This window comes from Lithobates pipiens, unplaced genomic scaffold (genome assembly GCF_037356315.1).
Source record: "Lithobates pipiens isolate NorthernLeopardFrog02 unplaced genomic scaffold, aLitPip1_a1.2 Scaffold_22, whole genome shotgun sequence".
Lineage (NCBI taxonomy): Eukaryota > Metazoa > Chordata > Amphibia > Anura > Ranidae > Lithobates > Lithobates pipiens.
Window position 1 is genome coordinate 50,105,167 of NW_027507784.1, and position 288,358 is coordinate 50,393,524.

Genomic DNA, 288,358 nt, shown 5'->3' on the forward strand with positions numbered 1-288,358 from the left:
ATCACAGTCTACAATACATCAGCTCTGCAGTGAAGTGAACACTGAAATTATTTTAAAACAATAGCAGTTATTCATTATAGGTTTACATTGATTACAGTTCTTACAGAGATTATACAATTAAGGGTTACAGTGCCGAGCAGCAGTTTGCCTGCGTGCAAAGGAATGAGAGGTAGCTGACAGGCGCTAGCAGTGTGCTGGCTGGGACTTGTAGTGGCCCAACATCTGGAAAGAGTGGAAAAACAATACTTCACCTAATATTTAATAATGTTTAATAAATGTTAGAAAGTATTTTCCTACAAGGTCTCATAACAGGTGAACAATAGCAAATGTTACTTTTGAGTATTACTAAGACAAGTTAGATGTGTAGAAAGTAACTCAAAATTGAGCACTCACAATCACTCATTACTACACATAGATCATTTCCTAGACATTTGAAATTTCTACATTGATTAATTAGCAAAGTTTTCTACAGAAAAAGGAAAAGACCCTTTACCTAATTTTTAACCACATCTGCAGTCTACTAAAAGTAGATTTAAATGGTAAATTAATTGCACAGTGTTTGATTCAGCAGTGTGTATTATGAATAACTATTAAAAATTACACTTAATAAAATACTATTTGTGCTTTATTTTCATCCTTTGTTGTAACCCAATACTTCTGATTTCCTAATGCCTCTTTGGGGTTGTTGTAGTAAAGGCAAAAAAACTGTGTACTTTGCAAGAGCAATTGATCCAGAGCTTAGTAAATGAGCAGAGACTATGCTGACTGCCATCATCCAATCATGGGAAAGCAAAATGCAGTTATTTTTATTTTCCTTTCACGTTATTGGGTATTCTTTGCAAATGAAGCTTTACTTGCAAAAGAAAGGGTTTTTATTGAACAAAAGTAAACATACACTGAAAAAAAGAAAGGGCATACATGACAAGTCATTGACATAATGAGCATTAAAAAATGTAAACTGTTCATATTAACGTTTCTACGATATGTACACCCAATCACACAACATTGTGGCTGCCAACTGATACAAATAATTATCTAGGTGAGTGCCGTACTATTATCATTTAAACCATTATGTTACATAAATCTCTAATCATATTATAGTCTCAGATGCCTGAAGCCATCTGTCCCATATTTTCTCATACTTGTGGGGACAACCTCTATGGGAGTATGCCAGTTTCTTATACAGTACAGTAATGTATTGTTCAACTCCACTATCCAGTGCAAGAGTTCTGGTGGGTTGGATCTCATCCATACTCTGGCTATGACCTTCCTTGCAGAAAATAAGGTTCCCTGTAAAAATATCTTAGTAAACATATTTAGTTCTGGTTCTGGAAATATTCCCAGTAAACAGGATTTAGGTTGTACTGTTATAGGGGATCACATGGTGTTGTGTAAGAACCGAACCACTTGTGTCCAGAATGCCTGTATTTTAGGGCACTGCCAGAGGAGATGGTAGAATGTCCCTGTGGCTTGACTACACATCAGGTAATCAGTGGACTGGCTGGGCCTATACTTGGCCATTTTGAGTGGTGTAAGATCTATGCAATATGAAAATCTGAGTAAGGCGGTCAGAAAGCTTGGGGGAGACCAATTTACAGGTGTCCAGAGCTTCCTCTTCCCCCATAGGTCCTACCTCTCCCTCCCACCTAGTCTTTAATGTGTATGCTGCCACTGTTGCCTGTGGGAGCGTTAGCATGCTATAAAACTGGGAAATCTGTTGTCTGGGCATTTTATTGCCTCCATTAAGGGATTGTTAGCTTCGGGATGTGATTCGCTGGGAACTACGCACGGAAGGCATGCCGTAATTGGGGGGGTGGGGCTCTGGCCGACCAACCGGGGGTGGGGATCTGATGGTGACGTGACCTTACCTGAACGATGGGGGGTTTGCTAGTGACCCAACCGGGGGGGTGTCTGTGGGTGCATTGTTTACCCCCAGACGTATACCACCAGCCGCCGCTGGAACCATAACTGTGTAATGTATGTTGAAACAGCCACTATGTCAGAAGTCTATAGGGTATAGGGATTGGGTGACAATATGTGAAGTATTCCTTTTGGACACCATACTAGAATCAATCACTTGATTAATCTCCCTGGCGGTAATCCCGAGTCTGGCTCGGGCTGGAATTTCAGTACCCCTAGCGGTAACCCCGAGCCAGACTCGGGATCGTATCACTGGATACAGGGAGAGTTACTCACCTTGTCCCCTGGATCCAGCGATGTCCCCCCGCTGTGTGTGCGAGCTGTCCTCCGCTCGATTCACACAGTGCCCGAGTGCCGCCGAGCTCCGTTCCCTGCGACGTTACGACGCACGGGAACGGAGATCGGCGCCAAATTCAAAAAAGTAAAAATACACAATACACATACAGTACTGTAATCTTACAGATTAAAGTACTGTATAAAAAATACACATCCCCTTTGTCCCTAGTGGTCTGTCCAGTGCCCTACATGCACTTTTATATTATAAATACAGTTTTTTTTCTGCCAGGAATTTGGAGATTGTCCATAGCAACCAAAAAGTGTCCCTTTAGGTCAAAAGTGATTTTAGACCAGCTAGAAAACAGCGATAATAAATTAGAATCACTTGCAGAATTGAGCGATAGCGATTTGTGGGGACATCCATCATCAAACCCTAAATCTAATGACAGCGACAATTCTGCAAATGAGCAAATTTCAGTGTTTTTGGATTTGATTACATTATTGAATCATTTTTATTATTATTTGTTATCATTATTTAGTTATGTATTATATTATAAACTTTATCATACCTGGGATGTCTACTAGACTCTTGTTTGAACCGATTTAAGAGAGTTATTCTTAAGAATTGCAGGCCTACAATATAAAACGCCAAATTTACATGCAAAATAACTGTACTGCTTTCAGCACCTAAAATCAGAAATAATCATACCGCCAGGGAGGTTAAAGGGTGCTGCAATGACTCCTGCCTGGTGATTGTGTACAACATAGATGAAATATCATGATCATATGCATGAGAAAACGTGCCTGCATAGTCCCAAAACTTTGCTTTTCTCTGTGATCATACAAGAATAAGGAGTTTCGCACTTTTAAATAAGCTTGTCAGCAGGGATGAGCCGAACATCCCCCGGTTCGGTTCGCACCAGAACTTTCGAACGGACCCCAAATTCGTACGAACTTTAGAACCCCGTTGAAGTCTATGGGACTCGAACGTTCTAAATTAAAAGTGCTAATTTTAACGGCTAATATGCAAGATACTGTCCTAAAAAGGGTTTGGGGACCTGGCTCCTGCCCCAGGGGACATGGGTCAATGCCTAAAATGTTTTTAAAAATGGCCGTTTTGGCGGGAGCACTGATTTTAACCCCTTCCCGCCGAGCGTACGCAGATCTGCGTACTCGGCTTCCGGGGGGTATACCGGGATGATGCCCGCACCTGCAGGCATCATCCCGGTACCGTTTTTTACAGGGCGATTGGCTTTCCAGCTCGGCTGTTATGCCGGAGGAGCGGGAGGGGACGTCCCCCCCTCCCGCCGCCTCTCGCCGCTGTTACCGGTGCTCCCGCTCGATCGGGAGCACTGATTAGCGATCCCTCGGCTCTGGCTGCTGGGGAGGAACTGGAACGAAGCCGTAATCGGCTTTGTTCCAGTCTCCTCATCGTAAACACGGAAGCGACGTCATGACCGTCACCACCTATTACTGTCACAAGGGATGTTTACATTCCTTGTGACAGCAATAAAAGTGATCAAATTTTTTATTTTTTTTTAAAAACAATTTAGTCATTTTAAAAAAAATAAAAAAAATAAAAAAATAAAAAAATAAATTTCAAAGCGCCCGCCGTCCCCGCGAGCTCGCGAAGCAAAGAAAACGCATACGGAAGTCGCGCCCGCGTATGTAAACGGTGTTCAAATCACACATGTGAGGTATCGCCGCGATCGTCAGAGCGAGAGCAATAATTCTAGCAGTAGACCTCCTCTGTAATGCTAACCTGGTAACCGTAAAAAATTTTTAAAGCGTCGCTTATTGAGATTTTTAGGTACCGTACTTTGTCGTCAATCTACAAGTGCGCACAATTATAAAGTGTGACATGTTTGGTATCTATTTACTCGGCGTAACATTATCTTTCACATTACGCAAAAAAATTGGGCTAATTTTACTGTTTTTTTTTTTTTTTATTCATGAAAGTGTCCCTTTTCCCAAAAAGTTGCGTTTAAAACACCACTGCGCAAATACCGTGTGACATAAAATATTGCAACAATCGCCGTTTTATTCTCTAGAGCCTCTGCTAAAAAAATATATATAATGTTTGGGGGTTCCAAGTAATTTTCTAGCAAAAAATATGGATTTTAACTTGTAAACACCAAATTCCAAAAATAGGCTTAGTCATGAAAGGGTTAATGACGATTAAAGTGAAAAAAAAAGTGAAATATTCCTTTAAATATGGTGCCTGGGGGGTGTCTGTAGTATGCCTGTGAAGTGCCACGTGTTTCCCGTGTTTAGAACAGTCCCTGCACAAAATGACATTAAACGGAAATAACACCATTTAAAACTGCTTGCGGTTTTAATGTTATATCTGGTTCCTGCAATATGGTTGAAAATCATTAAGAAAAATGGCATGGGTAGCCCTCCCTTCCCATTAAAAGCCCCTTTGGGTCTTGTACTCATATTAAGGGGAACCCTGTACCCATATTAAAAAAAGGAAATGCGTGTGGCCCCCAGGCCCTATATACTCAGAACAGCAGTATACAGGTGGTGCAAACAAGACAGGGACTGTGTAGGCTGTTGTGTTAAGTTGAATCTGTTTGTAATTTTCAACTGGTACATTTTTAAAGTGTAGCTCCAGTCAAAAAAACTATTTTTAAGCTTTTTGGAAAACATAGGGAAGGGTTATCACCCCTGTATAATTTGTTTTGTCGTCCATCTTTTTTCATCTCACTTGCTGTTGTCTCCTTCCGTTTGCAAGTAGGAGATGTTTGTAAGTTGGATGTTTGAAAGTAGGGGTCTGCCCTATATGCTCTGCAGAAATGGCGGAACAAGGTGTTGGTTTTGCCACAACATTGTAAGCCCTCAAAGTGACTCTTGGTGGGTGCTGGAGCGCCCTGCTGTGAACGATTATATCAAGAATTGTAATTGCATGCCATTGTTGAACAGTGGTAGAAAAATTGACCTTTGGTGGTTTTGGTGCTGGTGCCACAACACTATAAGTCCTCACAGTTACTCTGGGTGGGCACAGGAACGGGCCCTCCTGTGAAATATTATATCAAGAATTGTAATTACATGTCCCTGTTAAACAGGGGCAGAAAAATTGGGCCTTAGGCACTAGTGCTGGTGCCACGACACTGCAACCTCTCCCATATACTCTTGTTTTATTGCAGGAATTAGCCCTGCTGCAAAGCATTGCATCAAAAATTGTAATTAAACGCCCCTGTTGAACAGGGGCAGAAAAATTGGGCCTTAGGCACTGGTGCTGGTGCCACCACACTGCAACCTCTCCCATATACTCTAGTTTTATTGCAGGAATTAGCCCTGCTGCAAAGCATTGCATCAAAAATTGTAATTAAACACCCCTGTTAAACAGGGGCAGAAAAATTGGGCCTTAGGCATTGGTGCTGGTGCCACCACACTGCAACCTCTCCCATATACTCTAGTTTTATTGCAGGAATTAGCCCTGCTGCAAAGCATTGCATCAAAAATTGTAATTAAACGCCCCTGTTAAACAGGGGCAGAAAAATTGGGCCTTAGGCACTGGTGCTGGTGCCACGACACTGCAACCTCTCCCATATACTCTAGTTTTATTGCAGGAATTAGCCCTGCTGCAAAGCATTGCATCAAAAATTGTAATTAAACTCCCCTGTTAAACAGGGGCAGAAAAATTGGGCTGATGGCATCACCCAGAGAGAGAAATGTTCTTCCAACATATCAGCGGAGGAGGAAGAGGATAGACAATCAACATAACAGGACAGTCACTCAGCATCAGCATAGGCAGTCTTGAAGGCATGTGATATTTCAAAAAAAAATATTCGGTTACATCAGCTTCAGGTGCTTGGTAGCTGTGGGTGATCCAAGACTGATTCATCTTGATGAAGGTCAGTCGATCAACTGATTCGGTGGACAGGCGCACCCTGTGATCGGTAACAAAGCCACCAGCAGCACTGAAGGTGTGTTCCGAAAGAACGCTGGATGCAGGACAGGCCAGTAGCTCAATTGTATACTGTGCAAGCTCTGGCCAGTGATCCATCCTCAAGACCCAGTAAGCCAGAGGATTTTCGGTGGGAAAGGTGTCCAAGTCTGACCTTGCCCCTAGGTATTCCTGCACCATGTAAATCAGACGCTGGTGATGGTTGCTGGAACCGATCATACCTTGGGGCTGCGGACTAAAAAATTGTCTGAAAGCATCAGTCAGACGGCCACCTTCTCCACCGCTCCTTCTGACCGATGCCTCAGCAACACGTTGTCCAGGACCAGGAGTTTGTAACCTCCCAGTCTCTGGGAACGCGTTGCACAGACCTTTCTGCAAGGCCTCCCGGAGATGTCTCATCCTCTGCTCCCTCTGCGATGGCAAGATAAGGTTGGCGACCTTACCCTTGTACCGTGGATCAAGGAGAGTGGCCAGCCAGTAATGGTCCCTCTCCTTGATCCGAAGAATACGAGGATCCTTCCGCAGGCTTTGCAGGATCAGGGAGGCCATGCAGCGTAGGTTAGCTGAGGCATTCGGTCCGGAGTCCTCTGGGTCACTAAGGACAACATGATCCGCAGCTACCTCCTCCCAGCCACGTACAAGTCCACGGGTTTCTTGGGACTGTAAATCATCCCTACAAGACTGCTGCTGCTGCTGCTGCTGCTGCTGCTGCTGCTGCTGATGCTGAGTGCCAGCCTCCACCTCCATGCTGACACAATCATTCTCCTCCTCCTCTTCCTCCTCCTCATCCTCTTCCTGTGTGATGGGTGGCACAGCAGGAACACTGTCTGGATAAAGGGGGCCTTGAGAGGCAAGGAAATCCTCCTCTTCCTGCCTCTTTTCTGCCTCAAGTGCCCTGTCCATTATTCCATGCAGCGTATGCTCCAAGAGGTGGACAAGAGGTACAGTGTCACTGATGCATGCACTGTCACTGCTCACCATCCTTGCGGCCTCCTCAAACGGTGACAGGACAGTGCATGCATCCCTGATCATGCCCCACTGGCGTGGTGAGAAAAAACCAAGCTCCCCTGACCCTGTCCTGGTGCCGTAGTTGCACAGGTACTCATTGATGGCCCTCTGTTGCGTGTGCAGCCGCTGCAGCATGGCCAACGTTGAGTTCCACCTGGTGGGCATGTCACACATAAGGCGGTTCTTGGGCAGGTTCAACTCCTTTTGGAGCTCAGCCAGCCGAGCACAGGCATTAAATGATCGGCGGAAATGCACACAGACTTTCCTGGCCTGCTTCAGGACATCCTGTAAGCCGGGGTACCTGCCCAAGAACCGCTGCACCACCAGGTTAAGGACGTGAGCTACACAGGGCACATGGGTCAGTTGTCCCTGTCGGAGGGCGGAGAGGAGGTTGGTGCCATTGTCGCAAACCACCATTCCTGGCTTAAGCTGGCGTGGTGTCAACCACCTCTCGGCCTGCCCCTGCAGAGCTGACAAAACATCCGCCCCAGTGTGGCTCCTGTCCCCCAAACAAAACAGCGCAAGCACGGCATGGCATCGCTTTGCCTGCGTACTTGCGTAGCCCCTGGAACGCCTATGGAGCACCGCTGGTTCTGAGGACAGAGCACTGGAAGAGGCCATGGAGGAAGAAGAAGAGGAGTGGGTGGAGGAGAGAGGTGTGTCACAACCAATAGTAGCATTTTGGAGGCGTGGTGGCGGAACAACCTCCAACACTACTGCACCTTGTCCTACATCCTTCCTAGCTGCCAGAAGAGTGACCCAATGGGCTGTGAAAGACAGGTAACGTCCCTGTCCATGCCTGCTGGACCATGAGTCAGCGGTAATATGCACCTTACCGCTGACCGCCCTGTCCAGCGAGGCAAGGACATTGCCTTCCACATGCCGGTAGAGAGCCGGAATCGCCTTCCATGAGAAAAAGTGGCGTTTGGGGACCTGCCACTGAGGAACCGCACATTGTACAAACTCACGGAAGGGGGCCGAGTCTACCAACTGAAAAGGCAGCAGTTGAAGTGCTAGCAATTTAGCCAAGCTAGCATTCAACCGTTGGGCATGTGGATGGCTGGGAGTGAACTTCTTTCGCCGGTCCAGCAGCTGGGGCAGGGACATTTGCCTGCTATAATCAGACGTGGGTGTACCGCTAGTAGAGTGCCCGGAAGCAGTTGGCTGTGACACACCTAATTCTACACCTTCATTCCTCTCAGAGCAGGTTTCAGAGAGGACTGAAGGTCTAGTGGGGTTGGAGTTGCCAGCTGATGAGGAACAAGGAGAGGTCCGCTTTGTTCTTTGGTGTGGATCTTTGAGGTACGCTTGCCAACGAGCTGCATGGCAGGTCAACATATGTCTGGTCAAGCATGTGGTGCCCAAGCGGCTGATATTTTGGCCACGCGAGATACGCTTGAGACATATGTTGCAAATAGCAGTGGTGCGATCTGATGCACTAGTTTCAAAAAAGGCCCACACCAAAGAACTTTTAGAATAACGCGCAGAGGCAGCGCCCTGCACAGGCGGAGCTCTGCGGTGGGATTCAGTCGGTGTGCTGCCCCTAAGCTGGCCCCCGGAAGGCATCCTGCCTCGTTGGACATATGCCTCCTCCTCCTCTCTCCTACCAGGCACCCACGTGGAGTCAGTGTCCTCATCATCCCCTCCTTCTTCATCGCTGTAGCAAACCTGGAAATATGCTGCAGCTTGTGGAACATGACTGCCAGATTGCTGTCCTTCTTGAGCATCCCCTCTCTCTGCATTCACGCTACTGCCTTCCTCTAGCTGAGTGTCATCATCAGAGGCTACAAAACACTGGGCATCCTCCTGGAGCATGTACCCAACACTGTGCTCAAAGAGTTCAGGAGACTCCTCAGGAGGACGTGGTGGGTCTAGGGAAGGAGTCACTGATGATGACATTGAGACGAGGGAAGACGATGCGTTGGCAGCTGCTTTGCTAGTACCCTGAGACTGGGTGAGAGAGGATGAGGAGGATGAAGAGGGCTTGATCATCTACTCTACCAAGTCATTGGCATGTTGCGGTTCAACATGTCCAGCTGCCGAAAAGAAGGACAAGCGTGTCCCATGGCCACGTGCTGATGACAATGCACCGCTTCCACGACCAGCACTGTTGTCTCTAGACACAGAGCCTGCTTGCCCTCTTTTATCGGCTCGCGCCTCTCTGCCTCTCCTTGCTGGCCTTCCAGACATGGTAATGGCCTGAAGGGAGTTGGGTAGTGTATATTGTGCTGGAGGCACACAACACCCACTAACTCCAGCAGATGCCTTTATTATAGAACACCAGAGATAAAGGGGTATACTGTAATGGAGTCACACAACACCCACTAAGCCCTGCAGATGCCTTTATTATAGAACACCAGAGATAAAGGGGTATACTGTAATGGAGTCACACAACACCCACTAAGCCCTGCAGATGGCTCTATTAGAGAACAGCAATAAAGGGTAGATACAGGTGTATATTGTGCTGGAGGCACAAAACACCCACTAACTCCTGCAGATGCCTTTTTTATAGAACACCAGAGATAAAGGGGTATACTGTAATGGAGTCACACAACACCCACTAAGCCCTGCAGATGGCTCTATTAGAGAACAGCAATAAAGGGTAGATACAGGTGTATATTGTGCTGGAGGCACAAAACACCCACTAACTCCTGCAGATGCCTTTTTTATAGAACACCAGAGATAAAGGGGTATATACAGATGTATACTGTGCTGTGCTGGAGGCACACACAACTTCCAATAACTCCTGCAGATGGCAAGTGGGCTCAAATAGAGAAGAGCTATGTAGGTGGATATAGCGGTGTGTACAGGATACAGAGCATGCAGACAGCACGCACAAGCTCCTAACACTACTGACTGCAAACTCTATTATAAAAGATAGATCACTAGCTATATAGGTGAGGTGAATATATCGGTGTATACTGCGGTCAGAGCACACAGACAACAACCACTACAGAAGAGCAACATCGAAAATCGGCCGATAACGATCGGTGTATACTGTGTTGAAGGTACACAGAACACCCACTAACTGCTTCAGACGCCAACACACTACACAAGGCTGCCACGCTGGCGGCCTTATATAGTGTGGGGCGTGTACTACACAGCCTGAGCTATGATTGGCCACAGGCATCCTGCCTGTGGCCAATCATGGCTCTCCTCGCTGCTGGCGCTGTGATTGTCCAAGCATGCGGGGTCACAGTGCATGCTTGGCCAATCATGAGCCAGCAATGCACTGCAATGACGTAGAGCATTGTGGGCCGTGAGCGCCACACGAATTTGGCGCAAACGGCCCATAACATTCGGAATTCGCCGAACGGGCGAACAGCCGATGTTCGAGTCGAAGCTCATCCCTACTTGTCAGTGTGCTGGCAACATACTTCATCTAGGGTGACAACACAGAAACACTACAGGTGCCTGAGCCTGGTTCAGGCAGAAGTACTTGAACCAGGGCCTTCATGGCAGGAGCACCAGTAGGAAAAAAAAACAGTTCACTGCTAACATAGGTTTGTGGCATATCACGGTAACTAAAATTTTTGAGTGAAAAAAAATTAAAATAAGGAAAACCTATAAATCAATGCACAGCCTTTTCTCTGTTAAGTGAAGCTACAAAAAATTACAGTAATTTCTATGCATTAAGATAAAAAAAACTTTGGTGTGCAGCAGCCCCCCTTAGCCCCATCTCCATCCAGCGATATTGCACTAGAGATTCTGCTGTCCAGAACTCTTCCTCCTGATTGGCCAAGCCTGTTTCTGTCAATCAAAGTCAATGAGCCAATGAGGAAAGAGAGGGAGCCAGGCCAAGCCACAGCTCTGTGTCTAAATGGACAAACAGAGCAGCGGCTCAGCTTGGGTGGCCCCCTAGCAAGCTACTTTATTTGGGGGCACTCGGTAGGAGGGAGGGGCCAGGAGCGCCAACAAGGGACCCGAGAAGAGGAGGATCTGGGCTGATGACATGACTTTAGTATCACTTTAATTAATTAATTAATTACCCAGACATCTTTAAAAGGATAGGCTTACGGCATATTATCAGTGTGTGTTGAACCTGTTTGGGAAAATTATGTGCAAGAGTCACTGGTTCCTTTTGGCATTGGTAAATGGTCTACATGGCATTGCCCAGCTTCCTATGCCTTTTGTTTGATAGCAGATTGCTTATTAGCCCTACAAATGGACAGAATTGAATAATAAATATCACCTCCCATAGACATCAATAGAGAGAGCCACAAAATTTGTCAACTTCTAGAAAGATTTGCAAAACAATTTGCAAACCAAACCCAGGCAGATTCGCTTATCCCTATCAACAGGTATTATTTTAAGAAAATCCGCAGAACTCATAAGATCAAAAAAGACTTTTGAAATTACCTTAAAATGTTAAAGTTTCTAAGGCCGCGTACACACGCGGGGACTGTTCGCCCAACTTTGTCCGCTGTACAGTGTTTCGGCAAACAGTCCGCTCGTGTGTGGGCTTTCAGCGGACAGTTTCAGCGAACAGTCCGCTGAACAAGGTTTTTCGGAAATTCCGAAAAACTGTCCGCTGAAACTTTGTTTCAGCGAACAGTCCCCTCGTGTGTAGGCTTGTTCGTCAAACTAAGTTCCGCGCATGCTCAGAAAGGATTTACACGCCGAAAGTTATAATGCAGTGTATAGGACGTCGTATTTTTTGTCCCGTCGTACGTGCCGTTCACGTCATCGCGCACGGTTTCAGCAAACTGTTCGTCCGTCGTGTGTGGCCATGTCCGTCCATGCTAATTTTGAGCGGACTGTTTGCCGAAACTGTTTGACGGACAAAGTTGGGCGAACAGTCCCCGCGTGTGTACGCGGCCTAAGAGATTTTAGTGATTGGGCTTGCACACACCTTAAAGTGGTTCTAAAGCCTCAATTTTTTTTTTTACATTATTGCATTCTATGCATTAAAGTGGTTGTAAACCCTTACAAACCACTTTGACCTACAGGTAAGCCTAGGTTAAGGCTTACCTGTAGGTCCAAGAAATATCTCCTAAACCTATACGGTTTAGGAGATATTTCCAAAAAGATAGCCACCGCTGTCTACGCAGGCACACTGGGCAGGCCGCAGATCACGGCGATATGCCGCCAGTGTCAGCTCCCGTGCGCAAGCGCGGGAGTGACGTCATCGCTGCTCCGGCGAATCACAGCGCCGGAGCAGTGAGACCCAGAAGTCACTCCGGGATCCATGGCAGTGGCAGACATGAAGACGGAGGACTGCTTCAGGGGCTTCGTTCTCAGGTAAGTTATTCATAATGAGCTAGTATGCTATGCCACTTTAAGTTAAAAAACCTTCTGTTCTGCAGGACCCTTCCCCCATTCTTTCCTGAGCCTGATTCAGTGCAACACATGTGCACAAGAGTAGCGACTCTCACCGCTGTTTCCCCTCTCATTGGGCAGTTTGATAGCAGTGTGGCAGCCATTGGCTCCTGCTGCTGGCAATCAAATGCTGTGGTGGGGGAGTGGGGGGACAGTCAATAGACGTAGGCTGGGTTGCTTAGGATCGAGCATGTGGCTTTCCATGGGGGCACTTGCCGAAGAGGAGGAGCCTGGAGTGCTGGCAATGGACTGCAGAAAAGGAGGATCGGGGCTGCTCTGTGCAAAATCATTGCACAGAGAGAGTAAGCATAACATGTTTGTTATTTTAATTAAAAAAACAAAGGTTTAATGTTGCTATAAGGCAAATGTTAGCCATATCGCTGCCTAGCTAAAAGTTTATAGAGACATGGAATTGGCACTGAATCCTGCTATTTAGGAGTGCGCTCAGAATCTGGTGCAGCTGTGCATGGTAGCCAATCAGCTTCTAATGCCAGCTTGTTTAACCTCCCTGGCAGTATGATTCAGTCTGGAATTAGGTGCTGAAAGCGGTAAAATTATTTCGCATGGAAATTTGGCGTTTTATTTTGTAGTCCTGTAATTCTTAGGAATAACGCTCTTAAATCTCTTCAAACCAGAGTCTAGCAGACATCCCGGGTATGATAAAGTTTATAAAATAATAAAGAATAATAAAAATTATTCAATAATGTAATCAAATCCTAAAACACTGAAAAAGGGACACTTTTTGGTTGCTATGGACAATCTCCAAATTTCAGGCAGAAAAAACAGTATTTATAATATAAAAGTGCATGCAGGGCATTGCACAGACCACTAGGGACAAAGGGGGTGTGTAATTTTTTAATACAGTACTGTAATCTGTAAGATTACAGTGCTGTGTGTGTTTTGTTTCTTTTTACTTTTTTGAATTTGCCGCCATTCTCCGCTCCCGTGCGCCGTAACGTCGCAGGGAACGGAGCCCGGCGGCATTCGGCACTGTGAATCGAGCGGAGGACAGCTCAATCACACAGTGCGGGGGACATCACTGGATCCAGGGGACAAGGTAAGTAACTCTCCCTGTGTCCTCCCCTGCATCCAGTGAAGCGATCCCAAGTCTGGCTCGGGGTTACCGCTCCTGCTAGAAAATTCCCAACCCGAGCCAGGGATTACCGCTAGGGAGGTTAATTAACTTTGGCATGGAAGCTGATTGGTTTCTATGCAGAGCTGCACCACATTTTGCACTCGCCAGGTTTAGTAAATAACCTCCACACTGTCAGCATGGAGCACATTCATATGAGGTTTATTTGCTAAAGACAAACCCACTGTGCACTGCAAGTGTATGTGGAAGTGCAGTCGCTGTAATCTGAGGGGGATATGAAAGGAAAATAAAAAACAGCATTTTAGCTTGCACATGATTAGATGATAGAAATCAGCAGAGCTTCCCCTCATTTCAGATCTTCTCCTCAGATCTACAATGACTGCAATTTCAAGTGCACTTGCAGTGCACAGTGGATTTTCCTTAGTAAATCAACCCCATTTGTCTCTATCTCTTTCCTGATGCAACCTGAAGATGCCTTTTTAATGGAATATTTGATTGGCTGGAATGGATTTTCTGGATTGATCACCAATGTATTTCCCAGCAACAAGCTGGCGCATGCAGTGATCACCCCAAACTCCTTCATAGGAAAAAAATGTGTCCCCAATGTCAACATTGTATGTTTCTCGGGCCACTGTTTGTTAGAGTACTCTCTCAATAGTCAGTTAAGTGGAAAATCTTTAGCCTCTTTAGACTACATTCACACCTGAGCTACATGATGCACCGTGTTTTGCGTTGCCACCTGCATTTGGGTTTTCACTGAGAAATAATGCGAACACTAATGTGACACATATATTGGTGCATTTTTCACATGTTTGTGGAAACACAGATAGAATTGCGTGTTTCAGCTTGCATTTTGAAGTCACTGAATGCATCCTTAATGTGTATCTGGACACTTTGCACACCCTGGACAAAGTAGTTGTAGTAGACAACTCAGGAGCGTAACATTTTTTATCCCCCCCAGAACTCTGTCTATGGCCGGCCTTAGACATACTTTATGTTGTGATCAATAACGTTATTGTACCAACTGAGAGGGGCAGCTAGGGATCCCATTAATTTTTTTTGGTATGGCACCTCATGTATTGTAGTTATGGGGCTTTTAACAGCCATTGTCACTTTGCCCTGAATGGGCATAATCAGTCTCTTTAACTTTATATGAGTAATGGTTAGTGATAGAGTTACAGGGAGATTTAGTGTTGGATGAAGAGTTAATTTTAAGGCTACAATATCAACAATCATAAATAAAATGTATCCTCCAGATCATAGTCTCCTATTTATTAATTAATATGCGTACAAAAAAATGGCTTAAAGGGAAAAGAGGAGTTCAGGAGCAGTGGAGGAGTGAGTTATCAAGAGAACCTGTTGACATGCCATGAATGATCAAAGTACATATTTGCCTACAAATAAAGACTTAAAGCAAATCTTAACCCAAGAACAAAAATGTTTAGCATATCTGCTAACCAGTCCTTAGGTGTGGTGCCTGTATTCATGTTTTGTTTTTCACTTTATTTTAACCTAGTATCTCACTTCCCGTCCTAGGGAGACAACCATACTAAGCAACGTTGTCTCCTTAGGACAGTAAATGTGTTAGGACTGCACAACACTGTGTGAGAACTACATAACATATAGGGGGTTATTTACGAAAGGAAAAGTGCACTTGAAATTGCACTAAAAGTGCACTAGGAAGTGCAGTCGCTGTAAATTTGAGGGGTAAATCTAAAATGAGGGGAAGCTCTGCTTATTTTATTATCCAATCATGTGCAAGCTAAAATTATGTTTTTTTATTTTCCTTGCATGTCCAGCTCGGATCTACAGCGACTACACTTCCAAGTGCACTTTCAGTGCAATTTCAATTGCACTTTGCACTTGTAGTTTGCACTTGTAGTTTGCACTTGTAGCGCAAAGTGGATTTGCCTTTAGTAAATAACCTCCTATGTCTTAGATTGCAAGCTCCACTGAGCAGAGCCTTCTGATTCCTCCTGTATTGAATTGTATTGCAACTGTACTGTCTGCCCTAACGTTGTAAAGTGCTGCACAAACTCTTGGCGCTTTATCAATCCTGTATAATACTAATAATAGTAGGGAACAAGGTAAATTGATAACTCTCAAGAGGCTGAGAGTACAGGAAGTTAAGAGATTTCTGGTTGGATAAACAGATTTTTCTGTTGCACTTGTCGAACAGATATCATAACACGCTTCCAATGGGCGACCAAAAGGGAGCAAATAAGAGAAATGTATTGTTTGAACTTACATGAACTTTAATACTTATCTGTCCTATCACCGGTGCTGCAGATCATTTCACTGGTGAAAAACAATTACGGGTGTTGGGGTTCTTCAGTACAGGCACACCCCACTTTTAAGTACACAATGGGGTTTATTTACTAAAGATGGAAAGTGCAAAATCAGGCTCACTTCTACATAGAAACCAATGAGCTTCTAACCTCGGCTTGTTCAATTAAGCTTGAGTAAAAACTTTGAAGCTCATTGGTTTCTATGCAGAAGTGAGACTGATTTTGCACTTTCTAACTTTAGTAAATAAACCCCATTGTGTACTTAAAAGTGGGGTATGCTTGCATCAGATAATTTCTGGTGTGGTTTGCTCTCCCTCTATACTTATTGGTGCCAACCGCTGGCCCCTAAATCCTTACAGGACATGGAGCAGTGGAAGGACCCACAGCATGCAGAGGGTGACCAGCCAACCAACACACTTATGGGTGCAGAATATTTAACTGCGCAAAGATTGACAGAATGGGCAGTGGGGCAGGTATATATATATTTTTTTGCAGGCCCTTTTTTATTATTTTAATATACCAACAGAATCTATTTAAGTCATACAGTTTGAACAAAAGGCACATTTTTGCTACATTTGCAATTTCAAACACTCTTGAGTAACTCACAACCCTGCCACAGTCACCAGTAAAGACCAGAGTGGTCTGAAATCTTCCGGGACAGTTGTATAATCTGCTGGCCAACTCTACAGTCGCACAAACCACTCTTGCAAACGACTCCAGTTTTTCCAGCCCCTGTGCTATATAAACAGTGCTATGCGAGGTCTAAGCAATATCTGCCAGCAGCATCAACAGCTCATCCTTTCACTCTCTCCAGCCCCCCTCCCCAGACAAAAGAGCAGCAAAAACCTGCTCCAGCCTCGCACATGTACTGCATTAAATCACTGGCAAGTACCCTGCAAAGCTTGTTCATGGATCTAGTAGAGGGGAAAAAAAAAAGAAGATCCCACTGTGTTAGAGTGAATCCATCAATCAGCCATTCTGTAAACACCCCCTGCTGCATGTTGTCTGCCTCCTGTGCTGCTATCATCTCTTCTTTCTCTGCCAGTCAATGGTGATCACAAGCAAAAATCTGGATAGCCCCTGTCCTTGCACAATGCAATGACTGCAAGAAATAGATGGTGCCTGGCTTGCTAGGCATTCTGTCAGTGAGCTGAACACAGAGAAGGTAGAGCAGCTAACAGAGCATGCATACCCTAGGCTGGAGAGAGAGAGAGGGAGAGGGAGAGAGAAAGAGAGAGAGAGAGAGAGAGAGGGGCAGGGACTAGGGGAGTGACCACTGCACATCCATCAGAAGCAGCCTGATGCTTCCACCAGTCCAACCCCCACCTACAAGGAAAACAACATTGCGACCCTGGTGAGGGGGTTTCATGCCAGAAACACAATTTAAAAAAAAACTTCAAGCTTTTTTTTTTCATTTTTTCTCCTCTTCCCTTTAAATCTTGCATACATAGGCTGCAACAAAAAAAAAAAAAAAAGAAAAGAAAAAATGAACATTGCAGTGTGAGTGTCCTCTGTAGGATTGCAGCATGTGCAGAAGTAGCTGTTTCTAAATCATGAAGTGTGCTTCTTTCACTTCCAGCGATCCCCCCATTCATCAGCTCTCACAGAAGCAGATCGATGGTCCTGTAACCTATCGCTTTCCAGTGTCCTACATGCAGGTAAGTGCTGATTTGCAATCTCTCCTTTTTGCTACAGCGAAAAGCTTTGCCTGCTTGAGTGCTTGCATGGACCTTGGGGATCAGTGTGTGTGTGTGCGGGGGGGGGGGGGGGCATCCAGATCATTCATTGACACTGTAAATATTGAGTTTGTAAATATTTACAGGAAATATACAAGGTATATCAGGCAGGCAGCATTGGACATCAGCTTGGCTCTTGTCTGTGTCTTGCTTGGCTTCAGCTTTGCAGCATGAGTTAGCAATAGTCCAGCTCAGTCCTGGTAGGGGGGCTTGTTAGGTTGCAATGGCTGTTTAATTGTATGGATTATTTAGGAAACAAAAAAAAAATAATAAGAAGAAGCCGGGTGTGGCGAGACTTTCACATAAGTTCAGCAGAGTGGATCACTGCTAAAGAAAGTTTATTGGTGGGATCTATAAGTATCTTGGGATCTATAGTTTGGAAATATGCCCATCAGCATTTCGAAAGGAGGGGGGGCTCTTATCCTGGTGGGGCATATTGTAGAGATTGGGATGGATACCTAATTTAATAAAGTCTTGTTATCAGTGACATGCATGCTGTTTTTTGTAGGAAGCACAGAACCTCTGTGATGTATTTTTTTTTTTTTTTTATATTTTGTAACTAGTCCATTTTGTGATCTTAGCTGCCTTGTGTTGATGCTGCTTTCCCCCACCTTAATTATATGCATGTAGGTTAAATGAATACCTGACGAAAGGGCCCACGTTTCAAGACAGTGACATCTGATAGCCAAGAGGAAAAGTGGCTTTAATGAAAATCAACCTTTGGAATTCCTGCTTGTGAAATATCCCATTCCAGAGTTTGTGTTAGAAGCAAAGACATGATCAGCAGCACCAGTGTATATGGTATGTCAGTTTTGGAATTTACTTCACATGTGTGTAATATAATAATGACAGCTTAATAGCATGAGTAGAAGAAAGTGAAACTGGGAGCTTTGTACATTATCCAATGCAAATACTCCAGGCTTATCAACACAATCCTATTTATTTTTTCAAAAGCATTTTTTTAATTAATTTTATCTAATTATTTTTTATTTTATTTATTTTATTACAATTTTTTTTTTTTTTTTTTTTGCACTTTTTTAATACTGTTGGCACAAGTTTCTACTATTTTGTTTAAACTCCGGTTGAACCAGCAAGAGTTAATACAAACAATCTGGACAGTGTATTTAGTTATTAATATTTTTTTCTTTGCCTCTTATTTCATTATAACAGTTTCAGTGTAATTGGTAAAATCCTGTTTACAACTCAGAAATAGCTGGTGATCGATTGCGTAATGATTTGGTTGCTAAAGGTTATTTTGTGAATGTTGTTTCTTTTTGATGTGGGTTTTTTTTTTTGTACTTTTTAATTGTTGTTTGAGGCAAATAGCCAAATAGCCCCTGACACTTTTTAACCTGTTTTCTTTCTTTTTCATTCCTTATCCCCACCTCTCCATACTAAAGGTCAGTTGAGATAGAGTATGAAGGATTTAAAGAGGTTTTTAATGTTTTTTTTTTATTCAGTTTTTTGTTTTTGATTTGAGTTGTATAGCTTCCAGAGATTAAAGATAGGATTGTGATAGTTAGGATGCCTAGTTTAGACATGACTTTCCTAGATTGCTAAAGAGATTGTACAACTGTCTAAAATTTTATAGCTTCTGTTTTATTTTTTAATATTAAATAATAGTTATACTGTGCTGGCAAGCATTGACTTTTTAAAGCTTAACTCACAAAACAAGGCAAACACCCAGACATTTAATGAAACCGATTTGATTGCCTTTTTGCATTTTGTGGTACTTGTTGATTTCAAGAGATCAATAAGTAGTCTGTTTATTTTGCATGCACATAATCTGTACTGGGAAATGTTTTGTGGAGAGCAAAACCTTTTTTTCCCGGAGCTGTTGAAGCGAATTTGATTGCCAGATGGGAAATTTCCCTCTGTGATCTTAAAGCTGTAATATATATTCTGAGCAGATTGGGCTTCTGTTGGTGATGAGGAGGATATTACATTTAGAAATTTGAAATCAGCAATAGAGGACTGTATGAGGGGGGTTGAATTGAGAGGATTGAGGTTTGAAGGCTTTCTATTATTTTGCCTGGGAAATGAATGTATTTTATTTATAGGTGGTGAATGGGATTGCATGGGGCATAAATCCACACTTTCTAGACAATGTGCTCCTTTAATTAATTAATTTTTTTGTTTTAAAAAAAATGCACACTTGGTTGCATTTTAAAGCAATAGCTAAACTAATATCCAGCACCGTCACACAACACTATCTGCAATATGTGCAGGATTAGTGGGGGGGGGGAAAAATGACTCTTAAAGTTTCCCAGGGGTAAATAAAGACTGTTCATTGCTGTGCAGCTCTGGTATTTTGTTTAGGACTGAATAGTTGGGAATTGGGGACTGCCTCACACTCCTGCCTGCTCTGCTGTTGCAAATTAAAAGTGTGTTTTGGTCAGGAAATGAAAACTACAGTGTGTCTTTTGAACAAGTCGTTTATCAAGAACAACATCTATCATGCTGCGACTTGTCAAACTGATCCTCTAAAACTTGGCTTCTATGTGGACACTGCTTTGATGTTTTTTAATCCCAAATTTATAAAACAGGTTGGGAAAACAACATAAGGAGTCACTCTGAGCAGCTTAAAACAAACCAAACAAAACAAAGGCATAAAAAGTGATTGCATAACAAAACAACTAAACTTTTTTTTTTTTTTTTTTAATAAACCCCCCAAAGAAATAACTAGCACTTTTTTTTTTTTTTTTTTTGCCTATAACATTATAATGTCTGTGATATGTAAGAGACACATTGTCAGTGTTTTCATTAAGGTAAATTTATTATTTTTGTGTCTGTATTTAGTTTAAGAACTTTTTTTTTTTATCTAAATGAACTAGTAAACTGTCTTGAAAAGATAATTATATTTTATGATCTCCCCATGAGACCAACATATTTAAGCATGTGCTACTAAATTTTGTTATTATGAAAATAAAACATACAGAAGTGTCTTAAGTAGCATAAACATATTTTATGAGTTTGTGTTTTACATTGAGATATCAGTGCTGGCTCTGAATTAGGTGATTTAAAAGCCATTTGTCAAAGGGGAAGCAGTGACACAAATTAAAACCACATTTTGCACTGTTTGTGTTGTATTAATGACCCTGGAAGCTTATCATGAGACTCTGGATATGCTGGTCCATAAGGCTAAGAGAGACTGGATATGTTTAAGTAAATTTAAAAGGAAATGTACAAGTTTCATATGTGTGTGTGTGTCTGTGTGTGTCTTTGTGTATATGTGTGTATATATATATATATATATATATATATATATATATATATATATATATATATATAATATATATATATATAAATAAACACACACACATAAAACACATCTATATATATATAGATAGATATATAGATAGATAGATAGATAGATAGATAGATAGATAGATAGATAGATAGATAGATAGATAGATAAATATATAGATAGTTATATGTATAGATAGATATATGTATGTGTGTGTATATATCTATTTCCCTCCAAGATATTTGAAATAATGGCAAACAGTTTTGCAGAGTATAGAAAACTACAGGGATTTCAAATGTCATTATGTGTACCAGGTTTGCACTTTTGGCCTAGAAAAATTTACCCTTTAACATGCAAACTATAATCCGTCAGTGTTTGCAGACTGCAAATACACCATTTGCAACACTTATAAAATCACTGCAAAGAGACTTTTAGTGACAAAAGTATCTGTTTTGCAATAGTGTTTCTATGTCCTATGGATTAGGATATCAAATCTAGCACTTACTGTGTTTTAATATCTCATTTTCCGCCCGTAGCTTGCTCTATGATCTCTGTCAAAGGAAGTTTAATATAATTTGATGTATGATGTCATAAGGAATTCCACACACATTAACATGTCACAATATTTTAAAGGCTTGACTTTGTTGAAATACTTGACATATGTAAGTGCAATATAGAGTGGATGGGGAAGATCTTACAAAAAGTAGTGTATGGCTATTGGCACAGTCTTAAAAAGCTGTGATCGTGTTTGCAAATGCAAAAATCTAGTTTTGTGTTTTTTTGTCACTGCTTTTTTTCTTTTTTTTTTTTTATCTTTCTTGCTTTTTGTTTTACTGTGATCCTCACTTGTCCAGTTAAACCACCCTTTGCAACTCTCATTTATCCCCTTCTAGTTGGAAGCTAGGAATTTCTCCTTGCCCATTTTGGATTTGCTGTGACTGTTGAACTAATTTTGACCACAGACCTTGCGAGAGACCTGCATGTGTTTGTATTTTAAATTTAGTGGAAGGAAAAATCTGGACTGTCAGATTCAATTAGCGGCAAGTATTCATGCCGAGCTGGAGAAAATGATTGATCTTGCCGCATTCCTAATCAACAATTAATCAGCTAATCAACATAGCTGTAGAAAAGTAAAGTCTTGATTCTTTGAGCCGCCCATGGCGTAACGTGATGATTATTGTTTGCATTCAGGCTACAATACGTTGAAACAAAGAAAAAAAAAAGTAGGGAATGTAGGATTTTCCTGGCAGTGCAGGGGTTAAGGGAGAAAACTTTGCAGGACCTTCCCAAAGGGAAAAGATTTAAATTTAGAGTGTGGTTCTTAACACGTTGCTGCCATTGGTGTAGCCAACAAAGTCCAGCGCAACATGCATGTTAATATGCATTTTTTTTAAGGCATTATTGGTGATCATGGATTATATCATGATATATTGATTTTTTTTTTTTTTTTTTTTGTTAGGGGAGATAAGCAGCATTTTGCACAGACACTCTGGAGAGGCATTAAAGTCCAGTATGCTTCTGATTATCTGCACTTGAATAATTGATAGACCAGTACATTCTTTTTCCTGACTCACTCATTGTAAAACTCCAGAAAATGGATCTGCACAATGAGAATTCAGTACATGGGATAATGAAGCATTACGTAAAGTAAAAAAAAAAAAAAAAAGATGTTTTTCCTGAGCAGTACAGGAGTACAGACTCCTTTTACTGTGATTCCCTGCAGCAGAAATATCATTGGGTTTGTCTGAACAATTACGGAAGATGTTCTTTTATACTTCAGTTTATTAAACACGGATAAAAGCTGGAACGGGAGATGTCAAAACATCAGCCCAATTACATAGCCCTGTGTATGGACTAACGTGTACAGCGGTTGGTGTTTCCTCTCCGATCGTTAAGAAAGAATTACTTATTATAGGCCATGGAAAGTAAGGGATTCTGGGACAGTCTGCGTTAGCCTGTCCTGACCCCAGCGTAAAGTCTAAGTGCTTGCAATTCACCATAAATATACTATATATTACAGAAGAGATATGCATTTTATTTTTACTTTTTTTTTTAAAGAAATCTAAATGTTTGCTACATTTATCCAATCCAATGTGTTCGGTGCAAGTACCTAGTGGCGTTTTTTTTTAAAACTCCTTGAAGTTTGACGCCAGTTGAGTGAATCTAGCGTGTGCTTTGAAAACTAGAGCCTATGTAAAATAATCTGATTAGCTTGGAAAAATAAAGATACTACATGAAGTACATCTTATGTACGGGACTTTCAATAATAAGCTGTCTAGGGATAGTTTAAAGGTTAGAGTACGTCAGTGTCTACAGGTTTTTTTTTCCGCAGGTTACTGCAGTGGAAGTGTATCTCTCATTGGCAAATAAGTAGGAGCTTTTAAAAAAAAAAAAAGTGTGCACTCGTTTGAATGACCAAAGAAAATAAGTGGTGAACGCATATGTCCGCCGGCTAATTTCTTTAATCTGTTTCACAGAATGGGTCAGCAAAGTGCATTTCCACTATAAACAATGCTGTAAAGCGCTTGTAGGTATGTATATTGTGATGTTAAACTCCAAAGTGGTCTTAGCTATAGCGTTCATGTTTTACCTCATTTTAAAATATATATTAAACATTATATATATATATATATATATATATATATATATATATATATATATATATATATTGTCAGATTGCTTCTATGGAAACAATTCTGCAGAACTCCAGTCATTTTTAATGCCTTTTATTGTGTCTGCTGTAGAACCTTTCCCGATGGTTCTTAAACTTCCATACTTACGCCTGATTATTTTATATGGTGTTAAAGGGCATTCACATCTCGTCTCTATTTATTTTTTTCTCTTTCTTTATATATGAGATGCTTGTCCTAATAAAGCATGAGTCTAATTTCCTGCAATTAGGAAATGCTAATACGAAAATGTGTTATAATTACTTCAGCATGAACATGTTGGCTGCTGCTGCAGAGCCCCTGTATTCAGATCCTCAGTGGCTGTGTATATTAACTTAGTTCACAGCTAGACACAAACTGCTGCTAATTCTTTGTTTTTGTTTTGCCTGAACAAAAGAGGATTTTTTTTTTTACACTGCTCTGTATGAAAGAATCATTCTAAAGCATGGGATTTGTCACATAATGGACCTTGGATGGGCAAAATCTTTCATGGCAGCATGCTTGCTGCAATCCAGTGTTTTTAACACATTTTTACTGCCGTTGCTGAGTGTGTCATTATGTCTTCAAGGTTTAAGCGTTTTCACATAGCTGCAGGTTTTTGAATTGTGGTAGAAACCCAGACGAAAAAAGCACAAATGCCGGGAGAACGGATAAACTCTAAGCAGATAGAGACCTTGGTGAGTTGTATACCTTGAACCCCAGTTCTGCAGGGCAGTATTGCTCACCTCCCCCTCACTACCTTTATGAATTTGGATATGCAAGCTAGTGGCCATAAAAGAAATTCTACAATCGACAGTCATATGTTTGTTAACTGAAGTGGTGTTTTAGCTGTAGCTGCTGAACAATTGAGTGGCAATTCTTTCAATAACCAAGACGCTTTTGTTCTAAAAGACCACAAATGTCAGATTTTTTTTTTACGGCATCACAAGTGTGGAATGAATGATCTGAATAGTGAACTGAAAAGGATATCTGATGATGTATGATGAAGCATTTAACCCCCGGGTACAATTTTTTACCTGTGGTCATATATAGATCTCGGCAATTTCTGCAAAAAGCTCTAAGAGCGACTATTTCTAAGCATCTCTACCAGTAGTTCTTCCATTGCAAACAGATTTGTCTTCTTTAGAGATATGAATCATAGTGATTTTTACAACAGGGATTTACTAGTACATTGGAATACTTCTGTACATAATGCAGTTTCCGCACTACATTCGGTTTACCTGTATCTTAACCTCCAACCTACTTGAGTATTCCATTAACTTTTATCCAACCTGGTAATCTCATTCACCCCCATACTACCTGGTTATTACTCCCACCCTACTTTGTTATCGCAACACCCCACCTTACCTGGTTATTGCATGACATACCCCATTATCACATTCACAGCTCTACCTGGTTACCATGTTTTCTTCCACCACCACGTCGTTATTACATAACATTATCCATTAACTTTTACCCAACCTGGTAATCCCATGTACCCCTATACTACCTGGTTATTAAATTTACTCCCGCTCTACTTTGTTATTGCAACACCCCACTTTACCTGGCTATTGCATGACATTCCCCATTATCACATTCACCACTCTACCTGGTTATCATATTAACTTCCACCACCACCTCGTCATTGCATAACATTATCTATTAACTTTTATCCAATTCATCCCCATCTACCTGGTTATTACATTTACTCCCACCATACTTTATTGCAAACTCCCATCTTACCTGGTTATTGCATGACATACCCCATTATCACATTCACCGCTCTACGTGGTAATCATATATCCTTCCACCACCACCTCTACTTGCATATAGCATTGCATTCCACTCTACCTGTTTATGGCATGGCACTCCAACCTACCAGCTCATCACATGGCATTCCAATTTACATGGTAATCTGATTAGCATGCTGTCTAATTATTGTCATAATAAAACCTACACCATTATTTGCAAAAGTTTAGCAATGTGTACTCAGCAAGCTTTAGAAGTCGTTGCACAGGCCAATCAATTTTATCTTCTAATCTGGTACCAGCGGGGTTAAAATGTTGCTTAAATATAGAAAAGCCCCTTTGGCCACCATTTCTGTATGGCACTTATGATGGAATCAGATTGTTAAATATTTCATAAGGAAAATAGTTTTGCATGATACCTGTTTGCAGGGAGAAGGTTAAATTATGTCACATGAAAAAAAAGACCTAGAATGACTTCACTTAACCCCGTCCGTACAAGTTAGAGATGCTTTCCCTAATAAATGATTTACAGGCAGCCTATGATGCTATATTTTTCAAAAAATCATCCAGGTTTCAATTATTTCTGTGCACATGTTGCTGGAGAACAATCTCGCCGTGTTATTGTTAATGCTTTAGCATTGTATAACTCAGTACTAAACTTATCCATAGCTGATGGCATTCACCCCCAATCACATGGGCAAATTTATTAAAACAACAAGAATGCGTAAATTGTATTACTGTAGAGTAACCCATCAGAATACCCTTATCAGTGATCAGAGTACATACTGATTACAGCATACTATCATTATTCAACCATCTCACATCTGCACATTATTTAAAATACATTGTACTTATTCTTGTACTGTCTCCCTTATGATTCAGTCTACCTGTTTATAGCATATTCTGACCTGTATTCATTATATTATTATTTACCATTTATACATCCATGCATATTCTTGGTTAAATATCTTTTCTAATGTTTTCATGGTATTTTCGTGTGATGCTTGGCACTTTCTGTGCTCTGATATTCATCAGGTGCTTCTTTTATTCATATAATAGCAAAGTGGTCATAAAAAGCACTCTTCACCCATGCTGTCGATGAGTAAACAAAGCTTACACCAAAAATAATTATTGCATTTGACCGTAGCATCTCGTCGTCTTATATAGGTGTATTTTCTCGCTTGATCCGCCTGTGGAGGGCTAGATTATTTGTTTGGCTTTGCAGTTTGTTTGTTTTTGTTTTTTTTACTGAGTCTTATGGTGGCATACCATCGTTCATCTCATCTAGGTTAAAATACTAGACATTAAAATAAGTTTTGAGTGCAAAGAACTGATAAGAAACAAAATAAAATATATAGTATTATTGTTTATTTTTGGATTGTTTTCTACTTTCAACTTACATTCAAATCAATCTCTGCCATTAGGGGTTTACAATCTAGGATCCCTATCTCACAAATTCACACATATACCAATTTGGAAAAGTAACATTTAGCCTCCCAGCGTGTTGTTGCCATGTGGGAGGAAACCGGAGTACAGTAAAAAAAAAAAACACACACACACAAGGAGAGCCGACATCATGCAGATAGTGTTTAGAATGATACTGAACAGTGGAATCCATATATCTAAACCCAAAAACAAAAGTCTTTGATATTACCTTAATTTTGTCCACTCATTTTCCTTTATTTTCACCTGCTAAACCTATCACTAATAGATTATCTGCCCTAGGGTTACAATACTCTAATGTTTCTATGGAAGAGCAGCATTGTCACCCTAGGCTCTTCTCCTGGTTTGGACTACATACACCTCCTACTCTACTTATCTCCATCACATGGGAAGGAGGTGTTCTGTAGATTTCAGAAGACAGATGAGAAGGCCGATTACGCTGAGATTTTAGTTGATTACACAGAAAGTTACAAGGACACTGAATTTCTGATCAACAGGTATCTTTCTGAACAAATGCACCCTTCATATCTAAGGACTAGTAGGCTGCAATAAATTGATTCATTTTAGGTTTAGATATACTGTACCAGATTAGAAAATAATTCTTGCAGTGGTCTCCTAAACCAAATAATTTGTTTGTTTTTGTGTAGCCATTCAGATTAATTTGAATGGTAAATTCTCACAAGTGGACACCATCTTGAATCATTAAATAGAATAAAACCAAATAAGAGGTGCTAAAACCGTTTATTTTTCACTTGGTTGATGCATAATGGCAGAAGAGTTTTAAATTCCAAATTGTATAAAATGTGTCATTTTAATCTGTGATCCGGATTCTAGTGTAAAATATTCTCTTTAATGTTCTAATTTTTTTTTACAAGTGATATATAGTATTTGCTAACGAACTTAAAAAATAAAAATAAAAAAAAGCCTAAAGCCAGTTTTTATCAGCTCTTTCATATAAGGTCTCATGTGAGTGGCAGAAGTTTATTGCTTTGACTTGCAGTGACTTGCTATTTACAAATGGTAATGTTTTGCTAATTGTGTACATATGTTTTGTGGTGAAGGTTGATGAATATGTTAATTTCCTCGGGCAGTTTAAACTATTTGAAACACTTTTGTCTGTGACTGCAAAATTGAGTCTGAAATTGCAGTGTAACTTTCAATGTCTGTGTTATTTTATTTATTTTTTATATAAGTTGTAAAGTTTATTCTTTAAAAAAGAACACACAAGTCAATAAAACAAGTGCTGGCATCTCATCACTAAGTTGATTTTACTGTTGTTCATAGCTATTCGTAGCTAAAAATGTCACCCCGCTAGTAGTAGTAAGTCATATTCAACTGGAATGTTCTGTAATATTAAAGACATTTTTGAAGTTGATTTACAAAAGGTAAAGTGCAGTTGCTCCAGAGCTAGGTAACTTCCATCATCCAATCATGTGTAAGCAAAAATGCATTTTTTTAAATATTTCTTGCACATGATTGGGTAATTTTTGCAAAGTGAAGCCTTAACTCATTTACTAAGCAACTGCACTTGCAGAGGGCAACTGCAAAGACATAATTGCAAAGTGCACAGCCTATTTGCCTTTAGTAAATCAACCCCTTTGTATTCTTTCCAAACCGCTTCTTTAATTCTAATGAGTTTTGGGAAAATACCCTAGCATTTGTATTCACACATGAAACACAGACACCTTAATCCAAACACCATGGAATGTGTCGATTTTGATTGTCCAGGAACAGGATGGGAGGTATAAAAGTTGTGGAACCCTCTGTTCCAGATACATAATCCCATTCTTGGTTAGGCTTGTGCAATTCGATTCGTAACGAATCAAAATTTGGCCGAATTTTGCATCTTTCGGACATTCGGATGCATCCGAATGTCCGAATAAAAAAATAATGAATAACAACGAATACGAAAGAAATATAACGAATGAATTCGAATTAATTCGACATGATTCGGTAATTCTTTAAAGATCTAATGAAACAAAAGGTCAGCTCAAAGTAAATCTTATAGTCCAATCAGCTAATTAATTTTGTGCCGGAGGATGGATTACTGGCAAAGTGCATTCCTGAGAACTGAGTTAGAAGGGTGTTGTATTGTATTTGAGCCGAGGAGAAGAGACGTTGTCATTGTGTGTGTTAAAAGATTCAATAAACAAACGACTTTCCAAACTACGAATCATTATCACGAATGTCTATACATACATAAATAGCAAATTTCAACCAATACGAACGAATGAATTCGACACTCTACGAATAATAACGAATTATCCGAAAACGTATTAACGTAACATAACGAATATAACAGAACGAAATGATGTATTTTACGAATGACAACGAACGGAAACTAAACTAAATTTTCCGTTGTGCACAAGTCTATTCTTGGTTTAAATCTGCATAGGTGTTAATTCCTCAATTTACATAGCTAAAGGTGCTAATGGTAACATGGCATAAGATGCAAAAGACAAATTGGGGGAATTTACTAAAATTGGAGCATACATAATTTGGTGCAGCTCTGCATAAATTAGAGACCAACCAGCTTCCTAGTTTTATTGTTAAATTCTAATTAAACAAGATGAAGTAAGAGGTTGATTGTTTTCCATGCACAGCTGCACCAGATTCTAAATGCTCTTGTTATAGTAAATCTCCCCCATGGCATCTATGGCCCTCACCCCTGTTCAGGGATGGTTGTTTCAGTTTCACGTAAATGGTTATCTACATGAATCTGGTTGGAATAGGAGGCTTCAAGAGACTGACAATTTAACATGTTTTCAGGCACTATTGCACTGAAAAAAGTATTGTGCAGGTAGCTTACAGGAGTAAGAGTTTAGGAAAGACCTTAGTAGTATGAGGACATTTTTTCTAAGTCCAGTGATTATGTAGCTGATACAGGAAGCATTAACCGCTTGCCGACTTCCGCATATACATTTACGCCGGCAGTATGGCATGGCTGGGCAAATGGGTGTACAGGTACATCCCTTTGAATTTGCCGCTATGTGGTCACGTGTGACCCTGCAGGAGCTCCGTGAGTAGGATCACGGGTCCCGCAGACTCGAGACTCGATACCCACAATCGCCTCATGGAGCTGAAGAACAGGGAGATGCTGATGTAAATCAGCATCTCCCTGTTCTGCCTAGTGACACTGTCACTGATCATAGCTCCCTGTGATCGGGAGCTATGATCAGTGATGTGTCACACACCCCTCCCCCTAACAGTTAGCATCACACCCCAGGACACACTTAACCCCTTCCTAACCAGCGAATGGTTAACCCCTTTACTGTCAGTGTAATTTTTACAGTAATCAGTGCAATTTTATAGCTCTGATTGCTGTAAAAATGACAATGGTCCCAAAAATTTGTCAAAATTGTCCGACGTGTCCACCATAATGTTGCAGTCCTGATAAAAATCGCAGATCACCACCATTACTAGTAAAAAAAAAAAAATAATAATAAAAATGCCATAAAACGAATCCCTAAGGTTTCCACTTAATGTTTAGGGTACAATCTTATCCTTGAATAATAGTGGGTCTTGAACAGTTTAAGGCCCCACAGCGGAAGACTATGGGGTTAGTCTTTGAGACACTTGGCTACCTTGCGCTAATGCACACCTGCTGGTACCTAGTACAGTTTCTAAAATGCTACACAGTTACAGGAATCAGTTTAGGGTCTTACTCACAAGTCCCCAGGACAACTGCCATCTTACAGCTTTCTCCAGACATGGTCCAGTGAGAGGGCACCTCTCTAGACTAGAATCCCTGTGGTGAAGTTCTGCAATTGGCTCCAAGCAATGTCCATCCAGGCCCTCAGCCCTGACACCCTAAGGCCTCTATAGCAGCTGCACAGTCCTTGGACTGCCTGAGGGCAGCAGAACCTCTGAATCCAGGACCCTCCAGATAAGAAGGAACTCTGCTAGTATATCAGACTATTTATCACCATTCCAGCCCCCTTCTGGAACCTTAAAAATATTAGGATGGATTAAGGTGAAAAAACATGAGGGTTTACAACACCTTTAAACTCCCAGCCTGTGAAACTGAGCAGATCAGGCTAAACAATTATTGCTCCCTTATTTTCAGAAGGTGCCAACAACTAAATTTACCCAGCATCCTATGCTAGGAGGATGCTACATATCTATGACCAAGCAACTTTGTGACCCTAGGAAAGAAAGTCTGTTAAGACTTTAAAATACCTTCCTTTCTCCTTTTCTTTGTAACTTTATAGAGGGTGGTGCTCTGCACTTCACCAAAGGTGAACTGGGCAGGACTAATATACACTACTTGAGATAACTCTGCAGAATGAACAGTTTTTTTTTTTTTTATATTATCACTTATCAAATCAATATGATAAAATATTTTCAATAGTATATTTATGAGTCCAAGTTGCGCTGATTAATAGTTGATAATCCAGAATGATACCTTAGATTAATGGCAAATAAAAAAATTATCGCTTACCAGCTATAAATGATCTTCTATTAAGGGAGATCAGATGCGCTTGTGGCTTATTACCCCACATTGGGTCTCTGTGCTATGCACCACTACTCCCAGCGTCTTCACCAATCGTAAAAGAATACATATCGGCCTGAACTGATGAAGACATTTTTTATTAACATTTTTTGTATATTTATAGCAAAAATTCAAAAATATTGTTTTTTTTTAGATTGTATTGTTTTGTGTATAGCGCAAAAAAAAAAAAAATGCAGAGGAGATCAAATACCACCAAAAGAAAGCTCTATTAAGCTCTTCAGTATGTCACAGTACATGTTGGCATTCATGGTTCCCTCAATGAACTGTAGCTCCCCAGTGTCGGCAGCACTCATGCAGCCCCAGACCATGACACTCCCACCACCATGCTTGACTGTAGACGAGACACACTTGTCTTTGTACTCCTCACCTGGTTGCTGCCACACACGCTTGACACCATCTGAACCAAATAAGTTTATCTTGGTCTCATCAGACTACAGGACATGATTCCAGTAATCCACGTCCTTAGTCTGCTTGTCTTCAGCAAACTGTTTGCAGGCTTTCTTGTGCATCATCTTTAGAAGTGGCTTCTTTCTAGGATGACAGCCATGCAGACCAATTTGAGGCAGTGTGTGGCGTATGGTCTGAGCACTGAGAGGCTGATCTCCCACCCCTTCAACCTTTGCAGCAATGCTGGCAGCACTCATACGTCAGACAACCTCTGGATGTGATGCTGAGCACGTGCACCTAACCTCTTTGGATGACCATGGCGAGGCCTGTTCTGAGTGGAACCTCTCCTTTTAAACCACTGTATGGTCTTGGACACCATGCTGCAGCTGAGTTTCAGGGTCTTGGCAATCTTCTTATAGCCTAGATCATCTTTACGTGGAGCAACAATTCTTTTTTTACGATCCTCAGAGAGTTCTTTGCCATGAGGGGGCATGTTGAACTTCCAGTGACCAGTATGCGAAAGTGAGAAAAATAGCACCAAATTTAACACACCTGCTCCCCATTCACACCTGAGGCCCTGTAACACTAATGAGTCACATGACACAGGGGAGCAAAAGTGGCTAATTGGGCCCAATATGGACATTTTCACTTAAGGGTGTACTCACTTTTGTTGTCAACAGTTTTCACATTAATGGCTGTGTGTTGAGTTATTTTGAGGGGACAGCACATTTACACTGTTATACAAGCTGTACACTGACTACTTTGGTATACATTTGTGAGATACTGTATATCATTTTTTTATAAAATAACAAACATGTTATACTTACCTACTCTGTGCTATGGTTTTGCACATAACTGCCCTTATCTTCCTCTTCTGGGGTTCCCCCGCTGGTGCTCCTTTTTTCTCCTTTTCGGTAAGTGCCCCAATAGAAAGCATCTTTCTATGGGGAACCCAAGTGGGCTTTCTCCAAAGCCAACCTGTCTATGTCTATTGATACAGACAAGGTGCCTCTGACACGCCCCTCCCCCCACTCCCTCATTACAAGATTTGATTCACAAACTGCCCAGTGAGAAGGGAGAGAGTGGAGAGAGCCACTGCTCTCATGCACATCACTGGATTCGGAAAGGGCTCAGGTAAGTATATGGGGGGCTGGGGGTGATTCTGTGACATAGAAGTTTTTTTTTACTTTAATGTATAGAATGCATGTAAAAAAAACAAAAACCTTTAGGTTTAAGAACCACTTTAAGGGCTCAAAACAGATGCAGAAACACAGAGATGCCCTAGCTTGTTGTCTTTATATGCTTTTATCTATTTTTTTTTTTTTGTCAATAGATTCCTCAGGTTCAGCTAATTTCAGTAAGTAAATGAATAAGTTAATTTATTTTCTTTCTGTAAATACTTGTGTTATGCAGGAATAAATCTAACCCAGAAGAAATATCTAATGTTTGTAAAGACTAGTGATTTGCGGTTAATGAATGTCTGTGTATTCTATTTCTACTTCTAAACTGGGATCAGTTGAATGCATATTGCATGGAGTTTAAATTTACGTTGTTCAGCCTTCTTGCATAGAGCAATCACACACACGTGTTGTTGATTCAGTAGAGAAATTTTTGTTCTTGAAATGATCTGTAAAATGCAGAGCATGTACATTAACATTGCAAAGTAGAGTACAATACATGTAGAATACAAGATTCAGTAACCCATTGAAACTTACCCAGACCAGTAGAAGATACATCCTAATTGCTAGTGACTACAGCACTTTGTAGATCATCATTGCGCTTAGGCCCCGTTTACACTGGGGCAGAAGCGGCTTCGGCGGTAAAATGGCGCTATTTTTAGCGCCGCTTTACCGTCACTTTAGCGGCAGTATTCAGCTACTGGCGGGGTGGTTTTAACCCTCTCTAGTGGCCGAAAAAGGATTAAAACCACCCGCACTTTGCTGGTGCTTTGCTGGAGGTATAGTTGCGCTGTCCCATTGATTTCAATGGGCAGGAGCAGTTTAGGAGCAGTGTATACATCGCTCCTTCGCTGCTCCAAAGAAGCTGCTTTCAGGTGCTTTTTTTTAACGTCCCGCAAGCGCACTGCTCCGCTTTCACACTGGAGACACAGCAGCGGCTGCTTCAGGGCACTTTGCAGGCGCTATTTTTAGCGATGTAGTGCCTGCAAAGCGACCCAGTCTGAAAGGGGCCTTAGAACCTATTAAGGGAACCTAGCTGGCCAACAACGTTTTTCAACCACGAGGCAAGGTCTTAATCTTATGTCCTATAAATATATATATGATAGCGTAAAGCCTAGTACGTACCAGCTGAATGTCGGCTAGCGTCGGCCGGTTCAGTAGAAACCAGCCAACATTCAGTCCTGTGTATGGCAGGCGGTCCAGCAGAAGCTGACTCATAACCGAAAGACCAACTGCCGATCAGCGATCTCAGCCAATGCCCCCCCCCCCAGTCAAAACACAACAGCTTAGCAGGGGAGATTGCTGTACTAATATCGGACTGTCAGGTTTTTTTTGTTCAACATGTGCACTAGGCTTAAAACTTTCTTGTGATTGGCCCTACTGCTCTGTACACTGGGGCAAATAAAATAAAAGGTCGGTAGCACTGCTCAGGGGCCTAATGATGAGAGTTGTTGGCTCTGGAGATGGAAGACTCATTGAGCATTGTTTATGAACATAAGGTGGTCATGATAAAAAGAAATTGGTGATTAATTGGGTCACTTTTGCAATGGGAACCACTTCAGCTTACTTGTTTGTATGTAGGAAAGGCATTCTCAAACGATCCACTGTAAGTTCCTCGCTGTCCTCTCCCATACAGAAATGCAACAGTGTTGTCAGTAATATGAAATTCCTCACTTCCAATAATCTGCATATGTCTGTTTCGGCAAAAAAAAAAACAACAGATACAACTTTACGATGAAGTGTGCTAGAAATCCCCATAATGGAGTTGATTTACTGAAGGAGTTGATCATGTTCACTTTCAAACGTGAATTTTCACTTAGCTTAGTGAATGAAGCAAAGTTAAGTGCAAATCACTTTGTAAAGGATACCCAGTCATGTGAAAAGAAAAATGATTGGATGATTGAAATCAGTACACCTTCTCATTCACTAAATCCCTTTAGACCCGATCAGAAAATCATACAAAAAATACAGCTTTTGAAGCGATCCTATGATAATCTGATCGTTACTACAGAGTTTTAGAGGGCTAATCATGTTCGTTCATCTCATATTATCCGATCGGACATGCATACATTTTTTTTTGTACAATACCAGATCGTACAATTTTCATTTAATCAGTACAGTTGTCATTTGAAAATGCAATAGAAATACACTACAACACATTACATCACTTCCGATTTCTTTTTTTCTGTCATACGAGAATTTTCGTAACTTAATTTTTTATATGCAATTAGCATGCAAAAAAAAAAAAAAAAATGGACAATCATTCGTCCGATAATCTTATTGTGTGTACCAGGCAAAAGGTAGTAAACAGCATATTCTCCTTTAGCAAATCGGTCCTATAATGTATGTAGCTGAACTGGATAAGAGTTTTTTTTTCACAACATATGGAGATGCACTTTAAAGTTAATTGCATGTCCTGTCTAACTTTCATTTGTTGCAGGGAATTAATCTACCTTCATTGCCACAGAATGCGTTTGAGTGATATTTATGGCCATTTAAGTCATTACTATTAATATTTATTATAGTAGTTGAATCTTTTTAGTGCTGTTTAATCTGGTTTTGTATAAGCAGAATTACTTTTGACTTGAATTTTGAATTTTTTGACTGGCAACTTTAACTGTTGGTCTAATTAAAATTGATTTATTTTTTTACGCATTTATGTATTTTGTTGTGGGTAGAGTTGTTCCTTCCGGCAATGATTGTGTTAAATTTGCAAGGTCTAGTCAACGATTTCATCATCTGTTACATCATAGGTTCTCATCTACACCAACACAGGTATGGATCAATGTTTGCTTTGTACGCCGCACTATAGAACCCTCTGTTGCTACATGGCTCTTTTTATTTCATAGTCTCATTCTTATGTTTTATGTCTTTGGTAATGACATTACAACTATTTTAAAACAACTAAATACTAACTTGGATTTATGAAACTGTGTGTAAACTACAGTGCAGAAAATTGACAATAAAATACAATCTTTCCAACTGCTGAATAAATATAATATAACTGGATAATAACATTTATAGGTAAAGTTGATGCAGGGAATTGCCGATTGCCTCTCGGGGGATCAGGAAGGATTTTTTTTCCCCTACTGGAGCAAATTGGATCATAGCATAGTTTGCTGGGGTTTTTCACCTTCCTTTGGATCAACTGTGGGTATAGAATTGTGTATGTGGGATTGTGTGTGTGTATGTATATATATATATATATATATATATATATATATATATATTATTATTTTTTTAACCACTTCCCACCCAGCCATTGCAAATAAACGGCCAGGTGGGTCGCTCTCTCCTTCTGAGTGGATATCCAGGAATGTCCCTCAGAAGCAGGTGGATCACGCGCTTGCACACTCGTGTGCCCGCGCAGCGGCACAATCCCGATGCACTCGTGTCACCCGGCGCATCTCTGATAGGCAGGAGAGCATGACGGCCATGTCCAATCACAGCCATCATGTGATGTAAACAGAAAGTATGTTGCCATTCAATCGGCTCTCTTCTCCTCACACAAAAGTTGACGGTGAGGAGAGGAGAACGGATCGCTTCAGCTGGCTGGTGATCAGTGAGTATGAGCTGTTTATTACAGCTTTTTACACACTGATCACCAGTGTAAAACACACATGTAAAACATGTACACAATGTAAAACACACATGTCCCCACACACATGTTCATCTGCGTATATATGTCCGTGATTACACGAACCAATTATTATACACTTAAGCTGGCCATACACCTATAGATTATCTGCAGTTTTTCTATGGTTAGATGGAAAAAGTGCAACAGATTTCTCCATGTATGTTAAACTGTGTGAATGGAGGAATCTCCCACTGGGCCAAGCTTCATTATCTTGCTAGTCGGCCCCGCTGGCTCTCAACCTAAACAATGCCGGCACCCAATCAGAATATTCAGGTATTGTGAGAGGCAGTGGGGCCGACTAGCAAGCTTGGGCCAGTGGGAGATTCCTCCATCCATGCAATTCAGCGTAGATGGAGGAATCTGTTCCACTTTTTCCATTTGACCATAGAAAATCTGCAGATAATCTATAGGTGTATGGCCGGATTTAGACTGGCCATACACCTTTATAGATTATCTGCAGATTTTCTATGGTGAGATGGAAAAAGTGGGAGATTCCTCCATCCACACAGTTTAGCGAACATGGAGAAATCTGTTGCATGTTTTCCATCTAACCATAGAAAATCTGCAGATAATCTATAGGTGTATGGCCCAGCTTAAAAACTGGATTTTTTTACTAAAGACATGTAGCAGAATACATTTTGGTTTAAATTTATGACAAAATTCGATTTTATTGGATTTCTTTTAAAATAGAAAGAAAATATTGTTGTTTTTCCAAATTTACGCTCTTTTTTCACGTATATCGCAAAAAATAAAAAACAGAGTAGTGAATTAAATACCACCAAAAGAAAGCTCTATTTGTGTGAACGAAATGATAAAAATTTAATTTGGGTACAGCGTAGCAAGACTGCGCAATTGTCATCGAAAGTGTGACAGTGCTGAAAGCTGAAAATTGGTCTGGGAAGGAAGGGGGTGAAAGTCCCCAGTATTGATGTAGTTAATGGTTGAACTATGAATCATCTGGCCTTCAGTGAATAGTGCAAGACAGAGCTTGTATAAGGTCAAAGTGCAGTGCATGTAGTAACCAACAAGTATTCCCTCCACTTATTAAAGTTGGAATCCAGGCAAACTGCTAAACACACAGGTAAAATACATAAATGGGGGCTGTTTTACCTTCCAATGAATTTATGTTTTTATACAGTTCTGAGATTTGCACAGCTCTGCCACACCACTCCGCCTTTTATGGCAGGGGAGAGGCTTGATTTTCTTTTTTGTAGATCAATAACACTCTCCTCCCTGTGATAGAATAGTGAAGTGAGAAGAAGCAGTAGATTGATGAGCTCATCTCTCGGACACTTTGCTCTCTCCTTCTTTCAACATGCTCCTTGCACTGCAACACAATTGAATGACTCTTTATGCTGCTTCTCCCTCCTACAGTTTAAGATTTTCAATACAGGGACTGCAAGCGGTTGATGATGGAGCAAAATAAGGTACTTACACTGTCAACATTTAAAAATAGATTTAAGGTTGTATTAATGAATACAGAACAGCTTTGTAAATAACTTTTGCTCACCTGACCCTCCACTCCTGCAGGCTACTTTGCAATACTAGACCAGTCCTTGCAGCCTCTTAATCTCTATGCTTCACCGGTCTAAGGTCCTCTACATCATCAAGACTGATGCATACAGTAGCTCTGCATTGGATGTGAGGATGCTGAGGAACAGTCCACTGCAAGAGCAGATGGGAGCACCAGCTGCTTGAGGAGTGGAGTATCGGGTTAGACAATTTCTCCCATAGATATACACAAGCAGTTGACCCTTGCAGTATGGACAAGCAGTTGACCCTTGCAGACCTACCTCAAGGAGGAGTTTATACATAATTAGTCTGGTTGAAAAAAAACAAAAACATAAGTCCATCCAGTTCAACCAATAGAAGGGGAAAAAATATATACAATCCTATACTCAGTTGATCCAGAGCCCCCCCCCCCCCCCATAAGGCATAACCATATTAGCACCAGCGGCAGAAAAAAAATATTTCCTGACCCCTCAATAGGCAATCAGATATTCCCTGGATCAACTTTACCTATAAAAATTTGTATCCAGTTATATTATGTGCATCTAGGGAATAATCCAGGCCTTTTTAAACTCAATCTACAGAGCCTGAACCAGCTCTTGAAGGAGTCTATTCCACATTTTCACAGCTCTTACTCTGAAGAAGCCTTTCCGTATTTGGAGATTAAATCTCCTATCTTTCTTTCTCTTTTATCGGTTTATTGAATCTGGGCTTTAAAGCTCCTTCAATAGTCAACTCTTAAGCATATCTTAACCGAAAAATGCAAAAGCAAAAATTCTATATATTGCAGCCCACCAGTTCATAATTGTGGTGGCTGCATTTGATTTTTTAAGACTTTTTTTTCACTTTACTTGAACCTGGTTGTCCTGCCAATAGTATAATTTTAGTATTAAAGAGGAAGTAAACCCTGATGGGTTTACTTCCTCTTTTTTTCCCTGCAAAGGTAAAGCATAATGGACTACTATGCATCGCATAGTAGCTCATTATGTGTCACTTACCTGACACAGGAGCCAGCGAAGTCGCCGCTGTCACCTGTAGTCCGCCGCATCCATCTTGGTTGTGGCGTCTCTCGCAGCTCCGACGAATGACAGCGGAGAAGCCGCGATGACGTCACTCCCGCGCATGCGCACGGGAGTCGCGTCTCGGAGCTCCGACGCTGCCATTCGCCGGAGCCGCGATGACGTCACTCCCGCGCATGCGCACGGGAGTAGACAAATTTGGCAAATCCATTCTTGGACTTGCCGCATTTAGTGCGCCTGCGCGCCGCTGTCTACGGCGCATGCGCCGTAGACAGCGGTGCCCATTTTCGGGCAAATATCTCCTAAACCATATAGGTTTAGGAGATATTACTTGGACCTACAGGTAAGCCTTAATCTAGGCTTACCTGTAGGTCAAAGTTGTTTGGAAGGGTTTACTTCCATTTTAAGGAGACAATGCTTGCTCACTACACTGTGCCTATAAAGAAGCAGCATTTTCACTCTAAAACAGTACTACAGAATCACCCACCTTGTCCCACCCCCAGAGGCGAGATTTTTTGCAGTCTTCAGAGATAGTTGGAAACAGTTCAACTGATAATAGTGTAGCACAGAGAAAGTATATATGAAGCTAGCACAATTATCAAACAGATATAAAAAATATTTCAATAGTATATTCAACAGACCACAACATTGCAAAAAAAAAAAAAAATCATGGTTAGGGTTTACATGACCTTTATGTGTGACCTGTGTATACTCTTGCTTTTCCTGTGCAAGATAGTAATTCCAATTCAATCTTGAATGACCAAGAAAATTAAACTGGAAAAATGCTGAGAAGCATGCAGCCTGGTCTCAGATTTACCCTTTCTAAACAAAGCCTTAAAGTAAATCACATCACAAACCTAAGCATTTTAAACTGAGCAAGTGATAAAAGTTAGGCCAAACATTGGCTTTTCGGGCACATAGACCATATATGAAAATTGTACTTGGCCTCAACCCCCGTCTTCTTCTCCAAAAACTCTTTTTTGGTCTTTAGGCATCCATGAAAAGACCAACAAGAGGTTAGGTTAGCGTATAAATTCGCCATCATATAATTATTAATTCACAGTCATTTTGACATGTGTCTTTCATTGAAAATAATCCCTTCTGATATCTTTTTTTCCATCTTATGGTCAGTTTGATTTGCCTAAGTTTACTTTTTACAAAGTTGCAAATTGAACTCACTGGTTGGATAAATATGCAAGCATTTTTATTATTTAGCAGTTTAAGCATTTACCAGGATTGGATCCTTAGAGCCAGTACCAAAAAAGAAATTGTTGACCATGCAATGAACAAATGAAGAGGATGAATAATCATGTGCCGTACAATATGAGGTCATCCTGCTTCCTAATGACCGTTGATTGGCCAGTAACATGTTTTGCCCCTATACTGGACCATTTAAAAGTAGATTAAGTTGAAAACATTCTAATTTGCTGATAACTGGATCATGCACGTGTGCATCAGAAAGTTCACAGTGATTTTTTCAGTACACTGAAATGATTGGAATTCCCCCAGGACTATTCTTTTTAAAGATCTTTAAAGTCCAATGATTCTCTACAACCCTTGAAGAAAATCTGTCAGTTAAATTAACTACTTATCACCTGTTATTGCAGTGGGTAGATATTTCCTACTGCCCACTTGATTATCCAGAGTACAGTTAAAAACAGCTGGAAAGTCCAATTATTACCCAAACCCAGGGAAAGAACTTGACTCCATTATAGTTTGGCAGGGGATGAAGGGTGCTTCCCTCTTGATGCTTTGAGTTTGTCTTTTTATTAAATTCCAACACCCAGTGATTGTGACCTCATGCGACATGTTGCTATGATACTATCTGCATTGGTTTGATTTGCGAACAGTTTCACAAATCTTTCTTGAAGTTCACAAAGTTTGCATTTGAACTCTATTAAAGTCTATTGGGAGGGGGGTTTTGCTATTCAATTTTGGCCATACATAGAGTTGATAAGCAAACTATAGTCAAACAAAGACACAGGAAGCAGGGTACTGTGATGGCGTGAGGGCATGTATCAATGGCAATATATATATATATATATATATATATATATATATATATATATATATATATATATATATATATATATATCTCTTCCTACACTTAATTGTCAGATCTTCTTAACAGCTTCTGCACATACTGACAGTATGGTTGTTGGTTGAGTAAAGTGGAAAAATAGCAATAGACCCATAAAGTTATCTTATTGGTATTACTGTCTTAAAGGAGAGGTACAGCCAAAGCTTGTTTGGTTGTACTTCTCCTTTGAATCATAGGAGTGAAGTTCTTTCTGTGACCCATTTTCAGCAGACAGCGGGCTGAAGTTCGCTGTCTGCTGACATCACAGAGCAGGTCCATGCTCGGGCAAGATCGTGACACTGGTATTGGGATCTGTCCACATGCCTGGACTGGCACTTGGCTCAGTCTCTCAGCAAGCCACTGAGAGGCTGAGCTGGCCACTTTCCGCTCCCTCCATGGCCCTGCACTCCAGGGAGTGTTGGGGGAAGAGCAGAGAGTGGTGACTGACAGTCAGCAGCTCTCTGCTCGGGGAGTTATGAGAACCAAGCGATCTGCGGTGTTAGATCACTCAGTTCTCAGTGTTAGAGCCGGCAGGGGACAGATGCAGCATCGGAACAATGCTGTATTCACCTAGGTAAGTATAAATCTGCAAAAACCCCAAACTCCATACTTCTGTTTTAAAGTAATGATGTTGATGAACAACCTTGTTCTGAAGCAGGTGAATTCTATACCCCAGATAATCTCCATTGTGACTTTGGCTGGTAGTATAAAGTAACAAAAATGTCAATTCAAACATCACACCACTGCTAAAAGGACAGCTACCACATGATCAAGATATGGACCTTTTAGCAGTGGTGTGGTGAGAGAGGGGTATAAGTAATCAGGTCCTTCCAATTATTGACTCATGTGACTTGGCCAACCAAAGACTATACACTAGATTAAATTATCCGACAAACGTTTTTTGCCAAAAATTCATGATTTGTGAACTTCATAAATCATGAGGAACCCAAAGCTTATCCCTAATATTGATGCAAGTCCTTAATGGAGTCTCAGCTACAGCAGAAGACAAAGGAGCTTTTAAGTAGTTGTGAACATAAAAAAATTATAGACACTTTCTAATACAGTCATTACTATGCAGGTACATAACTATTTAAGTTTGTTACAGAAATTATCTTTCTTACATTTGTTATAAGATTCAAAAGATCTTTCATGTGACTGATAGTGGGGGGGGGGGGGGGTGAGGTTACAGGACAGTCTGTATTCCATAGTTTGTTCAGCCTGACACAGAATGCAGGCTATGCTTGAGCAAGACAGGTTGCAATTGGGTGGGAGTGTGTGCCAAAGGCAGGCTGTGATTGGTATGGTGGCTATACAAACCACTGAATACAGGCATGCTATGTGTCTGCACAGTGCCCTGTACTGACCACGTAAGAACAGATTAGCAGATTCTGTGCTTTGTGTGATCAGCTTAGAACAAGAAGAAAGATGACTGGCAGAATTAACCAGATACTTCAGTCGGAAGAAGTACATGCTGAGAATGATAGAGACTTTGAATAATAAGATACACTTATGTGAACACACACAGAAAAAAACAAATATTTTGAGTAACATACACTTTAAGAACAAATTTACACTGCTGCATTATAATGCACACATTGCAACAGATTTAAACACGTGTCCAACTTCCCCATAATAAAGAACAGGGTCTGCATTTTTGAAAATTTGACATGTCCTTTTTTCTGCATTTTAGTGCACCGGGCAGCCCCTAAAAGTCCATCGCAATAGCCTCAAAAAGCATTTAACGCATCATTTCTTATGTTACCTAGAGGTGTTAACAAGTCTGGGTCAATGGCTGTTAACTCTATCCACTCCAAATTCTTCATTTAAAAAAACGCAAAACAGAATTTCACATCAACAATCCATGTAAAATCACAAGAGAAATGAACAAGAAATGCACACCTCCTGCCCAATACTACAAAAAAGACACCTTTATACACATGCATAGATCTAAACGGGCCCTTAATGTTTGTCTACATTATATATTTATAGTAGATTAATCTCCATTATATCTAGAAACAACGAGGGCCTCCTTGAATCAGCACCATCCTGGCTTCCCATGAGTTAAACACCCTGCTGTTGGTTGATGAAGGCTTTATTTGTAGACTTCGCCTGAGAGAGTTTCCTTTTCCACCGACTTAACAGGCTGCTGGTATCACAATGTGATGCCTGAGATACATTTAAATCAAGCAGCCGTTTCAAGTTGTTGCTGAAATCTGCAGTGGAAAGTCCAACACGAATATATCTGAATTCACTTGTAGGCTCGCCATTTATTTTCAAAAGCTATTTTTGACATCACTCAAGGATGGCTCTGCTATGAACAGCCAAATCAAAAGGGGTAGGAAAAAAATGTAACTAGATTCTTTTATGTCTTTGGAAACCCAGATGGTTACAAGATTGTTTCAGTGAGCAGAAAGAATTGAGCCTATATTTAATCTTCTGCTGCTGTGTGTAAGAATGTGGGAAAAAAGCCTTCATAACAGAATATTTATATGCAACATCTCATGATGGTTTCATTGAGATGTTTATAGTTTCAAATGTATTTTTTTTCTGAATAAATTAAGATGTTTCATGAGAAATGGGCAGTATGTTAAAGTGCGCTCCAGTCAAATATGAACAGTTTTCCATTTAACTCCAGGGCATGGCTTGCATGCTGAATGTGTCTGTTCATCTTTTGTACATGGATGATGAATACATGGCTTTCTCCCTGCTTGCTAACTAAGGCTTAACAAATATGTGCAGCGGCATAGGAGTGGGCTTTATCACTCACAAGCTGAACATATGTGTTACTGTGTGGCCAATGTTTATGTGTTGAGAGTGCTCTCACTGCACACCCCCATCCCAGAGACCGAGCTCTCAACATCAGCTCTTGGGCACAACTAAAGGTCAAAAGCCGGTTGGACTGACTCCCAATCATGTGACCACTGTGACTGCCAATTACAATGATCGCCAATCCCTTCTGCCCACCGAGAGTTTAGAGCCTTTTTAAAGGGATGTTGAGGCAGGCAGGAAGGGGTTAAGCATGTGAAAATTGCAGCAAGTGTTCCAAATAGTTATTCTTGCAGTCTTCCCTACAAACATTGGAGCGCAGTACAGAATCTTATAATAAATGTTTTTAATCCCTCTATCTGCTCTGTGGATTTAATAAAATTTAGATTTGGACAGAATGAATGGATGTTAAAAGTTTTGATGTATGAAGTTCATATTTAGGTTTGCTAAAGCACTGTGTATCATAAACCACTGCTCCTTTTTTTTTCTTTTAGAAAATACTGTTTTTCAACCTTTTTATCATGCTTTGTTGCATCTTAACACTGCCAATCTCCTTGAGACTCTTTGCAGCGACTTTGGGGTTGATTTACTAAAACTGGAGGGTGCAAAATCTGGTGCAGCTCTGCATGGTAGCCAATCAGCTTCTACCTTCAGTTTGCTCAATTAAGCTTTGACAATAAAACCTGGAAGCTTGTTGGTTTCTATGCAGACTGCACCAGATTTTGCACTTTTTCATCCAGTTTTAGTAAATTAACCCCTTTGTGTCTTCATGCACTCTACTTGCATTCTCAGGTCAGCCTTCCTGATGGTTACAAGGCCTGTTCAATGAGCATGGCCAATAATTGCCTCCACTGGAAGTGTGTATGATAGGGCGACAACACAGAACAGCAGTTGGTAGACAGGGACAAAGCACTGTCATCCTATAACAGGAAGTGCCTGATAAAGGACCTTAATGACATGATTACCATGGATTATTTTAAAGAAAGCTGTAGATTTAGAAGTATTGACAATGAAACTGGAATTTACAATAATAAGTTAATGATTACATATGATTTTATTTATTTGGTTTACATCTACTTTAAAGTGGAGGTAAAGCCTCAAGGTTCTTCACTTTAATGCATTCTATGCATTAAGGTGAAAACATGTCTGTGCTGTCACTCCCCCATACCCCCCCCCCTCTTCTTACCTGAGCCTCAGCTGATCCAACGATGTGCACAAGCACAGCAGGAGCTGCAGTCTCTCTCCTCATTGGACAGATTGATAGAAGCAGGAGCCATTTGCTCCCGCTGCTGTCAATCAAATCCAGTGACATGGAGTGGGGGCGGGGCCAAGTCCTGCTGTCTGTGTCAATTGAAACAGCAGCTGGACTCGGGAAAGCAGCTTTCTGTGTGGGCATCTGATGAAGAGGAGGGGCCTGGATTGCAGGCAGGGCACCTCTGAAGGAGGATAGGGGCTGCTCTGTGCAAAACAATTGCACAAAAGCAGGTAAGTATAGGCATGCTTGTTATTTTTATTTAAAAAAAAAAGCTTCATTGAATCCTTCATCTGAATCCTTTATTCTTGGCTGAATCAACATTTATTGGGAATTAGCATTATAAATTTGGAAATAGGAACTGTAGTCCCGCCCACACAGTTATAAACTTTGTTATATATGGGCAACAAATACACTTCAGATTGCTTTATTGTAATATTAAATGTGTACCTTGCTGATATATGCTTTATTTTTTAAAGCTCTGGAAGTGTTGGTGTCCATATTGGTGTCCTGGTTCTTTTGCATGTTGCATTGAGTGCCCTAAGGGATGTTGTTTATTGATGTTATAACTGCACGTTGGGTAGTTGATATGGCAGTTGGTGTAACTAATTGTCAAATGTTGTTGTGACAGTTGGATCATGTAGCGGTTTACTCCTTAGTGATCAAAAAGCACATTTCAACATCAAAAATTGGTACGCTAAGTCTGACATTTTACAAAAGCTTAGAAATGTTTCTCCTTTTTTCCTATAGAAAATGTACAAGATATAATCATGTGTGTCTGAAACAAATTTGCATGAGGTCCTGTAAATATGACAAAGAGAGGTATTATGGGCAAGTCTATCACCGTTTTTGGTAACAGATCTAATTGTGCACTAACTTTCTTTTTGTGTAATGTTTTTGCTGTATCAATAATATTGTTTGCATCCAGCACTTGTTATATGATTTGATCCTAGAAGGCAGTTTTCTGTAAACATATTGTGTGTGTGTGACATTTGATTAATAGTTAATTTTGATAGAACGGGGCTCCCTAAGCTCTTTTAAAAGTCTAGTTAATGCTGTGCATGCTGAAAATTGAACAGGATGTAAAAAAACTGAACTATATAAATGTAAATATCATTATGGCTGATTACAGGCAGATATTTTGTAATGCGCCATACACACAATCAGAAATTCCGCCAGCAAAAGTCTGATGAGAGCTTTTAGTCAGAAAATGCGATCTTGTGTATGCTCCATCGGACTTTTGCTGGCGGAATTTCGGTCGGAAATTCTGATCGTCTGTACAAATTCCGATGCGCAAAATACCTACACATGCTCGGAAACAATTCAACGCCTGCTCAGAAGCATTGTACTTCATTTTATCGGCTCGTCGTAGTGTTGTACGTCACTGCGTTCTTGACAGTCAAAAGTTCAGAGAACTTTTGTGTGACTGTGTATATGCAATCCAAGCTTGAGTGGTATTCCGACGGAAAATCCACTCATGTGTACGGGGCATAACAATAAAAATCGGAGCCACTGTCTACAAAAAGTATTGGTACTGCCCAGCGTCAGTCATTTGTCAAAGAAAAATATTTTTTTGGGAGAAAATAATACTCTAAACAGACCATCATTGCCAGAAATATACCATGTGTTGAATTTTTTTTGGCGATTTTCCATTGAATCAATTTGCGTGGCTGTTTTGCCTCCTTATTAATTGAATGTTCACAGGCACAATGCATGAGCATTTCAGTACTTTTATAAATACATACGTTGATACATATTTCAACTATTATCATGTTTCAGCACTCTTATTTTGCAAACTAAAAATTTTTTTCTCAGGAGAAGAAGTCTTTGGGGTTGATTTACTAAAGGTAAATCCTGCACTGAGGTGCACTTGGAAGTGCAGTCACTAGAGGGGAAGATTTTTAATGTCTGTAGAGAGCTTCAAGCACATGTAGAACAATCTTTTGTCTAATTTAACAACATTTGAATGTTTGCCATTCCCTAAACTACTGCAGGCATTATATAAATGCCTGCTTTTTTAATCCATTTGTGAACAAAATTCATATTTTTTGTTTGACAATCAAATATTTATTTTATCTATATTTATTTTATATTAAACATTATTTTAGTTGGGACTCTTAATTTATAGAACATGTGATATTTGTTGTATCTTTTCACAAAGATACTACTATGAATAAACTGTTCAAATTTTATCTTAAAAAAAAAAAAAAAAATTCACTTTAGCTAGTAAAATAACTCCCCTTTTTGGAACCTTTCTAGTTGACAGAAATATGTGGCTTCTTAGGGGTTTTTCTTTTTAAAATACCCACTTAAATGAGGCAAAAAATATCAACAGGTGGTTTAAGTGCTATGAGGCAAATAGAGAGGCATCCTTTTGGAATCATCTTTCGTTACAATGAGGCAATTAGGAGTGAAAAAATCTCAGTAGGGAAAAATCTAGCTCAAGGCTATTTTGACTATGGAAACATTTTGGCTTTTTCAAATTTTTGAAGGATAATTTTATCTTTTCACTTTTAATCATGTTATCATGACAATAGAGAGATCTATGAAAATAAGTTATTTTTAAAAATTGGCTTGCTATTTTTATAGAGAATGCATGTATGCTTTTTTTTAGAGTAGCTCAATTAATTACAGTTAGTATTGGATGTGGCAGTTTATAGTTTTACATCTTAATTTGTACTATGGTATAGCTTAATCTTTTATCTCAATTGTGGCGAAATTCATACCTCAAGCCAAACATTGCAATAATAAACAAATATTTAAAAGGGTTAGTAGATCAATCAACTCTAAACGTATTTTTGATTATTGGGGTTGATGGTAGTTGGCTGAATAGCACATCAGATTCAAATGTTTCTTGGGAGCTTTGATGGTAACATCTTTGCGCTAATTTTTACCAAGTTCATATCTATTACAAGGAGTCTCGCTTTTAACATTGTTTTTTTACTTTTTTTTGGGGGGGTCTATTCTGTGTTAAATGCAGCAAGAGGAATGTGATTTGGGAAGGGAAGAGTCAGAAGGCAAAGAGAACTGCTAGAGTCACTTAGCGATATTAGAAGCTAGTGTAGATATCAGTTTTGCATGCACTGATTCTTTAAATAGTATTTATTACCTGTGTAGCTCAGGTCCATCTAAAAGGAAAACAGAAATATAGAAGATTAAATTGCTGGCATTTTTAAAGCTAAACACCAGGCAGATATAAAAGACACAAATTAATGTAGCTCTGTATTTAATAATACATAATAATATATAAATTAATATAAGCCATGCAAGTACCTGATTTTGACTGGTATCTACCTCTTGCAATCCCATATGCAGCAGCTCTTAGATTGGGGGAAGAAGTAGTAGCACAAGAATCCAGATAGCTGTGTTGCTTGATCATATGCTAACAAGGGGCACACTGAAAGGAGGAGAGAGCAAAGTGACAGAGAAATTAGATAATCAGTCTGCTGCTGTCTACTGAGTCACTGGTCAGAGAAGCGTCAAGACGTGTAAGTGTTACTGAACTCTAGCAAAGAAAAATTAGGTCTGTTGCCCTGCCAGACTGGGCTATGCTGTGTAACAGAACTTGATACATTCCAAAACTTGATCGACAGAAATGTAATACATTGGCAGATGAAACACAGTACATGTATTTCATATGTATACTGTATTTAGCTGTTTGCCTGAAGTTCGGCTTAAAGGTGATGTCAATATTGCCTTGACTTGACTGCATAAAAAGTCCCTTACCCAGAACTAGTAATTCAGATCAGGAATTTAGATGTTTGCACTTTATTAACTGTAGTAGTATCAGAAAGTCCGTTCAGGAGCCTGCACCTTTAAAAACAACTCTGCATTGAGAAATATATTTTAATATGCATGAGTTTGCCTTAAACAAAAATTAATATTTTGAATGGGCAGTCAAATTGGGTAAAGTGAATACCGTATATACTCAAGTATAAGCCGAGTTTTTCAGCCCGTTTTTTAGGTTGAAAACGCTCCCCTCGGCTTATACTCGAGTGAGCCGTTCAGCAGCCGTACCTTTGATTACTAAAACAGCGGGTGTCTCCCACTGTGTTATGCAGTTTGTGTGGCCATTTGTTGTTAGAAAGACCTGCCTCTTCCTCGTGCGTGATAGAGGAGCACTGATACAATGCTGGGAAACTGTATCAGTGTTCCGTCTATCACGGACAAGGTGGAGGCAGGGCTTTGTTAAAATGGATGGTCAAACAGACTGCATAACACAGCAGGAGACACCCGCTGTTTTGGTAATCAAAAGTACGTTTGCAGATGGGCACAATGAGGCTGTAATTGGGCACAATGAGGCTGCAAATCGGCACAATGAGGCTGCAGATGGGCACAGTAAGGCTGAAAATGGGCACAGTGAGGCTGCAGATGGGCATTGTTTACCCACTAGCTGCTGCATTTTCCCACCCTAGGCTTATACTGAAGTCAACACATTTTCCCAGTTTTTTTGTGGTAAAATTTGTGGTAAAATTTGCCTCGGCTTATATTCAGGTCAGCCTATACTCGAGTATATACGGTAATTTAAAGTTCATCCTACTCAGTGACAGTCAGGTATTAAAATCCTTACCTTTAATCCACATCCCTGGCATCTTTACTGTACAGCCCTGTACCTCACAGCCCACCTAACACCGTTCACACTCAGCTCCTGTTGTGCTTGGCCAAAGTTTGGCCCACACTCCTCTGGATGGCTGGGAATTGGGATGAGCATAGACAAAACCATAGGAATGAATAGGCTGAGCAGTGCCAATACACAAAAGGAGCATAGCATGGGTGGGAGTTTTTGCTACAAAAACTGTGCAGTGCCAGGCAAGGCCACACAGTAAGTATCCCAGGAGCTGGAGTGAAGGCACCTTTTTTCACTACATGGTCTTTACTGAGTGGAGTGGGAGCACATGGAAAGGGAAAACTCAACCAAAAGTAAACGTGTCCTTTCATTTTAAAATATTTGTGTAATATTTTACTGTCTCATCTTGAAACATTAAATTAGCCACTAAGATGTGGAAAAGGGAATCGTTCTTTAAATAAATAAAGCCATTCCTCTGCCACTTTAGTGTAGGTATTATTTTATACATTTTACATTGTTTAATATCCCCATGTCAACCGATATGCTTTGAAGTGTTTGTACAATCTCCATGTTATCTCTTGTGATAACACAGTTTGTAATCTGGTGTATGCGCAGAGATAGGGCATCAAAGTAAAATTCTGAAAGTTGTTTGACTAATGTCAGCAGCGTGATTTGTTTTAAAGACGTTAAGTGGAGAGAACACTAATTACCAGTTAACATTTAAATGAAGTGAATGTGCCAATAATTTGAAGATTGTGAGACTAAGAAATGTGTGCATAATTGATATTTTGCAATAACTGAAGGTGTTGGGGGTTTCACTTTGAACTGATGCTGGCGTGGGCATTGTTTTCAAATATCTTCCTAAATGTTGCATAAGGCAATGCCACAAGCTTATAGTTTTAATAAAACAATGCTCAATGGGTAGCTCTTGGGTAAATAAGATGAGAAAATAGAATAAAGATGGGCATACAGCAAAATATGAAAGTGAAACTGGTATAGAGGACATTGCACTAAAATGCAAGGTCTGCTTATTATATCAGGACAACCAACTTATTTTAAAACTGCCACACTAAAGTGAGAACAACTGTATGTGGGGGGGGGGAGGGAGTTAGAAAATATACTTATGTTACCACCTAGTGTGGTTTCACAATTCTTCAGGTGAAATCTTGGGGACACAGAGGATCCCATATCTCATGAGAAGAGACTCCTGTACTGTGATGAAGCATCTTCTTGTTAGATTGTGCGAAAAGGATGATGAGGTAACCCACTGTTGTTTGGAAAATGGATTAAGGTAAGTATATTTTCTAACTGTTTTCCCCCATATGTTATTTTCATACATGTAAATAGGGGGTTACACTCTTTTTGCCAAAGGGTAAGCTACACATTGGTCTCAGAGCTTGGTAAATCTTCTTTCCCCAGGCTGGTTTAGGCTGTCCCAATCTGGCCAAAAATAGCTAAATTTGGAAATTGCAATCAATGGGCCTTAGATCTCTAACTATTGACTTGAGATGGGGGATAGTTTTTTTTTCATAGAATGGCTTGTTCTGCCAAAAGAAAATCACTGAACGTTGGCCTTAATTGTTGTGATAAAAGAATGCCTAAAGAAAAGTATAAATCTGCTTATAGGTTGCAGAGATTCTCCAGCATGTTGAGACATAGTAGAAAGAGATGAAGAACATCAACTGTTTCTTTATTACCTATTTATCCCCCGTTTTGGCACTTCTAAGTAATAAGAAGGAAACATTTCAATGTGTTGCCTTAATGACACAGTGGGGGTTATTTACGAAAGGCAAATCCCCTTTGCACTGCCAGTGCACTTGAAAGTGTACTGGAAGTGCGCTTGGAAGTGGAGTCGCTCTAAATCTAAGGGGCAGATCTGAAATTAGTGGAAGCTCTGCTGATTTTATCACCCAGTCATGTGTAAGCTAAAATGCCGTTCATTTTCCTTGCATGTCCCCCTCGGATCTACGACGGCTTTACTTTCAAGTGCACTTGCAGTGCAAAGTGGATTTTCCTTTAGTAAATAACCCCCAGTGCCTCTTGTTTCCAAATCACTGCTGTCTATTGGATGCATCTGGACATATTGGAAGAAGAAATTATAGAAATGTACAAACTAAGAATTAAGAGTCCTCAGGGTTGATTTAATAAAATGGGAGTGTTAAATGTGGTGCAGCTCTGCATAGAAACCAGCTTCCATTATTTTATTTTTATTTTTTTTTTGTGAAAGCTTAATTGAACAAGCTGAAGTTAGAAGCTGATTGGCTAGCATGCACAGCTGCACCAGATTTTGCACGCTCCAGTTTTAGTAAATCAATCCTAAAATCAGCAACAGTTCAGATGCTAAAATGGTCCCTAGCAGCTGCACAGTATAGCATGAATTTTCAGCATCACTTTTCTTTATATAATTAGCTAGGTTCATTAATGATTAAATGGCTTGCAAGTGATTTCAGGAAGTTACCAGCGGGAGATCACTTCTTTTAATATATATAATGTAGTGTCTTGATATTTTTTTTTTCCATACGCTTGCAGTGAAATTCCACATTAGTCATGCTTATAAATAATATTTAGTGAATTTAGGTGTCCACTGAGTTCTTGTAAAAGCGCTTTATAGAATATGTAAGATTTTTTGCAAATGCAGCTAAAACTATGAGCTGAATAAATATTGTAGCTGAGTTATTTCCTGCTACTCTATGCCAGTGCTTACAGGCTTTGTGTATCCTTTTATACGGTGCGCACAAATACAAAATTAGGATAATAGCATTATTCACATCATTTTCTTGTGGGGTTATCATTTCAAAACACTATGTCTTTTTCCCTCCAACATAAAGAATGCTTAAGAGTTACTGGCGACTGAGCTGTATATTTTTTTTGAAACAAACATAATTTCTCATTCATTAATCCTGCAGCTTTTGTTGCAGATATGTCATTTGTCTGTAAAATAGTGTTTGTTAAATAAAATTGACTGAGAAAAGATAGAGCTGTTCAGGGGAAACCAAAGCATTTGAGGTTGGCTATAGATATCAAATTTTGAATTCACTTATGTATCTTTAAAGAGACACTGGGTTTGATTTACTAAAGGCAAATCCACTTTGCACTAAAAGTGAAAGTGCACCTGGAAGTGCAGTTGCTATAGATCTGAGGGGAAGCTCTGAAATGAGGTGAAGCTCTGCTGATTTTATCATGCAATCACGTGCAAGCAAAAATGCTGTTTTTTTATTGTCTTTGCATGTCCCTCTCAGATCTACAAGACTGCACTTCCAAGTGCACTTGTAGTGCAAAATGGAGCTACCTTTAGTAAATCAACCCCTATGTCACTTTATTTGTGATAACAAAGCAGCCTGCATTAGGAGTAGCTGGCTAATGGTTATTCCACTGGCAGCTACACCACTAAAGGACACAATAGTGATGTAACCTCTAGCAGGTAAAACCATAGAACTCTATCCAACACTGTTGAAGAGTTGGATAGTAGCACCACAATTCTACTTGCTGTCTGCCAGATTTACAGTATCTCACAAAATTGAGTTCACCCCTCACATTTTTGTAAATATTTTATTATATGTTTTTTTATGTGACAACACTGAAGAAATGACACTTTGCTACAATGTAAAGTAGTGAGTGTACAGCTTGTATAACAGTGTAAATTTGCTGTCCCCTCAAAATAACTCAACACACAGCCATTAATGTCTAAACTGCTGGCAACAAAAATGAGTACACCCCTAAGTGGAAATGTCCAAATTGGGCCCAAAGTGTCAATATTTTGTGTGCCCACCATTATTTTCCAACACTGCCTTAACCCTCTTGGGCATGGAGTTCACCAGAGCTTCACAGGCTGCTACTGAAGTCCTTTTCCACTCCTCCATGATGACATCACAGAGTTGTTGGATGTTAGAGACCTTGCGCTCCTCCACCTTTTGTTTAAGGACTTGACTGTAGGCAAGACACACTTGTTTTTGTACTCCTCACCTGCTTGCTGCCATACACGCTTGACATCATCTAAACAAAATACGTTTATCTTTGGTCTCATCAGACCACAGGACATGGGTCCAGTAATCCATGTCCTTAGTCTGCTTGTCTTTAGCTAACTGTTTGTAGGCTTTCTTTTGCATCATCTTTAGAAGAGGCTTCTTTCTGGAACAACAGCCATGCAGACCAATTTGATGCAGTGTGCGGAGTATGGTCTGAGCACTGACAGGCTGACCCCCCACAACTTTAACCTCTGCAGCAACAGTGGCAGCGCTCATATGTCTATTTCCCAAAGACAACCTCTGGATATGATGCTGAGCAAGTGCACTCAACTTCTTTCGTCGACCATGACAAGGCCTGTTCTGAGTTGAACCTGTCCTGTTAAACCACTGTATGGTTTTGGCCACCATGCTGCAGCTCAGTTTCAGTGTGTTGGCAATCTTCTTATAGCCTAGGCCATCTTTATGTAGAGCAACAATTCTTTTTTTCAGATCCTCAGAGAGTTCTTTGGATTAAGGTGCCATGCTGAAATTCCAGTGACCAGTATGAGAGAGTGATAACGCCAAATTTAACAGACCTGCTCCCCATTCCCACCTGAGACCTTGTAACACTAACTAGTCACATGACACCAGGGAGGGGAAATGGCTAATTGGCCCGAATGTGGACATTTGCACTTAGGGGTGTACACACTTTTGTTGACAGGAGTTTAGACATTAATAGCTGTCTGTTGAACTATTTTGAAGGGACAACAAATGTACACTGTTATACAAGCTGTACACTTACTACTTTACATTGTAGCAAAGCGTGAGATACTGTAGCTTCTTCTTTTACAGGGTGTTTTAGGCCCACATTTTTAACATGGTAATATTTGGTCATGGTTAATGATGACAATATGGTCATGGTCAACTTAGGATAACTTAGGATAACAAAGGAAAAACATATACAAGAGGAATGTGACTGAAATCTTAAAATTGTGTTTTTATGGTGTTTCATACAATTATGGGCTGTACACACGATAGGATTTTCCGACAACAAATGTTGGATGTGAGCTTGTTCTCGGAAAGTCCGACCATGTGTATGCTCCATAGAACATTTGTTGTTGGAATTTCCGCCAACAAATGTTTGAGAGCAGGTTCTCAAATTTTACGACAACAAGCGTGTGTACACAACTCCAACACACAAAAGTCCACGCATGCTAGGAATCAAGCAGAAGAGCCACACTAGCTATTGAACTTAATTTTTCTTGGCTAGGCGTATGCGTTGTATGCCACCGCGTTCTTGGCTTTTGGAACTTCTGACAACATTTGTGTGACTGTGTGTATGCAAGACAAGTTTGAGCCAACATCCCTCAGAAAAAATCTATCATGTTTACAAAGGGGGTTATTTAATAAAGCAGTCACTCTAAATTTAAGCCCTTGTACACATGGTCGGACATTCCGACGGAAAATGCATTCGGATAATCTGACCGTGTGTGGACTACATCAGACTTTTTCCGTCGGAATGTCTGACCAACAAAGTTTGAGAGCTGGATATAAAATTTTCCGACAACATAATCCGATCGGACTTTGTCCGATGGTTTGTAGAGAATTCCGATCGGACAAAGTGCCACGCATGCTCAGATCAAATTACGAGACCAAAGCTATTGGCTACTAGCCGCAACGTAGTCCCGTCGCAATGAACGAATGTCATCACGTTATGAACGACCAGATTTTCCGACAACTTTGTGTATGCAACACCAGTTTCGGACAAAATCCATCGGAAGAAATCGGATGGATTTTGTTGTCGGAATGTCTGAACTGTGTGTACAAGGGCTAAGGGGTAGATCTGAAATGAGTGGAAGCTCTGCTGATTTTATCATCCCATCATCTGCAAGCTAAAATGCTATTTTTTATTTTCCTTGCATGTCCCCCTCAGATCTACAGTGACTTTACTTCCAATTGCACTTGCAATGCAAAGTGAATTTTCCTTTCGTAAATAACCCCCATAGCCTAATGGTGTTTGGCCTGGAGTTTTTTAAGGTACAGATTATCATTTATCAACTAAACAAGATCTACTCATGTTTGTTCCAAAACCTGGCTTCAGCATAACTTTACCGCGGTTTTAATGCCTTTGCCAAGGAATTATTATTATTTTTTTCAAAGTGGAACTATAGATGTTTTAGATACACACATAGTAGTGATCATATTTTATCTTGTAAATGTATTTTGTGCACATTGAGACCTATATAGATTTTTAGTCTAGAACTAAGAAAATGCATTCTGTATTAAATGTTTATTTAACAAGGAATATAAACAATTAAAAGCAATATGTGTGTGTGTGCATGTGTGTATGTACTGAATGTGTGTGTGTCTATGTATGTGTATAGACACACATACATAGACACACACACACATATATATATATATATATGAAGAGAGGATTGCTGCACTCTCTATTTTTAGCTCTTTATTGCTCATACAGAGAATGTATATATATATATATATATATATATATATATATATATATATACTTTTTTAGATTGTTCTTATACATATTAAAGATTTAGATTGGATAGTTTATCTTGGGACCTGGTCAAATAAAACATTTATAAAGAGGTACATACACTTGTCAGACAAACTTTTACTATAGATAAAGGTAGCACTCAGTGTTGCCTTTTGTGACAAATAAAATATAAATACCGTATATACTCGAGTATAAGCCGAGATTTTCAGCCTCTTTTTTGAGGCTGAAAGTGCCCCCTCGGCTTATACTCGAGTCACCGCTGTCTGACTGCTCGATCAGCGTATCGAGCAGACAGACGGCGGACATTAAAATTCAAAAGCCGCGCCTCCTTCTCCGCCTCCGCCTGTGATAGGCGGAACACTGAATTTCCCAGCAGTCAGTGTTCCGCCTATCACGGACATCCGTTCATTCTCATACTACGGACGAGTATGAGAGGATGTCCATGATAGGCGGAACACAGGCTGCTGGGAAATTGAGTGTTCCGCCTATCACAGGCGGAGGACGGAGGCGCAGCTTTTGAATCGTAGAATGGCCGCCGAGAAGAGCGGCGATCCATCGGCACGACACGGGACGGAGGAGGCACGGGACAGAGGAGGCACGGGACACCGGAAGGCACGGGACAGAGGAGGCACGGGACAGAGGAGGCTCGGGACGACGGCGGCTCGGGACGGAGGCTTGGGACACAGGTAGGCTGGACACACACACAAGGCTGCACGGACACACACACACACACACACACACACACACACACACACACACACACACACACACACACACACAGGGATGGATGGATGGATGGATGGATACACACACACACACACACACACACACAGGGATGGATGGATGGATGAATACACACACACACACACAGGGATGGATGGATACACACACAGGGATGGATGGACGGACACACAGGGATGGATGGATGGATGGATGGATGGATGGACACACACACAGGGATGGATGGACGGACACACACACAGGGATGGACGGACACACAGGGATGGACAGCCATGTCTCACCCTCGGCTTATACACGAGTCAATAAGTTTTCCAGTTTTTTGGGGGTAAATTGGGGGCCTCGGCTTATATTCGGGTCGGCCTATACTCGAGTATATACGGTACTACCTAAACTTCTAGCCTCCTTGTTAGTAGCAAAAATCACAGTAGCAATGGCTACTCAGAAACAGTAAGGCTCCATGCACACTGGCTTAAAAATCGCTGCTTCTACATTTTTGTGTTCTGCCTGTAGAAGCAGCTCAATGCTATCCTATATGTCCATGCACATTTTAGAGGCATATTTGGAGCTCAACATTTAGAGGAAAGAAAAAAAAAACCCTCCTTGTTTGTATTTCTGATTGGGGCTTTCTGGCAGAAAAAAAATGCAAAACTCTCCTAAACATGACTAAACTTTGTACAAAAGCCCCTCCTCTACACTCTTTTTTTGCCAAGGGAACTGACATTTTCTTAAATCCCAGTGTGCATGGAGCCTTACAAGGATAGACTATTCTCATATCTTGCATCAAACCTGTCAAAATATCTACAAGCGAACATCCAGTTTATACGTTGTATATATGTTAGTTGAACTCTTCTCATACAAAGCAGATTTTTGTATTTATTACACTTTTGGTTTATGGTTCTTGGAAAATAAAATAAATGCATTTAAAAATAACGCCACTGTTTTTTTTTTTTTTGTTGTTGTATAAAGCATGGTAAATTGCACACCCAAAAGAAGTTTATGACATTAAATAATAGCTACAGATCTTGCTTTTAGCCAAAGTAGTGTGTACCAATTTTCGACATGTAAGTGAAACCAATCACACTGTGAGAGGCTTTGGCATTCCTGACCTTCCAGAATGGTTTCTAAATTATCGCCCTAAGCATCTCACATTAAGGGCAAAGCCTCCAGCAACAAAACCTTATGAAAGTTTGGCTCACTGCATAGCTGGCAACTGTGTTTGGCAACAATTATCTATGTGACGTGTACATATATATTAAAAAGTCATGTATCTATGAATACTATTAAATTTGAATTTCAGGAACATAATAACTATTTTGGAAAGTACTGCGTAGTATCTGATAACCATTTTGATCTAGTTAACATCTTTTATTGAGATACATTTAACTTGAAAAAAACAGTAACCGTTACTTATTACCCTCAATAATCAGGATTTATATAGGTAATATTTAAAAACTGCATTACAACATTTGTTGCTCAATTGAAAATTTATATAGCCACATGATAACTTTCTGGTATAACTCCAGTGACTACGTGACCTGTGCAGAAGAGAGGCAAACAAACAAAACATATATTCCTTTTCTTTACTGTTTATTTCCCTTTTCTTTTGTTCCTTTTTCTTTTATTTTTCAGCCTTGAAGTAAGATTGTGTTTCTGGAATGCATACAGATATGCCTAAATGTGGAAGATGAGCAGGGATTGTTTGTCATCTTGCTTATAGACCTCTGTGTAAAATTAATAGTATATGTTGTTGTTTTTTTTTTTTTTTTTTAACTGGAGATGATGGTGTGGAAAAGTGAGCATTGTAATACATAGTGAGGGAGATTTACTAAAACTGGTGCACTCAGAATTAATTGGGTGCAGCTGTGTGTGATAGCCAAACAGCTTCTAACTTCAGTTTATTCAATTAAGCTTTGACAATAAAACCTGGAAGCTAAATGGCTACCATGCAGAGCTGCACCAGATTTTTGCATTCTCCAGTTTTAGTAAATCGACCCTAGAGTTTTCAGTGTTAGATCCAAAAATTGTTGCCAGCATTTGATTGAAATGTAATCCCAATGTTTAAAGCAGAGTTCCAGCCTAGGGGAAAAATGAAATAAAAATCAGCAGCTACAAATACTGTAATATAAGGACACTTATCTGTCCAAGAAGCATGCAATTTCGGCACCCCAAGCCGATCCATCCATTGGCTGTGGATGCAGGTCCCTGCATTGCAAGTAAGGTAAACCAGTAGTGAAGCATTTCCTACTGCGCGTGTGAGAATCGAGCAGCGCTTTCTGAATGGTCCTGTCGTCTTTTGGGACACACATGTCCCAGAGGGCAGCAGTGGGAAGGAGGAGGGCAACCGCGGAAGTGACATACCTTGCCCTGGCGACATAGGACAAAAGTGCTGAAGAAAAAAATGCAAAAAAGGTACCAAAAAGAAAAAAATATATATATATCCAAAAACTGGGGGGGGGGGGGGGGGTGGTCAATTGTTTAAAACTGTGTTGTCCTTCTGCATGGAATGCTGCTTTAAGTGTACTTAAAATATCTACAAAAAAAAAAACTATTTTAGTTCAAATAGTTAGCAGGTGTACCTCAACCAAAGTATTTGTAACTATGTTTGAGCAGTTGTGAGATTTACACGGCCCTGCCATGTTATATAGGCAGATACAAAATTATTAAGCAGGTAATATTTTTTCATGTGCTTGTTTAAACTCTGTCTTTAGATGTTTGCCTGGTCAACCTTTCAGCTAGTTTTGTAATTTCCCAAGTAATATACAAAATGTTTGACTTTTCTGGTTTTAAGACTAAGCTCTGACTTCCTGTCCTCCTACCTATAAGAGCACATTAATTGGACAGGGAGATAGAAGGTAGGAGGGGCTTAGCTCTGAAGTCAGGAAAGTCAAGCCTTTAGTAACAAGCAAACCTGAGATATCTGGCTAATAAATGTAACCACACACATCTTCACATCTTATGTTGCCTGGTCGGGGATTTTACTTAACATAAAAAATGTCTGACAGCATCTCTTTTTAACACAAAATACTGGCTTATAGTTTCAGCAGCAGGATTTTGTTTATTAAATATGTCCTATGTTAGTATGCAATGTTAGTAATAACATGTTAGTAATACTTGGCATTTAGATGTGTACCACCATTTGAATTATGTACGTGAATTCATACACAAATTCACTTCTTGGTTCAGTGACTAGTGGGGGCATAGACAGCAGTAAAAACCAGAACAACATACTCAGAGGTGCTAGGAAGTTGTATGCCACCTACACACAATCGGAAATTCCGCCAGCAAAACTCAGATGAGAGCTGTGACTGCGACTGTGTGTATGCTCCATCTGTCTTTTGCTGCCGGAATTCCAGCCAGCAAAATATTCAGAGCATGTTCTCTATTTTTCGGTCGGAAAAAAGTTCCAATCAGAAATTCCGATCTTCTGTACAATTTGCAATGCGCAAAACTTCCTATGCTTGCTCGGAAACAATTTTGACGCATGCTCAGAAGCATTGAACTTAATTTTCTCGGCTCGTCATAGTGTTGTACATCACCGCGTTCTTGGCGGTTGAAAGTTCAGAGAACTTTTATGTGACCGTGTGTATGCAAGCCAAGCTTGAGTGGAATTCCGTCAGAAAAACCATCCACGTTTTTTCCAAAGGAAAATCCACCCATGTGTATGGGGAATAAGACTTGCATGTGTGGTCAGACAAAGGAAAATGTCAAACAAGCTCAATAGCTCTGACGAGGCAGCTCTCACACATAAAGGCTTTCTTCAATGGGCACCCAACAGTAGTTCAAACCATAGAAATACAGAAATGAGCGCCAGTCCAAAATCATAAAAAAGAGCCCTAGTTAGATTTTTAGTAAAAAAAAGTCATACAAAAATTGCCAATGTGTTTTGGTGCAACATCGCTCCCCCAGCAACTTTATTGCTGCTTAGCAACTCATGTCAAGCTGTTACTCCATGAGAAGAGTTCAATACTGGTTCTAATATACTGTAGGTCTGTGAAGTCCATCCAAGTTGTATGCTGTGTTGAGCTCTGATGAAAGTGGAGTGCTGTTGCCCATCAAACACATTGGCTGTTTTTATATGACTTTTTCATCTGGTTTTGGTCTGGCTCTCCTTTCTGTATTTCTATGGTTTGAGCAGTAAAAACCAAACAGATGTACTAACCCTTTACCATTGTATAAAAATGCTTTAACTGAACCTGTAGTTAAACAGTTGTCTATTTTTCATGAATAGCGAAAACGACTTTACAAGAATTCATATTACAAAAAATTATATTTTGTAGAGAATTTATTTTTAACAGCGAAATTACAGCTATGATCTTTAGATGTGTTTCTTGATTGTGTAAAGATAGAACGCTGTCTACTGTAATTACTTTAGGATGAGGATTCCAGCTCCTAAATCTGTTTCCAATAACAAGAGTTACATGAATAAGTTAAATCTGTCTATTGGAGTTATGTAGACTGTAAGCCAAATGTAGACATTTATGTTTATAGAGTGTCGATTATAACAATGTGTCTGATGATTTAGTAGCTATCGGCTTATGTTTTTAACATGTTGTCAACACAGTAGAGGTCATCTATTACATTATTTTCACAGTACAAAGTGGTTTTGTATTCCATTGCACTAGCTTCTCTTTTGGAAAAGGCTCTATAACATGATTTTTTAGATTTTAAGCTCTCGCAAGCAGGGTTCTCCTAATCCTCTTGTATTGAAGTTCATTATAACTATATTGTCTCTATTTGCTTTGTAAAGTTCTGAATAAAGTATCGGTGCCATATGTTGTAAAGTGCTGCACAAATTGTTGCGCTATATAAATCCTGTATAATAATAACAATATATATCATGGATAATAATTATAGGTGTGGGAACTACTTCAGTAATAATTTATATGGTCACTGGGGTGTGTTGGGAGAAAAAATGGGGTAAAGTGGGATTCTCCAACGTCTCACATTATAAGAGCCTTTCATGACCCAATAGACCAAATAGAATGTGCTGGCCATACAGTATGATTTTAAACACATTTGTTGTAGATGGTACCAATGGTACAAACAGAAATACGCATGCTGCCTACATGGACTGTTATGGAAACAATCATATATACATGCAAACCCATATCTACTGCCCTGAAGTGACTGTTGTAATTTAAAGCAGAACAACTGAAAAAAAAAAACACTCACTCCCACAAGGTCCTTCAAAAATGGCATCTTCTCACTGGTTTCCTTAAGGTGCCAGTCTTTAGTGCCCGTGAGATGACATAACTCCTGCACATGGGCAGGAGTCAAGTCATCCCAGAACACAGACAGTGTAGATTCTCATGGGATTGTGTACAATTATGTAAGTGTATTTTATTGAATAGACATGTCCCTGCAAGAGCCTGCATGTTTGAAAACTTTAGTTTCACTTTAAATGGGAACAAGGCTAAGACCACCTTTTCCTTCAAACAATGCAAGACCAGTCAGTTGTGAGTGCATACCTAAAGTGCTTTAAAATAGGAGCAACCTGAGAGTCTACAGAATCTGAAAAAAACTCCTAATTGTAAAGGATAAGACGTTTCACACTAGTTTTTCACAATGCAATGCAATGCTCCATGCCTGATCATCCAATCAGGAGATTGGAGCATTTTCATTTGGAGAATTTGTTTTATATAAAGGTTGGTATTTGCATGACAGATTTGGGGGCTCCAAAGGAGCTAAAGATGGAAATTTTTAGCTGTTTTGGTGTGTACTGGCACCTTCCTTTTTAACTTATGTAAAGATTAAATCTCAACAACTTTACATGTTTTGAAACTTAAAAACAAGCAATCTAACCACGTTTTTTAGCAGCCAAAATCCCCAAAATCTGACATTTCAGCAATGGTTGAATAATAATAATACGTTTCACAAATCATGAACTCCAATAGACTCCCCATTAGTGTTCCTCATTCTAAAACCATCCATTAGATGATCTAGCTCAGGAGTTGTTTCAAACAATATGCTGCCTTCTCCTCAGTATTTAAAATAAAAATCAAGAATAGAGATACTCCCTTGTCATGGCCAGGGCTGGTGGGAAGATTTTGGATCTCCCTGTGCTAAGGTTTTCTTACTGGAAGAAAGTCCTAAGAACTCCAGCATACACACAACACTAAAGTGTCATAAAAGTATTTGAAAAATAAGGTTTAGATTCCATTTTTCAACAAGCATATAAAAAGCGTATTTAATAAGATGGTGCAAAGTGCAATAATATTGTCCAACATGCAGTAACCCACAGCAACACAAGTTTAGATTTCTGACTATATAAAAGATTTTATAGTTATCCGCATTGAAATTGAAATCACATTCCACCCCATCTTTAAGCTAAAAGACAGCCCTGAAAAGAGTAATAATTGAAATTGGATAGGATAAGTGAAGCCTACAAATTATATGCAAAGCACCACGTGTCTATGTATGTGAGATAGGGCCCCTAATGGGTTTCACTTTCTCACAAGCCTAGATCAGTGTTTCTCAACCTTTCTTCAATAAAGGTGCCCTTTAAAGTTCTGCACAAACTCAAAGTACCCCATTCTAAAATGTAATAAACTTAAAGAGGAAGTAAACCCCGATGAGTTTACTTCCTCTTTCATTCCCTGCAAAGGCAAAGCATAATGGACTACTATGCATTGCATAGTAGCCCATTATGTGTCACTTACCTGACACAGGAGCCAGCGAAGTCACCACTGTCCCCTGTAGTCCGCCGCATCCATCTTCTCGGTGGGTCTCGCAGCTGTCATTCGGCGAAGCCGCGATGACGTCACTCCCGCGCATGCGCACGGGAGCCGAGACGCGCGGCATCTTCGCTATCGAGGATGCCACGCTCAGTGCGCCTGCGTGCCGCTATCTACATCGCATGCGCCGTAGACAGCGATGCCCGTCTTCGGGCAAATATCTCCTAAACCATATAGGTTTGGGAGATATTTCTTGGACCTACAGGTAAGCCTTAATATAGGCTTACCTGTAGGTCAAAGTGGTTTGTAAGGGTTTACAACTACTTTAAATGAATCGTTTTACATAACACAGTAACATCCTCGCATGTAAAACACCCAACTTTAGAGGGGATTTTTCTTCCATAGCAAATACACCTTTGCACAGTGGTACTGACTAGCATTCCAGCATTTCTCATCTCACTCAGTTTCTCTAACTCAGCTAATGTAAATCCAGTGTTGACGGAGAAAGGTAGGGAGGGACATATTAGGATGCCCTGCAGGCACCTAATGTTTTACTTATCAACAGATGATGTAATTGGTTACTAGGATGCCAGTGGCTGGAAGGTTGTAATTGTGCACAATGGAAACCTGTATCTTTATGTAATTAAAAGGCAAGCCTGATCTACCTGCTGACTTGCATGCAATTTTTGGGCAATTTGAATTCATTTTGCGACAGCACCACTGAATAAACCTAAAGGCACCGCAGGGTGTCCTGGCACCCTGGTTGGAAAAGACTGATTAGCAGCAGTGGAATGACATCTTGCTGATGCAGCAAGCAGTAGTTGTAAAAGATTGGAGGTTTTTTAGTGATCCTGTCTCTGTTGAGTTTTGGTCAGTGGCAGGATCACTCTCCTAACTAGGTTCTAACTTTGAGTATAAGTACCTCAAATAAAAGCAAGAGGCATCTACAGAGAGATCACATACTACAATACTTTACCTGCTTCTTTGCCAACTGCTGTAGACTGCTTTTGGTAGGGAGGGTACATAAAGATATCTGAGAACTTTTATTTGACACAACCCCACAGTAAATATAACCTTTTTTTTATGGTTCAGCATGTTTATCCTACCAAAGAACAACCATAGTTGTAACTGAAAAAATGTATTTACACAGTAAGGTTGATTAAAAACAACAGTCCTTCCAGTTCAACATGATTGTGTGTGTGTGTGTGTGCATGTGCTTATGTCACTACCATTTTCCATATCTGTGTATATTGCATCATCTAAGATGGCTATCTACATTCAACACTCCCTACTATCAACACTCCCCACTTATACCAACTGTAGAAGGAAGTTCCACATCCTTATGTTTCTAACAGTAAGAACCCTTTTGCAGTTTAAGGTTAGACCGCTTCTTGTCCAACTTTATTGAGTGGCCACATGTCTTCTTAAATGACCTGAGACTGAATAGTTTTCTTCCTATGCTAGAATCAACAGATATTTGTATATTATGATCATTGAGGGAATAAGTCTGTAGCAATAGGTATAATATACTTTGGCCGTATGAAACTGTGGCATAAATTAAGTTGTTTTCTCAGGTTCTTGTACAGTGTCCAAAAAACGCTATTTTGAGGATATCTGAAGGAGGCTGATATTGACTTTCATTGTTGGTCTTGAATGTGCCTTATGAAAAAGTTTCCATTTTCAGCAGCCTTTTCCACACATTCAGATCCCAACCAACATTTTCCTGCTGTAGGTTAGAATGTGAAAGTAAGGCCGCGTACACACGGGCGGATTGTCTGCCCAACTAAGTTCGTCAGACAATCCGACAGACAGTCCATTCAAAATTTGCATGAACGGACTTGACCACACACGATGAGCAGACAGTCCGCTGAAAGCGTGCATGATGACGTGTACAGCACGTACGACGGGACTAGAAAAACGACGTCCTATACACTGCAATGCAACCTTCGGCCGTGTAAATCCTTTCTGAGCATGCGCCATACTTAGTCCGTCCAACTTGCCTACGCACGAGCGGACTGTCCGCTGAAACCAAGTTTGGACGGACAAAACCAAGTTTGAACGGACTGTCTTACGGAAATTCCGTAAGACTTTGTTCGTCAGATTGTCCGCTGAAAAAGTCCGCTGAAGCCCACACACGAGCGGATTGTCCGCTGAAACACGGTTCAGCGGACTAAGTTGGACAGACAATCCGCCCGTGTGTACGCGGCCTAAGACTTTACCTGGTCCCAGGACAACAAGAGATGGAATTGTGTTGCTATGACTACAGTATCCTTGCCTACCATTGCACCATTTTTACAATCATCCCCCAAAATGTTTTATTGGATGCACTGTTTTCTTTTTAGTTTTTTTTTTTGTTGGTTTTATATACAGTATTTTTACCACAATTTAATGGAAGCCCATATTTAAGTGGCCCTAGGACTGAAAAGGAAAAGCTTATGTTCTACAGCTATTCAGCGCTGCCTCTGCTGGTAAAATAAATACCTTTTATCACAGACTACTTATCAGATGGATGTAAAATAATCTGAGGATGTGAATTGTGATTGTAGGTTTAACATAATTTTTGTATTGTTTGCTTACAGTGCAGAGTCTGGATACAAGCCGTGTAAGTGCTGACTTAGAAAGGATTGATGCCTCCATAAACCTCTGGCTTATAAAAGCAATTTTTTCTGCTAAACAGAAAACAACGATAAGCACTGCTAGTGTAGGTGAACTGGTTTCTGGGAAAAAAAAAAGGATTGGGCTGCAGCACCAGCCTTAGGCTGAGAGAGTTAGAATGCATTAAAGAAATAGAAGTCTCTTTTCCCAAAAGGACAGAATAAAGAATTGTACTGTTCTATTTTACTGGGATTTTCACCAATTTTGAGAGAACCTTTTGCCCATAATAATGCTTCACAGAAAAAGGAAGAAATAAATATAAGAGGGCAAAATAAAGTCAAATTTCTAGATGAATAGGAAGAAATGTTGCCATTTTTTTTAACAACTGGATACCGATTTTTTTTTACTTTCACTTCCAAACATACGGTTCTAATTAGCAGCCGTCAGAGGTGGAAGAAAAAAAGTTTGTTGTGGCTGAAATATTTATTTTCATTTCAAGACTACTATAAGTGTTTGTATATTTTGTCAGCATTTCGGAAGAGAAAATTATTAATGCTCAACATGAAGAGAGAAATGTTTTTGAAAATGTTACATAATTAATCTTTTAAATTAATTTGCAGGTTGAAAATGGGGACATTTTGCTCCCCCTCTTAAAAGCATTAAAAACTAAGCATGTCCCTAAAGAAATGAATTACATCACTTAAAAGAAAAATAAATAAATATACATATAATGGAAACTGTATGACTGGGTTACTAATATGTCAAATATCAAACTCTTCTGATAAATGGTGATTTTTGGCTGCCATGGGGCAGTGTTGGTTTAGGTACTTAGTCAGTCAACTATATGAGGTCAGTTAAACCTTTTATGATGTGATCACCACCGAATTCTTGTTTGATTAATTCTTTACTTAACTGTGGTTGAGCTGATGAATCTTGCTGTGTTTTATGTAACCTCAATGGTCCTGTACATTAATTTTGTAATTGCTCTACGTGTTATAGGAACCAGACATCAAAGAGCAGGAAAAAATATATAAAAATACAGTAATCGAAGAATTAGCAAATACAAATTCCCAAATCACAACACTATATATATATATATATATATATATATATATATATATATATATATATATATATATATATATATATATATGTATATATATATATATATATATATATATATATATATATATATATATATATATATATATATATATATATGTATATATATATATATATATATATATATATATATATATATATATATATATATATATATATATATATATATATATGTGTATATATATGTATATATATATATATATGTATATATATATATATATATATATATATATATACATACATACACACACACAGATATACAGTATCTCACAAAAGTGTGTACACCCTTCTTTTTGTAAATATTTTACTATATATTTTATTTTCATGTGACAACACTGAAAAAATTCCACTTTGCTACAATGTAAAGCAGTAAGTTTACAGCTTGTATACCAGTGTAAATTTACTGTCCCCTCAAAATTACTCAACACACAGAAACAAAAGTGAGTACACCCCTAATTGCAAATATCCAAATTGGGACGAAAGTGTCAATATTTTGTGTGGCCACCATTATTTTCCAGCACTGCCTTAACCCCCTTGGGCATGGAGTTCACCAGAGCTTCACAGGCTGCTACTGTAGTCCTCTTCCACTCCTCCATGATGACATCACGAAGCTGATGGATGTTAGAGACCTTGCACTCCTCCATGTTCCCTTTGAGGACGCCCCACAGATACTCAATAGGGTTTAGGTCAGGAGACATGCTTGGCCAGTCCATCACCTTTACCCTCAGCTTCTTTAACAAGGCAGTGGTTGTCTTGGAGGTGTGTATGGTGTTGTTATCATGTTGGAATACTGCCCTGTGGTCCAGTCTCTGAAGGAAGGGGATCATGCTCAGCTTCAGTATGTCACAGTACACGTTGGCATTCATGGTTCACTCAATGAACTGTAGCTCCCCGGTGCCAGCAGCACTCATGCAGCCCCAGACATGACACTCCCACCACCATGTTTGACTGTAGGCAAGACACACTTGTCTTTTAACTCCTCACCTGATTGCCACCACACACGCTTGACACCATGTGAACCAAATAAGTTTATCTTGGTCTCATCAAACCGCAGGACATGGTTCCAGTAATCCATGTCCTTAGTCTGCTTGTCTTTAGCAAACTGTTTGCAGGCTTTCTTGTGCATCATCTTTAGAAGAGGCTTCCTTCTGGGACAACAGCCATGCAGACCAATTTAATAAAGTGTGTGGCTTAAGGTCTGAGCACTGACAAGCTGACCTCCCCAACACCTTCAACCTCTGCAGCAATGCTGGCAGCACTTATACGTCTATTTCCGAAAGACAACCTCTGGATGTGACACTGAGCACGTGCGCTCAACCTCTTTGGTTGGCCATGGCGAGGCCTTTTCTAAGTGCAATCTGTCCTGTTAAATCGCTGTATGGTCTTGGCCACCGTGCTGCAGCTCAGTTTCAGGTTCTTAGCAACCTTCTTATAGCCTAGGCCATTTTTATGTAGAGCAACATTTTTATTTTTTAAGATCCTCAGAGAGTTCTTTGCCATGAGGTACCTTGTTGAACTTCCAGTGACCAGTATGAGAGAGTGAGAGTGATAACACCAAATTTAACACACCTGAGACCTTGTAACACAATCAAGTCACATAACACTGGGGAGGGACCTAATGTAGACATTTTCACTTAGGGGTGTACTCACTTTTGTTGTCAGTGGTTTAGACATTAATGGCTGTGTGTTGAGTTATTTTGAGGAGACAGTACATTTATACTGTTGCACAAGCTGTACACTCACTACTTTACATTGTAGCAAAGTGTAATTTCTTCAGTGTCACATGAAAAGATAGAATAAAAATGCGAGGGGTGCACTGGTGTACTCACTTTTGTAAGATACTGTATGTGCATATACACTCTATTACCAAAAGTATTGGGACACCTGACTTTACACACACATTAAATTTAATGGTATCCCAGTCTTAGTCCGTAGATTTCAATATTGAGTTGGCCCTCCCTTTGCAGCTACAACAGCTTCAACTCTGGGAGAATGGTCAAACATTCCCATAGACACACTCCTAAACCTTGTGGACAGCCTTCCCAGGAGAATCAAAGCTGTTATAGCTGCAAAGGGTGGGCCAACTCAATATTGAATCTTACGAACTAATACTGGCATGTCATTAAAGTGCATGTATGTAAATCCCAATACTTTTGGTAATAAAGTGTTTGTTTATATATATATATATATATATATATATATATATATATATATATATATATATATATATATATATATCACAGTGGTAACAAGAGGATTTCACAAGAATGTAGTTCCAGAGGTGTAAGTTGTAACTGTTTTGACCTGAGTTTGAGGTTGGAATCATCTACATTTCATTGCTTTGTACGCTGATGCTTCCACTGACCACAGAAGCACAAGAAACGTTGCCATCATCAGAACCATTTAGTGGTTTGCTGTAGATTTTCTAGACTGGGATATTGTGTTCATTTCCGAACAGTACCCAAATCATTTGTTCTTCTGCTGTTTGCATGGGTTACCTTTGAGACCTCCAGTTTCTACCTATGGTTCAAAACCTAATGGTATATAATTAGATTTTCCTAAAATCTTTCGCCCTTTTACTAAAATCTCTCGACCCTAGCCAATACAATTTGTCACTTGTTAAAGTCATTCAAATCCTTGAGCTTGCCCATTTTTTTCTGCTTTCAATACATCAACTTCAGGAAGTTAAAAAACAGCCAGTCAGATTCTAGGTGTTATTTTTTGGTCCGAGGTTAAAATATGAAAACATGCCTCTTTGTGGTTTCTTTGGGAATTTCCCCTTTTTGTTTACTTGGGATCCTTATAGACTAAAAGACTAAAATATCTGCGAAACTCGAGAAAAATAATCCGATTTTTTTAATGCAATGCATTTGCGTGAACAAGTCATGTTGAGTACAATGTTTTTTTCTCTTGTCAATGCATTTCACCTATATTAGAAAATGCATGACCATCGGTCCACTATGAGTATGAGCAAATTCTTAGCCCACGTACACACGGTCGAAGATTTTGCCAACCAAATCCGTCGGATTTTGTCCGTCGGATTTAGTCTGACGGATTGTGTCCGAAACTGTTGCATACACACGGTCGGGCCAAGTTGTCTGATTTAGCGTTTGCCAAGAACGCGGTGACGTAATTTCATTACGATGGGACTACATTCAGGCTAGTAGCCAATAGCTTTGATGTAGGAATTTGATCTGAGCATGCGTGGCACTTGGTCCGATCAAAATTCACTACACATGATCGGAGTATGTCCGACCGGCCCAGTTGGTCGGGAAATATTTCCAACATGTTGGAAAATTGGGTCCGACGGAGATTCTGTCTGATGCATACCACACACAGTCGGATTATCTGACGACCCGGTCCGATAAGACGCACTCCGACGGATTCTTCGACCGTGTGTACGCAGCATTACAGTCATTTTTAGAGCTCACATTTTGACAACACAGTAACTAATTTATTATTACCAGTTGGTACTAAGTTCAGCTAGAAAAATATTGTGTTTTAATAATGTAAGTATTATTTAGATAAATGCATATGGTCACCTGTCTTTGCAAAGTGCCGACCCTCCACTACTTACCTATTTAGTACTCTCCCACTGCTTATTTCTCAGCCACAACCAGCAACAATTCCCAAAACTTCTGGATATGAGGGAGTGTGTGGCCTCCTCTCATGTGACTGTGCTGAGATCTATCAGAGGGCCCAAGCACTATCACGTTATAGAAGGAGTGATGTTAATGCTACCCCTAGTATCCGACACCAACTGACAATGGGGTTTTTAATGCTGGCTATGACTGACAATGTAGCAGTGGGGGAGCACCAGCAAGGAAGTATAAGGAGGTCAAGGGTAATTTTCCAGACTTGGCCTTTTTTGAAAAATATATACAATGTGTATCTTTAGGTTTCTTACAACCAGGGCCAGGAGAAGGGGTGAGCAGAAAGGTGGGCACTGTTATGTGAAGTTCGGGGGGCACCACAAGAAGATTGGGGGAGGGGATTTGTGTTGGGAGGGGGAATTTTGGGGGAGGCAGGGGGTAAGAATTATTATAGGAGGGCAAATTTGGGGAGGTGTGCTAGGAGTGGTCATGGGGGGGGGGGGGATTTGTGTTGAGAGGAGGAATGGAGAAAGAAGATTTGGGCTAGAAGGGGTTTTTTTTGCTAGAAAAGGTAAAATGGTAGGGGAGAGTGGATTTGTGCTAGGAGGGGATATTGTTTTGTAAGGGGGATTTGTATCAGTAGGGGTGTTTGGGGGGCATTTGTACTAGGAGGAAAAATTTGGGGGGGGGGTTTGTGCTAGGAGGGATGTTTGTAGGGGAAATCTTTTGTAGAAGGGACAATTTGGAGGGGGGGGGACTTTGTGCTATTAACCACTTCCCGACCAGCACACGACGATGTACGTCGACAGAATGGCACGGGCAGGCATATTGGCGTACAGGTACGTCCAATATTCAATGCCGCCCTGCCATCGGCGGCGCACTCCCGCGCTGGTTGGGACCCCCGTGAGTCCGGTCGCGGCATCCCCGCGATCGTCTCACGGAGTGGCCGAATGGAGGAAATGCTGTGTAAGCAACATTTCTCCATTCTGCCTAGCAACTAGTGACGCTGATCTCTGCTCCATGTGATTGGAGCAGAGATCAGTGTTCACTAAATGAAAGCCCAACCCCCCCACAGTTAGTAACACACCCCTAGGAACACTTAACCCCTACACTGCCACCCACTGGTTAACCCTTTCACTGCCAGTGTCATTTACACAGGAATCACTGCATTTATATAGCAGTGATTACTGTATAAATGACAATGGTCCCAAAAATGTGTCAAAAATGTCCGATGGGTCCCCCACAATGTCGCAGTCACAATAAAAATCGCTGATCGCCGCCATTACTAGTAAAAAAATAAAATAATAAAAAATTATTAATAAAAATGCTATAAAACTATCCCTATTTTGTAAACGCTATAACTTTTGCGCAAACCAATCAATAATCGCTTATTGTGATTTTTTTTACCAAAAATATGTAGAAGAATACGTATCGGCCTAAACTGAGGGAAAAGAATGTTTTTTTATATATTTTTGGGAGATATTTATTATAACAAAAAGTAAAAAATAATGCGTTTTTTTCAAAATTGTCGCTCTATTTTTGGTTATAGCGCAAAAAATAAAAACCGCAGGGGTCATCAAATACCACCAAAAGAAAGCTCTATTTGTGGGAAAAAAAGGACGTCAATTTTGTTTGGGAGCCACGTCGCACGACCGCGCAATTGTCAGTTAAAGCGACGCAGTGCCGAATCTCAAAAAGGGGTCTGGTCTTTGACCAGCAAATTGGTCCGGTCTGCAAGTGGTTAAGGATGTTTGTGGGGCACTTGTGCTAGGAGGGGAAATTTGGGGAGGGATTTGTGCTAGGAGGGCAATTGTTTGGGAGGGGAAATTGTGCTAGTAGGGATGTTTGGCAGGCATTTGTGCTAGGAGGGGACATTTTGGGAGGGGGGTTTGTGCTAGAAGGGATGTTTGGGGGGCATTTGTGCTGGGAGGGGAAATTTTGGAGGAGGGGTTTGTGCTAGGATGGGATTTTTTTTTAGGAGGGGGATTTGTGCTAGTATGGATGTTTGGGGGGCATTTTTGCTAGAAGGAGAAATTTGGGGGAGAGGGGATTTGCACTAGGGTGGGGGATTTGGGGAGAGGAATTTGTGCTAGGAGGGTGGAATTGGAGTGTGGGGGGGGGTTGTGCTCTGAAGATACATTTGAGGGGTAAAGAATTTGTGCTAGGAAGGGGAAATTTGTGCAGACTGAGAAGATTTGAGCTGGGGGGGGGTTCTGGGAGGGGAGATTTCAGCAGCGGGGTGGATTTGTACGGTGAGGAAAGGAAATTTATGCTTAGAGGGTAAGCATTTAGATTAGTGCTTGTTTTGTTGGGGGGGGGGGTTTGCTGACACATAATGCACATACATCTGGGGGGCGCAATTTGGCATGTTCGCCCTGGGCTCTTGATCAATGGTTCTCAACCCTGTCCTCAAGTATACCCAACAGGCCATGTTTTGGGAAATTCTCTTAGATAAAATAGCTGTTCAAAATACCAAGCGGTTGACTGATTTAAAGCACCTGTGCAAGATAATGGAAGACCTGCAAACATGGCCTGTTGGGGGTACTTGAGGACATGGTTGAGAACCACTGCTCTAGATGACCTTGTCCCAGCACTGCTTCCCACCATCCAAAAGTTTGTTTTGGGTGTGCATGTGTGAATTACTGTGATAGCAACATGAAACTGTAAGAGACGTAGCTAGATTCCCTCTCTAGAGGTCTTGCAGAATATGCCAGTAACATATAAATGAGTAAACGAAATAAAAAATGCTGACAATCGAGCACATTTTTGACTTTCATTTACTGTCTATGGATATCTTCGGGCCCATCATGTTTAGGAGAGCTTATTTCTTGACTAAATGTATTCTAGTGTGTGAGATGCCTTGTTCAGCAAATATGGACCTGCAATGCCTCAGACATTTTTCTGCAATATTTCATTATAACCTGACACTGTTGTAATCAGGTTTATTTCTATCATATTCATGCTTAGGCCTCTTTTTGTTGCCATTTCTTTTAAAGTTTAAAGAAAAAAGGGTACAAATAAGTGGTATTTAATCCCTTTCAGCTAATGGAATTTCTTTCCTGTACTCATTCATGCCTTTAACACAAGTTCCTAATCAAACACACAGAAAACAAACATTTTTTTCTGTCAGATTGTAGTAAACAAAAGGAAGTTTTAATTATCTCAGCTCCATTTCCTCTGGAAGACCAGCATTCCTCAGACACAAGAATCTCTCTTTGTGAGAAAGTGCTTGTGGAAAAAATGCTACTGAATATGTAGTCATGTGTCTGCTGTGCAAATGCTTACCTTTTGTACATCACTGAATTAATTTTGTATTCCTATTTTTTTCCTGGAATACACTATACAAGGGCCACTCCTGCTAAGCATTTACTTGTTGCTGCTAAGGAGGATGGGTGGTCAAAATATATACATAAAAAGTAAACCTGGAGATTATAGACTGTTCTCATTATAGCCTTGCCTAGGGCAGTGATACAATGTAACACAGTAAAGGGGGAAAGAAAGAACTGGTTCACACCACAATTTTTTGCTCCACAAATTTTTGCGTACACGTTTATATGCATTTTCGATGCATTTTCAATGCATTCCAGTGCATTTGTTTCTTCTTTTTTTTTAACCACATGCCACCCAAGCCAATTCTGGCATTTCTCTCCTACATGTAAAAATCATAATTTTGTTGCTAGAAAATTACTCAGAACCCTTTTTCTTCCCTGCAACCTCCCATCTTGTTTGTATATGTATCAAAGTCCCAGGGGCCCTGAAGCCCAATGGTGACCTCCAGAGATAAGGACAGATGACATCCTTCAGTGTAGAGTGGGTTACATGGTATGGTGGGTGTAATGCAAGATGGACACGTGGGTGCCAGACACTTTTTGAATCCAAAGAGATTTATTGTCTCTTAAACAGAACTGTGGGAGAGAGGATTAAGGCCAGGACGCCTTTAGGTAGATGCAATGTTTATTGGCAGACTCCAATACTTTTATAAGTAGACAGCTATACAGGTGAAAGCCTCCAGCTGGACACCACTTCTGTATAGATAGGACCACTGTCTACTATGGCAACAATCTTGTAGCTGTTTATAACGCAATATGAACAGTTCTCTTTACCCCATACTCACTCACTGTGGGTCTTCACTCAACAAGCTCCCAGTCTCTCTCACTAGACTTCATATCCACTGGATCCTCTAAGCTCTTTCACTGTAGCACTCAGTATCTTCATCAAGTGTCACCCCTGCTTCACTGCTTGGTCCCTGGCGTGGCACTCTCAGATACTACTTAAGCTTCACCCTTGCTGATATGTTAGGTCCCTGACTTGGCACTTCACAAGCGTCACCTCTGCTGTCCCACTGGGTCCCTAAATTGGCACTTGCTGAAGCTTTCCCACTTCTTCACTGTCCTCGGTTGGTGAGAAGTCTGCTCTGGTACTTGCCTCAGCTCACTCACTGTGGTCTCCGGTAGCAAGGTGGAGGGTCTCTTTGTGTCAACAGCATCCCCTCTACCTTTGACCACGACATATTCCCCAGCCTGCAGAACTGTTACTTCTGGTTGGACTTCAAGCCCGCAATCCCAACCCCGCACTACTTCTGGATAGGCTCTCATATAGCCTAGAAGCCAGATGTCCCTGGGATAGGCCTTAGAAGGCCAGGGCAATACAACACATGTCCACCCAGACAGCCGTCCAGGTGGCACAGAACTCTGATTATTCAGAAGAAAATCTACATTTTGTTTTTCAAAATGCACTGGACGTTCTATCTGTCTGACAAAGCTCTGGGGTTTTCCTTGTAGCTGGTTTCCATCTCTGTTCCCCATATTTGTGTTTGTTGAATATATCCCCATGTTCATGTTGCTATATATTATCAATGTGTAATACATTTTGAATTTTTTTTTTACCATCAAACTGTTTGTGGACCGGTTTAAAGTCCCAATCTAAGGAATTCATGTTTTGACTCTATGTATCAGGGATGTGGTCCACAATAATTTTAAGCAATTAGTTGTGGTAGAGGGTCTCTTCAAACTTATACCCTATGTATGCCTTCTTTATATCTTGTTGATAAAATATTTGAACCAGAAAAAATATATTTTAGCAAAGACCTTAAGGAAAAAAATGGCAGTCATGTAATATTTTATTTACACTGCATTTGCGCAGAAATTTTTCAAACATAATTTCTTTGGAAAAAAAAAAAACTTTAATGAATTAAAAAAAAAAAACACAATATTTACCCCAATTTATTTGTATAATGTGAAAGATGATGTTCTGCTGAGTAAATAGATACCAAACATATTACACTTTAAAATTACTCATGGAATGGCGCCAAAATACAGTACTTAAAAATCTTCATAGGTGAGGCTTTAAAAAAAGTTTAAAGGTCAGAGGAGGAGGTCTAGCAGTAGAAATATTGCTCTCACTCTAACGATCACAGCGATACCTCACATGTGTGGTTTGAACACCATTTACATATGCAGGCATGACCTACACATGCGTGCATTGTGAGCAAGAGGAGATGGTGGCACTTTAATTGTATTTATTTTGATTGTTAATTTTTTTAATTTTTTTTTACAATTTCCCTTTAATTTTTTATTTATTTTTTATCACTTCATTCCTATTACAAGGAATGTCAACATACCTTTTAATAGGAATAGGGCATGACAGGTCATCTTTATGGAGAGATCTGGGGTCTAAAGGCTCCCACATCTTATCTCTATTCTGGAAAGCCTGAGATAAAAAAAATCGATCTCGGCCTTTCCCGCAAAAAAAATGGCAGTGTTTATAGCTGCCAAAACTGGAAGTGACATCATGATGTCCCTTTCGACCTCCGAGGGTCATGGCTAGGGATCATCTGGTCCTCGGCCAGCTCTATGTTAAATGGGCTGTGGTGGCGGATTCATTCTCCGGCTCCCGACTGTACAGGAGAGACTGGAGAAGCACCAGAAAAGCACCTAAGGGCAGCGGGAGGGGCTGATGTCCCCTCCCGCCACCTGTAAAGGCAAACCAAATATTTTTGGGCAACAACAATTGTTTAGGCCGCGTACACACGGGCGGACTGTTCGCCCAACTTAGTTTGTCAAACAATCCGACAAACAGTCCGCTCAAAATTTGCATGAGCGGACTTGACCACACACGATGAACGAACAGTCCGCTGAAAGCGTGCCGATGACGTGAACGGCACGTACGACGGGACTCGAAAAACGACGTCCTATACACTGCAATGCAACCTTCGGCGTGTAAATCCTTTCTGAGCATGCGCGGAACTTAGTTTGACGAACAAGCCTACACACGAGCGGACTGTCCGCTCAAACCAAGTTTCAGCGGACTGTCTTACGGGAATTCCGAAAAACTTTGTTCGTCAGACTGTCCGCTGAAACTGTCCGCTGAAGCCCACACACGAGCGGACTGTCCGCTGAAACACTGTTCAGCGGACAAAGTTGGGCGAACAGTCCGCCCGTGTGTACGCGGCCTTAAAGTTATAATCAGTGAGTGAACCTTATGCGACTATGTAAAATACATTAGGATCAGAGTTTTGCAATCTGTTTATTTTGAATTTATTTATACAATACACTTCATAAAGAGCAGTATAATGTTTGATTTCCCATTGCATAAAGGTATCTAAATAATAATTATAGCTAGATATAATGCACTGTAGCATGTTGTCTTTTATCCTGCAATGATAAACAGTGGTGCCATGTTCACTACCTATGCAGATCCATAGAATGAGAGTCAGGTCAGAATCAGGTTGTCGGGGAAAGAAATATCTGTTAACAGTCAGATCATAGGTCAACCCACCAAAATTGCACAATTCTTTTATCTCTTGGGGATTCTAACAATGAGATATTCCCACTGGAGTTACTAGATCTGCCATAGCTTTAGGATGCCCATCAAGAGTTTCTTTTTGGTCTATTGAAGGACATAGAATGTCTTAAACCTTAGTGTTATACTGCCATCTACTGGAGCTTTGGCACTGGCAAACACAAAAAACTGTAGGCCAGCCCCCCTTTAACCCCACTCACTATCAGCACGCCTTAGTTTTTTGCTAGTGACATTGGAGAGTGGACAATTTTTCTACAGCTCAGCTGTGTTAATGCTAATTTTGTTTGTTAGCACCTTGTTTCTACTTCAATCTTTTTCCGTAATACACTTCTCTATACCACTGCTGACTTTTCAATTGCAGTTTTCCAGGACAGTAACTTTCGGCCTAGCTTTTGGAGTACCACGTTTGGACCCCGCTGGACTGGATGTGAGGAGAAGCACTGGGTTCCAGGTAGGGAGCTTTCCAGACTTTGTTCTGATAAAAGTAATCTGTGGAACTCTTTTCAAATCCAGAGCCAGTGACATGGCTTTAGCATTTGCCGTCTTTGAAGACTCACTTAGTGAGAAGGCATTTCTGGCCAAATACTGGGAGCTACCTCAATTGCTTAAGTAGTTAGGTGCCTTTATTCACAGAAGCAGTTTATGCTAATGTCATATGAAGGCCGGAGTGTTGCATGATTCATGCCCTTTTTCCTGTCATACGGTGCCAGGGAAGCATCTCTCCAGTGCTGCTTCTGCTTGAAGAGCCATGTGGAACTTCAATCTATGATCTATTTCTCCTGCCTGCCTAAAGTAAAACCAACCCTGACTGCTATCAGCTGTCTGGGTTTCATGAGTGTCTGAGAACTTGCCTCTTACCCTGAGCATTTATGTTTCCATACCACCACATGTGTAATTTTAGATGCCAGGGTGGTGGTTTGGAGCAGTTCCACTGCATTGGGTACCCTGGGCTTGTGCAGTATTCTACTGATAGTTCTGGGCCTGATTAGAATAAGGTCCTCTGCACTTGAAGTCTGGTGAAGCTGGGCCCTCACAGCTGAGGTTTTTAGCATGGTCATGCATGATTTTTGGCCCAAATCACCCAGTAATTTGCTGGTTCTGATCTCAATTGCCACAAGTGCATTGCCGCGAAGATTTAATATCTGATTTTCTTGCAGCCTTAGCAGATTCTGAGCCATTGGTTGCAAAAATTCAATCTCAGTTGCTCTACTGCTTGTCTGTAGCTTGCCCCTGAAAAGTCACTGTCTTCTGCTATTACTCTCAAATTAAAGGAGACTGTTTCTGCTTTTATTGACCAAGTGTACACCAATCTAAAATATAAGTTCAGCCTGTTTTTCCAGCCTGGGTCAAAACTTTTAAGGCCACCAAGACTTTCCCTTTGCACCTGCTATTTCAATGTTTTCTCTATGGGGATTGGAAAACATACTGTTTGTATCCTCAAAGCTTGTTATTTGTTTAATGACGACATTGTGCAAACATGGTCTATTCCCACTGTGAATTCAGTAGTGTCTTGCCTTAACAGGGCACTTGTCTTTAATGGGCCAATCAATAACCAGTCAGAAGCCCTTTCTAGAGCTCTGTTCTTATTGGCAGTCCCTGCTTCTCATCTGATCCTAATGTAACTTTACATTGCCAGACCGTGGGGGTGATTTACTAAAACTGGTGCACTAAGAGGCTGGTGCCATGCATGGTAGCCAACCAGTTTCTAACATGTTTAATTAAGCTTTGGCAATAAATCCGGAAAGCTGATTGATTACACCCCCCCCCCGTGCATGTCTGACTGCTTAAAATCTCTTAAAACCACTGCCTCACTTGGAGCAGTTGGCTGTAAAATTGCATTTAATTTGCAATGGATATTTGCCTCATTCTGGCTATGAAAGTTCTGAATGTCTTCAATCAAGTCCAAATGTTCCACATGGAGCTTTATCCACTTATTCTTTGCTGGGGGGCTTGCACTACCAGTTTGAGGCATTGCCCTTTGGTTTCTTGTCTCCACCCTAGGTATTTACAAGATGTTAGCTCCTGTACTATCCCTTCTAAATTGTCATGTCATTCATGTTGTGGGATACTTAGGTGAACTCTTGTTGAGACAACAGTCAGCATGGGTTCTTTTGGACAACGTGAAGTTGACCTTCAAATGTTATAGCAATTCAGATGGATTTCAAACCAACAAAAATCATTTTTGTAACTGGTTCATAATTTTGTAGCATCCAGAGTCTAGTCCTGAACATGGGCTGAAGACAGACTACTGCTCTCACACAGAGGGTAGTAGTCCTAATCTTCGCTGTGTGGTTGGAATTTTCACGTTTAAGTCAGCACTGGAGCAGAATTGAATCCAATAAATATTGTAAGCCATTTATAAACAATATTTTTATGCACCCTGATTCAACATATTTCATTTTGATGAAAGCTACATAAAGTCAGCCTTTCTTTTTTTTTCTTTTTACACCTAGGACCATTAGTCTGTTATGTCAATTTTGTTTTCCCAGTGAAGACGCCTATTCTTTTAATTAGTATACATGTAGAGGACCTATGTATTTTGATATTTTCTTATCCTTTTCAAATAGTATTAATCCTGTAATACAAAGGAGGGTTCCTTCATTTTATATGACATTATGTCACCAGCAAAAACTGCCAGTAGGATAGGAATGAGGAAACCTAATGTTCTCTGCCATCTCTGATGCTACACACTTCTGATAAATGTCACTTTGTTGAATATTACCACTACTAAAATACCAGCTGGACCCGCTGACACTTTTGTACTTCTAATTTGTAGTGTTGTGAATAAATTAAGGCATTTGCGGGTGACTGACAAGAGAGATTCAGATGGAAGCTCTGAGGTTTAAATAATAGTTTGTTCAAATAACCTCGTCGACAACATCAGCCTATTTGTGTCGATACTGACGAGAAAAACATTTGCAAATTAGATTCATGCAACTGCTAATAATGTTTAACTGCACAGCAGTCCTAGAAACATGTGTAATCTGCATTTAATTTGATAGATGCTGAAGGGATTGCTGCCTGCCTTTGATGTCAGACCCTAGCATACACACAGTTTAGGGTTGACAGGTTAAAATCATCACAACTTAAAGCAAACTATCTTGAAGCTCTTGCTGATTTCTCAGACTCTTATAGAGCACAAGTGTTATTCAAGCATTCTATTGCTCTCCGAGTATGTTTGTTCATTTTGAATGTCATGCATCACACAGTATAAACTCATCAATTTGTAAGAAGAATACTTTATGTGGTTTAGTAAATTGTCCTACCTTCTTTTTAGCTGTAGCAGATTGTAAGTAGGGAGTTTTAAGAATGAGATATGTTTTCTGAGATAAATTCTGGTTAAAGCTGAACTACAGACAAATTAATACACAAAATATATATATGTGTATATATATATATATATATATATATATATATATATATATATATACGGTATATATTGCTGTCCACTCAAAATAACGCAACACACGGCCATTAATGTCTAAACCACTGGCAACAAGTGACTATATATATATATATATATATATATATATATATATATATATATATATATATGTATATATACATTCACATCAGTCCCTGCCCTCCAGGGGCTTACAATCTAAGGTACCTAACTCAAATGTGTACATATAACATATACATACTAGGGCCAATCAACCTACCAGCAAGTCTTTGGAGTGTGGGAAGAAACCCACTCAGACACAGGGAGAACATGCAAACTCCAGGCAGGTTGTGCCATGGTTGGGATTCAAACTGACAACTCTATCGCTTCTAGGTGGAAATGCTAACCACTTAGCCACTAAACTATTGCTTCCCGGATGAGTTTAGGTTTAGATATTTGCCAGCACACCTCAGATCTTCAGATTGATTCCAAAACTGTTTTTAATTGAGTATGATCACATCATAAACAAGAGAGTGCAATGTTTATTAGTCAAACAGGACCCCTTCATCAGGCTGCCGAAATATTGCATTCTCTTGTTTATGACGTGATCATACTTTATTAAAAACTGTTTTGGACTCAATCCAAAGATCTATGGTGTGCTGGCAAATATATACACTTTGACATACATGAGCCAGTCTCAAGCTGGTGGTTTCTGTAGCACAAAGTAACTGAGAGCTTTTTCCAGGACTGTGTGCAATGGAAATAAGGATGGATATCTGGAAGAGTTTAGGGCACACAATAGCATGTGTTCTGCTGCGTGTCGTGTGTCCATTTACTAGGTGATATGTCACTACTACAGAAGGGTCTTATGGGGCTGCCATTGCTGGCTTCCTTTGAGAATTCTAGTTACCTGGATGTATCTGGCTTCAATATTTCCGGGTCTCTGACCCACAAAAATCATCCTTTAAAATGAGTGGGAGCAGTCTTCACCTCTACTTGCTCCAGGTCAGCTACTCAGTAGATTTTGATGTCACAGCATCAGCCTGATAGCCTGGAAACTAACATTCTTAAAGGAGAGGTCAGCAATAGCAGTCTACATAATTATTTCATGATAGGTTTACTTAAAGACCAAAAGCTTTCTGCGATAAACCTAACTGGGGGAGCCCTAAATCTTAAGCCCCATACACACTATCAGATTATCTGCTGAGTTTTTCCTTCAGATTTACCAAAACCATATAATATGAGGACAAACCTTAGGAGTTTCAATGTGTATGCAATCAGGCAGGCCCTTCTACAACATGGTTTTGGTAAATCTGAAGGAAAAACTCAGCAGATAATCGGATAGTGTGTATGGGGCTTTACCCTGCCTCTGTGAAGTCTTTTGGACAATAAAAAAGCCAATCACATGAACTGAGTTTCTTGGGGGTGTTGTATAAAAAATTGAAAACAGAACACCCTCAGAAATTTGTTGCCCCAGTATTTTTTGCCATTACTTTGACAGTTTTAGAAACTCACAGGTACATGCAGGTTGAAAGGGAAAAGTAATTTTAGCAACAATACATTTTATGTGGACTTGTGAAACATGTATTTGTTTCATATTACAGTATATTCTTTAGAAAGTTGTTTTCCAATTACTGACACCTCTAAAGAGGTTCTAAACCCTAGCTGGATGATATTTAGTTGGCTGAAGGACTGTGTATCATAAACAACTTCTTTTTTTTATAAGATATTTGTTTCCGCTCTTTTTTAATCCTTTGTTTCCTCTCAGTATTGTTGAACTGCAGCAGGGGCTTCTTGTCTACATAAATGCACTCCCAATGATTTCTGTATCAGATTTTTTAGGGTGAGTTTCCTGATGCTAATAACAGTAAACAAACCTGCTGGTGCAATGTGTTATAGCACAACTGTTTGTAGTTTCCATTGGAAGAGTGTGTGACAGGGTGACAATGCATTGCTATGGGGACACAGTGACAAAGCATTGTCACCCTACAGCAGAAAGTGCCTGAAGTAGGTATAAAAAGAACAGTGACCAGGTTCTTTACGTATCATGCCTCCATCCCAGTATATAACATACAATCAAAATGAGTCATAATACCAAAATCATAAAAAAAATCTATTTATTGTACAAGGATTGGACACGTAAATGTATAAAGTACACATAAAAAATGTTTGACATAGCAAGTCAATGGGTTACACATAACAATATATAATGTACATCAAGCTGATATATTTTCAAATACATGCTTTACATAACCAAGATGATTGCAATATGAGAAAGGAAAGCGTTTTGTAACTTGACGCATTTCGTGAATACTTTCACTTCTTCAGGAGTAGATGGTTCCAACAACAGAACCCTATAAAATCAGCTTGGAACTTAATAATACATAGTGTCTCCAAATGGTAACCACTGCTCCTTGACTGACACGGGAGTAGTGGAAGGGGAAGAAGACACCCAGTGGGAAAACCAATGAGGTGGCATAAAAGAGATCATGGTTGTGGTAAAAAAAATACCATAATACCAAAAACCAACCCATTGTTTGCATTGATGCAAACATTGATGATTCTCCAACCAAACAGATAAAGCATGTACTTGAAAATATACCAGCTTGATGTGCATTATATATTATGTGTAACCTATTGTTATGTTGTGTTTATGTTATGTTCTGTGTAACCCATTGGTTTGATATACAAAAAAAAAATTATGTGTACTTTATACATCTATTTGTCCAACTCTTGTACAATAATTTGATAGTTTATGACTTTTGGATTATGCCTCATTTAAAGTCCTATGAACGAATATTGGTTGTGTGGAAGCAGGACCATTATGCCATATTCACCAGTTATTGTTTTAATGAAAGGTGCATTTAAAAATATTGAACTCAACTTTTGAAAAGGCATGAACTTGTTGAAGCTTTTATGAGATTTTACTGATATGTACATATGCTTTAAACTTGTTGCTCTACTGCAACCCACCTTATTTTTTCTAACATCCCACGTTTTAAAATGAAAAGAACATTTAAAATTAATAATTTTTTAAAGGACAATCAGGAATTTATTAGGTGTGAAGTTAGTGGGTTTATAAAACTGACGTTATGCTCTATGGTTAATTAAATAGAAAAAAGGATCCATATTTAATAGTTGCCTTTTGTTAATATTATCCTATTCAATATTATCATTTAGCATTCAGCGATGTTATCAATTTAATAGATTTCTATTGTCTCTTCTACTGGGTTATATTCAGCTTGTAGTTGCTAACAGTTATTCTCTACTTTGCACACCATCTCAAAGTTTTTACCAAATAAAATTTGCAAAAGCATTTTGCTCCACCGACTTTTCATCTAATAACAAGACAAAGGGAATTGTACTGTTCATTGAGTGACATTTCAAGATAGGATGCCAGCTCAGCTGGACTGTATCTCATTAAAGGGTAATTAAATAGTCATTTTGCAGTCAGTAATCTTATGATCTTCTAACCATATTGCTTTAAATTGGCATTATAGCTTCCATTTGCTATAGTTGCCTCTGTGTCAGGGGTACTGGGGCAAGATTATAGAATGTGACAAGCTTTATGGCAGAAAAATAAATGGCACCAGTGTTAGAGTTTTTACCTGCTTTTATAGGAGGTTATTGTGATTTTTTTTTTTATTATGCATCAAGTCAAGTTGGTTTCCTCTTCGCGTAACACATCCTTGGGTCAAAAACCTTCTCTATTAAATGCTAGGGGTTTTACAGTCTTAAAAACTGTTTATTTCCTACTTTCAGAGAATCTGTTTTCTTAAACTGTGAGCACAGATTAGCTTTTTCTTTATTACAGACTTCACCTTCTCAGTGGCTCCTTCCAAAGCCACTTTTAATAGAAATAGCAAGTTATAAATCATATAAGCAATTACTAAGACACTGTGCGAGTAAGGCTTGGTTTAGGCTACAGCCCCAGATGTTCCTAGGCTTCAATAATGGGCCAGCCCAGATATTTACAGCTTAATTTCTGTGTAAGTGCACTTGTCTGTGTTTGGCCCCTTTTTCCAGTTATAGTCAAGTAGAAAGATTTCATTTACAATCATGGCAAAGCTGTGAATAAAGGCAATCGTTTGCTCTTTCAAACACACAATAAATCGTGATATTAAATTCATTCTTCTATTTTCCCAAACCACTTTTTTTTTCTGGCTTTACTTTACCATGATCATATTATAGTGTGTTATTTTAAATTCTACTCTTAATTCTCTTATACCTAGTTAAAATTAATATCTGCATTCTATTAGGTGTGTTTATAATTATACATATGTATATTATGATTTTGTCTTTCTTGGTAAAATAGGACAAATGTGTTCTTGGTTGAAGTGTTATATTTTTGCTCTTACTTAATTTAAGAGTCATAGTCTTGTCTGCCCATGTAAAAAAAATAAAGCTCTCGTGTTTAGCTCTTGTGTCAGCTGGGAAACTCTCTTGTAACATAACTGGATGATATGTTACACGTTGTTCCGTACGTTAGGAATTTATTTTTCAACATCATATGACTTAAGAATTTATTTTACTTCACTGCATCCTGGCAAAAAGTCACAGGAAATGAAATGGGAAAACAGTAGCGACAGGATAAGCATGTTACATATATAATTCCTGTTTCAAGTTTTAGTTACATAAAATGTAATCTTGATCTAAGGAAATAATTACTTAAAACAAGCATTTTAACTTCTTGTACTTACAATAATAATGGAATTTTTTTATTTGGAAGCATTTTTTTTTTTTTCAAAAAAAGAGCATTCTTTGTATGGCCTTTTAGTGTTTTTATTTAATTAATGCTTTTTTAGTCATGCGTGAAAAATAAAGTTGTCTTAAAATGTGAAGCGTATTAAGTTCAGAAGAACAGTACAGTTCATAAATTCTCTTGCGGCCAGTGGATTTTTCATCGGGGAGACTTCCAATAAAAATGATCTATTTTAGAAATAATATTGTTTAGTGGGTTGAAAAGCAGTGTAATAAAATTAGACCTTCAGTCTTCTAAAGTTACTACTCAGACAGCACCCTTGGGAGACCAATATGGCTGCATAAGCAGATGATCCAGAAGGTTGCATCAGTAGATACATTTGTTAGGCTCAGCTATAGATATAATGTATTCCTATATCTGTAATCCTGACACTGTTACATCCAAATCAAATCAACATGAGGTTGTCATCTTTAAGCAAATATGTTAAGTGTTGTCTTTTGTGCTTTGGATATGAAAGAACGGGGCCCAAGGGAGCTAGCATCATGCAAATGGAACAAATCCCATTTCTTCTGAGCTCCGCTGCCCCCCCCCCAGCCCCCCTCCTTCATGGCAGCTGACTGTGTTATCTTTGTGTGTTTCTTTCAGTGCTGACAATTCTTTCAGTGATCTAAGTTAGGGCACATTAGAAAGTGGAAGCAGCTGTCTGCGCTATGCTGAGAGACGTGTTTGCTCTACTGCAAAGATGAAGGACCACGAATCCTTGACACACTCTCCCCCTCCCCCCCCCCCCTTTCACTTTCCAACACGATCAACATTCAGAAGCATCCATCGTCTGCTTGGACAGTTTTTTGTTCTGACTGACAGCATCTGGCACAGGCAAATTTAAAAAATACATATTACACCCTGCCTAGAACTTAACCGCTCCTTCCTTATTAATCTTCTGCTTTTTTTTCTCATAGGAACCATTTACATTTTAATGGAAATGTGAGACTGATAATTGTGAAAGCACAGTGTAATCCAATGATCAGTAATCATCACTCCTTATGTATACTGATATATGTATTAACACATCAAAATATTGTATATGTTCTTAAATGATTGCTAATACGTTTACATTTCTATTTTCTATCTCAGAGTATAAAATATAACAGTTACAAGGTCTTTGCATTGAAATTTGTGTACTATATGCATGTATTGCCCAAGGCCACAAAATAAGTCATCGGCATCCTAAAAATATATCACTTATAATTAAACAGAGATGTCTTTACATAGTGGCAAAATAATAATTGGATAATTCATTTCTTTGTGAAGTGTTATTTGCATTGTGAGCAAATCTGTTACATGTGACTATATACTGTGTATATTTATCAGTGATTGTGTTGGGAAATAAATTCTATTTTTTTGCTAGTAACATGAAAGTGTCATCTAATCAATATGGCACTTCCTCTTTGAATTCAGCTTTTTTTTTTTTTTTTCCCACTCAAATCCGCAGAACATTTTATAGTCACTTAGGATCCATAAGCCAGGTTAGGCAAGCAGACAAGCTTGTCTGGCGTTTATGTAAAAATATTATGAGGGTTGGCTCCAGCCGTCAGATTGTGGACATTGAGTCCTAAAAAAAAATTAAATAATTCTTTCAGTAGACGTTTCCAGCTTTCCTTGTAACCAGGGATTCAAGTACTGTATCAACAACCTTATCATGTGACATTATTTCCAGCAAAAACAGCACAGTATTGCGACTACAACAAAACGGTGAGAACGTCAAGTGCTTGCGAGATAGATTATAGAATAAAGTATATTGTTTCAGCTTCTTGACTGTACAAATCTGTTCTGAAAAAAAATGTGCACATTTAAAATTTAGTAGGCAATAGTTATTAGTGTCCAAATAATTTATCAGGAAGGTGATGGCCTATGTTGTTTAATACAAACCTATTAAAAAGAAATACATTCAGATGGTAACATTCACTTTGCATATATTTATTATGCGGAATATTCTTGTGGGTTTTTGGTGTGTATGACATATTTAGCAATAAAAAGTGCAATTCATTTTTTTACGTAAGGGTTGCTACAGCAGAAATAACAGAAACTGTGTAGGACAGCATTCCTCCCTACTATGAGGAGTGCCGTTCTAAACAACAGTGACTGCAGCATGGCTGCCAGCGTGTAGTCCAGCAACACACCTGCATGATAGCTTGTTGATTCATGTAATAAATGTGAAATGTTTTTTGCGGCATCAAATTTAGAGAAAATTTAAAACATTTTTATTTTATTTTTGAGAAGTGCTATTTTGCAAACCTCTACAATCATTTCTTTGTAAGCTAAATTAATCAAAACAAAGCCCTTTGGCATAGATGAGGTTGTCACTATTGTGCTAAAATGTAAACGGGGTTACAATTGCTTCTAAATTTTATTATTAAACATATCGTTTTTTTTTTTTTACAATTTCCTCTAAATAAAATGTATATATTTTGCAGTTCCAATTTTTTAAAAAAAGTACACGTAATATAGTAAAAGGAGGCACCAAACTACTTTTTGTGAGTCTTTGAACTGACTTTTTATTTTATTGAGATATCCTTTAAAGTTGTTAAAGATAGCCTGTTAAAGTTACAGTACAAGAATAGTGTCACATACCTGTTTGTAAGATCTTTTCTTCTGAATGATGCTTGGTTCAGGGAGACCACACTGCACTGATATTACAGGCATACCCCACTTTTAAGTACACAATGGGGTTTATTTACCAAAGCTGGAAAGTGTAAAAACAGGCTCACTTCTGCATAGAAACCAATGCGCTTCTAACCTCGGCTTGTTCAATTAATCTTTGGTAATAAAACCTGGAAGCTCATTGGTTTCTATGCAGAAGTATGCCTGATTTTGCACTTTAGTAAATAAACCCCATTGCATACTTAAAAGTGGGGTATGCCTGTATTTTTAAAAAATAATAAAATAATCTGTACTAGTTCATTAAATCAAGTCGGTGAGAGATCACTGTAAACCAGTAGAATAAGCTCAAAAAGATTTTAAAAAGTCACACTTACCCCATTACTATATACAGAAATTTAGCAATTAGTGCATTCAAAAAGAGTCAAACCTGAGTGCTACAAATATTATAACGATATTGAACTATTTCTGATGTAGTTTACATCTGATAATGAGACATGTCAGCAGATTACAGACAGGGCTAAATATGGTAAACATAAATCCCCAGCCCCCTCCCTAATGTTACATAGTATGGGAACGCTAGGTAGGATTTATACTAGGGAATTCTATGAGAATGGGAATAAGTAACAAATATATAAGGAGGTGAAATCCCAATTTGGCTGAAAAACTGGAAATGCACTTCGACCTGGCGTGGTAGCTTTGGGAATGACACCTAACAATTAAAATTTTAATAGGGTCTGTATCTTACCATTCTTTTTAAGGTATTTCTAACCATATGGATTAAAAAAACGTATTGATTTTGTGACGGAATGCTCTTTTTTATGCAAGTGTTGGCTATTGATATGATATTTGATATGTTGATCTTCGGACTGTTTCTTCGTTTTTTTTATTTTATTTATTGATGCATAAGCAAAAAAATATGTGTATATATTTTTTTTATTTCTGTTAATGATTTAAAATCTTAAGGTATAAGAATACAAAAAAGAAAAATCTAATTCAAATAGTCATTAAAATTTTATTGGAATTATCGGTATTATTATGATAAAATTCCTTTGTGGAAATAAGTGTACTTGGAGTGGGAAAGAGTCTAGATATCCCAAGTGTAAAAAGCAAGGTTTATCAGTAATGCTTTTAATCTGGACTAGTATGCAATCCAGGAGCATCCACAGATCTGCTGTGGTAATTACCATACCCCTAGTGGCCAGGAAAAAAGACATTTGCCTAAAAACCTGATGTCTTCATTACACAGTTTACATTTTAATTAGAAACCTGAATATTAGTGATTCACTCAAACAATTATACTTAAATGGTTTTCTTTGGGATTCAAGACATTGGGAAGCAGACATACATCTGTTTTGCATAAGGAGAAAAATTAACGTCAATAGAAAAAAATGCAGACATTATCAACAGTATGTTTGGCCTCCATTTTTGAGATAATAAAAACGTGGTGCATCTTCCTTATTGCAAGAGTACCCAATCACATGCAAAAATGTATTTAAAAATGCATTTTTGTTTGCATGTGATTGGATAATAGATGTCAGCAGAGTTTCTGCTCATTTACTAAGCTCTGGCGCAACTGCGCATGCAATAAATTGTATGGTCCATGATAAGTTTTAGAGGCCTAATTTAAGGTGAATTTATTAATGGATCAAATCCTCTTGTGTAAAATAGAGGATGTGATCAATTAATAAATATCTCTATTATTAATATTTATTGCATCAAGATTTTAACCAGTTCCCGACCGGCGCATGACGATGTACATCGGCAGAATGCTACGGGCAGGCAAACTGGCATAGAGGTAAGTCCAGTTGAAATTGGTGCCCTGCCATCGCGTGAGCACCACCGGAGGTGCGCGTGCATGCCGGTTGGGACCCCCGTGAGTCCACCTGCAGGTCCCGCAGACTCGATCGCTGTGTGGATACCCACGATCATCTTACGAGGAGGCTGAACGGGGAGATGCTGATGTAAACAGCATCTCCCCGTTCTGCCTAGCAACAAGTGACACTGATCTCTGCTCCCTGTGATTGGAGCAGAGATCAGTGTTCACTAGCACACAGCCCAGCCACCCACAGTTAGTAACACGCCCCTAGGACACACACTGCCCCCCCCCGGTTAACCCCTTCACTGCCAGTGTCATTTACACAGGAATCAGTGCATTTGTATAGCACTGATTGCTGTATAAATGACAATGGTCCCAAAAATGTGTAAAAAATGTCAGATGTGTCCGCCATAATGTCGGAGTCACAATAAAAATCGCTGATCGCCGCCATTACTTGTAAAAAAAAATTATTAATAAAAATGCCATAAAACTATCCCCTATTTTGTACATGCTATAAATTTTGCGTAAACCAATCAATAATCGCTTATTGTGATTTATTTTTATTTTTTACCAAAAATATGTAGAAGAATATGTATCGGCCTAAACTTGCTGTATAGTCCAGACTCGCCAAAGGATCCTCTGCTCAGGTTAATTGGTAGTCTGTCTTTGACTTAGTTGGTATTTCAGAGTATTCACTCTATTGATTCATTGCAAGGTAGTGACACATTTTTTACTATGGCATTTATATTATGTGTCTGTATTATTCTATTTTTTTTTTTATTTATTCGCTTATTGCATGTGTCATTGTCTTTCAACTGCTTTTTACTTCCTCTTGAATGTATCGGTTACTGTGAATAATGTAGAATTCAGCATAAGTACAAGAGCACTGGCAATTTTAGGTGGCTCAATTATGCTGCTAAGATTACTAAAGAGTTTACGCTAAGAGTAGAGATTGATCACTACACAAATGAAACATAGCTGTATAAGGTGTGGGCTAGGCAAATTTGAAATCCATCTGACTGCACAAAGAACTGAGCAAATAATAGTGCTACACATTACCTGTGTAACTTACATCAGTGGTTCTCGACCTCAGTCCTCAAGTACCCCCAACAGGCCATGTTTGCAGGTTTTCCTTTATCTTGCACAGGTGCTTTAAACCAGAGTCAATGGTTTGGTATTTTGGACAGCTATTTCAGCTAAGTGAAATTCCCAAAACATGGCCTGTTAGGGGTACTTGAGGGCTGAGGTTGAGAACCACTGACTTACACCATAGGGAGCTATTTGCTTTATCTGTGTATTAATCAGTGATTAACCTCTTAACACCAGCACCTCTTGGCTCTTTAAGGGGTTATAATGCCTGGAGGTAGGACGGTGCTTAAGAGCGCATGACGCCATGATTGGATGTAATGTGACCTAAAAACTCCAGATTGCAAGCATTGATTGGGAGCTTTCAGTTAGGCACCGGTAATTGTGTCGAGAGCAGCACAGCTGTATGGACAGCAATTCATGCAAATATGCGCCCCCTCTGCTCCTAGGGCCAGGTGCAGAGAGGCCGCATATTTGCGTGCGGCCAGCGTCAAAAGGGTTAATCTATACAATTAAGAGATTTTAGTAGCATATTTAAGGTACTAAAAATGACATCCAGTCAGTACAAGCCATCGATTGAAACATCTTTAATACTTTTAAAGCCAACAATATACTTCTGATTGGATAATATAGCTTCCTGTTGTTCGCCATTTGCTGTTTACCCTGTTAAAGGTAAATTCCAGTCAAACAGTTTTGCAATTTGCTCTATGCATACTATTGTGTTGCGGTAATCGAGAAAGAACTAATTTTCATCTAGATATGCCTCTGATGTACCTAACTATCCTGCTAATTAATTTACTGCCAGTATCCCTTTCTTCTCTAAGGACCTGGTTTACGGCAGATATGTTTTTGACCATTTTGTAGCACTGAAAATAATGCATGGATGCTTTAATGCATGCATTCCAGGCATGTGTGTTCAATGGTTCCAGCAAAACCCTCTCTTAGATTTCACTGCAGCCTTTACCTACACAAGTAGAAGTGTAGCTGATTGTTAGAACAACACAAAATAAGATTAACAACAAGCTGCAGCTTAGGTGACAAGCAGACTCACAACATAAAGTAAAGGCAACACAATGACTTAGTAGTTAGTACTTATTAGCAGTGTAGCATTCGGATCCTCGGTTCAAATCCCACCCTAAACATATCTGCATGATCAACTGGGAGGGAAGAAGGTATTTTGGCGGTACAATGGCAAATAATAATGAGAAAGATGAATCTTAATTTATTTTTATTTTTTTATGAGTATAAAGTTAAAAACATGAACAAGGACCATGAGTCTGTAAGTATACTGTGTTTCACAAAATAAGTGGTCATTCAAACAGGTGTAAAGTTATAGCAAAATTTTTAGATTCGTATATTATCCCGATTCATCTTTCTTATCATTATTTGCCATTGCACCACCAAAATCCCTTCTTCCTTCCCATTTGATCCATTTTACCTTTTGGGGATGAGGTGCCAACTTTTCTCAGTGTTTAACCACTAGTCGGACACAACCAATATATCTGCATGATGCTTGCATGTTTTTCCTGTGCTATGTGGGTTTCCTCCCACATTACAAGGACATGCTGGTAGGTCAACTGGTTCCTGTCTAACTTGGCCCTGACATGTAGTACGTATGCATGTGAGATAGGGACCTTAGACTTTTTGCTCCTCAAGTGACTGATAATAATGTACAATAGGCAAATTGTCATTGTTATTCTATAGATTCCTGCAATAAATATATGGGTATTTTGGTGCATTGTCATTCATTCTAAATTGCCAACCCAATGCATATATACTGTAAAAAAAAAACAAAAAACAAAAACTTGTAGTATGACATATTCCCATGCACACATGTGATATCTCTGCATTGTGGCGTACTGCATTGTCAGTAATAATAGTGCGGTTGTGTTTTTTTGTGTGAAACACATTTGGCAGTCCACTTGCATTCACACTCACATACATGTTAATAGGTCCTAAAGGTAAACCAAGCAATCTCTGACTTCAGAATGTTTAGTAATGTTTCTTAAATACCATTGTCAGTTTAACAACTGATTTGATTTGTTGCATTAAATTAAAATGCAACCCCAGCCAAAAACTTTTATTTTTTTTCGGCTTTGGATAGAGCTGGAAAGGGTAGAACCTCTCTAAGGTTTCTTTTGCTGTTTGTGCCTTCAGTGGAGCAGTCTTACCTCGCTTCCTGCTTTAGTGGCCAAAGCCACTTGAACAGGAAAAGGAAGAAGTGCTATCCAACAGAAATGCAAACAGTAATAAGCACCAAAAATTAAGCAGCTTAGTGAGTTAGTAAGCCTTTAAATAGTAACGACCAATGTTGTTTTCTCTAAAGTTTAGGCATACATAAAAGCTTGGTCAAAGGAAAAGGATTGCCCTGGGCTGTCTTATAAATGTTAACTGAGAGTTTTGTAATAAAATAAAATAAAATAGATAAATAAAAATTATTTTTAGCCTTTCTGCATTGCTTCTGCTGTAAATGGTGCAGCCCATGTTTTCCTGCTGAAGATTATTAGGAGGGTGGTCTACATTCTGGTCATCATTCTCTATGGTCCAGCTCATGGTAGACTGGTCCACTGGTCTGTAACAGGAAGATGCTCTTTCTTCTGCCTGTACAGTTGGTTGCTGTCCTGTAATACCACCTTAACCAGAAAATTGTACAAAGTCTGTTTTTTGCCCTTAAAAAAATTATAAAATGTATGTAAGAACCTAAGAGCTTGTTGAAAGGGGATTTTAGATGGAATTGGTCTGCGTGGCTGTCGTTCCCAGAAGGAAGACTCATCTAAAGATAATGCACAGGAAAGCCTGCAAACAGTTTGCTGAAGACAAGCATTATTACTGGAACCATGTCCTGTAGTCTGATGAGACTGAGATAAACCATGAATGCCAGCATGTACTGTGACATACTGAAGCAGAGCATGATCCCCTTCGGAGACTGGGCTGCAGTATTACAACATGATAACAACCCCAAACACACCATTCAAGATGACCATTGCCTTGCTAAATAAGCTGAGGGTAAAGGTGATGGACTGGTCAAGCATGTCTCCAGAACTAAACCTTATTGAGCATCTGTGGGGCATCCTCAAATGGAAGGTGTAGGAGCGCAAGGTCTCTAACATCCACCTGCTTCATGATGTCATCATGGAGGAGTGGAAGAGGACTCCATTGACAACCTGTGAAGCTCTGGTGAACTCCATGCCCAAGAGGGTTAAGGCAGTGCTGGAAAATAATGGTGGTCACACAAAATATTGACACTTTGGGCCCAATTTGGACATTTTCACTTAGGGGTGTACTCACTTTTGTTGCCAGTGGTTTAGACATTAATGGCTGTGTGTTGAGTTATTTTGAGGGTACAGCAAATTTACACTCTTATACAAGCTGTACATTTACTACTTTACATTGTAGCAGAGTGTCATTTCTTCAGTTTTGTCACATGAAAAGTTATGATAAAATAATTAAAAAATGTGAGGGGTGTACTCACTATATATTGTTTTTTATTTTTTTTTATGACACCTTAAAATAAACTTTGCAATGTTTGTTGGTAATAATGAAATTAAATGTAACCAAATAATAGATGCACTTTAGCAGCTAGATTAGTCTCTGACGTTAAACACTAATAGCTGACATTAATCAACTGTCTACACTGAACCATTCAGGGCGTATGAAGTATATTTTTAGAACACCTTTGTAGACCTCACAATAGCCATGGATGGGGCAACTTTGGAAAATTCTAATATTTGGTTGTTCTCCAAGGGCTCCCACACTGTCTTTATACACAGCAGATTTATCATTTAACCGTCAAACATCAGCAATAATTTTTTTTATTGTAGTAAGGGGGGCTGTAAGGTTTTTGGTCAATTAATATATTTATAAAGGGACATTTAAATTTTTCTTTAAAAAATAAATAAGCATTATAAAGTACAGTATATATGTGCTGTGTTTGCAAAACATGCTGGTCTTTCTAATATGAAAGCCTATCACTCTAATAGACCTTATAAATCACATTGTTAAAGGAAATGTACACCAAGACATTGTGTGGACTGCAAGTGCCAACCTCTCCTGAATGTACCAAGGACAAGTATTTTTATTAGGAGTTCTGATTTTTCTCAGATTTTATTTTAATCTACATGATTGTTCTAGCTTGGCAACTCATACAATTGTGACATCAAATACAGACAGACAATTGGTACTTATTGAAGATGGTCAGTAGTGTCAGTTCATATATCTCTTAGTATCGGTTTTCATTATGACTTTTCTTTGCATGCTGGCACATGGGAAGGGTGTATTCTTCTTTTGAATCAATAATATCACTTTTTAGTATAAAAGCTGCTATCTCACACTTCAGCTAAAGGGCTTGTCCTGAGCTCCTGTTGCTGGCAAGCGGTGATATGACATTTTTACATGCGATAATTAAAGTACAACTAAAGAATCTTGTATGATAGTATTTTTTTAATGAGATGGCCACTTTGAAGGGTCAATCCGCCTAAAATGATGGTTTAGAAATGCATAGCACCTGGTTAGCCTTTGGCTTTCTATATGCCTTACTCTAACAGATAGACCATCCTGTATCCCAGACTGAGCCGAATTCTCCTTTATTTGTATCTATTTTCCCTTCCAGGCAATGCAGCCTACGGTGGAAGAGTTGTTGCATGCCTGTATGAGAAGCCTAAGATTATGAAGGTGACCGGTTGGACAATTGCTGTCCAAGCACCCCTAGAAGCAAAGACAGGACCTTCAAGGCTAATGAGAGGGCACAAGTGCCAAGACACTGGTGACTAGAACTTGGAAATGTGGTATCATATGTGGTGGAGTACAGCTGGTAAATAATACACAGAGGATGCATCAAGTTCAGATACAGATGGAATCGGGTCACAGGCATCAGGATCAGTAACAGATGAGCAGTGAAGCACCAAATTATAAGCAGAATCAAAGTTGGGAACAAAGCATACAGAATACACCAAAAGCACAAAACCAAAACATAAAGTGCTCAATCCAAGATACTTTAATAGTTCTGTAGCAACATCACATAAAACAGCCAATGTGTTTCGTGGGCCAAAAGCTCCCCCTTCAGCAGGGCTTAAAGCAAATATCCACTTTCGCAGCCAAATTGGGATAACTCCCTGCCTTAAAGTGCACATGAACTTTAATGGCATCCCAGTCTTAGCACGTAGGTTTCAATATTGAGTTGGCCCACCATTTGCAGCTATAACAGCTTCAACTCTTCTGGAAAGGTCGTCCACAAGGTTTAGGAGTGTGTCTATGGGAATGTTTGACCATTCTTCCAGAAGCATATTTGTGAGGTCAGTCACTGATGTAGATTAGAAGGCCTGGCTTGCAGGCATCTTCAAAGGTGTTCTATCGGGTTGAGGTCAGGACTCTGTGCAGGCCAATCAAGTTCCTCCCCCCAAACTCACTCATCCCTGTCTATGGATATTGCTTTGTGCACTGGTCAAAATCATTTAGTGGAGGGGGGATTATGATGTGGGGTTGTTTTTCAGGGGTTGGGCTTGGCCCCTTAGTTCCATTAAAGGGAACACTTAAGGTGTCAGCATACCAAGACATTTTAAACAATTTTATGCTCCCAACTTTGTGGGAACAGCTTGGGGATGGCCCTTCCCTGTTCCAACATGACTGTGCACCAGTGCACAAGGCAAGGTCCGTAAAGACATGGATGAGTAAGTTTGGGGTGGAGGAACTTGACCTAACCTCAATCCGATAGAACACCTTTGGGATGAATTAGAGACTAAGAGCCAGTCCTTCTTGGTCAACATCAGTGCCTGACCTCACAAATGCGCTTCTGGAAGAATGGGCAAACATTCCCATAGACACACTCCTAAACCTTGTTGGACAGCCTTTCCAGAAGAGTTGAAGCTGTTATAGCTGCAAATGGTGGGCCAACTAAATATTGAACCCTATGAACTAATGCCCCATACACACGATCGGACTTTCCAACGGAAATGTTCGATGAGAGCTTGTTGTCGGAAAGTTGGATCGTGTGTACGTGGCATTAGACTGGGATGCCATTAAAGTGCGTGTAAAGGCAGGCACCCCAATACAATGATATTATGACAATATAGTGTACTTTATATTTGTTACATGTCATCATTCACATAAGGTAACTTAACAAAAAAAATGCATATCTAAATTTGGTAACAGAGGTAATTAGCAACTATTGGTAGACAACCGAAATTAAAAGGCAGGTTAGATAGATGTCAGGTCAGGAACTAGTTCAGGATTGGGGATCATGGGTCACAGGGATTCAGCTAAAAAGATTATTCAGCAGAGTTAATGTTAATGTCTCAGCCTGCTTGGCCTCAATATCCATGGTGTAAATGCGTTCATGTTCCAGCACATGCTAGGTAGGGTTCTAAGTACATAACCAAATGCACGCTTTTGCACAAATCCAATGGCTAGAATGATGTTCCTGACTAGGGTTTCATCAACAGAGGTAGCACTGTCAATCCAGAAAGCAGTGGGCAGGGCTTGGTGTGGCAAGTGCTGACTGGCAAACTACAGTACATGCATGTGAAATAGCAGTAACAATACTAACAACTATGCCACCTGCAACATTTTTTTTCAACCCACTGTAGTGCAAGCACACATGACTTGCATAAGGGTGGCAACACTGCTCTAAATTAAAGAGGTTTTTGTGGCACTTTGCAAGGGGACTTCGGGAAAACTGTAAGGCCGCGTACACACGCGGGGGCATGTTCGCCCAACTTTGTCCGTCAAACAGTTTCAGCAAACAGTCCGCTCAAAATTAGCATGGACGGACATGGCCACACACGACGAACGAACAGTTTGCTGAAACCGTGCGCGATGACGTGAACGGCACGTACGACGGGACGAAAAATACGACGTCCTATACACTGCATTATAACTTTCGGCGTGTAAATCCTTTCTGAGCATGCGCGGAACTTAGTTTGACGAACAAGCCTACACACGAGGGGACTGTTCGCTGAAACAAAGTTTCAGCGGACAGTTTTTCGGAATTTCCGAAAAACCTTGTTCAGCGGACTGTTCGCTGAAACTGTCCGCTGAAAGCCCACACACGAGCGGACTGTCCGCCGAAACACTGTTCAGCGGACAAAGTTGGGCGAACAGTCCCCGCGTGTGTACGCGGCCTAACTGTGGATACACTTATTAAATTCTGACATATACATTTTTCCTAGTTCAATTTGTTTATTGAATTTTTTAGTTATAACCAATGCATTATTGCACACAGTGTACAATGCTAGAAAGATTGCCAGTGTTACATTTAGATTTTGAAAAGAACAATGTTTAAATGCAACAGGCGAGAGACATACAATCCGTGTTAACCATAGGATCAAAGGACGCAGCCATTTTTTAATGGGAGGCCATAGTTCTACTTCAAATATGAACCTGAAAAGTTATAAAATTGAAGATATACAGTATATATGTGAGTATATAAACTGTTGATTTATCTTAAAGGGCTAGGCTAGTTTTTTTTTAAGACACTGGAGTGTTTTAACCCAAAACATATCATATATCTTTTAAAGCTATGTTAGACTCAACTCAAACATGTATTGTCTTGCAGCTTACCAATTATTAGATTTGATGGCTGTATTCATTTTCTTTTCTCAGCTTTCTTTCTATTATTTTCACCTAGTGACTTGACCATTAAGCCAGTTGTTTTTTTTTGTTTTTTTTTAAAACAGGATGTCTTTCAGATGTAATGGTTAGAGGGATAAGTCAAACCATTTGCCACTGACATTGGTGCTTCCAATTTTCAACCTTTTTTTATTTGGGTAAAACCTCTATCCTAAAAGAAAAACAAAAAGTTTGCTGTAACTGCTTATAAAGTGTGAAAATAGAGTTTGCCTTCAATTTGTTAGTGTATCTAAATCTGCTAATGCATCTTACATACTCCCCCCCCTCCACCAAGACTGCTAATGCTGCTGTCCAAAGGTACCCCCTGGGCTCCTTTATATAGAATGGATGTCCTCTAGTACAGGAGGTGTGTTACCAATTCACTAGTTGAAAATAGAGGGAAAAAATCCTAAAAAAAGAAAATGTGCCCACAAAAAAAAAATGGATGGGAATGCCTGAAACTCCAGCATAGGGACAGAGCCAGGAATTGTAAAAGGAACATCTTACACCATGGAATCCTTAAGAGATGTAAAAAGCCAAGGTGTGAATTGTTACAACAAGTTTTACTTAAAACTGAATTTAAAGTGACCCTTTAACCTCTAGCCACCCGCGCATGTGCAACAGCAATCAGGGTGGGTTTTAACACCCACATGGTACTAGCACAGTGATTGAGTTCTCATAGGCCGCTCCTGGTCTCTAGTAATGGAGGGTCAGTGGAACAACCACACTCTTCCTATCATCACCGGAGGAGCGCCACCTCAGAGGCTGAGCCGGGTGCCAGTCCAGGCATGTGGGTCAATTCGGACCATATGGTCACAATCTTTCCTGAGCCTGGACCAGTTCTGAGTGATCAAACACAGCTGATACTCCCTGGAGCTTAGGGCTGTAGAGGGGTGGCTTGCTGAGAGGCTGAGCCAGGGGCCGGTCCAGTCATGTGGGTGAATTCTGACCATATGATCGCAAGCTTCAGCCCACCATCTGCTGAAAATGGGTCACATGAGTACAAAACAATCTGCACTCCTGTGATCCACAGGAGAAGTACAGCCAAACAAGCTTTGGCTGAACTCCTCCTTTACTTGAACAAGCTGAAGTTAGAAGCTGATTGGCTACCATGCACAAGTGCACCAGATTTTGCACTCTCCGGTTTTAGTAAATCAATCCCACAATGTCTTAGCAAACAAAATATCAACCACTTAGGGTTTGTATGGACTTTATGAAGCAGTGGGCATGTTCCTGCTGCTTCAGGCTAGGTTCACACTGCTGCGATGTCCATGATCGGATGTGATTCGCACCGCACTGCAGTGCAAATCACATGCGATCTCAGTGTGATGCGATTTCAGCCATACAGATAGTATGGCTGAATTCGCATTGCATCCGGCCCAAATTCGTACAGGACCCTTTTTTTGGTCCGCAGCAGAATCGGATCGCATGGGTGTTCACACCATGCGATCCGATTGCTGTCCAAGTTTGCATTTCGCACTGCGATATGCGCACTCATTTGGAGGTGTCATTAACTTTTAACTGACACTCCCAGCAGTTCGCATAGGGCAGTGTAAACTGCCGCCGGGAGACATGCGATGCGGGAACCCACAGTGGATTCGCAGCGTTCCCGCATCGCAGCAGTCTGAACCTAGCCTCAAATGGACAAGAAACGATTGCAAAAGCAGTTATTGTACAGTATTTGTTTAGACACAAAACAATGTCTCCGAAAATAAAACTATTCTACATGAACCCCTATAAATGTTTTAGATTTTTTTTTCTTTTTATCCATTATGTAATTTGCACTGAATAATGTTAGAGTTTTGCAAGTAGAATTTTTTTTTTTTTATTTCTGTTATTATAACCCTCATCATTATTATTATTATTACATCATTACACTATTGCACTATTTATGTGGGAGTTTTAGTGCTAATCATTTAGCGTTTTTTTTTCTTACAGATGACAAAAGTATTTAGAATGGCTCTCAGTCTCTAATTCCAGCATGTACCTGTCAGTATGAGTGGGCTGGAACTACTCCCAGTAGAGAGGCCTCGGCTTCAGCAGAGGTGCCAGTCAGTGACCACTCCTGAGTCAGCAGCATGTCGACGGCTTGAACTGTGCGACAGTCACTCATTCAGCCTCTACCTCCCAGGGGGCAACCGTCCTCCACTTCACTGTGACCCATCTGTCTGCTGCGTTCAACATCTTGAAATGCACCACATTGGTGTGCAAATTCAAATCCCAATTCCTACAAGGAGAACTCACATTCAAGATAATGAGTTGGAGATACAAAGGGTCAATGCACTTTTGATCTACTGAACAAACCTGTAACATCGACTTAGTTGTGCATTCATTTCCATAGTTATGTTTTATATTATCTTCGCATGAGCACTGTAAACTGAGGAATTAGTTTAAGGCTCTCACACTAAATTTAAATAAGCAGCAGAACAATTTTCTGTTATTTTGGTATTTTAACAGTTTACATTAGCTTTAGCTGAGGCTGTCTAAAAGCCCATACAACCTTTTATTAAAAAAAAAAAAAAACGTTTTAATGCGTTCTCTTTATTTATGCTTTTTTTTTTTCTGATGCACTACATTGTGCTCTATTGTTTCTGAGGATACCCTGCATCAGACGGTAGCAACCAGTTCAAGTGTTTGTGTCTTTTATATGCTTTCACAGACCCTACCACAATCAAACTGAACAAACTTTTTTTTAATGACATAGCGAAGAACAGCAAGCATAATTGCATGCGTCAATCATTATAATATAAATATACATACTTCCAGGCAGTTGTAATACTGTTATAATATATATATAGAGATGGCAGTTATTTTCTGCTTTGCAGGGGCACAAACTACACCCCCCCCCATGAAAATGCAGATCTGCGGGTGCCGTCGAACATCAAGTACCTGGCGCCCGCTGATGGGCTACCGGTGTGTGTAATGACAGCGGAAGCAGTTGCCAGTGGCGTGTATGCACACCCCCTATATATACCCCTATGCACGCCCCCTATGTATATATGCGTGATCCAGCACATAGCTGCCACCCTTTAGCAGTAAAACTGCTATAGGGCAGATGGGAAGTGATTCATGAAAACAAATTATTTATAACAGAATTGGTTGGGACATTATCCTAAATTAAGCAATTAGCTGTATTTTTAATTAATGTTTTAATATATATTTAATATATTTATATTTAATATATATTTTCTAAAATATCCACTAAAGATTAAAATTTTGTTTAGACCCACTTTCAAAAATATTTTCATAGATAATGAGCATTCCTGATTGCGTTTATACAGTATATAAAACTAGAGCTTTAAAAATGTTTTACTATTGCCATCACCCCTTTTGTTTTTTTGAATTGCTAATGAAATCCACAGCTAACATGTTGTTTATTTTCAGTTATTAATTTACAGTTTATAATCAATAATGGCTTAATGATTACACATTAACTGTCACCTCCTATGTGTTTACTGTAGCTCTGAAGATATTGTTCCTAGTAGCTACTGATAGAAAGAATGTTGTGTATATTTGGCATATGTTAAAGAAGATCTTATTTTGGCTGCCTATGTTCTTAGCTCATGGGAACAGCAGGCTATTTAAAGTTGAACTAATGGCAAAAACAAAAATAACATACAAGTTGCAGTCTGTCTGTAACATAGTTTTATTATCTGCTGATTCTGCCAGAGTGGATTTGTTTTTTTCAAATGAAGGTGACTAGTCTAAGCAGTAATATAATAGGTTTATAATAGATTTGTTTTATTCCAAGTTACTTAACTTTCTGGCCAGCTTGGTCTGCATGTAAAATTATAGAAAAATATTAATGCATGTTAAAAAAAGGAATTTAGTGCCACCTATCAGTGCCCATCAGTGCCACCAGTGACGGCAGGTGGAATTTTCTTTTTGGGGGGGGGTGGCAAACAGTATGCTGCCCGCCTGGTTGGTCGGTAGCACTTACCCCATCACCGATGACTTCCCCCTGTTTGGCGGTGGGGGCTTCCCGTTCTCCTGTTCTCCGCGGCGGTGGCTTCCATTACCTCCCTCCACAGCTGCCAATTGGGTGTCTTCTCTTTTCGGCCAATCGGAAAACGGGTCTCACACTCGCTTCTGATTGGCCGAATTGAGGATCAGTGTTTCCACAGAGAATATTCATTCGCTGTTGTAACACACCTAAGTGGGCTTCAGGTTGCATGATCTGCGACCCAAGCCCACCCCATTTTATAGCCTATTAGAGCATGTGGCTCTAATCAAGTACTCCAAAATAACTACAAAATCCCCTGATGATGTAATTCATGCGTCTGGTGACCCGAAAGGGGCCAGACGCATGAATAGGGGGTGGCCACGGGTGGCCATGGATAGATGCATGCCATTCATTAATCTTTCCATTACCATATAGGGGGTGGCCTGGAGAGAGGGGGCGGTGCCCGGGTGACCCTAATGGACAGGCCGCCACACAGTGCCACCTCATCAGTGCCCCTTCATCAGTGCCACCTCATCAGTGCCCATCATTGCAGCCTCATCAGCGAACATCAGTGAAGGAGAAAAAATACTTAGTTACAAAATTGTATAACAGAAACTAAGTAAAACGTTTTCTTCAACATTTTCATTCTTTTTTTTTGTTTAAAAAAAAATAAAAAATCCAGTGGTGATTAAATACCACCAAAAGAAAACTCTATCTGTCTCAAAAAAATGATAACTTTTTTTTGGTACAGGAAGGGGGTAAAAGTACCCAATAGGCAAGTGGTAAAAGATTAAAGGGGCCAACCAAATCTTGCAAATGTAACCCTTCCTAGTTTTTTTTTTTTACTTTTTGATCACTTGGAGAAGGGGTAGATCCTCTGTTAAGGTTATTTTTTGCATTTACTACTGGATACAGATGGGGGGAAAAAAAGGCTAACAAACATCCTAGCTTTCACTCATTCACTGTCCAGTCACAGGCTGGGGAGGGTCCAGGATGACCTGGGCTCAGAGCAAGCTGGTAAACGATGGTTCTTATAAGCCTGTGGACATCTATTGGCACAAACAAGTACTGCAGGAGAAAATGTTGGATTGATAATGAATATTAAAGTAAAGGCTGGTTTTGTTATTTTATCTTTTAATGGGCTATTATCTTATTTTTAACTAAAGTTTTGCTTTAATACTTAGTTCTCCCATACTGCCAATCTGGATTTGGTACCTGCTTCCAAACTGTGCACAGCGATTAAAGCTTTGAAGGTGGCACTTTTTTTTTTTTTTTTTTTAGAGACTGGGCTACTTTAAGTTCCTTCAACAGTACTATAATAAATTAATCATTGGCATTTGTTCAAAACACATTTTTACCTAAAATCGTCCCTTAAACATATTCAGCTTTTTTTTGTTAAAACGTGAACAGACACTTGTCAGTATGTAGTATTTGCACAAAGAAAATCTTTTCAGAGACACAGAACCTATTGAAAGCTAGAGGGTTCAAGAAAGATTAGGATGTGACATGATTTGGTGAGTTTTGACAAAGCTGTTTTTTTTTTTTCCCTCAAAGCCAAGCATGGACAGCCAGAGGATATATGACTACAAGCTACTTTTTACTGTATTAAAAGAGTTAATAAAGGTCTTATGCAGTGTATGACAGCTGACAGAAATGTTCCCACAGGACCACAATAAAAAATGAACACAAACCACTATGGTTTTATCTACTGTATGCTGAGCTTTCCATGGTGAACATAGTAACACCCTACTATCACATTATAAAGAAAAAAAAGAAGTTAGATTTTACTGCAGTTTGGATTTTTTTCTTCCAAATTCCAAGCTTTCCCATCAGTCAAAGATTTTTATCAAATATAATATTATTTGAAATTTTTGCAGACTTTTTGTAATATTTTGAATTAGTAATTAGAACAGATGAGGGGAATAATTTATGGAACCAGTGTAGGAAGTCAGTGCTACTAAGGCAGTTACAAATGCAGAAGATGGTGCCCAATGGCCGCATGACCTGAGGAACCTCGATGTAGGTAGTGATTCTCTCTCGGTCATGTAACCACACGACCCCCCCCCCCCCCATGCTTCTGAATATAATACTAGATTGCAGAAAACCCAAGCACATACATATTTTTGTTTATCATTTATGAAGAGCATATTACCCTTTGTAACAATATACGATATCTCACAAAAGTGAGTACACCCCTCACATTTTTGTAAATATTTTATTATATCTTTTCATGTGACAACACTGAAGAAATGACACTTTGCTACAATGTAAAGTAGTGAGTGTACAGCTTGTATAACAGTGTAAATTTGCTGTCCCCTCAAAATACTATATCTCAACACACAGTCATTAGTATCTAAACCGCTGGCAACAAAAGTAATTACACCCTTAAGTGAAAATGTCCACATTGGGCCCAATTAGCCATTTTCCCTCCCCGGTGCCATCTGTGTTAAATTTGATGTTATTGCTCTCACTCTCATGGCAAAGAACTCACTGGGCATCTAAAGAAAATAATTGTTGCAGATGGTGGGCTGAAGCCTGCTGTCGGCTGACGCAACTGAGCCAGTCCAGGCTCAGGAAAGATTGCAACCATGTTGTCAGAATCCACCCGCATGCCTGGACCGACCCTGGCTTAGCCTCCCAGCAAGCCACCCCCTCCACAGCCCTAAGCTCCAGTGAGCTGTGTTTGATTGCTCAGAGCTGGTCCAGGCTCGGGAAAGATTGCAACTATATGGTCGGAATCCACCCACATGCCTGGACCGGCACAGCCTCTCAGCTAGCCCTAGCACATTTTATGCGGGGCGCTTTTTTTTATTATTTATGATTTGACTTTACAGACACTTTAGCATATTGAATTCTATACAGCACTCTTGAGAAGCGAAGTGATTTCCAGTATTGTGTAAAAGAAGACACACTATTCCTCCTTCCTACTATAATTTATCATCAGTGATGCTACCTGTGGCTCTGGCATGGAGACTCTTAGAAAAATACAGTGCTTTTAAGTATTGGGCAATTTTAATACAATTCAAGTGGCCTATCAAGGCCTACCACTAGGCCTTAGTTATATAAACAGTAAGCAAATATTGACTTAAAGGTTACTGTGAACAGCACAGTGGCTTAGTGGTTAGCATGTCTTCCTTGTAGCCCTGGGGTCCCTGGTTCATATCTCATTTAGGGCATTGCTGTGTTCTCTTTGTGCTTGTGTGCGTTTATTTCCACTTTCCAAAGTGATAGGTTAATTGGTGTCTGTCTAAATTGGTCTTTGGTATATGTGTGTATGAATGCATACCCGAACAGGTCTACTGGGCCTCTAGGAGGGAAGAGTGTAAACTCTCATGAGCTGAGGATTCACTCTGCGCCCCTATGAGGGCACTGAGAGTGAAAATTGGTAGCCCTGTGTAAACTCCAGGCCTGAGGATTAATTTGTTCCTATGATTGTACTTTGTGCCTAAGCTGCTAAGCACTATGCTGTCACCTGCAGCAGTAGATTGATGCAGTAGTAGATTGATGCCCCCCGCCAGAACACTCTGATGATTGGGAGTCAGTCAGCTGCTGGGTTTCCAGCATGCACGTACAACAGAAGCCACCCGAATGGCCAGCTTCTGTCCGACATACACACTGTCCATTGAGAGTGCAGTGTGCATGCGCCAATGATGTCACCGGCTGCTACCAAAGTAAATATTTCCTAAACGATGTACATTTTGGAGAAATTTGCTGTACTTATAGGTAAGCCTTATTATAGGCTTACTTGTGAATAAAAATAAAAAAGTGAAGTTTACTACCGCTTTAACTGCCCTATGTACATCTAAAATTAGGTAGTTTATATGCCTTTTAAGGGATATATATTATCAGTGCATATTTTTAGATATATGTGTGCTTGTGGTCAGCCCAAAATATATAAAGTGAGTGTTATTAAGAAAAATGTAAGTTTTATTTTTTTTGCATGCCTGGGAACATTTTGAAATTGTAATTCCTGAGATTGTGGGTGGATCTGTGGTCAGGGCTAGTCACAACTTAAATACATATGTCTGTACTGTGCAAGAATAATAATACACTTTACATACATATAAATTGAAATATATATATATATATATATATATATATATGTGTGTGTGTATGTATGTATATATCTATATATTATTTTATTATTATACAGATAATATCTGTATTATAGATCTATATATCTATCTATATATCTATCTATCTATCTATATATATATATATATATATATATATATATCTATCTATCTATATATCTATCTATCTATATATCTATCTATATATCTATCTATCTATATATATATATATATATATATATATATATATATATATATCTATCTATCTATATATCTATCTATCTATATATATATATATATATATATATATATATATATATATATATATATATATATATATATATATATATATATATGAGAGAGAGAGAGAGAGACAGATGTATAGATGGTATATATTGACTTTTCTCCCTGCATAATGTTTCTGGACTGTGTCTCCACTTTACGTTTCATTTCTTGATATTTAAGATATTGGGCAGATCGGGGTTTATTTAACTCATTTGCTCAGTGGTCAATGGAAAATTTTAGATTATTTATTTGAATTTTTTTTTTATTTAAAAAAATAATAATTGGAATTGATATCAAACAGTTGGCCGGCCAAACTGCTGATATTATTATTATTACTATTATACAGGATTTATATAGCGCAGTTTGCGCAGCACTTTACAACATTGGGGAAGATGGTACAATTAAAATACAGGAGGAATCAGAGGGCCCTACTCGTTAGAGCTTACAATCTATATGATATCATAAAAAGAGAAGCTGAGTCACTACAACTTGAGAATTTGCATATAAATTACATTAATTGCATATACATTACATAAAACTAAACTGCAGAACATCCACTAAATACACAAATGAAATATTGTACGCATATGTATGGGAATTTTTTTATCTTTATCTTGTGTCCTTGCAGCCACATCTGATCTGACAGCACAGTTGCAAGACAAAAGACCTGGTTTATCTTTCACCTCCCCCACCCTGTGATTGGATAGTGAAAGGAGAGGCATAAGACTGTTGCACTCTACCCCCTGTCACTTTGCTCTCTCCTCCTATCAGCAGGACCCATTCTAGCGCATAAGCACAGCAGCACAACTGACTGGTTTCTTGTGACACTTTGCTCTGCTGTACAGTGCATTACAAGAGGCTATTATGAAGTCACATTTATTTTTATTTTTTTAAGCAAAAATACATTTAATGATGTATTTAATGATGTATGATTGAACATAAAACAGCATTGTTTGTGTCTTTTATATCTCAATGGAGTTAAAGAAGATCTTCAATCCCCCAACCAAACAATTTAAAGTCAGCAGCTACAAATACTGTAGCTGCTGCCTTTTAATAAAAAGGCACTTATCTGTCCAGGGATCCAACCCTGTACTAACCTGGGCTGATTCTTTGCTGGTCTCTGGCACCAGCATGTTTATTAAACAAAACCGGATGGGAATCCTTGCGGCTTTATAATCAGCTTCCAATTGCACATGTGGGAGCTGCACAGCAATTTGTGAATGGTTCCACAGCCTTCTGGGAACCGTGACAGGTCCCAGAAGCTGCGGGGGGGGGGGGGTTGACTTCTGTGGGCCTGGGTTCTTGTCAAACCCAGGAACTCACTTAACCCCCCAAAAAAAATCCAAAAATGGGAGAGGAGGGGAGGAGGAGGAGGAATAGCAGAACACCCCCTTTTGGTGAAGTTCTGCTTTAATCTTAATCTTTAAGTCTGACAGTGGTACCTAAATTACTTATGTGTTAATACAAAATAATTTCATACTGTTATTGCCTGTTAGATATTGACTAATTATATTTAAAGCCTCTGTTGAGCTCCTTAGATTGCAGGGCCCGATAAGAGACAAGTAAAAGGCACACAAGGTGCGTTTCGCTGAGACATTGTGAAAAAAAAAAGAAAGAACACTGACCATTATGGTAATATACTGTGATAGATTTAGCGAAACTGGATCGAGACGCCATGTCAACACACTAGGATATTGAGCAAGCAGTTTCTCTGCATTATAATCCACCATCTATGGACCAGCTGTGAGTCAGAGTCATCGTCCGTGCCGTCCACTTTGTTAGCAATTCAGCTTGTTTTCTGTGACAGTGAGGTAAAAAAAAATCCAGCCTCCATTATGGTATGTAGCGACAAATATGTATTTCGTTTTCATCCATTTGGCAAATGTGCAATTAGCCCAGGCTGCACAATAACCTTGATAATGTTCTACCTCCATTTTCAGAGTGTACAGATTATTTTTTTTTTCTTTTCCAATAACTTACTGTAGAACACAAAACCCTTGAAGCAAAACAAAGCAATTGTTCCATTTTATCACCTCAGCGAAAAAAGTATCAGGTGGTCATCCGCCCTTCATCAGCACAGGAGACTTTGCCTCCGAATATTAAAATGCTCTCATCCTGGTCTGAGGAAGCCGTGGTCAATATCTTGGATGAAGACTTATGACTTAAATTATTGCATTTAATTATTTATCTATTTTTTTTTGCTTTGCTTTTGTTTGTTTTTTTAGCTTAGTGTGTTTATACTTATTTACATTTTTAATAAAGAGAGGAGCAAATTGAATTTAAGCAGATTTGGGCAGCTATCTGAGATCTTGAGTTGGCGAGACAGAAACAAAAATACCGGTACCACCCTCCTTTTTTTTGGTAATAAATTTTCATTACATTTCCAAAAAGTTTTTCCACACTTATACAACACAACTACAATCTAGGCAATACAACATAACACATGTAAGCCCTTGTATACACGGTCGGACATTCCGACGGAAAATGTCAGATCGGACTGCGTTGTCGGATAATCCATCGGACTGTTTCCGTCTGAATTTCCGACGGACAAAGTTTTAGAGCTGGGCTATAAAACTTTCCGACGACATGATCCGATCGGACATTGTCCGATTGTGTGTAGAGAATTCTGATCGGACAAAGTGCCACGCATGCTCAGATCAAATTTCTAGACCAAAGCTATTGGCTACTAGCCTGAGCGTAGTCCCATCGTAATGAAATAACGTCATCACGTTACTTACGATCGGATTTTCCAACAACTTTGTCCGACCGTGTGTATGCAACACAAGTTTCGGACAAAATCTGTCTGACAAAATCCTACGGATTTTGTTGTCGGAATGTCCGACCGTGTGTACAAGGGCTAAAACATAAAACACATAATACAGTTCCTTTCTTAGAGAATGCCAATCTAGAATGATACAGACATTTGCCAGTGAAAAAGCATGACAATACATACATACAATTGGAAAAGACTGAAAATCTGATTAGAACACATTCAACTGTTCACTTGCAGCCAAGTGGTAAACTTCAGACAAGAACACTGTTTTTTTGGTGCTCCAAAAACAAACAACTGTGGTGATAAATAGTTACCAATATCCCAGCCCCATCAAACTGCTTTAGACCTACTCCTCTAATCTCTAGACTAATGGTGCAGGTTCCAAAAAAAATTGGCTTTACTCCTTATCACACAAAGATACACTGATAAGAACAATGCTCCAACCTGTATTCTTCCAAGTCATCCACAATAGGTCACAGCCATTCTGTTTCCTCCCAAATAAACCGTCTCCGCTTTAACATGTTTCACCACATAGTAGCTTGATCAAGAAACTATGTGGTTATGGCTGTAACCTACTGTGGACTTTCTTTTGGTGGTATTTGATCATGTCTGTGGTTTTTATTTTTTGAATATCTATAAAACATACCCAATAAAAAATATAAAAATATATATTTTCTTCATCAGTTTAGGCCAATATGTATTTTGCTACGTTTTGATAAAAAAAATTCCAATAAGCATATATTGATTGGTTTACACAAACGTTATAGCGTATACAAAATATGGGATATTTTTATGGAATTTTTATTTATTTAATTTTTTTTACTAGTAATGGCGATGATCAGCGACTTATAGTGGGACTGTGCCATTCCCACGGATAAATCAGACACTAAGTGACAATTTTTGTGGACCAGTGACACCAATACAGTAATAAGCTGTGACAGCTGATTACTGTATTGTAAACAACCCCCCTCCCCGAGCAGCCGATGGCACCCGCCCCCACTGTCTGACATCTAGGCGGGTAGCTTGTGGCGAGCAGTGGGCATCGGCTCAATGTCCTCTCAACCATCGGCGGCTTCCAGTGCTCGGATTCTATCCTCCACCTAGGCGTCCAATAGGATCTCCTGTCCTTTCAGCCAAACAGGTGACGGGTCTCAAAACCCGCTTTCTGATTGGCTGTGAGGAGGATTAGTGTTGCAATAGTCAATACTCATTCGCTGTTATAAAAAACCTGGGGGGCTCTGTTTGCATTTTCTGCGCCCTGAGCCCACCCTATTTTGAAGCCTATCAGAGCCTCTGGCTCTAATCAGGTGCTTCAAAAAAAGGAATCGCCATTCTAATTCATGCATCTAGCATCCTGCAAGGGGCTGGACACATGCATGGGGGAAGCTGTGATAGATGGGGGGCGGCACCCGTGCACCCTTAATGGAATTCCTTGGGGACCCCCAGGTCACCAGAACTAGTGTTCCCATTGGAAGATTTCCCCTCTATTACTTTTCTGGGGACAACCCAAAATTTAGGATTTTCTTTTACTTTCACTTTCAATGATAATTGTAAACAGGACAAATAGAGAGGTTGAATCTCCCTAACGGGGGCACAGACAGCGATATAATACTGACAGGAGTTCTAATTCCTCTCCACTCTATCCAAAAAAAAGTGTTGCCTTTAGTCATACTTTAAATTAATTTTAGTGGTAGGAGAGATCAAATTGAAGAGACTACTAAATGGCTCAGAGAAGACATAGACCAAACCCTGAATGGCTTAGGTACACTGAGGCGATCAGAACCATACAAGCAAGTACTGGGCTTTCCTGTCATCATGATCTGCATAGAGCCCTGCAGAGTGTCACCAATTTAAAGCAGAAATCTCTTGGCACCCTCCCCCTCCACTTTTTTATATAACTCCACCAAAATGTTTTAATGTGTAATCGGTCCATCCTTCTCTAGTGATTGTGTTCAAGAAAAGTTGAGTTGCCAATTGGTTGATTGGACATCTTGGCTGATGACAGCAGACACATGACCCCTAGCCGCTGCTAGAGAGAGCCTGGAATGGTTGATACATAAATTAATATACAGATTATTTTGCTGTCTGAACACACACTAGAGGATTTTTTTTTTTCTGAGTTAAATGTTTACTTGTGAAATAAAGATTTATGCAAATAACTTTTTTAAAAAAAAAGCAAAACATTAGTATATAAACTTGTGAACTTTCCAAAAAACTGACAAAAAAAATGGTAAATGTGCATAACCAGACTTTGCATAATTTCTTCTTATTTTTTTTTTTTTTTTTAATTGACAATTTTTATTAAGTTTCAATGTGAACAATACACGTGCTTAAAACAACATTGTGGGAGGAAATAGTAATGAAAAGTCAGTAATAGTAACAAACAGCTCTGGAAAGGGCATAGTGGTCTGCATATAACAGGATTAACATAAAGTCCACAGGAGCAATTACTTAAAGTACCGTTATATAAAACGAGAAGACCGAACTCTGGAGTGTTCACAGTGCAAGCCCTTCTGTCAACCAGATCAACAGCAGATCTCGTGAATTGGAATTGCTTGGCCCAATTTTCCAGAGAGGGGAAAAAGAAGAGAACAAGAAGAGAAAACAAAGAAAGGGGGGGGGGGGGGAGAAGGAGAGGGAAAGAAAGAAGTGTAGGAAAGTCTTAATCATTAGAGCACGTCTCTCCTGGGCTCCGGGTGTTAGCAGTGTGAAGGGTGGAGGGGGTCTCATGGAATCATGGGGGGTCCATTCGCTGGTGCCACGGCTCCCACAGCTGCATGTCTGTCTACTCAATCTGTTAGTCTATCCGACATGGACTCCATAACCTCTACATCCTTAATTCTGGTGTAAAGATTAGATAATGATGGGGGGTTTTGTTGTTTACAATGGAGGGCTACTAAACATCTAGTTGCCATTAATATTTGTGTGGCCAGCTTTTTGTAGAGTGTGGGGGGAGGGAGGCCCACTAAAAAGAACTTAGGGGAGAGAGGGATATCTACCTCAAATTGCTGGTGGAGGAGGCCCCAGACCGCACGCCAGTGGGGCTGTAGGGATGGACAACTTCAGAAGATGTGGTATAGCGTTTCCCGGTCTTGGAGACACCTCCAGCAGCGATCCAAGGCCGATGGATATGTAGCATGCAGACGTGATAGAGTTAGGTACCAGTAAAAGAGTACCTTATCAGACTTTGCATAATTTCACTAACTGTTTATCCACTTTAGATTTCAAAGTCTGACAGGCAGTTGACACCTTCCTGTGAATTGTAGAGGGTATGCCTGCTGTTTTTTTCCCCATCTATTTGCCTAATGAACTGAAATGGTACACAAGGTTAACTCTTTTCCTTTGTATGTCAAGGTAAACATCATTTAACAATTTTGATAAAATGAAGAAGGGTCAGACCAGGGTGCTCAACCCATGTCCTTTGGGCCACATTTGGCCCTCAGAGCCCTCTGGCGTGGCCCATGACCTCAAACCAGGGAATCACACACCTGGGGGAATGTGATCTGGGCTTGCTGACCCATCATCCCAGAGGATCCAGTTGCAGTGAGCTGGCACTGGCAGCGGAGGAAACAGGAGCCACATAGTGAACTCCACCTCTTATCCTTTTTAGAAGCCTGGAGAGGAGGTGTCAGGGCCGAGCCACGGTTTTGTGTGTTGAAGTCAGCTTGGGAATTAGCCTGTTTATGGATGCCCCCATTACAAGCCTCATGCTCTGGTGGTTCTCAGCAGGAGGGGGGGCCAAGAGCACCGATGAGGGATATGAGAAGAAGAGGATTGGGATGGCTCTGTGCAAAACCACTGCACAGAGCAAGTGGGTATGACATGTTTGTTATTTTTTAAAGAAAGCCTTTAATATGACTTTAAGTTTATTTATTTTATTTTATTATTATTTTTCTTTGGTACTTACATTCAAGTATCCTTTGTGCTAATGAGTGTTCTCTTTGTTTAAATATTCAATTTCCCCCCCTCCCCCGTGCATACCCCTGTAGCAGTAATATTCCAGCACTGTGGGGTTAATACGAACTGCTGGATCTGTCATAGGCCCATCCTTCCAACCCCCTTTTCTATGAATAGAGGATGGGCAGATGAAAGAAAGGCCAGCCTTCTCCATTCATAAAGTGCTTTTGACTGCCAGTCCAGCAGCTCATAGTAACCCCCACAGCACCCAGTGATTACAGCTGAGAGGCATGCGTAGAGGTGTGGGTAAAAGGGCTAAAGATTTATATGAAGAATGAAGCCACCGGCACAAGGGACACGACTCGATAAATGTAAAAACTGCCCCTTGTGTTGCTTTATAAAAAAAAAAGAGAAAAAAACTTAAGCTTTAAGTCTATCTATCTGGAGTCATGGAGAGAGGATTACTTAATGATGTTACTGGAAGGTAGCTAATCTTAATTTATAATGGAAAAACCCACTTTAAAACGCTCTCCATGTTTCCATTTTTAATGTACCCATTTATTTATAGGCGAATCATTACAAAGCTGTTTTCAGCAATGGCTGTGATGAACAATTAAGCTTCTGGTGTAGAGAAATTAAGGACGAGCAGAAATTTGGGGGTTGTAAGTTATTTTTTTTCTTGGTGTTAGTGACTCTCCCTTATCCCGGCATTGAGCATTTATCATTACACGCAAACAGACAAAATGTAATTTGTACCTGTCTTAATGAAAAATGTTAAATATGCCCTTATCGCTCCAGCCGTTCAGCTACTGTTTATTTAGACTTGTCTCTACACCACCTTCTGATATATAGCAAGACAAAGGCACATAAATGCTGCTGCTGTGCACAAGATTCTTTGGTTGAGGTTTTTCATGTTCCACTTTCATTTAAAACTCTTTATGCTGGTCCAAATTTAGTATTCCTGCATATATTTTATGTTTATATCTTTTTTTCTTTTTTTTCCCACTAAAACCCTCAATATGGCACAATTATGTACACATTGAAAAAGGAAATAAAATAATTACAAATTAATTGAAAATCTTGTCATTTAGTGGCAATGGTGTCCAATAACCAATTCCAAAAACCTTTTTGTAATATCTTTGTTCCAGTGGTGTTTTATCATAGTTATCTTGGAGACTGCAGTCTGCCTTCCTGGCATAGGCAGTCAATGCAATTTATTTATTATTTTTTAATTAAATTATTACTTTCGAAATGATTGTACGATAATCTTATAGTTAGTACACAGCTTTCGTCTGAAATTTTCGAGGGGACAAAACCCAAAAAATTCTCATACGATACCAGTACTGTACTGTTTTTTTTTTAATCAGTACAGTTTTCATCTGAAAATACAATACAAATACATTACATCACTTACAAATTTTTATTCTGTTGTACGAGAATCTGCAAAAGATCTGGGGCTAGAGCCCATAGCAGCATCTTTTCACAGGCAATGGCTGGTGTTAGTGCTTCAATCATCATGGCACCATAGTTGATATGGTGTCAGAGTGATTGAAAAGCATTGCTTCTATTGTTACATTCTGATATATAATTAAGTGGCTAAACTCATCATAATGCAGAATCAGTGGAACCCCCTGGGCGTGTTACTTGCCACATCTCCTGCCAGTAGATGCAGCGTGTCACTTGCCACCGTCGCCTGTTACCAGATGCAGCATGTCACTTGCCACCATCGTCTGTGACCAGATAAAGCTCGTTAGTTGCCACTGTCACCTGCCACTAGATATGGATTGTCATGTGCCATGTCACCTGCCACAAGATTTGGATTGTCACTTCCCACGTAACCTGCCTCCATTTTCAGATTGCCACGTCACCTTTTACCATTTGCAGATTGTAACTTGCCACATCACCTGCCACCATTTGCAGATTGTCACTTGCCCCGTCACCTGCCACCTGATGCGGATTGTCACTTGCCACATTCCCTGCCACCAGATGTGTGTTGTCACTTGCCATGTCGCCTGGCACCAGATATGGATTTTCACTTGCCAACTGATGTGGATTGTCACTTGCCATGCCAGCCAGTGCCACCAAATATGCATTGTCGCTGCATTGGTGGCAGTCTGGCAGCACTAGTTCATTTAGTGAGGGCAGGAGAGCGATGATGTGTTGCAGACAGTGAGAGATGTCATCTCTCTGCTCCCCGCCACACCTCGCACCCACATTGAAGAGGCCCAGATGTGAGGGTAGAAGAGCAGTGATGTGGAGCTGGAGGAGAGAGATAATGTCATCTCTGCTTCTCTCATCTCATACGCCTCTCTCATGCAGCCTGCCCGCCACAGCCCACTGGTTAGGCAGGGACTCAGCAAGAGACTCTGGGCTATGGGTCTCAGATTCAGGGCTATAGCCCTAATAGCCACCCCCTAGCGACGCCACTGATTTATCTTATAATATACTAGGCTTAAGGACTGTGGCCTAAAATATTCTGATAGTGATCTGAAGTGTTTTCCCGGAAGTTAGAGAAGATATATCCTAGTAATAAAGTGAAATTAGTTTCAAACACACAATGCATAGTTAAATGGAAAACTAGATTACCCTTGAGTGTTAAAATGGATAAAAAATTTACTTTAAGCTACAGTCATTCTTTTGCTATGTAAGGGTTTGGTTCTCACTGCATACATTACCATTTAGCACTTTATCTAGGGTTTGATATTTCCTACTTCATCTATGTTTAACCATTAATGTGAATATTCCCATACCCCATGCATTCCTGCATCATAGAATGCTACTCACAGTACTACTTTATCCTTGATCAGTAGCCAGTTAAGAGTGATCAGACGAAAATAAACTCAAGAGTAGGTATATGGTATGTGACTTTAACAAGGTTTCTAGAGAACAAATTAATAATACAGTGGTATGGTTGTACTGCTATATAAACACTCTTAAAATATAACTAAAGGTATTTTTTTTTGTGTGGAGAGGGAATAGAACACCTATTAGGATGTTATTGTTGTTTGGGCCCCCATCAAGGAGATTCACCTTCTCTATTTGTCTTGTTTACCATTATCATTAAAAATGAAAGTAAAAGAAAATCAAAAATTTTGGATTGTCCCCAGAAAAGTGGAAGGGGAAAGGGGAAATCTTCCAATGGGGACATGAGGTTCCCCAAGAAATTCCCTTTATTTGCAGGGGTTTCCTCTCACTTCCTGTTTTGGCAAGGGGATCGGAAGTGAAGGGAAATCTCTACAATGGGACACAGATGGGGCACAAAAATCTGACAGGGGTTATAATTCTCCCTTGCTCTGTCCAAAAAGAGAAAAAAGTTTTGCCTATAATTCTACTTAAAAATATTTTAAAATGCTAACCTTGATTTTTTTTTGTCTAAATGTTCTCTTAATTTTTTATATTTATGTAATTTCTCTACAAGCTGTGTGCTTGTGACATTATCACTGTTTTTAATATATACTTAAAAAGTTAACAACTTTGGCGCCTGGTATATTTTTAACATCCAGATACTTTGGTATCTAAATCAAATTTTTTTCTGGTCATCTATGTAGCTGTGGTGCAAATCTTGTATGTTCAAGCCTCAAGAATTAAAGAGCAACAAAATCCCATATTTAAAGCAGTATTGAGCCCAAAAGCAAACATGTATTACATTGCAGTTTACCAATTCTTAGATGAGATTACTGCATTCATTTTATTTTTAGACTTTCTTTTATTTTCATCTGGTGGTCCAGCCAGTAAGTCTGTTGTTTGTCAACAGAAGAGCTCCCTTGCAGTTACAGGAATGAGATGGACCATTTAACACTGACAGGGGTGCTTAAAATGATCAGCTTTCATTTATGTAAAAACTTTTAACCTAAAAAGAAAAAAAAGTTCATATTTAATTTGTTACTGTACATACTGTAAATATGCTAGTACTTCTAACACTCCCCGCCCCCCAGACTGACAATGCTGCTGTCCAAATCTGCTGCTGTGCCCATTCATCTGGAGTGGTGTCTATATAATACAGAAGGTGGGTTACTGGCCAGGTCACAATAAGAAAACAGAGGGGAAAACGCCTAATAAAATACAGCCACTGGGTCTAATGATTGGTAAGCTGCAATATATTACATTTTTGGTTTTGAGTTTGATACCGCTTTAATTTCTCAGAAGCTGCTGGTGACATTTTGAAATCTAGATCACCAGAGATTAATTAAGGCAAGAAGACCAGCTTTGTTGCCCCTCTTCCCTATAATTTGCATTGATAAAAACTGCAATAAGCACAGCTATGCTGTCTATTTGTGTTGACTGTACTGCAATGGTTCACTCCATCTGACACAAACTTGCTGCAAATGCATACTCCTTTGTATAGTGAAAGGAGTTCTTAGCGTTGACCAACCTCCCCACTTGGTCTACTGCAGGAGTTGCCCCCCCCCAGACATATACTAGCCCCTAGGTTCCTGTCTAAGTCACCTTGTGCTTTCTCTTGTTCTGGGTCTACACAGACCAATATCATGCAAGTTTTTTCTTTCTTTTTATATTACCGCCAACCCTAATTTTCTTAAGTTTTTATAAACCATTTATATACCCAATGAGTGGATCTGCTTAAAAACATCAATGCTTCTTATAGGTGCTATGCTGTGTCAGTGTTTTTATACATGCTAGGTTGAAATGATACAAACAATTTTCAAGTAAGGCTAACAAAAGAAGAGAATATCAATAAAATGACAACATGTTTGCCAACCGGGTCACTTACATTGTTATTAAAACCTTCCGTTAGCAAAAAAAAATGACTGCATGACTTCAACATTGTCATTGAACTTTCAAAGGCTCATGGCAGCTATCTGGTTATTTTAGGGGCATTCTTCACTGTCAAAACCATTGCAAGCATACGGGCCATATAATAGGAGAAGGAATGAAAGTATTTTCACCAAGACAGAAAGTATAAACTTCTTGTCTCTACACCTACAGCTTATTTTGTTTGGTTAGGGGCAAAGTTCCAATGCCCCCCTCCCCCCATTTCACCATCAGCACTACAATACATGTTTGACCTGTGCATATTAATTTCCCCAAAAAATTCAGCCATGATGACATGCATTGGCATCAGTGGGGAGGGTGAAGTTAAGATGACTTTTGGTGGGTTTATAGGTGCAATGAGCCTAACGAGATCTGCTTTGTGGCCAAAAAATGAAAATAAAATATTGAACCATGTTAGCATCATTCTTATATGTTGCTTTCAGAGAAAGAAAAAAAAAATAAGGAACGATATTTAACAGTGCACCAACAATGAATCAAAAACACACACAAAAAAAAACACACTAACCCCACAAATACAAAGGACACTATGGGGTCTACGCATACAAAAATAGTTGGACAAATGTCACAACACTTGCCTAGCCCTCTGGCCAAATTATGCTTAATATGTTTTTTTCCTATTAATGTAAGCTCCGTCTAGTGGCCATACTATATATATTTTCCAGAAATACCTCAATCAGATACATACTGCATTATGGATGAAGCTGACGGTCATAGAAAATCAATAGATTAAGCAAAATCAGGAAGCAGGATTTTTCTTTTTTTATATACATAGACCCTGTAGGCTGTATCCACATGGCAAGAGCAGGGTGTACAGCTTGCGCATAAAAGGTTGGCATATGAGAGCCACAGGTGCAATGCACAGCCTCCTATTGCCATAAATCATTGTACTCTGCTGCTAATTTTGCAGCAAAATTAATTTCACCCAAAGCACTCTGGTCATCCCTAACCTTTACCCATAGAGCTCTAAGTAATTTGAAGACTTATATTATCAGTTGTGTTGTTGGAAGGCTGCAGTCTAGATCTAGGGTGGGATAGTTTTAGGCTTCATGTACACATAGTCTACTTTGACTGTTGGCCTCTGGAAAATGCGGGAAAATCGTGCCGTGATATTTCTGAGATTTTTCTGTAATTTGCGGCCGCTGTTCAAAATGTTCCTATCCTGAACATGATTTTTCCGCATTCCGGAGAGGGAGGCTGAACCTCCGCTAACTGCAGCAGCTCCTAAACAATCCTAAAAGACTATGTGTACATTGTTACATAGCCTTTTATGGAGTTGAGTTTGCGAGCTTTGGCCAAAAAAAACACCAAAAGCTCCTAGACTCAAGTTTAGGAGCTGTAGTATACATGGAGCCTTAAAACTCTGGAAGCCCTAGTACAAAATCAGACAGTGTTCCTTTAAATCTCATAGATAAAACAAGACAATGCATTTGAAGCTGAGCTTCACCTATCACTAATAGCCCCCCCAACCCCCTTGGAATACACATCCTTTTTTTAATGATCATACATATCTTTTTTTTTCTCTGATGTCTTCGGTCATCCTGCAAGATGTCGCTGGCCTTCTTCCAATTCTTCTTCTGGGGGTGAGTAGTTTCTGATTGCTGCACAGGCTTCTGTGAGTCCAGGGTGGCCTGATAATGTGTCACTATACAGGGCTGGTCCTTGAAATCCTAGGTTCACAGAAAGTAGCTGGGTGTCTTTAACTCAGAAGAGGACTGGTGTTGGATGACAGTATTTGAGCATTGAGGTGAAAGTTACAAGGCTAATATTAAATAAGGAAAACAATAATGCTATGGGTTACTTTTAAAGGGGTTGTAAAGTTAAAAGTTTTTTTTTATCTGAATGCATTCTATGCATTAAGATAAAAAGCCTTCTGTGTGCAGCAGCCCCCCTCAGCCCCCCTAATACTTACCTGAGCCCCATCTTTATCCAGCGATGTCCCTGAGTCCCTCTGCCATTCGGGACTCTCCCTCCTGATTGGCTGAGACACAGCAGCTGCACCTTTGGCTCTTGTAGCTCCCGTGGCTTTCAATCAAATCAGTTAGCCAATCAGGAGAAAGAGGGGGTGGGGCCGAGTGGCAGCTCCATGTCTAAATGGATACACGGAGCTGCAGCTTGGCTTGGGTGCCCCTATAGCAAACTCCTAGCTGTGGAGGAAATTGACAGGAGGGAGGGACGAGAAGCAGTGAAGAGGGACCCAATAAGAGAAGGATCAGGGCTGCTCTGCGCAAAACCAACTGCACAGGGCAGGTAAGTATAACATGTTTGTTGTTTTATTTTTTTTAAACAAAACTTTACAAACACTTTAAGGCCTATGGCTGCTGATTTTACTACAGTGTTGTCTAGCTTCTTATTTTAAACAAGCTTTTAGAGGCTCAGCCAACAGATACAGATACATAGATGTAGAAAATATAGATGTGTTCTTTTGTACAGAATGTGATGTAAGCATATAGCTTACATAGGTGAGGGAAATGATAAAACCTGGGTAGCACTATTTCACAGGCCAAAGATCAGTTGCATTTGAACCCCCTGTTCTTAATATATAGCCTGTAAGACCAAAACGACACCATCTGAGACAAGACGTTGAGAATAAAATTGTAATAAAGCATTAAAAAAGCAGCAATCCGTGTTCTTTCAGTTTTTTCTCTTGTTCCGTTACTCATTTTGAGGCTCATAGCAGATTTTCTCTTTTGTTCGTGTTCCCAGGGAAATGAGGAAAGCGAATTAACAGTTGAAGTCTTTTTGCCACGCTCAAAGTGTTATTACTATGATCCCTTCCAGACATAAACATTTTTTTTGTTAAAACAAAATTCACATTTATAATAGAAATGATAAAAAGGATTGTCTTCTTTAAGATAATGAGTTCTCTTCAGGAACTGCAGGTGACATGAAACACAAATGAGCTCTAAGTGGAGGGATTTTAAGTCCCGCTAAAGCATTTAATTTCTTGAGGATGGAAGTTCAGTTCAAGGTTATACTGTTATTGTGCTACTAGCATCTACTCCTCTTATTCCTATGTGGCTGGCAGCTCCCCGGCACAAAAGACCGTCATTTTTATCTAATACGTGGGGTGGTATTAATCACTGCAGTATTTTACTGAATAAAGCTTTTCATCAAATTCATGGTTTCACTGCTCTTGACAATAATAGGGTGTTTAATTACTCAATAAGAACACTTTATAGATTGCATTTTTCTTCATTGCTGTACAAATGGTATTGATTTTTTTTTTCTCTTCGATACAACATGAAGCTAAATAAAACACAATTAGGATTCAGTTGCTAGTTCTCTAAAGTGCATCCTTTAAAGGAACTGGACCTTGAAGTTGAATTGAGAACTGGATTTTAAGGAGAGCACCATTTGTGGCCTGTTTTACAAAAACACTTTCAAGGCAACAGCACTTCTGAATCTGTAAATGTAATGTACTCTTCTTGTATTCAACAATTTCTAAAGGCTCTCTCGTTTGCAAGCCCAGGACAATAGCTGGAATGCCTCATGCAAACAATAACAGAGTGTTTGCTTATAAACGCAATGCCTTGGATTAAGTGGAGGATCTCACTGTAAACAATAATTATTGAACTTTGGTTCATCTGTATTCTATGGTCTGTGACATTTTGATTTGTTTTTCAAAAAATGAGAACGACTTGGTTACATATTTGTGCTCTCAGTTGGATGAACAAAAAATGGAATGTTTGTAGTTTATTTTTCGTTTCCAGATTGAATTTTGTGTGAAAATACAAAGATCTCAAAACAACACTGGGCACATCAAATCATTCTGAAACATTTATATTATAGTTTTTTTTAGAGATGTTGATGTTTCTGGTGCTTGTACTCAAGAAGATATTCAGCAAGGAAAGTTTTTTTTTTTAAGTTTGTATTATGACAGCCAACCCATATTTCAAACACAATTTTAAGGGCAGACAGATAGCAGTTGGGTTGGAAGATACATTTGGATAAGGTCTGCATCAGTCAAATACTATGTTCTATGTTCGTTTCTATGATCTTCCAGACAGTATGGAAGTTTGGCACTAATGCTAAAGACCTTTGTCTCTTAGACTTTGCCATTTCTAAGGATGGCTGATCTTCTCAGCTGCAAGCCTAAGCTCATTGTGGAAAGTTAGTCAAACCATTTAATTATTTTAAGCCAGGTGTAAATGCTTTATGATGCCCTTTTAAAGAATGTTGACTGTGTTAGTAAAAATTTCACCATGAATGAACCTTAGTCTGTGAAATGTCAAGTGCTTGCATGCCTAGTGACCATTGTCTGTGTATTTGAAATCAATGACGATTAATTTCATAGTACAGTATTCCTAACAAGTTTAAAGTAGATATAAACCCTAACATAATTACATTCAGATGCTAAAACATGATGTATCATAAACAATCATTTATTTTTTCATAAAATACTGTTTAGCATCTTTTTTTTGTGCTGCTGATCTCATGTAGCCTCGTTGCAGCCAATAACTGTCTACATGTACTCCAGTGATGGCTGTATGGCATTTTTTAGATGGGTTTCCTGATGTTGACAACAGTGGAGCATTCTTGCATAGTGTATGTTTTTTTTTCTTTTTGCATATTGTATGTTAAAACAGCTACTTGTAGTCTTTTTTGGAAGCCCATGTGCTATTGTTATAAATCAGGGTCACAGCTGAGAGACAGGGACAGAGCATTGTCACCCTTTAACAAGCGCCTAAACAAAGACCTTCAGGGCAGGATCACCAGAAATTACCTTAAAGTAGTTGCATAGGTTTTCTGCCAGAAAAGTGCCAATTATATATATTATACTGTTAAGATTGCATGGCAATATATTCCCAATTTCAAGAGGGAGGGGGAGATATTTTTAGTTCTTTCATATGGTAACAACACAGTGAGGTTCATTTACTAAAGACTGTGCACTTTGCAAAGTGCAGTTGCACTCTGCAAGAGCAGTTGCTCCAGAGCTTAGTGAATCAGCAGAAGCTCTGTTGACTTCCATCATCCAATCGTGTGTGAGCAAAAATGCGTTTTTTTTTTCATTTTCTTTCCACGTGTTTGGGTATTGTTTGAAAAGGGAAGCCTTACCTCATTTACTAAGCTCTGGAGCAACTGCCCTTTCAGAGTACAACTGCACTTTGCAAAGTGAACACTCTATTTTGCTTTAGTAAATCCACCCCTATTTCTCAATAGATACAGTACAATTCATGAGCATTGTTAGGATAGGAAATGTGTTACTGGCAGGTTCATCAGGTGAAAAAAGAGGAAAAAATAAGAAAAAAAAAACAGCCACCACATATGAATGAGGACTGACAAGCTGCAGTGTAAAAAAAACTTATTTTTTTCTCTTTCACAATTCCAGAAGACTAGACATGAGTGATAACTGATAAATTATGATCATTGGAACACATTACTAGTTTAGGTGCCAAAATTCCTTATAGTTTTAATAAAAGATCATCTCAACCCAAGAACAAACATGTAATTGTTTTTTTTGTTGTTGGTTTACTGGCAACGTTGATCGCCGTCATATACAATTACAATTTCTCTTGCTCACTGCTTATTTATTTTTGGTTTAGTGTACCGGTGGGTAACATTTTTCAAGCCACACATTGATTGAGCTGAAAACATGATCATTTCAAGCTTGGGTACATTGATGGCTATTGATGCTGTGTGTTCACAGGAAGGATTTTTTGCATTTAATGTAAATGGTGTAACAATATTTTCTTTATATACATACATCGTGTGTGTACTGACTAGACAAATTTGACTATACATTAAAAATGCACCTTAATGCTGTTTACATTTTTTGTAAAATTGTGCTTTACCAAGCAGCAATTTTCAATCATTATTATTATAATTTTATTTCTATATTCACTGTATCTGGTCTCCCACAGTACACAGACCATGGAAATCCAATAGTTTTAGTAAATATCAACTACTAAATACCTTTTTTCATCAGCAGTATATAGCAGTATTGTGACTTCTACCAGTGTCCAGCAGAGCACTGGTTAAAGCTTGTAGAAGGCGTTTCCATCCCCCCCGATTGTCCTATGAGGATGCAGGACACCTGACCCTCTCTCTGGACAGTGCTGATTGGCCCTGTGCTAATCACATGCACTCTCGTATGAGAAAACAACTCTCCAGAAATACACACCAAACTGAGCATGTGCAGAGTGCCCCCAAGGCTGTGTACTATCAGCAGGTGAATTGGGGACTGTGGAAGAAGGGGGGGTCAGAGAAGGTAGGATAAAGCAGCCTTTTTACACAATGTGGAGGATTAACCCTTTAGGTTCCACAGTGAGTACAACAGTCATGCTTTACTGCATATAAAAACAGATTTTACCGTCGTGGGTCTAGTAACACTTTAACTGTACCATACAATATGCAGGACAAAAAAAGGTTCTGGCTAGACTTCTACTTTAGGAAAAGGTTTACTTTATTTACTTTACTTTAAGTCATGTATCACCCTCCACCTGCCTTTCTTTTTTTCTCATTTATTAAAATTGTAGGGCTTCACAGGAAGTGAAGCAGAATGCATGTTGGTAGAGCAGCTGTGCTTTAAAAATCTGTTAGAATATTTACTTTTTTTTAAAAAAAATACCAGTACAAGTTTGGTTAGGCCATACTGCTGCCTTAAAAATGAACCCCTTAAATGTTATAATTGGTATGTTTTGAACATGCTTTAGGATCTTTTAACCCCTTCCCATCTGCGCTATAGCCGAATGATGGCTACAATGTGGACCTACATTGGCGGGAGGCTGTCAATAGACGTCCTCCTTTTTGCACGTTCCCCGCGTGCCCTGTGATCACTGAGTCAATGAGACTCAGCCTTTTACCACATGTTCAGCTGCCAGCCAATGACAGCTGATCATGTGATGTAAACAGAAGAAAATAAAGCCAATCACTGGCTTCTGTGAAAGGGACATCAGTCCCAAAGAGTAAGAGGTACAGCCACCTCAACTGTGCCCACCAATGCTGCCTGACAGTTTACACCAGTGCATATCAGTGCCACCTGCCAGTGCCCACCAGTGCATATCAGTGCTACCAATCAGTGCCACCTATCAATGTCAGCCAGTGCCACCTATCAATGCCCACCAGTGGTGCCAATCAGTGCCTCATTTGTGCCACCTAGCAGTGCTGCCTATCAGTGTAATCCACCAGTACCCATCAGTACAGCGATCTCCCCCACCAGAACACTCTGATCTGTGCACTCTGTTTGGGAGTTTGTTCGCTGTTGGTTTTCCAGCATGCATGTCTGACAGAAGCTGGCTGAAGGGCTGGATTCTGTCAGACAGACCAACTTACACACAAGCAGAATGTCAGCTGATATTTTTTGTACGGGCAATGACCGTGTATACAGGGCTTTAAAGGTTGTTCTTGATATCTGTCCCAATGGGAAGAGCTCCCTTCATTTCCTCTTTCTAACAAAATGAGATGAAAACTCTCTAAGCGAAGATAACTCTTCTGCTAGATCGTTGTTACCACAAATAATATATTATTGAAAGATTTCCTTTCACCTACTGTTCTGGTGACAACTCAAAATGTTGTATTTTCCCTCAACTTCAGTCCTGGTGACATTGGTCACTGGGAAAAATAGAGAGATTGCAATGGCAGCTTTTTTCATGAAAAAGTCACTTTAGAGTTGTGCAGAATGAATGGCAAGAGGCAGCAGGGCCATTCAGATGTATCTTCTGCTTTCATTGCACAGTCTTGCTTATTGTAACTCAAATTACAATAAGTGGACTCATGTTGGCACATTTGTCATATTTCCTGAATAGCATTAGCAGTTCACTGAATGATTTTACTGGTAGCCGGGAGTGGAAATTAAAATTAAATTTTTTGCGTAAATAAAGCTTGCCATGTCAATCATAAATGAATCCACTTGTGAAGTCCGAGTTACAAATTAGAAAATCAGAGATAACTAAGGACCTCTCCCACAAGCAACATAGCTTGATAAGAAAATGAATATCGGAATGGCCTGTCCTACTTACTGCAAAGTGCGTTGGCTGTCATTTGCATATTATCATTTGAGTGTTAATTTTCTTAGGAGGCTTTAGGATACTAATTTTCTTTATCACATTTTTAAGAGCTAAATGTGGTATTTAGTCAACAGATATTGCATAAATTAGCTGATATATATTTAGAAGCGGAAATTCTGTATTAACTTTAAAATTTAATTAAATGTGAAGTTCATATTGAATATAGTATGTCTCACCATTTTAATGTGTTGGCAAATGGATATTTTAAAAGAATGCATAGAATCGGGCAGCTGTTTAAAAAAAAAAAAACACATTACATTTTAAGCCAAAACTGGGTATATTTATTTTTAAAATATAAACATATATAAAGTGGCAGGGCCATCATTGCTTCATGTAGTACAAGCCATTCAATCAATTAGGGAAAAAAAAAGAAATAATGAATAACAACTACATCCTGTGAAAAATGTTCACATTTTTTTTGTTGCCATGGATAAATCTTAAAGTGTATTCACAGGCCATTTTTTTTATAGCGTATGGAAGAGTTAAAACCCCTGTATTTCTATTGCTGTCTGTGGCTGTGCAGATTCACCTTCTCTATTTGTCCTTGTGACCATTGTCTTTGAGAATAAGGACTTTATAAAGCAGTGAATGTAAAATGTCAACAAGCATTCAACAAAGACTCATTTAAAACTCCTGCACACCTGGAAAATTCACCAGCAGTGAATGTTTGGTAAATTTCACATACGCTGCTTTATAAATATGCTCCAGAAAGTGTTTGAAATATTCTATTTTACAGATATCACCAGGGCAGGAGTTGAGGGATATCAGGGACAGCTGTGAAGATACAGTATCTCCTCACTTTGGAGAGATTTCTCTTTATGTCTCTGTGACAGGAAGTAAAGGGCAATTTCCCAAACCCGACCAAACCCGCCCAGAAAAAAAAGAATAAAAAAAATTGATAGGAATTCTAAGCATTACGTTTCTGTAGAACCAGTATCACTCACTGTGGAAGTGGATGTTTCCTATTGGCTATAAGCACAGTCCATTGGCAAGGTCCTTGTGGGCTCTTGAGTACAGCAAAGTGGCAACATGATGATGTTAGGGCGCAATCTGCAGCAAAAAGACCAGTCAGTGGACAAGGATCGTAGTGGTGGATTACTAATCTTCACTATTGGAAAAGGCATCAAGGAAGGTTCTGTGATGTGCCCTTTACCTGCCATGGCTATTTCATATTGGTGTTTTATATATTAAGGAGAATGCAAAATAAAGTAGACCCTAGCTTCAGTTTAAATAGATGGGGAGAGGCTTATGAAGTGGAAAAAGAACCAGGTCCTTGGGTATTCTTCCCACTGGACTGAAAAAATATTGGAAGCCTTTGTGTAATTCAACTTACAAGCACCTACCAAAAACTGAAATATCAGTTTTTGGTCAACTGTGAATTCCTTTGTATGATTGCCTATGGCCCACATGTGTTACTATAAAAATACTAATTTTAATCAAGAACATAATTTTCTCAGGGAAAAAAAAATACCGCTCATCACAGATCATTTCAAAATGCTCCTCAGCCTCAGCTGGCAATATTAATTAATTCACCTTTTCAACACAGCCTGTGTAGGATCTAGGGAAGTTTTTCTGTAATCTCATTTCGAGGTACACTTTAATATGAATTTCTTAATTATCCTTTAATGCTGTCAAATGAAAAAGATAGTAAGGATAAACTATATAAAGTCCTTTAGACTCACCAGCCATCTGATTAATAGAATCATCAATAAAGAAATCATGGAACAAAAGGATGCTTAACCGGGGTCACTGCCTTAATAGCTTGACAAAATGCACTTTTTTCTCTCTCTAATTCTTTACAACAATTCAGAGAAAATAATAACCCCTTAGTAAGGTTGACTGTTCAAGAGGTGTTAATATTTTAAGAGAATAAATAAGATTGTGCCGTATGAAGGGAGAACATGGTTTTCAGCCACTACATCTCAAATTACACAATAATAGAGAATTTCAACTAGAAGTGAATTGTCTTCACTGTTAACACTTAAGTGGTTGCACACAAGTTTTCAACTACTGAATGGTAAAGTTTATCTATAGCCCCAATTTTTTGTAGGTTTCAAGTGGGGTGAGGTTAGACCCCCTCTCAGGTGTTTTTTTATCTCAAGGGAACTTCTGGTTTGATGGAGAGCTTCCTAACCAGAATAATTAGACTCAAGAATTGATCCAATGATACCACCTCAAAGTTTGTGTTATATACTTTTTAGGTTTTTGATGATGCTGCCTGTGTCCTCGCTGGGGGATTTACTCTCTTTATTTATTTGTCATGGAACATTCAAAATGTTTAGCTTTATCACTGGTGACAGCTGTCTGAAGCTGGTCATACATCTTTTAAAATTCAGACAGTTCAGAAGGAACCAGTTACATTTTGATCCATGTATGTCTATTCCAGTTCATGTGAAGCCATATGGCCATTCCTACTCATGACATTAAAATATCTTTCATCTATCAAATAAATTCAATCAAACTGCTGGTATATTTTTACCCAACGAGCAGTTGCAGCCAATCAGCTGCAGTACTGATCAGTGTATTCTGATGGCCGGAGAGTCACTGTATCAGAATAAAATTACATAGTAGAGAAGATTCTCCCATCCACCTCGAATGTGTGGATGGGGGAAAAGTTCAGTTTTTTCATTCAGCCAACTAGCTGAACAAAAAAAACTGAACTATGTATCGCGCCAGCATAAGAGAGGATTTTTCTTTGAAGAAATTTTGAATATCTCTTGTGTCTTTGGAGCAGGAAATGGAAGGAAGTTTCTCTAAACAAATGCAGCTTAAAAAACAGGGGTTCTAACCATTATCTACTCAATACAAAAAAGAAGTTTACATTTTACATACACTTTAAGGGATGTCCCAAAGACTGGAAGCACATTTACCTTAATGGTACTTTGAAAGACAAAGAGTTTCTTTATGTGAATGGGTCATTTTATCCCACGTCACCTGCCACTTGCAATGGACCATATTATTTTTCATCACTTTCTAATAACTCATGTGATCACTCATCGGCCACTTAGGACCATGTTCTCACAAGCAACATCTTATTGGTGATGTAATCTCTCAATAACTATCGCTACTTTTGAGTTGTGTCATAGCTCTTCTTTCTCTTGTCTGTAGTCATGTAATATCACATGAACTGTAACTTGTCATGGGTCGGACCATATTTTTTCAACTGTCACTTCTCTCTGGGTCATGTAATAGCTGATTAATTGCTACTTGGTTTTGGGTCAGGTAATAATTCATTAACTGACAGTTGTTTTCATCCATGTAACATCTTATTGACTCATGTTTGTCTTAAGTCATGTATTACAAACAACCATTTGCCATGTGGTCTCTTATCATTTATTGCTGTCTCAAGTACATATTTAGGTGTGTTTTCTTCCATTTGTGAATGTAATCAGTAATCCAGTGAAAATAAGATGGACTGCAGCCTATAGATATAATATTTGTTTTGTCTTTGTATTGATATTTTTTCTGATTGTATGAAATAAGCCACTTTATTGGATACCATTTTTTTAATTCATATGCATAGCATAGCATATGCATATCACACACATTGCTTTGTCTTATCTGATATTGAGTTATTTTCTTACAGAAACTGTCACATTCTGCTTAGTAAAATGAAATACTATTTAGATAAATTATTTACAATTTAACAATTAGGTGCTTAGATTAAATGGCATATAACATTTTTAATACGTCGTGATGGTTACTTTATAAACATTGACCAACATTTATACAATTGGTCTTTTTATTTAATTACTGGCATGCTGTTTTAATAAATATACTTTCCATGCAATGAATTAATAATAGCTATAATAAGTTAATTGCATTAGTAAAAACATATAATTATAAAATTTATAAACATTTTAATATCTACTGATTGTTCAACTCCAGAATGTGATTGCAGTGTTTTAAGGGTTGGTATTTAATAGGATTCAGTCTATCAGTTCACAGTAAACTGATGGTGCCTTATGGCCCATTGATCTGATTACTTCCTAATAAAGTAATAAGCTGAACATTGATGCCAAAATAGCTACCTTCATTGAATGACAGATACAAAATAGCTGTTAGTGAATACCTGGTGATCCACCAGCATAGTTTGCATCATCCCACTTTCTGTGGCAATGCAAGCCATAAAAAATGTAAGTGTTGGCTTTCAGACTTTCTCCTGAATGTGGAACAGCAGGGCACTGTGCCAATGCATATTGACATATTTATATATCTTTGGTGGACATATCGAATTACATGTTCTTGTTGGACAGGGACCTATTTTCACCTTAGGTGCAATGCAAAGTGTTGCAAAAAAGTAATGGTTTTGAGCAGTTTCTTGACTATTGTCCTCTTGAATATGACGAACTGCTAGCTACAATATATACCAAGACCTGGTTAAATGAAAACCTTCATAGACATACTTGACAACAGTTTTCCTGTACCATGCCAATTAATATGTTAGCCCTTTTAAAAATGTGTCAATGCTGAAACTTAAATACATTCATCTTAGAAATACAAAGGTGCTTTATGTTTTTTTGTTTTATAAAAGTTTCCTTATAAACAGAGCAGATATTTCCTGGCACATAAATTTGTAGATGATTTTCAGTAAATCCCTTTCTCTCTCATATTTCATTGTGGCTTTACCAATTATTCTAGCAACAATAAATCTCGGGCCACTGGCCTTATAATGCTTATATTTTGATCAGTGTTTTCTGGAATAATTGTTACTGCCTGTAAATATTATCTTACTGTTTTCTTTCTCTCTGTCTTTTATTTTTTATTTTTAATATGTTGCTGCAGATAGACTTCGGAGGCTGACAATATTTTTTATTTTTGTTTATAATTGGAGGTACAGTAAACAGATCTATAATTGTTACCATTGTAAGGATCAGGAAGAGTAGTCTACCTTATTAGCAGACTGAGCAGTGCAAAAAAAAAAAAAAGTTGACCACAGTTGCTTCTGGTGTTCTCTTCCCCAGAACTATTGACCTGTTTTGACTGCAAGGTTTCAGAGTGTGTTAATTGTGCTATTTGTTAACGCGTGTGGCAAGTGTCTAGGTTCTTTATGGCTTTTTACATAAAAACAACAATCAATGCCAGATTGGCTGTTGGAAACTCTACAGATCTATTGATTCTTCATGGCTGCCATATCTCATACTCTGTTAAGTGGATCTAATCTTTGGATAAGTGTTTCAGGAAGACATAAATATAGCAGTTTTATGTGTTTATTTCTTTTGATATACCGTGTGAGGCTTTTCATTTTGATATCATTATATATGAAACCTTTATGGTCTTTATGAAGTGTTTGGAGCAACTGTAACATCATAAAAACAAAAATGAATTCACTTCACGAGATGAGACAGTGTGAATGGAGTAATTTTAGGGACCAGAGAACCAGTGGAGCTATGACCTTGAATAGCCCCTTCTTGCATGGAAGATGTGATTAGAGTTAACTGGTTGGACCACACATTTTCCAACCAGGGTAACTCTAATTGTTTTTTGGAATTATTTTAGCAGTGACAAATTGATATCCCATCTGAAGTTGCCTGCATAGCTTCAGTACCTACGTCCTTCATCAGGAAATAATCATTGACTATAAATTTAAGGGGTCACTACACTACATTCATCATCAAATTAAAGGATATTCTCACCACTGACCACTATTGTAAAAGGGCATTAAACACCAATTTACATTTGACAGTTAATGTAGGGGAGTACATTTTCACTGACCACAATGATTAATTCACTTTTTAACTGATCACCAATATCAGGGCATAATAACATTTTCACTAACTGTGTTTCTCTTCTAGTCATAATTATTATTTCTTTTATTTTATGATTGTTTTTGGATATCATTTTTTGTATAGACTAGGAATTTTTAAAAAAAGAATTAAATCTGGATGTTAAATACATGAAAATAGAACTAAGGGAAACAACGTTTTTCCCTTTTGCTTAGAGTAAGGGAGGTATATAACCCCTGTCAATAATTGTGTCCCATTGGAAATATTTCACTTAACTTCCTGTTCCATAGCCAAAACAGAAAGTCAGAGGAAATCCCTGCAAATTAAGAGAATCTCTTGGGGGAACCCCAGGTCGCTACAACTAGTGTCCCCATTGGAAGATTTCCCCTCTATTACCTTTCTGGGACAACCCAAAAATGGGTCATTCTTGTACTTTCACTTTTGATGATCAGAGTAAACCTGACAAATAGAGGGAGTGAATCTCTCTACCGGGGAGGTAGGGAGTAACTGCACTGTCAGTCTCCCAGATTTCTTCGGCAGTGTATCCTAATATAGGAGACACTGAGAAGACAGCCACATGGAAATCTATGAGGCTCAAGGCACATGAAGTCCCTTATAATATTAGTAGAAATTCGAAAGAAAAGTTACATTTTTCAGGGTAGTGGTCATTTCTAGATGATCCCTTCAAGGTAGCAGCTCTTCATTTTTTTTATAGGATACGTTCACCTTTATGAACATGTTACATGTTACACCCATATTTAGGATGTTACATGTTCAGCATCTGCCCCCTTTTCCCTGCAAGCCGATCTTTTCTCCGCACCTGCTGTCTCAATTCAAAAAGAGCGTGGAAGTGCGGGGCTTCACCCACATGGCCATGTCATTGATTCACAGGTCCCTGTGAATCAATGAACTACAACTACCACCAGCCTTTGTGACTGACAGCATGTAGTTCTCAATGAACTACTAGGGTGCCGATGAGCTCTCTAGGTAGTTAATTGAGCTTCCTTTCATTCAGTAACTGTCTGCTCATTTTGGCAGTATTTTTTGTAAAGGCGAATGTATCTTCTGGTCCACTTTATAAGGGATGATCTGATAAACTTTTAAGTAAAGTAAAATTTCTTTTGATTTTCTGAATTTTGTGCAATTATTCTTTTAGGCCTCATGCTCACAGACATACAGGGTGTGTAACGCAAAGCATGCAAAATGATATTCTCAGGGCCCGCAGCCTCCAGCCACCCATTGAGATTCAATAGAAGAGACGGCTGTGTGCGGTTATGTGCTGGGGTTTGCATAAAGCCCTCTTGTGCACACAGCCATATGCTCAGATGCACACTATCATTTCTATGAACGGCTGGCTGTACATGGGAGTGGACAGTAGTTCCTGGGAATGTCCTTACGCAGGCTCTGCACACTGGACAGCTCCTATAGCTCCATGTACAGGAAGTCAAATGCCCCGTACACACGATCGGACATTGAACGGGCATTGATCGGACATTCCGTCAACAAAATCCATGGATTTTTTTCCGACGGATGTTGGCTCAAACTTGTCTTGCATACACACGGTCACACAAAATTGGACGGAAATTGTGAACATCAAGAATGGGGTGACGTACAACACGTATGACGAGCGGAGAAAAATTAAGTTCTATAGCTAGTGCGGCTCTTCTGCTTGATTCTGAGCATGCGTGGAACTTGGGGTATTGAAATTGCGTACACACAATCGGAATTTCCGACAACAGATTTTGTTGTTGGAAAAATTCGAGATCCAGATCTCAAATTTTGTGTGTCGGAAATTTCGATGGATAATATCTGATGTTGTATGAAAATCTGACAGTGTGTACGGGGCATTAGAGTATATCTTCATTCTGTATACTGATTTTCTAAAATAAAGGCTTTGCTATTCCCACATGAAAATATATTAATGTCACATATTCCTTCCTCACGTTCTTATGCTTTGCCTTCTGCAATGTCTGGTGTATGTCAAATATTCAATAAGAAAAAAAATGTTAGTTCCCAGTGATACGCACATAAAGCCTTTAGCTAAAACAAGCAGATGCATGGATAATATGCACTGCATTATATATTGGATTGTGTCCTAGATTTTGTTTTGCATTTATTATTTCTATTAGTAGTTTTTTTCTAGTGCCACTAAAAAGCATATGGTTTATACAATGCTTACTGTCTTAAAGCTGAACTCCAAGCAGATATAAAAAAATGAATCATTTATATATTTATTAAAAATCATTCAATTTATTTTCACATAGATCTTAGTGGCTCTAGCATCAGAAATATGTGTTTCAAGTACATGGATGATAAGTAATAAGTACGTGTAAAACTTTTAATTACCTCTCAGTGAGTTATTTATGAAACTGGAGAGTGCTAAATCTGGTGCAGCTCTGCATAAAAACCAATCGGCTTTGTTTTTTTTTGCCAAAGCTTAATTGAACAAGCTTAACTTAGGAGGTGCTTGGTTACCATGCATAGCTGTACCAGAATCAGAGTGCACCATTTTTGGTAAATCTCCCCCACAGAGATCACAGTATTCTCTCTGACGATGCCACCATATGATTTTTTTTTTCTCAGTAGGATGGTACCATTGTTGTTTAAGCATCACCCAGGATCAACATCTACTTCTTGGACTGCTATGCTGGCTCAGAAATGACACATCCCGGAGCCTGTGCAATTCTGGGCTGTATTAAAAAATGTCTGCTCTTACCTTGACTTGTTAGAAATGTATATAGTTGCCATATGATCGTGGGGGAAGAGGAGACCGAGGAAATGTTTCCTCCTGCCTGCAGCAGCCTAGTGTCCTTGTCTGAGACACTTGCTGTAGTTTATGGAGTACTTTTTAATGGTAAAAGCTAGAGCTTTTTGTTTTGAAAAAAATGATACTGCTGTATATATGCTATAATGGAGAAATTAAAGGTCACCCCCTCAGACTACATCAGCACTAAAGCACAAGACTAGCTAAAGAGAATTTTAAATCATTTAAAAAAAAAACTCACATATATATTTATTTCAATTGTGTATTTAACTTTTTGCCTGGCATTCTGCTTTTAGCATGGTCTTATTTTTCTAGTTTCTTGTTTTATGTCTGAGAAGCTTTTCAAGTCTAATTAGCTTGTATTTATGACTTATTCTGTAAACTGATAACGTACTGTAGATTGTATGATTATAATTAGGGAATGTCAGATCTGATATTGCTAAGCTGATAAACAAAGGTGTTTCTTGGAAAGTCAAAATGCAGCCAACATGTCCATGTATATTGTATTTCTAATTGTTTCTTAAATACAATGTAGGTAAAGAAAGCAGAAAATGGTCCAGAATAACAACCCTATTCATTATATGTGCAAAAGAAATTGAAAGTATTGCCCTATGCAATCAATGGCAATTCAGTTTCCCTGTTCATGTAGTTGCAAATTAAAGCTGGATTCTGTAGGCAACACTTTTGTACTGCTATGCACTGGTTGTCATAAGTGACCCTTATGCATAGGAAAGAAAAACTGCCTCACCTGGCCTCTTTAGTCAGGAATAAACTTATTTCCTGGACAATATAAGTGTGTACATATTTCTTCTTTCCAATCTTTCTGCCCAATGTTGGTTCACTAATTCTGTCCTAAAATACAATAGACATTGGAAAAGACTTCAGTTCATCTGGGGAAACCCCCCCAGACCTTTTTTCATTTGAAGGAGAACTATGACCTTCCATTAAAAAATTATTACATTAAAAATTAATTACAGGTACATCTGCACCTATAGTTTTCTCTTAGTCCCTTGCAAAGTCCTACAAACTGCTGAGCTTGCCAGTGAAATTCCCCTAATGCAGATTTTTGTGATGGTGTAGCAACAATTCTGCACTGCTCCTCAAAGTGGTTGTAAAGGCAGAATGTTTTTTTATCTCAATGCATTCTATTCTCATTAAGATAAAAAAAAAACTTCTGTGTGCAGCAGCCCCCCTCAGCCCCCCTAACACTTACTTAAACTCCCACTTGATCCAGCGATTTTGCACAAGAGGCACAAAGTCCAGGACTCTCCCTCCAAATTGGCTGAGACATAGTAGCAGGAGCCAATGAGGAGAGAGAGGGGATGGTGCTGAGTCATGGTTCCATGTCTAAATGGACACCCAGAGCAGTGGCTCGGCTTGGGTTCCCCATAGCAAGCTGCTTGCTCTGGGGGCACTCTGCAGGGGGGAGGGGCTAGGAACATCAGTGGTGGGCCCAAGAAGTGGAGGATCTGTGCTGCTCTGTGCAAAACCACTGCACAGACCAGGTAGGTATGACATGTTTGTTATTTTTAAACAAAAAAAGAAGACTTTAAAAAAAAGATTTTAGTATCACTTTAATTCAGAGCAGAGATGCCACTCTCATGTATGCTGTGCTGGCTTGCACTACAGTGAGATGAGAAAATATTGCAGAGGGTGTTTGTGACTGCTGATTCACAAGCCTGTATCTTTGCCACTCCTAGACCTACCCACTGCTTTCTGGATTGACAGCACTGCCTCTGTTGCTGAAACTCTTCCATTGTGAGATGCATTGCCTGGGAGGGTGACCATGGGAGATGCAAATGAAGGAGGATTTGGCTCAGTCAGGCAAGGTAGAGGACGTTTTTTGTCTACTTTAGGAGACTTGGGCATCACATAGTTACTTAATTTGGCCAATGTTCCAAGAAAATCATAGATAGTGCACTCAAATATGATGGAACACTATGTTCTCTCTACCACAATGCAGGGTTGGTCACAAAATCTGAGTATTTTTACGTGGGGAGACCGATTCATAGGGGGCCATGTATGCTCTATTCCAGACCTCTGGTGAGCCAAAGGGGTAGTTGGGGATTAGTTGAATGTATGTACAAGATCTGTTGGATGCCTTCTATCAAATGAATTTGCTAGCTTGCTCTAAATGGGTTAATTTGTATTTTTAAATATTTAAAACTGTAATTTTGTTGCTATGGGTTTCACTGTCACTTTATTTTCTACTCATGAATATCTCTGCATGCAGAAACAGTAAACATGAATGCATTCATATAGAATACTAGCAGCTGGTATAAAAGTAATGTACAGGTATTTATGTTAGATTGATAGAAAGTATCACATACAATGTTTCAAGCCTTTGCCCTTTATTAAGCAATTGTCAGCTTTTCTAATCATACAGATTTTGCCTTGGGCCTTTCAAGGAAAGTAGTGTTAGGAGGATTTCTATGACTTCTCCCTCATGACTCTATGTAGATTAGCATTTCAGTTGCAGGAAGTGACATTTCTGAGTCGGTCATTAGGAATGGAACTTTTTTAGTCAATGTTTGCCATTGGGTATTCAGAATGTCTTTAATCCTGCTTCTGAAGAGCTTGCATTGTCTCAGAAGTGACAGTTGATGTAATAGAACTTCATTAGGACACATGGGAGGGACTTTGTTCCTTGGCTCAATCTCTCTAGCTCTACATGAAGTATACATAGGCCCTTACCTTACACCTATTCTACTCCAGATCCAGAAACCCAAATGGATAAAGTACTAATCACAGTGTCGAGTGACAACTTCTGTATTTGCAATTTAAGTTATTAGAGTTAAAGAGTTTTTGTTGACTATAGTGAGTTCATTTTGAGTGATATGCATAGATATGTTTGCCTTGCAGCCAAGAGTCCCTGGAAAATTAATGCAAATGTGAGCATTTGCTGTAGCATGCATCTCATTTTTTTAAAGAGGAAGTAAACGCTCCCACTCTGATGCTTCTTTTCATTTAGTCCATTATAAGTAAATAATAAGTAATTAAGTAATTATAAAACTATAGCCACTGTAATCCAGTCCAAATTACTTACTGTTTAAAGAAACTTTAAAAAAACTTGTTTCCAGGGGTAAGACAGTGCCATCTTAACCACTTTCAGACCGGACCATTTTGCTGGTAAATGACCAGAGGTCTTTTTACACTTTGGCACTGCGCTGCTTTAACTGGTAATTGCGCGGTCATGCAATGTTGTACCCAAACAAAATTTGCGTCCTTTTCTTCCCACAAATAGAGCTTTCTTTTGATGGTATTTGATTGCCTCTGCGATTTTTATTTTTTGCGATATAAACGTAAAAAGACCGCAAATTTTGAAAAAAAATGATATTTTCTACTTTTTGTTATTAGAAAAATCCAATAAACTCAATTTTAGTCATACATTTAGGACAAAATGTATTCAGCCACATGTCTTTGGTAAAAAAAAAGTCAATAATTGTATATTTATTGGTTTGCGCAAAAGTTGTCACATCTACAAACTAAGGTACGTTTTCTGGAATTTACGCAGCTTTTAGTTTACGACTGCCTATCTCATTTCTTGAGGTGCTAAAATGACAGGGCAGTACAAAACCCCCCCAAATGACCCCATTTTGGAAAGTAGACCCCCTAAGGAAATTGATAAGAGGCATGTTGAGCCCATTGAATATTTTATTTTTTTGCCTCAAGCGATTGAATAATGACAAAAAAAAAATTTTTTTTTTTTTTTTACACAAAGTTGTCACTAAATGATATATTGCTCACACATGCTATGGGCGTATGTGAAATGACACCCCAAAATAAATTCTGCTGCTTCTCCTGAGTACGGGGATACCACATATGTGGGACTTTTTGGGAGCCTAGCCGCGTACAGGGCCCCGAAAACCAAGCACCGCCTTCAGGCTTTCTAAGGGCGTAAATTTTTGATTTCACGCCTCACTACCTATTACAGTTTTGAAGGCCATAAAATGCCAAGATGGCACAAAACCCCCACAAATGACCCCATTTTAGAAAGTAGACACCCCAAGCTATTTGCTGAGAGGCATGTTGAGTCCATGGAATATTTTATATTTTGCCACAAGTTGCGGGAAAATTACAAACTTTTTTTTTTTTTTTTTTTTTTTCACAAAGTTGTCACTAAATGATATATTGCTCATGCATGCCATGGGCATATGTGAAATGACACCCCAAAATAAATTCTGCTGCTTCTCCTGAGTACGGGGATACCACATATGTGGGACTTTTTGGGAGCCTAGCCGCGTACGGGGCCCCGAAAACCAAGCACCGCCTTCAGGCTTTCTAAGGGCGTAATTTTTTGAGTTCACTTCTCACTACCTATTACAGTTTTGAAGGCCATAAAATGCCAAGATGGCACAAAACCCCCACAAATGACCCCATTTTAGAAAGTAGACACCCCAAGCTATTTGCTGAGAGGCATGTTGAGTCCATGGAATATTTTATATTTTGCCACAAGTTGCGGGAAAATTACAAACTTTTTTTTTTTTTCACAAAGTTGTCACTAAATGATATATTGCTCACGCATGCCATGGGCATATGTGAAATGACACCCCAAAATAAATTCTGCTGCTTCTCCTGAGTACGGGGATACCACATATGTGGGACTTTTTGGGAGCCTAGCCGCGTACGGGGCCCCAAAAACCAAGCACCGCCTTCAGGCTTTCTAAGGGCGTTACAGTTTTGAAGGCCATAAAATGCCAAGATGGCACAAACCCCCCCCCCCAAATGACCCCATTTTAGAAAGTAGACACCCCTAAATTTAGGGGTACACTAGTGAGACTAGGTAATAAATGGCGGGTGCCCTGAAACTATAAAAAAATAACTAACCAACCAGCGTCACCTGTAACAGTTATATGGTGATCACTGGTGAAAGGGTTAACTAGGGGGCAATCAGGGGGCTTTATGCGGTAGTATATGGGGGTCCCTGGCGCTATAAAAAGCTGCGGCGAACCTAAATACCTACCTGCCTAACTAGCGTCACCTGTGACACTAATACAGCGATCAGAAAAACGATCGCTTATTAGGCTGGGTTCACACTGGAGCGATGCGGGAACGCCACGAATGCGCGGCGGGTTCCCGCATCGCATGCCTCCCGGCGGCAGTTCACACTGCCCTATGCGAACTGCTGGGAGTGTCAGTGAAATGTTAATGACACCCCCAGATCAGTTCGCATATCGCAGTGCGATCTGCAAACTTGGATCGCATGGTGTGAACACCCATGCGATCCGATTCTGCTGCGGACCAAAAAAAGGGTCCCGTGCGAGTTTGCGGCGGGTGCGGCGGGTGCGACACGAATTCAGCCATACTATCTGTATAGCTGAACTCGAATCGCACAGAGATCGGATGTGATTTGCACTGCAGTGCGGTGCGAATCACATCCGTTCTCATAAACCGCTGCAATGTGAACCCAGCCTTAGTGACACTGGCGACGGGGGGTGATCACGGGGTTAAACCTTTATTGGGGGGGTTAGGGGGGTACCTTAGAACTAAAGGGGGCTAACCCTAACTGCCCTAACAGTTATTAGTCACAAATGACACCTGCCGGGTGATCAGGGGGTTAAACCTTTATTAGGTAATAAATGGCGGGTGCCCTGAAACTATAAAAAAATAACTAACCAACCAGCGTCACCTGTAACAGTTATATGGTGATCACTGGTGAAAGGGTTAACTAGGGGGCAATCAGGGGGCTTTATGCGGTAGTATATGGGGGTCCCTAGCGCTATAAAAAGCTGCGGCGAACCTAAATACCTACCTGCCTAACTAGCGTCACCTGTGACACTAATACGGCGATCAGAAAAATGATCGCTTATTAGGCTGGGTTCACACTGGAGCGATGCGGAAACGCCGCGAATCCGCGGCGGGTTCCCGCATCGCATGCCTCCCGGCGGCAGTTCACACTGCCCTATGCGAACTGCTGGGAGTGTCAGTGAAATGTTACTGACACCCCCAGATCAGTTCGCATATCGCAGTGCGATCTGCAAACTCGGATCGCATGGTGTGAACACCCATGCGATCCGATTCTGCTGCGGGCCAAAAAAAGGGTCCCGTGCGAATTTGCGGCGGGTGCGGCGGGTGTGGCGGGTGCGGCGGGTGCGGCGAATGGCTGAACTCGAATCGCACAGAGATCGGATGTGATTTGCACTGCAGTGCGGTGCGAATCACATTCGTTCTCATAAACCGCTGCAATGTGAACCCAGCCTTAGTGACACTGGCGACGGGGGGTGATCATGGGGTTAAACCTTTATTGGGGGGGTTAGGGGGGTACATTAGAACTAAAGGGGGCTAACCCTAACTGCCCTAACAGTTATTACAGTCACAAATGACACCAATGCAAAAAAAAAAAAAAAAAAAAAAAAAATGACATTGGTGTCACTGTGACTGGGGGGCAGGGGTAATTGGGGGGGTGATCGGGGGGTAAAGGGGGGGTGTGAGTGTGCCTGGCATGTTCTACTGTGTGTGGGATGTGTTGGTGCAACTCACTGATCCGCTCTCCTCCGTGTCGGAACGAAAAATACCGACACGGAGGAGAGAATACATCACTTCCTCTCCTGTGTTTACATTACAGGAGAGGAAGTGATGTCACCGGGGATTTCCATTCGTCGGGAGCGATCGCGAGGGGGTGGCCATGAATGAATGGCCGTCCCCTCGTCCGGGATCGCTCCCGAACGAAAACCGACCGCCGCAGGCACCGGGCGGGGGCCCGATCGGGCCCCCGACCCGCGGGAGGCAAAACACGTACATCTACGTGCTTATGCCTGCCCGTGCCATTCTGATGACGTAGATCGGCGTTAGGCGGTCGGCAAGTGGTTAAGTATTGTTTTTATGAGTCCAGAGTAGAGTGTATTTCCACCCTTACATCGAGCACTTCCTGTACTGTTAACCAAGCCTCCTCTCAATCCACCGTTTCTATGACAAAGCTGCTTCCCTGCTCATAGCTGACTTGTTTTATTTCATAGTATTTACTTGTGCCAATTATCTAGTGTTTGCCTATGTCAGTTTTATGAGCTTCAGCTGATAAGACTGCAGTAATGCTGCCCAATGCCTTTTTTCCACTCCATGTGATGTCACATGGTCACATGGTGTGTAGTAGGAAGCTCTGAGTGATTATGCAGTCTCGTGGGATTTCAGTGTTGTGCCATAGGAAGTCCTAATAATAGATAGACAAGCACACAGAGTGTGCCGTAAATCATGGGGTAAATCAGAGACATCATTCTAAAGAACAAAAAAGGATTACAACAATACTATGCAAGTAAGGAGATATCTACAAGCAGTGTTCATATAGGTTTTTTATGCTGATTCACATGGGACAAAGTTGTGGGGGAAAGTTTACAACCACTTTAAGTACCAAATGGACTTTTAAGTGCTACTAAGCTAGGAGGTAAAAGGGTAGAATGAAAGAAGAACAGTGTGTGATGATACATTTTATAGTTGTGACGGTAAGATATCTGATATGCCAGTAGTCTATATCTTGGGTTTTATAGACCTACTTACAATTTGTTGATGAATTAAACTATGGCTAAAAGGTAATGTTGTAATGTCCTAAGAACAGAGGAAATATCTGGTAAATTCTTATTGGAAAAAACATAATCTGGCAAAGATAAAGGTAAAGAACTTCATTATACATAATGCTATTTAAATGTATATATAATTTTAATGTAGAGAACAACTCCCCCAATCTCTACCGCATGATTGTAGAATGATGAGCTGAATAATGGTTCTCAGGCCCATAAACATCAAAATAGCAAAAAATGCCAGCAACTCGATTGCTTCTTCTTAAATCATTATTGAGCACTAACAGCAGTGTGACATCTAAAACGCTAACATGTTTTGGCCAGAGCCTTCCTCATAGCATACAGACTTACAATAAAATCAAATTTATATCCATTCCTCCAGAAAAGGGGGTGGTACAATCCCATTTAAAATCAATTAACAATTAAAATCATGTGAGGTTGGCAGAACCAGAGAAAAAGGGGAGGGAAAAATGGAAACACAGACTGAAAACGCTAGGGGAAAAAATAACCAAATGTGAAATCAAACTGTATTATTTTAAAAACAAATTTACATCCATTCTACTGTCCATTCCACTAGGAAATCAAGTATTCAATCTGTGTATCTACAACACCTCCCACTGAAATAGGGTATGGTGTGTATCCCCCTCCCCCCCAATAGATCTTCTCAACCTTTAGATGTCGCACTGCTGTTAGTGCTCAATAAAGATTTAAGAAGACACAATCGAGTTGTCTGCATTCTTTGCTATATATAATTTTAAAGTGAACCTGTCAGGTTACCAAAAAAAAAGAAGCAAAGTCCCTGCATTAGAAAAAAAAAATGTTATACTCACTCCTTTAGCTATCCATCTGGCCTACTTTACCTCTGCTCCAGTGCTGCATCTTCCGATGGTCTATTTGGCATTCAACATTTTGAGATTCTCATCATCCCCTGCCATGTACCATGGCACCATCTTATGACCTCAGAATTTTATAAAGCATTACATTTATTTTTCTAATCTCTGTTTGCAAAAACTAAAGACAAACAAGGTACAAATAGCTCATCTGTATAATATTTTTAGAATTGTGTGGCTTGCCTGGAGTTCTCTTTGAAATAGCAAATCTAGGCAACATGTGAAAACATCTGGTAAGCTACTAATGCTGCATGGAAGACATCTAAAATCAGCATTTTAATGCAGTAGACACAGTTGTGATGTCACAAAAGAAAGGAGGATGTTGAAAAACAGAGTAGCTCAAATCTATGCAAGACAGTGAAGAATAGATTCACCTTCCAGAAAGGGAAAATATCCCTGGTGAGGATTCACAGACCACAACAAACTATGGAGTATGGGTGAATGTGGGAAACTGGGATTACAGGTATGAAAAACTTAAATGCTGAGCAGGAAAGCTGTGCACCCTGTATGCATCTGAATTTTTTTTTAACAGGAGTGTACCATTTAATATTCCCATGAACTTCTGTGTAAAGGGTCAAATGCATTTTTTTGTCTTTTTTGCATTAGATTTTGCATGTTTTGTCTATTTTTCTAGCAAAAGGAAATGGAAAACTTTTGTACAATTTGCTAGGAATTTTTCCCATGACGTTCTATTATCTCACCAGAGTTTGATTTGCTTCATGCCAATTTGACCTGAACATTCAAAGGTAGGGAGGGCACATGACGCTTGCCCCACTGCTGTTTGAATTCAGGCCTGGCAACTGACTGCTTAGACACCCTGCACTGCTTAGTGGGGGTAATGGAGAGTATTGGTTGTATAGTATGCCAGTAGGGGCCAATGGAAGGATAAGTACAAGCAGCATGGGGAATGAGAATGGGCAATTAAGTAAACCTTTTGCTTTGCCCTGCATGAGGAGAGCATAGGGCTATTACATTTTTATTTAAATGCGAAAAACACATAAGGTCTGTTAGAGAAACTAAACAAATTTGATTATACCACCTTTATGAAAAGACCTTTAAACCTTTATTGTTATAAGATTTAATGTTAGCTAGGTAAAGCGGTTTGATATCTTGTTTTAGCTCTGCCCATGGTCCTGCTTTCTTGCGATTAGAATATCTTGTGCTACATGTCATTCTTTTTATATTTTATCATCAAGCCTTCTGTCATACTGAGGTTCCAACACTCTTTGACTTTTCATGTAGACAGATTCAATGGGAGAAAACTACAAAACATTTCAAGTGAGGCTGCCAAATGTTATATCTTCAGACTGTTTTCTCTGTCATATGACAAATACATATTTAAATAATTTTAGGCAGTCTCTGTGATTGACATCTCTAAACAAAGCTTATCGACTTTACATTGAGAAACAGAACTTTGGTGACTCTGCTTGTTAACTGGGCTCTTCATCTGTCATTCAGCTTTCCTCCTTCGAGCTTGTCACAATTAAACACAAGAATCATCAAAGTGGTGGGCAAGCATCCCTGTCAAAGAGGCACAAATCAGGCTTTCTCTGTGTGTCAGTGATGTCTCTTCAACAGGAATGTACATCAAACTAAATGGTCTTTGGATGCTGAAGGAAGCACAGATATAATGTATCCATATGGTGTATAATATTTTAGATCTCTGTAACAATGGCTGTATAAATATGTGCAAATATCATAGTAAAAGATGAAGCTTAAGTTTCTGACCTTCAAAAGGGTCTTTATTTAGCTTATTTTAGATATATGTGCATATACAGTATACAAGGAGCCTATACATGAGCATTACAGAGGGCAGATTTAATTCAGTGTGCGTAGGATCTTATAATGTAATCCAACCTCAGTAATACACATAGAATATATGCTTGTATTCCAGTGGTCATCAACCCTGTCCTCAGGGCCAGGTTTGCAAGATAACTAAAATACATCACAGGTGATATCATTTGCTGCTCAGTGATTGCCGTATTCTAGTCTGCATCTCCCCAAAGTAATACCTAAAACCTGGCCTGTTAGTGGGCCCTGAGGACAGGGTTGATGACCACTGATGTATACTCTAGGAAAGGCTTATAAAACTCAAGTGAAACAGTTTTAATAAACCTAAATAAAGTAGTAGACTGCTCAAGACAGGTTTCCAGGTGGTGCTTGTGCATTGGTGCCGACACTTTTTGTCTCCATGAGACACTGGGGGTTATCTTCTAAGACTGGTGCACACAGAATCTGGTGAGAGAGGGGAGAAGAAAGCTCTACTCTGACAGATGGCGGCCAACACTGACACCCAGTCAGAACCCCTACAATAAGTCTGGCTCCAGTAGCAGATGGACTCATTGATTTTAAGGACTTTTGGAACTTTTTAGATCCTTTGTGTGACCGGGGGGCTCAGTTCGCACCAGAACCTTCGAACGGACCAAAAATTTGTACGAACTTTAGAACCCTATTAAAGTCTATGGGACTCGAACGTTCGAAATCAAAAGTGCTCATTTTAAAAGCTAATATGCAAGATATGCAAAAGACAACACCAGCAATAAGGGGTATCTTCAGGTATATACTGTGCTGGAGGCACACAGCACCCACTTTAACTCCTGCAGATGCCTGTATTAGAGGACACCAGCAATAAAGGGTAGATGCAGGTGTATACTGTGCTGTGCTGGAGGCACACAATACCCACTAACTCCTGCAGATGCCTGTATTAGAGAACACCAGCATAAAAGGGTAGGTACAGGTGTATACCGTGCTGGAGGCACACAACACCCACTAACTCCTGCAGATGCCTGTATTAAAGAACACCAGCAAAAAAGGGTAGATACAGGTGTATACTGTGCTGGAGGCCCACAACACCCACTTTAACTCCTGCAGATGCCTGAGAAAAGAACACTGTCCCTGCCTATCTTGCTCGTTCCCTGCACGCCGGAACACACTACACAAGGCCGCTGCGCTGGCGGCCTTATATAGTGTGGGGCGTGTACTAAACCCCCTGAGCTATAACTGGCCACAGGTATCCTGACTGTGGCCAATTATGGCTCTCCTCGCTGCCGGGGCTGTGATTGGCCAAGCATGCGGGGTCACAGTGCATGCTTGGCCAATCATGAGCCAGCAATGCACTGCGATGGCGTAGTGCATTGTGGGCCGTTTGTGCCACACAAATTTTTTTTCTGAATTCGCAGCACAGACGAACGCCCGATGTTCATGTCGGACATGCGTTCGAGTCAAACACCAAGCTCATCCCTAATTATCACATAACTGGTCATAGTCTGACATTTGCAGCTGTGCACCAAGCACTCCAAAAATACCTTTACACATAATTTGGTCCAGCTGTGCAGAGTAACCAATCTAACTTCAGCTTGTTCAATTAAACTTTGGCAATAAAACCTTATATACTATGCAGATCTGCACCAGATTCTCTGTGCACCAGTAAATCTCCTCCAGGGTGTATTAGTGTCAGGATGGGACAAGGTAACAACTCAGGAGACCATTTGTAAGAGAGGAACAGAATGTTGTCTCCCCATAACAGCAGATCCATGAGCAAGGACCTTTATGACACGATTACCCGGTAATATTTGAATGATAACTGTAGATTTTAAAAGATTGAAAATGAAATTATATTAAAATGGTAAAGATTTCAATAGATTACAGTGAGTGACCTCACACAGGGGGCCAAGGAGGGGTAAAAATAGGCCACTGAGCCATGGTTTTTCTGCACCCTCAGCCTCTCACCTAGTAATAGCCTGAGGAAGCTTTCCACATGCATCAGCCTTGATGCTTCGCATCACAGCTGCTGAACATTTGACGCAGCATGCTGAGCTGACAGGCGCCACTGCCTATCAAACATTAAATCGGCTTTTAAAGTCAAATGCTTGTGTGTAAATGTGCTGGCTGAAAAAAAAATGCATAAAGATCTATACAAACATTATATAAAGCATTGCAAAATTGTGCAAATATGTGTGTATAAAGTGACAACAATAGTATATCCAAAAACAACACATGTGTTACCCGAAACAATTGATATGTTACATCCAAATAAATTGGTGACATTTTTTTTTTTTTAAATACATTTCCAAATGTGCAAAATAAAGTCCAAAATTATAAGTATAATGTCCCAAGTGAAGAGAAGCATAAATATCAGTAGAGCGAAATCACAGTTGAAAGTGAAAGTGTGCTCCAAGTGAAAAGATGTAATCCTCCACCTTCTCCTAGATGGTAATGGCTCACCTCCAGAAACTGACCCTCACCACAAAGGTCAATTTAGCATGTTGGCAGGCAGCAGGACTCAAAGAACATCTTCAATCTGCTCCAGCTTGTATATTCAATCAATCAGAGGAACCACGAGACCCAGCTTCACAACCACATTACTTAAAGGGTAACTCTACTTTGTGGGGGGAAAAAATAGCAAATAAAGAAAAAATAATATACCTAATATAATTGCGACACTAATCATTTTGTAATTCAATGCTATTAAAAATTACCTTTTCTTTTCAGTCTGTAGCCAATGTAATTTTCTGAGAATACATTGCAATATGGCTACCTGGCGTTTTCTGTATACAGAGAGTGTACTGATCAATCCCCAGAAACATCATTTCCTGCTTGTGTAATTGGCTCACCAATTTTCCCAGAAGTCTTCCTAAGATACAAGTCAGATTTCAGGCATCCCCTGCAACAAAACTGTAATTTTTGGACACTTCCAATAGGAACACATGTAAAGGGATGAAGGCCCAGCAGATTTCCTCATTAGTGCCCAGTAGCTCCACAGCTGACAGTTAATTATGAAACCACTCCTATTAGACCTACTCAGAACAGAGGAACAGAGGAACACACAGGGGTTTCTTCAGAATAACAAAAGGTAGGAATCTGCAACAAAGTTTATTATAATCCTTGCAATGTACTGTACATACATCACTCAGAGGGGAATGTTTTTTCTCAACAAAAGTGGAGTTACGCTTTAATTAAATTGACAACAAAGTATATCCATTGCTCAAGCTGAAAAGGAAGAGATCCATAGTGCTCACCACTAGAAAATGTTATCTATAAAAATACACTTGCATGTAAGATAAAACCAAATAGGCATTTCTGAATGTCCTTAAAGAGGGATTCCACCAAAAAAAATATTAAAAGCCAGCAGCTATAAATACTACAGCTGCTGACTTTTAATAAATGGACACTCACCTGTCCCGGGTTCCAGCGATGCCGGCAGCCGAAGCCGATCGATCGCTCGGCTCTCGGCTGCTGTCGCCACCATTCTAGGTGAGGGAATCAGGAAGTGAAGCGAATCGGCTTCACTTTACGGTTCCCTACTGCGCATGCGCGAGCCGCGCCGCGCAATAGGAAATCTCCGCGCTGTCACTGGGACCCGTGTGTGTCCCAGCAGACAGCACGGCAGGGCAGGAAATAGTGTAGACTCCCACGGGAGTCTATGCCCAGAAGTGGGTGAAAATACCTGTCTTTGACAGGTATCTCCACCCCCCTCCCCCCTGAAAGGTGTCAATTGTGACAGCGGAGGGGGGGGAGGGATCCGATCAGCGGAGGTTCCACTTTAGGGTGGAATCCCGCTTTAACCATTATAAGATTCTGTACTGTACAGAAGGAGTAGATGTCACGGTGTTAAGACACAGTACTCATGCTCCTCAATCCAGGATCGCTATGGATCCACTCTAGTCAAATCAAATGGTTGGCTTGTGGTTGCAGTGCATTATCACCCATAATAAAGTGCTGTTTGGCAGAACAAAAAGTCGGCATATAGGAGGTAGCAAGATCACATGCTAGTTTCTTTCTCTTTTTTTCCACTTCATATATTAGGGCGCCAAGGCTGTTCACTATGTAGTGAAATTATACAACATCACTGTTACTCTCCGGGCAGGGAAGTCTTAGGTAGACATTTTGGTTTAAATGGCCTTCAAGTGGGAGACAAACAAATTAAAGCTTAACGTTAACAGTTTTTTAAAAATTCAGGCCAAAAGGGTCTAAACAATAGGCTGTACATAAATCTAATTTGCACAGATGAGCAAGTTTGGGGTGGAAGATGAGCATGGATGAGCAAGTTTGGGTGGAGGATTTTGACTGGCCTGGACCTCAACCCTATAGAACACCTTTGGGATGAATTAGAGCAGAGACTGCAAGCCAGGCGTGCCTGACCTCACAAATGTGCTTCTGGAAGAACAGGCAAACATTTCCATAGACACACTCCTAAACCTTGTGGACAGCCTTCCCAGAAGAGCTGAAGCTGTTATAGCTGCAAAGGGTGGGCCAACTCAATATTGAACCCTACGGACTAAGGGGGTTATTTACGAAAGGAAAATCCACTTTGCACTACAAGTGCACTGCAGATCGCTGTAAATCTGAGGGGAAGCTCTGAAATTAGGGGAAGCTCTGCTGATTTTATCACCTAATCATGTGCAAGCAAAAATGCTGTTTTTTATTTTCCTTGTATGTCCCCCTCAGATCTATCGTGACTGCACTTGAAAGTGCACTTTTAGTGCAAAGTGGATTTGCTTTTCGTAAATAACCTCCTAAGACTGTGATGCCATTAAAGTTCATGTATGTCCCAATACTTTTGGCAATATAGTGTACATACCAATGCATTTGATGCATGCATTTTGCTACTTCCTTTCTTCAGAAAACGAGCCCTTTTTGCTGTATATACAATAACCCTAAAATGAGAAAATGATGGTAATTATAGATAAGTAATAATGTAATGTTTTTCAAACATTTTACGCAGTCCACCAGGGAAAAGTGCTATGTTGATGCACGCTGGGATATATATTTTGAACTTTGTGCTAAAAGAGTTTTAGGGCTTTTCTATGGAAATGTGGTGCAGGCCATTTTTAGTTCCTGTTCAGTACTGTATTCCCATAAGACTGTGTTTGCAAAGATCTTATGTGATCCGCAACCAAGTTGGAAATAAAGCTGTATTTTCCTTGCAGCAAGTCATTTATTTCTTGTAAATGATTTAGCAGAATGCTGTATGCATAAATCGAAGTACCATACTGCCTTTTACTGTAAGGGCTTCATATCAAACAGCATCCCTTTTTACTATGGTGAGTGAAGGATAAATAATAGAACGTAATAGAACAATGATTATAGCAGACGGAGTGTGATTGCCTAATGAATCTAACCATCTGCAGTATTTTCTTGGAGGCTGTCCTGATTGATTTGTATGACAAATATATGGACTTATTCACTAAAATAGCGCAAATGGTAGTGATGATGTGTTAAGTACAATAATCCATAACAATCTGGGAAATTATTATTATTATTTTTTTTTATTATTTTTTTTAATTGCCCACTTGGTATCCATATGATCGTAACCAAATATATGAATGTGTATTACACAGCATACATTGATCATGAACAAAGTGATGAAACAATAATTATCCATTACAAATATGTACACATTATATAGTACACTGATGATCCAAATTAAAGTCATTAGATCATTTAAAGGAATAGTGGCATGACAATCCCCATATGTCCATAAAAAAATAAGCGGAAAGGTTATCCGTCTTTCAAGATATAATGAGAACCAGAAGTACCAAAAAGTAGGGAAAACACAGAAGAAAAGGCAAAGTTTATACCCAGAATTGTAGTGAATTCTACTTCAAAGTTAAAAGGGGACAAAAGGGGGTAATGTCGGGGGGTAATGTTGGGTCAGGTATAATAGTGAACTTTAAACAGTTCAGAGGTAAATTAAATTAAAACCATGCAAAGGTACTCTGTGACGAGATACTTAATTGTGTATCAGTAGTATAGCCAGGCTCTCATTGTCGACCTGAATTTCTCCTCGTAATTCACTAGTGTGTAAGTTAGAACTTCCATGGTCAACATGTCATCCACCTTAGAGAACCAAAGGCTCTAATGCCCCATACACATGGTTGGAAATTCCGATGGAAAAAGTCAGATCGGACTATGTTGTCGGAAAATCCAATCGTGTGTGGGCTCTATCTGAATTTTTCCCTCTGAATTTCTGATGGAAAAAGTTTGAGAGCTGGATCTAAATTTTTCCGACAACAAAATCTGATCAGACTGTCCGATCGCGTGTAGAGAATTCCGACGGACACGCATGCTCAGAATAAATTACGAGACGAAAGCTATTGGCTGCTGGCCTCTTTATAGTCCCGTCGTACGTGATTTATGTCACCTCGTTCTGAACGATCCGATTTTCCGACAACTTTGTGCAACCATGTGTATGCAACACAAGTTTTGGCCAAAATCCGTTGGAAAAAATCCAACGTATTTTGTGGTCGGAATGTCTGACCGTGTGTACAGGGCATAAGAGGGTGGATTGGTCTTTTTCCATATTAGCAAGATATATGCTCTCACTGTGTTGAGTAAAAAAAATATATTTTTTTTTTATTAGTTTACAGTATTCATTACAGTGGAAGATGAGAAATGTTTGCTTGTTTTGAGTTGCTATACTTTATGTTTTGCTTTTTGTTTTTGCCTTATTAAGCAGGTCCAAATATATAAATCCATGTTTATGCGTGCAAGATATCAAACCATGGATACATTTTTTTTTCTACCAGCACTGAAAACAGCTGCTAAAAAATTGCCCATAATTTTAATCTAATGTTTAAGGTGACCACGGCACTCAAAACCTAAAACTGCTAGCTTCCAAATGAACTCTTTATACCTCTCTTCATCTTAACTTTAATCCCTTTAAGCAGACAACAAGCAGACGAAAATATTAAGTTGAAAAGACATAGACTATTAAAAAATAAAAGAATAACCCATGTTTTTCTTGCAATACTCAGCTTCAAATCATAGATTTCCTCCACATTTCTTTTTCTACTGCTGTGAAAAGGAAAAGCAGAACAGTGATGAGTTCATCTCTCTCTGTTAGTCGTTCTCTTTCTCTCTATCAGCATATTTCTTGTTGGTACGTAAACTGATTGGCTGCTTGGGCTACCTCTTCCTCTCACACTCCAGGCACTGCAAGACTGCAAAAGGCTGATGATACCAGCTTACCAGCTAATACTAGGTCAAATTCAGGTGCTTACACTGCTTGTATTTTAGTAATATATATATATATATATATATATATATATATATATATATATATATATATATATATATATATACATACACACACACACACACACGATTTTACACAGTGCTTTTACATACACTATATTACCAAAAGTATTGGGATGCCTGCCTTTACACACCCATGGACTCTTAGTTTTGTAGGGTTCAATAATGAATAGACCCACCCTTTGCAGCTACACCAGCTTCAACTCTTCTGGGAAGGCTGTCCACAAGGTTTAGGGGAGTGTCTATGGGAATGTTTGACCATTCTTCCAGAAGCGCATATGTGAGGTCAGGCACTAATGTTGGGTGTGAAGGCCTGGCTCACAGTCTCTGGTCTAATTCTTCCCAAAGGTGTTCTATCATGTTGGAGGTCAGGACTTTGTGCAGGCCAATCAAGTTCCTCCACCCCAAACTTGCTCATCCATGTCTTTATGGACACCTTTGGGATGAATTAAAGTGGAGATTGCGAGCCAGGCCTTCTTGTCCACATTACTGCCTGACCTCACAAATGCACTTATAGAAGAATGGTCAAACCTTCGCATAGACACACTCCTAAACCTTGTGGACAGCCTTCCCAGAAGAGTTAAAGCTGTTATAGCTGGGCCAACTCGAGGGTGGGTCAACCTCGATATTGAACCCTATGGACTAAGACTGGGATACCATTAAAATTCATGTGCGTGTAAAGGCAGGCGTCACAATACTTTTGGTAATATAGTGTACTGTACTATTACACTATACATATCAGCGTCTGCCCTTAAAATCTGAGGCCCCCTATCTCACTCATAGGGAGAGTGAGACATACACACACTATTACCAATTTTACATAGGAGACAATCAATCTACCACCATGTTGTTAGAGTGTGGGAGGAAACATCACTTGCAGATAGTGTATGGCATTCAGGATTCAAACCAAGGACCCCAGTGCTGTAAGGCAGAAGTACGAACCGCTGAGCCACTGCCATGTTATATTGATTAGAGAGTTGCATTTGTGTATTTTTTGATCTGCCTGAAGTACAGCTTTAACCTAAAACTAAAAAAGTATCTGTAATGAGAATCACCTGAAAATGCAAGATCCCCAGATGTCATGCTGATCCATTGGTATTTTTACTTTCCATAGCACCAATTTTACGCCTCAAAAATAGCCCAGTAGCTGACATTTTTAGAAGAAGGTAAGCAGTGGAAGCTCCTATATTTCACTCAGTACAGGCCTCTTTTTGACTCCTGACAGGAGGTTAAAATCCATGTTTACTTTGTCACTGCTGAACAAGATATATGCAAAACAAAACTAGGTTCTCGCTGCTCGGATCAACTGTTCTGTGCATCAATGGACTCAATTACCAACAAATGTAACTAACCAAAAGAATACCCTAAATTCATGGGCTCCAAGCAGAATAGTACAAGTTTATACATCCACTATTTTATTATACAGCTCTACAGGGCAGTTGGAAGTTAAATCTACTGTAGCTATAGGATTGTAATTTATATCACTTTGTTTTTATGTTTTCATTTTTTATGGGTTTTTTTTATGTTTTAGCCCATTAACTGCTGCAGGCAAAAGGAGCTACAGGCAGCAAGTAAAATTATTCAGTGTATGTACATAATTCAAAAGTCCAAAAATGTATTCCATATACCTCTGACCATTATAACAAAACAGAAATTGCTATCAAAGCTTCTGTTTGTGAGTATATTCATCTCTCTCTCTCTCTCTCTCTCTCTCTCTCTCTCTCTATCTATCTATCTATCTATCTATCTATCTATTTATATATATATATATATATATATATATATATATATATATATATATAAATATATATATATATATATATATATAAATTGGCGTACAACATGGCCAGGCTTATAACACACACCTTCATTTAAGAGGGAAGTTTCAGGAAAAAATCTAAAATTTTAGATAAGGTACTTTAAAGCAAAATAAGGGTCTTAGTCCATCAATGCAGCTTGCACAGTGCCCATCAGCAGCCTCTCCATTGCCCATTAATGCAGCTTCACCATTGCAAATTAATGCAACCTGCACAGTGCCCATCTACAGCCTCACCATTGCCAATTAAAACAGCCTGCACATTGCCCATCAGCAGCCTCACCATTGCAAATAAATGCAGCCTACATCATTGCCCATGAATGCAGCCTCACCATTGTTAATGAATGCAGCCTGCACATTGCCCATCAGCAGCCTCTCTATTGCAAATGAATGCAGCCTACATCATTGCCCATGAATGCAGCCTCACCATTGCCAATGAATGCAGCCTGCACATTGCCCATCAGCAGCCTCTCCATTGCCCATTAATGCAGCCTCACCATTGCAAATGAATGCACATCCCTGTTCATCTGCAGCCTCGCCAGTGCCGAATTACACAGCGATGTAATCTCCTGTGTACCCAGCGATCAGTCACACACAGTCCCGTCTCCTGGCCCAGCTCCTCTGATAGACAGATCAGTGGTCCAATCCTGGGCTAGGAGGCGGGACAGTGTGTCTGATGGCCGAGTACACAGGAGATCCCCACTCTGTGTAATCCAGAAGTGCCCACCCCCACCTTCCATTCAGAGACAGCCAAAATCAGCATATAACATGCACACACGATTTCCCCCTGATTTTCAGGAGGAAAAGTGAATTTTATACACTGATAAATACGGTATATATCCAAATAGATAGTGATGTGTCAATGTGCAAAGTTTTTAAATGATGTATGCACATTTCTCATGATTCCCCTTCCCCATGATGGCTACTTTAAAAACTGGATGAACTTGCTAAACCATATTGCTCAAATGATCTCCTCCCAGCACCATACAGCCTTGTGTTTCAGGTCTGTCCTGATGGCCAGTGCACCCCCTTCATGCCAAAGCTTCTGTTCATTTCAACAGAAGACTCTTCTGAAAATGTCAAATAAATGGCAACTGATTTGATATTTTGATTTGCTTGAGGTGATTGAGATAATAAAGATAATCACAGATTTGTAACCCATCATAAAAGAAACGCTGAAAGACATGCTCCAACAACCCCCAATACCACCTTTTAGACAACCAGCCAACCTCCGACATAAACTAATCAGCAGGAAATTTCATTCTGCAACCAAGGTAAGAAACCGAGTCTTGAAATAAGAATTGCTGCAAACCGTGCAACCAAAGCAATCCAATAAAAAGTTATGCCGTGTACACACGATCAAACAATCCGGTGGAAAAGTCCGGCAAACTCAAGTCCGCCAAACAATCCCCCCGTGTGTAGCCTCCGGCATACTTTTTTGACCCGGAAGTACGGCAGACTTAGAATGCCGCGTTGCACACCAATCTGCCCGCCGTACTCGCATTTCGGCGGACAATCCGGCTGTGTGTATGCCAGTCCGCCGTACTTTTGAAATGAGCGGACTTTTCCCGCCCGGAGAAAAGTCCGCTCATTTCGAGCGGGTCTCCAGGTAGGCGGGGCCTGCGAAGGAGACGTCGCTGGCCCCGCCGCCTGGTATGGACTTAAAGGGGAACCCCAACGCCGAAAAAAATCGGCGTGGGCCCACCCCCCCCAAGTCCACAACAGACCATTGTCCGAGCACGCTATCCGGCCGGCCAGGAAAGGGGGGCGAGCGAGCGCCCCCCCCCCCCCTCCTGAGCCGTACCAGGCCGCGTGCCCTCAACATGGGGGCTGCCTTGGGGAAGGGGGGCCGCGAGGCCCCCCACCCCAAAGCACCTTGTCCCCATGTTGATGAGGACAAGGGCCTCTTCCCGACAACCCTGGCCGTTGGTTGTCGGGGTCTGCGGGCGGGGGGCTTATCGGAATCCGGGAGCCCCCTTTAATAAGGGGGCCCCCGGATACCGGCCCCCCACCCTATGTGAATGAGTATGGGGTACAATGTACCCCTACCCATTCACCTGTAAAATAAAGTACAAAAAAAACACAACACACGAGATAAAATACTTTATTGCACAGCTCCGGGGGTCTTCCGTCTTCGGGGGTCTTCTCGCCGGACTCCTCCGCTATCTTCTTGTAGCTCTTTTGCTAGCGGAGGAGTCCGGCTTTCTTCCTCACCGCCGGCCTCTTCTCCCGACTTCGGGGGTCTTGTCCTCCTCTTCGGTTCTTCTGCCGGGCCACCGCGCCTTCTTATAGCTCTTTTACAGGTGGTGGCCCGGTCTTCCGTCGCCGCCGCCTTCCGTTCTTCTTCTTCTTCTTCTCCTTCTTCTCCTGGAGATGTTGACTCAACGCTCTCTCCGGCCACAATGCCAGGGACGCGCTGCGCGGCCACTTATATAGGGACAAGGGGCGGTGTCACATGGCTTTATGTCACATGGGTTGGTGTCACATGGTGACCCCGCCCCTTACGATGTCACAGTCCCCATGTGACATCAACCCATGTTCCGCTAGCAAAAGAGCTACAAGAAGATAGCGGAGGAGTCCGGTGAGAAGACCCCCGAAGACGGAAGACCCCCGGAGCTGTGCAATATAGTATTTTATCTTGTGTGTTGTGTTTTTTTTTTACTTTTATTTTACAGGTGAATGGGTAGGGGTACATTGTACCCCATACTCATTCACATAGGGTGGGGGGCCGGTACCCGGGGGCCCCCTTATTAAAGGGGGCTCCCGGATTCCGATAAGCCCCCCGCCCGCAGACCCCAACAACCAACGGCCAGGGTTGTCGAGAAGAGGCCCATGTTGAGGGCACGCCGCCTGGGACGGCTCAGGAGGGGGGGCGTTGGGGGTTCCCCTTTAAGTCCATACCAGGCGGCGGGGCCAGCGACGTCTCCTTCGCGGGCCCCGCCTACCTGGAGACGCGCTCGAAATGAGCGGACTTTCTTCCGCGTGTGTGGGCGAGTCCGTTCATTTCGAAAGTACGGCGGACTTAGTACAGCGGACTTAGTACGCCGTATTAGTACGCTGAAAAAGTGCCATGTGTGGGCAAGTAGCCCGTTCGGAAATTCCGACGGACAGTCTGGCGGACGTCCGCCAGACTAAGTACGTTGGACAGACGACTATGTGTGTACGTGGCTTAACACACACAAAAGGGCCTTCAATATTACAGAGTTATACCGCAATACCTCCAGTAATGTTGTGTACCTCACCCAATGCAAAAAATGCAGCAAAGGTTTGTTACATTGGCAAAACAGGACAAAAAATACAAATAAGAATGCATTTACATGTACACACCATACAAGAACATAAGGAAGATGGTTCCTGCACATCTGTGGAATATAACAACCATATCATACTATGGAATGCATACATGTTTTGGTTTATAAAGAGAACTTCAAAACTACTCAGGAAAGTAAAATGTTTGAACTAAGAATAATAATTATATTTGACATAAAATATAATAGACTAAATGTGGACGTTAGTTTTCTGAATCACTATCCAACAGCTTTACGGCCACTCTCACCTCTGTGACTCCAAGTTTAAATACTATGCTGTGTATGTTTGTGCTTTTTTTCCCCCAGAGTTTGTCTTTTTAACCTGTATTTAACCTCTTCCCGCCACCACCTCCCAGCCCTTTAAGAGCTTCCAAATGCCAGGAGGCGGAGGCAGACGTCATGGTCATGTGACCACTGTGATTAGCTGTCACAACAGTTACATGATCGGAAAGCTCCTAATCGCAAGTATGGATTAGGAGCTTTCCGCTGAGAATGCACCAAATTAAATCCCATCCCCAGACAGGCCATATATTTGTGTTTGGTCAGCGGGAAGAAGCTAACATTCTGATAAAATTTGGTATATTATTACTCCTTGGACCTTGATAAAGAGGGTACACCCAGAAAGCGTGTCCTCAAAATGTGTATGTTAGTGCAAATAAAAAAGTATTACAGACAGTACTCAATTGTTTTTGTTACTTTGATTTAAAATTTAAATATGTTGTAGTAAGCTTTGCATATTTGCTCTGTAGCTGTAACTTTTCTTCTTGTTCCCTGTGATGTACAGTATAGTGAGACCATCTAATATTTCTAAATATATATACTACAAATTGTATTTATTTTATTAAAATTTTGCAAAGTATATAATTTATGTTTAACTTACATATTTCCATTACATATTTATGGAAGGGATTGTACACAAAGAGATATGCTAAAAATAAAATGTAAATCTAACTGAAAAACTGTTCATATACAGTAAACACTATAGGTTTTGTTTTAATTAGAGCACGATAACCTAGATATTTTCCCACTACATAATAATTAGATTTGACATGAACATTACATGAACATTACATTATTATTATGTTTTTACGCATGTTTTTGCTTGAATTTTTGTATTTTAAAAGGCCATTAATGAAAGCAACATATTGCATACAGTAAATTATTCAGAAAATTGTTTAAAAACATTGAGGTTTATTTTAAGACTGGGAGCCCTTTAATTCTTGAGATTAAATTATTAAAGAATAAACAAGACAAACCAATTTAAACATGAAGCTGTAGCGGTGACCTCATCTTCTGTTACATGGTATCCCATCACAGCTTTATCTCGTTGCCATGACTTTTCTTGTGAGTCCTCCAGTATCATTTGACATAAAGTTGAGTATGAAAATTTAGACCAGAAAATAAAAATATGGAAGAATTCTGATTGTGAACGTGAAAGGTTAGAATAACTGCTTTGGAATTATATGAATTCTAGCATACACAACCACAACACAAAATATGCACTTATACAGTTTTAAATAACCATGTACAATATAATAACAGTACATGATTCAGCTATAATTTCTAGGATTGTTGTACAATGGACAATACCAGAATATGTACCTAATTTTTCATTAGGCTGGTGTATTTTTCCTTCAAACAATGGGTATGCCCAGAACAATTCACTTATCCCACAATAATCTATGGACTCTTTAATCCTTTTAGGTACACCCACAGTCTAAGAGTCCTTTTCAGCCTTCCTACAATAGGAACCTCAGTTATTTCTCTGGGTTATTATGTTCTGTTACCTAGAAAGTTGTGCAGTCACTAAAGCTCACATTTGTGGCTTTATAATAACCGCATGATGGCTTGGGTATTATAAGACACTCATCCATGTCTTTATGGGCTTTGTGCACTGGTCCAAATCCTTTGGGGGAGGGGGGATTATGGTATGGGGTTGTTTTTCAGGGGTTGGGCTTGGTCAAGTTCCTCCACCCCAAACTTGCTCATCCATGTCCTTATGAACCTTGCTTTGTGCACTGTTCCAAATCATTTGGTAGAGGGGAGGGGAGTGGAGGGGAGGGGGGATTATGGTGTGGGGTTGTTTTTCACGGATTGGGCTTGGTCCCTCAGTTACAGTGAAGGAAACTCTTAAGGTGTCAGCATATCAAGACATTTTGGACATTTTCATGCTCCCAACTTTGTGGAAACAGTTTGGGGATGGCCCCTTCCTGTTTCAACATGACTGTGTTCCAGTGCATGAAGCAAGGTCCATGGATGAGCGAGTTTGGGTTGGAGTCATGACCTCAACCTGATAGAACACCTTTGGGATGAATTACAGCAGAGACTATGAGCCAGGCCTTCTCGTTCAACATCAGTGCCTGACTTCCCAAATGTGCTTATAGAAGAATGGTCAAGCATTCCCATAGACATACTCCTAAACCTTGTGGACCTTGTCAAAACATTTAATATTGACAACTTCAAGTGTGGGAGGGGTCTAAGCCTCAGCACGTCACAAATCCGGGTCATCATTTATTATTATTATACAGAATTTATATAGTATATAAAGCAAATGATGTGGAGCATCCCCTGACAAGAAAAGGTGAATAAACTCCAATAAATAAATAAATAATCAACTTATTGCAGATACTCAAATGAAGTAACTGTTTCTGCATAAATAATTCCAATGAAATATATAAAGTGCTCCATGCAAAAAAGTCTGCATAAACAGTTCCAATGAATATATAAGTGATCCGTGCAAACAACTTCAGTGCAAAAATAAATGTTCATAAAGTGGTATCACCATCCAAAGTGTACAAATAAATAATGTTCAAAATTCTTTCAAAGTGAAAAACTTCTATAATGATCCGTGATTATAGTGTGCCCCAGCCTCACACCTCAAGAGAAGACCCCTAACAGGTCTAATTAGACTAATCACGACCACCAAATACGTGTCAGGGTGCTGACAGTAAATGACAGTTGTTTTCGAAATTTAGCAGAAGAAGTGGAGTAGCATAAATCTCAAGGATTTAGTCCAGGACCCTTCATTCTTACTACAGAGGAGCATGGAGGGGATAAGATATAAAGTACCCATTGGAATTCCCTGTGTATATTAAGAAGCTTATAGTTGATGAGTGTTTCAAGGAGAAGGAGCCTGTGGCTGCTGACACCTAAAGAGTGATAACAGAAGTGTGACCACACCTGTAGGGGTCTTCTCTTGAGGTGAGAGGCTGGGGCAAACTATAATCATAGATGGTGGAAGCTCTTCACTTTGAAAGAAATTTGAACATTATTTATTTGTACACTTTGGATGGTGACACCACTTTATGAACATTTATTTTTGCACTGCAGTTTTTTGCATGGATCACTTTATATATTCATTAGAACTGTTTATGCAGATTTTTTGCATGCATCACTTTATATATTTTGATTGGATTTGTATATGCATAAACAGTTAATTCATTTGAGTATTATTTGCAATATAGAGCTGATCATTTATTTATTTATTGAAGTTTATGCACCTTTTCTTGTATTGAGGAAGTGCCACATCATTTTCTTTATATATTATCACAGTTTGGGACACTTATTTCATGTTGGCAGCTATTCTTTGAATACACACCACATTGGTTTGACGCATTTGTTTATTTACACTTTTAAGGATTTATATAGTGCCAACAGTTTATACAATGCTTTATAACTTGAGGGTAGACGGTACAAACACAACACACTTTAATACAGTAGGAATCAGAGGGCGCTGCTCCTTAGAGCTTACATGTCACTTCATCTTTCTCAGGATCTTCCCTTCCAGGCTATGCAGAGTGGGTGAGGTTGCCCACCCTGAAGGCCTTGCTTCTTTGACTTGGCTGGGGTAAATGGGGAATTACACTTACACAGTAAGCCCTATGTGGACATGACTTACCTCCTAGAGAAGGGGGAGCATGTGCACTGTGGTGGCAATTCTGCAGAGGCTCTATGAGCTTGCAGATTGTTACCACAAGGGTAAGAAGGTAAGATTGCCCAGCAGGATCAACTGGTAATTTGTATATAAGGAAAGTAAAATTAGAGAAGCAAGGTCACAGAGGTTTTTAAAAAGTATCAGGAAGGTATTATAGCTTGTTGTTTTTTTTTTTTTGTGGTTACAACCACTTTAATTGTAAAAGTACACATACCATTTGTAGCCAAGATGAGGCACAGCACACCTATTGAAAACTGTAGATCACCTATTAAAATTATTGAAAACTGTATATCACTCACCCATAACCAACACGAGTAGGTTACAAAATAGAACAGCACATTTACACCACCTTTCCTACACAGCCATCATTTTGGAAATGTTTAATCTCTTGGGGCCCTCCTGTCATTTTAAGAGTAACCAGGAACACTTGAAGGGGGTATTTACTAAAGACAAATGGACTGTTCACTTTGCAAGTGAAGTTACACCCTGCTAAGTAATTTTCCAGGGCTTGGTAAATGTTGTAAAGAATATGTGAAAGGAAGAAAAAAAAGCAGCCAGCAGAACTTCACCCCATTCTCTAAGGTATGGCGATAAAATTCATTAGGGAGTGCAACTGATTAGTAAAATGAGTAGTGTATTTGCCTCTATTAAATCAACCCCAAAGTGTCTACAGTAAAAATATGTTGAACGGTTCTTGTATGTCTTCGGGACTCTGTTAGAGAGAGATCCGCATTTTATTCCAAGTCTGTGTGCTTGCTATGGTTTTGAAATGATGTGCTGAATTGGAGGTGCTGTAACACACTAGTGTGGGCAGAAACACCCAAAACGCCCAGATGGACAATGATTATGCCAGGGAGATCTCAGAACAAATACTATCCTAAACAAACTAGAATCCAGACACTGACTTGGTCCCCTGAGCTCCACCCCATAAAATAATACCCCATTTTTCTGAAGTGTGTGATGTACAGGTGCATGTTAAAGTAAAAACTTTAAGTCCAAATGTTTAACATTTTTGCTTTTGTATGTTTCTGTTTGCCTTTAGAGACCTGTAACCCATTTAAAAAAAAAAGTATTTTTTAACAAATTAGACATTCAAATACTTCCCTTGTGTCCAAAAATACCTGTGAGCATTGAACTAAAAACAGGATCATTTTATTCCGTCTCCCAACCAAATACGTACAGTTTATTATGATATTAAAATAGTATCTACTTTCCTAAAATCCACCCTCTCCATCTACTATCTGTTTCTTTCACTGACTGTGGAGTCCTTTTCTAGGAAGAAAAAAGAGTTTTCATTATCTGGGAAATCAATTTCCTCACTGAAGCTAATAGGATTTTTTTAAATGGTTTTAACTCTCTTAGGTGTAAAGCTTCTGTCCCTCCTGCCTCATTGTCTGATCTTGTTACTTTCACATTTTGACACATAATGCAGCAAGACAATTCATTCCCAGTTGATCCTGATCAAACAAAATTTAAAACAAAACATGTAAAATTCATGGAGGCATTTGTGATTTATTACAAAAACTTGTAGATACAACTAAATTTCACGTTGCGTTTTTATGAGTATTTTAAGGGCAAGACCCTTGTTTTGTACTTTAATTGCTTTTGTATTAGTTCTGTTAATTTTTTAAAGTAGAACTTAAGGCACAATAAAGTAAGGAGTTATAACTCCTGGCAGTTTTTTTTGCCATTGGTGTCCCATTGGGGAGATTTCCCTTACTTTTCTGTCCCCTAGCCAAAACAAGAATTGAAAGAAAATCCCTCCAAAGTGAGGGAATCCCTGGTTTTCATGAAGGTCACCAGAACTAGTGTCCCCATTGGAAGATTTTTCCTCTATTCCTGTTCTGGTATCAACCCAACATTTGAGATTTTCTTATACTTTCATTTTGATGATAACAGTAAAGAGGACGAATGGAAAGGGTGCATATCCCTTATATCTTATATGTGATTTGGTGATTGAGTTTACAAATACATTAGATTACAAAAAAGTATTGGGACACCTGTCTTTACACGCACATGAACTTTAATGACATCCCAGTCTGAGTTTGGAGTCCCGGCCTCAACTGATAGAACACCTTTGGGATAAATTAGAGCGGAAACTGCGAGCCAGGCCTTATCGTCCACATCCGTGCCTGACCTCACAAATGCGCTTTTGGAAGAATGGTCAAACATTCTCATAGACACACTCCTAAACCTTGTGGACAGGCTTCCCAGAAGAATTGAATTTGTTATAGCCTCGAAAGGTGAGCCATCTTAATATGGACTAAGACTGGGATGCCATCCATGTGAGTGTAAAGGCAGGGGGCCCAATACTTGTGGTAATATAGTATGCTTCTACCACCACCATGGGGTTTCGTTGTTGTTTGTTAGAAATCTGTGGCAGGGACATGGCAATCTGGTTTTGTTACTACATGAAGTGGTCTAAGTTGAATTTGGCATTCTTCTGACAAATACATCATGGTAGCTAGCATCATGGAAAACAAAAAAATAATCTATTACAAAATGTATTTTTTAACAGTGGATTATATATATATATGTATGTGTGTGTTTAAATGTATGTATATACATATACAGTATGTTGTTTATAGAATATATGTTTCCACACTGTTCTTTAGTATGATTTAGAGGTTGTTGTGTCAAGATTATGTTGCTGAAATCTAACTTTTCCCTAGAATACTGATGAAATTCGTTTCATTCTGATTGCTGCCTGGGGTAGAGTGGAAAAGGTTAAAATCACTAACATACTAAGATTACAATGCATTAGACATTCTGACAGCAAAATAAGTTATTGTCAAGTTTGAAAATGACTTTTCCAAATGTAATTGCATACACTAACCAGACATTTATGTTGATTTTTATATTAGTATTCACAATTTAAAGAACACTATTAAAGGAAATGAAAGGGTCTCCCTCAGTTCACTCTAATAATTCCTGCTTCACTGCACAGTTGATTGGAAATCACCTTGATAGGATCAGTATTACTAGATTTCAGAGTTGTGCCTGATGCATCCCTCCATATCTCAATTAATTGATGCTACTATAGTGGCTGGGTTAGTCTAGATGTGAGTGAGCAAAAAAATGACTACTTAAGCCAAAATATATACTATAAATTATATGTTTGTAGGTGGCTTATTACCGTTTCAGTTTTTTTTATTTTTAGATCTTTCTATACTTTCTTTAATTGATGTGTGCTGACCAATGCTCTGGGTGGGCAAAATGAGAACAATATTTTATTTTGTTTTTTAATTATTGTACCTTTTGATACATGAAAGCCTAACAAAATTATATTTTGCATTAGACTGAACAGTGTTGTTTTATTTTGTGTTGTTTTTGCTATTACTATTATCATTGTTGCTATGTAGATGTTGCTTTCTAAAGGATCAGTCCAACAGTGAGCTGTGAGGTGTTCCTTGTATGATTCTTTTGTTTTTTATTACCCTGGATAATGCAGCAGTCGGAGCTGGGACACACAAGGGTGGGCATGAACACATAAACCACATAGGTTGCCAAAACTGAGTTTTGGGGGTATTTTGGAACTATAGCAAGGAGATCAGAGTCTTGACATGCCCAAGACCGTTAGGAACAATCTGTAAATTAAAAACCCCTTTTAGGTGGACTTGTGTTTGTAAAGTATGTCTGTAGACATTATTAGTAGTCTATTTAGTAGCCTATCCGCATTGGGTAGTGTTTCTCTGCTATTTTAACTATAATAGTATAATAAATTGAGCCACTATCTTGGATGCCGCGTACACATGACCGGACTTTCCGGCAGACTAGGTCCGACTGAATCAGTCCGTCGGTCAAACTGATTGTGTGTGGGCTAATCCAATCATCTAAAAAAATTTCATCTAAAAAATCAGACGGACCTAGAAATAGAACATGTTTCAAATCTGTCCGACGGACTCAATTCCTATCGGGAAAACCGTTCGTCAGTATGCTGATCCGATGGACCAAATACGACGCAAGGGAAGCTATGGGCTACTGGCTATTGAACTTCCTTTTTTAAATCATCACATTCAAAATGAAAGGACTTTCGAACGTACTTAGTCCGTTCATGTGTGGCCAAGTCCGATCGTTCGGAAAGTCCGTCAGAACTCCGCCGAAGTCAGTCGGGAAGACCGTCGGACATAGTCTGCTGGAAAGTCAGGTCGTGTGTACGCGGCATTATACTACACCATGGGATCCATCTCTGTTCTTTTTTGCCTTTTGTGCTGAGAGTACTATTCAGGATTATTGTTTAATCATGGTGGTGGAATCAAATATTGCTGTGAGGCAGCCAGGCGCATTTGGTTGTCTTTTTTTATGGGATCTTTTTTTACGGTAAGAAGTGTGTCAAACTCCAATGGGGAGTGTTTTGAAGCACTATATGTTTGCTGTGTGAACACCAGTGAGGCATTAATTTTGCATATTTAACACCCAAGCTTCCATCACTGTTGGAAATTTCTTTGGACTCACTTTCACAATTGTTTGTGCGATATTTTGTTTCTAATTTTATTGAGAACATTTTTCCTATTTTTCACATGTGATATTTTGTATTGATTCTGAAAGGGGCAACACACTATATCTTATGTTGTTTAAATTATATATATATATATTATGACATTTTAGATGTGGTGACTAAGTATCTTTTTTTTTATCTTTCTTTTCAACTGTTGATCTGCCTAGTAAGTTTGTTATTGTCCAACTTCCCAACAGCCAACGCTGTCCAACAAAAGTGACATTTAGAGAGTTGAGACAAGCCGTTTATCACTGACAGGGTTGTTTACAGTGGTCTGCCTTTATTCTTTTATGTAAAACCTTTAATTCCCCCCCCCCCCCAAAAAAAAAAGGTAAACAAAAAAAGTTGATGTAACTGCTTAGAAAACATAAAAAAGTTTTAGTTTCAATTTGCTTTATCTGTTTTTTAAATCCATCTAAATCTGCTAGTGCATCTAAAGACTGGTACACACTAATAGTTTAAAAACTGACAGCTCCAGTCGTAGACGCTGTACTAACAGTCTCCCCCGCTGAGCTGTTGTGTTCTCACAGGGGGACAGCCCCCCACCAGAACACTCTGCTCATCACTCACCGCCATTGGCAGAGAGTGCTGATCTGGAGCCAGCCAGCTGCTGATTTTCCAGCATGCTCATACAACAAAAGCCAGAAAAATGGGCAGCTTCTGTCACACCGGTTGCTATACACACGGGCTGAATGTCGGACAGTTTTTATTGAATGTCTGACATTCGGCCCATGTGTACTAGGCATAACACTATCCTCTCCCCAAACTGACAATGCTGCCATTGAAAGATGTCTTCATTGCTCCACCATGCAGTGTAGAGATAATCTAAGACAGGAAGCATATTACTATCCAAGTCACCAGGTGAAAATAAAGATTTAAAAGGCCTAAAAAACTGAAAACAAAGGCCGGCACCACATTTACGGATTAATAATAGATTACATTTTTGTTTTTGGGCTTAGAACTTTAATTGTTTAGAACAGCTTTGTTAGCTGTGTCACACATTGCAACGTTGTTACCTACAGCTACAGACTTGGCTGGTAGATTTTGTGTCAGTAAACTGCTGTCTGTCCAGTACAGGTACACAGATAGTCTCCTGGTACTCAACTCCAACCCACAGACTCTCTCATCAGTGTTGGATGCAAGCCAATCCCTTGGTGGCTTCCAATCCCCTGGTTTGCTTATGTTGTCTGTCCAGTGGCTCTTTTTTGGGTGACCTATCTCTTTAGGGATGTGGATATGCCCCCAGACTGAGAAAAGACCATATAAACAATTGTAGTTGCTAAGGGCAAAGTATGTTGGTTGTACATCTTGTACTGGTCTTGTTTTAAAATCAACTTTTCAGGAGAGAACCATAGCAAGCTTTGGGGCTTTCATTCTAAACATTATCTCACTGCCTGAAGTAGGTATTAGGTGGCCCAAAAATGTGAGGTTATGCAGATACACTCCTGTGAAGAAAGCAAATGTTGTGACTAATTCCATGTTAAAAGCAATCTTTTGTTATATGTATTATATTTTATAGAGGCATCTTACAACCGAATGTGAGTACCATATTTGAGTATTTGTGTACTACTTTGTATGCACTCACTTAACCTCTGATAACCAAACACTACATTTAAATTCTTTGTAAACTGTATCACAGAACATCTCTTAATTGCTTCCTTTTGGTCTGTTAAACATACCATTAAAAGTGCCTTGTTACATTTATTCAATAAACCTGACAGAAATTGTGTGAGCTAATAGCTTCTGGTGATCTCTGCCCCTGCTGCACTCTTACTTGTTACATTGCTCCTAGCTATCTCTGTGGACTATCAAACACCTACCCTATTTTATAGAGAAGAACTAAGGGAAAGTTGTTCTGTAGTCTCGACCTTCTTACTATTCCAGGACTAAAAATGTGTTACTGAAAGGATCACCGGTTAAAATTAATGGATAAAGGCTAAAGAAACTCGGCCACCACATCTAAGGACTGGTAAAAGGAAATCTATATAACATTTTTGTACTTTGGTTTATATATACTTTAAACAAACGACTCCTGTAGCTCTCTGTTATCTTTTTGTATCTCTCCACTCTGTATTTTTTTAGACATCTTTGCACCTTTATCATGTAGTGAATCACTGACTGGGAACAAAAATGGAGAATGGGAGCTTAAATTTCACTGCATGCTTGTTCCAGGGTAGTGATTCATTAGATCCTGGATAAACATGACGACTCCAGAGTTTGACCCTGATTGGTTGCTCTAGGCTAATGCCATTTGCCTGCAGCACTTTGTTTCTTGCACTATTTATTTATTCATTCTGTTACCTGCTGGTATTTTATAATCAAGTCTGGAAGTTAGCACTAGATAGTACGTGTACATTATGAATGGTGATCCTTTTGCACTGTTTTCATTTTAAGGAAACGAGACCAAAGATATTGAAAAGAAAGTCAAGGGAAAGAAGGAATGAATAGGCTAACCCTTTCTATAATACAAGATGTCTTTATCTTTTGCTATATCTTTGTTAGGATATAGACATTTCCACCTTCTTTACTGCTCCATTGCCAACTTACTCCTGCACATCCCTTAAACTGAGCAAATTATTTTTGCATTGTTCACTTTAAAGATATCCTACTTGAACGCAATCAGAGGCTCAATCTCTCCCAGTCACTGGCTCACCTACGTTCAAGTATTTGACAGAATTTTTCATGGTGCCTTGCTTCTGGGCTTCTCAAAGATGGGACAAGAACCATTGATGGAGCCCATTAACTTTTCAGTGTTTTGAATAAAACTTGACTCTCTGAGACACAGTGTACGTTCCCTCTCCTACGACTTGCAGGTGTTAACATTTTTCGAATGTCTCCTTTGTAGTTAAACTAGATCATTTGGTAGAATTTTAAACTTCATGACAAGTAGCAACATGGTACATCTAAGAACGTTAAAATGTTATTCCCTTCAAACAGAAAGTTATAAAACAGCAGCGCTTCTTGACATGCCTCTATTTGTGCTACATGATATTTTCCTGCAAGACACAGGTGGTAAATATTAAATAAACATGACTGGGTAAATATGGGCTTTAACTCTCAAAGCAGAGCATAAAGCATTTTAGCAAAGTGTCATAAAATTAATCGACACAGGTTCTGGAATGCATATAATTAACAAATACAGAAGTAACGGCTAAGACTTTATTATAGCAAAGTGTATTACAGTTTATAGATGTGAGTGTAAACTGATTATATTCAATATGGTTCACAATGGTGAATTAACGGGTTTTAATTATTCTAGAATTGGTGTCAAGCCAATTATATGCCCTCGAAACAACTCCATCTGTGCTTTGTCATCCTGTTGATTTTGGGCTTGTTCCAGAACATTAAATAATGAATATTGCACGGCTTTTAAGAACTACTTTCAAGAATACATGCAGTCCCTCCTCCCCCTTATGTTCTCTCTTTAATTCTTTTTATTGAACCATGGAACTTTGTTTAAAATATTAAGTGAGTAGAATATAAAATAGTCGCTCCTATAATGTAAGATGAACACTTACATTGTAAAGCAGACCTTCACTCATAACGTAAATTTGCTCTCATCTGCATCCCCTCTATCTTACACAATTGCAGATAGTTTATAAATGTTTTGAAAAGTGAATACTATACAATGTATAAATATGTATACATATATATCTATATAGATATATAGATATCTATAAAGATATATATATATATATATATATATATATATATATATATATATATATATATATATACATAAGCTGTGCAGCTGGCCACTTCCTAATTCCTGGCATAGGCAAGAATGACAGTGATCAGCCACTGAAAGCCTCCTAAAATGTCCATGTCACGCATTTTAGAAGGCAGTGTTTCATTGTGCCACAGGTCTCTGCCAGGCCCCAAAATACCTGCACCAGGTTCTAAATATCTGGCAGAGACCTGTGGCATATACGCACATGTGTACCAGGATATCTCACACATGCTCAGGTCTCTGCCTGATATTTGAAATCTGGTGGGATAATGAGGAAGAAAAATCCATCTCTCCAACCAGGAAAACCATGAAGGTGGCACCCAAAGAACTTTGGCCACAAAGAAGACAACGCTTGGCTCTATTGACTTGTATTGTATGTTTTATTTTATTATCACACAGGGTCAATTGTTAGAGTGATGGAATTTAATTTGACCGAGGTAGAGTGAAGTTCCTCTTTAAAAGAAATCTCAACATTTCATTAGAAATTTGATATGACATATATAATTGCTACTCATGCTGTTTCATGATATAGAGATATTAAAAATACCTTTCCATTTCAGTCTGCAGCCAGATTTTATTTTCTAAACTGCAAACAATTTAATTTTTTTTTCCTTGGAGCGGGGGTGACCATGGCAACCCTGGGGCATTCTGTAGACTGTTCAGTAAAGGAATGTCAATTCCTTCTACTCGCCTACTGCTTTTCTTGCATTTTTTTTCCCACATTAGGCCTATATCATTCTTGGGATCCTGTCACTGTGGACAACTTGCCAGTGCCAGGATCACTATAGAGGTCAGAAAATTCTTACTTGTTTGTATGGCAGTGCTCCCTTGCTTGCCAGATGAGCAAGGTATCGCTTACTTGCTGGCAGCAAGATTCTGTAGCATTTCTGTCCAGCAGGGAGCAATACCTTGTTTGTTTGAACAGAGAAGAAGAGACTCATGGCAACAGGTGAATATTTTTTTCTGTTTTTTTTTAACAATGCTCTAATTGGCAATGGATCAGAATCCATCCAAGTGTGATGTGGGCCTTATAGCACTGTAACTAATCATGTGACTATAGCAGGCAGACCCTAAAACTTAGCATGTGTCAGTTTCTGTGTGTAATTTAATTGCTTTCCGCCATTCAGTTTAAAAAAACAGTGCAAATGATCATTATGACAGAAGTTGTTTGAGTGCATACCTACAGCGAAACATAGAAATACTTAGCTGAAATACATTTGTATGTAATGCATTATTGTACAAGCCTGCCACACTGCATAGCCATATTAATGTCGTGCATGTTAACGTCATAAAGGTGAAGGGTGGTGCATAAAATCCCCACCCCCACTGCCTATGAGATTGTGACAGACAGAAATGAATTTCTGAGAATATATATATATATATATATATAGCCTTACCACTGATTGGAGGATAATCTGACAGTTGCCCTAAAATGGTTCTCTGGCACGAGCGAGTACCTATATAAAGAGGAGGATGCATCATGTAAATGGGTAGACAGCAAAAAGATTCAGAGAAGACAGCTAGACCCCCCACCCCTGTCGTGGCCCTAGTTATGAGGCTGGTCTCTTTTTTTGAACAGGATGTCATGTTGGAATTATTTGTCCTTTTCTTTGAAAAGGGGATGTTATGTTTGAGTAAAGTAATAGCTCGAGCTCCAATAGCTGAGCTATAGTTATGGTGATATAAGATGTTAAATACTAAGATATGCGTATTGCTTAATTTAATTTAATACAATTAAGTATTATTTTTTATTAAAGTTATTGATAATAAATTGATTTATTTATTATACCTATAATAAAGAGACAAGGCCTATTCAAACCACAGGTTCTTGAGTCAAGAATGTTTATTTATTAAAAGAGTTCTGTCTGATCCCATGTGTCCCCAGCCTTCTCAATTGACTTAAAGAAGTGTTAACACTCTGAGGTTATCCTTCTACTTTCCTCTTCTGAATTGCTTATAATCCATTGTCTTCCATCTCTCAATGCCTGAAAGCATGTTAAATTGTAACATGTAACAGAGTTTGTATATACAGTCCATAACCTCCTGCTCTGATTTTCTAGTGTGGTGGATAGTGAGAAAACACTATATAGACTATATGCCGTTAAATAAGCATTATAATAAAATGTGCTAAATAATATATATATTTTTCATTGGCATACATGGGTATTAATTTGCTAAAACTGGAGCGTGCAAAATCTGGTGCAGCTGTGCATAGTAGCCAATCAGCTTCTAATTTCAGCATTATTTTAAAGTTTACCTGAAGAAGTAATTTTTACGTGATTTACACATTTTTCTTTGGCTGATATGGTGTGTTTTCATGAAGTATTTTCACCTTCGGAATTGTTTTTGACAGTGGAATTAGCATCATTGTTGAGCCTTTACTGTGCAAAAATCAATCCGTGCAGCGTATTGTTTTCAAAAAAAGTCTATTGACAAAGATCTGTCTACAGAAGTGGGAAGATCAGAAAATGAAATCCCAGTTCTGAACTGCTAAGCAGTAAGCGCTGTGGGTACTGTATATATAATGAACAAACACAACTACTTCCATGTACATATATAATTCAAAGCTAGGTTTTTGAAACATTAATATGTCTTGATAAGAATATTTGCATTGCATTGGATTTTCATTTTCAGTACAACTGAAAATCCCTTATACTGTATGGGCCTCTCTGTGTAGCAAACTAGAGGAATTTTACCCCTTTTAAAATACCATATTTTTCACATAAAAAAATAGAGTTTATGCAGATCTATATTCATTGTTGCAGTATTAGATGTACTATCAATGCAAATAGTGTACATGCCTGGGTTTTTATCCTATCAGACACTTTGCAGTCCTTGTAGAGTGAAGTTCAAACTGGCAGAGGAAGAAGTAGCACAAGCAACCAACCAGTTTATGTGCTGACAAGGAGCACACTCAGAGAAGGAGGAAGCAGAGCATCAAAGCTGAGCTTATCACTGTGCTGCTTCTCTTTCACTGTCCAGTTGCAGGCCGGGGAGCGGGTACATGACAGCCTGAGCTCAGAGGATGCGGTTTTGGTTTGAATATTATGCTGTCATTCAACCTGGAAGACTGAGGGCATCTAGTGGTGGAAAACAAGTACTGCCAGGGGAAGTTTTTAATTTTTTCGACTTTATTGTTTTTCTTTACAGATTACCCTTTAAGTCTTCACTCCCCATTACAAGATTGTTTGGTAAGCAGTTAAGGCTATTGGGTTCCTCCTAGAGATAGCCAACATTCAAGCAGGGGTGCCAGCTTTTAAAGCAGCCAAGAGCAAAAATGTGTAGTTGGAAACCATGAAAAAAGTTCAGGGCAGATATCTGACAGTAAGGATGGTGGGTCTATTTGAGTTATAGCTGGGGATATCAGATCAGGTCCAACCTCCTAAAGCATGGCCAGGAATTATTTTACACCTGGTATGAGCATCATATCTTTACTTTCCTGTCTCTCCTCCACTCCAGTGAGGAGAAAAAGCCTGTGTAATCAGATCTTGGACTTCTGGCTGGAGCTTACCCAGAGCTGACTGTCTCCAGGCCTAAATGTTGACAGCATTAGACCCATCACCACGTTCCATAGGACAAACACAAGTTTGCTTTAACACAAATATTTTTCTGCTGTTAGTATAAGTGAGTATGAGGCATCAACTATTTTATATCTCTTAAATTTAATGCTAGGTAAATACAGAATTTACTGGCTGGTATTTAAAGTGGTTCTAAAGCCTAAATAATTTCCTGCAATCATTTCTTTTTTAAAAACACCCCACTAACTATTACCCTCTCTCCCATCCCTAAACATTTACCAAAGGTAAATGGTGGGAACCATTGGCTCCTGCAGCTGTCACTTAAATCCAATGAGGAAGGTATGGGAGGTGGGGCCAGACATCACTGTGTGTGTCTATAGATGCACACAGCCTAGTTCAGGAGTGAGCCCACAGGTGTGCCCCCATAGCAAGCAGCATGCTTTGGGGGCACACAGAGATGAGGTGGAGCCTGGAATACCAGTGGGGGACCCCAGAATAGGATATTTTGAACCACTCTGTGCAAAACCATTGCACAGAATAGATAAGTATAACATGGTTTTTATTGCAAATAGCCTTTACAACTGTTTTTTAGCTTCTAAGAGATCCCTGTCAATTTTTTTTTTTCTATGTGTCAGTCCCAGTCCTGTAAATATATTCAGCTCACATGACACTGTTGCGACAGCCTGCATGTGATCCTTATTCAAGGCAATTATATAATAAGATTCCACATGGGGCAATTCCAGCTGAAATTCACTTAACATGCTTATATGGACACAAATCTCCATTTTACCATCAGGATCAATGTTTTAGCTGACTAAACCTACAATTTTGCCTGTCTCACCGCTGATAATCTCCCCTTTTTAAAAGTCACCGGCAGACGTGGGCTGCCATTAAACTTGAATGCCTGCAGTCAACAGCTTGAATGGCCTTCCCCCCTCTATTTGCTATCCTTTGTGAATGAGGTACAGTGGGGGAATTTAAATTGCAAAGTTGCCAACATGCCACTTTGACGCTTTCTGAAGGAATATATTTAAAGATGAATGAAGGGCTAGGAGTGGAAGCACAAACTGGGAAGAAGATTCTTTAAAAAAATGCTTGTGAAATGTCCTATTGTTATATTTATATTATTTAATTCTAAGGGTGTATAATTTATTTGAATTATCTGCAAATAACTTGCAGAGAATAGTTGTGCACAATAATTAATATCAGAAATGTGGTTATTAGGTTCTTCTCTTTAAGATGCTGGGGGGTTTTAAGTGGCTGCCATGGATTTACCCACTATTAAAGCCCAGCTTTGAGGGTTATCACATGGGGGGCAGGCTTAGCCCTATGCAAATACCAACTTTAATCAAGCTATCATTTGTAAAGGATTTTTATGAGGATTTAATTGGCTGATCAAGGTGAAAGTAGAAGCAATAATCCCATTGTGCCCACTTCACTGCTTCTTGGTTAGTATGATTACCTTTGGGACAGTACAGAGTAATTTTGTAGCAGGTTTCCTAGTTAAAACAAAGACACCCTCTAATCCAATAGTGTATTAGTTTAAAAAAAATATATATACTGCTATGAGCACTTGCATTTCTGTTTTAATTAGCTATCTGTAATCTCTTGCAGAGCAGCAGCACTCTTGTTAAGAGAGGGTGGACCAGCAGTGTGAGCTCATTGGTGCTCTTTTTTTTATTGCAGAGCTGTCAGTCTAACATTACAAATATACCTGCAGGCAGAGAGCACATGTTAGGTCTCATTAAAGTTAAACATTAGCAGCCATTTTGTTTCTATAGTGAAGGGGGTGATTGCTTTTAAACTGTTCACATATAGAGGATGACTGCAACTACATTGTATACGGTACATTGTACATGTAAAGGCATAGGAGCGATATTATAAGTTTATGATTTTTGATTTGCTTTAAACTTTACATGTTACTGCAAAATAAGAAAGTTTGCAGTACACACATTGAAGTGGTTGTAAAGTCAGTGATCACAATTACTGCCTGCCCTGTTATAATAAGCTATACTACACAGTGTATGTGGTTCTCAAAATTCTGCTGCTAAATACCTTTTTTCACATCACTAAAGCGTGGTCACGTAACTGCCCTCCACTCTCCTTCCATGATCGAAGGACTATAGAGGGAGGGGCTGAAATACCAGACAGCAGCCGGGTGGTCACGTGACTGCACATTGGCAATGTGAAATAAGGTATTTGGCTGCAGAATAAAAAAATATATATATATATATATATGTGTATATACATTGTGTAATATATCTTGTTCTAACAGAGGGGCTGGCAGTAATTGTGGTCATTAATTTTCCTGCCACATGGAGTAGTGTCAGGAAGCAGGAAGGGGAGGGAGGGGCAGGTTTGGAGATTGGCTTACACAATAGGAAGTGACAGCCAGGGAGGGAGAGGGAGAGACTCTAAACACAACGGGATGATGGAGGCCCGTAAACTGACCATGGCATCTTGGATCAGCAGCCATGATTTCCGTGGTCAGCACACTTGGGGGGCACAGGAACAGGCATGATCAACTAGGTATTTTACAGCATAGGAAGGGACAACTGACACAGCACAATGTGGTTACAACCTCTTTAATATTTGCTCATTTTATTGGTTTAATTGAAAGGAATTTCTATCTATTTTTGGATGCTTGGGCTTCCCTTTTTGCAGACAAGGATCTGCAACAAAAGAAATCAACGTCATCAGCAATGTGTAGCACAAGGGTGAAATAATTATTTTACTATAGACACCATTGCATTTTCACTGTTAAATTTCTTCAGCCAAACACTTCTTCAAATGGGGACACCTCTACTATTTGTTAGTAGACCATTTTTCAAGTTTTCGTTATTATTAAAAGATAACATATGACTGTGCAAAAGGCCACATTGAAACCACAGCTTTAGAATATATTTGTTGAAATATCTTTATAAAGATTATTTTGTATATTAAATAAATTAATGCATTGACTCTTTACAGCTCTCTGTAATGACTTAAAGGGTTCCTCCTCCTCCTTTTACTATATCCAGAAACTTAAAAAAAAATAGGTTTTTCATACATTTAAGATATATGAATGCGCTATGGGGAATCTTGTGTAGGTTTAGTTTAGTTTACCGACCCAAAAAAGGGTATAGGATGGGAGTCCAATTAATAATCACATTATAATAATTAATACATTATCATTATTAATAGGGCAATGGGACAGGTGATCCGGCTGTTTTATTGAATGGAGATATCAGCTTATCATATAATAGCATCCAAGGATAATATAAAGTGTGAATGGGAAAATTTGACAATACAATTGCAGAAAGACAATTTATATCATTTAGTGACAAGTTAATACTTTAGAAGTAAATGACAACACCATTAATGATTGATAAGTTAGCTGTGACACTGTTTAAAATTGTATCTCTTATTCATTAATAATTTGTCTAGTGCATTATAAATGTTGCTGTAATACCACCTTCTAAAAATAATACTGTTGCTAAAAAATTGAATGCTATTTTACAGAATGCTTGCTTTGTTTTGTAGGCATAAAGGATACGTTCACTGTTTAAAAATAAATAAATAAATATACATTTTTTTGTAGGTACAAAAATGTGCATTTACAATTTTTTTTTTCTTTTGGAGTCTCAAAAGCATTACATCAACAATCAGCAGATCAGTGGTGCCATGTAGGACTCCTGCAGACTGTCAGTATGAGCTGTCAACCCATACATCATGCCGACATGCAGTTTAACACTCAATAGTCAATAAACTACTGCAGTACAGCACTGTGGTGGTTCATTGAAAACTACAAGTCGACATCCACAAAGATTGTAGGGACGTGTAGTTTCCCATTCACAAAACTCTGTGAATGAATGACGTGGTTGGGCAGCGGATTTTTTAAATTGTGACTGCTATCAGGGGCAGAAGATCCCTGCTAGCTGTCACAAAGGGGGATGGGGGGGGGGGGTTAGTACAATAACATGCACCATATGGGGTGAATATGGGTGAATATGGGTGTAACATATTACGTAAGGTGAACTTATCTGTTAGGCCGGGTTCACACTATTGCGAATTGGAAGCTGGATTCTCGCAGTAACAGGAGATTGTGACCGGCTCTCTAGGGAGTCGGTTAACACATCTTCGATGCGGCTCCAGTGCAGATTTGCACAGGGGTCCTGTGTGTCTTTTGGTTCATTTAAGGTCTGAATTCAGCTGAAATTGGACCTGAAATGGTGAACCAGGAAGCACTGCCCTGCTGGAAGACGCATCGGCATTAGGTGTGAACTAAGCCTTAATGTGGGGTTTTAGAGCTTCAAGGTATTATTTTGAATTCACATATCAATAATAAATATTTATAAGTATTCTATACTCTATGTGCGGTTAATATATACACATTTGTATTAAAGTACATATGTAAACTCAATACAATACATTCTTATATAAGGTTTAATAATGTATGTGACATTTCAGAAGTTATTTTCCATATTTTTAAATCTGCAACTTTCATTAAAATAACACCTAATAATTCTGTCACAAAGGTCCTTGCTCAGATATTACTGTTATAGGGCGAGAACAGTCTACCTTGTCCCCCATTTGTGCTCCTGTGTTGTCATCTCTGTTTCTGATGGAGCGTTTTGAAACAGACATGGTCCACTGTTATGAACCAATAATATCAATAAAGGGATTTTAAAGGTACCAAGGACACACCAAACAGTTAAAAGCTTAAAATTGTATTGGTCACATTAACCCCCCTGGCGGTGTTCCCGAGTCTGGCTCGGGGTGGAATTTTCATACCAAAAGCGGTATCCCCGAGCCAGACTCGGGACTGCATCGCTGGATCCAGGAGGAGGTTTACTTACCTTCTCCCTCGGATCCAGCGTTGTCTCCCTGCTGTACGAGCGAGCCGTGTCTCGCTCGATGCATCACATCGCCGATCTCCGTGCCCTGCGAGCGTTGCGACGCACGGGGACGGAGATCGGCGCCAAATTCAAAAAGTGAAACACACAGTAAACATACAGTATAATGTAATCTTACAGATTACATTGCTGTATGTAAATATTTCACATCCCCTTTGTCCCTAGTGGTCTGCCCAGTGTCCTGCATGCAGTTTTATGTAATAAAAACTGTTCTTTATGCCTGGAAACTGGAGATTGTCCATAGCAACCAAAACTGTCCCTTTACATCAAAAATGGTTTTAGACCAGCTAGAAAACAGCGATAATAAATTGGAATCACTCGCAGAATTGAGCGATAGCGATTTGTGGGGAGATCTGTCATCAAATACTGAAAAGTAATGACAGCGACAATTCTGCAACTGAGCAAATTTCAGTGTTTTTGATTTGATTACATTATTGAATAATTTTTATTATTGTTATATTATTATTTGGTACAATTATTTATAATTATTTATTATATTATAATTTATGATTTCATTTTTCAAACTTTATTATACCCGGGATGTCTGCTAGACTCTGGTTTGGACAGATTTAATTGAGTTATTCCTAAGAATTGCAGGACTACAATATAAAACGCCAAATTTTCATGCAAAATAATGGTACCGCTTTTAGCACCTAAAATCCGAAATAATCGTACCGCCAGGGAGGTTAAAGACACCTTAAAAACATTTCAATACAGGAGTGGTCTTTTATGACCTGATTCTGTTTCTGGTAGATACTTCAACATGTTTCACCTTGTTTGACTTCATCAGAAAGATTTAATGACCACAAAATGCACACTGTATCGTAGTAAAAAAAAAAGAGTTTGCAATAGTACTCAATCACATTAAAAATGGCAGCTGTATGACATTGGCATAGTGGCTACAATAAAATGGCAAACTCTTTATCAATTCTCCCTAGAGTATAAATGATATACATGGACTACCAACCCGGCTCCCCTGATGAAATCACATGAACGTGACATAACACGTAGGGCGTGGTGGAGGCAGTTGCGGACCAGTTTTCTTGCTTTATTTAAGGCATTTCTATTGTTTTTTTTTACCTTATGAGTGTAAATTTAGCTCAATAAAATGCATACAATTTAACTTACTACACCATGAGAGGCCTGTTATTCCTTTCTTTCCAATATACATAAACACACGTGAGCTTTCAATATTTTAAAAGGGACCAGAGCCATTGAGACCTGGAGTTTTTGAAGAAACAACTGGAGGTCCCCAGTGGACAGGAGGTCTACACGCCATATTACAGCCTCAAAGCCTCATACAGATGGATGCTGGTTATTTTGTACATATTATATGCAGAAAGGTGAGAGCTTAGTGAGCACAGATGTGACACAAGTGAATCTTTTCAGAAGGACTAACACTGATTTTAGGGTGTGGGACTATATAAGCGCTATCTTTATATTGTATGGACATGGATAGTCATATTATCATTTAATGCATATAGAGTTGTTTTTATATATGCCTTTTTGGATCAACTGATAATATGAACTTTGAACAGCCAAATATGATGTTATGCAGGTGGACATTGTGCATTTGAAGCTGATATTTAGATTTGATGAAATTATTATGTAGTAGTATGTATTAATTTGCCACACACCCCCTTTTTGTATTTTGTTATCTTATTGACTCAGTGGTGATGTCGCACCTCCATCATGTGACAGTGCTTGAGCCTAGGGATTGGCTGCTAAAACCAAACACTGTCACATGAGAGATGGTCACATGTTCCCCTATACTTGGAAGCAGTGAGCATGTTGCACCAGCTAAGTTAGAGGAGTGGCAGGGGATCACTGGAAAGATACAGATCAGTTGGTCAGGGGGACCAGTTCTGTACATTTTTAACATGTAGTCGATAATGCACTGCAACACATTGAATATAGGTGAAAGTGGCATTACCTAAGATTCTAATAATTGAAGGCTTTGAGAACCTATTTAGACTAATGCATTATGCTTTAATGCATGCTATCAAGTGCATTGGGATGCCCTTCATCATGAATATTACCCCAGCTCATTATATAGTAGTGGGCAATGCACAAATCATATGCAGCACATTAAAATGCATTTTCTATGCATTGTAGCATGCTGCACTGATTAGAAAAAAAATATTGTGTGTTTACTGGTACATCGGTGTGTTGTGGTGCATTGGAAGCCAATTTTTTGTGAATGGGAATGATCGGCAACCTGTCAGACACTGATTATGTCAATTTGTGAATTTGCAGAGTTTCTGATACTGCTCTGCCATATGTTCAAAGGTTGCAGTTACCATGAATGAATTTAGGATATAAGGGTTACTAACCTGGCATGCTAAGAGCAGTTGTACTAAGCCATAACCCTAACATTGGCAGCAGTAAACTAGGTTAAAGAAGTAGGAAAAAGTTTAAATAACTGTTACCAGCACAAATACCACTTATAAGTGAGGTGAACGTTACTTGAGAAATTCGAATTTCTAGTGCAGAACACTCACCCTAGAGAACGTTCTGTATATATCTTGTCATTTAGTAGAAACGAGCAGTATTGTAACACTTCTGGTAATGCGCTTTACCTGTCACCTGAGAGGTCTTTCATGGTATTCTTTGGCTTACATTGAGTGTAGGACAAAGTATTTCAATGCAGGCTGCCGTGAGATTGACAGAAAAAGTTATAGAGCGCCCTATAATAAGTGTGCTGTGTATTATAAAACATCATCCCAGAACAGATTCTAACCTATTAATCACAGCATGAATTCCTTTAACACACAGACCGCCAGTCCCTTCTCTAGAATAGTATATCATTGAAAGTACAGTGAGAGACACTTTAATCATTCCTAGAGTATGCTGTGTAACCGATTTTGAAAATTCCCAGTTCTCACCAGAGATTTATATTAAAAAAACATGTCCACTTACTGTCTTTCTCTCCAAAACATTACATATAATAAAAAGGCAGTCAAGCTCAACAACAGTTTTTAAGTGAACCATTTAGGGCGTCCTTCGTCTTAGCAGAGCAGACCTTTATCGAGAATGTCATATCTGGTTTTGCTTAATGTAAAATGGCCCATCAAACCTACTTTAGTGTAACTTGCTTCTTAAATATCAATGCATTCCCTCTAACCATGTATGGTCAAGAGTCACTTTGCGAGAATGAAAAGCTTCTTTTTATTTTAGGGTTTTAATAAATGGTGTGATAAATTACAAAAAGAGGTTTTTCAATTATAGTCAAGTTCTAGGACAGATGTAACTCCTGAAGACATTAACGTTTCACATTTTAATCATAATATTTGAGCTTTTATTGCCACCAACACTCGTATGCATATATTGGTGGTTAACTATAGCTATTTAATATTTAACACATTTATGTAGCACTGACACTTTTCACCAGTCCATCAAAAATATTCAATCATTCCGCAATGGTCCTTGTTCGAAAAAGAGCTTAAAGTGTTACTAAAGCCAGGACTCTGCATTCACTGTATCTGGTCTCTTACAGTACATTGAACATGGAAATGCAATTATTTTAGTAAATGTAAACTGCTAAATACCTTTACTAGTTAGCAGTTAGAGCAGTTTTGTGACTCCTAACAGTGTCTGGTTGAAGCTTATAGGAGCAGTTTTCATTCTCCTATGATTGTCCTATGATGATGCAGGTCTCCTGACCCTCTGTCGGGACAGTGTTGATTGGCCCTGTGCTGATTACATGCCCTTTCCCAAGAATAAAATACTCTCTAGCAATACACACAAAACTTAGCATGTGCAGCTTGTCCCCTACCTCTGTAATATCAGGAGATTTATTGGGGACAGTTGAAGAAGGGGAGGATCAGAGGAGAAATTATCAAACAGCCTTTTTCAAAAATGCAGAGAATGAACCCCTTAGGGTTCATTCTCTGCATTGTTGAAAAAGGCTGTTTGATACATTCTCCTAACAAGCATGCTTTACTGCATATACAGACTGGTTTTACTGTTGTGGGTTTAGTAACCCTAAAGTAAACCTTTGCTTGTGACAATTTTTCCTCCTATTTTCACCTGGTGATCCTGCGAGTAACACACTTCCTAGGGTGACAAAAGCCACTCACCTTACTGTATGGATTTGTCACCCTAGGACAGGAAATGTGTACACCTATCCCTCTCTACATCTCCATATGGCAGGGGTTTTAAGATTAACAGAGCAGGAATGGGCAGGGCTTATAACAATTCTTGACTGTGATTTAGTTCCCAATCTATAGTTGGAACCCTGGCTCACAGTAACCAGCTGGGATTGAGAGACAGCAGTCATACAGAATATTTATGGTTAGTCTCAGTCACTGGGCTCCCTACATACAGTGGTGTGCAAAAATGGCAAGTCCAGCATCCCATTAAAATGAAAAAAGATGGAGTGCTGTAAACATGCAATATGGAAATAGTTCCAAGGTCCAGATGTGCCAGTAGGCAAAGTCCATTCACTGCTGAGACCAGACCAGGGTTTAGGGGTTCTGGTCTGTATCAGTGTGTACAGCCAGCTGTAGAGGACAGAAGTGACTCTGTGGATATGGGTGAGAGAGAAAGAGGAGCTGCACCACTCTGAGTGCAGTATGTCAGTTAAAATTCAATGTTTAATAAAAGTAAGATCAACATTTTGGTGAGATATAATGTGCATGGCATTAGTAGCTTGGGCTCCTGTAGTCCAGCTGGGCAGCAGTGGTGGTCATCAGTTACCGGTGGCTCCGGTTGTTCCCAAGGCTCTGAGGCCAAAGACGGTCACACAACAAGCACATCAGCGGTGATGGACAGGACAATTGAATTTTGACTGACATATTGCACCCAGAGAAGCATCACATTAAATGTGCAGTATCTGCTTCCTGCAGATGTTTATGTCATACTGATACATTTTGTTTGAACAGAAACAGGTGTTCCTTTTTCTGTCTCCAATGATATAAAACGTCTACAATGCATGTGTAGGCAAATATCAGGTCAACCTTGCTGAGGCCATAAATGTCACAACTAACCTTGTAGCAGTGTTGTGTGTTCTTCACCAGAAAGAAGGACTTTTTACCTATATAATTTTTTGGTTAATCTGACATTTTCTCTATTGATTGTTGTGGAATGGAATTTTCTGATGAAGGGTCCACTGGATCAGAATTTTCATAATATCCATTTTTTTCAGGTGTGGATCCTTGTAGAGGGTTAGGGATGCCTAAAAACATGTATTGTCTATGAAGCATTGATGGACTGCATTTTTTAATGGAATTTTAACAAGCAGTATGATAATAATTATGAATTCTGTCACATTTGGTGCTGAAAGGTGATATTTTTTCCTGTCTCAGAGTGTTTCAGCTAAGGTTACATGTAATAGTTAAGGGCCCAGCAATTGAGGGCATATCTCTAAATGTTGGTGGAGGAACGTTTACTGCTGCATAAAACTTCACTATATGTAATGACAAAAAGAAAAATATGATCTGAGAGAGGATTACTGACTCAGAATTTTATGGAACCTTTTTCCTTTCCAGTTGGTACTCTCCAAAAAGTAAAATTACAATTTACTTTTCCTTATTGTTTTTTGACATTTTAAGATGAGCCTGTGATTCTCTTCATAATTTTCTGTTGGCTGATAATCAAAACAAAAATTAGATGTGCATGGGGCCCAGCCTAACCTGCTCAATGCTTCATTTTTTCTAGGCTTTAACGTAATTCCAAAGTTCATTCCTGTCCCTTTTGTCACTCATTTTGTAAACTGAGAACCTCTGCATGTAACGTTAGGTAGGAATTCCCCTAAACATCAAGCTTTTTATGGAGTAAATGGGGAAATAAGGGAGGGGAAAAGGGATGATAGGGGTAAAGGAAAGGGGAGAGGGAAATTGGACCATTAATTCAAAATAAAACCATGAGATTTATACATGGGGCCCACCCCAACCTGTTCAATGCTTCATTTTTCAAGGCTTTAACGTAATTCCAAAGTTCATTCCTGTCCCTTTTGTCACTCATTTTGTAAACTGAGAACCTCTGCATGTAACGTTAGGTAGGAACTCCCCTAAACATCAAGCTTTTTATGGAGTAAATGGGGAAATAAGGGAGGGGAAAAGGGGTGGGAAGGGTAAAGGAAAGGGGAGAGGGAAATTGGAACATTAATTGAAACTTGTGGGTACATGGTAAAAAATTATAATTAATTGAGTAAAATTCATATTTAATAGTTCATAGCCAGGGTATATTGTGGTAATAATACCTAAACCCAATTCGATTCATACATGGTAATGATATAAAATCGAACAATATTTATGATTGAACATATAAAAATACAATATAGACAATATAATCTGGGGCCTTTCTAATCCCCAACATTGATGATACACAAGATTATACAATAAGGCAATACAGGGTCCAATGGATCACATACATACACACACACACACACACACACACACACACACACAATAATGCTTCATTGTGGGGCCTCATAGATCCCTATCATAGATACTAGTTAAAATATCCCAAGAGGGATTGACACGGACACCCATGGAACCCATGGAACCTATTATCTGAGATAATAAACATAAAGTAGTTGGAATGGGTATGACGAAGCACTTGGCATCTGTGTCTCGATACATTTTATGACTGTAGCCAATCCTCAGGAGTGAAGCACGTGAACTGTATAGGGTGTCTGTGTAGAGATGGTGTGGCACTGGAGGTCGCGAATCACCCAGAGAAAGCCATTTCCAGGAGCTGTAGTGGCGCGCCAACAGATGTTGGCCAACGAGGGACAGAAAGATGGAAGATTTTCATTGTATATTCCGATCGTGTGTATGCCCCATCAAACTTTTTACATCGAACATTTTGATGGACATAGAAATAGACCAAAAAAACGATGCATGCTCTGAAGCAAGTACGAGACAGAAGCTATTGGCTAATGGCTAATGGCTATTGAACTTCCCTTTTCTAGTCCCGTTGTACGTGTTGTATGTCATCGCATTCTTGACAGTCGCACTTTGGCGTGTGTACGCAAGACAGTTTCAGCGGAATTCCGTCGGAACTCCATCTGAAAAACCTTCAGAGTTAATTCCGACTGGAAAACTGGTCATGTGTACAGAGCATAAGAGTTTCCTATAGTCACTTAGATCTAACCATGATGAGTGAGCTTTTACCTTTTACATTTGCAGTATTTACTGGTTAGCATCAGTAGCTCACTGATAGGTTTCACCTGTTGACCAGAATTGCTGTAAAGAATATCTGTACTATTAGAACAGTTATACATTACTGCATTACTCCCCTTCCATTTAGCAAGTGTCTTAAGTCTTATAGGTATCTATTCACTATTTTGAGATCCTCCTTTTGCAATCTGCATGGCCTCCATTGCAATATATCCCAGTTGGGCTTTTCTGAGTGAACAAATAACACTTCATTTCTACAGCAGTCTATTATGTGTCCCAATGGTGGATGGCCCTTCGATAGAAATAAGTGGAGCTTCTTCCACACATGCATGGAAAAAATGAGCCTGAGAAAATCTGCAATCATGACTGTGGGCTTGCAGCTAACCTCTCAGTAAAGCATTCTGAGGGGGACGCACTGGTGAATATAAGACTTGGGGGCTTTCTGGCGGTGGGAAGGAGATCTTTTAGAGGATAACTGCACTAAAAGTACAGTTATCCTTTAATCTAATTGGGTGCTAACATGTAAGTTCTTCCAGTCTTATATACACAAGTCCCATTATGAATACTACAACTAAGAAGATTAGTTCCTGCTTATACAGTAATTGTGAGCATTAAGAAAACATAAATCTCAATGGTGAAGAAGTAAGATATCTGCTTTACATTAGGCACATTATCATTACTGAATTTTCAGGGCTAGATAAGTAATTTTTATGCTGGAAGCGAGAGACGCCGGTACCTTTTTAACATTTTGTCTACCTCACAGAAAAGCTCATTTGATTTACATTTGGCCGCTGTAAAATGGAATATTTATTGATAATCTTTAAAATGCTTATAACAAACCATCTTTTTTTATCATGTAACATTATGTTGTAGTTGAGGACACACAATATTCATGCATCTGCAAATTTAATGTTGCAATATATTTTATTCCGTAAAATATACTTTATACTTATGGAATATATTAAGCTGATACTCAGTGCGCTTTTTATTTAGCAAATGTTACCAGTGTAACTTGCTGAGCTAAGCAATATCATTGTCTTGCATGCATTGCATATAGTTTGTTGTTGAGCTGAAAAAGGCTTGATTTGAACATTAAAATGTTCTTTCCATTTGTATTTAATAAACCATTGTTTTCCCGACCAATGTTCCTGGTAAAGATAGCAGACATAAGGGGCCAGTTCACATTTATATTTAAGCAATATGTTTTTATGCTTAATTACTATAAAGCATTCAGGCTGCATATATCATAATAAATATGTTGGTCATTTTGTTTGTTTGTTTTATCATGAAATGCTCCAAAAAACATTCTAAACAGACCTTACTGGTACCATCTCTAAACTTAAAATACCATAACTTGCATTGCATATGTATAGATTTCCATTCCTCATGGAAAACCTAAGATCTTTGGCAAATTAAAGAGGAAGTAAACCCTGATGGATTTTACTTCCTCTTTGTTTCCTTGTAAAGGTAAAGCATAATGGGCTACTATGCATCGCATAGTTATATATGTTTGAAATATGTTTCAGCATGTATTTATACTGCTGAAACATTAGTGATTTCTTAAAATATTTTCTCATATTTTGTATGTAACTCTTTTTTATTTCTTTTTTATTTGTGTATTGTATCTAGTGTGATACCACTCTTTTCTCTCACTTACCATGTTATCTAGAAACATACATTTTGATGTCAAATCTATGACTGAAATTTGCTTAGTTTGCTAAAAGATCTTAGATTTTCCATAAGGAATGGGAATGTATACTGCATTTGAATAGACATTTTTAAGGGCTATTCAAAGTTTGTTAAATATTGATATCAATACAAGCTTTGATATTTAAATTCATATTTAAATTCAAGTCCTTTGGTACTGATAAAGACAATTAAACCAGTTTTCTTGAGGTGCTTTAATATATTTATGGATATGGTACTCAACTGGCCCACACTTTATTATATGTTAAGATCAAGTGCTGGAGCAGAGGTTAAAATACCCTGTGCTGGCAGCATGTTACAGAATCAGACTAAAGGGTATTTCAACCTTTGATCTAGCACTTAAAAAAATAAAACAAAAAAGACCAGCATATTTATTACAGCATATGCAACCTGAATGAATTACAGTAAGGCTGGGCTCACATTGATGCGAATTGAATGCGGGCTTCTCCGCATTCATTTCGCATGACAGGAGAGTGTGACCGACTCTCAATGGATCTGGTTCATACCTTACCTGTCTTTGGCTCAGTTTCAAGTCCGAATTCAGGCAAAAATTAGGTTCTGATTCGCCCCTGAAATTGAAAACAGGGACGCACTGGACCCCTGCTGTGAGCCACATCCACACACAGTGTGAACCCAGCCTTAGGTTTCCTTCCACACTTCTGGTAGTGTTTAGTGCGCTCTCTGAAAAATTCTGTGGTGGATCACTTTTTAGAGGACAATGAAAGGAGGTTTTCAAGCGTTAACCTCCCTGGTGGTTTTCCCGAGTGTGGCTCAGGGTTAAATTTCAGTGCCATTAGTGGTAAACCCTCGGCATTGCATTGCAAAATCCTGGTGCGGTATACTTACCTTGTCCCCAGAATCCTGCAATATCCCCCCGCTCTGTCCGTGGGCTCTGTCCGATGCCTCTGTGTGCTTGCTTCATTCCCTGCGAGAGTTGCGACACATGGGGGTGTACATACAGGTTACATTACTGTATGAGATCATTTCACATCCCTTTTGTTCCCAGTGCTTTGTCCCAAGTCCTGCATGCAGTTTTATATTATATATACTGTTCTTTCTACCTGGAAACTGGAGATTGTCCATAGCAACCAAAAAGTGTCCCTTTACGTCAAAAGCGGTTTTAGACCAGCTAGAAAACAGCGATAGTAAATTAAAACACTTGCAGAATTGAGTGATAGTAAATTGTGGGGAAAATTCATTTTATTATTATTATATATTTTTTTATAATTATTTATATTTACTGATTATATTATAATTTATAATTTTGTGTTTCAAACTCATACCTGGGATATCTAGTAGATGCTTGTTTGGACAGATTTAAGTGTGTTATTGCTAAGAATTACAGGCCTACAATATAAAACTCCACATTTACTGTATATGCAAAATATTTGTACCGCTTTGAGACTTAAAAATCTGACATAATCATAGCGCCAGGGAGGCTACAGGAGCAGTTACCTCCTGATGCATGTTTTTTTTTTATACAGAGCTTAAGTGTTTTATAACAGAAACATGCCCCAACTGGGAACCAAGCATTCTGCATGTGGTTGTAACATGGCCCCATTAACTTACAGGAGAGTTTGACAGGCTGTGCCTCCTGTTAGGCTCTGCCTATAGTGTTAAAAGTGTTGCAATGACAAGTCCTACACTGACGGTCACGTTTCTCTAGATTTTGCACTGACTGATCATACACTGGTACAAGAAGTCCTGCTGGAGTACAATAAGAGGGGTATGATTTCCCGGATCTATTCTATACTCCTTTCTTCCTCCCATGATGCTTCGATACTACTGTATAGAAGGGATTGTGAGAGGGATTTGAGACCCATTGATGGGGATATTTGGAGCTCTGTTTATCCTCCACCCCCTTGAATTAGATCTCAGCCTCCCAAAAACATTCTCAATTATATCTCTTGCACAGGGCAGACAGGACACTAGTTCAGTTGTAGCAATGGGGAGGTAGGGAAGCAGCATAGAAACCCCCCAAATTTTACTCTATACGGCAGCCTTAGTTAGACATGCCGGGCCTTGCACTGCATCAGTGGGTAACGGATAGAATTCTCAAGGGTTAGCCCTCCTATACAGGAATATGTAAATGAGAACCTGTGTTGGCAGCACCCTATCCCATAATATGTCAATCAGTTCAAGGTTTTTTTCCTTTTTCTTTCTTTTAATTTTTTTTCTCAATGTTATACGGTCACTATATTGTCTTTACATAATTGTCAGGTACGTTTGCAATTCATCTATTGGGACATCTCTTGTATTGTTTATGTCTCCATTTTTATTCTTTACTGATGGTACATGCATCACTCGGTGTCTGTATATTTATATCATTGCTTATTTTTTATTCTTTGTACCTGCTGATTAATAATAAATGCTTTTCTTAATGAAAAAAGTGCTGCGACAATGTGTGAACACCCGAGCGGCATTATGTCCACATGTAGGTGGATGGTTTAAGGATTGGGGGGTAAAAACCCAGATCGACCAACCTTCTGTTTTAACCATCCCCTTGTCATCTGTGAAAGGAGCCTAATAGTGATGGTACAACTTGGCTTTAACCCGAGATTTTAATTCTACCCAATGCTACTGAGTGTGTTTTTATGAAAGGTTGATTAAGGTCACTGTCCTGATGAGAATTCACAATAGAGGAAGTGGGGGGAAATCTGCAGCAGGAACACAGAAAGCAAAAAAAAAAAAAAAAGAAGAAGCTCACAGAGGCTAAAAATACTTTTTTAATGCCCTGTTCATGTGTAAATCATTGGGACTAGTAAATGGTTAGTTATGACTGAGCACTACACTGAGGGAGGAAGGGGAGAAAGTCAAATAAACTCCCCCATAACTAAAGACATAGGTGTTGATTCACTAAAGGCAAAAATACTATGCACCGACGTCCATCATCCAATAATGTGCAAGCAAAAATGTTTTTCTTTCTTGTTTTCCTTTGCATGTGATTGGGTACTCTTTGCAAAGTGAAGCCTTACCTCATTTACTAAGCTCTGGAGCAACTGCACTTGAAGAGAGAAACTTCAATTTGCACAGTCTATTTGCCTTTAGTAACCCCACTGTGTACATTACAGTTTTCAGGGCCCATTTACATTGGTGCAATGTGGTAAAGTGTGTCATGCCATGCATTAATGTTTGTTGCATTGAGGTAATCAATGTGCTTCAGATGCCCCAACATTTTCCAAAAATAAGACCTGTCCCAAACTTTTTGTCACAATTCACTGAAACGCATTGTGGAGTACAGGCATACCTCACTTTTAAGTACACAATGGGGTTTATTTACTAAAACTGGAAATTGCCAAATCAGGCTCACTTCTGCATAGAAACCAATGAGTTTCCAGGTTTTATTACCAAAGCCTAATTGAACAAGCTGAGGTTAGAAGTTCATTGGTTTCTGTGCAGAAGTGAGACTGATTTTTCACTTTCCAGCTTTAGTAAATAAACCCCATTGTGCACTTAAAAGAGGGATATGCCTGTATTCTAAGACATGTGTGTTGCCTTAATGTATTTGGGTACTATTGAAAATAAATGGCATTGCAATGTCTCATGCATTTTAGTAATTCTCTCTTTAATGTAGCACATAGATGTAAATTGGGTCTCATACATATTTTATCCTTCCATATTACAGTAAATTGAATTGAATGTTTTGGAGTCTACAGATTGCTGTGAGCCTCACAGTGTTGCACTGTTTATAACTAGCAGCTACACTTTGGTTGCAGTAGTTCCAGATGATGCTTCATTCTACATACCTATATGTTCTATGTCTACCATATATACAGCATGTCTATGCAGATAAGTCATAGCGCATAAGATAAAAAAGAGGGGGACACCATAAGTCATAACTACAAAAATAAATGGAGATTATTACACATAACTGAGAAAATTATAGAATAGACAGCAAATATGTTAGTTATAATGATTCTTAAAAAAGAGACATTTCTCCTAAAGGGATACAATAAATGACTAATTTGGAGCCACATCTGTTCATAAATTTAGTCAATTAAATTACACCATATTTTATTATTTTTTTCGATTATCAATGGAAAGAAAAAAATGTGAATAGCCTTAAAATAGAAATAAAAAAAAGTCTTCATCGTCCCTGCTGTCTCTTTAATGAGATAATGGCACTCGGTAATAGGAGACTGTGCTTTGTATTCTGTTAATAGAGGCCTCTTGCTTATGAAGGCTATTCCCTCACCATGGGGAGCTGGCAGCCTCATGAGGCCAACTTCTTCTGAGAGAGAATAACACCAATCGCCTTCCTTGTTCAGAGTTTCTATAAAACCAATCATGGGCACGTTGGCTGGAACACAGGCCATCATTTTTTTTCCGTTTGTGGGGCTATCTGCAGCTTGTCTCACTTCTTCTTTGATCTTTTGCTCTCTCACTACATCTGCAGAAAGTGCACCGAGAATGAACCATTGCAGATTTAAAAGCTGCGGAAAAGAAGAAAGATGGGAAGGCAAACACACAGATTAAAGATAAAATCCACTTAGATGGCAGTTAGAGAAATGTACCAACATGCACTCAAAAAGTAGTCTAAAGCAAAGTATACACAGGCAGTTTTTTTTTTTTGTTCAACCAGTAGGTTGAATTGAAAAAAAAAAAAAACTATCACATCTCTGCATTCCACACAAGAGATGTGGATGCAGAGATTTCCCTGGCTGTGCTATTATATTCTGAGGGTGGATGCTGCCCCCCCCTCCCCCATGAGAATAAAATGTTAGGTGCTGCAGCCCTTGGCTGACTTGAATGCTGGTTTTCAAGCAGGATCGTTCGACAGATGCCATTCTACCGACCAGCATTTGTTGAATATACGGGTTATACACATCCTGAAATTCAACAGGTTCCTGTTGGACCAACCGAGTTTTGATACATGTACACCCTGCTTACATTTTTGATTTTATCTATCTATCTATCTATCTATCTATCTATCTATCTATCTATCTATAATTCTCCAATAGATCAGAAACATTTTGCATATAACCAGTATATTGCCAATTTTATTTTTCAGTGTGAAACAGTTGATTTTTTTAGCTCACTTAGATCCAACATGCTAACGAAGAAATTTAACCACAAACTAGGAAAGAAATTGAAATCCCTCATTGTGTAAATGGTGGTTAAAAGCATGAGTTATCATAAGCATTTATCACAGAAAGGGGTTGTGCAAGTAAGAAATGGTAGCTCCCATATTTCTCTCATGAGAGGTTGCTTTAAGTAATTAAAGTGGATCCAAAGATTAAGCCTTTCCTATTTAAAGTGGTTGTAAACCCTTACAACACACTTTGACCTACAGGTAAGCCTAGATTAAGGCTTACCTGTAGGTCCAAGAAATATCTCCTCAACCTACACGGTTGAGGAGATATTTGCCGAAAGACAGGCACAGTCGCACTGAGCGCGGCACCATCAACAGGGAATATGCCGCGCGTGGCGGCTCCCGTGCGCATGCGTGGGAGTGACGTCATCGCGGCTTCGCCGAATGACAGCGGCAGAGCAGCGAGACCCACCGAGAAGATGGATGCGGCGGACTACAGGGGACAGCGGTGACCCTGCTGGCTCCTGTGTAAGGTAAGTGACACATAATGGACTACTATGCGAAGCATAGTAGTCCATTATGCTTTACCTTTGCAGGGAATGAAAGAGGAAGTAAACTCATCAGGGTTTACTTCCTCTTTAAGCCTCCCTGCTATCTACTATACTATTCTAGTTCTGTCACAGAACTCAAGCAGAGCCAGTCAAGCAGTGGCTTTGCCGACATAGCTTCTCTTCATAGATCATATTTGACCCAGCTTAGACAAATCATGAAGCTGCCAAAAGTTAATTTTCTCAGATTTTTTTTTTAGGTCAGAACATAGCATATTGGGGTGGGGCTTTGCTGTCTTTTAAAGTGGACCTAAAGATGGTGTGTTGTTTGTTAAATAAAACTGTATTAATTCATATGGCTTAGTTAAAGATCATATACTATCTTGGGAACTATCCATGCAAAACTTAAAAAATTGTGAATCTGACAGCAATTATCAATGCTACAAAGCAGTAGAGATGGTTATGCTTTCATTTTAATGTTTGCTCTTTAATGATACCAAACAGAAGAAATGTGACTGTGCTATTCAGCCACCAAAACTTATAAAAATGTTAATGTTAAATGCCACTCTTGACTCTTGGTTCTATTCGTCTACCATCACTTGCATGTACTTCATTCATGACCCTTCAAGACAATTTTCAGAATTTGCTTCTCTGACCTCATAACCTCTCTAAACCACTAGAATCCACTTAGAGCTCAACTTTCACCTATTTTGTTAACTTTCTGAACTCATGACCTTATCAATTCTTACCCCCTTCAATGCCTAGCCTCTGTAATACCTGTGGTAGCTAATCTACAGTACTTTCATAATTCATCTCAACTGATTACCTTTTGCTTTCATGGATGGGTCACACCAGCGCTTTAAAAAAAAAGAGCCATTGACTCATCACACTTGTCAACCACTAAACATCTAGAATAGTTTGTTAATTTAAAGTGGTAGTAAACCCGCACATACAAAAAAAAACCCTGCAAGGCAAAGGTATAATGAGCTAGTATGCAGCGCATACTGTGTGAGTGATGTGAGTGGCCGGAGCCGCAATGACGTCACTCCCGCACACGCACGCAGTTTTCTTCCCGGCAAGGTCCGGCAATGCTGCCGGAACTTAAGCTGGGGCATTCAGAGCATGCGCCTGCTGACATCGGCAGCTGCATGCATAGGGAATATCTCCTAAACCATACAGGTTTAAGAGATATTAATTTTACCTACAGGTAAGACTTATTATAGACTTACCTGTAGGTAAAAGTGTAAAATTTCAGTATACAACTGCTTTAAATATCTTTTGTAGTCTCAGCATTAGTGGACTTATGGATTTTTTTCTAGTGTGGTTTCATACACGTTACCTGAAAGAGGTGTATGGGTTTATTCCCTGGTCTCATAAGCTTATAAGTTCACATGTCATTCTACTTTGCCACTTAATTTTCCATACATTTTAGTGACTGGAATTTAATGGTATAGAAAAGGTTATCAATTTGAACAAACATTGTCTCATCCCCAAAGCTTTTATAATTGACTTCCTAGACACAAAGCTACTTAACAAAGGGACAATTACCTGTGTCTGCTTGTATTTCTAACTTCAGTTTTTAGGGTTAAAGTAGAACTCTTACAAAAATATTCATTTTTGTTGAATACTTTATGTAAAACAGGATTGCATTTTTTGTTTTCCCTTACATTGTCATATTGTTTTTCCCTTCACTGTGCACATCCTGTAGACTCATTATGAAGGTTCATACCTTTATGAAAAAAAATTGTGCTATAGCTGTAGCTGATAGCAAGTAACAAGGTACCATGGGATGTGAAGTCCTTAGACATTGAAAATAAAGCCAAAAAATTTGCAGAGGAGAGGCTGCAAGTTTGCAGGGAAACCAGGAAGTTGTGAAAATAGAGCAGATTTTTCAAGTAAGCTTTTATTGGATTGACAAAATAACTATTGTTTGTATTGGTTTATAAAGTAATAAAATGAAAATGAATGTTGTGACTTTAGATCTCTTTTAACTGTTTGGATGCACTTTAAAGATTTCAAAATGATTGATAATTTTAATTACACAGTCACTTCCAAATGATCTCTGCTCACGTTTGGATGGCTGAATTAAAGCGGGAGTTCCGCCTTTTTTTTTTTTTTTTTAAAGTCAGCAGCTACAAATACTGCAGCTGCTGACTTTTAAAATAAGGACACTTACCCGCCCAGCGTGCCCGCGATGTCGGCACCTGAAGCCGATCTTTCGATCGGCTCTCGGGTGCTGCCACTGCCATCTTGGGTATGGGAATCAGGAAGTGGAGCCTTGCGGCTTCACTTCCCGGTTCCCTACCACGCATGCGCGAGTCGCGCTGCGCAATAAGGATGGTCCCCGCTGTCTCTGGGATCCGTGTGTTTCCCAGCAGACAGCGGGGGACCCACAGAAAGTGGCGTAAATATCCGCAGATTCTGCAGATATCTATGCCGGAAGTGGGTGCAAATACCTGTACTATACAGGTATCTTCACCCCCTCCCCCTGAAAGGTGCCAATTGTGGCGCCGGAGGGGGGGAAGGTTCCAATGAGCGGAAGTTCCACTTTAGGGTGGAGCTCCGCTTTAAGTAAAACCCAACTGCTTATTACAAGGTGGGCCAAAAGGAACCAAAAAGGATGATTTAACCACTTCCCTTAATGACCAAGCCATTTTTTTGTGATACGGCACTGCTTTATTTTAGCTGACAATTGCCTGGTTGTGTGACACTGTACCCAAAGAAAATTGATGTCCTTTTCTTCCCCACAAATAGAGCTTTCTTTTAGTGGTATTTTATTTTTTGTGCTATAAACAGAAAAAGAGCGACAATTTTGAAAAAAACAAAACAATATTTTTTACTTCAAATGAAATATCACTGTGTCTATACTCAATATAAATTCACAATGATCCAGATCTTCACAATTTGATCTTATATCCCTGTGCAATGATACCAATATAAAGTGCTTATGTGCATAAGGATATGTGCAAAAAACAAATGAATCCATATAAAGTGCTTATGTGCATGGGACTATATGCAATCCAAATGAATCCTCGTGATTAGCCATATAAACTTCATGCAAATATAAAGTGCTATAAGTGCTGTGAAAATGGTAAAGTGCTACCTAAAACTTAATCCTTTTGATTACTTGCATATATAATAATACGGTGCCTTTGTGTATGAAAAACCTATTATTTAATAATTAATTACCCAATACACAAACAATAGCAAATTAATCAAGTCAAATTCATTGATAAACACTTGAAAGTCAGATGTAATTAATTTCTTGTGCACCAGTCTCTTTAAAGCTTCATAGCATCATATCATAGTGCGCTGATCTCTTGGCAACTTCATATATGCTCCGAAATTGATAATATATTTTTTCAGCCACATTCAATCCAATCTTATCCATATATTCTTATCACTGCCTATGTCTGGTGTAACGCTTTTCCTTCCTCTTAATCTGAAAATCACTCCACCATTCGCAGACATGGAAAGAGAAGAGAACCCACAATAGTGTATTAATGTAACTCGGGATACTGCTACACTGCCTTTAGTGATCCTAATCACGAAACCCGTTGAATACATAAGCCTCAGATAGAGCATCAGATTGTATTCCTCCTCACAGCCTCCTTGCAAATGGAAGATTTTTCCCTTGAGAATGTCACGTGACCTGTGACGCAAACGCGTCAGGAGGAGGAGCCAAGTGGTGTGGCGCCTTCAGTTTGCAAGGAGGCTGTGCGGAGGAGTACAATCTGACGCTCTATCTGAGGCTTATGTATTCAACTGGTTTCGTGAGTAGGATCACTTCACATAATTTCACTTTGCAGAGAAAACTTTATCACCCAGAGAGGACAATCAAAAACAGCATTTTTGTGTTTGCCCCTATTTATCATGAGCTGAACTTAAAGATCTGTGACCTTTTGTCCAGGTGGCTGGTCTCATAGGATCTTGGAGGTGAAGATGCTGGATGTGGAGGTCCTTGGCTGGTGTGGTTACACGTGGTCTGTGGTTGTGAGGCAGGTTGGATGTACTGCCAAATTCTCTAAAACACCTTTGGAGATGGTTTATTGTAGAGAAATTAACATTCAATTAATAGGCAACAGCTCTGGTGGACATTCCTTCAGTCAGGATGCCAATTGCACGCTCCCTCAAAATTTGTGACATCTGTGGCATTGTGCTGTGTGCTAAAACTTCACATTTTAGAGTGGCCTTTTATTGTGGCCAGCCTAAGGCACACCTGTGTCATAGTCATGCTGTTTAATCAGCATCTTGATATGCCACACCTGTGAGGTGGATGGATTGTCTTGTCAAGTGCTCACTAGAGACAGATTTATGAACAATATTTGAGAGAAACAGGCCTTTTGTGTACATGTAAAAAGTTGTAGATCTTTTGCATTCAGCTCATAATAAATAGGGGCAAACACAAAAGTGTTGCATTTATAATTTTGCTCAGTGTAGATATAAATTCACTTGCAGAGTGAACATTCACTTTAATCCTTTGATAAATCATCCACATTGAGGTTGATCAACTAAAGGCAAAAAGGCTGTTCACTTGGCAAAGTGAATTTTCACTTTACAAGATAATTTTACCTTAGCTAAGTTAAGTTAAAGCTCTGCTGATTACCAGTATCCAAACATGTACAAGCAAAAGTACTGTTGCTGTTTTTTTTTCCCTTGCACATGATTGAGTATTCTTCCATAGTGAATTTTCAACACATTTAGTAAGCTAAGTGAAAATTCCCATGCAAAGTGAACATTTACTTTGCAAAGAGAACATGCTATACTTCTTTAGTAAATAAACCTTACTGTCTCTACACATTGTCTATTTTTTTTTTTCTGGTGTCTCAAAAATTTTAGTTTTTGAAAGCAAATATTCAGTGCCATGGTAGTCTACTGTATAATTCCTTTCAAGCCAGACTGCACAACTTACATCTTTATAGTCCCTTCAGTGTTGATTTCTAAGATTTCATTATGACAGCACTAAATGTGAAAATCAATGCAGCACCAGTAACACTTTTCAAATTACATTCACACTGAGGATTGACTGTTAAGGGCTCATTACTGTTATTTTTCTAGAGAGAGGTTTATTAAACACAGTTACCTAATAAGCATCTTTGGTGGTGCAAATTGCTGAAAACAGTAATGAGTCTGATTAGACTTCATTTCAATTACAACGACTTGTCAAGCAAGGAAAAAAAACCTTAGATGTGACTGAATTTGGCCACAAAATGATTCAATGCTGAGAAGGAGAATGGAAAGGGTAAAAAGGGCTATACTCTTTGCTTCCTTCGCAGAGCAGCATAATGAGTAGAAAATTGTCCTAGTCTTAGGGCAATTAATGCACTGGAAAATTGGATGGAAAAAAGTAAAGCACACTGAAAGTTTTCATACAAAAACAAATTGTGTCCTAAAAAGAAAAAAAAAGTCTATATTGATCATATACAATTGTTACAAAAATGGACCAGTGTTTGCAAATTTACATTCTTAACATTTATTATAAAATTAAATTGTGCTTAGTAAATAGTAATAGTTGTATCATCTACAGCATATCTATATATACAATGTATGCAAAATGGTTTTTTTTATGATTGTGTTAACATTTTTATAATTTATGTCTTCATCTACTTTCCTTGTCTCTATATTATTCATTTTACAGTAAAACCATAAAATAATTCATCATTTGTATTATGCATATACATCTTATAAACATGTTCTATTGCTCTAGAATTTGTAAGATAATATTTAATAGATATTATACTCAATTTAGGTGTAAAATGTAGGTTATTTAACAACGTTAAAGGCCTAACCCCCATTAAATTATTCTGAGACATTGCTACTCAAAGTGGAAAAAAACTCTGTTAATGTGAAATGCTTTATGGTGATTAAGCTGTCATTTTTCATCAACCGGTTACTTTAGTAAAATTTTAATGCTTTAGCAAGTTCTACGGACACCAGAGTCAGTGTTTTGTGCCGTCTTCAGCATATGCCTTCTGATAATGCTGTTTGACATTGAACTAGATAAAAGAATTTCTGAAGTAGTGTAGAGTAATAAAATGTGTGACAAAAAAAAAATAGATAAAAGAACTCGAAACAATATGTGCTGAGTAATAGAAGAAAGAATGATAGGTATTCCATTCTGAGGGGGTATAGTAAAAAGTGACAGAAAATTAATTTTAATTTATGATGTATATTTATACTTCCTATAAATAAATGTATATACAACTTTGTAAAGCATATTGTAAAATTGAAAAATTAGAAAAAACAAAAAAACAAAATAAGAAAGAATAATTATGGTTGTGTTAGCCATTTTGCTTAAACTAGGTTTATCACAAACTTAGTCAGTCCAAGCTGAGCCTATGATGAAATAATTCATAATAAAAACAGGGATTAGCAAATTGAAATGTATCAGAACTCTGGTTATAGCTGAGATTCACCCGTAAGTGGCACATTTCTTTGCTAGTTTATCTGTTTGTGCACTGGTAAAAGGGAACCAAGCACAACCTACTTTCTAGCTATGGAATCTTTCCATCACTTGAATGGAATAAACTAAAGAATAATTAAATAATAATTAAGGAAAATAATTAAAGAATTAATGACAGCTTATTAGGTCAGGTTATGGTAACGCCAATTTTTGTTGGAAAAGGCTGGATTTCCTATAGTTCAGTTTTGAAATCCTTTCTTACCCATTACATTGCTTTCACTTCTAACACTTACTGCTTAAAGAGACAGTATCTACCTATTGCCCACCCCCTACGCGTGTAAATATACCTAGCCACATTCCTTCACCACCTCTGTGCACTGCTGAAGCTCTCACTAAGTAAATGGGGCTTCTGTGTATGGGAAACACATGGCCTCACTTATGTGACAGTGCTCAAACCTAAACTGTAAGTCACCAGGCCTGAACACTGTCAGGTTAGAAGGCAATGACATCATTCTCCTGCCTAAGCTCTGATACTGGCAGGGATGCTGCAACAGACATGTGACGAGGGAGTGGGACTGGGTGAGTATATATGCCTGGGGGTTGAACTTGACACGTTCTTCTTGCTGTCTGTGTCCTTGTTAGGATGATGCACCATCCTTGTTTGTTCTAGTGGGTCTTGTTGCCTCTTGAGCTATTTTCTAAAACACAACAAATTTGAAGGCAGTTAAGACCCTGCACTGTACACAGGGGGGTTGCAAAGAGTGGTCCACTCTTTGTACAGCGGGTAAAAGAAGAGCTTTCTAAAACATGACTGACCAGAATAAAGGCTCCCCATAACTCAGTTTTTAACTGAATGGAGGACAGACCATGTGTAGAAGTGTGTTTACCATCTTAAACTCTCCAAAATGTTTGATAAGTTGGAAGGAGAAAGCGGTTATCCCTTTATAGGGAACCTATGGTGAAGAAAATACACAGACAGTTATTGTCACCCAACGAGAATACTGCTTTTCATGTTCCTGAGGGTTATAGTATGACAGTCTTTATCTACTATGATCTAAGTGGTCTAACAAGGAATTTGTATATTTCCTTATTAGGAGCTATACAAATAAAGAGATATAGCTCTTCCTTTTTAGAGCTACATCACAGAAGACAAGCATGTAATAAAATGAACATGTATTTACTGTAGACCTTCATTCAGGTCAGAAACAGTTACAAGACTGAGAATCAGATGAGCTGGACATTTGTATTGAGCACAATTTTCAGTAAAAAGTAACAGATTAAGTTGGGTGTGATGGAAAAAAATTGGAATCACATCCCAAAAAAAGATTTTTTTTTAAATATTGAAGTACATTACCTTCTACTGAATAGAATCACTTTGTTTACCGCATTAATTTCTTTAATTGTAAAATGGTTACAAGTGTCATTATTTATTTTACACTTTTGTAATGTCCATTACAAATTACAATTATAAATAAAGTAACTTTGCAGAATTAAAAATGTGTAAATTGTGGGGAAATGTAAATTGGGTATATGTAAATTAGCCCCATTACTACACTTTAGCTGATTTCATGTATGAGTTATGTTTACATTTTTCTATTGTTAACATCAAAAAAGGTTTTCAGCTCATATTACACAAATATATTCCTTCCGCTTGAGTTTTAGTCAGTGTTTTAGTAGTAAAAGGTGCCATAAATTTCATTTTCATTTGCATTTTTGGCACATGTTTCTATCATCCATTGGCTTTTTTTTTCTTTTTTTAAACCTCCAATAGAACTTTCTCATCACAGTTTACCTTGAAGCAGTCAGAGATTCACTAATCCAGCTGCCTTCTGTTCAATTAAAAAAAAAAGAAAAAAGAAAAGAAAATCCACAAGAATTAGCAGGTTTGCATATCTAAGAAATCATGTGCCAAAATGTAATGGCTTTAGTTGGGCTTTAAGGAAGTAGATGGGTTACTCACCAGGAAGTTTCAAAAATTAAAGTATACATTTTGGAAGAAATTGACTCTTACTATAGCATGCATATTTGTGTAGTGCAACTCCTGTAGTAGCTGCTAATTGGAGCTAGTTCTCCCCCATTCTGGAAGCCTCCAGAATGCAGAGGGAAACAAATCTGCAGCCTGTGAGATCTAGAACAGCCCAAAGAGATCAACAGCTAATCACACAAATTACTGAGGAGGGAAAATAACTAAATGTACCTATCATTCTAGCAACCTACCCAGGAGGGTACATCTACCATGCTATTTGTTTCTATTCATTAGAACAATTGAACCTGAAATTTGTTGTTTAACCTGCTTTTTCAGTCGTAGACTAAACAGGCAATTTTGAGTACATTGCAAAGCCTGTTGGTGCTTCATAAGCAAGTATGTACACACTTCAAGCCTAATTTTGAGCAGTTAAAGTAGAGGTCCAGTCTAAACCTATGTAAGCTTAAACCTGCTCCCACCCTCATTTTATGCCCCATACTAACATGTAAAGGAAAGATGTGTATAGTTACCCTTATTTAAGGGTGCTATAGTACAGTCATGTGATCTCACCAGTGGCTGGCTTCAGGTTAGAGGAGAGAGCAGTGTCAATAGCTGCAGTGACTGGGTGATGACATCACCCATGTGCTTAATATGGGGCATTCATTGTCTCTTGTTCCTCCTCTCATCTGAAGCCAGTGCTGGGAGCCAATCATGTGACCCTTAGATTAGGTTAGTATATATCTTTCTCTTAAAGGCTACTTAGTATAGGGATTAGAATGGGGGTGGGAGCAGGTTTAGCCATAGATAGGTTTAGGCTGGATTTCTACTTTAAGAAATTATTAAAATGGCATCTCACCTCCCCTTGCTTGTAGAAGGATCTGTAGCTTTTTTTCTCAGGGAGATGGGTAATGGTAACAAATACTTATCAAAACCTGCAGCCCCACAAAGGTTGCCATCCAGTTCCCTTCTTTTAGCACAGGAATGTGAGCAGGCACTCCTGCCAGTGGCCACATTCCATCCAGCAGATGTGGCAGCTGGTACTGCATAGTTCATGATAATGTTATTGCAAGGGATGGCACAAAGACTGGTAAAAGATTGGCAAGAAGAGCAACTTTGGGGGAGTGGTCATCACAAGTAGAATTGGTGGAGAGGAAAATGACAGGACCCATGGATTCAGGTGAGTTTTAGTGTGTATTACCCATTCCCTAGAAAACATGAGTGTTAGCTCATCAGCATCTGGTGAATTTGAGGGTTTTTTTCATTTTCTTTCTGATCTGCAGAAAGTTAGGCTTTAAATACCTGCATTAGCTTTAGGGAACATCCATTGTAAATTGTGCATACCCCTATTGCTGTAATATGGTTGTAGATGACATCTAAGGTCACAGTGCAGATACCTGGAGCTTGCAAAATCGGTTTCCAGACAGCAATCCCTGCCACTTGGCTGTGATCAACTGCTTAGTCCTAACACACTGCCTTCTTGCTCATCCAGTTGTTGAAACAGAGAGGGGCGTACTGTGGCATTTAACAAGACAGACAGAAGGATAATAATATTTAAGATTTTTTTTTTTTTTTTTTTTTAAACAGTAGTCTTTCAGTTGTTTGGTTCTGGCAATACAGTGGGCTGGGAAGCTCTTATTTCAAGCATGTCTTTTTTTTTCTCCAAGCAGTATAGGGAGGTAGTTTATCTTCATATACAGCTTTGTGTGAAAGAACACAACATTCAGCCCACACAAATGAATTTTATATGTGCTGTGTCCACAGCCATCAGATGGGGGACTAAATTATACAGAGGTCTCCAGAGTGAAGGACACAGAATTAATGCACTATGTCACCCTGTCCTATCAAGATTTTTTTTTATATGTTTCATTGTAAGATACTTTTTATTGGTACATTAATCATGTATGCCGTATCCATCCAAAATATTGTCTATTGTTCTTGAATGTAATACAAATAGGACAATGTATTTATAAGATAACATTTTATTTTTTGAATTTTTTAATGATCTAAATTTTTCTTTATATATTTCTCTTGTCCTTTAAATTCTGTGCTGTTCCATTTTACTTGGGAAGTCAAAAGCAGAGAAGAGGCATTTAAGAGCAAGGATGCCTTGTTCATTCGAGACTAAGGCCTGCAGTTATTAGACCTATAAATTTGTTTTTTGACCCCTGTTAGCCGAGACTATTGGGTCAAAATTGAGTACAGCTTCTTTCAAATGTACTCAAATTGATCTTTTCCTTGATGGAATACTAAAACCAGCCCTATATGTGCGAATGTATGTGTTTTGTATATGTGTGCAGGTAATGTGTACATTTAGGCATTCACGTATTTAGGCAATACCGTGTCAGATAAGGAGCATGTAATATCCTGGTGATAATGCCAGCAAATATACAATGTTATCACGGAATGGTGCTTTTCTGCCTGTGGAGACACATTTACAAAATATAGTATAGTGTGTTTTTTTTTCTGCCTTCAGTCTGTTTGTATATATTACCCTAGGATGTAGTTATCCCTGACTGTCATGTTATTTGCAATGCTGAGAGTTATAGTTCAATATTAAGAAATAGAAACAAAAACTAATATTTTTTTCCTATTTCTACAAAATGCTGAAAATAGAAAAGACTTAGGAAAAATAGTACAACTTAAACTTGCATATAAGGTTAATATAACCAAATATCATTCTGAATTGGTTTACATCTATTAAAAATAATTCAGAATCCTTGCCAATATACAGTTACTGGTTAACTGTCTGGTCTGGATTCACATTTATAGTGGTGTATGTGCATTGTGGTGAGCTGACATTCATTTTGAATACCACTCCAAGGCTATATACAGTATAAACAAACCAACCTGGTTCTTAGCAATCCATTTCTAAAAAATAGTGTAAAGCCGCGTACACACGGGCGGACTGTCTGTCCAACTTAGTCCGCTGAAACACATTTCAGCGGACAGTCCGCTCGTGTGTGGGCTTCAGCGGACTTTTTCAGCGGACAGTCTGGCGGACTAAGTCTTTCGGAATTTCCGTAATATTGTCCGTCCAACTTTGGTTTCAGCGGACAGTCCGCTCGTGAGTAGGCAAGTTGGACGGACTAAGTATGGCGCATGCTCAGAAAGGATTTACACGGCGAAAGGTTGCATTGCTGTGTATTGGACGTCCTATTTCTAGTCCCGTTGTACGTGCTGTACACGTCATAGCGCAAGCTTTCAACGGACTGTCTGTTCATCGTGTGTGGTCAAGTCCGTTCATTCAAAAGTAGGACGGACTGTCCGTCGGATTGTCTGACGGACTTAGTTGGCCAGACAGTCCGCCCGTGTGTACGCGGCTTAAGTGTTTTTTTTTATTGTTGTTTTTTGTGTGGAGGCCCATACAAAACCCATTCAAATGGAATGCCCTAAAGCAAAGAACATCAATGCACAAAAAAAGCAGTTGGTGTGAAGAGGCCCTTTAAAAAATAAGATCCAGGGAAAATTAGCTGGTAAAATATTGCATTAATGTTTTGGTATTGCTTTCACTAATGACTGTAGTACATACAGTAACATGAGGAGGCTTTTTGTGAATTGTTTTAACCACTTCCAGCCCAGGTCAATTCTGGCACTCCTCTCCTACATGTAAAAATAATAATTTCCTTGCTTGGGGCGCGTCAGAATTTTTTTATTTAACCTCCTTGGCGGTATTCCTGAGTGTGGCTCGGGGTGAAATTTCAGTACCATAACGGTAACCCCAAGCCACTCGGGATTGCTTTGTTGGATCCTGGAAGAGGTTACTTACCTTGTCCCCAGGATCCCGCAATGTACTCCTGCCATGTACGGCGGCCGGATCCTCCTCCCTATCTTCTGTGAAGTTTTACTGTTCATTCTACCTGGAAACTGGAGAACGACCTCAGTGATGTGCAGACTTGGTGCTCTATTGATTGTGGTATGGATCACGCAGCACCCCCAAGATTCCCATTTACTGAAGCACCTGGCAACAAAGTGCATATTGAAGATGACAACCCCTTTGCATACCTCCAACAATTTTTGACCGATGAGGTTATTGAAAAATAGTTATGGAGACAAAGCGGTACCAGGAGCAAAAAGCTGCTACGCCTCAGAGGTTTTCAAGGAGCAGAAAGTGGGAACCAGTGACCAAAGAGGGCCTTTGGAAATTTCTGGGCCTAATAATTCTTCAATCCTTGACAAAGGAGCGTGCATGCTCACTGTAAGTTTCGTGCATGCTCTGAAATGTGTTCTATGTCCCCTACAGTCCAGTGATGTCACACACCTGCGGGCGCCCTTACAGAGCGGAACACTTCCATCTACTACAGTCACTGAGACAACCAGCCTGTTTCCCCGCACAAGAACGCGGCCATCCCAGATGAAGACTCTGACTACACAGGACACTCAGAGACACGGTGGACTGACCCAGGAGCCCTTATCTCCCCAGAGCTTGTTATCCCTTACTTCCATGTAAGTGTTGGATTACATGTTTTTGTACCTATTAAATACTTATACTCAGAGGCACTTTTCTAATAATTCTTCAAGGAGTGGTGGGGAAACCCCTGAAGAAGTGGTATTGGACAACCAATAAATTACTAGCCACTCCATTCTTTGGCACGGTCATGTCGGAGTACAAATTTTCCCTGATAATGAAGTATTTGCACTTTGAAAATAATTAAGCATTTGACAGAACTACCCATCCAGCACCCACGTGCAAGAACATTTGAGAGGTATATCAGATGATTATGAAATATTTACAACAGAGCTATGTGCCAGATAGAGACATCAGCATAGATGAAAGTCTAATGGCCTACAAGGGAAGGCTCAGCTGGATACAATATATAGCGTCAAAGAGAGCACAATTTGGCGTAAAATCATTCATGCTAGGTGAATCAAGCACTGGTTACATTTGGAATGCTGTCCTATATACCGAAAGGAACCAAATTCAACCAAAAATACAGTCATTATGGAATGGCAACATCCTCAGTTCTTTCATTGACAGCAATTGCTAAATCAGGGCTATTGTGTAATTACTGACAATTTTTACACATCTCCAGAACTCTATGAGTTCCTTCTACAGAACAAAATTGATGCATATGGAACCATTAGGGCTAACCGACATAAAATGCTGCCAACCTTTGGCAATCGGAAAGCTCAAGATGGGAGAAATTGTTGCCTGGCAGAAAGGCAAAACGGTGGCACTGCGATGGTGTGACAAAAAAGATGTGTCCCTAATGAGTATAATCTTTAACACCTCCGCTGTCATAGTACACACAAATGGTGGGAAAGACATCATGACATCATGGTGATAGACTATAACAACACCATGGGAGGTGTTGACAGAGCCGACCAGGCGATTACATTTTATCCAGCCATGAGAAAACAACAAAAAAAAGTATTACAAGAAGGCATCTTCTTGAGCAATGCCTATGGAATGCCTTCATTCTACTGGAAAAAAAAGGGTGACAAGCCTGTTGTTCATGCTGACTTTGTTTGGAAAGTTGCAAAATGGATCTTTCTGAACCACCAAACACCAAAGACTCCCAGAATGCCTGACTGGTCGTGACTTCATGGACCACATCCCACCAACTGAAAAAAAGTCAGCACCCACAAAGATGTGCGCAGATTTTTGCTCAAAGCGTGATGACACTGGAAGGAAAATCTGAAAGGAAACCAGGTTCTATTGTCCTGATTGTGACATCAGACTTTGTGCAGTCCCATGTTTCAAAATTTACCATACCTGGGAAGTTTACTGAAGCAATATGACTAGTAATATTGCACCCTTGTTTGGCTCAAAAGAATTTCAGTGTTTTTGATTATATTATTGACTAAAATGTATTGAATACAATGTATTATATATTATTTGTTATTATCTATAGTTATTTATTATATTATAATTTATTATTTTGTGTTTCAAACTTTATCATACCCTGGATGTCTACTAGACTCTGGTTTGGACAGATTTAATTGAGCTATTCCTAAGAATTACAGTCCTACAATATAGAATGCCAAATTTCCATGCAAAATATTTGTACAGCTTTCAGCACCAAAAATCTGACATATTCATACCTCCAGGGAGGTTAATACTATTTCTTTTCTTTTATTTTTAAATGTACACTGTCCCTCTTCTGTATGTAAACATCCTGTGCAATGGGAATAAGGCATGACAGGTCCTTTTTATGGAGATATCTGGGGTCAATGAGACCACAGATATCTGTTCTACCCTGGAAAACATGAGATAAAAAAAATATTTGCTTTCCAGTAAAAAAAAAACTGTTACATCTGTCAGAGCCGGACGTGACGTCACAACGTCCCTTTCGGCCTCCCAGGGCCTTAGAGATGGCCGGGCACCATCTGCCATGGCCAGCTCTATGGTTATCTGGCATCCCTTCCTGCTGCCTGTAAAAGCAACCCAGTGGCTGAATAGTCATTAGGACGGCTTTTACATTACAGGGAATTGCCAGCTGAAAAAAAAGAATATCTGAAAGATACCTGTAGCTGCAGGTATCATTCAGATATAACCATTTCAACCTAAGGACATCATATGATGTCCTATAGGTGGGAAGTGTTTAAAGAAATAGCTGAAAAATTAATAAAATCTGTTAAGTAGAATTGCTACTATAACATTATGAGGCAGCACCAATACTGAGCCTAATGTCAAGCCATCATAGAAATCAATTGCCTGGTTATAAACCGTTCAATCAACTTTGATTTTCAATGCATGCTGTTTCTATGCTTTCTAAATGTGTTAAAACCACTGACAGCTGCATAGCAATTTTTTAAAGGAATTAAAATGAAAATGATAGTGACTCCACAGCCCTGAATTGACAATGGATTTGCCGTGGGTACAAAACATGTATCACCGTTAAAAAAAACAAAAAAAACAGGGATTTGTCCTGATATTTATGATGAGTGGGATTTTTGAAGGTAATTAAAACATGAAAAGCAGTTTTGTGTAATCTTAGTAAATGGTCCCCTTTGGGAAACTTCTGTCCTGCTTACATCTATTCTTCCTACAGAAATAATAAATGTTTTAGTTTAACTGTTTTTGTTGATACCCTTGTGCTGTATGTGTTAAGTTGCCTTTAATTCCACATTATTAATACGAATAAATAAAGATAAAACATTTTAATAGAAACTTAAATTTCACATCCTGCGGATGTGGTTTGGCTCAGTGAAACCAAGCACTGGTGTTATTAAGCATTTTGCCGATTGGCTAAGCACTCAAAATATTTAATAACTGTTTTCTAAACAAGAAGCTGCTAGCCAAATTGTCAACTGCTTTACATTGCTTGCCATGCAGACATCTTATTATCACTTGCTCTCGTACAGAGATTAACAGAGGGCTTTCCTTAATGTCTCCTATTAGTAGTCTGTCGGCAGAATGACATTTTCAATGTTTCTCCCACCGTTCTCGGCTCTTGTGCCATGTGGCAGTTTTGCTTTAATTGCACAAAGAAAAGGGCAACTCAGACAAAAAAACCTACTTTGATAAAGGCATTAAAGGGCAAAAATACATAGCATCAAATTTGTTAAAAATAGGAGAATGAAGTATTTTATATAGCATTATAACAGTGGTAAGCGAATAGGTACTTATAAGAGTATAGGAACAAAAAGTCCCAGAATGCTTTTCCTTTTTCTTAAAGTTATTTTGCAGCTTCTGTGTTTAAAGGGGGCTTCAGTAAAAACTGAAATTCCCTTTTCTTCTTAAGAAAACTGTATTAAAAAAAAAAAAACTGTATATATGAACTGTTGGATACTCTCACACTTCCATGATTTTATGATGCTAGCATAGGTGTGCGCAGCCTATTGCATCAGGTTGTGCACCCCAAAGCTCAAACACATATGCGTGTGTGTGCATGTGTATAAATACTGACAGTGTCAGAAGGGCAGAGATTGGTGTCAGTAGGCGAGAGGACCGTGTCAGTATTTTTTCTTTTTTACATTTTTTTTTTATTATCTTTTACAACGTGCACCCTTCCTCGTAGCTAGGTAGCTCCTGTCACCTTTTTTCTCTTGGTGTCAGAAAGACTTGTTAGAAGTGATTAATGCTGATAGCAGGGGAACAAAGCAGCAGACAGAAATAGGAAACTTAGCACTCTTAATCGAGTAAACACTATAGAGGAGTGGTTCTCAACTTCTATCCTCAAGACCCACTAGCAGGCCAGATTTTAAGTATTACTTTAGGGAGATGCAAAGTAAAATACTGCAATCATTTAGCATCAAATTATATAATCTGTGATGTATTTCAGTTATCTTGCAAACCTGGTCTGACACAGCACAAGTGGAACCTGTTGACACAGAACAAGTGAAAGAATCTGTCCACAGGACAATTATTAGTCATGCACTCCACAAATCTGGCCTTTATGGAAGAGTGGCGAAAAGAAATCCATTGTTGAAAGAAAGCCATAAGAAATCCCATTTTAGTTTGCGAGAAGCCATGTGGGGGACACAGCTCTGGTCAGATGAGACCAAAGTTGAACTTTTTGACCTTAAAGCAAAATGCTATGTGTGGCCAAAAATGAACACTGCACATCACCTTAAACACATCATCCCCACCGTGAAACACAGCATCATGTTGTGGGGTTGCTTTTCTTCAGCAGGAACAGGGAAGCTGGTCAGAGTTGATGGGAAGGTGTTCTGGAGTTCCGCTGAAACTGCCCTGCATACACATGATAACACCAAAGACCATTCCCTTAGAAAGTGGTGACATACTGTATGTACGCCGGTGACTAGAAAAATGAAGTTCAATAGCCAGTAGCCAATAGCTGCCCTTGCGTCGTTTTTGGTCCGTCGGAACAGCATACAGACGAACGTTTTTTCCGATAGGAATTGATTCCGCTGGAAAGATTTAAAACATGTTCTATTTCTAGGTCTATCAGAACTTTTGAAAAAAAAAAAAGGCAGCTGAAGCCCACACATGATCAGAATGTCCGATGAAATGATTCCATCTGACTTTTTCTGTGGGAAAGTCTGACCGTGTGTACACAGCATTAGAGTCTGCAAAAGACTTGAGACTGGGGCAAAGGTTCACGTTCCAGCCGGCCAATGACTCTAAAAATACAGCTAAAGCTACAATGGAATGGTTTAGATCAAAGCATATGCATGTGTTAGAATGGCCCAGTCAAAGTTCAGACCTAAATCCAATTGAGAATCTGTAGCAAGACTTGAAAATTGCTGTTCACAGACGCTCTCCATCTAATCTGACAGAGCTTGAGTTATTTTGCTCTTTAGATGTGAAAAACTGGTAGAGACACCCCAATCATAGCAAAAGGTGGTTCTACAAAGTATTGACTCGTAGGGGAGGGGGGCAAATACAAATGCATGCCACACTTTTCCAATACTTATTTGTAAAATATTTTGAAAACCATTTATCATTTCTCTTCCACTTCACAATCATGTGTCAGTTTGTGTTGATCTTTCACATAAAATCCTAATAAAATACACCTATGGTTTTGGTTGTAACATGACAAAATGTGGAAAATTTCAAGGGATATGAATACTTTTTCAAGGCACTGTATGTAATGAGTAAATGTGACTGTCTCCATCTTTATAATAAGGTATAAACCATATTTATAATTTTTTTTTTTTTTTTTATTTACACTGATAATATGGAAAATCGTATTTACTTTACAAGCTGACATTTTTTATGCTATATCTAACCATCTAAAGGCAAAAAAAAATAAAAAAATCTATCTAAGTTATATTTAACACTGTCTATGCATTCACTTAAAGGATATGTTTCAAAACTAGAACATTAACTATGTCTGAGATTAAAGAAAGAAAAGCTCAGTCCATATCTATTGACTTCCTGTTTATTTCCCAGAGCTGCTTGCAGCAGGATTAGCTGCTTACTCCTGTGCCTCAATTGTAGCAGCAGCTTGGTGATGTTGCCACATACAGCTTGACAGCCAAGGCCCTGTGGGGCCTTGTTTAAAGATTGCCAAGCGAAGCTGCTCCTAGAAAGAAAATGTGCCTGATACATACAGTGGTTATAGTTTGCAAATTGATTGTTGTACATTCACTGTTCAGATCAGTGTTTTTGTTGCAGCCATGCTGTGATTCCTCTCAGTCCTATCAGATATACTTTATCTTATAAAACTGAGACTGACCAACTTGCATAAATTGGAACTATGAGCAAGACAAAAAAAATGACATATATGACGCAGTCTGTAAATAACAGTACAATACCACTTTTTGGTATGGTCAGTGTCCTGAGTCTTCCTGTAGCATAGTTTTAGTACCTGTCAATCCTGCCAGTAAGTCTGTTATATTTTTAACTTTAGCAGACCAGGAAATGTAGCAGTTAGAGGGTTGATACAAACCATTTATTACTGACAAGGAAGCTTGCACATGTTAACTTTAATCATTTATTTTTAGATCCCTTATCCCAAAAAGAAAAGGCCTGTTTCTGTAACTGCTTAACCACTTCCATTCCAGGCCAATTCTAGCACTCCTCTATTACATGTAAAAATCCTACTTTTGTTTTGCTAGATAATAACTCAGAGGCCCCAAACAGTATTTATATATTTTGAAGCAGAGACCCTAGTGAACAAAATGTTGATAGTTGCAATGTATTATGTCACACGATATTTGCACAGCCGTATTTCAAATGCATTTTTGCTAGAAAAATACTCTTTAATTAATTAAAAACAAAACAAAAAAACACAATATTTACCCCAATTTTTTTTGTATAATGTGGAAGATGATGTTGCACCGAGTAAATCTATACCTAAAATGTTACTCTTTAAAATTGTGGACACCGTGGAATGGCACCAAACTTCGGTACGCTACGCTTTAAAAATGTTTACATGGTACCAGTTTACAGTTACAGAGGGGGTCTTGTGCTTGAATTATTGCTCTAGTTCTAACATTAGTGGCGATACCTCACATATGTGGTTCGAGCACCGCTTACATATGCGGGTGCAACCTACACATGCATTCGCTTCTGCATGATAGCACTAGGGGACGGGGGTGCTTTAATTTTATATATTTTATATATATTATATAATTTTATATAATTGTATATATATATATATATATATATATATATATATATATATATATATATAAATAATTTTTTATTGTTATACTGTCCCTTTTGATTTTTTTTATCTCCTTAATTCCTATTACAAGAAATGTAAACATCCCTTAGGAATAGGGCATGACAGATCCTTTTTTTGGAGATTTTTGGGGTCAGCGAGACCCAAGATCACTCCTCTAGCCTGGAAAACTTAAAAAAAAAGAAAGCATCAATCTCTGCCTTTCAAGAAAAAAAAAAAAACTAGCAGTGTTTATGCCAGAAGTGACATCGCTTCTGGCCTCCCAGGGTCATATAGATGGGCATGGAACAACTCTCTGGTAATCCAGTGCCACTTTCTGGGAGAGCCCAGGGTGGGAGCGGAGGACGCCCCTCCCGCTGCCTATAAAAGCAATCCAGCAGCTGAATAGCTGCTAGGGTGGCTTTTACATTACAGGGAATCGCCAGCTAAAAACAAAGATATCTGAATGCTTCCTGTAGCTGCAGGCATCACTCAGATATTTTAACTTCAACCTCAGGACATCTTGTGATATCCTATGGGTGAGAAGTGGTGTTTGCTGAAGTTTGACTTTCATTTATTAGTCACTTGTGTAAAGATCATTTAAATCTAATAGTGCTTTTAAAGCTGGCCATGGATGGATCAAAATTCATGGTCCCCGCTGAACCAGCCTAATTTGGACTCATCTATGGCAGTTTAAGTTCAAGAGTAAATCTATTGATCGACTCCTCTCCAATGCGACTCTTGGTAAATTTTTGATCGATCAGTGCATGCAGCCAATCAGCTTCAGCACTGATCAGTGTATTCTGGAGGCAGAAGATGCCATGCTATCAGAATGCAATAGCGCAATCGGATTCATCTATCCACCTCATATGTGTGTGGATGGGCGATCAGTTCAGTCTGTGGCCATCCTAACACTATCCTAGTCATCTGTGGCCCACCTAACACTATCCTCTCTACAGGGTGACAATGCGGCTTTCTAAAGTTGAGTATGCCGCTCCTCCATAGAGTGCTCCTCCTAATACAGGAAGTATATTAGTGGTTAGAGCAACAGATGAAAATAAAGAAAAAAGCCTAAAACAGAGAAAATGAAAGTCTATTTTTATGTGTACTTTCTCTTTATGTAGTTCCTTTGGGCCAAGCTGACCCAAATTAACTATTTCCTTTTCGTAATAGATGTGCACACTGCCAGCACTGTATAAACCGTATATAGCATCACCTACATACATTATACATCACGGTGTTCCGGCAGCAATAGGGGGACCCATCCCATACCCAGAACAAAAATTTAAGTTAGGCTAACCGTATAGTCGTATATTTTTATTAATGAATTCAAGGCCAATTCTTTTGATTGGCTGAGGTGGAGACAGCCATTCAGAGGAAGCCATGTACTCATTAATAAAAATACAAAGCTTCCTGTGAGTAGCTGAGCAGCACTCAGTCCAACTCTATTTTGTCCCTGCAGCAGACAGGAAGTCCCTCTACTGCTGCTGGAACACAGCACTATATACTGTGTATAGCTGATGCTACATACAGTTTATACACCACTAACAGTGAGCACATCTGTTGGTAAAGAAAGTAGTTTCTTGGCCAGCTCGGTCCAAACAAACTATTTAAAGTGAAAGTAAACATAGAGTTAGGCTTTAATGTAGCCACAACATCTATATTTTGGTTAGTTATAATATACTACATTTTTGTATTGGGGGTTAGATACACTTTAAAATAAAGCGAGTGAGAGAAACTCAACTTATTTAACTTACTTTCTTACATTTACGAACAAGGGTTTTGATTTAATTAATCAACAATAGTTTTTCTAAGTTAAGGTGGAGCTCCAGGCTCCTTCAGAAAAAAACAAATACTGTAGCTGCTGACTTTTAATATTAAAACACGTATCTGTCTTCACCTGAGCCGATTTTTTAATCAGCTCTCGGATTTTGCCACTGCCATCTTGGGTAAGGGAAATGCGCAAAGCGAGCTGCGCTTTGTGAATGGCCCAATGGCGGGGAAGGAGGAGGTGGGGTTTAACTTTGAATGAGTTCCCAAAAGATGACAAATGTGGCAAAGGAGGAGGGAGGAGGCAAATACGCAGCCCTTCCTCTTTTGGGTGAAGCTCCGCTTTAAAGTGTTTTGTGGGTAAAAACAAAATTGCAAGTAAACTTTTTTGGGCTCACCTTTTCATTTGCAGCAGACTCTCTTCCAAATGTTATGTACAATTTCCAAGAGTTAGTGCTTCACATCAAGGAATTTTGTGGACATGGATAAGGAGGGTTCACTGCTGGATTAGATTGGTTATATGTAAAGCTTGACTACAATTTGCAAAAATAGCACTGTGTTTTACACTGGTTCCCGAAAACAGAATAAAAACCTACTATCTACTAGTTTAACATGTTTATATAATTGTATATAGCTTTGTGTTAAATGTTCATATAAAGCCAAAATCTTTTTTTTTTTTTTTGCCATCTGTGTTCCAATGGGGAAAATCATCTTCACTTCCTGTCCCAAAGGCACAGCAGAAAGTGAGGGAAAGTCTTTCCAAAGTAAGGAAAATCCTCTCTTAGATAACTGTCATCAGAACCAGTGTTTCAATTAGAAGTGTGTTCCTATGTTTGTGTTGCAGTGACAATCTAAAATATTGGATTTCCCACCATGAAAATTAAATAACCAAATCACTCTTGTAAAAAAAAAAAAAATGGTAGGTGTTGTAACCTCTCTACTCAAAATGTAAAATAAAAAATGTGTTTGCATACATTTTATTAATAAAAAAATCTCACCTTAAATTGTAAGCAGTGATGACAGTAGGTATACTAATTTACATCTGCAATTAATGCCGACAGCACTACTGAATTATTTACCGTCCTCATCTACTGTTGTCTCATTTCATTGGTTTAAGCCCATAACAGCAATGGTAGGTTTTAATTCTTTTTTTACTGAAATCTTGTAAATTAACACAATTAGTAGAGCATCTTCCCATTAATTAACTGGTGTGGTTCTGCTATGGAAATTTTGAAAACAAGACGAGTCAGTGGGGAATCGACTTGCCACATTGTTGGCAAACTGTCTCTTGCTTAAGATCATGTTGTGTGTCAAGTGAAACATTAATGATTTTCAGCTGAACAGACGAACAGCAAAAGATTTAGGAAATATCAAACTGATTGTTATGGGCTATCTGCAAAGTGATTTAATTTAAAATAAGCCAGGGGACAAGAATGTGTGTCACTTAGCAAGCCAGCTGAATACCATGCAATTTATAACAAGACAATCAATTATTCAAAATTCAGTCTATACTATTTTCTATGTCCTTATAGAAATTGGATTTGTGTTTGATATATAACAGCCTCAAGAAACATCCCTTACATTACGGGCTTAAAGATGACCTCCAGATACGAAAGACTGCGATTATAGCAGTTCTGTGGTCAATAATACATTAATAGATGTTATTTTTTTTAAATGCAAAAAAAAGTATAAGGACCTGAATTTATTGTGATGTCAGCCTCTTGTAGTCTTTGCACAATGGAGTTCAGAGTGGGTGAGAGAAAGAGGAAAAATCAGCACAAGGTGAGAATCAGATGGGGGGGGGGGGAGGGGGGTTTAAAAAACAGAACATAATTAGCTTTTCTTGGATTTGGCCAGACTATGGAGTTGATTTACTAAAACCAGAGAGTGCAAAATCTGGTGCAGCTCAGCATAGAAACCAATCAGCTTCCAGGTTTTATTGCCAAAGCTTAAATAAAAAAGCTGCAGTTAGCAGCTGATTGGCTACCATGCACAGCTGCACCAGATTTTGCACTCTCCAGTTTTAGTAAATCAACCCCTAAGGCCCCTTTTACACAGGCTTTCTGATCAGGTCTGCCTTTCAGTTTTTCAAGCGGACCTGATCAGAGGCTGACACCCACTGCTATCCGGTCCGATTCTTTCCAGATGGATGGTGATCCTATTTTCCATTCGGATGGGATCGGATGAAAATGGACAGGTGATCCGTTTTTATCGGATCTCCCCATAGAAGAGAGCGGGACGCTGACACTTCCATCTCTGCACAATGATCGGAGACAGCCCTGTCATCCTCCTACTCAGCAGGAATCAACGGATCGATCACCCCCTGAGCAAAGCAGAGTCTGCCAGGCAGAATGCCCGTGTGAAAGGACCCTATGTCTCCAGTTTACAATATTGAGCTTTACAATTTTTTGATTTGAGTTGTTTCCCCCATCCTCTGTTTAGGTAGAACAGGCTGGACTTAGGTTTTTAGGCAAATTACCTTGGCCATCTGAGTTTTCTTTACCTCTTTATGGAGAATCCACAAGAGGCCCCAGGGCATGGATAAACTGAACCATGTCCACACTCCATAAACATTTATGATGATCTGAGAGTGGACACAATAGCTGTTGAAAATTTAAAACCTAAGTTTCATTTTTTTTATAATTGGGGATAATACTTCCATTGAATGAAAGTGTCCCATTTTGCAGGTGGCTGCTCTCTTAGTTGAAATTTTCTGCCCTCTTCTCCCCCACATATTACTGCATGGGGTATTTTCTAGTGCTTCGGGGGTTAATACAAGCCGCTGCACCAGTTACAGGCACAGGTTAAGCATGGCAACTATTGCACACTTCCTGCCCTACTCCTTCATTCATAGAAACTGAAATATACTGTAGCTTTCAGCAATGAAACACCCTCTATAAATGAAGGATGGGTGGATGAATGAAAGGTCCCCCTCCTGCATCCATAGAGTGCTTTTCACTGCAGGAAGCTTTAGTACAATGTCTATGAATGGAGGAGGTGCCAGAAAGTGCAGGCATAGTTAGCACTTTAAAAAAAGTGCCTCTGGCAGGTCCAGTGACTCATATTAACCCCTGCATCACTGCTGCAGGTTTGGGGGGGGGGTGGCAGTGGATGGAAGATTTAAACTAAGAGACCAGCACAACAGACATCTCTTGTTCAATATCAATACCTCCCCTGTGTTAATAAAAAAATTAAAATAACTAAACTTAGGCTTCAATACTTGGTGGGTGGGTGGGGGGCAGTAGAGGCCTGAAGCGGTAATCAATCCCTGCTCCATTTCTACCGAACTTGTTTGAGTTTGTCCCTTAACCACTTAGGCCACCCTATAGCAGATTTACTGTTACTGGGTGGCCCTCCTGTGGAGAATCATGCATGTGCACTGCTGGCAGGCCCCTTCTGCTGTGCATGATCCCAGCAGAGGCCGATCTGGTTGTGCTGGGCACTGGATGTCTGCCGATCATTGGTAAAACACACAGAATGGAGATATGCCATCAAGGCAGATCTCTGTCCTGAGAGGGGGGAAGGGATAGATTTTGTGTTCTTGAAAAGCAGGGAATAAAATCCATCACTTCCCCTAGTAAAAGAACCACATACAGTATACAAAAACACTGGCTAGGCACACAGTTAACCCTTTGATCAGCCTAGATGTTTAACCCCTTCCCAGCCAGTGTCATTAGTATAGTGACAGTGCATATTTTTAGCATTGATCACTGTATTAGTGTCACTGGATCCCGCAAAACCGATTGTTCGCCGCAATATCGCAGTCTTGCTATAAGTTTCTGATTAGCCCAATTACTAGAATAAAATAAATAAAAATAAATAAAAATTCCATAAATCTATGCCATAGTTTGTAGATGCCATAATGTTTGTGTAAACCAATCAATATATGCATATTTGGATTTTTTTTTCAAAAATATGTAACATCAAATATGTAGCAGAATACATATAGGCCTAAACTTATGAAAAAAAAATGTTTTAAACATTTGTTATTGGATATATTTTTTTTCTTGTTAAAGAGGTTTTATTAGGTTTACATAGTATACCAGAGATCAGAATTAAACCAACACACTCAGGCGTAAACAGAGTCCATGGAGCATGATATAGTGCAGTCCATCAGATAACATAGATTTGCAGTAGGTGGTAAGATAAACTTGCAGCTGGACTGATATGTTACGAATACAAACAGTAACAACTGGCTTACAAATATGGTAAAGATACCTGGGGGTAGTAGGATGGGGTTCAGTCTGGGGGGATGATGCTTGTATTGTATAGAGTGGGGGGAGCTCCACGTCCAGAGAGGAGGGAGAGAAGGATGAAAGTAAGGAAGTCCACGGGGATGGTCTGGCCACCAATGCAGTGCTTAGGAGGGGTGGTGGGGTGACTACTACCATGGTAGAAGGACAGTTAGGTCGAACGTTGGTGGTAAACTTTTCTTGATCCAGGGTTTCCAGATCCAGTCAAACTTGGGGATTTGATATCTTTCCATGACATCCATTTTGGCATGGATCATAGAATGGATTACTCTATGTTTGGTTTCAGCTACAGCTAAAGAGGTTTTTTTTCAAGCCTTAGCTATAGTTTGTTTCCGAGCTGTGAGAAGATTGCATGACAGAGTGTCAGGTTGGGTCTGGTTGTACAGGGATGTCAAGCAATTTGGTAGCAAGAGCAAACATATCATTCCAAAAGGCTTGGACTATTGGGCATGTCCACCAGATATGAAGGTGTGTACCTTGTTCTGAACAACCTCTAAAACAGAGAGCTGAGTAGGAGGGGGCAAATTTGGCTATTCTTGAAGTCACTAGGTACCAGTGGGTCAGTACTTTATAATCGGCTTCTATTGCCAGGATATTGGGTGAGGATGATTTAGTTGTTGACCATATCTCAGACTAGTCTGCGATGTTGAAGGTGTATCCAAGGTCCTCCTCCCATTTCTGAGTTTATTGAGGTTTATCCGAGTCAAGCTTAACTAAAAGTTGGGAGTAAAGGATGAGCTCAATCCTCCAGCGTGTGGTTTATTGGATACATTTTATAGCACAAAGTAAAAAGTATTGTTTTTTTTGTTTGTTTATAGCACAGAAAAAAAATCCATACATTTTATTTGGGTATAGCTTTGCATGACTGTGTAACTGCCACTTAAAGTGACGCAGTGCTGTATTGCAAAAAATAGCCTAGTTATGGAGGAGGGTAAATCTTCCGGAGATCAAGTTATTAAAGTAAAATTTTCAAAGACAGAAAATATTTGTACATAGGTAACTACTGTATAGTGAGACTCATTTAAGTTTTCATATTACATATTGTTTTCTGTTTGAATGTTCTTATAAATGTTTGATTTTAAACTTTAGTTGGATATCACTTATAAGAAAACCTGTTCTAGATGTGCCTAGCTTTGCTGTGGCTAGAGACTTTGAAATCAATGGCAAAATACTTTCTTTGTCAGAGCACCTTCTTTTAACCTCAGCACATTTTGAAGTGGATTGAGTAGCACAAACAACATATTATTCTTTATACAGATTCATTTTTCCAGCTTTTAGCTGTTTGACCAGCAGTGGAAAGTGATGCCATAGCCTCGTCTGTTTTGGTCTCCCTCTGAGTCTATTTAGTTACAGCTGCAGCATGAACCAGCAGGGGAATCGTTAATTGTTAGGGTACTATAACTATAGTGATTGTAGTGACAGCATCTGCAGGGGACAATTGTGTTAGAATCTGCCATGCAGCCTGGGCCTCTGAAAACGAACCAAGCTCCAGATGTGTGCATGTACTATGCTGCTCATAATCCAGCATTGTAGAAATCTTTGGAGATCTGGACACAACTGTTTACATTTCAGGTTGGCAATGTGCTCTGTGCAATTTACTAATACACTGCCAGCATTTTTGGATTTAAAAATGTAAAGCCCATAGCTTTCCTAAACTTTTCAGTGTAGTAAGAGGGGTTTTCAACAATGATTGTAGAATAAATCCCTTCTTTCATATAGATTAATTTCAATTCTTTTTTCTTTTAATGATCAGTAAAGATAAATGGAATGTATTTGCCTTTTCCCTTCCTTCCTTCCTTCCTTCCTTCCTTCCTTCCTTCCTTCCTTCCTTCCTTCCTTCCTTCATTCCTTCCTTCATTCCTTCCTTCCTTCCTCTGGTCCTTCCCATCTATTCTCCTTTATCTGGTCCTTCCTTTCTATTCCCTTCATTTTTATCTGTTCTTTCCCTTCTTTCTTTTCTGTTCATATTTTTCTTTTATCTCTTTTTTTTTTTTTATTATTATTTACTCTGTTATTGAATAGCAGCATTTAAATGTAAAAGTGATTTATAGTCCATTGCATTGATTTACTAAAGGCAAATAGGCTGTTCACTTTGTAAGGAAATATTCCCTTAGCTTAAAGGATAGGTTCACCTTTCATAACATTTTACAAACAGACCGGCCGCCACACCCCCCTGGTCCCCCGCTGTGACAGCTAGCAGGATCTTCTCCCCTGCTAGACATCAAAAAAAAAAAAAAAAACACAGCAGGGCTCCACCGACCCATCGTGCCACATCATCATTCACAGTGTTCTGTAAATGGAAAACAACCAGGCCCGGCAGCCTTTGCACCTATCAGCTTGTAGTTTTCAACAAACTACCACAGAGCTGTGGTAGTTCATTGAGTCTTCCTGTCAGAATGTATCGGCTTCCTTGTACGAGATATGAGCAGGCCGAGATCCATCGATATCCAACCTGATCCACTAAATCTAGATGGATGGAAACTCTATTTTCCATCTGTCCAGCAGATCTGATGGAATCGGATGAAACGGACAGGCGGATCCATTTTCATCTGATCTCCCATAGAGGACAGCAGGGCTCTGAAAGGTCCATCTCAGCACAGTGAGCTGAGATGGACCCATCATCCACCTGCTCAGTGGGGATCAATGTATTGATCCCCTGCTGAACAAGCGGAGTCAGTCAAAACGGGCATGCCATGTATGAAAGGACCCTAAGTGTTTTCATTTTACAAAGTGAATTCTCACTACATTTGCTACACCAAGAAAAAATGTATTTGCAAAGCGAGCAGCCTATTTGTCTTTAGTAAATCAACCCAATATTCTCTTGGAAAGTATCAATGGTGGGTATATATACATATATATATATATATATATATATATATATATATATATATATATATATATATATATATATTAGATTTATTTATTTTACCATTTTATTTATTTTACCATTTTATAACTTTATTAGAAGTAATAGCAGCAGCAGCAATTTTTACCATTTGCAGTGGCAGAAATTCCTCTTGAATCCTGTACTATTTATATCCACCTTGCTCCAAAAACCTATTCAGTGGCCTCCAGCTGGAGGGTAAAGTTAAAAAAAAACTTTTAGGGGGTTAGTGCTGTTTAATACCTGCACCCTAGAGATGTGCTGGAGAAACAATCCAACACACAAGTGTTACTTGTTTTTTTCCCAGCAGTTTGACAACAGAGCAGAAAGAAAGCAGTTGTAATTCATACCAAGTTGTAGGCTTTGTGTGATGAAAGCGACAGACCGCTGCCTAGGAGATTGCTTTGCTGCACTCCACGAAGCAGATTTGAAACTGTCGTGGACCACTTTAGATGAGAGTTGGATTATGGAATGACCTGCAATGTCTGTGTCATATTGTTCTGCACAGGGTGCATTATGCTGTGCTAACTAGGTGTTCAGCACCAAATAAGAGAGGTATCCTAGATGTGATCTGTCAGCTGTGTCTCATATTTTTAGATTGGAGGAAAAAAGAAATATAAAACTGAAAGTGATATTGTAAAGACAGAACAGCTGCATGCAGTAAGGTGTCAGAAAATTGATGCATGTCTTATATATTTCTTATAAACTATGCTTTCTAAATACATTTGGGATCCTAATTATAAAGTATGGCAACATTTTTTTCACTGCATTTTTCCTTATTTTAAAATTTGAAGCTAGTATTGTCAGTGTCAAAGTGCATTAGTGTCAAGTGGTAAAAAATGTTTACAATCATATCAAAATGTGCCAAAATGAGGCAAATTTTTTTTGAGAATAATGGCTTAGAGCTGTGTTTAGGCTGTCAAAATCACTTGGCAAAAAACATATAAAAAATTTTGATTCAAATTAGGGTTTTACTGTTTTATTGTTCACAAACAAAATTAGCAGTAAATTAGCTTTATGAAGATGTAAATACAAAAAGTCTAAATGCTTACCTTTAAGCTATATACAGTAGATATGCACTTATACCATTAAATTTAGAGCTTTTTAAGTAAAAAAAAAGGGGGCTGAAGTGAGATTAACCCATACTGGCCAATGAAAAATTATTCTTCACGGTTCATGGTTTAATGTTTTTTTTTTTAACTGAAACCTGATTGGTTGTTATTCCCTACTGCAAATTAGCATTGATTTTTGTAACACCTAAATAAAAGTCTATATATAAAAGGTTTTACTGTACAAAATTATGTTGATTTTTTACTATTGTGTTTTATTTTTTCTACAGGCTTGAAGATGCAGTGGACGCCAGAGCATGCTCAGTGGCCAGAACAGCATTTTGATATAACTTCAACCACTAGGTCACCAGCCCACAAAGTTGAAGCATATCGAGGTCACTTGCAGCGTACCTATCAGTATGCCTGGGCCAATGATGACATCTCTGCTTTAACAGCATCAAATCTGCTAAAGAAATATGCAGAGAAATATTCTGGAATTTTGGATGGTTCCATGGAACGGCCCATTTTGAGTAATTACACTGAAGCTCAATCAGGTCTTGTAAACGGCCGGAAAAATGAAGGTGAACCTTGGCAGAGTTCCTTGAACCCTGAGGGTGTATATCCTATGAACTGTGTTGCTGATGTTATTGCAGCAAGCAAAGCTGGAGTACCTCCATCTGATGTTTCTGCCAGCATAGGTAGTTCTCCTGGGGTGGGAAGCAACCTGACAGAATCTAGTTATTCCAGTAGTACATGTGGAAGTCACACAGTACCAAGTCTGCATTCAGGACTACCATCTCAGGAATATGGAGCAGGATACAATGGATCCTACCTGCATTCAAGTTACAGTAGCCAGTCTGCCTCTGCACTGCCATCACCTCACCCATCTCCACTTCATAGCTCGGGACTGCTACAACCTCCTCCTCCACCTCCACCTCCACCAGCTTTAGTGCCAGGCTACAATGGGGCCTCAAACCTATCAAGCTACAACTATCCACCTGCTGCTTATCCCCCACAATCCACAGTTGGCTCAGGCTATAGTCCTGGAAGTGCCCCTCCTCCCTCAGCTTACCTCCCTTCAGGCATTCCTGCTCCTACTCCTCTCCCTCCCACTACTGTACCTGGCTATAGCTATCAGACCCATGGGTTGACCCCGATAACACCGTCTTCTTTGTCTAACAGTTCTGCCAGCTCTCTTAAAAGAAAAGCTTTCTACATGGCAGGGCAAAGCGATTTAGATCCCAGCTATGGAAATTATAGTTACAGCCAACAAAGAACCTCACATAGCCCTATGTATAGAATGTCTGACACAAGTATTTCTAATTCAAATAGGGGAAATGGCTTTGATCGAAGTTCTGAAACAACATCATTAGCCTTCAAGCCAACAAAACAGCTGGGACCTGGTGACCAGCAAAGAAAATTTACCAGTCAGTCAACTAGAGCTCTCACCCCACCTTCATATAGCACTGCTAAAAATTCAAGATCAAGTGAAACTTTTGGAAAATACAACACTTCTGCAATTAGTGAGCACAGTGATGACCACAGGCAAATGCTCCCACACTCTCTACAAGGCACTGGAATTCATACAGCTACCTCATCCAACCACTCTGTGGACGAACAGCTGAAGAATACCGATACACACCTCATTGACCTTGTAACAAATGAGATTATCAGCCAGGGACATCCAGTTGATTGGGATGAAATTGCTGGCCTTGATTTAGTGAAGGCCTTTATAAAAGAAGAAGTTTTGTGGCCTGTAATTCGGTCAGATGCATTCAGTGGACTCACTGCTTTGCCTCGGAGCCTTCTTTTATTTGGACCTAGAGGGACAGGCAAAACTTTACTGGGCAGGTGCATAGCTAGTCAGCTGGGTGCCACATTTTTTAAACTTTCTGGCTCAAATATTGTCACAAAGTGGATAACTGAAGGTGAAAAGATTGTTCATGCAACATTCCTTGTTGCAAGGTGTCGGCAGCCCTCAGTGATTTTTGTTAGTGACATTGACATGCTTCTCTCTTCCCAAGTGAGTGAAGAACATAGTCCTATAAGTAGGATGAGAACAGAATTTCTTATGCAGTTAGATACTGTTCTATCTTCTGCTGAGGACCAAATAGTTGTAATCTGTGCCACAAGTAAACCTGAAGAAATAGATGAATCTCTACGGAGATACTTCATGAAAAGACTTCTTATTCCCCTTCCTGACAGCACAGCCAGACATCAGATAATAATACAACTGCTATCACAGCACAATTACTGTCTCACTGACAAAGAGGTTGCACTCCTTGTCCAGCGCACAGAAGGTTTTTCTGGACTGGATGTGGCTCGTTTGTGTCAGGAAGCTGTGGTAGGCCCTCTTCATGCCATACCACCTTCAGAACTTTCAGCCATTATGCCTGGCCAGCTGCGACCTGTAACATATCAAGACTTTGAAAATGTTTTCTGCAAGATTCAGCCTAGCATATCACAAAAAGAACTTGATACATATATTGAATGGAACAAAATGTTTGGGTGCAGTCAGTGACAGACTTGAAATGCTGGCACACAAACATAGATGATATAGGGAACTAAATCCCTTTTTGGCAGTGGCCTAACTGTTTAAGGTACCAAGACAGCCCAAGTAACCTTGCATCTGCAGAGTGATGGTAGACTTGAAATAAATGTGCATCAAACAGCCAATGTTCTGAATTGAATCACATGGGACAATGGGTATGTGTTGATGCTTAGTTGTGTTCAAGCAAGCCAACACTCCGAAAGACGTAGGGTGGAAGTAGGTTGACATTGGAAGGACGTGAACCTGTTTGTTGATTCCATTCTGCTGTTCTTGAGATTTAGTTGCTGTCAAGTGCCTAAACTGGTGCTTTATTTTATGTTTTTGTTTGCCTCACAATTACATTGGTGGCATGTGCTAATATGAAAAGCTTTAACTTCAAACATTACTGGACTATAGATGAACAACTGAGTTAAAAAAACACAGAACCAGATTTCTGCCATTGTACGAGCAACAGTATTCCTCAATCCCCTCTGTTCTGCGGAACAGTAAAACAGGGAAAAAAATAATCTGGACCTTAATTTCTGCAGTTTCTTTATGTTAATGTTCTGTCTGCAAAAATGACAAAAAAAACCTCAGGAAAGTTGATTTGTACAGTACCTCAAAGGAATGTGTTGAAAGCACTATTTACTGCTGAGCAAGATGGTTGGTGTCATTGTTGCTTTATATTATAATGTATGTTTACCTCAAAAATTGGAAAGTGGCATGGAAAATTACTTTGAATGTATTTGGTTGATTCTAAAGAAAAATGGCTGATGTATCGTCATGTTAATTTGTAGCTCATATCTCCCTATGTAAATGAAACCTTATTAAGAATTGCCAGTTATTATATTAAATCAAAGACATTTTCTAAAGTAAGTTGAGAGTATGACTATGTTCTTTATTTGGATTTTACTTTTATGGTTCAAAAGAAAGTGTCCTAAATTAACTCAGCTTCAGTCTAACAGCTGTTAAGATAATGGTGACTGGCTTTATTACCTGATTATTTTTTACAAATATTTACTGGTGAGCTTTGACACTGTAGATAGCCTTTGAATTTATTGGCTATATATTAGTTTCAACATCATATGTTGTGTAAACTTCCAGTTGCCACATTGGTCAGGAAGACCAGCAAATTGGTTGTAGTCTATCTAATCATTAGGCAAATTGAAGAATGTTAATTTTTCAATTTAAGTAATATACCTAAACAATACAATATGTGTAATACCTAATTATTAAGGATTAAGGGTGGTATGCAAAGCTGCAAAGTTCCAAAGTCTAATTCAGATAGGCTGAATCGTTCTTAATCAAGACACTGCAACCAAAAACATGGAAAGTAAATAGCATTTTAAGAGGTGTTTTGTATTATTTGTTTTCATTTTAAATAAAAATTGTAATATGGGGATCTTGTTGCTATGTGTGGTTCAGAAGACATACATTTTTAACATGTTTGACCATCATTAGCCAACAAGAGAAATCTTGAATTGCACGAATAGACTTTGAAAGTCTTAATAAACCATATGCCCTTTCATCTCTAAATAACTATCTTGCTGATGCTCTTTTTTTTCCGAACTGGAAAAGTTAGCTTTATTGGATAATTTTAATTTTACAAATATACCACTTTGTTTTATATGTTAATAGTGAAATATATTGTGTGAAAAATGCCCCAAGTTGCTATTTTTTTAAGACAGCCTCTATAGGCTTCAAAGAGTCAACTCTTGTTTTTAATAGTTGTATTATTTGTATTATTTTCCTGTGTACATTCACTGTGTATTTTACCTTGTTTGAATGCTGTCTAATACTTATGACATTTTTTCTATCCCTGCTAACTTTTACCATCCTCAATTGTGTCTTGGTTTTGTTTATTTTTGTGGTTTATTTGTTCACTACTTATAATGACAGCTAATTGATGTTGGGTGATGTCTCTGGTTGAGGAGCAGTGTACAGGCTTACAGATGTCCATGCCTGCCAACTCATGAACAGAACAACCTGGCTTTTTTGAATGTAATGTTTTGTTTACTTTAAATGGAGACAGTAACAATGCTGTTTCAAAGCACTGGCTATTGATGTACATTTAAGAAATTAAATAAATGCACTGAACGTCGTAAAGAAGAATTTACATTACATTTTTTGGTTCTTTTGTTTCTGCAAAAATGAGTTTAAACTAACTAAACAAACTTAATCTTGCACATCCAAAGAAACAATCACTTTGAAAATTGAATCTGTTTTCCAAAAATAAAGGGTACCAATAATATTATTCCGATTGCATGTTTTTGTCTTTTTTGTCAAATCCTAAGTTTATTAGCAACTTTTGAAAGTGTCATCTTGGACTCTATCAATGCAGACCACTCAGCAAAGTTTTCATAGATGTCTAAAAAAAACTTTTTTTTTTAATTTTCATCAGACCAAATGTTACAAGTTTTTCTAAAGGCAATTTGGCTAAAGGTCATAAGACATAAAAATTATTAACTATTACCATTTGAGCATGTTAACATTTCTCACACTACTGTCAGAGATTGAAAGGCTTACTTATTTACAGAATTTTTGGGTATACAACTAGAAAGAAAATATAAGAGCCATCTTTAACAGTGGAAGATCTGACAACAGGCCTAGTATAATTATATTAGTGGGTTTGTTAAAATGTTGTAAGAATGTGTAAAGACTTTGCTAGACTGATAATTCTATGGTATGGAACTATAAAAGAATACTTATCTCCTCTACTCACTCTCAAGTCCTCACAAAATATTCAATGTAATATTATATTAAAATAGAGTAATAAAGATAGATATACAGTAAAACCTTGGATTGCGGGCATCATTTTTTCCACAAACATGCTTGTAATCCAAAGCACTTATATATCAAAGCGAATTTCCCCTTAAGAAATAATGGAAACGTAGATGATTAATTCCACAACCATTTATTCATAAGTCCTTCAGGTTATAGTCCATATAAAAAGATTATGTGATAGGTTGTGTAACCATAAAATGTCCATCCACAAATGGCAGCCTCCACAATGGGGATTAGAAGCAAAGTCCAACAGGAGTTACAGAGTATAAAATATAAGAGAGGCACCTCTAAGTGTAGCAATATGGCTACATTTAATGAAGGTACAACATTTAGCAACTCACATGGTTAATGACTAAAAGAGGAACATCTAAGTATGCAGGCATCTGGGGTAACGCTGAAAAAAATAGACTATCCTCCACACCGCCGACTCACACAGCTGTCAGTCTGCAATCTTGACTGGGAATACTACCCTGCAGTAGAGCAATCTGAAAAAGAGGCTTGAAGCACTCGTGGAGCACAGAGTGGAAGGGATGATGTCAATGGCAGTGAGGAGGATGGTCTATGTGGACAGCTTTACCCCGGATGCCTGCATACTTAAATGTGCCTGTTTTAATCATAAACCATTTGAGTTGCTAAATGTTGTACCTTCATTAAATGTAACCATAGTGCTACACTTAGAGGCGCCTCTCTTTTCTGTTATACTCAGTTGTGACATGACACTACTTGTTTATCAAAACATCACTCATTTATCAAGTCAAAATTTATTTTAAAAAAAATGCTTGTCTTGCAAAACACTCCTAAACCAAGTTACTCTCAATACAAGGTTGTACTATGGACATTAAATTATTTTCTTAACAGGCAGATAAAGAGCTTCAGAGCCACTGAAATAGCAACTCCTATCTAGTTTATTTTTCTCTGGTGGAATTTATTTGGCAGCCTACCAGTCTTCTATTGTAAGTAAACAACATGTGTTGTATGCAGTTAAAAAAAAGAACTGGAACATCACTCCAGAACTGTAAATTTTGAGGATGTATTACCCTACACTGCCTGAATCTACAAATGCCAGTGATGGCTTGTTTTAAAGATCTTTTAACGATTAAGATTACAGTATATTAATAATTTATTGGCCATAGTTTGAGCACATGTGCACTTTAAAGTGGTATTGAACTCTAAAGTTTAAAAAAACACTCTGTCATGCAGTTTTCTTTTGACAGAAGAGACCCTAATGGTGTCCTCTCTCAAAATAGCTTACCCCGTCAACAGAAAGGTACACCACAGCTCAGTATACTTTATGGCACCCGATCTGTGCCGTGGAGATGTGACTTCCATGCCCATGTGCGGAATTGACATCACCAAGGCCTGGCCCTTCAAGACACCAAACACACAGAACCTGGAAGGAAGACTAGGAGAAGACGGAAGCACCTGGAACCCATGGGATTGGTGAGGAAACAGGATTGGAGGGCACATTATGAGGGCTAATATGCAATGCATACTAGTTAATTTTGACATAACCCACCTGGAGGCCCATTTCAGTTAAAAAAAAGAGAGTTTATTAATGCTTTAAGAGTTACTGATTATTTAAATAGTTTAAAACAAATTTTTTGTGATAAACTTATAAGGTGAAATCAACAAATACTATGTTCTCCTTGCATTTAAATGCATGTAGGTTTGACCAAAGAGATAGAACTTGATCTATAAAATGTTTTCTAAATATGCTACTGTAACTGATAACAGGAACAACAAATCAGATTGTGCTTACAAAAAGCACAAGAAAAAACATCATTATTGTCTCTAGGTTAAATATATATTTTTATTTTATTTCTGATATTTTTGGGACTTCAGCTTTTTCTTTTGCATTTGACCTATTTATTACCACTTTATACCAGAATTAAAGCCCTTAATTAATGCTAAACATCCTACCCATGTATATAGATAAATTATTTGAAAATAAGGTTGAAATAGAGATTAGTCAAATGACTAAATGTCAATAGGCAGTCATATGATGACCCTTACAATGTCTTGTAAGGAGATAGATGGCTAATCAGTGGCTTTGCCCTAGTTCTGAAGTTTACAACACTGTATGGCTTTATGCCCCATTTTCTGTAGAAAAAGTGCATTTTTATAGCATTATTTATAAATGTAAAAAGAAGGTTGCACTAGTTGGAATCATAAACTGTGCAATGAAATAGTTTTGTTGGGAGCCTGACACTGGTACTCTTGCATGAGTGCTGAGGAGAAGCATGAATAATGTAGCTGGTTAGTGTTTTAGGTGCATCACTATCCCATCACCAAATCTTCTCCCAACACTTAAAGTTGATTTTAAACTCTAGCTGAGCAACATTTAGGGGCCAAGTAATAAAAAAAAAAACAAATTGCTGTGCGAATGTCTCAGTATTCATACAAAAGTCACAAATAATATCCGCAATGTTTGTAACGTGTGTAACGTCCGTTTCTATTCATTGTCTTCTGCAAGGCAAATATAACATTCTAAAACATTCAAACCTAAGAGAAAAACAATCCTCAAGAATGTTGGACCAGAAGAGGAAATCATTTGAGGGAGAACTCTGCATTGTGTATAAAGTGTATGGAGATCCCTATGCCTACCACCAACAGTGTAATGAATTAGCTGCTTTAGAGAGTGAATTGCTATATAGAATTAATATAATGTTGCAGAGATGGAACTCCATTGTTTACCTTAAGAAGGCTTGGTTCACATTACTGCGTGCCAGAAACATGCACAAAATTGTGTGCATTCCTTGACACCCAGAGAAATGTGCTGCTTAGAAGACACGTAGGGGTGGCATTAAATCTTAATAGCACCCCCACACATTGGCAAACCATGTGTGTTCTTGTATTTTGGTGCAGCGTGATTTTAAAAAGGGGTGGAGACTTATTTGTTTGTGTTTCCAATGGGTAGGGAAGTCCATTGAAATTAATAGGCTGCCCTAAAGGCGATGTGGGTGTAGATTGTGCACATATAGGTGTGAACCTTGTTTAAGTAATGTGTTGCTCATCTGTGAAGGGTTTCAGTCCAGTAAACTTGCAAACAACAGAGTTCCATCTTTGCAACATTGTAACAATTTTGTAAATCACTCCTGTCTCAATTATAGGGGAACATTGGGAGAAATTTGTCAACAAATAACAATAAGTATAGAAAAAAAGGGGGAAACAAACTGCGCTAAGGTGAAAGATTGTGAAGTGTGTGAAATAATTGTGAATTTCTTAAATAATGAAAAGTATCAAAAGTGTTCAGCTGCGGCTTCACTGTATCACATACAAGCAAAATAGATAAACGAAAAAACATAAGCCGCGCTTAAACAAAGAAAAATGTGATCAGCTACTTGTACAGTAGTATTAAAATATACACTATATAGGGTACAGTAATATTAGGATATACACTATATAGGGTACAACAACCCTTTAAAAATATGTGCGTAATATAGAACACATATGTATTAATGTTCTAGATTCAAAACCTCACTGCTGTGATTCGCTATATATAATAAGAATACATGACATAACTTATAAATACGAAAAATATATAGAACATCAACACCCAGTGTATAAACAATAAGTCCGTGTATAGAACGCCAAAATGATTGACGTAAGGCTGTAAATATAAGACCTCTAAGAATGAAACATAATGTTCATGTAATCCAAACTGAGAAAAGTCGTGTTCAATCCACCACCAACATGTGTTGAGATTTGCTGCTTACCAGACGAATATGACCCCCCACTACAGAGGGTCACACAGAGCTCTATGAAATTGTGCACCACTTCCAGCCACGGGGGAGGGGATTCCACGATGTCCTCCTGACCTTGCTGCTTCGCGTAGGGCTGAGCGGTACGCTACTTATCACCTCGTGTTTGTGACGGGTTCCAGGAGAACGGGTCTGTCCGTGTGCGTCCGGCCGGCGCCACGGACTTAAGGCGTATTTTCTTTTACACATCTGTAAGTGTATTTTTATATTTTTTATCACAAAATAAAAGGGTTTTATACTATTTTGAGTTTTATCTCCCTTTATGATTTTGATGCCCCTGCCTTTGAGTCCTTCTTTTGGACCTTGAGCCAAGTATACGGGAGCGAGCTTTTCTTCCCAAGAGCTTTTGAAGCAGCAAGGTCAGGAGGACATCGTGGAATCCCCTCCCCCGTGGCTGGAAGTGGTGCACAATTTCATAGAGCTCTGTGTGACCCTCTGTAGTGGGGGGTCATATTCGTCTGGTAAGCAGCAAATCTCAACACATGTTGGTGGTGGATTGAACACGACTTTTCTCAGTTTGGATTACATGAACATTATGTTTCATTCTTAGAGGTCTTATATTTACAGCCTTACGTCAATCATTTTGGCGTTCTATACACGGACTTATTGTTTATACACTGGGTGTTGATGTGCTATATATTTTTCGTATTTATAAGTTATGTCATGTATTCTTATTATATATAGCGAATCACAGCAGTGAGGTTTTGAATCTAGAACATTAATACATATGTGTTCTATATTACGCACATATTTTTAAAGGGTTGTTGTACCCTATATAGTGTATATCCTAATATTACTGTACCCTATATAGTGTATATTTTAATACTACTGTACAAGTAGCTGATCACATTTTTCTTTGTTTAAGCGCGGCTTATGTTTTTTCGTTTAAATAACAATAAGTACCTGGACAAAAACCTTTGTGGCAGGATCACCAGCTATTATTTTGATGAATGTGGAACATTTAAAAAATTAAAAATGACTTTTGGAAATACAGTAACATATTAAAGCTTATATAAGATTTTAGTGCGTGGATTTGGATATAAGTTAACTATACTCTAAAGTATGCATGTCAAATAAAACAATGGTTCAAAATGTGGAAAATAAACCTTTAAGGGGCTACATTATATATTTGTTCTAGTAATCCCATCGACATGGACCATAAGCCCTCATGTACTTGTATATATGCCTGTACTTCCATAAGCATGCATATGCATACAGCCATTCAACTCTGGGGTTGATTTACTAAAGCAGGGGAATGCAAAATCTGGTGCAGCTGTGCATGGTAGACAATCAGCTTCTAACTTCAGGTTGTTCAGTTAAGCGTACACATAAAACCCAAAAGCTGATTGGTTTCTGTGCAGAACTGCACCAGATTTTGCACTCTCCAATTCTAGTAAATCAACCCCAGAATGTCTGCATATAGTGGTGTACATCCATATGCAGGTGCCTTTTTCATCAAGTAACGGCATATATCCTCATACAGGCATTGCTTTCTATTGATGGCTATAGGTAGCATCTGTGGCTCTGGATGAGGAAATATGTCACAAAAAGGGGTAAAGGGATTCATATGACCCAAAAACATTTTGAGATGCCTGCCGTAAAGTGAGACAGTAACTCCTATCCTCCTGCTTATACTTACCCTTGAAGTAAATCCTTAACACTTAACCATCCCAACCACTTAAAGTGAGCCTACCACTAATCTAACTTGACCTCTCAAATAAGCCCCAACCTTGATTCACCTCATCCCGTGGCAGGAGTTTCTGTACCAATAACAAATCTTGCACTGCAAAGATCCCAATGCTCATAAATAGATAAAGCATTCTATATCTTCAGTATATATTTTCTGCTCTAAAGTCCATCTAAAGGCCCCCATATGATAGCTTAAAAAGGTCCTGAATCCAGGTACAATGTGATGCACAAGCTTCATAAAGTAAAAACAAAAACGTCCTTTAACTTCCCTGGCTGTGCCAAATCTCATAAATTTATGGCTCGCACACTCTTCCTCTCAGACACTGCAGCTCACAGTAGGATGATTTTTAGTAGCAGAGGTGGTGTTGGCAATCCAGAAAGCAGTGGGCAGGACTAGGTGTGGGCAGCTGCTGATTGAACAACAACAGGCTTGTGAATCAGTTGTGACAATCCCAAGCCACCTGCTGCGTGCAAGCGGACACAGCCTAAATGAGAGTGACCACTCTGTTCTGAGCAGTGCAGCAGAATTGTCAGCCCATCACAGGGATGTAAATGAGGTGGGTTTCACTGGTAAGATCAAGCAGGTATTTGTAAAGCTTGGGAGGGGAGCTAAAGGAAAACTGTAAATGCAGATACTATTACAATTAAGCATGACACTTTTTTTTTAAATGAGGGTGGGGGGTTATAGGTCTCTTCAATAAAAAAAAAGTCTAGACTAATTAAGGTTTCAAAACCCATATAATCCATAAGGATATGCTGTTGTTTAGGACTGCCCAGTGGCATATTTATTGCATGTACTGTATAACATTGAATCACCAGCAGATTAAATCAATGACATTTCATCTGAAGTTTACACCTTACTTTGATTGACAATGGTGATTGGCTGCTGTCTCAGCCAATGAGGATGGAGAGTTCCGAGCAGCTGAGTCTCTCACGAAACATTGATGGTTTGAGATGAGGCTCAGGTAAGTATTAGGAGGGCTGAGGGTGGCTACTGCACACAGAAGGCTTAGAATGCATTAATATAAAAAAACCTGCCTTTACAACCACTTAAAGGCTAAACTACAGGCTGGTAATAAAAATACAATTTAATGCAATGTTTATTCTTTTCTAAATAATGTATTTGTATGGAGTTCAACTTTAACCAAATATTTAATTACAACACATGATCTACTATTCAGATATTTATTTATTTACCAAACTTTTAAAATAGTTTCATAAGTTCTATGTACAAAGATATACAATTTAGACCATAATGATCTCAAAAATCATCTTATGGCATACAGCGCTTTGTATGTTCCACTCTAGTAGCTATTAAGATGTTGTGAATAAGGATGAGCTTGTGTTTTTTCCAAATGGTTTTGGGTTCGAAGCTGGAAATCAGCTGTCATTTGTGGTCTAATAAGCTGTGAGTAAGGGTATTTCCTGCCCCACAGCTTATGCACAAAAGAGGGTAGGGATGCTCACAACATCTTTCCATGAAAGCTGGGAACTGATGTGATGACATTCAGCTTTATTAGCATTTCTGCACACACACCTGACATATTGGGACAGCTAAGTAACAGCTAGCAGCCATATTGGGACAGCTAAGTAACAGCTAACAGCCAGGCTTCAAGGCACTAGAACTCTGTATCCTCTATTGCTCCCTTATATATATGGCTCCACCTCCCCCAATAACTAGCCTGACAAAGGAGTGCACATGTCCAGGACTGGCATAATGCAGACTCAGAAACACATCAGGATCCCCTGCTCCAGTGACATTCCTAAGCACTGCAGACCATGCAGCATTCTGGCACCATCAGGGCTGATCAGCTTCCCCCAGAATATTTCCGCCTCCAACCTAAATATGCAGCAGCGGACCCTGATGGTCCTACCACAGACATCCAGCGCTGACATCCCAGATTCCCTGCATGATGAGCCTGTTTTTATTCTGCTCCATGTGAGTTGCTTCTTGTTATTGTGATGTCCAATAAGCTCCTCATAGTGTCATACTGCCTGCACTTAGAGGCACTTCTCTTTTCTTTTATGATGCTCACGACATCACTGACCTAATATGGCCACATGGCCATGCAGACCTAAATCCAATTGGAATGAATACAAGCTCTTTCTTAGTTGTAAAAAGACAAAACTTTTTAAAATCTTTGGATAGAGTGGGGAAGGAATATAACTTCTAACTAGGTGTGTATTGCTGTCTTCGTCCCTGTTAGAAAGAGTTCTTCCAAAGTTATCTACCAGTACCAAAAGTGGACAATGACCAACCGGCATTTTGCCATCTGGGGATACAGACAGATTAAAACCTGTTGGAGGCTTAAACCCTTCCCTACTATATTCAAATCTAAGATAGAAAATGCTGCTCTTCTGCTTTACATTTGTTGATTTGTATTATTTTTCATATAGCAATATATTCATACATGTCTCCACCTCAATAACCTTATTTTTTAAATGTTTATACAGAAGATGTACTCAAGCATTTTTCAGCTAATTATTTTAATATTTGTCAGGCAGGGCTTTGCTCTCCTGTAAATTAAGAATAAATATTAAAACTTACTTCAAGTCACATAAATACATATACATTGCGGTTGACATTGTACCAGCAACCTTTATTTTTACAGTTTTTTTTTTCCATGTTACTGTTTCAACAGATGTGCAGTCTAACGGGCAGACCCATTGCACTCAGTATTTCTCGCAAATCTGGTAGATCCATCCCTCTATGTGTTTGTAATACCATAAGTCCATAGGAAGAAGCTTGTGCTGAGGGGGTGTGGCTGTTACTCAGCTCTGCCAGCACAGCCCACTGCAGTTTGAGGGCATGTACCCACCCCATCTATTTATATTCCTAGATTGGGGCATTACATTTGCAGTGTGAGGGCACATAAGCAGCATTTCGAAGCACATATCAGTCAAAAATCACAAAATAGGGGTTACAGAAATATAAAGAGACAATAAATAAAAAAGTTTTGGACTTCAGTTGGGCTTTAAAAGTGTTTAGTTATTTTTTACTACATGTAGGCCAAATTCCATGCCATGATATTGTATACATTGATATTGTGTCATGATAAAAACACATATACTTTGTTCTAGAATGTTAGAAGATTGTTACAGTATAGGAAAATAAAAAATGTCCAGCTTTACCTAACATACACTTCCTAATATTTCTGAAACAAAGACAGGATGAATGAGAAAAATGCTCTAACAAAAAATAAAAAATAAAAAAATGGAACTTTCTAAAGGGTTCAGATATTTAAGGCATCAAGGTGCTCAGATGTTCTTTTGGTTAAAAGCTTCTTTTTTTTACCGGTACTGCTTGAAGATTTATGTCTATAGAAATCACAGTATAAGAAAAAAAGACTGTTTTTTATGACTGCACTTTTTTCCTACCATTTAATGGCACACGCAGTATATCATATATATATATATATTTTTTTTTTTAAGTGAACGTAATTAATGTAAAGGAACAAAAAAGATTAAGATGTTCAGTGCAATATGAGTGATGTATATATGGTCTGTGTTTTTCAAGACATATAAACTCATCTTGAAACGTGACATAATTCTTGTCTTACCCGCTTAGACTTTCCCACACCGACACTTATCTAACCCATCCTTTCAATCCTCAGCTGCATAGTTACCTAGTTCTGGTTCTAGTCCAGACGATTTTTACCACAATGCTTACCTTGAGCCAGTCAAGTCTTTTCTTCCTGCTATCTGTAAGTGCACAGTAGAACTCCATTAACTTTTATAGGGATTTCTTCTATTTTTCAGGAGATTTGCAGGCAACTTTGAGAAGAGGCCCTTCTGACCAAAAGTCAACATAACAACGGGAAGCAGCTGGACTTACTGAGAGAACTACAGCTGTGAACAAAAGTTTTGAGAATGACACAAATATTAATTTTCACAAAGTCTGCTGCTTCAGCGTTTTTAGATCTTTTTGTCAGATGTTACTATGGTATACTGAAGTATAATTACAAGCATTTCATAAATGTCAAACGCTTTTATTAGCAATTATATTAGGTTTATGCAAAGAGTCAATATTTGCAATTTGCCCTGGCATGCTGTCAATGAACTTCTGGCCCACATCCTGACTGATGGCAGCCCATTCTCGCATAATATCGCATAATGCCCATGACTGTTTTTTTTTTTGGTTCTCTCACCTCTTGAGAATTGACCACGAGTTCTCAATGGGATTATGGGATGGCAAGTTTCCTGGCCATGGACCCAAAATTTCGAAGTTTTGTTCCCCAAACCACTAAGTTGTCTCTTTTACCTTATGGCAACGTGCTCCATTATGCTGGAAAAGGCATTGTTCCTCACAAAACTGTTATTGGAAGGTTGTCATTGGGAGAATTTGCTCTCAGAGCCTTTTTTGTACCATTCTTTATTCATGACTGTGTTCTTAGGCAAAATTGTGAGTGAGCCCCCCCCTTTGGCTAAGAAGCAACCCCACACATGAATGGTCTCAGGATGCTTTACTGTTAAACAGTGACACAGTACTGATGGTAGTGCTCACCTTTTCTCTCCCGGGCAAGTTTTTTTCCGGATGTCCCAAACAATTGGAAAAGACGATTTATCAGAGAAGATTACTGTACCCCACTGCTCAGCAGTCCAATCCCTGTACTTTTTGTAGAATATCAGTTTGTCCCTGATGTTTTTTCTGGAGAGAAGTGGCTGCTTTGCTGCCCTTCTTGACACCAGGCCATCCTTCAAAAGTCTTCACCTCACTGTGCATACAGATGTACTCACACCTGCCTGCTGCCATTCCTGAACAAGGAGACGGTCCTGGCATTTGCTGGACTTTCTTGGGCACCCTGAAGCCTTCTACACAAATGCAGTGGAAATCTTTTTTATAGGATTAGGTTAATTTTCATGGCAAAAAGGGACTTTGGAATTAATTGAAATTCATCTGATCACTCTTCATAACATTCTGGAGTATATGCAAATTGTCATCATAAACACTGAGGCAGCAGACTTTGTGAAAATGAATATTTGTGTCATTCTCAAAACTTTTGACCAAGGCTGTAGGAAAGCTTACGAGTGAGGAGGGGGAATGCAGTGTTTGGGGAAAGAGGGCAAACAGGGTATGGATTTTTTGTTTTGTTAACTTTAGGTTAGACACAGCATGCCAAATGGCAGGATACCAGCAATGGTGGTCAAAGAAGTTCCCTTTTGAAGGTGTCACTTTAAATGTTCAATGAACAGGTAAAAAAATAAGAGGGCATTTCTACATGAATTGCCACCAAATTGGCCTAATGCATGGATCATGTAACAGAACTACTCAATTATATTGCTGTTGAGAAAGAAATAGATCTGAAATCTCAGCACCCAGCAAGTTGTGAAGTAAGTGCCCCTATTTTTTTAACAACCTTCTGGAGCTGGTTTTGAATGAGCTGTAGATAGATTTCAATGTTTCACCATGTAGGCTGCGAGTTACTTCTTTGTGTTTCCACTCATGGAGGCAAAATTACTAATTTATTTTATATTTAATTAATTTGAGGAGAACCTCTTACTCTTCATCAAAGTTTAAAGCATAATTGTACTCAACAAATATATACTCTCCGGTCTTTACTCCTGCAAGATTTTTCTCTGTGAGGGGCCCAGGGAAAGTTGTACAATCACAAAAAGGTGTTCAACATATATGTGGCAAAATTTCCATTCACTTCCATGGAAATATCATCCACTCTTGGGGCACATAATAGATGGTCTCTCTATAGCAATGAATTAATCTGTTCAGTGGAGATCAAACCGTAGCAAATACAGGTAACTATAAGACTTTGAGGGGGGAGGGGGTCTGTTGAAGCTTAAAAGTGCAGTTATTCTTTAATTATAAAAAACAATGTTTCCAGAAAGGTTAGCGTGTTGTAAGCGATGTAGTACTGTAACAGATAGCTTGTAGACCACTCTCAATGTGGTGAGATGAGCCTTGAGCCTGGTAATGAGCCTTGAGCCTGATACACATGGGCCGAAAATTAGCCAGTTCACTGGAACCAGACAACTATACAACTGTGTATAGCTGTCTGTTAAACAGAGGCCAGTCTAACAACCAGTTTCTGTCAAACGGTCAGGCTGGAAAACCAACATTTCATCAGTGCATGCAAGTGCGGATCAGTATATTCTGTCTGGGGGGGGGGGGGGGGGGGGGGATACAATGTCGCAGTGGGGAGATGTGCTGATGCAGGGATATATCAGTTTTTTTCCCTTCAAAACTGTGCATGTGTACCCAGCTTTATCCCAGGGATCCATATCTATCAACCAGGAAAGTCAAAACAAGATGATAGACTTTTATCACCAAGAGCGCTTATTTGGATTTATAGACTGCAGTAGAAAATTGTCTTCTTTTTCATCTTATGTCTTTAGATACTGTATGTTTGAACTGAAACAATGAGTTTGACTTTAAATGCCTGTTTTTTTTGGAAACAATGTACCTACATTGCATCCAGCATTGTTAGGGACAATCAGGACTTTTATAAAATCCCTAGAGGGAATAGACACAAATCTTCACACTTAATAGGAATCCTCTGTGTAGGTAGACACCATTGTTTGCTTATCAGCAAGATTGAAGAAGAACATTACCACTCCACTCTTAGCATGCCAGCCAACAATTCTGATTGGCAAATGTTGTGATGCAAGATTGGCAAAAGTCTTGTTGACCATTATAGAGATCTGCACATATATATAGCTGACCTTACATTCTATTTGCAAATTGAATACTATACAAAATTTGTTTTAAAACCAAAATTTCACATGGGAATCTAGTGATATACTGTCTATTGTTTATGTTGTCAGTGTTCTGTGAGCTTTTAACTGGTCATCACCATGTCTCAGTATGCCAGTCTGCTTTACTGATTTATTGTAGATAATATTGTTCCAAAATCATTGTTTTTCAAACCTCACCAACCATTAAGCATGGCAGAGTATGATTAACATCTTTCCAAATTTTAATAACTCCCAGCTGTAAATTCTCTCAGCTTAATTACTTCAGCCATTACAGTTTTTCAGTCTTCATCTAACCCCACATAATTGTCTGATCAGCCCAGTTTGACCATTTATACAAAATTTAAATAGTCAGAGAACTGGTGTATAACATGATAACTAAATGCATATTGTGTTATTTTTCATTACATTTCAAGCTGTGTTAGATTGACATCTAACATACAGTATATGTATCTCAAAATAAAAATGTGCACAGTTACAAAGTGCTAACTAAGAGCTAATCTAACATATATGTAGCTCAAAATAAAAATATGCACAGTTACACAGTGCTAACTAAGGTTATGTATAAAAAAATGTGGAAACTTCCAACACCCAGAAAATATTGTCCCCATGTGTCTGCTCTTCTGGAATTTCTTGCATTATCCTAAGATGTATGCAAGTGCTTTTAGCAAATCAATGTCAGTTCTCAGAGGATGTTTAGCAGTAAACCCTCTGTTGGTTACACTTAGTCCCCAAGTAATATAGGGAACATTAAACTATGTAAGTTGAGGAGTGTCTACATTTTAACAACCCCTTTCAGGAGCTCCCTGACATTGTTTTTTGTTTTGTTTTTTACTATTACTGGAATATTACCGGTACATTTTTTTAGCAGGAGTTCAGCCTTAAATTCTTAGAAAAATATTTGCCTGCCATTTTCCCAGGCTTTATTTTTTTTTTAAACATATAAACATTTGTATTATACATTTAATTCCCTTCTGTGTATGTTTACTTATTCCACCAGTTTCAAAATCATTATTGTTGTGCTTTATTTTGCATCTGCTGCAACTAAATGTATCATCATTGCACTCATTAAAAATGAAATAGTCCATTTCTCTTGGAAAAAAAAGACAAGCTTTAGATGATGAAAGCTTAAATTATCCATCACTTGCAAAATGAATTCATATAATTTGTGGACATTATTAATGTAAATGAGACATTTCTGCTTAGATTTTTATGTTGATGGAATCATTAGATGATTGATCATGTGTATGTAGAAAGCTGCTGCACAATTAACTTGGAGATCTGAAAATGCTTTTTGTCCCTGTAGCTACAGTTTCAATTGTAATTCATTGCATCTCATTTTCGAAGGTGTCGGCACTGTAATATAAAAACATAAAATCAGAGCTTGGTATTGTAACTAACTGTCCCTACTGAATATTCTTTTCATAAATATGTGCTACTACTGTTAAATAGTTTTTGTCTCTTTTTATATCCATTTAATTTAAAAAGTAACAATTGAGAATACTAATAATTGGTCTGAGGCACATATTTTTATGATTTTTTTTTCTCTACTGTATAAACATGTTGTACGCGGTTATGCTATTATGGAATAAGAGAAAACAAGCATACCTCAAATAAAAATGATTCTGCATTACATTTTATTGGATTGGATTGCTTTTGAAATGTGCATTGTTGACACAGACCAGATAATAATAAAGGGTAAATTCAGGTGCAGGTAAAAGAAAGCAAAATTATCCCATACAAAATATATACAAATGTGTATTTGTGAGATACTGTATTTCTCTATCTATCTATCTATCTATCTATCTATCTATCTATCTATCTATCTATCTATCTATCTATCTATCTATCTATCTATCTATCTATCTATCTATCTATATCTATATCTATCTATCTATATATATATATATATATATATATATATATATATATATATATATATAGATATATATATATATATAGATATATATAGATATATAGATAGATATAGATATACAGTATCTCACAAAAGTGAGTAACCCCTTATTTTTTTAAATATTTTATTACATACAGCTATTAATGTCTAAACTGCTGGCAACAAAAGTGAGTTTACCCCCCCAGTGAAGATCTCCAAATTGGGCCTAATTATCCATTTTCCCTCCCCAGTGTCATGTGACTCATTAGTGTTACAAGTAGACATGTGCAGAGTAAAATATTTCGTTTCGGAATTTCGTTTTCGTCCGAAAACTTAATTTATTCAGTTACTCCCGAAATTCGTTTTTATTTATTTCGTTTTTCGTTCAAAAATTGCATTCGTCCGAAAATCCACATGAATTACGGTCGAATCTGTCTTGGAAGGCTTATGGTGTCTGTCGAATGTATAAAGAAGATTCGACGGAGCTAACTATATAGCATACTTTAGAACCCTATTAAAGTCTATGGGACTCCAACGTTCAAAATCTAAAGTGCTAATTTTAAAGGCTAATTTGCAAGTTACTGTCCTAAAAAGTGTTTGGGGACCCGGGTCCTGCCCCAGGGGACATGTATCAATGCAAAAAAATTTTTTAAAAACGGACGTTTTTTCGGGAGCAGTGATTTTAATAATGATTAAAGTGAAACAATAAAAGTGTAATATTCCTTTAAATTTCGTAGGGGGGGGTTGTCTATAGTATGCCTGTGAAGGGGCGCATGTTTCCCGTGCTTAGAATTGTCCCTGCACAAAGTGTCATTTATGCAGGAAAAAAAGTCCTTTAAAATCACTCGCAGCTATTATGAATTGTCGGCTCCGTAATACAGAGATCACTCATTGAAAGTCATTGATAAAAAAATAAATAAATAAAAAAAAAAAAGCGTGGGGGTCCCCCAAATTCAATTACCAGGCCCTTCAGGTCTGGTATGGATATTAAGGGGAACCCTGCCTCAAATTTAAGAAAAAATTGACGTGGGGTTCCCCCTAAAAATCCATACCAGACCCTTTATCCGAGCACGCAACCTGGCAGGCCGCAGGAAAAGAGGGGGGGACGAGAGAGCGCCCCCCCTCCCTCCTGAACCGTACCAGGCCACATGCCCTCAACATTGGGAGGATGCTTTGGGGGTCTGTGACAAGGGCCTCATCCCCACAACCCTGGCCGGTGGTTGTGGAGGTCTGTGGGCGGGGGGCTTATCAGAATCTGGAAGCCCCCTTTAACAAGGGGACCCCCAGATCCCACCCCCCCCCGTTTGAAATGGTAAGGGGGTACAAAAGTACCCCTACCATTTCACAAAGAAAGTGTAAAAAATGATTAAATAAAACAAACACACTTTTGAAAAATTCCTTTATTAAAAATAAAAAAATAAAAAAAAGATTCCAGCGGTGGTAATCCACTCTTGCTATCCAGCGACGGACGATCATCTCTCCAGCGATGTCTCATCTCATCCAGCGCAGCGATCCTCCATCCTTCTTCTGTCTCCTCCACGGAGACACTGCAGGCATTCCGGCGGCTGACGTTTCTTATATACGGAGGGCGGGGCAACCCGTCACCTGACCCCGCCCCCCTCCGACGCAAGGGGAAACCCGGGGTTCCCCGTGACGTATGGGTGACCCCGCCCCCCTCTGATGTAACGGAAACCTGCCTGTGTTACATCAGAGGGGTGCGGATCACCCCTACGTCACAGGGAACCCCGGGTTTCCCCTTGCGTCAGAGGGGGGCGGGGTCAGGTGACGGGTGGCCCCGCCCTCCGTATATAAGAAACGTCAGCCGCCGGAATGCCTGCAGTGTCTCCGTGGAGGAGACAGAAGAAGGATGTATTCGCTGCGCTGGATGACATGAGACATCGCTGGAGAGATGACCGTCCGTCGCTGGATAGCAAGAGTGGATTACCACCGCTGGAATCTTTTTTTTATTTTTAATAAAGGAATTTTTCAAAAGTGTGTTTGTTTTATTTAACCATTTTTTACACTTTCTTTGTGAAATGGTAGGGGTACTTTTGTACCCCCTTACCATTTCAAACAGGGGGGGCTGGGATCTGGGGGTCCCCTTGTTAAAGGGGGCTTCCAGATTCTGATAAGCCCCCCGCCCGCAGACCTCCACAACCACCGGCCAGGGTTGTGGGGATGAGGCCCTTGTCCTCATCAACATGGGGACAAGGTGCTTTGAGGGGTCACGGACCCCCAAAGCATCCTCCCAATGTTGAGGGCATGTGGCCTGGTACGGTTCAGGAGGGGGGGGGCGCTCTCTCGTCCCCCCCTCTTTTCCTGCGGCCTGCCAGGTTGCGTGCTCGGATAAAGGGTCTGGTATGGATTTTTAGGGGGAACCCCACGTCATTTTTTTTTTAAATTTGACGCGGGGTTCCCCTTAATATCCATACCAGACCTGAAGGGTCTGGTTATGGATATTTAGGGGGAACCCCACATCAAATTTTTTCTTAAATTTGAGGCAGGGCTCCCCTTAATATCCATACCAGACCTGAAGGGCCTGGTAATTGAATTTGGGGGACCCCCACGCTTTTTTTTTTTTATTTATTTTTTTTTTTTTTTATCAATGACTTTCAATGAGTGTTCTCTGTATTACGGAGCCGACAATTCATAATAGCTGCGAGTGATTTTATAGGACTTTTTTTTCCTGCATAAATGACACTTTGTGCAGGGACAATTCTAAGCACGGGAAACATGCGCCCCTTCACAGGCATACTATAGACAACCCCCCCCTACGAAATTTAAAGGAATATTACACTTTTATTGTTTCACTTTAATCATTATTAAAATCACTGCTCCCGAAAAAACGGCTGTTTTTAAAACTTTTTTTTGCATTGATACATGTCCCCTGGGGCAGGACCCGGGTCCCCAAACACTTTTTAGGACAGTAACTTGCAGAATCTTTTCTCTCTGTCAAATCTTTTTTCTCTGTCGAATATTTTCTCTATATAATCTTGGACTAATAGAGGTAAGGTTAAGCACATTCGACCACAGGTTCTATAGACACAGATTGTTGTCAGAGTCATGTCGAATCTCCTATTCTATATCGAACTGTTGCAACAATGAAAACGAAAATAAAGCATTTATTTATGTCGGATCTTTCGTTTTTCGGATTTTGTGCTTTCGTTATCGTTTGTCAAAACGAAAACGAAAATAGCTGAAATTCGGACGAAAATGCATTCGGACGAAAACGAATGCACATGTCTAGTTACAAGGTCTCAGGTGTGAATGGGGAGCAGGTGTCTTAAATTTGGTGTTGTCTCTCTCACTCTCTCATACTGGTCAATGGAAGTTCAACATGGCACCTCATGGCAAAGAATTCTCTGAGGATCTGAAAAAAAAAGAATTGTTGCTCTACATAAAGATGGCCTAGGCTATAAGAAGATTGCCAAGACCCTGAAACTGAGCTGCAGCATGGTGGCCAGGACCATACAGCGGTTTAACAGGACAGGTTCCACTCAGAACAGTCCTCGCCATGGTCAACAAAAGAAGTTGAGTGCACGTGCTCAGCATCATATCCAGAGGTTGTCTTTGGGACGTATAGACGTATAAGTGCTGCAGCATTGCTGCAGAGGTTGAAGGGGTGGGGGGGGGGGGGGCGTCAGCATGTCAGTGCTCAGACCATGCACCGCACATTGCATTAAATTGGTCTGCATGGCTGTTGTACCAGAAGTAAGCCTCTTCTAAAGATGATGCACAAGAAAGACCGCAAACAGTTTGCTGAAGACAAGCAGACTAAGGACATGGATTACTAGAACCATGTCCTGTGGTCTGATTAGACCAAGATAAACTTATTTGGTTCAGATGGTGTCCAGCATGTGTGGTGGCAACCAGGTGAGGAGTACAAAGGAAAGGGTGTCTTGCCTGGTGGCGGGAGTGTCATGGTCTGGGGCATAAGTGCTGATGGTGTTCTGCCGAGAAAGGTCGCCGTTGGCTAGTGTCCACCCTGTACTGCGCAGCACTTACACAGTACAGAGGACAAACGAGACGGCGAAAGTCTCAGAACATGAACAGCTATTCATGAGCTGTACACGGTGCCTGCACAATTAACACTACATTGTGCCACACGCTCCCAATGCTCACACAACTCTGCAAGGGGCGGGTGTAGGGGTGGATGCATACAGAAGATTAAAGTATGGAAATTGCTTGTGTTATGTATGTAATCCGCCCATCAACATTGAACTACTCGCCCTTTCAGCTCTGCCCATCATTGTAAAACTGCACTCTGGCCTCTTCTGTATGCATCTGCCCCTATACCTGCCCCTTGCAGAACTGCACAAGTATCAGGAGCGTGTGGGAATGTGTGGCACAATGTAGTGTTAATTGCGCAGGCGCCGTGTACAGCTCATGAACAGTTGTTAATTTTCAGAGACTTTCGGCACTTCCTTTGTCCCCCGTACTGTAAGTAAGTGCTGAGCCTGTGCAGTACAGGTTGGACATTATCCAAAGGGGGACCTTTCTCGGCAAGTCACCGGCACTGGAGCGCTACTGTTCATTGAGGGAACCATGAATGCCAACATGTACTGTGACATACTGAAGCAGAGTATGATTCCCCTCCCTTCTGAGACTGGGCCGCAGGCCAGTATTCTAACATGATAGCGACCTCGAACACACCTCCAAGACGACCACTGCCTTGCTAAAGAAGCTAAGGGTAAAGATGATGGACTGGCCAAGCATGTCTCCAGACCTAAACCCTATTGAGCATCTGTTGGGTATCCTCAAATGGAAGGTGGAGGAGCGCAAGGTCTCTAACATTCACCAGGTCCATGATGTCGTCTTGGAGGAGTGGAAGAGGACTATAGTGGCAACCTGTGAAGGTCTGGTGAACACCATGCCCAAGAGGGTTAAGGCAGTGCTGGAAAATAATGGTGGCCACACAAAACATTGACACTTTGGGCCCGATTTGGAAATTTTCACCTAGGGTTGTACTCACTTTTGTTGCCAGAGGTTTAGACATTAATGGCTGTGTGACAGCAAACTTACACTGTTATACAAGCTGTACACTCACTACATTACATTGTAGAAAAGTGTAATTTCTTCAGTGTTTCTTCAGTGTCACATGAAAAGATATAATAACATATTTACAAAAATGTGAGGGGTGTACTCACTTTTGTGATAAACTGTACAACATATAATATATATATATATATATATATATATATATATATATATATATATATATATATATATATATATATATATATATATATATATATATATATATATATAAAAAAATACAATAAAGTAAAATGCCCCATAGAGAAAATACATCCAGCAATTATATACAACCACCCACAAACCCAACTAATTTATAAAAATAAATGCAAATCCTATTCTCAATTTAAACCTAATGGTTTAGGTATCCAATCTGTGGATCTACATAGCTTCCCTTTTTTTTTTTTTAAGTAATTCCCTATTACAACCTCTCTTTAATTTTGGAATAGAGTATATCACAGTATATTTTAACTGGGACAGACTCTATTCTGCAGTTGGCCCCTTTTGCCTGCTGACACTGCTGCTGTACATTTGTGCAGCTATCTAATTTTCCTTGCTACATCTTACAATGAGGTCTTTGCAATTTTATACAAGCCATTGTGTTCAGAGCAAGTCTTTTTCAGCATGGCAGTGTTGGAACACAGCAACAAACCTTGATGAAAAAGTTGTATTAATGATGAAATGTATTGGCAAACAAATATATTTTTTTTATTTTTTTTTTTTTTTTATCAAATAAAGCATTTTTTACTTCCCTGTGTCACTTAAAGTATAAGTTCACCTGTGGGAACATGTTACATATTCCACCCATTTTTAGGGTGGAACATGTAACATGTTCCCACTCCTGCAGGCTCTCCCCAATCCTTTTTCTAATTGTGACAGCAGGCTGGTGATCTTCTCCCCATCATGCGCTGTCACAATTTGAAAAGAACGTGGCTAGCTGCATCATTCATTCACAGGGTTCTGCGAATGGGAGAACTACAACTACCATCAGTCATTGCAGCTGACAGCTTGTAGTTCTCAGTGAGCTACCAGGGCACTGATGAGCACTCTAGGTAGTTCATTGATCCTTCTTGTCATTTAGTAAATGCCTGCCTGAATAAGTTACAGGCAGGCAGCTACACTGATGGTATGCAGGCCTGGGATTACACCCGTGATCTACTGATCACGGGTGCAATACTGTACAGGCTCCTAATAAAAAGACTAATAAATGCACATTTTTTACCTGCAAATAGATATGCATTTATTATTTTTGATAAAGGTGAATTTACCCTTGAAGCCCAGCAAATGAGACAGAAGCTTGTAAATTCAATACATCAAATATTCATACAAAGTGAAACTAACTTGCTATATGCCAAAGGCATCGATATGGGGGTGCGGACCGCATCCGAGTGACCCCCGCCAGAGGGGGGACACCATCAAGTAGGAAGTAGGGGTGGACTCACCATTTGGGCACTGCCCAAGGGCCCCATCAGTGTTGCCATTCCTCTGTAAATATAGGGATGTTGGCTGCATCTGTCCCCCACCACACAAAATGGGAGAGGCTGTATCTGCCTCTTTTCGCCTCTCTCTCCCTGTTTCTACCCACACTCCATGCAGCCTATGTGCAGTGTGTGAAGAGGATGTGTGGGTGGGAATGTTTAAAGTGGAAGTAAACTCCCCTATCGTTTTCAGCCAAGGAAGCTTCCACCGTTGTCTCTGTTTAATCTTCAACTGCTATGGTGCTGCACATGTGATTCGTTATGACACCAGACATTGGATGGTTTGATAGTTTGGCTGAGAGCACAGCCAATGTGCAGTTAGCATTCCTGGCATGCCTTTTTTTTTTTTAACTGTTTAAATCCATGGGTTTACTTCCACTTTAAATCAAACAGTCAACAGCCACATTGTAAATATTAACCCTTTCACACCTAAGGGTAAACAAATCGAATTACCTGAGCACAATTTTGCAACTTTGACATGTGTTAGTAAAATTGTACATATTGTCACAACTACTTTGTGCATCCAGGTGGATTATGTCTTTGTTTTATCAGGTCAAATTGGGCTTTATTTTTGTGGTAAATGGGAATGGATATCTCCTAAATTTTCTTATTATCAAAAGAAAACTGTCCCAAAATAGTAAAAAAAAATTGTATTAAAAATGATGCTGTATATTCTTTGCTATTATGATAATTTACCATCAAAGAACAACCCAAAATAAATTCTCCTGCTCCTGACGATTGCAGTGATACCGCATATATGTATGTTAGTTGTTAGTCGCGGAGGATGCTGGGACTGTGACATCATAAGGGGCGGGGTCAACATGTGACATCACCCGGTGACCCGCCCTATATAAGTCGCTGCACAACGCGTCCCTGTCATTGCGGCCAGAGAGAGCGTTGAGTCAACATCTCAAGGAAGAAGAAGAAGAGTAGAAGAGAAGGCGGCGGCGACAGAAGACCGGGCCACCGCTAGTAAAAGAGCTGCCAGAAGAAAGCGGATCCCCGGCAAGAAGAACAGAAGAGGGGGACAAGACCCCCGAAGCCGGAAGAAGAGTCTGGCAGACAATTTTGAGTCAAAACTTCTTTCTAAGTCCGCCGGACTTTTGGAAAGAAAAAGTCCGCCGGAGCCCACGCACGGGTGGATTGTCTGACGGACTCTGATCCGCCGGATAGTCTCATCGTGTGTACACGGCATAACTGACACTGCTACCAATTTAAGTGCTTACTATATTTGATCTCCCGCAGTACACACAACATGGGAATGCAATTATTTTATTAAATAACATAATAAAATAATAGCAGTCTTGTGATTTCTATCAGTTCTGCGTAAAGCTTGTAGGAGGAGTTTTCATACTTCACTGAGCTGTCCTATCAGGATCCAGGACCCCTGACCCTCTGTCTGGACAATGCTCATTGGCCTTGTGCTGATCACATGCACTCTTCCAAGAAAAAAAAAACCTCTAGCAATACAAGCCAAAATGAGCATGTGCTGCCTGACTCCAAAGGCTCTGACTTATCTGGACATCTTTTGGAGTCAGCGGAAGAAGAGGAGGATCTGTGCATACAAGATCAAACAGCCTTTTTACACAATGCAGAGAATTAACCTATTAGATTCCACAGTGAGTGTAACAAGCATGCTTTACTCCATATATAGACTGATTTTACTGTTATGGGTTTAGTAACACTTTAATCTTGTTATTTTCTTCTTTATTTTGTTAATGTTTTACATTTTGTTTTTGTTTTGTTTTTTTACACCAGGGATAGACAACCTTTTGAGCAGTGTGCCAAAAAATGTCTTCAAAGAAATAGAGCGTGCCGATTTTATAACAAAAAAAATGTCAACTTCACACTCTCAATCACGAAAAGTATTTTTTATAAAGTAAATCCTGTAAGCTACTTTAGTAGTGAGAAATTAATATCCTGCGCTCTCACGCCTCAGATCAGCCCCAGTTCATGCACCTTCACACCTCGGATCACTGTCCCCCCTGCAAATCTGTTTCACCACTGTAACTCCCTGTACATTTGCCCCACCACTGTACCACCCTGCTCATCTGCCCCACCAGTGTACCCCCTTTCTCATCTGCCCCACCAATGTACCCCCTTTCTCCTCTGCCCCACCACTGTAACCCACTGCACATTTGCCCCACCACTGTAACCCAATGCACATCTGCCCCGCCACTGTACTATCCTGCACATCTGCCCCACCTCTGTACCCTCCTGCTCATTGGCCCACCACTGTAACCCCCTCTACATCTGCCCCACCACTGTACCACCCAGCTCTTCTGTCCCACCACTGTATCCCCCTGCTCATCTGCCCCACAATATTCCCCCTTTCTCATCTGCCCCACCACTGCACCTCCATGCACATCTGCTCCACCACTGAACCATCTTCTCATCTGTCCTAACACTGAATGTATCTGCTCATCTGCCCCACTACTGTAACCCTCTTTCTCATCTGCCCCATGGCTGTACCTCCTGCACACCTGTCCCACCTCTGTTCCCCTTGCTTTTCTGCCCCACCACTGTAACCCCCTGCTCATGTGTTCCACCAATGTACCTCCTTTCTCCTCTGCACCCCTCTGCTCCTCTGCCCCACCGCTGCAACCCCCTGCTCATCTGTCCCTCCAATGTACCTCCTTTCTCCTCTGCCCCAACACTGAACCCCCTGCTCATGTTTCCACCACTAAAACCCCCTTCTCATCTGGCCCAAGACTGAACCCCCCTGCTCATCTGTCCCAACACTGTAACCCCCTGCTCATCTGCCCCATCACTTGACCCCCTGCTTTTCAGTCTCACCGCTGAACCCCCTTCTCATCCCTCCCACCACTGTACCCCCTGTACATCTGTCCCACCGCTCTACCCCCTGCTCTTCTGTCCCACCACTGTAACCCCCCGCTCATCTGCCCTATCAATGTACCCCTTTTCTCATTTGCCCCACCACTCTACCTTCTAATTTCTCCCACCACTGTACCCCCTGTATATCTGCCCCACCACTGTACCCCCTTGCTCTTCTGTCCCACCACTGTAACCCCCCTGCTCATCTGCCCTATCAATGTACCCCTTTTCTCATCTGCCCCACCACTGTACCTCCCTGCACATCTGCTCCACCACGTATCCCCATGCTCTTCTGTCTCACCTTCTCATCTGTCTTAACACTCAACCCTCCAGCTCTCCTGCCCCACCACTATTCCCCCTGCTCTTCTGCCCCTTTCCGGGAGGTTGTCTACCCCTGTTTTACACACTTGGTTTGTTCACAATTCCTCTCCTGCAAGAAGAGGAAGATACAATGTATCTTTCTCTTCATTCAGAAGAGGAAGGAAACACAGGGGCGGGCTCACAGTAACTGAACACTATGATAGCCAATCAGAGGCTATCACATCGATCAGGTGACCCAGAACCGAAAATCCCGGGTCCCGATCGTTAGTACGAGACCCAGGGCTCTCGGAGAGAGCCCAGTCTCTGTGCTGGGAACCTGCTGCACAGCACACTCTCAACACAAAGGGAGGTATGCATATAGGCGACCACACGGAAAAAAATCCTATATCCGTGAGAACGCATTTTTGTGCAGGAAATTATGTTTCTGGGGAGTGGTCAGTACACATTCTGGAAAAGTCATTTTTAATAACATTAAATTACAATATGACCTGTAACACAATTGTATACACTATATTATGTTTCTTTTTTGCTATATTTTTACCCCACAAAAGTGGATTTCCCTGCTGGCCGTAGATGGATAAAATTCTGAATGAAAATTCTTAGGAAAAAGACTTAAGAAAATGTGTACTAAAATTCTCAGAACATTCCAATGTCATTCAAAAGTTTTTGTTGTTTTGTTTTTAACATTTGATTTTGAAATTAATTGACCAAATGAAAATTGCATACGTTGTTAGAAATTAGTTTGTTCTTTCCATTGCTTACCTTCCAATTTCTTGTGCCACTGTGGTTGGAAACGAATGTCAGTTTGACCCTGCTAATTGTTAACTATAGTTCTTAGAACATTCTTTTCCTAAGAATTTTTGTTAGCAATTTTTGCCGTCTCTGGCCAGCTTTGCTTTTACTTACCAATCATTTGCATTTTGCATCAGTATTTTTGGGGTTGTCTTCTCATGGTCATTCTCAATTGTCTCCAAACTAATGTGTAAGATGACTACTTCATCTTGGCTAATTTATATGAACTGCTTTGAATTAAAGGGTAACTCCCTCAGGGCGAAAAAATAGCAAATAAAAAAAAATTGTGGCACAAGTCATATTGTAATTGAATCTTACTAAAAATGACCTTTCCTTTTCAATTGGCAGACGCTGTAATTTTCTGAAAATGCAATGCAATATGGCTGTGTTCTGTACACAGATGGTGTACAGTAGGGATGAGCCAACCCCTCCCCCCTGGTTTGTTTTGCACCAGAACATGCGCACAAGCAAAACATTTGTACAAATAAGCGAACACCTTTAAAGTTTATGGGACATGAACATCAAAAAATCAGTGCTAATTTTAAAGGCTTATATGCAAGTTAATGCCATAAAAAGTGATTGGGGACCCGGGTCCTGCCCCAGGGGACATGTATCAATGCAAAAAAAGTTTAAAAATTTAACTTTTTTCTCCCTCAGCTATATAACAACTGTCATCGCAAAGAGGCTTCAGTCAGCGGGAGCCTTCAATGGAGGCGGAGTTGTTGCGTTTTTTTTATTTCTCGGTCTCTCTGCAATACCCATTCACATGGGCAGGGCTGGGATCTGGGGGTCCCCTTGTTAAAGGGGCTTCCAGATTCCAATAAGCCCCTCCACCCACAGACCCCCACAACCACCGGGCAAGGGTTGTGGGGATGAGGCCCTTGTCTCCATCAAAATGGAGACAAGGTGCTTTTTCTGTGGCATGTCAGGTTGCTTGCTCTAATAAGGGTATGGATTTTGGGGGGACCCCTACGCCATTTAAAAAAAATGGATATTAAGGGTTCCCCTTAATATCCATACCAGACCCTAAGGGCCTGGTAATGGACTGGGGGGACCCATGCTGTTTTTTTCAATGATTTTTTATCTGTATTGCTGGGATCCGGCAATTCATTACAGCTGTGAGCAGTTTTAAATTACTTTTTTCTTTTAGAAATATCCTTTTGCTGTGGTATTGTTCTAAACACTGGAACAATGCACTACTTTACAGGCATACTAAGGACACCCCCAGGCATGATATATTAGAGGAATATTTCATTTTTATTGTTTCACTTTAAGAATTATTATAATCATTGCTCCTGAAAAAATGTCAGTTTTTAAAACCTTTTTTTTTCATTGGTGCATGTCCCCTGGGGCAGGACCCAGGCCCTGATACACTTTTTATGACAATAACATGCAGATAAGCCTTTAAAATTAGCACTTTTGGTTTTTCATGTTAGTGTCCCTTAGACTTTAACAGTGTTCAGCGGCTTTTGAATTTGCCGCAAACACAGCTTAATGTTCGCTGTACGGCGAACAGGCGAACACCCGATGTTCGAGTTGAACTTATGTTTGACTCGAACATCGGGCTCATCCCTAGTGTACAGCAATGTTTCTCAACTCCAGTCCTCAAGTACCCCCAAAAGCTAATGTTTTCAGGCTTTCCATTATTTTTCACAGGTGATTTGCTCAGTTTCACTGCCTTAGTAATTACCACAGCTGTTTCATCTGAGGAAAATCCTGAAAAAATGACCTGTTGGGGGTACTTGAGAACTGGAGTTGAGAAACATTGCTGTACAGAACGCCCCTCCCCCTAGACACACCATGTCCTGCTTGTGTGATTGGCTCACTAATTTTGCCATAGTCTACACTAAGATGCAAGTCCGATTTTTGGCTTCCCATACAACAAAAATTAAATTTTTGGTAAGATACTCCCAATAGGAAATAACATCTAAAGGGATGCAGACCCTGCAATTTTCCTCATTAGAGCCCTAATTCTGCAGCAGCTGGTTGATAATTATGAAACCTCTTCCATTAGACTCACTCTGCACAGGGGCACAAAGGAACAAACAGTGATTTCTTCAGAATAACAAGAAGTAGGAATCTACAACAAATTTTGTTAAAATCCTTGCAATGTACATAGATCACCCAGAGGGGAATGTTTTTTATTAACAAAAATGGAGTTACACTTTAACCCTTTTTTTAAATAAGCAGTGCTGAAAAGTACTGGGTGTAAGGGCAGCTGTTGCGAGGCCTACATTTCAAGATCATAAAATACCTACAGCAGCACCTCCATTAACAATCAATTTACCTTATGCATAAGTTAATAAGCAGTGAGTTGCAGACCACTCCTTCCCATGAGATACTTCCAACAGCAATTCCAGGTATTGAAGAATATATACATATAGATATATATATATATATATATATATATATATATATATATATATATATATATATATATTTTTTTTTTTTTTTGTCATCAACTGTGAAAAACAAGTACCCGATTAGTTAATAAGGGCAACATCACTGCTTTTCATTTTTTAGCCTTCACAAAGCCCTGATGTATCCTTTTTGTCTTTCAGAGCCCTCTCTTCTGCAAGGAAATGAGAATTCATCATTACTTTACATGATTTTCACAATATGTATAAACTGTTCAGAACTCTTATCCCGAGGCCCTGTAATTTTTTTTTTTTTTTTAGTCAGCTTTAAGATTTACACAAGGCAATTCTTCATTTTTGATAAACTTCTGAAGGCTCCCACAGTAGCTGCTTAAGGTTCATTAAAATGTAATTAATTAATGATTTGCTGCTGAATAGCTGCTGACTGTGGTTTTCTTTTCACTTGTCCAACAGCGTGAGTCACAGTTGCCAAGCCGACACTAGAACTATTTGCAGACTGTAGCACCTATTGATGGGTTTTTCAATCTGCAGTCATTTGCATAGAAAAGATGCTGGATCTGTGTTTGTACTATGGATACCTATACAGGCGCTAATGACTTGCTGCTTGTGGTCTTTTCCCTCTCTTTTCATGTAATCTATGTTAACACTATGCAAATCCGGCCTAGATGCTCAACATCGTATAATGATTCAGACTCTTATGTGGCTAATTGCACGCTGCAAGGCCAACAATTAACAATTGCTTATTTTTGTTCCTCTGGCACTGTTTTCTGTTTGTCTCTCTCTATTTTTTGTCCTTTGAGATATAAATGGCCTATTATGAAAAGACCTCTTCACCAACTGTACTTTTACAGGCAACATCATGGTAATATGTTGCCTTGCAAAAGCAAGGTTGTCAATTGTTACAAATGCTTCTAGGGAAAATTCATTGCAGTCACGTAATTTGCTTTTTTAAATGCTTAGACGAACAGCAGAGAGAAATAACGGGGATTGGATGACTGTTTTTTTGTTTTTTTATCTAAAGGTTTGCATTGCTATTTATTAAAAGTTCATTCTAACTTCACTTTTTTTATTTGCTCTATAATAATTACAGGGCAGTAACTCATGTTATTATAACCCGGAACAGCAAAACAACTAGCATTGTCGTTGAAAAAGTAGGACATCTTTCAGATATTTGTAACAATTTACACATAGTGGTTGAATTTCTAATGGAAAATAGGCTACACAGTTACATGGTTAGTCAGGTTGAAAAAAAGACAAATGTCCATTTAGTTCAACTAAAGCTGCACAATTAATCATTAGGAATCAAGATTGCGATTTCTCCCCCCCTCGCGATCTTAACAAAGCAATTTTCTGGTTCTATGCAGAGACTTCTCCGCTCAAGCCGACAGCTGTCAAAAAAACGAAAAAATAAAAAAAACAGGCAGCCTGTCAAGTTTCAAAACATTCCTTAGACACTGAGCTAACTAGAAACATTGTAAGGTTTTCAAAGGAATGAACTTCGGTCTGTAAATGAGGGAAGTTTAACCACTTAAAGAATAAACCTTTTTCTGACACTTGTTGGTTTCAATTTAAAATCATTGAAACCAACCATTGAAAGAACCCCCAAGCATTATATATATATATATATATATATATATATATATATATATATATATATATATATATATATATATATATATATACATTATAATCTAAACAGTAAAGTTAGCCCAAGTTTTTTGTATAATATAAAAGATGCTGTTACGCCACGAGAACCGTGAGAGAATCGTGATCTTTATTCTAAGTAAAAAAATTGTGATTCTCATTTTGACCAGAATCGTGTAGCTCTACATTCAACCTATGAAAGGGAAAAAAGGAAAAAAAAAATATTATCATAAAATCCCATATACACAATCCTATACCCACAGTTGATCCAGAAGAAGGCAAAAAAACAGCAAAGCATGATCCAGTTTGCTCCAGCAGGGGAAAAAAATGCCTTCCCAATCCCCGAGAGGCAATCTGATATTCCCTGGATAAACATTACCTATACATGTTAGTCTCCAGTTATATTATATTATCCAGTTATATTATATTATCCAGTTATATTATGTACATTTAGGAAAGAATCCAGACCTATAGGCTGTCCAAGGGCTCATACAGCTTGACTAAAACATGATATCATTCTGAAAAATGAAGAGACCTACACTGTCCTAATCTCACATTTCCAGCGGAAATCAGCACCAATGCTTTCCTGGAAGGGGATTGCCTACACCCAGAACCCACAACACTCACATTTTAATGTTCTGTACATGCCCAGTTAAGCACTTCAGCCTGGAAGGATTTACCCCCTTAATGACCAAGCAATCTTTTGCTATATGGCACTGCACCGCTTTAACTGACAATTGCAAGTGCAACGCTGTACCCAAAGAAAATATATGTCCTTTTTTCCCCACAAATAGAGATTTCTTTTGGTGGTATTTGATCACCTCTGCAGTTTTTATTTTTTTGCACTACTAACAAAAATTTTGACAATTTTGAAAAAAAAAAAATAATTTCTGTTTGCTATAATACATATTCCCCCCCCCCCCCAAAAAAAAAATTTAAAACTGAAATATCCCCCAATAGGATGGGACTTTAAAGGCAACATGATTTAAAAATTGCAAAATACATACAATTTTATTAATTAAACAATATACAAATATACAAAAATGCAAATTACAAAATCATATAGACTATAAAAAAACCAATAACAAAATTGGATAAAACTTGATTTTGTATTCCTACGTGGTCCAGTCAGCCCAATGCGTTTCGGGACTAAGTCCCTTTGTCAGGGGCAACAATCGGGTGGACTCACTGTATAAGGTCAAAAATACATATTACAAAAATTACAAATAGGTGCATTGCAATCTTAGACCATACATCATGCAGTACTGAACAAGAACATGCCATCAAAAAATCACATTATGAGAGAGTTGCTGGAATAAGGACAATATAAACCAATGCAAGCATACGCTCAGCAACAGATGGGCCAGGTGGCATTAATACAAATCCCCTAATGAGTGGCAAAAAGCCAACACAATTGCAGGTGTAGAAGACTTCACTTAAGGTGACTTAGATTCTGGGAATCTAAGGGGGGCAGAGAGTATGGGGGGGGGGGGTGGAGAGCACAGGGGACAGCGGAGAGCATGGGGGGATGTGGAGAGCACAGGGGTTGGTGGAGAGCATTGGGAAAGTGGAGCGCACAGGGGAGGCTGAAGAGGATGGGGCGATGTGGAGAGCACAGGGGGAGGTGGAGAGCAAAGGGGGATGTGTAGAGAACATGGGTGAGGGGGCATTAGAGAGCACATGGGGGAGGTGGAGAGCACAGGGGAGGCTGGAGTACATGGGGCAATGTGGAGAGCACAGGAGGAGGTGAAGATCACAGGGAGGAGGTGGAGAGCACAGAGGGAGGTGGAAAGCACAGGGGGGAGGTGGAGAGCACGGGGGAGGCTGGAGAGCACAGGGGGAGGTGGGGAGCAAAGGGGACGGCAGAGAACACAGGGGAGGCTGGAGAGCATGGAGTAATGTGGAGAGCACAGGAGGGAGGTGGAGAGCACAAGAAGGAGGTGGAGAGCACAGGAGGTGGCAGAGAGCACAGGGGAGGCTAAAGAGCATGGGGCGAAGTGGAGAGCACAGAGAGGGCGGTGGAGAGCATGGGGGAGGTGGAGAGCATGGGGGAGGTGGAGAGCATAGGGGGGTTGGGGAGAGCATGGGTGGGGTGGAGAGCCCAGGGGGGCATTAGAAAGAAGCAGAATAGGAGGAGCAGTGGGGGCGGCTGCATATAGAAGAATCATTCTCTCCATATTTCGCCGCAGTCTCAAAATGCCTGCTTCTGCTCTCCCTCTCGCAGGCATTCTGAGACTGCAGGAGGAAGATGGAGAGAATGATTCTTCTATATGCAGCCGCCCCCACTGCTTCTCCTATCCTGCTTCTTTCTAATGCCCCCGGGCTCTCCACTCCACCCATGCTCTCCCTGACCCCCCTATGCTCTCTTCCTCCCCCATGCTCTCCACCGCCCCCTCTGTGCTCTCCACTTTGCCCCATGCCCTCCAGCCTCCCCTGTGCTCTCTGCTGCCTCATGTGCTCTCCACCTCCCTCCTGTGCTCTCCACATCACCCCATGCTCTCCAGCCTCCCCTGTGCTCTCTGCCATCCCCTGTGCTCCCCACCTCCCCTGTGCTCTCTAGCCTCTCCTGTGCTCTCCACCTTCCCCTGTGCTCTCCACCTCCCCCTGTGTTCTTCACCTCCTCCCTGTGATCTTCACCTCCCCCTGTGCTCTCCACATTGGCCCATGTGCTCCAGCCTCCCCTGTGCTCTCCACCTCCCCCATGTGCTCTCTAACTCCCCCACACCCCTGTTCTCTACACATCCCCCTTTGCTCTCCACCTCCCCCTGTGCTCTCCACATTGCCCCATCCTCTTCAGCCTACCCTGTGCGCTCCACTTCCCCCATGCTCTAAACCCCCCCCTGTGCTCTCCGCTGTCCCCTGTGCACTCCACCACCCCCCATACTCTCTGCCCCCCCTTAGATTCCCAGAATCTAAGCCACCTAAAGTGAAGTCTTCTACACGTGCAAAAAATTGACTTACAGTTCTTTGGGTCTGTTATGCATTTTAAAGAGAACCCCATGCCAAAATTTAAAAGAAAAATGGGTTAGGTTCCCCCCTAAAAAAATGCTGACCGCCGAATGCCTCCTCTGCCATTGGACAGTTCTTATATATAGGTAAGGGCGGGGCCACCTGGTGATGTCACCTGGTGGCACCATCCCCTTGTGACATCACTGACCCAGCATGCACCGATCTGTGATGTCACAAGTGGGGCGGTGCCACCAGGCAACGTAGCCAAGTGGCCCCCGCCCTTACCTATATAAGAACTGACATATGGTAGGCCAGTTAGTCGGCGGTTTGCCTTTAAGGAGCAATTTTTTTTACTTCTTTTTCGGGTCCAGCTGTGCAGTGGCATTGTGATTGATGATGGATTTACATCAGAGGACACTGTTTTTTTTTTTTTTTCTAATAAAAAAATTGTCAAAAACTGTGTTTTTATTACTTTTGACACTTTTTGGTGAATAGGGGGCGAGGATCTAGGGGCCCCCTTGTTAAATTTCGAAAAGTTCCTCTTAAAATTCAAACCAGACGATTGTTTTTTTATATTTTTTTACCGGCAATTCTTTTTTTATTCACCTGTCAGCAGGGAAGCCCATTGACAGCTGATGACTCATCTGTTGTTAAGTATACTGTGGACCCACTCCTTAACAACTAGCTTTTACTGCAACCTGATTGGGCACACCTGCTGAATGCCCTGCAAATTCGGGTGTTCCTTGAACCGAATGAACAGCCAATGTTCAGCCTGAACTCAGGCTCAGGCCAAACTGTTCACCCAACCTTCTTTAACAAAAAAAATGGCATATTAAATTGCTGAAGATAAGAATACTTTTTCTTGGCTCGTCGTACGTCACCGCATTCCGACAACTTTGTGTATGCAAGACAAGTTTAAGCCAACATCCGTTGGAAAAAAAAAAAAACGATTGTGTGTATGCTGCATAAAGGTGATGGACTGGTCAAGCATGTCTTCAGACCTAGACCCTATTGAACATCTGTGGGGCATCCTGAAACAGAAGGTGCAGGAGCACAAGGTCTCTAACATCCATCAGCTTCATGATGTCTTCATGGAGGAGTGGAAGAGGACTCCAGTAGCAACCTGTGAAGCTCTGGTGAATTCCATACCCAAGAGGGTTAAGGCAGTGCTGGAAAATAATGGTGGCCACACAAAATATTGACACTTTGGGCCTAATTTGGAAATTTTCACTTAGGGATGTACTCACTTTTGTTGCCAGCGGTTTCAACATTACTGGCTGTACGTTGAGTTATTTTGAGGGGACAGCAAATTTACACTGTTATACAAGCTGTACACTCACTACTTTACATGGTAGCAAAGTGTAATTTCTTCAGTGTTGTCACATGAAAAGGTATAATAAAATATTTACAAAATGTGAGGGTGTACTCACTTTTGTGAGATACTGTATATATACAGTGCCTTGAAAAAGTACTTTCCAATTTATTTTCATGTTGCAACCAAAAACGTAAATGTATTTTAATGGGATTTTATGTGAAAGACAAACACAAAGTGGAACATAATTGTGAAATGACAGGAAAATGATAAATGGTTTTCCAAACGTTTTACAAATAAATATGTGAAAAGTGAGGTGGGCATTTGTATTCAGCCCCCCAAGTCAATACTTTGTAGAACCACCTTTTACTACAATTACAGCTACAAGTCTGTTTGGGGATGTCTCTACCAGCTTTGCACATCTAGACAGTGACCTTTATGCCCATTCTTGTCTGCAAAATAGCCCAAGCTCTGTCAGATTGGAGAGTGTCTGTGAACAGCAGCTTTCAAGTCTTGCCACAGATTCCCAAATGGATTTAGGTCTGGACTTTGACTAGGCCATTATAACACATGAATTTGTTTTGATCAAAACCATTCAATTGTAGCTCTGGCTGTATGTTTAGGGTCATTGTCCTACTGGATGGTGAACCTCTGCCCCAGTCTCCAGTCTTTTGCAGACTCTAACAGGTTTTCTTCTAAGATTACCCTGTATTTGGCTCCAGCCATCTTCCCATCAACTCTGACCAGCTTCCCTGTCCCCACTGAAGAAAAGCATCCCCACAAAATGATGCTATCACCACCATGTTTTGCGGTGGAGATGGTGTGTTCAGGGTGATGTGCAGTGTTAGTTTTCCAGCACACATAGCATTTTGCTTTTAGGCCAGAAAGTAAAATTGTGGTCTCATCTGACCAGAGCACCTTCTTCCACATGTTTGCTGTGTCCCCCACATTGCTTCCCACAAACTGAAAACGGGACTTCTTTGTCTTTCTTGTAACAATGGTTTTCTTATTGCCACTCTTTCATAAAGGCCAGATTTGTGGAGTGGACAACTAATGCCCTGTACACATGCCCAGTTTCCCCGTCGGAATAAATGCTGAAGGTTTTTCCGACAAAGTTCTGATGGAATTCCACTGAAACTGTCTTGAGTACACATGATCACACCAAAGTCCGATCGTCAAGAACATGGTGACGTAAAACACATATGACGGTACTAGAAAAAGGAAGTTCAATAGTCTGTAGCCAATAGCTTCTGTCTGGTGCTTGCGTTGTTTTTGGTCTGTCTGAACAGCATACAGACAGCAGTTTTCCCGATAGGAATTAGTTCCATCGGAAAAATTTCGAGGTCCATCAGAATTTTAGAAAAAAAAGTCAGATGAGGCATACACACGATCGGAATATATGATGAAACGATTCTGTTGGACTTTTTCTGTCGGACATTCCACTTGTGTGTACGTGGCATAATAGTTGTCCTGTGGACAGATTCTCCTACCTGAGCTGTGGGTCTTTGCAGCTCCTCCATAGTTACCATGGGCCTCTTGGCTGCTTCTCTGATTAATGCTCTCCTTGCCCAGCCTGTCAGTTTAGGTGGATGTCAGTTTAGGTGGAGTCTTCTCCGAGGCGGATGTACCATAGGTGCCCTCAGTGTGAGGAGAAGATGTCAAGTGTATGGCGAGAGAGGAGAGGAGTAGCAGAAAGCAGGAGAAAAAAAAAGGGGGGGGGGTGAAGCAGGGAAAAAAAGGAAAAAAGCCAAACAGCGGAATTTGGCCCAGGGTTACCAGGTTGCTTAAAACTCCTTGGTTTTGTCTAAGCCCTTGTACACACGGTCGGAGAATCTGTCGGAATGAGTCTTATCGGACCGTGTCGTCAGATAATCCGACTGTGTGTGGTATGCATCGGACTGATTCCGTCCGAATCTCCGTCCGACCCAATTTTCCAACATGTTGGAAAGATTTCCTGACCAACTGGGCTGGACGGACCTAATCCGATCATGTGTAGAACATTTTCATCGGACCAAGTGCCACGCATGCTCAGATCAAATTCCTACATCAAAGCTATTGGCTACTAGCCTGAATGTAGTCCCATCGTAACGAAATTATGTCATCACGTTCTGAAAGATCGGATTTTTCGCCAACTTGGCCCGACCGTGTGTATGCAACAGTTTCGGACACAATCCATCGGACTAAATCCGACGGGCAAAATCCGACGGATTTGGTTGGCAAAATCTCCGACCGTGTGTACGTGGGCTAAGAGGATGCTTGTGAGTTTTGGTGGCAGGAAGGGAAACCTTTGGTTGTTTCCAAGCCTTAGCTATTGTCAGTTTCGCACCTAGTAAAATGAAGTGTATTAGTTTGTGTGTGGCTTTAGACGTCTTGGGAAGAATAGCGTTCAGAAGAGCAACTGACAAGGTTTTGGAATCTGGTGATTTGTAACCCTTTGGATAGCTTGGAATATTTTTGTATAACTGAACCCTGCTTTAAAATTCTCCACAACTTCCTGACCTGTCTGGTGTGTTCCTTGGCCTTCATGATGCTTTTTGTTCACTAAGGGTCTCTAAAAAATCTCTGGGGGCTTCACAGAACAGCTGTATTTATACTGAGATGAAATCACACACAGGTGGCCTCTAGTTACTAATTAGGTGACTTCTAAAGGCAATTGACTAGATTTTAGTTACGGGTATAAGAGTAAAGGGGGCTGAATACAAATGAGCGCCACACTTTTCAAATATTTATTCCTATAAAAAATGAAAACCATTTAACATTTTCATTCCACTTCACAATTATGTGCCACTTTGTGTTGGTCTATCGCATAAAATCCCAATAAAATAGATTAACAGTTTTGGTTGTAACACGATAAAATTTGGAAAATTTCAAGGGGTATGAATACTTTTTCAAGGCACTGTATATATATACAGTCAGGTCCATAAATATTGGGACATCAACACAATTCTAATCTTTTTGTCTATATACATCACCACAAGGGATTTGAAATGAAACAAACAAGATGTGCTTTAACTGCAGACTTTCAGATTTAATTTGAGGGTATTTACATCCACATCGGGTGAACGGTGTAGGAATTACAACAGTTTGTATATGTGCCTCACACTTTTTAAGGGACCAAAAGTAATGGGACAATTGGCTGTTCAGCTGTTCCATGGCCAGGTGTGTGTTAATCCCTCATTATCCCATTTACAAGAAGCAGATAAAAGGTCCAGAGTTCATTTCAAGTGTGCTATTTGCATTTGGAATCTGTTGCTGTCAACTCTCAATATGAGATTCAAAGAGCTGTCACTATCAGTGAAGCAAGCCATCATTAGGCTGAAAAAACAAAACAAACCCATCAGAGAGATAGCAAAAACATTAGGTGTGGCCAAATCAACTGTTTGGAACATCCTTAAAAAGAAAGAACACACCGGTGAGTTCAGCAACACCAAAAGACCCAGAAGACCATGGAAAACAACTGTGGTGGATGACCGAAGAATTCTTTCCCTGGTGAAGAAAACACCCTTCACAACAGTTGGCCAGATCAAGAACACTCTCCAGGAGGTAGGTGTATGTGTGTCAGAGTCAACAATCAAGGGAAGACTTCACCAGAGTGAATACAGAGGGTTCACCACAAGATGTAAACCATTGGTGAGCCTCAAAAACAGGAAGGCCAGATTAGAGTTTGCCAAACAACATCTAAAAAAGCCTTCACAGTTCTGGAACAACATCCTATGGACAGATGAGACCAAGATCAACTTGTAACAGGGGGATGGGAAGAGAAGAGTATGGAGAAGGAAAGGAACTGCTCATGATCCAAAGCATACCACCTCATCAGTGAAGCATGGTGGTGGTAATGTCATGGCGTGGGTATGTATGGCTGCCAATGGAACTGGTTCTCTTGTATTTATTGATGGTGTGACTGCTGACAAGAGCAGCAGGATAAATTCTGAAGTGTTTCGGGCAATATTATCTGCTCATATTCAGCAAAATGCTTGAGAACTCATTGGACTGTGCTTCACAGTGCAGATGGACAATGACCCGAAGCATACTGCGAAAGCAACCAAAGAGTTTTTTAAGGGAAAGAAGTGCAATGTTATGCAATGGCCAAGTCAATCACCTGACCTGAATCCAATTGAGCATGCATTTCACTTGCTGAAGACAAAACTGAAGGCAGAATGCCCCAAGAACAAGCAAAAACTGAAGACAGTTGCAGTAGAGGCCTTGCAGAGCATCATCAGGGATGAAACCCAGTGCCTGGTGATGTCTATGCGTTCCAGACTTCAGGCTGTAATTGACTGCAAAGGATTTGCAACCAAGTATTAAAAAGTGAAAGTTTGATGGATGATTGTTAATCTGTCCCATTACTTTTGGTCCCTTAAAAAGTGTGAGGCACATATACAAACTGTTGTAATTCCTACACCGTTCACCTTATTTGGATGTAAATACCCTCAAATTAAAGCTGAAAGTCTGCAGTTAAGGCGCATCTTGTTAGTTTCATTTCAAATCCATTGTGGTGGTGTATAGAGCCAAAAATATTAGAATTGTGTTGATGCCCCAATATTTATGGACCTGACTGTATATATATATATATATATATATATATATATATATATATATATATATATATATATATTAGTGCAGTATATAGTATATGTGTATATCTGTAAAACATTGTATATATCAGATTAAAAAAAATATCAGCTCTAAAAAACATAATATTAATAGTTCAAAACATGCATATCAAAAAGTCCTTCCCTCAATAGATGTTTGAAAATATTGTCACACACAGTATTTTAAATACTAAATATTTTTGTTTATTTTTCATGATTATTTTTTTAATCCCTTTTTATAAGTGCAGAAAATTTGGTAAATATTGCTTAAATTTGTCACCAAAATGTCTGCGTTGTCAAAACATGTTTTTTTCTCTGTTAATACACAGGGCCCCAGTGAGTATAATTTAAAACAGCAGTTGTTCTATTGCTTGGGGTAGCCAATAAAGAAACAAAGCCTGCAGGCAAAGTGAATTCTATAAACATCAGCCAGGCAGCTGTCCCATCACGGCTTGGCTAGCTACAGGACATTTTCTGAATGCAGCTTATTACCAGCTGGGCAGAGGTGAAAGCACCTCCGCTTATGTGCCGCATGGAATAAACTTTTTTGTTTTCTGTTTCCTCATAATCACTAAGCATTAGTTATCCATCCACTTGACCATAAGCAGCTGTGCATGTGACACCGTCAAATAGAGAAGGAAAGGGGACCCATTCAAGTGTAAATGTCACTGTGAAATCACTGTTCTAAAAATGTCAACAAGTGCTGGAAAAAAATCCTATTGTAGATTTTTACCAACAGTTGTGCCGTATATGCCAAGTATATATGCAGGATATTAATGCATGCCCACTAGCTGTAAATCTGGTGCAGGAAATGTACAAGTCCAATTTAAATAATTGCAACTGTGACTATTTGTGTCTGGCTTTCACAACTGCATAGTTTCCTTTCCAGTGACAACAAAAGCCAGTTTAATGTGGATTAGATAAACTTAGATTTAGTACTTGGAAATTAAATAATAACTAAATATGTCTTTACATTCTCTGGTTTATCGATAACACTGGTATTTGTCGAATTTCCAGTTATCTGAACAGCAGAATTAAAAACTTGAGTTGCTGCCATGCTAAAAACCAGCTGACAGAAGAATTCTCTGGAGACAGCATCTGAGATGCTTTACAGATGAGCAAGGATAAAAAAAAGGCACAGGGGTGGTTTGCTGGACTGATTGACAAGCTCTGCACCACAAGCTGTTAAAAAAGACTAAAAAAGGCTGTGTTAAATTATTTTTATTTGCATTATGTTTTCTTGGACATACAAGTTATGAGATATCCTTTTAAAGTAGAACTAAAGGCAAAATGTTTTTATTTTCATTTTAGATAGCGTAAGGAAGGGTTATAACTAGGGCTGTTACTGATTAAAATTTTCGTGTTCGATTAATCGTTTTTTTTTTTTAATTGATTAATCGACTAATTTCGATTAATTATAATGCACATATAGATCCAATTACTTTTAGCTAAACTCCTTGCATTGCAACTCTGCATTGGTCAGTGGTAAATGTGGTATACACGACATACAATTACCCGACACTAGTTAGTTTCCACAATCCATGACTTAACTTCACAGTTCACACAAATTCGTTTTAAATTTTAACTGTAGCACTGACGTATGTAATTTTTTATTTTTTTTTCCACAGTAGTATGACAATCCCTCCACCTCCAGTCTAACTAATCACTCTCACCTTATGGCATGGACCCCTGTGCAAACAGGTGATCATGCAAGTGGGTATCAAAAGGGTTAACATGGACCATAAACTTATCTCACGTCTCCTTAGATCTCAGCAAGGACACCAGGTCATGGGTAGAAAGAAAAGATGTAAGTGCTCACTGCATAAGTATACGATAAAATTTTTGTGTTCAAACACAAACTAATCACATAAAGATGATAAAAACACAGCATGTAAAGCCGACAATCGTGTTAGTTCCATAGGGCAGCAGCGGGTGATGTCATGCATAGCTCCTCCCCCATACCCGTAACGTTCAATCAGAACATCAACGTCACCGAATTCCTTCCCCTTCCCTTCGTTAGCAGATGGAGGAACTTGAGGAAGGGGGGAGGAGTCCAGTGACATAGATGTCCGTGACATCACCGGATCTGTGACAGAACTCCCTGAAGACCCGCAAGCTGGCGGAGAGGTGAGCACCGATCAAAAGAATTTTGAACGATCAAAAAAATTTATCGATTAATCGAGGAATTAATCTTTAATTTCCACAGCCCTAGTTATAACTAAAGGTGCTCATCTTCACTGTTCTCGTGATTCGATTTGATTTCAATTATCCTGTCAACGATTCAATTTGATTCCGCTATGCATCACAGTGACTGCCCATGCGCCATATTTTTAATTTTATCTGTTCTTAAAAAAAAAAGACAACACTCTTTGCATGTAGCAAAGTCTAAACTCAGCAGACAACTTAAAGAGGTGCTCCAGGCTTTCCTAAAATACTAGAGGAGATGGTCAGAGACTGCAGAAATGGTACAAGCACTGTATTAAACAAAAAAATCCACGCTTAGGTATGAGTTAAGCTGCAGCCTCCCTGAAAAAAAGACTCCACTAGTGGCGTCCAAAGAATTGATAATCAGAGTAAGGGAAGTTGGCGCGGCTTAAAAAGAGTGTTTAACCACTTTCAGACCGGACCAATTTGCTGGTCAAAGACCAGACCACTTTTTGCGATTCGGCACTGCCTCGCTTTAACTGACAATTGCGCGGTCGTGCGACGTGGCTCCCAAACAAAATTAACGTCCTTTTTTTCCCACAAATAGAGCTTTCTTTTGGTGGTATTTGATCACCCCTGCGGTTTTTATTTTTTGCGCTATAAACAAAAATAGAGCGATAATTTTGAAAATAACGCATTATTTTTTACTTTTTGTAATAATAAACATCCCCCAAAAATATATAAAAAAAAAATTTTTCCCTCAGTTTAGGCCGATACGTATTCTTCTACATATTTTTGGTAAAAAAAATCGCAATAAGCGATTATTGATTGGTTTGCGCAAAAGTTATAGCGTTTACAAAATAGGGATAGTTTTATAGCATTTTTATTAATAATTTTTTATTATTTTTTTTTTACTAGTAATGGCGGCGATCTGCGATTTTTATTGTGACTGCGACATTGTGGGGGACCCATCGGACATTTTTTACACATTTTTGGGACCATTGTCATTTATACAGTAATCACTGCTATATAAATGCAGTGATTTCTGTGTAAATGACACTGGCAGTGAAAGGGTTAACCAGTGGGTGGCAGTGTAGGGGTTAAGTGTTCCTAGGGGTGTGTTACTAACTGTGGGGGGGTTGGGCTTTCATTTAGTGTACACTGATCTCTGCTCCAATCACATGGAGCAGAGATCAGCGTCACTAGTTGCTAGGCAGAATGGAAAAATGTTGTTTATACAGCATTTCCTCCATTCGGCCGCTCCGTGAGACGATCGCGGGTCCCGCGACCGGACTCACGGGGGTCCCGACCAGCGCGGGAGCGCGCCGCCGCCGGCGCGCTCCCGATGGCACGGCGGCAACGAATATTGGACGTACATGTACGCCAATATGCCTGCCCGTGCCATTCTGTCGACGTACATCGTCGTGCGCTGGTCGGGAAGTGGTTAAATAACATGTGTTTGCCAACCGTGATAATATGTGGAAAAAAAACCTAGTACAGTATATAAAAGTATACGTGAGTATGTTATCTGTTTGGAACAGTAAAAAAATGTATACACACCCAAATGAAGTGAAATGATTAAATGAATATATAAAACATATATAACTAATGATTAATTATATCAGTATTGAATCCACTTCCAGGAAAGATGTATATAGCAATAGAAAATCTATCCACATCAAGTATCCATGTTTCCACTTGTGCTAGGTTCCAGGTGATATTTATATATCAAAACTTAAAAAATCCTACTATACAACAATATATGTGAATATACTGTCTGTTTGTAAACATATGATATATGTGGAAAACCAAATCAAGTGAAGAAAACACTAAAATAAGTGTATAAGAATAATCAATAATTAAATCAATATTGAGTCCACTTGTAAGAATATATATATATAAATAGCAAAGAAATATATCTACATTAAGTGTCCATATTCCCATTAAGTTACTTGTGCTGATTTCCAGGTGATGCGATTTTATCTCGACTTCCGTGCAAAAAAAAAGTGAGGTGACTTTTTGTGCTCCCCCTTAGGTAAATGCACTCACCAGATGCCCCTACTAATGCATGGGTAAAGAGTTTGTAGCCAAATAATTCTCCAATCCTGGTGTCCCGAGAATCAATAAGATCTCCTGCTCCGTAGTGTGGTTTATGCAATAGGATACCCACATGAAATCAATAAAAATGGACAATCATATCGTGAATCCAATAAAATCCAAATTTATTTATCAAGAATAAAAAGCTTTCCATAAGCAGAAGGGGCTCCAATTATCCCAATTTCATATAAGCATACAGGCAATTTCCTGGGTCTGGGCAGCTTGCGTTCCACAGACCACAACCAGAAGACAAGAAGTTTTCGCAAATGACGTTGACGTGTGCCAAGTCCCACTTACGCGTTTCATCACTGGAAGTTGTCTGAGGCGTAGCCATCTTGGTACACCTCACGTCATTATATACAGTATCTCACAAAAGTGAGTACACCCCTCACATTTTTGTAAATATTTTATTATATCTATTCATGTGACAACACTGAAGAAATTACACTTTACTACAATGTAAAGTAGTGAGTGTGCAGTTTGTATAACAGTGTAGATTTGCTGTCCCCTCAAAATAACTCAACACACAGCCATTAATGTCTAAACCGCTGGCAACAGAAGTGAGTACACCCCTAAGTGAAAATTTCCAAATTGGGCCTAATAGTATTCACATAATACCAATAAATGAAAAATAAAATCAATAATGGTCCTGCGCAAATACAATATGTGTATGTGCTTAAAATAAATAAATTAATATATAGAAAGTGAGTTCAAAATTTAGTCCATATAGCAAGTCTTTCAGTATAATTCAACGGCACCAGAGGTATTCAGATGGACTCAACTCAGAGGAGAAGTAATTAAAAACATATTCGTGTAGAAAGGAAAAAATATGGGCTCCCAGAACTCTCACCTCTACTTCAGGAAAAATAGGCACATCAAATAGAATAGGTAGCCTCCGTTCTCTCTTTAACCAGCAGGGGGTACTCAACAGTGAATATCTCCCAAATTATGAACATCCACAACGGGCCACCAGAGGGCCATTCATTACTGTAATAACTGTATCTTGGTATAGGCAGCGGTGTCCACAAACAAATGCCACTCCATATTAATCACATAAAAGAGAAGAGAAGGCTCCAATAGTGCAGTATTTAAAAAAAAACGAGCGGTTTAATAAATCAAAAAACGAATACGACTCTCACATTTAAAAATAAGTATAACAGCACACAATGAAAATGGTGTCCTGGCATCTTCCGCCAGTCTTACGTCACTTCCGGTATTGCGACGGCCTCTCCCTTGAGTGGCCGTTGCAAGTCCTGTGGATTTGAATGTGATGAGGTATGACCGGACTAGTATAAGGAAATTCATAGCCAGTAGCCAATAGCTGCCCTAGCGTCGGTTTTCATCCGTCGGACTGGCATACACACAAACGGATTTCTTGATACTGTAGGAACTGGTTCCAGCGGAAAAATTTAAAACATGTTCTATTTCTAAAGTCCGTCTGATTTTTAGACAGCAAAGGTCCGATGAAGCCCACACATGATCAAATTGTCCAGCAGATTCAGACCTTTGCTGTCGAAAAGTCCGATCGTGTGTAAGTGGCATTTGACTTGGGGCTCTTTTTTACACAAATTGCGGTTTTTAGGAAGAATTTTAGAAAAAACTTTGCCAGATTTGAGAATGGGCCAATATTTCCTAATGATATATTCAATCAATTTATATTGGCTATTAAAACCAGTGACAAAAGCTCGTCTCAGGCCAGGACGTGCGAGAATGGGAAGACAGATCATCCCCTTGAGGGTGAAAGACTCACCTTCAGGGAACATACCTAGTCACCGCGGGAGACCTCACTGGTGACGCCCTGTGCTGTGTGCACACCAGGACTGGGGTAAGCAGCCTTACACTCCCCCTTTCTTTGTATTTATATTATATTGCTGAATTGTATAGTATATATTTTTTTTGTATATGATTGACTATATTGCCATTGATATTGTGTTAAATCACAGATGTTTTTCCTGATGAAGTGGCCTAGCCCGCAAAACTAGTTGAAACACTGTCCATGATGTTTTAAATTTACTACTGACTTTATTTGTCATGTATTATGTATCAATAAACTTTTTCAAAATGTTATGATTGTCTATATACTCTATAGGGATACTATATATATTGTATCCCTTTTTGCATTGTATCGAGGTCCACTTGCCTCCTTCTCCTTGGCTAGCCCAGGTTGGGGACCAGGATCCCAAACCCCTTATTTACAAATTTTTGGATGATGGCACAAACTTTTCTTTAATACACCTACCTATTGACACTGCTCCTAGGGGTCACCCATTTTTTTAATAATAGTAAGCATGAAAAATAGAGAAGGTAAATCTCCCTAACAGTCAGCAATAAATATCTGAGTTTTTTTTTCATAATACAGAAGTTTTAGTCCCTCTCCACTATCCAAAACTGAAAAAAAAAATTACCTTTAGTTATATTTTAATACTTTCATCATCATGTAGATTTTTCTTCAGTCTGCACAAGGTATCCTTCTCCCAGCTTGCAGAGTATTAAAGGTTAGGGAGACATATTTTCTTATTTTTATTTGGCTATCATTTTTGAAAAAAAAAAATAGCAATCCAGGCAATCCAGAAGAAAATTGGAATATGCAATCATTTCTGAGGAGAAATAGGTAAGCATACAAAAAAGAACTACTGAGTCACAAGCATTGTTAAAGCTACCAATTTACCAATCTAACATGTTCCTTAAGAGTAGAGACTTGTGTGAATGTTGCATATGTAAATACCCATAATAATAATAATAATAATAATAATAATGATAATAATAAATAACCTCTAGTGCTGAGCGAGCAGTTTGGGCCAAGCATAGGTTCAGCTCGAATATCACCCGTTCGTGCGTTCACCTGAAATTGTGAGGCACTCTGTGTCATTTTCATCCACCACATGTGCTGCACAGTGCATTTGAGAGCCCTAATTTGATGAAGCAATGCACCTGACTGCTGGTCAGGTTCAAGGCTTTGCCCAATCAGCTCGTAGTTCCTCCCCACAGGAACCTTTTGCAGTGTATTGTTGGAGTGGAGATAGATAGAGCAGGGCTCAGTTAGCTACTAACTAGTTATTGTGTTATTGTGACTATGAGTGTAAAGTGTAGTCAGTGTAGTGTGAGTATAGTGTAGTGTGAATTAGACTTGGGCACAACGGAAAATTTTGTTTAGTTTGGGTTCATTGTCATTCGTAAAATACATCATTTTGTTCTGTTATATTCGTTATGTTGCGTTAAGATGTTTTCGGATAATTCGTTATTATTCGTAGAGTGTCGAATTAATTCGTTCGTATTCGTTGAAATTCGCTATTTACGTATCTATAGGCTCCGTTCACACAGGGGGCGACGCGAGGCGACACGACTTGCCGTGCCGCGACCTGACAAGTCGCCCCCGTTCTGTACTACGGAACCGTTCTAAGAGGAGCGACTCGAGTCGCTCCGACTTAGAAAAAAGGTTCCTGTACTACTTTTGGGCGACCTCGGGGCGACTTGCATTGACTTCTATACAGAAGTCATTTGCAAGTCGCCGCTGAGGTCGCGGCAGGTCGCGGCGAGGCAAGTCGTGTCGCCTCGCATCGCCCCCTGTGTGAACCGAGCCATAGACTTTCGTGATAATGATTCGTAGTTTGAAAAGACGTTTGTTTATTGAATCTTTTAACACACACAATGACAACGTCTCTTCTCCTTGGCTAAAATACAATACAACACCCTTCTAACTCAGTTCTCAGGAATGCACTTTGCCAGTAATCCATCCTCTGGCACAAAATTAATTAGCTGATTGGACTATAAGATTTAATTTGAGCTGATCTTTTGTTTCATTAGATCTTTAAAGAATTACTGAATTCATTTGAATTCATTAGAATTAATTTGTTATATTTCTTTCGTATTCGTTGTTATTCGTTATTTTTTTATTCGGACATTCGGATGCATCCGAATGTTCGAAAGATGCAAAATTCGGCCGAATTTCGATTCGTTACGAAACGAATTGCACAAGCCTAGTGTGAGTGTAGTATGTCAGTGTAGTGTGAGTATTGTGTTAGTATAGTGTGAGTGTAGTGCAGTGTTTAACATTTAGTGCTTCATACAGTGCTCTATACACAATTTTTTTTGCTTGCTACGTCTCAGCTGATCACATGTAAACAGTCCTTTCCTCCCACGCTGTGTCTGTGTGAGGAAAAGAAGAGCTATTAACTGGTAAGACTGTCAGTACATTGATTACACTGATAATCAGAGCATTGATCATCAGTGCCCTGATTATGAGTACAGCCCCATCAGAGCCCATCAGGGCAGCCTATCAATGCTCATCAATGCCGCCTATCAGTGCCCATTAATACCACCTATCGGTGCTGCCGTTCTGCTTCTCTCTTCCTGTGTGCACCATGGGCAGTGTGAAGCTAAGCAGCTCACACTTCTTGTGGTGCACACAGGAGGAGAGGGTGCGGGAAGAGAAGGAGCAGACTGGCTTTCTCCTCTCCCATCTGTGCGAGGGGGAGGGACTGTCAGTGCAGGCTCTGAGCTGTATGGGAGTGAGCTCAGAGTCCTGCTAAGTAGGCGCTGTTAAGGCTGCACTGAAGGACCCTGAAAAGCAGCAATGATGAGCACTGATAGCTGGCACAGGCAGCACTGATAGGTAGCACTGCTAGTTGGTATTGATAGGTGCCACTGATGGGCACTGATAGGCGGCATTGATGAGTACTGATAGGTGGAATTGATGGACACTGACATGTGGTATTGATGAGCACTGAGAGTCAGTACTGATAGGCTGCACTGATTGGCACTGATAGGCTGCACTGATTGACACTGATGGTGCTGCACTGATAGTCAGGACAATGAGGATCAGTGCTCTGATTATCAGTGTAAACAATGTACTGACAGTCTTGCCAGTTAATGGCTCTCCTTTCCTCCCACAGATACAGTGTTGGAGGAAAGGACTTAGATTCTACCATATCCTAGCTTTTCAATTATTTCAAAGGGTCCCTGCCATTTTGCTAAGAATTTCCTTTTAACAGTTGGCACCAGAGAAGAACTCAATCACCAAGTTGAAACTTTTCTTTTTGGTGAACTGGTTACACAATCGACTTTCAGCCTACTGCTCACCCTGCAAATGCTGTCTGAATATTGGCCCCACGTGTTATTTGGTCCGGATTTTGTTACCTTGTTCCACTTTGGGCACCAGATGGCCAGTTGGTGGAGGGTCCAGCAATGAACCTCATGGGATGCTCTAACAATCAGATCTCAGGAGGGTTAGGTGGTAGAGAGTTTTTGAAGGGGTTTTATACCTGGGCAACCATACTGAAGTTATCTGCTGATACTTTTGGGCTAAGGTGCACATCCTGCCACACAAAAAAGGATTTAGGTTGACTCTCTTCAAAAGCTTAGTGGGTTCAGCACCTCGGGTTGAAACCAGTCTTGGAGTAAGTATACCAAGGTATAGAGCTGCACAAGGGGAAGCCTAGCTTGGGCATGAACACGGCTCACCCCCATGGTAAGAGTCACCACCATGCTGGCCAATATTTCAGTCTTCAAAAGCCTTTAGTCATGTGCTCACCAGGACCAAGAAGGATCCATGATCATAAAAGGGGCAAACACATCCATCCACTGGCCTCAGGCAGCCATTCTCTTAAGAAAATCTGTTCAAACACTGCCAGGTAGGCTTTTTAACACTCTCTGCTGCTGTTATTTTCTTTAAGGCTCTCTGCATGGCTTCCCATGGGTCAGATGGTAGAAGGAAGCCATCTTGGAACCTTGGAGCTTGGCATGTCACTGCATTTTGTAGGACAGGAATCTGTATCACCTTTTACACAATCAGCCCCACCAGCCTTTTGTGCTGTTACTACGTCCTCATTCTGGGTCAGCACCTGAACATTAGCAAGGTCCAGCTACTTGACCAGCTTTATTTATTGTAGAATTTCACACTTGTGCTGGCTTAATCCATGACATGGGACAGGCCTGAACTCACTAATCCGCCCAATGCACCCTTCACCAATTGTGGGGATCAAAAGGGAAGCAAGCATCTATGAAACAGTATCTCTAGAAACTTCTGTTCATCCATTACTCCCACACTGTCTGTGAGTTAAGTAGACAGCACTGAATGGGAAATATCTGCCTTCCTACGTTAACCTCCTATAAGCCCCAGCCCGGACGGATTCCCTACAAAATATATGTAAAAGAAAAATCTTGGAATACATTTCTTTATATTTCCAGGGGTTTGCTCCTACTATAGTTTCACAATTCCTTTTTTCAGTATATTTATCCATACATTTATTTCATTCTAAAGCCCAGCTCTAGGCTGGGAAGCCCCATGGAACCCCCTTAACTTTTTTATGTGGCATTGGGGGTCCCTTAAAATAAAATGTTCTTTCAAATAGGAGATGACCCCCCAAAATAGAGGCAATATGCCTATCTTGGTCTGGTGTAGGGTGACTGAACAAGGCTGGTTTAGAAGATGATCAAATAAAAAATGGGAAGATGAAGAGAAAATAAATATAAAGGATACAACCTCTAGTTCTCAGTACATCTTTGAGTGCTTGTACAAAATAAGGAGCATAAATTGCTTGTTATTCAATTTCTCCCATTTGTGTTTTTAAATGTCTTTCAATAAGCTGCATGAAGAATAGGTACGGCAATGCACTTATATCACTTGTTATTTTTTATTTGTGCTGGACTTCAGTCATATTGTGGAAACAAGGCAATAAAGAACATTCTATGTAAATGTTTTCTACTCTTTTGATAACGGGGACTTGGATCTTTCACTGACCTTAAGTGTTTCTTTTCAGTGCAGCTTCATATTTTTTTGGCACTGCTCTGATGGGTTTTGTGAGCTTAAGTCTATTTCACTTTACTTTGAAGATTAATGTTTGTCTAGTGTTTACAATTCTGTGCTCCATTCCATAAATGCTGCACTTAAAAAAAGAAATTGGATCATAAAAATGACCAAGGGCTATGGGGCAATGATAATTTATATGTCTGTAAAGCTACGCGAGGCTGTCTAATGCATGGGCCAACATTCTCTGAACATATAGCAGTAGCTGGTATTGCCAACATCAAAACAAACTTCTACCACCTTCTGTGTCGGTGCTTGTCGTATTTTCCACTTGAAAATAATTTTCACGTTCTCTTTTCTTTCCATTTATGAAATCACAGAAAATAGCACCGGTGCTAAACATGCTACCCTCAACTAACAAGACCTTCAAACTGGATCTGCCAGTGGGAAAAAAAAGCACTAGAATGTTAAAGAGAGGCAGCTACAGTATGTGTTTTAGGGTAGGATTCCAAATGAACTATTCATCCCATTGAATGATTATGATATTACATATAACTACTAATTATTAAAGCAAAACACCACTTTCTTATAAACTAAATGTACCTATGTTTGGTAAACAAGCCCATTTTACAGCCTATGGCTGATATAAAGGCAACTCAAGAGATATATCAGTTAAAAAAAAATGGTATATATAATTTACAGATGGTTATTATAAGTACAAATCTGCACAAAGCTTTTCATGGAATATGGAATATTTTCAATGTTTTTGTGGGGCCTGTTTTGACTGGCTTTTGTTCTTATGGGTTTTGCAGCCCCATACAAGTCTATAGGAATGAAAACCCCACTTGAACAGGTCAAGTGCAGGTCAGGAGGAAGTCAAATGCAGGTCTAACATGTCTGTCAATTCTGAATGATTTCAGAAATGTCAAACTGATGCCCTGAACACAAGCCCAAAGCCTGTCAGCACAGACCTTTACTTTATTGCTCTTTTTTTATGTGAAAGACATATAAAGCCATGCTGTGGTTAATGATTTCCACATAGGGAGTGGTCATGTCCTTTTTCAGGTAAGTATCTGAAATAATAGATGTCTTGGATTGGATTTCTTTTTCACAAGAACATTCTTATATGGGTTTTCAGTGAAATAGCACAGTAAGCATTATCACTAAAAGAAGTATCACTCTGATACATTCTTGGGAAACTTCATCATTAGAGAGCTGTTCAACACTTGCGTACTACGTACACGTAAATCTTCAGTCATACCAAAATTGTACAAAAACTAGTCTTCAGGATGGCTAAAGCTTACCACCCATGTAAGGATCAGCATGACAAGAATCCAGGAAAGACCAGCCATAGTTGACAGCTATTTGCTGAACCAATAAATTGATTCTTATAGCCCCAACTTTGGTCTAAAACCCCCTAGTTACATCTTCAGTCATCCAGTGATTGTCTCCTTTTTGATCATTGAGGAACCCTCTGTGGACATGGGGGTGATGGTTTAAAAGGGGTTCTCTATCCACTTAGTCACAAAGTGAAACCAGGATCAGGGAAATAAAAAAAAAGTTTTTTTGTTGTTTTGGATAGAATGTGGCAGTTTTAAAACCCCTGTCAGTTTTTTGTTGCTCTCTGGGACCTGCTACATGTCTTTAGTTCAAAAAGCAAACCCCCTTAATGAGACTTTAACAGACCACCAACACCACCAACAATGCAAATAAAACATAGATTTTTATTTATAAAGTACAAAATAATAAAAAGAGACACATAAACAAATAATGTCTCCAATAAAATATACAGCCAAAAAGTACAAGATATACAATCTGTACAAAGACCATTAAAACTCTCATAGGTATCCCAAATCCGACGAGTTTCCAGTTTCTGTTGTTACAGAACTTTCATCAGGGGTAGAGAGCAGGAAATAACACTGTTGTGGTATTTCTTAACGGAAGTGCTCCTCCATGTGAGGTCAAAATGCTTGTAAGTGCCAAGGCTACTTGACTGCAATGATGAGTCTTTAACTGAAATAGTTAATCACAGCCCAGTCCTCCATAAGTACTTCAAACAGAAGATGTAAAACATACATCCACTGTCCCCACAGGTTAGGGGAGGGTTTTTGAAATAACCCCTGATGAAAGTTCTGTAACAACAGAAACTGGAAACGCGTCGGATTTGGGATACCTATGAGAGTTTTAGTGGTCTTTTTATAGATTGTATATCTTGTACTTTTTGGCTGTATATTTTATTGGAGACATTATTTGTTTATGTGTCTCTTTTTATTATTTTGTACTTTATAAATAAAAATCTATGTTTTATGTGCATTGTTGGTGGTGTTGGTGGTCTATTAAAGTACCACTAAGGGGGTTTGCTTTTTGAACTAGATACAGGGATGGGACCGCCACACTACATTTGTTGACACAGTGAAAGTCCTCTTTTTTGTTGCTACATGTCTTTATGACCATTGCCATTGAGACAGAAAGTGATTGCAAAACCTACATTTTATGTTTGTGATATAAACAGGAATTAAGAGGGAAATCTTGCAATGTTGCAGTGATGACAGTCTGAAAGGGAATTCCCTTCACTTTGGAAAAATATCCTATTATTACTCATGGTGTCTGGTTTTGACTATATCCTACTATATTCACAATTAAATGTTAGGCTTTAGGCTTTAAGGTGGCCTTAGGCCACTGAGGATGGTCAGACATGCAGGTAGAAACTGATTGTCAGGGAAAGTGTTTTTTTAACAGCTGCAGTGATAAACTAATTTTTACTATTAGTTGTTGCTGAAGCTTCATCTCCCCATCTGCATGAGTTGGCTACATTATTTAACTACATACCTGGGTGAGCCTGGGATAGAGAATTGGACTATGTGTAGGTCAAGGGGGAAGGGGTAATCATAACACTTGGTGTTCCCATGACAATATAGAGGAAATGGCAATGGTGCAAATATAAAGCTTTAACAGTTATACAAAATATGGGGCATAGGGGATATATGGGGCTTTGATTTGATATCGACTGGCCTCCAAGGAAAAAAGTTATAGTGATATGGACCAATAAAAAAACAGCGCTGACCTGACAATTCATAAGCAAACAATGACATTCCTGACCACACATGGGATGGAAAACGCAAATGTTACAACACATGGACAACAAACCAGAACTCATGACAATACATAAGCAAACAACAGACCTGTAATGTGAAAACAAGTTGGCAATAAAAGTGCAGTTGTTAACATAGATGTGCAACAAATGAACAATCAAATATCTTCTCCATTTCCCCACAGTTTGTGTGCATGTTCCACCGATTCATGTTTCTTTTGCCTCTACACTTCTGTGTTACTTTTTTTCCAATCCATGAGCAATTTTTTTAGGCTTTTCAATCTTCTCTAAGCATCCACATTTATGAATAAAGACTCTTTCCGATAATGGAATCTGTTCTGTCCTCTCTCAAGACCTACTCTGTTCTTACCTAATATTCTCTCTAATGTTTACATGGGATATTTTCCCCCATTTTATCTGTATTTGCATCATTTAATTTTAACCTCATTTTGCTGTCATTCACATGTATTTTACTTTGATTTTTTTCCACCCCACATGATCTTCCAGCTGCTTCTTAGTTACATTCCAAGTTTTGCCATCACACCCAATATCCTCTCTGGTCTTACCCCCTTACTTGCTTTTCTTCTCTGATAACTTCTCTCCTCTGTCCTCTCTGTGGCATTGTCAGGTCAGCAGCACAGTGTGCGTGACTCACGGAACTGACATCACAGCATGCATGCTTGCAAACATTCCATTCCCAGACAGGCCAGCCTGAAGATTGTGACAGGTCTAGTAATGACCCAGCAAAGAATCCGGCATTGCCAAGGGAGTTTTGCTCCTAGGTATGTTTATTTGTAGAATATTGACAGTTAATCGTTCTATACAGTTGTGCTCAAAAGTTTGCATACCCTTGGAAAATTGGTAGTATACATGTACCATTTTTAAAGAAAACATGAGCAGGCAAAACACATTTCATTTATTTCTTATAGGATTCATATTCAACTGTAGGTCATAACAGAATGGCACAATAATAAAACAAATTATGGCAACAAGTAAACAAATGAAATGACCCCTGTTTAAAAGTCAACTCTTAATACTGATAACTCCTAATACGTTGTATTGCCCTCTTTAGCGTCAATAACAACATGCAGTCTTCTGGCAGTTGTGGCTGCACTCTGTCTTGGTCTACCTGACCTTGGCTTGGTATCAAGAGATCCCTGAATTTTCCACTTCTTAATAAGGGATTGAACAGTACTGTCTGGCATATTCAAGGCTTTGGATAGTATTATTATTATTATACACGATTTATATAGCGCCAACAGTTTATACGGCGCTTTACAATGTATAGGGGGGACAACACAATTACAGTACAGTTCAACACAAAAGGTACGGGAGGGCCCTGCTCGTAGAGCTTACATTCTAAAGGGAAGGGGTGGTACAAAAGCTAATAGCTGCAGAGAATGATTTGATGGGGGTGGATATCTTTTTATATCCTTTTACATCTTTATAAAGTTCCATTACCTTGTTATGCAAGTCTTTTTACAGTTATTTTCGGCTCAGTATCTAGCCTGCTCAGTGCATCCATGTGAGAGCTAACAAACATATTTACTATTTATACCCAGACACTAATTGCAATTTAAAAAGCCACAGAGGAGGGTAAATAATTGCCATTTTAACATATATATGTGTCACCTTGGGTGTCTGTACCAATGCCAGACATCCCAGGGTATGTAAACCTTTGATCAGGGCCACTTGGATCATTCCTGTTATCATTATGACTTCAAGGCTCAACAAATGTGATGTGAACATGTAATAATAAATGGCTTCATATGATCACTATCTGTAAATAAAAGACAGTTTTTTGGCATTATCAGTCATATTTTCCTAATTTCTACAAGAGTATGCAAACTTTTGAGCACAACTGTACATATTAGGCTTATTATTTTTCTGAGAAAGAGGGCTTGTCCCTCGAAATTTGTCAGTAACATATACTCATTGTATGCAATCCATTCTTCCACTGATCATTTTGAGGATGGAGATGTGATGAGGTCCTGTATCTAGGATGTGATGGAGGATTACATGCCTGTATTTTAACATTTGAGTATCTCACTGGATTTTATGAATAAAGTGATGCTAAAAGCGATGCATGATTCCAGTGTGCGCTCTCTCTCTTTGTGATTTTAGGACTACTCCTTGCCGTAAAGTGAACTTTCTAAATTTTAATATTACACAAGAGTATACATACATATTTATTTCCTTTTAATAATATGAGCAATATTACATTATTTTTATTTTCTAACCTGAGCGCAACAGAATTTTATAAGTGATCAACTAACATTTGCAAAAGAATTGTAGAATTTCCAGAAAAGTTTCTGCTCCCCCTCCCAAGATAAACAAGTCATTTACTTTTTTTATTTTATTTTTTATCGTGCTTTTAAGCATGACATTGTCACCTGATCCAAATAAAACTGACCTGATCAGAAAACAATTATCAAATTTACCTTTAAAGGTGTAAACTAGACAAATATTTACATTTAAAAGATCTTTAAGGTTCTATAAAATTGTTTAAAATATGCAGACATCAGCTAACAAAGCCAGCTCAGCTTTTGACATTACAATGGACTACTTTCCTGCAAATGGTATTTGTTATTAAGCATTTTACATTAATGTGAAATAAATTTGAGTTTGATGCAGCTTTTCTCCTGAGAGTTCTGCAATTTGAAGAACCGTTACAATAAAGTAGGGAGGAAATTGTCTATTATGCCTGTGAATCAGTCCTTGACTATTTGTTTATGTGTTTCGATTGAAGAGCTTCAGACGTTGGAGTATTCTTCTATAAGATGATTAGAAAGTTTACATATAAATTAATACAGAAAATGTACTCCTACTGTGATCTCTGTATTAATTCTATTTGATTGTATTTGCTTTGTTTATATATATTTTATAAATGTGAGGATAAACACAATAATTGTGTTCCATATATCCAGATGGATGGAGCATACCAATGCTTATATGCACTTGTGGACAGACTAAATTGACAGACCTTAATAAGGTAGATCTCTGGGGTGTAGATAAGTATTTTTTTCTGGGAGGTGTTTAGAAGAAAAATGGCATGCTTGTGGGTGTGGTTAAAAAGTGTGTGTGATAAATTACATGGGTGTTGTTTCATGTTGTATAAAATATTGTGTGCCACTTTTCCTCTATTGCTTTGTTATGGTTTTGACAAATGGGGTCTTGGGGTGAACTAAAATTATCATGGGAGTAAAATAAACCCAATGTTGGTGCCAGTGGCAGCAAAAGTAACCCCCAGCATTGTTGTTGGGGTCAACAATAACCCCCAACATGTATCAGGGCCAGCAGTAACCCCCAACAAGAGTCACAGCCACCAATAATCCACAGCAAGTGTTATGGCTCCCTCAAGCAAAGCATAGCATAAATTCCCCCTTTTTCTCCCCACATAAAAAAGCACTAATTTCTATCCAGCACAACCCTCCAGCACTAATCTTCCTTCTCCCTCCCAGCACAATCATCTCCATAATAAGGAACATATCTCGCCCCAGCACAAACCCTGGATGCCTAAAAGCACAGAACACCTTCTATCAAAAATGTCCCCTTCTCAATACCTACTTCTCCCATGCAGACTGCTCAGACCTCAGGTACCAAACCGCACTTTGTGTGCATTGAGGGGAAGTCCTAGGTTTCCCTTGGCTGTGTCAGGTGACAGAGATGAGAAGGAGCTTAGGGGCCCTCTTCTGCTGTGAACAATGCCATATCTGAAGTCTAAATTTCAGGAGTGACTGGACCTTCAGCATTGTGGGGATTCCTGTGTACTATCACAATGCATCCCTAACTCTGGGAGGCCTCAATGAAACCTAGGGCATGTACAGGCAGATGATCAGAGGGCAATGTGACCATCAGGCAGTGTTTTGTAGTTTCTAAGTTAATTAACTAATCTGTGTACCAAGTTTATTAAAATGATATGGGACCCAGACATATGTGTGTGCAATGTCATTAAGGATGTAATTACATATATTTGGACTTATAAGTCTGAATATGGATACATTATTGATGACAAAGCACATGCATAATGTTATGCTAAAGAGGAAATGATCTGCGGAAGTTGTGTCCAAATGAGGCATTCAGATTACAAAAGATTAGTCAGCATTATTGCCTGTATCAGTTGACTTCCTGCAGCTGATGTTTTCACCATTACAGTACTGACTTACCCCATCTTGTTCTGCACCATGTAGGTGTGGCCATTTAGGTAAGGACGAGGATTTGATTCCTGTCTGAGCTGTCCTCCTAATGACTAATGATCTTGTGACTGTTGGGGCACACGTTTATCTCCAGCAATGAGAACAGTGAGTAAAACAGTAGTGATATCACCAAATCCATAGATGTGCGCAGCCTATTGCATTAACATGTGCACCCCAAAGCTCAAACACACATGCCTTTCTCTGCAGCCTCAGCTGCACTGGACAGTGAATGAACGGGAAGTGCTCTGTGCTGAGCCGCTTTCTGTTCATTCACAAACTGAAGCATAGTAAACACAGTTTGAGTGAGTGTGTTCACTGAAATAATTTAGAAAAGGAAGGGGCTGGTAATTGACATATTGATTAGCGCCTTACCTGTCAGAGAGGTTACCTGGCTGGATGGATGGTTGGCCACTCTGGCTCGCACTGGTGCGCGCCATCACGCATTGGCGTGCACGCTCCTGTGGGCACTCATGTGCGTGTTTGCCGGCTGACCCTGATGCGCATGTTGGTGCGCAGACGCACGCGCGGGTGCACGATGGTGCGCGTGTCCCTGTGGGCACCAGCTCACATGCCTCTGTGTGCACCGGTGCGCACGGCTGCAGGTTTGCGCACGCCTGGGCGTGCTGTTTGCCACTGACTGGTCTATTTAGTCTGGCTGACCTTGCTCCTGAACCTGCATTTTGGCTTGATTACCTATTGACTAGGCTTGCCCTTCAGACTTCCTGGATTTCTGCCTGCATCTGACCTTTGGCCTGTTTTGACCTTACTTCTGTCTGCTCCCTTGTACTTCGCTGCCCGCACGTTACTGAACCCAGCCTGTACCCGGACTTGCCTATCCCACTCCTGCTCAGCACCCGTTGCCTGCGTTCCTGCCTGCCACCTTGCTGTCAAAAGATTCTTCACTTCCAGCATCAGGACTTACATTATCAGGCTCTCATACTCCTCTGCCCTCCCGTGCCTCCTGTCTTCTCTATCAGGGGCCGTGAGTCGAATATGTAAGGTAGACCACCCTCTGCCCAAGCAGACTCAATGGTCAGGTACATAGGGCTCTGATATTCCCCCACTCTCCATTCTGAAACATCCTCCACAGCCGCCAGGGGGAGAGAAGAGGAGGGAAGCCTGCAGCACTGTGATGGGGTGCAACACGGGATAAGCCTGTGCAGTAGGGGGCAGTAGGGGGAATCTGAATCATTTAGGGTGTGCCCAGGAACACCTGGCACACCCCCTGTGCACACCTATGCCAAATCTTACTTGACATCTCATGAGACTTGCAGTGTGAGATTTTTCAGAAGGAGTGTAGTATAAAAGGTAAATATTTTATGGTACTGTGTAGACACAGTTAACACTTTCAGCTGTTCCCTATAAGGTAGCAAGTATTTAATTTGAATTTCAGGTTCATTGTAATAATTACAGTGCGTTAACCTTTAATTATTTTAATCTAGTCACCCAGGAAAGGAAGTAATGCCCCCATGCCGTGACATACATCTGTGCAGACCTTGCGGCTGCAGATTGAGTGGGTCAGATGGGTAGTGGACCGCTATCTAACTGTCAATCTGCGCACAATGAATATGTCTTTTTACTTAGCCAGTGTGAGTTGGGCCCAAAAACCAAACTCACATAGGGACCTCATGGGGACTGCTCTAGGGTAAGCATCAGTTTTCCCATTTTATAAATTGATTAGCAAGGAGTTTAGTTGGTCCTTTAACCAATAGACCCTGTTTCTGGAAATATCTGGCCCTGCATAGCAAATCGCAGGGCTGCATTTAAGAGACCTCAATCTTCTCTAGATATTTGATTAGTTAGGTAGACTAGAGTACATAGTCTTGACCTCTGGAGTGAATGACTTCAGTCTTGGAATAGTCATTTATAGGAGCATTGTGACAATTCCTTCTGTCATGCCATGTTTTATGTAATATGTTAAAGGATTGCTTGAAACCAATCTCAAATATATTTTCAATAGGGCATCTCATTTACTAAGCACTTGTTATAAGTGGTGCTTGTAACTGGAATGAAAAAGCATAACCTGCATTAAAGAATAGAAGGACATACCAAAAAGAAAATATTTCCTTTAGATGAATTTGTTTTAGAACTTTTAGTTCTTCAGGTAAGGTGGGATTAAATATATCTGCAGCACTACTTTGCTGCTATCTGAGTATTTTATTTAATAATTAATCCAAAACAGGTACATATACTGTATGTGGAATGGAGTTTCATAAAAACGTCAAGAAGCTGCTACCGTAAAACAATCAGCAGGCTATCAAAAAATGAGCATAATATAGGAACAAATACACCAACAATTGTTGTCATTATTATAGTATAGGCATCCACATTTTGTGTATCTAAAATAAATCCCCTATATTTTTTTTTCTATTGACTTATTTAATTTAAGCGTTTAGAGACCTTCAACAACTTTCTACATTTGGATTTACATGCACTGCCTCCTGTGCTGTACCTTTAAGCAACATGTAGAATATTTACATCCAATGTTTAATTGGCCCCCAGCAGTTGCATGATGGCTGCTGAACACTGTTTTGTCATGTTAATTATCCTATCTTCTCATTTATGTAAAAAAAAAAAAAAAATCAGGAGGAGGAAGATTGCTGCATTGAGCACTTGGCAATGGATTTCTGCAAATTAAACAATTCTTCCAGCCTTAAGGTGATGCCAGACAGGCAATTCTGCAGGCAGTGCAGTTAATAATTACAAAGTAACTCCATATATACAGAATAAACTGTATTTTCTGCAGAACTGCATAAGGGCAAAGTAAACATTAATAGGTATTGTCCTGTTCTGTTCTGTCCTACGAAGGGTAATGGTCGGACTTTCCGACGGAAAATGTGTGATCGGATCGTGTTGTCAGAAAATCTGATCGTGTGTGGGCTCCATCGGACTATTTCCGTCTGAATTTCCGACACACAAAGTTTGAGAGCAGGATCTAAAATCAGACGGATTTTTGTTGTTGGAAAGTCCAACTGTGTGTACAGGGCATAAGAGGAATCAGACTTTAAAACATCTCTGTAAATATTGCAATAGTCAAAAACGTGTTGTGGAATTGCCCTTAAAGTGGTATTAAACCCAAAATAAAAATGGAATATATTGCAGCTTACCAGTCCTTAGATGTTGCGGTTGAATTCTTTTCTTTTTTTAAGGCTTTTTTTCCACTATTTTAAAGTGGGAGTAAACTCTCATGTATGATTTTTTACCTATAAGTAATCCTATAATAAGGCTTACCTATAGGTACTGTAAATATCTCCTCAACATGCACATAGAGATATTTTTTTTCCGAAAGTCTTTTATTAAAGATTATAGAAAACATAGTAAACAAAGACAAAAAAAAGTACAATTAACCCAAAACACAGAGTACAATGGTGTTTTAACATCAGTAAGAAATGTAAATGGCAAATAAACATAACTTGAAGTTCGGCAGGATGCATATACATAGCTATTAAATGTCAATGTGAGGGCTTAGTACACGTCCTCCCGAAGCTTATCTTTCAAGAAAGCTTATCTGGAAATCAAGTGTAGGGGGAGACAATGACTATTAGGAAACAAACAGTATGTATCCGATTTTCACGCAAGTTATAAGTAGCAGTATTAAAGGGGCTAAATAGATCAGGAAGGCTAAAGGTAGGGTCTAGTTAGGGGGAATGGGTCCATACAAGTGGGGAGAGAGTACATCAGGGTCTTAAGGTGGGGGGACTCCGGTTAATAGTTGATTACATTCAGCTGAGGTTCTGAAGTGGTGCCAGCAAGCCCAAGTAGCCCAGTATTTAGATGGGGTGTCCTTAGCTTGGCAGATCAAATTTTTCATTTCTGCTATTTTGGATGCTCTCTTAACCCAATCCGAGACAGAAGGAGATGTAGTGGATTTCCATAGTGGTGGAATGCACATCTTTGCGGCATTTAGCAGGTGTTGTGCTAAGGAGCGGTGATATGTTTTCAGCGGGAGAGCTGCGTGGTGTAGAAGCATTGCTGCAGGTGACATAGAGATATTTACTTTAGATGTAGCTGGTGACGTCACCAGCACATGCACTCTGAAGCGGTGGTTCCCACGTGCATGGAGCGGGAGTGATGTCACCGCTGCTTTGGCCACTCACACAGTCAGAGTCCTGCAAAACTGGAAGGAAAACTGGGTGAATATGGAAGCACCTTCAGCATTGACAGTGTGCCTCTGGAGGCTTCATTCTAAGGTAAGTTTCACATAATGTCCTAGTATGTGATGCATACTAGGACATTATGACATTGCCTTGCAGATTTAAAAAAAAAAGCCAGAGGTTCAGTACCGCTTTAACCTAGTGAGCTGGACAGTAACACACCCCCTGTATTAGAGAGCCCCCACTCTGGAGGAATGAACAGAGGGGGCACCTTTGGACAGCAACATTGTCAATCTGGGGAAAGGGGAGTGTAAGATGCACTAGCAGATTTAACTAGTTGCTATCCAGGCCAATTCTGACACTTCGCTCCTACATGATGAATTCGGATAAAATGGTGGGTATTGCAAATTTTGTGTCACACGGTATTGCACAGCATTTTTTCAAGCACAATTTTTTTTTTAATGGGGGCAAACTACGGTGCTTAAAATTCTCCATAGGTGACATTTTAAACGCCTATACAGGTTACCAGTTTAGAGTTGCACAGGAGGTCCGGTACTAGAATTATTGCTCTCGCTCTGACATTACCAACAATAGCTCACATGTGTGGTGTGATCACTGTTTACATATGCATGTGGGAGTAACGTATGCATCTACACTTGCGTGTAGATTCTTTAACCACTTGCGAGTCTTTAACTACTTGCCTACCTGGCACTTATACCCCCTTCCCGCCCCAAGCCATTTTTCAGCTTTCCTCACTGTACCCAAACTAATTTTTTTATCATTTTCTTCACACATATAGAGCTTTCTTTTGGTGGTATTTAATCACTGCTGGGCTTTTTATTTTTTACAAAAAAATACCAAAAATTTTGAAAAACAATGTTTTTGATGGGCACTGTTAGGTGGTACTGATGGGTACTAATAGGTGGCACTGATAGGCGGCAATGGTGGGCATTGACAGGCAGCATGGATAGGCAGTACTGATGGGTACTGATGGGCATTGATGGGTGGCACTGTTGGCGACACTGATGGGCATTACTGATGGGCATTTATTTGACAGCAGTGATGGGCATTGATGGGCAGCACTGATAGGGGGCACTAATTTCCAGCACTGACTGGCATTGCTAATGGGCACTGATTGATGGCACTTGTGGGCAGTGGTGTACACTGATTGCTACCACTAGTGGGCACTGATAGCTGGCATTGGTGGGCAATGGTGGGCACAAGTTTGTGACACTATATTGCAATATTGTAATCAGGGCACTGATGATCAGTGTCCTGATTACATTCCTAGCTGTCCCCTGTGAGGAGATGCCACTTATCAGCTCTCCTTGCTACACACTCTGTCAGTGCCACTTACCAG

General features: G+C 39.5%; 1 protein-coding gene across 3 annotated transcripts; it reads left to right on the plus strand.

Annotated features, from left to right (window-relative positions):
• The first annotated feature begins 16,876 nt into the window (after positions 1-16,876).
• On the plus strand, positions 16,877-226,716 carry FIGN (fidgetin, microtubule severing factor). 3 transcript variants are annotated; one of them, XM_077447574.1, is made up of 5 exons: positions 16,878-17,317; positions 17,397-17,475; positions 18,184-18,354; positions 77,900-77,989; positions 222,223-226,716. In XM_077447574.1, exons 3-5 carry the CDS (start codon positions 18,330-18,332, stop codon positions 224,451-224,453), a joined length of 2,346 nt encoding a protein of 781 aa, XP_077303700.1. In that variant the 5' UTR covers positions 16,878-17,317; positions 17,397-17,475; positions 18,184-18,329; the 3' UTR covers positions 224,454-226,716. The 3 variants fall into 3 exon arrangements, 2 of the variants coding, with proteins under 2 accessions (XP_077303700.1, XP_077303701.1); XR_013261778.1 differs by lacking the exons at positions 77,900-77,989; positions 222,223-226,716 and adding an exon at positions 100,726-101,298 and having other exon boundaries at positions 16,877-17,475; XM_077447575.1 differs by lacking the exon at positions 77,900-77,989 and having other exon boundaries at positions 16,879-17,475.
• Positions 226,717-288,358: the final 61,642 nt, after the last annotated feature.

Excerpts from the sequence above, each read along its gene's own strand:
- FIGN (XM_077447574.1), top strand. The coding sequence starts at position 18,330 with ATGATCAGCAGCACCAGTGTATATG. Across the intron at positions 18,355-77,899 it reads CAGCAGCACCAGTGTATATG|TTTTCCAGGACAGTAACTTT; the intron begins GTATGTCAGTTT and ends TTTCAATTGCAG. Across the intron at positions 77,990-222,222 it reads GGAGAAGCACTGGGTTCCAG|GCTTGAAGATGCAGTGGACG; the intron begins GTAGGGAGCTTT and ends TTTTTTCTACAG.